The 215,979-nt window shown below is 43.6% G+C and overlaps 3 protein-coding genes, 1 long non-coding RNA gene and 1 other non-coding gene across 11 annotated transcripts; 4 read left to right on the forward strand and 1 right to left on the reverse strand.

The window, feature by feature from the left end:
• The first annotated feature begins 711 nt into the window (after positions 1 to 711).
• On the forward strand, positions 712 to 51,187 carry UNC45B (unc-45 myosin chaperone B). The gene is made up of 20 exons (XM_070742257.1): positions 712 to 789; positions 5,234 to 5,395; positions 10,706 to 10,742; positions 12,862 to 13,037; positions 14,206 to 14,295; positions 17,971 to 18,138; positions 20,253 to 20,421; positions 22,740 to 22,910; positions 25,795 to 25,966; positions 29,142 to 29,442; positions 34,548 to 34,642; positions 38,247 to 38,388; positions 41,112 to 41,252; positions 42,256 to 42,383; positions 42,688 to 42,754; positions 44,740 to 44,853; positions 44,964 to 45,079; positions 48,238 to 48,355; positions 49,003 to 49,158; positions 50,862 to 51,187. The coding sequence occupies exons 2-20, from the start codon at positions 5,234 to 5,236 to the stop codon at positions 51,126 to 51,128; spliced, it is 2,790 nt and encodes a 929-aa protein (XP_070598358.1). The 5' UTR covers positions 712 to 789; the 3' UTR covers positions 51,129 to 51,187.
• A 2,407-nt stretch (positions 51,188 to 53,594) lies between these two features.
• Positions 53,595 to 57,842, forward strand: LOC139157909 (uncharacterized). The gene is made up of 3 exons (XR_011557585.1): positions 53,595 to 53,686; positions 56,369 to 56,427; positions 57,753 to 57,842. It is a non-coding gene; the product is annotated as an uncharacterized lncRNA (long non-coding RNA).
• Positions 54,696 to 54,792, forward strand: LOC139158202 (Z30 small nucleolar RNA). Its single transcript, XR_011557604.1, has one exon. It is a non-coding gene; the product is annotated as a Z30 small nucleolar RNA (small nucleolar RNA).
• A 2,514-nt stretch (positions 57,843 to 60,356) lies between the features above and the next one.
• On the reverse strand, positions 60,357 to 67,195 carry PEX12 (peroxisomal biogenesis factor 12). Of its 2 annotated transcripts, none has more exons than XM_070735156.1 (4): positions 66,755 to 67,195; positions 64,500 to 64,633; positions 63,217 to 63,773; positions 60,357 to 60,797 (listed from the first exon to the last, which is right to left on the reverse strand). In XM_070735156.1, the coding sequence occupies exons 2-4, from the start codon at positions 64,623 to 64,625 to the stop codon at positions 60,398 to 60,400; spliced, it is 1,083 nt and encodes a 360-aa protein (XP_070591257.1). In that variant the 5' UTR covers positions 64,626 to 64,633; positions 66,755 to 67,195; the 3' UTR covers positions 60,357 to 60,397. The 2 variants fall into 2 exon arrangements, with proteins under 2 accessions (XP_070591257.1, XP_070591258.1); XM_070735157.1 differs by having other exon boundaries at positions 66,805 to 67,159.
• On the forward strand, positions 67,190 to 205,764 carry AP2B1 (adaptor related protein complex 2 subunit beta 1). Of its 6 annotated transcripts, none has more exons than XM_070735152.1 (22): positions 67,252 to 67,270; positions 78,602 to 78,659; positions 87,438 to 87,543; positions 88,842 to 88,977; positions 92,592 to 92,837; positions 110,442 to 110,632; positions 118,205 to 118,426; positions 119,227 to 119,347; positions 121,964 to 122,059; positions 126,438 to 126,553; positions 128,373 to 128,538; positions 132,882 to 132,980; positions 138,704 to 138,963; positions 141,303 to 141,495; positions 154,900 to 154,941; positions 156,215 to 156,361; positions 158,112 to 158,257; positions 158,382 to 158,511; positions 178,378 to 178,462; positions 182,213 to 182,299; positions 199,820 to 199,974; positions 205,093 to 205,764. In XM_070735152.1, the coding sequence occupies exons 2-22, from the start codon at positions 78,623 to 78,625 to the stop codon at positions 205,165 to 205,167; spliced, it is 2,856 nt and encodes a 951-aa protein (XP_070591253.1). In that variant the 5' UTR covers positions 67,252 to 67,270; positions 78,602 to 78,622; the 3' UTR covers positions 205,168 to 205,764. The 6 variants fall into 6 exon arrangements, with proteins under 6 accessions (XP_070591256.1, XP_070591254.1, XP_070591253.1 ...); XM_070735150.1 differs by having other exon boundaries at positions 67,264 to 67,459; XM_070735151.1 differs by lacking the exon at positions 67,252 to 67,270 and adding an exon at positions 67,378 to 67,455.
• The last annotated feature ends 10,215 nt before the right edge of the window (positions 205,765 to 215,979 follow it).

Raw genomic sequence — 215,979 nt, forward strand, 5'->3', positions numbered from 1 at the left:
ACATCAATGAAGAGTAGAGGAAGGATATATGGATGGGAGAAAAGATATATAAAATATAGGAGAGACAAGTGGACACGGGATCTTCACTCAATGGCTATTAACACTGTTAATAAAAGCTAATCAATTTCTCATCAGTCAGACTAATTTATTCCTTTACTTTTTCAAAGTATCTGGCTTGAATGTAAAACAAAAGGGTTTATATTTGTTGAGGTGTTTTTGTTTGTTCTGTTTTTTGGAATGTCATTTCTGAAGATAATTCCTGATAGGGGTGGTGAATTCTGGAAGTTACTAGAGATGCCCTGCCTGTCACAGCTGCTGCCGGATCTCTCCAAGGATTCTGGAGTGAAGCCACTTGTTCCAGAGTTTCAAATGTCTCATTCTTCCTTAAATAGAAAAGGAAGAGGGCCTTGTACATTTTGGCAGGGTGGGCAAAGCACCATAGCCATTGCATTATTGCCTTGAAAAACTCCAATGTTGCACTTTGCCAAAGGCCGATGCAAAATTTGGATGTGAGGTTTTGTGAATTTTTTAATTGCATTGTTTGTGCCCAATTGCAAACCCTCCAATTCATCTGGAAATTAGCCTCTCTCCCCTGAGGTTCTTGCTCAATGTGCTTTATCCCTGGCTCTTAACTATTTCATTGAGCTATATATATACCACTATCTAAACTCCAGGCAGCCACACTTATAAACTTGCTCCAAGAGAGAGACACAGAGAGAGACAGCGGTTAAGTGATCCACAAGAAAACATCCAAGTTGGTGATTATTTCAAGAATTGGGAAACTGCAAGGTAAGGAAAGGAAAGCATAATGAACTTAATGAACTCAATCTGTATAGTCTGGAGGACAGAAGGAAAAGGGGGGACATGATCGAAACATTTAAATATGTTAAAGGGTTAAATAAGGTTTCGGAGGGAAGTGTTTTTAATAGGAAAGTGAACACAAGAACAAGGGGAGCACAATCGGAGGTTAGTTGGGGGAAAGATCAAAAGCAACGTGAGAAAATATTATTTTACTGAAAGAGTAGTAGATCCTTGGAACAAACTTCCAGCAGACATGGTTGGTAAATCCACAGTAACTGAATTTAAACATGCCTGGGATAAACATATATCCATTGTAAGATAAAATACAGGAAATAGTATAAGGGCAGACTAGATGGACCATGAGGTCTTTTTCTGCCGTCAGTCTTCTATGTTTCTATGTTTCTATAAATGAAGATTTAATAGCAAACAGGGTGGTGAAATATCCAATAGCAAAACCCAAGGGAATATTTTTTTTGAATGCCAAAGATTATTACAAGTCTTTGTGTGTGCGCACTGTGGTTGGATTTTTTCCCCCTTCTCATCAGATGATTGGGACAATTCCCAACGACATCTAAAAATTGTCCAAGTATAGAGGGTGTACTGTAGATGTGACCAGAAATATGGAAACCAATAAAACAGTGGATTTATTGGTACCGGAATGGGATGAGAGAAATACAGTTCAATCAGTTTGATTCTTTGGGTCAAACAGCATTTCATCGTAATTGCACAGGATTCTGGTGAACATACGATAAAAGACGATTACTGGAGTATGATAATCCATTTCTGAAAATTTATTTATTTATTTACTCATTTATTTATTTATTCATTCATTCATTCATTCATTTGTTCAACAAGTATGGTATAGGATACTAGTTTGTATAAGTAGAAAATAATGATAAAAAGAAGACAAAGGACAGTTGGACAGGGATGGTAGGCACAATAGTGCGCTTATGCACGCCCCTTATAAACCTCTTAGAAAAGGGGAGAGGTCAACTGTAGACAATCTAAGATAATAATGCTTACTATTTATTTAATGAGTGCCAGCCTGATATAGTACTTAAAGCAGTGGTGGGTTGTAAATAATTTTGCCACTGTTTCGCACGTCTGCTCGTGCATGCTCACGACACTTCTGCCCATGCGCAGAAGCATTACAGGTTGGTAGACGGAGCATCCCGTTGCCAGCACTACCAGTTCTAAGAACTGGTTTGAACTCGGAGCAACCCACCACAGAGCTAAAGATACAGTGATACCTCATATTACGAATCCCTCGTCATACGAACTTTTCGAGATTCGAACCCAGGGTTTAAGACTTTTTTGCCTCTTCTTCCGAACTATTTTCATCTTACGAACCCAACCCACCACTGCTGGGATGCCCCACCTCCGGACTTCCGTTGCCAGTGAAGCACCCGTTCTTGCGCTACTGGGATTTCCCGGAGGCTCCCCTCCATTGGAAACCCCACAACCGGACTTCCGTGTTTTTGCAATGCTGCAGGGGAATCCCAGCAGTGGAATTCCAGCATTGCAAAAGCGGGTGCTTTGCTGGCAACAGAAGTCCGGAGGTGGGGTTTCCCAGCGAGGGGAGCCTCAGCAAAATCACAGCATTGCAAAAACATGGAAGTCCTTGAAACCCCACCTCTGGACGTCCGTGTTTTTGCGATGCTGCGATTTTGCTGAGGCTCCCCTTGCTGGGAAACCCCACCTCCGGACTTATGTTGCCAGCAAAGCGCCCGTTTTTTGCGCTGCTGGGATTCCCCTGCAGCATTGCAAAAACACGGAAGTCCGGAGGTGGGGTTTCCCATGGAGGGGAGCCTCATGGGAATCCCAGCAGCGCAAAAACAGGTACTTCACCTGGCAAAAGGGGTGAGTTTTGGGCTTGCATGCATTAATCGCTTTTCCATTGATTCCTATGGGAAACATTGTTTCGTCTTACAAACCTTTCACCTTACGAACCTCGTCCCGGAATCAATTAAGTTCATAAGACAAGGTATCACTTTACTGGGTTAACAACCGGGAGATCGGGAGATCTATTCCCACTTTAACTACAAAGTCAGTTGGGTGACTTGGTTCAGTCCCTTTCTTTCATCCCAAAAACAAAAAGAAAAATGAACCACTTTTGAAAAACGTTGCCAAAAAAACTTCAGGGACCAGAAGTCAAGCATGAAAAAAATGTTGTGGCAAGTTGTTAATTTATCACCAACTTCTTTGACTTGGACTCTTATTTAGTTTGGATGCTACCTGGAATCTTGACATACTGATTTACAGGATTCATAAATTTTTATCAGTGAATGGTCCTCACAAATGTATGAAGATATATCATAGGTTGTCTTCAAACTGAAGTCTACTACTTTAGATCCATGAATTATATATCGCTATATATAAACGATGTCCAAACATAATTAAGAATTTATTGATGAAGATGAATGAGAACTATGAAAGAAAACCAAAGATAGTACATTTTACAAAGTGATATGGGTAAAGTACAGGTAATCTTTGACTACAATTGCACCCAAAATTTCTGTTGCTAAGTGAGGCAGTTGTTAAGTGGGTTTTGTCCAGCGAAGGGCTACCAAAATTTTTACTACCCTGTTTCCCGGAAAATAAGACGTACCCCAAAAGTAATGCATGTCAGAGGTTTTGCAGAATTTGCTAATATAAGGCACCCCTCGAAAATAAGGCATAGTCAAGTTTACATACGGTACAGTGGAAAAACATACGGTACCATTCAAAGCTGTTCATAGCGGTACCGTAATAATGTGGCGTCCCCTGCTGGCCCCTTCCATTGCTTTGTACCGTCCAGTGCAGCAGACACAGTCTGCTGCTGTCTCACCGCCATTACAGTCTCCACTACAGTGCGTAGACTGTAGTTCCTCTAGTGGCCGGAAGCTGCAATAGCGGGGAGTATACTGTTGTACCATATAAGTGCCGTCGTTTGTGTGTGTGTGTGCCATACTGACAGGTACCGTACTGTAATCAGTGTACCGTACGGTACACTTACTTTGGGGGTGTCAGCTTTTCTGCCTGTGAATTTGTCTTATTTGAGAAATATAAGGCACCCCCCGAAAATAAGACGTAGCACAACTTTTGGAGCAAAAATTAATATAAGACAGTGTCTTATTTTTGGGGAAACACGGTACCACACTGTGGGTGTGGCTTTTGCAGGATGCCCTGCATTTTTGTTCAACATCTTTCAGTGCAATTGGGCACTCTGGGGTGGGGCTACATTTTCGCTAGCCCACTGTGTCCCCCCCACCAGTCTGGGCAGCAGCCCACTCCTGGTTTTGTCCCATTCTATGACCTTCCTTGCAACAGTTTTTAAGTGAATCCCTACAGTTGTTAAATTAGCAACATGGTTGTTAAGTGAATCTGTCTTCCCTATTGACTTGGTTCATCAGAAGGTCGCAAAAGGTGATCATATGACTCTGGATACTTCAACCATCATAACTATGAGCCCATTGCCAAGCATCTGAATTTTGATTGTATGATCATGTGAATTCTGCAATGGTCATATGTGTGAAAAATTATCACAAGTAACTTTTTTGTGTGTTCTTTGCTCGTGTCTATCGGTTGTCAAAGACCCGGTCGCAAATGGAGAATGAGGCTCCTCCCATCTGCCAGATGCCACCATTTGGGTTCTTTTAACCTCTGTGCATGCGCAAAGCTTTCTGTGCATGCACAGAAGGTAAGAGAACCCAAATAGTGGCATCCAGGCAGGTGGGAGGAGCCTCGTGCTCCCTTCGCAACTGGCTGTCCAACAACCAATAGGCACAAACGAGCCGAAAGCATTTGATCCCTGCTTATGACTGATTATATTCCAGTCTGGGATTGCTTTTTTATACACATTTTTATTACTTGTATTTTGTCTGGAGATTATCTAAAGGTGAGAAACCTGGTCTGATTTTCTCTAAAAGTCCTACCGGTGTTCAAATCATTTTTACAGGTGGTTTTGGTCTTCTACTTGGACTCATTTCACTTTCTAGTTATTCCTTGCATTTTTTTCCCCTTCCTCCACCCCACAGAATATCTTAACAAATAAAAGACAGAATCACTGTTTTCCTTGGTCTTTTCCTCAGTAGTGATAAGGCCAGAGGTGGGTTGCTCCCAGTTTGGACCAGTTCTATAGAACCGATAGTGGGAATTTTCCCTCTGCTTGCTAAACCAGAGCGATTACCGGTTGACCATGTCCCCAAATTGGCTTCTTGTTGTTGGCTTCTGCACATGCGCAGAAACTTGGGTTTTGGCATTGCGCATTCTCGCACACATGCACAAACCATGTGTGTGTGTTTGCATGGCATGACTGCCTGGTGTGCAATGCGCACATGCCCACACGGCACAGGAGGAAGCGAACCGGTGACGAGGTAAGTTAGAACCCGCCCCGGACAGGGCCATGATACTAGAGACATCCCTAAAAAAGGCCTATTTGTTTCTCTTCTAGATGGAGGACCCTGTGCAGCTGAAGGAAGAAGGGAATAAGTTCTTTCAAGGCAATGATTATGAAAGCGCGATTAAAAGCTACTCCAAAGCTCTTAAACTTGCTAAAGATCCATCACTCCAGGCTGTGTTGTATCGAAACCGAGCAGCATGCTTTTTGAAAAAGGTAAGGAAATTTTATGGGGAGATGTGGGAAGAGTCTTGAACTGAAGTTAAAGAGTGTCAGAAAAGTCAACAATCCAGAGGAGGCAAACCACATGATATCCAAATGGTACATCAATCCCCCAAGTGTCCTTATCTCTCAAGATAATCCAAAGGTTTAATAATAATAATAATAATAATAATAATAATAATAATAATAATAATAATAATAATCTGCAGACTCTGTAAAGAAACAGATGAAACAATCGATCACATACTCAGCTGCTGCAAAAAGATGGCACAGACTGACTACAAGCATAGACATGATGCTGTGGCACAGATGATCCACTGGAACTTGTGCCGTAACTACCATTTACCAGTGGCAAACAACTGGTGGGATCATAAGCCTGAAAAAGTGGTCGAAAATGAGCAAGCAAAACTACTGTGGGACTTCCGACTTCAGACTGACCGAATTCTGAAGCATAACACACCAGACATTGTGCTCGTGGAGAAAAAGAAAGTATGGATCACCGACATCGCAATCCCAGGGGACAGCAGAATTAAGGAGAAGCAGCTAGAGAAATTAGTGAAATACGAAGATCTAAAAATCGAGCTGCAACAACTCTGGCATAAGCCCGTGAAAGTGGTCCCAGTGGTACTTGGCACGCTGGTCACAGTGCCAAAGGATCTCAGCGGACATTTGAAAACCATTGGAATTGACAAAATCTCCATCTGTCAATTGCAAAAGGCCGCTTTACTGGGATCGGCAAACATAATTCGCCGCTACATCACGCAGTCCTAGGAGCTTGGGAAGCGCCTGACTGGTGATGAAATACGAAATCCAGCATAGTGATCTCGTTTGCTGTGTTGTACTGACATAATAATAATAATAATAATAATAATAATAATAATAATAATAATAATAATAATTTATTAGATTTGTATGCCGCCCCTCTCTAAAGACTCGGACTTTTAGCGGTTTGGCAAAAATCTCATGAGATTTTTGACAACTTCTCTTGGGAATTTGTGACATTTAAGAGTTCTTTTTCTACTTGATGTTGGATGTTGCAAAGGCAGGTTATTATTTAGCATATGATGCGAACCTGATAGAAGAGACATAAACATGTACACACAATCCGCGCAATTGTCCCAAAGATGCTTTTTCAAGAGGCAACTGGACTTTCTGGTTTTTCTTTGAAAACATTTCGCTTCTCATCCAAGAAGCTTCTTCAGCTCTGAGATGAATGGATGAGAAGCAAAACGTCATCAAAGAAAAACCAGAAAGTCCAGTTGCCTCTTGAAAAAGCACCTTTGGGACGACCAAGACCTCAGAATCTCCATAAATCCAGGCAATTATATAGAAAAACAGCAGTGCTCACTAGGGATTCAGACAGTTGAAGTCCAACACATCTAGAAAGTTAGGATTGGGCCCAGGGGTGAGATTCACTTACTTTCCCTACCAGTTTGCAAATTAGAATAGAATAGAATAGAACAGAACAGAAAAGAACAGAACAGAATTCTTTATTGGCCAAGATTGATTGGACGCACAAGGACTTTGTCTTGGTGCATATGCTCTCAGTGTACATAATGTAAAATATACGTTCATCAAGAATCATAAGGTACAACACTTAATGATTGTCATAGGGTACAAATAAGCAATGAAATCATTTTAGGAATATGGAGCCCATCAAGTAATTGGTTTGATTGTTGTCATCAGGAGTGTGGAGGAGTGAGGAGTGAGGATTTTCGAATTGGGTTTATTTTTGTAAGCCCCTCGAAATCACTGTGAGTGAGTTGGGTATAATTTTAGAAAATTATAAATTTTCTAAATAAAGAAATAGACCAGACAAACAAAACCAAAAATATGCAGCCCAATTATACACTTACTTACTCACTTACTCACTTACTCACTTACTCACTTACTCACTTACTCACTTACTCACTCACTTACTCACTTACTCACTTACTTACTTACTGTAAAAAATATGACTTCAGTAACCGAGTTGTCAAAGCGTGGAACTCATTACCGGACTCCAATTTCCCTCTATATTTACAATTACTGAACATCCAAAATATACTTAATTCTATGTATATATGCCATATGTGTAAATAAATATTACACACAGGCACACAAAAATATACTGTACATTATCTACTATATAAACTGTATGTGTATATACAGAGAGAGAAAGAGAGAGAGCTCTTGTAAAATTATATATGGTACATTCAACCTCACTTACTGTAATAGGAAAACAAACCCAGAGTCCACTTTCTGCCACACAGTTAACCATAACTAGAACATTACACATGTCTTCAGATGTACCGGTACTTCCCTAGCTTGCACATCACTGTTAGAGCTAGGAAATGTCATGGATTGAGTAAAATGTGGTGATTTTCACTTAACAATGCTTTTGCTTAACAACAAATTTTGAGCTCAATTGTGGTCATAGGTCTCTGTCTGTCTGTCTGTCTGTCTGTCTTCCTTTCCTGTCTGTCTGCGCCCCCCTCCTGTCCCCTCCCCGGGTAAATTACAGAGTCAATACTGTATTGTTTTTTTATTTAAGGTTACAAAGCAAATGAAGAATCATTTTGAGTATTCTTTAAAATTTCTTCAGTGAGATCCATAGCTAATCTGGCAAAAAAAAATTTCACCTGGCAAAACTTTATATTGTTGACATTAGGCACAGCCAGAGAGATGTCTTAAAAGGCAAACAAACTGTCAAAAAAGTATGTTTTTTAAAAATATAATATTTTGGTTGTTGAATTTAATTCTGCCTTGGCGCGAGGCAGCCCCCGCAGATGGGTGGCTGGCGAGGACCACGCATTCCCATCTTTGTGTCCGCTGGGGTTAAAGGAAAGTTTAGGGACCCCCGCCCCTTGGAGAAATGCCTCGGTGGTGACATTCTGAGCGTTTTTGCCTCCCCACTCCGAAAACCCCACTTCTCGGCAGCTTGCCGAGGCTGAGAGGAGAGTGATTTTAAAAGGCACTCTCAGCTTGGGGTTTTCTCCCCGCTGAAATGTTGCTCGCCCGCCGCCCTCAACACCCGCTTTGTCCTCGACCCGGCAGAAGAAAACCGCGTCCTTTCCTGTTGCTCTCTTCCCGAGAGGTGGGGTGAGGGGGTGTTGAGAAGACAGAAGCAAGAATCCACCCCCCCCACACACACACACCTCATCGGCTTTTCCCCCCTCTAGCGCGGCATTGGAGTGTTTGGCTGGCTCCTTTTCTTGCGGGGAGAGGGGGGAAAAGCTGGAGGGGGGGTGGATTCTTGCTTCTATCTTCTCGCCACCCCTCCACCACACCTCACCGGCTTAGGAATGTCGTTGCCTCCCACAGCCACTTCCCCACGCGCTTCGGATGTGCCTGCCTTTCCTACAGCGAAGACAGGCGGCACCTTCCCGAAGGGCTCAGCTAAGTGGGTGGGGGAAGGGCTGGCCATTTGCCGCCTCTCTCCGCTGTAGGAGGGGCAGGCGCAAGCAAAGCAACGTTCCAAAGCGGTCTCCGGGAAGCGACCGAGGGAAAGGCAGTCGTCTGCCTTTCCTTCAGCTCAAAAGAGGAGGCAAATGCCCTGCCTTCCCCCAGCCGGTTAACCGAGCGCTTCAAGTTAACCGGCTGGGGGAAGGCGGGGCATTTGCCTCCTCTTTCGGGCTGAAGGAAAGGCAGACGATTGCCTTTAACTCGGTCGCTTCCCGGAGACCGCTTTGGGACATCGCTTTGGGAGAGGGGGCAACTGCTCCCGGTTTAAGAAGCAAGAATCCCCCCCCCAGCGAAACGGCTTTTTTCTTGTTAAAGCGCGGCGTTCGAGTGGTTGGCAGGTTCCTTTGCTTGCACGCAAGAGCCAACCACTCGAACGCCGCGCTAAACAGAAAGAAGCTGCAACTGCCCGGTTAAGAAGGGAGAATCCACCCACTAGCCAAACGGCTTTTTTACTGTTTAGCGCAGCGTTCGAGCGCTAAACAGGAAAAAAGCCGTTTGGCTAGTGGGTGGATTCTCCCTTCTTAACCGGGCAGTTGCAGCTTCTTTCTGTTTAGCGCTCGAATGCTACGCTAAACAGAAAGAAGCGGCGGATTCTCCCTTCTTAACCGGCAAGCTTCTTTCTGTTTAGCGCTCGAACGCTGCGCTAAACAGAAAGAAGCTGCAACTGCCCAGTTAAGAAGGGAGAATCCACACACTAGCCAAACGGCTTTTTTACTGTTTAGCGCAGCGTTCGAGCGCTAAACAGGAAAAAAGCCGTTTGGCTAGTGGGTGGATTCTCCCTTCTTAACCGGGCAGTTGCCGCTTCTTTCTGTTTAGCGCTCGAACGCTGCGCTAAACAGAAAGAAGCGGCAACTGCCTGGTTAAGAAGGGAGAATCCACCCACTAGCCAAACGGCTTTTTTACTGTTTAGCGCAGCGTTCGAGCGCTAAACAGGAAAAAAGCCGTTTGGCTAGTGGGTGGATTCTCCCTTCTTAACCGGGCAGTTGCAGCTTCTTTCTGTTTAGCGCTCGAACGCTACGCTAAACAGAAAGAAGCGGCGGATTCTCCCTTCTTAACCGGCAAGCTTCTTTCTGTTTAGCGCTCGAACGCTGCGCTAAACAGAAAGAAGCTGCAACTGCCCGGTTAAGAAGGGAGAATCCACCCACTAGCCAAACGGCTTTTTTACTGTTTAGCGCAGCGTTCGAGCGCTAAACAGGAAAAAAGCCGTTTGGCTAGTGGGTGGATTCTCCCTTCTTAACCGGGCAGTTGCCGCTTCTTTCAAGCTGAAAGACGGCTGTCTTTCCCTAAGCCGCTTGCGCCCTCTTGTGGTGACCCGTCAGTCACCCGAGTATAAGTCGAGGTCGGGTTTTTCAGCCCATTTTTGGGCTAAAAAACCCCGACTTATACTCGAGTATATACGGTATTTAAAATCTTGCAAGTGTGAATGCATTTGTCCCACATCTTCTCTTTGTTTTTGGGTGATGTTTCCAAGCAGATCCCTTCTGGGATTCAAATATCATCTCAAAACAGAAGAAAAGCTGGCTAATGGTTTTTTAAAAATTCATCTTTTTAATATGTGTTTAATCACTGAATTAATCAGCTGACTAGAACAGCTGCAGCATAATTCTATGAATATTTTTTTAAATAAATTATATATTTATTTAGCTGTGAATAAACTCTGTAAAAGAATATTTAATTCTAAGTGAAGGTGTTTAAACAGGTACCCTAATCAGGATATTTGTTTCTAAGTTGCTACATTTTGTAATAATTTATTTGACTTCAAGGAGCAGCTACAGAATTATCTATCAGAGCTAAAATGAACATCCCATGAACAACCTTCTTAATCACTAATAAAAATATCTTTTTCTTTGAAAAATATAGGAGAAATATGCCCAAGTGACGACAGATGCAACTAAAGGTAAGTTAAACTATGGCTAAAATATTCTACGAAGGTCACCCACAAAGTAATGCACAATTTTCATGCATTTCCCCCCAACAATTATTTATTGAACACAATGAAACTTACACACAAGAAAGAATGATGTTTCTTCTGCTCTCCCTATTTTTCCATGTAATCTCTGTCCCGTTCTATGGCCTTCCTCCAGCGAGACACAAGGGCGTATATGCCCTGTCGGTACCACTCCTTGTTCTGGTCACGAAGCCATTTCTGCATTGTGTGAATCACCTCTTTGTCATCCTCAAAATGTCTTCCGTGAATGGCATCCTTTAACTGTACTTCTGTCAACTGCAGATTCTCCATAAATTGTACACAAACATTTGTGAATGTTCCCAACAGTTTCTTTCTCCGCAGTGAGAAATTCAATGACGACACGCTGCTTGTAACGTACATCACTTACAGATGCCATTTCAAAACACTGCTGCTGTCTGAAGAAACGCAAAATTTACACATGAACTCCTGACAATTCAAATAATGTATATCTAAATTTTTGCATTCGTACCATTAGTGTAGGCTGAGAAAAAAATGTGGTGCATTACTTTCTGGGCGACCCTCATAGATCTGTGATAGCGGACCTCTGGCACACGTGCCACAAAAGCCATATCGATGGGCATGCGAGCTCAGGTCCACTGCACATGTGCATGCCAGCCAACTGATTTTTGGAAGCTTCTGGGCCCACTGAGAGTCAGGAAACAGTCTGTTTTCAGCTTCCGGAGCGGGTGGGGAAGGCCCATTTTCTGCTCGCCCCAGGTTCAGAGCCTTTCTAAGAGCTTGGGGAGGGCAAAAATGGCCTTTGTCACCTTCCAGAGACCAGAAATAACCAGTTACCCAACTTGAAAAACAGGTGTGCCATCATGTGCCCAGAGCCCAGTGGTAAAATCCAATTTTTTTTACAACTGGTATGTGGGAGTGGCTTGGTCGCTGTAGTGTGGCCTGGTGGTCTGGCAGGGGAAGGATACTGCAAAGTCCCCACTCCTGGGGTAAGGATATTTATTTATTTATTTATTTATTCATTCATTCATTCATTCATTTAATTTGTATGCCGCCCCTCTCCGCAGACTCGGGGCGACTAACAACAGTAATAAAACAATCTAAACAAATCTGATATTTAAGTTAATTTTAAAAAGAAACCCCAATTTAAGAGACCAATTATACATACAGACATACCATGCATAAATTTTTTATAAGCCTAGGGGGAAGGGAATATTTCAATTCCCCCATGTCTGAGGACAGAGGTGGGTTTTGAGGAGCTTACGAAAGGCTAGGAGGGTGGGGGCAACTCTGATATCTGGGGGGAGTTGGTTCCAGAGGGCCAGGTCCGCCACAGAGAAGGCTGTTCCCCTGGGTCCCACCAAACGACATTGTTTAGTTGACGGGACCCGGAGAAGGCCAACTCTGTGGGACCTAACTGGTCGCTGGGATTCGTGCGGCAGAAGGCGGTCCTGGAGGTATTCTGGTCCGATGCCAAAATATTGCAAAATCTCCATTCCCATCCCACTCTGGGACCAGCCAGAGATGGTATTTGCCAGTTTTCCGAATTACTCAAAATTTCCACTACCGGTTCTCGAAACAACTCAACATTTCTACTATCAGTTCTCCAGTACCTGCTAGAATCTGCTGGATTTCACATCTGCTGGAGCCCACCCTCAGGGAACCTCTCTCTAGCAGGCTCCAACATAATTCCCAAAACCCGGAAGACAAAACCTCTAGGCCGACCCAGATTGGATCCTGTAACATTATCCTGGAACACATATATTCCCCTTCTTTTGTGAGTCACACGTAACCTTGGGAGTTGTATCTTCTTGATCTAAGAGTTCGCCTGTCATGCTATGAACTGAATATTTAAGCTTTGCTGATATTTATCTTAAAGTAAGAAAAGAAAACCAGTTGGTTCTGTTCTTCCCATTTGTTACACACATTTCTGCATTCTATAGAAATACTGTACTTGAACAGGAAAAACAAACCAAAACAAATGAGATAGAAATAGATGGAACAAGAAGAAAAGGCAGATGCAACTGTTCTCTTGGTCAAATTGGTGCTATCAGGTATCATTTCAATTTTGTCATTATTTTTCTTCTAGCTATTGACATCAACCCTTCTGATGTTAAGGCTTTATACCGTCGTAGCCAGGCCCTGGAAAAACTTGGAAAGCTGGACCAGGCCTTCAAAGATGTCCAGAGATGTGCCACCATAGAGCCTCGGAACCAAAATTTTCAGGAGGCCCTTCGACATCTGGGCACCACTATCCAGGAGAAGGTAAATGATTGACAGGGTTGACACACCGATCAGCCAACTTGTCAGACCAGTTCTCTCTTGTGTTGGAGGTGGAGGTGTTCTGTATGTGCATGTGAGCACCTGGATCATGATTGCAAAGCATTATGACCGCTGGAAATTCAAGTTGTAAGGACCACTCATTCAGCTCTATTGCAAGTTGGAAAGGTTGCTGAAGAAGTGTTCATTAAATGAGGACCACCTGATTACAGATTATTATTAGAGTTGGAAGGGATCTTGTAGGCCATGCAATCCAACCCCTTGTTCTAGCAGGAGTCCCTACACCATTTTGGACAATTGGCAGTCCAATTTCCCTTTGAAAGTCTCAATTGTAAGAGCTCTCACAATCTTTGCAGGCAAGCTGGTTCCACTGGTTGATTGCTCTAACTGTCAGAAAGTTTTTCCTTATTATTTCCAGGTTGAATCTCTCTTTGGTCAGCTCCCATCCATTATTCCTTGCCATCTGGTGCCTTGGAAAACAGCCTGACCTACTCTATATCCCAGTCAGGGTTAATGGGGCAAACTATCATATATGCAAAGTTAGTAACTTCCTTATCACATCCACTGGTGATGTTACCTAGCCCATGGCATCGGACCAGAATATCTCCGGGACCGCCTTCTGCCCCACGAATCCCAGCGACCAGTTAGGTCCCACAGAGTTGGCCTTCTCCGGGTCCCGTCCACTAAACAATGTCATTTGGCGGGACCCAGGGGAAGAGCCTTCTCTGTGGTGGCCCCGACCCTCTGGAACCAACTCCCCCCAGAGATCAGAATTGCCCTTACCCTCCTCGCCTTTCGTAAGCTTCTTAAAACCCACCTCTGTCGTCAGGCATGGGGGAATTGAGATATTCCCTTCCCCCTAGGCCTATACAATTTATGCATGGTATGTTTGTTTGTGTGTATGTTCGGTTTTTTAAATAAGGGTCTTTTAATTATTTTAAATATTAGATTTGTTATATGTTGTTTCATTATTGTTGTTAGCCGCCCCGAGTCTACAGAGAGGGGCAGCATACAAATATAATAAATAAATGAATGAATGAATGAATGAATGAATGATGAAAAGTCTGCAAGAGAAAATGCTAACTCAGAGATCACCAGGAACCCAACAAAATTTAAACAATAATCTCTGTCATTTTCTTCATCTTTGACATAGTTACGCTTTCAATTCTCCACTGATGCTAGAGTGCAGCAAATGTTTGAAATCCTCCTGGATGAAAAGAGCGAGAAAGAGAAGCGAGAGAAGGTGAGTTTCCTGAATATAAACTGTTTCTTTCTCTTCATTTGACTAAGAAAATTGTGGTTTTTTTCTTTCTTCTGTTAATTGGGTAGAGGGGGAACCCATAGTTGGCTTGCATTGCTCTCTGCCTCTAGTCAGCAACCTAAGGCAACAAGAGTGAAAAAATATCATATAGTGTACACCAGTGTTTTCCAACCAGTGTGCCGTGAGACATGGTCAGGTGTGCCGCGAAGAAGGAAGCTCAGGTTCCAGTCTTGCAACTTTTTGCTGAGTGAGAGAGAAAGAAAGCAAGAGAGAGAGAGAGAAAGAGAAAGAAAGCAAGAGAGAGAGAGAGAAAGAAAGAAAGAAAGAAAGAGAGAGAGAGAGAAAAGGAGAGGAAGGGAGAGAGAGAGAGAAAAATGAGCAAAACGGGGAGGAAAAAAGAGAAATGAGAAAATGATTGATACAGAGAATGTGAGGAAAGAGAGAGAAACAAAAGAGAGGGAGAGGAGTGACTCTTTATTTAAAGCATATGATAAAAAGAGAGAAACCCCCCAGCCCTCACATGTTTTTGGAAATGGTTCGAGAGTGCGTATACACACACACACACGGGGGGGGGAGGCATGGAAAAAAAGAGGAGAGTGCCTTAGAGTGTCATTTTGTGTCATTTTGGTTGGTGGTGTGCCCCAGGATTTTGTAAATGTAAAAAATGTGCCGCGTCTCCAAAAAGGTTGAAAATCACTGGTGTACACAATAAAGTGGGTGACCTTGAGAGAAGTAATTGAGATCCATTTCCAAAGCAACAAGGCACAAAACATGACCTAGCCAAAGTCATGCAAAAGGCATGGAAAACATTCAGAGAGATACCTCTCTAATTCTCAAAAGTATAAGGTGGAATTAAAGTGCTGTCAGACTTGCAAGATTCTGTTATTATAACAAATCTTAATAAAAAGTATTTTAATTTTCTGGTGAAGATGATTCCTTAATCTTGTCTACTTTAAAATAGTTTACTGAGGAACTGGGAGCAGAAACTGAGCAATGGGAGCAGGGCAGGGGTAGGTTCCACTTACCTTTCGCTACCGGTGCGCATGCACACGATTCCTGCCACACCATTCTACTTCTGCGCATATGCAGAAGGACATTTCAAGCTGAAACACAGCTGAGAAGACATCCAAACCAGGAAGAAAATGCCAATTCTACTTCCACGTATGCGCAGAAGGACATTTCAAGCCAAAACACCACAAAAAAATGATGGTGGTGCGCACAGACCGGGAAAGATGGCACCAGAGCCGTCACACATAAATTGCACAATTGGCAGAACACTTATTTTATTTATTTTTATTTTATTGATTTCTTTTGTCCAATACACAATACATATTGAAGAGAATAGACATGAAGTGTTATATATAAAGAGAAGATATAAAAATAGAAGAGAAGATATATGAGGGGAAAAAAGAGATATGAGATATGAGATAAGGAGAGACAATTGGACAGGGGACAAAACGCAGGCTAGTGCACTTATATACGCCCCTTACTGACCTCTTAGGAACCAGGAGAGGTTAATCATGGATAGTCTAAGGGAGAAATGTTTGGGGTTAGGGGTTGACACTACTGAGTTCGGTAATGAGTTCCACGCTTTGACAACTCGATTGCTAAAGTCATATTTTTTACAGTCAAGCTTGGAGCGATTAATATTAAGTTTAAATCTGTTGTGAGCTCTTGTGTTGTTGTGGTTGAAGCTGAAGTAGTCGCCGATTCCTAGATGAAGAAGCTGTAGACCAGAGATCCCTTCACCAGAATTTTCAGGAAATCGAGAGGCTTCAATTTGTTGCGTGCTCTTGTGTTGTTGTGGTTGAAGCAGTGCTCTGGACCGCACCGGTAGGAACCCACACAGTGAAGGGCTGCAAAAAAATTTACTACCACACTGTCGAGTGGCTTATTTTGTGGGTGTGGCTTGCCAGCCATGTGACCAGTAGGAGTGGCTTGACAATCATGTGATCGGGGTTGGCTTAAAGGACTTGTGACTGACTTAACGGTGGCCAACTTGACGTCATTCACGTCAAGGATTTGGGTTAGGGTGCCTGGCCTCTCCTCGCCTCAAAGAGATACAATTTCCCTATTTAATATTACTGAACATCCAAACTATACTATTTAATTCTATGTATAAATGCCAAAAGTGTACATACATATTACACACAGGCACACAAAAATATGCATTATCTACTATATAAACACACACACACACACAGCTCTTCTAAAATTATTCACATTCAACCTCATTTACCAGTTCTGCGTACCCGACCATACCCGTAGGAGCCCATCACTGAACCCACCCCTGGCGCAGGGAAATTCAGATCATGTAGAAACATTGGATGACTTGGGCATATAAATCTTTTTCAATCTCGCATAGCTTATATAATTATTATGCACTTCAAATTGGAATAAATGTTATACCCACTTGAGCTCCAATCAAAGCGTTCATTCAATAACATGAAATAGTTTATATAGTTTATGTTCTGCCGGGCTCTCTGATAGGAGCCTCCCAAAAATTCAAGGGTACAAATTTCAGACACACACACATTTGAAAATTCAAAACAATGTTCTTTATCACAAAATTAAAAATAAACAAAGCACTCTTTTTGTATTGCAAAGAGCACTCTTCCCAAAACAACCAGGTAGTCTGTACAATTTTCCTTAACCAGTCATTAAGTACTTAGCTAGCAGCTGTGAAGAAACTTCACACCCCTTCTTCCAACGAAGTCACACACACACACACACACACGTTGCTCTGCTTTGGTTTCAAAGGCGTGAAAAAGCAACAAAGTCCAGCAACACAAGATTCTTGACGAACTCCAATCGGATATTCTTCCACAAAGGCCAAACCCACATGCTGCTATTTATAGCAGCAGCCTAATTACTGGAGCCCCACCCAAACACAGGTGGCCTCCCTTATTTCTTGTAATATGTTCTTACTTGGTCTCTTCTACACATAATTCTGCGCTTGTGTGGGTCCAAAATGTCATCATCTGAATCAACGGAAGATAAGGGAGATTGACTGCCTGGGCTGTGTGCCAAGCCCTCCTCTGCCGAGTCACTCCCACCTTCTTCTTCATCTGAGGAAACTAAACTTTGATCTGATTCTGTCGGCAATAACACAGGCCTGTGACATGTTGAATTTTCCCCTGCATCCATCTCCCAATTCCCTGGGGCAGGAGCTGGGCCAGAGCCAACCACAACAAGTTTATATAGACAATAATGAATGAGAAAAGAGTGACTTAGTATAGAACATTATTCTAACAGACAAGGGTATAATTAGCCAACTTTAAAATAAAGCATTTAATCAAAATAAACTGAAGAGGAATTATAAGACCGATTATGAGATGTTAAGGTGTTAAACAATATAAAATTTGATATGAAACATTTAAGATTGGGTAGCCAAGAGAGAAATAAGATTTTTCTCTCTTTTTAAATGGTATTACCTTTGTCTTTCTTTGTTTTGTTTTTTGTCTTTTCTTTCTTCTTTTTTGTTCTTTCTTGTTGACGTTTTGACTTGTTTGCTTGTCATTGCTACTGTTATTATGATTATATATATTGTAAGCTATTTTTATAAAAATAAAAAAAATAAATTAAATTTAAAAAAAGAGTGATGGGTAATCTGCATTTATGGTCCTTCCGTTTCTTTGGCTGTCTTTTTAAAATCAGGCAGCAAACAACCTCATTGTTCTTGGCCGAGAAGAAGCAGGAGCAGAGAGGATATTCCAGAATAATGGCTTGAATTTGCTTTTGAGGCTAATAGAAACTAAAAATCCTGAGCTGATCCTGGCAGCAACAAGGACCTTCTCAGGGATGTGCACAAGGCACATGGCACGGGTAAGAGAGAAAAATGTGTTGGGAATCTTCTTGTTGCATGAATGGCTTCAGGTCAGCAGGAAGAAGACCAAAAAAAAAGTTGCAGTGAACCTGTTACATACGGAGATATTTTCCTAAAATTTGCATACTGCTCGTTGATTGGCTAGGCCGCGAGCGGGAGTTTTGAGTGGCTGTCAGAAGGTGCCCACCTCCAAAGCCAGCCTGCAGTCTGCATTCACTACAGCGGAGATACAATCAGGGGTGGGCAGCAGCCATTGTGCTCAGGTGCTCTGTCCTGGTAGGAATGTCTGGGATGCGGACGCAGCTATGCACACCCAATGCGCCCCTGCACGAGATTGGCTTCTGCACATGCGCAGCAAGTGAACTTTTGTGTCAGGACGTTTGTGTGAGCGAGATTTTGGCAATTTTCACCCATGTTTTGCTTCTGCGCATGCACAGAAGCTAAAATATCAGCAAAAATTGCCGAAATCTCGCCCGCACGTGCATCTTGAGGTGGTACAGTGGGTAGAGTGCAGTACTGCAGGCCACTGAAGCTGACTGCTAGATCTGCAGGTCAGCGGTTCAAATCTCATCACCGGCTCAAGGTTGACTCAGCCTTCCATCCTTCTGAGGTGGGTAAAATGAGGATTGTGGGGGCTCTGTTAAAAAGTGCCATGGCTAATATGTTGTAAGCCGCCCTGAGTCTAAGGAGAAGGGCGGCATAAAAATTTGAATAAATAAATAAATAAATCCTTACATGAGATTTTGCTTGCTGTGCATGCGCAGAAGCAATTTCTTGTGCCCACAGGTGCGTGCCTATCTGTGATAGCCTTGGAGGGCGATCCCTTAGAAGGTAAGACGAGCAGCCCTTCACTGGATACAATAAAGTGTTGAAACAGCTGCTGAGCCTCCCAATCTCTTCGTTAGCGTTAATCAAACAGAACCCATGGTGTTATGCCCACCATCTTGACTTATTCTACCCCTTATGGATACCCAAGTCTCCCAGAAGCATCATAAAGAATGTATCTACAAAATAAAATTTGCTCCCTCTTCATGTGGCCAAAAATATCAAGCCTGATAGCACCTCTTCTAACTAGCAAATTTAATTAATAGGCATCAGTTTTCATAATAATAATAATAATCATCATCATCATCGGTCACATACTCAGCTGCTGCAAAAAGATCGCACAGACTGACTACAAGCATAGACACAATGCTGTGGCAAAGATGATCCACTGGAACTTGTGCCGGAACTACCATCTACCAGTGGCAAAGAACTAGTGGGATCATAAGCCCGAAAAAGTGGTTGAAAATGAGCAAGCAAAACTACTGTGGGACTTCCGACTTCAGACTGACCGAATTCTGAAGCATAACACACCAGACATCCTGATTGTGGAGAAAAAGAAAGTATGGATCATCGACATCGCAATCCCAGGGGACAGCAGAATTGAGGAGAAGCAGCTAGAGAAATTAGTGAAATACAAAGATCTAAAAATCGAGCTGCAACGACTCTGGCATAAGCCCGTGAAAGTGGTCCCAGTGGTACTTGGCACGCTGGGCGCAGTGCCAAAGGATCTCAGCGGACATTTGAAACCATCAGAATTGACAAAATCTCCATCTGTCAATTGCAAAAGGCTGCTTTACTGGGATCGGCAAACATAATTCGTCGCTACATCACGCAGTCCTAGATGCTTGGGAAGCACCCGACTGGTGATGAAATACGAAATCCAGCATAGTCTCGTTTGCTGTGTTGTATTGACATAATAATAATAATAATAATAATAATAATAATAATAATAATAATAATAATAATAATTATTATTATTATTATTATTATTATTATTATTATTATTATTATTATTAATTAGATTTGTATGCCGCCCCTCTCCAAAGCTCATGATTTGACTTTTATTGATATGTATTATTATCTAGCACAATCCTACTGATTTTTTTGCCACCATAAACTAACACATTGTAGAAGAGATTCCATAATATGTGTGTGTATGTGCGCGCATGCGCGCGTGCGTTTGCATGTATCTCTGTATTGCAAAACTCATCCAATTTAATGCGGCATCTACACGATAACCCAAAGAGACATAATCAGACAACTGCATTGTGTTCCCCTGCTTGGATAGGCCACCGCAATACTCCACATGCTGGGGATCAACAAAATCTGCTTATGGATGTCCATAGATCATGAAGAAATCTCACTGGCGGTCTCCAACATGTTGCAAGCCATAATCGACTCTTTAACTGGAGAAGGCAAGAAGGAAGAACATGGGAAGGAGGATGCCCTGGTGCTGGGTAACTATCATTGGAGAGGCCTACCAGTTTTGCTAAGAGTGGTGGTCCTTCATAGGTGATTTTATAACACCTCATTTAGAATGGAAGCAAACTAGGGGGTTAAAACCTGTTGTGGTCAGGACTAGGATAACAATTATCTGTACTGATCTATCTATCTACCTCCTATTTATCATCTATCTATATTATCTATTATCTATCTAGTTATCTAACTATCTAGATCAAATTTAGATACTGATCATCTCATTCTCAGAGCGACTCTGGGCAGTTTACAGGTAAAGAGCATTAAGACCATATTAAATTTTAATACATCTGTAAAATAGGACCCAAATAGGAATACAGTGTTCCCTCGATTTTTGTGGGGGATGCATTCCGAGATCGCCTGCGAAAGTCAATTTCCGCGAAGTAGAGATGTGAAAGTAAATACACCATTTTTGGCTATGACATCCCTTAACACTTTAAACCCCTAAATTACCATTTTCCATTCCCTTAACAACCATTTACTCAGCATTATTAGTGGTCCTCACCATTGAATAAGACGCTTAGTGATCCTGATATTTATAAACATAATTATTTCTTAACAATTTTTTTTTTGCTATGACAACGCTGATTGGCTGAAATTTCAGCCAATCAGCAATGGTAGATGAAAGTTTGGCGATGACATATGACATCATCAGGTGGGGAAAACGTGGTATAGAAAAAAAACATGAAGTATTTTTTAATTAATATTTTTTGAAAAACTGTGGTATAGGCTATTCACGAAGTTCAAACCCGTGAAAATCGAGGGAACACTGTATAGTATAAATTAAAAGTTAAAAGATGCGGGGAGCATTTCCGGTTGCTAAATATCCACTTTCTGCACAGGCAGAACGGATTTTGTCTGGACCTTCTCCTCACCAATTTTATTGCTTGAGTGGATACTTTCATGCTTTACTATTTAACTTGATGTTTATCAAGTATTAGTCGCCTTATTTTATAATGTATTTTCTAACTGTAATAGAACAACTTCCTTTCTTTATACAGTGATCCCTCGATTAGCACGGTCTCGATTAGTGCGAAACGCTGCAACGCAGCTTTTCAAAAAATATTAATTAAAAAATAAGTCCGCGTTTTTTTTGCTATACCACGGTTTTTCCCACCCGATGATGTCATACGTCATCACCAAGAGTCACTTCTCTGTCTCTTTCTCTTTCTTTCCTGTCACTATGCTTCAATCATTTTCTCATTTCTCTTTTTTCTCCCCTTTTTTCTATCATTTCTCTCTCTCTTTCTTCCTCTCTCACACTCTCTTCCTCCCTTCTCTCTCCCCCCCTCCACTTGCCCACGAGAAGAAAAAAAGCAACCTCTGCCGGGCAGCTCCCCTTGTGCCCCCGCTTTGTGCCTGCCTCTTTTGGGGATTTTTTTTTCTTTTCTTTTATGCGCTGGCGGCGGGAGCTGTTGGGGAGGGCTCTGCCGGGAAGGCCTCTCAGCTGCAGAGCCGAATGGGGGCGGAGGCAACAGCGGAGCCCGGCGCTGGGGCCATGCGAGGCTGTTCATCCAGGGGGGCGTGGACTGGCAAGTCACCCTCCTTTCTCTCTCTTTCTCAAGATCGCTTGCCGCTTGCCTATTGCAGCGAAGGAGGCGAAGCAAGGCTCCAAGCTGCAAAGCGGCAAGCGGCAAGCGATCTTGGGGATTCCCCTTTGCCTGGGCGGCGGGAAGACCAAGGGAAGGTTCCTTCAGCCGCCCAACACCTGATCCGCTCCGCAGCGCGGCAGCAGCGAGGAGCCGAAGATGGGGTTTCCCCTTTGCCTTTACCCCATCTTCGGCTCCTCGCTGCTTCCGCGCTGCGGAGCAGATCAGCTGTTGGGCGGCTGAAGGAACTTTCCCTTGGTCTTCCCCGCCGCCCACACGCAAACTCCACCATCTGCGCATGTGCGGCCATGAAAAAAATGGCGCACATGCGCAGATGGTGGTTTTTACTTCCGCATCCAGTATAACGCGGAAATCGGTTAGCGCGGGAGGTCTTGGAACGTAACCCCCGCGCTAACCGAGAGATCACTGTAATTCCTATCGCTCCTTTGCTGCCCTTTCACAAAATGGCTGTAGGGACAATTTGTGGTTCCAGTTATTTCAAGTGTCAAATAAATGAAGAATTAACTGTTTTTCATTATTGGATGTGGAATCTGCTCTCATTCATCATTAATAATTATGCAAATGGATATTTGAAAACTAGGAGAAACCTTTTATCTAAAATAAGCAGGGTAGCACCTATAAATGGTTGCCACCATAGAAGTTCTGATTTAAATAATTTTGTCTGATGTTGATTTCTTCTTTTTTTACAGACACAAAAAAAGATATAAGGGCAATCATTGCTCATCTTCTAGATATGCTTCCCAGTAAAAAAGTATCCGGTCATGGTCGGGACAGAGCTCTCAATTTACTCAACAAAAATGTGCCAAGACAGGACCTGAGCATCCATGACAATAATCGCACTACATTTGTAATTGATAATGGTAAGTTTTATTTATTTATTTATTCATTCATTCATTCATTCATTCATTCATTCATTTATTTATTTATTGGATTTGTATGCCGCCCCTCTCCGTAGACTCGGGGCGGCTAACAACAGTAATAAAAACAGCATATAAACAATCCAATATTAAAACAGTTAAAAACCCTTATTATAAAACCAAACATACATACAGACATACCATGCATAAAATTGTAAAGGCCTAGGGGGAAAGAGTATCTCAATTCCCCCATGCCTGGCGGCAGAGGTGGGTTTTAAGAAGCTTACGAAAGGCAAGGAGGGTGGGGGCAATTCTAATCTCTGGGGGGAGTTGGTTCCAGAGGGCTGGGGCCACCACACAGAAGGCTCTTCCCCTGGGTCCCGCCAAGCAACATTGTTTAGTTGACGGGACCCGGAGAAGATCCACTCTGTGGGACCTAACTGGTCGCTGGGATTCGTGCGGCAGAAGGCGGTCCCTGAGATAATCTGGTCCGGTGCCATGAAGGGCTTTATAGGTCATAACCAACACTTTGAATTGTGACCGGAAACTGATCAGCAACCAATGCAGACTGCAGAGTGTTGGTGTAACATGGGCGAATCGAACTTGCATAGTTTAGGTCTGTGCAGAACTTTGCAGTGTTCAGCATACCGAACCTGAACCCGGACTTTAAAAAAAGTCCGTGTTCAGGTTCGGCGTTCACTCAAACACCGTGGTGGGCGGGAGGTGGAGGTGGGAAGGCCAATCCTTGTGATGCTATTTGCAGATCAGAGACAAAGGCATTAAATGATCTTCTGTCTGTGGTTTACTTTATTTTATTTATTTATTATCCACTTATTATTTTTATAAACAAGCCAGTGAATTTACTTAATATTCTTACCTTCTCCCAAATAACAGCAGCCCTGTGAAGTGAGTTAGTCTAAAAATGAGTGACTGGCCCAAAGTCACCCAGATGTTTTCAATAGTCTTTCTACAGCTTTCGACATTCTTGCGCAAAGCATAATCCTAAATCCAGAATTTTATAAACATTAGAATCTTAGAAAATTGAGTAATTCATCCTGTTAACTTCTTTCAACTTTCAGTGATGCAATGTAGCTCTCATTATCTTCCATCAGCCAGGCCAGTCATCAAAAACAGTGGGAATAATTAGTCAACACTACTGGATATTCAACACTGAAAAAGGTTGAGTTAGGTGTTTCTAAAAAGGATGCAATTCCATATTGGACTGAGATCTCCAATACTCTAACCCAGTGGTCCCCAAACTACATCCCGCGGGCCACATGTGGCCCACTGAGGCCATTCATCCAGCCCGCCAGTGAGTGACAAGAGCACAGGGAAAAGAGAGAGAGAGAGAGAGAAAGAAAAGGGAAAGAGAGGGAGGGAAGGAGAAATGGAGGGAACAAGGAAGAAAGGAAGGAAGGAAGGTTGAAATGGAGGGACAGAGGAAGGAAAGACTGTTTTGGGGTGTGTGTGTAATTTTTTAAAAAAATTTCTCTCAACATACATTCAAACACAGTGTACCATCTAATTTTCCATGAATAAAATGTGGTATTTTGTTACTAATATCAATCATCAAAAAAGTTGCAAAAGGTTTTTTTTTCTAATTTTGTCATCCAGTTACATTCATTTTCTTTTAATTAAATTCCCTCCTTAATGTTCCTTCAAAAAGTGCAACACCAATTACATATTTCTAACTTATTAACCATTATGCCAAAGTGCTTCCTTCTTTCTTTATACATTTTTCATAAGCCAAGAAAACCTTGTATAGCCAATCAGATGTCAACAAAAGAAAATTAAAAACAAAACATAAACATATATGAATTTCAGATCTTCGCCCCCCTCTAAATACAGTAGTCCCTCGCTATACCGCGCTTCACCTACTGCGGCTTCACTTCATCGCGGGTTTCTGAGGAAGCCGATCGGCAGATTTAAACAGCCCGCCGAACTCGATCGGCAGGTTTTTTAAAAAAATAAAAATATCTAAAATTGTAAATACTGTATTTAAATACTGTGTGGGAAGGGTTTATAAACACTTAAAACAATGAAAACTACCAAACAATTACAATATAAATACTTAAATAAGTATTATCAGTCGATAAATTCCCCATCGCGGATTTCACCTATCGCGGCCAGGTCTGGAACGTAACACCAGCGATAGGTGAGGGACTACTGTAGTACGTTCCCATTTTGTTTTTTACTTTAAAACAAGGTATGTGCAGTGTGCATAGGGATTTGTTCATAGGGTTTTTTTATAGTCCGGCCCTCCAACAGTCCGAGGGACAGTGAACTGGCCCCCTGTGTAAAAAGTTTGAGGACCCGTGCTCTAACCTGTATTGGTGAAAAGAAAACCTCTTTAAAAAATTTTTAAAGTGGAACACTAAGGTTTATGAGGTATCATGTAAGACAAGGGTTCTTGGAATAGCTTCTACTCCATCATCCTGTTCCAGACACAACAAAATGGATGTTTATGAAAAGATAATAAGCAGGGCAGAAAGGCAAAATCCTTTTTCTATTATTGTTCCCCAACAAATAATATATTACCTCTGAAACTGGAAGCTCCATTATCAGTCATTATAGATTTTCCATCCAAATAGAATTTGATGGCTGTCTAAATAGTTTTACGACTCACTTTTTATAAGAAAATCCATATTTCGCAACACTTTTCTCAAATGATTTATCCATAAAAAGGTTTTGTTGTCTTGCAGATGTGTCCTTAAAAGAAAAGTGTGAACTTCAATTTTGTATTCAGTGTGTGAGCCCAGCTTTCAATTTGCCCCAACTTGTTTCAAGCTATAAATCTAACAGATTGGTTTTTTTGCATTGTAACTTCAACTGATTCTGTGTCCTTTCTACCTTCCTCTACTTCCCCACCATCACGTCCTTTCCCCAGGTCTAAAAAAGATTTTGAAAATTGCTGGCCAGATTCCAGAGATGTCAGATTGTCTCCCTCTAACAGACAATACACAGCTCACAGCTTCAGTTCTTCTGAACAAATTGTATGATGACTTGAGATGTGACCCGGAGAGAGAAAACTTCAGACTGATCTGTGAAGAGTACATTAAGTAAGTCCAACAGTCCTTGAAACTTTTACAGAAAACAGGAGAAACACAATCCAGTAATCTAATGAAAGTATCAAAAACTTCACAGAGGTACATCAGTAGTGGGATATGTCCAGTTTCACTTACCCACGCTACTTGTTTGGAACTGTGAACGCACATGAGCTCGATTTGTTCCTGCACAGTGCTCCTGCATATGCGCATAATCTTCTGCGCATGCGCAGATCATCCATAATGATCTCCAGGTGGGTGGACGGAGTCTCCCACCTCCGCTGCTACCAGTTCGCCCGAATCGAGGCGAACCGGTAGCAATTCCACCACTGGATATGTCCTATTGATTGATCTCAGTTCAATTTAAATTGCCTCTGTGAGTTTTTTGATTGCACAGAATTGCACAGAACTAAAGGTTAATTAGTCCATATAATCAAATAAATAAATAAACAAAAAATAAACAAACAAACAAATATCCCTTTCCAAAATAAACCCACTTGCAACACCCATCTGCTTTTTGTGACTGGTATGTCAAGCACAGGAAATCAGGAGCCCAAGCAGTTCCAATAAATATAGGTTTATTGTCTAATCATTTTCTCTACAAGAATCTCAACTACTAACAATTAAAACAAATTGGTGGTAGATACAAGTCAACGGAATTCAAGATGGGCTGGACTTAGATTTCTTGTGGGCATAAAGACCCTTGAGAGTGATGATGTGTTTGATCCCTCTCTGGCAGGGGTGGGCTCCAACTTATCTCACTGCCAGTTTGCTCCCTCTGTGGGCATGCCTCGAGGTTGCATGAGTGCTTTTCATGCGCGCATGTGCGCATTAACAAAAAATTAGGACACCCTAGCAAAGCTGCAAAAAAAGATGCCGACTGCATGTACAGTGCCAGAGCTCTGCTACTGCACATGCTTAGAAGCCAAAAAAGGAATAATTCTGAGAAAAGAAAAGGAATATGTTTGATAATAATTCCTGATTGCTTATTTATACCCTATGACCATCATTCAGTGTTGTATCTCATGATTCTTGACAAATGTAGGTTTTCTTTTATGTACACTGAGAGCATATTTATTTATTTATTTATTTTATTTATTACTTAGATTTGTATGCCGCCCCTCTCCGAAGACTCGGGGCGGCTCACAACATGTAGAAACAAATCATAAGTAAACAGATAAATTTAAAAATATTTAAATATTTTAAAAACCCCATATGCTAACAGACGCACACACAGACATACCATGCATAAATTAAACATGCCCAGGGGGAGATGTTTCAGTTCCCCCATGCCTGACGGCAGAGGTGGGTTTTAAGGAGTTTACGGAAGGCAGGAAGAGTAGGGGCTGTCCTAATCTCCGGGGGGAGTTGGTTCCAGAGGGCCGGTGCCGCCACAGAGAAGGCTCTTCCCCTGGGGCCCGCCAACCGACATTGTTTAGTTGACGGGACCCGGAGAAGGCCCACTCTGTGGGACCTAATCGGTCGCTGGGATTCGTGCGGCAGGAGGCGGTCTCGGAGATATTCTGGTCCAATGCCATGAAGGGCTTTAAAGGTCATAACCAACACTTTGAATTGTGACCGGAAACTGATTGGCAGCCAATGCAGACTGCGGAGTGATGACGAAACATGGGCATACTTAGGTAAGCCCATGACTGCTCTCGCAGCTGCATTTTGCACGATCTGAAGTTTCCGAACACTTTTCAAAGGTAGCCCCATGTAGAGAGCATTACAGTAGTCGAACCTCGAGGTGATGAGGGCATGAGTGACTGTGAGCAACGAGTCCCGGTCCAGATAGGGCCGCAACTGGTGCACCAGGCGAACCTGGGCAAACGCCCCCCTCGCCACAACTGAGAGATGTTGTTCTAATGTGAGCTGTGGATCGAGGAGGACGCCCAAGTTGCGGACCCTCTCTGAGGGGGTCAATAATTCCCCCCCCAGGGTAATGGATGGACAGATGGGATTGTCCTTGGGAGGCAAAACCCACAGCCACTCCGTCTTATCCGGGTTGAGCTTGAGTCTGTTGACACCCATCCAGGCCCCAACAGCCTCCAGGCACCGGCACATCACTTCCACCGCTTCGTTGACTGGGCATGGGGTGGAGATGTAAAGCTGGGTATCATCAGCATATTGATGATACCTCACCCCATGTCCTTGGATGATCTCACCCAGCGGTTTCATGTAGATATTAAATAGCAGGGGGGAGAGGACCGACCCCTGAGGCACCCCACAAGGGAGAGACCTCGGAGCCGACCTCTGACCCCCCACTAACACCGACTGCGACCGGCCAGAGAGGTAGGAGGAGAACCACTGGAGAACAGTGCCTCCCACTCCCAACCCCTCCAGCCAGTGCAGAAGGATACCATGGTCGATGGTATCGAAAGCCGCTGAGAGGTCGAGGAGCACCAGGACAGAGGATAAACCCCTGTCCCGGGCCCGCCAAAGATCATCCATCAACGCGACCAAAGCGGTTTCCGTGCTGTAACCGGGCCTGAAAACCGACTGCTGGGGACCTAGATATGCACCAAAGAACGACAAATTCTTTGTTTGTCCAATCACACTTGGCTAATAAAGAATTCCATCTATCTATCTATCTATCTATCTATCTATCTATCTATCTATCATCTATCTATCCTATCTATCTATCTATCTATCTATCATCTATCTATCTATCATCTATCTATCTATCTATCTATCTATCTATCATCTATCTATCTATCTATCTATCTATCTATCTATCATCTATCTAACCAACTATCTATCTATCTATCTATCTATCATCTATCTATCTATCTATCATCTATCTATCTATCTATCTATCTATCATCTATCTATCCTATCTATCTACAATGTGGCGTCACACCCTCTACTCTACTGAATCAAAGGACAAATATACCCCTCAAAAAATAAAGGGAACACTTAAACAACACAATATAACTCCAAGTAAATCAAACTTCTGTGAAATCAAACTGTCCACTTAGGAAGCAACACTGATTGACAATCAATTTCATTTTGTTGTCAGCACATTCAGCTTTGTACAGAACAAAGTATTCAATGAGAATATTTCATTCATTCAGATCTAGGATGTGTTCTTTGAGCGTTCCCTTTATTTTTTTGAGCAGTGTATTATACCTGCCATCGGCTAATCTTAACTATTATTCTCTTTTTTTCATGTGCTGTCCCCTGCCTCCAGGAGTAAAATTGACCCCAAAGATATGGACAAGACTTTACATGCCATCCAGACAGTGTCTGGAGTTCTACAAGGACCTTTTGATTTGGGGAACAAACTGCTGAGCATGAATGGTGTGATGGAGATGATGGTAGCATTGTGTGGCTCAGAGAGAGAAATTGATCAACTAGTAGCTGTGGAAGCTCTCATCCATGCTTCGACCAAACTTAGTCGGGCCACATTCATCATCACCAATGGAATCACCTTGCTGAAGGAAATTTACAAAAGGACTCTGAATGAGAAGATCAAGATCAGAGCTTTAGTGGTTAGTTCTCTTAGATCTTTAGCCTAATCTGTTTGATGATAATCCTCTGAATCAGACAAAAAACTGTGCTCATATATTTATGGAAACTTAATGCACTGATATTTAAGGTAGAATCTATGTTTCTAACGTGGCCCTAATGACAAACAGAAGGCAATTGTTGCAAGTCCCATACAAAAATCTTGTTTGGGACTTGTTCCATCACAGTTCCCATCTTTAAAATAAGACCAGATTAATTTATCAACCTGGGTTAGACTAAATACAATTGTAGACTCGTATCAGTTGCGCAAGGTGATAGTAGCTCCGCAAATTTCTGTTAGGGAAAAATATTTGTCAGACTTATTCCATAAGTGTAATAGAGTAACAGAGTTGGAAGGGACCTTGTAGGTCATCTACTCCAACTCCCAGCTCAAGCAGGAATCCCGACACCATTTCTGACAAATGGCAGTCCAATTTTCTCTAGGCATTTGACAAAGTAGACCATGACCTACTTCTTCATAAGCTAGAAAAAAGTGGGATAGATAGCCAGATGGATTCATAATTGACTGACAAACCATACTGAACAAGTAGTCCTTAATAGGTCTACATCTACGCGAAGGGAAGTAGGCAGTGGAATACCACAAGGTTCTGTTTTAGGCCCAGTACTCTTAAGTATCTTGATAAATGACTTAGAAGAGGGAATAGAAGGAGAACTTACCAAATTTGCAGGTGATACTTTGCTGGCAGGATTAGTCAACCCATTAGATCAGGGCTGTCAAACTCATGTCATCATGTCATGTCATATGACATATAAGGACTTTCCTCCCTTTACTAAACTAGATAAGGATGGGGCCAGCATGTGAGGCATCCAGCTTGTGGACCGTGAGTTTGACACCCCTGCCCAGTGTAGGGCTACCAAAAATTTTAACTATCATACTGTGGACGTGGCTTATGCAGGACACCCTGCATTTTCTTTGAAAATCTTTCAGTGCAAATTGGGTGTCTGGGGTGGAGCTCCATTTTCGCTAGCCCATTGCGGGTAGTAGCCCACCCCTGCCCCTCCCCTAAGTAATAAGCTCAAGAGCCAGGTGGTTCTTGATAGACTTGAACACTATCTAACAAAATGAAATTCAATGTAGAGAAAAATAAAGTCTTACACTTATTGTAGGCAAGAAAAATCAAAAGTACAGATATAGATTGGGTGAAACCAGGCTTAATATTTATTTTTGTCCAATACACAATGAGGGTTTTAGTGGTATATATCTATATACACATAGTAAAATACATGATGAAGGTTATGGAGGAGATACTCATAGTAAAATATATCTAAGAAAGAATAGAAAAGAAGATATAGTAATAGAACATGTCAATGAAAGAATAGAATAAGAGATATAGGAATAGAAGAAAGGTATAGGAGATATAGGAGAGCAATAGGACAGGGGACGGAAGGCACTCTAGTGCACTTGTACTCGCCCCTTACTGACCTCTTAGGAATCTGGATAGGTCAACCGTAGATAATCTAAGGGTAAAGTGTTGGGGGTTTGGGGATGACACTATGGAGTCCGGTAATAAGTTCCATGCTTCGACAACTCGGTTACTGAAGTCATATTTTTTACAGTCAATAGCAGAGTTTTAATGGAGAACCAGCTAAATATGGAGCCAGTAGTGTGTGGCGGCAACCAAAAAAGCCAATGCAATCCTAAGCAGCATAAACAGAGGGATACAATCGAGATTGAGTGAGCTACTGATACCACTCTATAAAACCTTAGTACAGTGTTTCCCAACCTTGGCAACTTGAAGATATTTGGACTTGAACTCCCATAATTCCCCAGCCAGTGAATGCTGGCTGGGGAATTCTGGGAGTTGAAGTCCAGATATCTTCAAGTTGCCAAGGTTGGGAAACACTGCCTTAGTAAGACCACATCTAGAATATTGCATCCAGTTTTGGTCATCCAGTTTTAGATGTTGAGACTCTAGAAAAAGTGCAGAGAAGATTAACCAGAATGATTAGGAGACTGGAGATGAAAACATATGAAGAATGATTACAAGAACTGGGCAGGCCTAGTCTAATGAAGAAAAGGACTAGGGGAGAAATGACAGCAGTCTTCCAATATTTGAAGGGCTGCCACAGAGAGGAAGTGGTCAAGCTATTTTCCAACGAAGGCCAGACAAGGAATAATGGATGGAAATTGACCAAGGAGAGATTCAACCTAGAAATTAGAAATTTCCTGACAATGAGAACAATCAACCGTTATTTGAGAAATAGTAAACCGTCAAAGAGAAATATTTGTACTTCAATCAAAATTCCTTAAAATCTTAAGAGCCTTGAAACATGCTAAATTAAATAAATAGTTAGGGCAAGATTATATATACAAGCTAATCAAGATTAATACAATTCATTTCTAACATTCAATAGTAAATCTAATAGCTAATGTTTTTAAAAGTAATAGTATCAATAAGCTAGAAAATCCTAATAACCAATAATTAAAGGGGCGGTCTCTTAGTATAATAATAATAGTAACAGTATATTAAATAGCAATGTAGTGAAGTATCCAGGTGGTCTACTGATAAATTAATAGTTTACTAGTAAGTTAATATATGCAGGTAAATAAATCTTAAGAGCTTTGAAACATGCTAAATTAGATAAATAGTAAAGGCAAGATTATATATACAAGTTAAGCAAGATTGCCACATCCTATAAAGAGAATTTAGTTAAAATGTTTTACAGGTGGCATATTACCCCGATTAAATTAACAAAACTAAATAATAAACTTTCACCTTATTGTTGGAAATGTCACAAAGAAATAGGCACCTACTTCCATTTATGGTGGCAATGCTCAAAAGCTAAAACCTATTGGAATAAAATTGGAACTTGGATTGACGAAATACTTAAAATAACAATAGAAAAAAACCCTGAATGTTTTCTTTTGGGCATTATTAGACAAAAATTACCTAAACCCCAAATACAATTAATTGTCCACTTAACAACAGCAGCCAGACTAACCTTTGCGCAGTGGTGGAAGAATGAGGAGATACCTCCGAATGATGCAATAATAAAAGAAATTACATACTGCGCAGAGATGACAAAATTAACTATAATAGTAAGAAATGAAATAATGGATACATTTAATAACTGTTGGGATCCTTTTTATAATTGGATAGGAAAAAAGAGTGAGAATAACACGCCATAAGAAGGATATGTTAGATACAAGCTCGACCAGTTACAAATCTGGTATATAGCTATTTTATATTTAATATAATATTAAGAGACTTTATATATATATTGACAGTATCTTTACTATTGCTTTCTAAAATCTCTTTAATTTGATTAACTCAACACCTGCACTAACCAATCTTGATAAATAAACCGAACCATGGTAACAAGCTAATGAAATAGGAAACAGTTCTCGTTCTCAGTACAGCTCCCCCGGACATTCGCCAACCTTTTACCCTTTCTATCTTTTCTACGTTCTCTATCCTTTCTATCTTCTTCCCTCTTTTTCTCTACCCTCTCCCTATCTACTTCTTCCCCTCCCCTTTTCTTGCTCACAATTTGTATCTTGTCAATCGACACGCCATTCGATCGTTCTCAATTGTTACGATCATTGTTTTATGTTTTGTATATTATGTTATATTTTGTATTATTTGTATAATTAAAATTTATTTAAAAAATTAAAAAAAAAGAGAGAACAATCAACCAATGGAACAGCTTGCATTCGGAATTTGTGGGAGCTTCATTTATTTTATTTATTTATTTATTTATTTATTTATTAGATTTGTATGCCGCCCCTCTCCGAAGACTCGGGGCGGCTAACAACAATATAAAAAGACAATGTAAACAAATCTGATATTAAAAATAATCTAAAAAACCCCAATTTAAAGAACCACTCATACATACAAGCATACCATGTATAAATTCTATAAGCCTAGGGGGAAGGGAAATTTCAATTCCCCCATGCCTGACGACAGAGATGGGTTTTAAGGAGCTTGCGAAAGGCAAGGAGGGTGGGGGCAACTCTGATATCTGGGGGGAGCTGGTTCCAGAGGGTCGGGGCCGCCACAGAGAAGGCTCTTCTCCTGGGTCCCGCCAAACAACATTGCTTAGTCGACAGGACCCGGAGAAGGCCAACTCTATGGGACCTAACCGGTCGCTGGGATTCGTGCAGCAGAAGGCGGTCCCGGAGATATTCTGGTCTGATGCCATGAAGGGCTTTATAGGTCATAACCAACACTTTGAATTGTGACCGGAAACTGATCGGCAACCAATGCAGACTGCGGAGTGTTGGTGTGACATGGGCATATTTAGGGAAGCCCCACGATGGCTCTCGCAGCTGCATTCTGTACGATCTGAAGTTTCCGAACACTTTTCAAAGGTAGCCCCATGCAGAGAGCATTACAGTAGTCGAGCCTCGAGGTGATGAGGGCATGAGTGACTGTGAGCAGTGAGTCCCGGTCCAGATAGGGCCGCAACTGGTGCACTAGTGACTAGGTGAACCTGGGCAAACTGGAGGCTTTCAGGAAGAGACTGGACTGCTGTTTGTCGGAAATGGTATAGGATTTCCTGCTTCAGGTGGGTTGGACTAGATGACCTAAAAGGTCCCTTCCAACTCTGTTAATCTGTTAAATAAGAGACCATTGGGGTCTCACCCAACAGTATATCCTTAATTTTCCTTCTTCCAGAGTTTTAGAATTGCTCTTGGTCTTTCAGCACCTTGATTCTTTTAATCTTCTAGCTAAGCAGGAACTGTAATGGAATTTACCCAGAGTTGGTACAGAAGCAGAATAAATCTATTTTGGGATTTAAAAGATAATAAGCTTATCTCAGCTAAAGACTTACATCCAAGGCTAGGTCTTTCAGCCCAAATAGCTCTAAAGTTGATGGTACCCTTCTATCATTCAAAAAACAAAGATGCTCTTCAGTCGAGCTGATTACAGTGGGCATATCTCTGAAGTTTTTCTTATCAGCAAGAAAGCCATTTGCCACTGCCTTGTGCCAGGATATTTTTTTTCCCAACTTCCCAGACTAGCCTACAACCCTGTGTCTAAAATAAATTTCTCACTGGAGTTTGATAAATGGATATTCCATCTCTCTTTTCAATTTTATTTTATTTTATTTTATTTTTTGCCAGGGGCTTTGCAAGCTGGGTTCTGCTGGAGGAACTGACTACGGCCTGAGACAATTTGCAGAAGGATCCACTGAAAAGTTAGCAAAACAATGCCGCAAGTAAGTGGGAGGTCTATTTGGGAACCTGAGGTCATAAGATAAGGAGGTACAGTAGTACCTCTACTTATGAACTTAATTCGTCCCGTGACCAGGTTGTTAAGTAGAAAAGTTTGTAAGAAGCAGCATTTTTTTCCCATAGGAATCAATGTAAAAGCAAATAATGTGTGCAATTGGGGAAACCAGAGGGAGGGTGGAGGCCCTATTTCCTCCCAGAAGATTCCTAGAGAGGGCCCACGGAGGCTTCCCCCCACCTTTTCTGGCCCTGTTTCCTCCCAGGAGATTCCTAGAGAGGCCCCACAGAGGCTTCTCCCTGCCTTTTCCAGCCCTGTTCCCTCCCAGGAGATTCCTAGAGAGGCCCCACGGAGGCTTCTTCCTGCCTTTTCTGGTTACAGTTTCGGAGGCTTGGGTTTGTAAGTGGAAAATGGTTCTTGAGAAGAGGCAAAAAAAATTTGAACACACGGTTCTTTTTTTAAAAAGTAATTTTTATTAATTTGTTTTAAAAAGCATAATCAAGAAAATATATACATTGACATATTTGCAATATTTGCAATACAGTGATCCCCCGCTCGTTGCGAGGGTTCCGTTCCAGGACCCCCCGCAACGAGCGGGTTTTCGCGAAGTAGCGCTGCGGAAGTAAAAACACCATCTGCGCATGCGCGCCCTTTTTCATGGCCGCGCATGTGCAGATGGTGTTTTTTACTTCCGCACCTGGGAAGATCCCCGCCCAACAGCTGAGGAGCCGCCTGCCCGCCCGCCTGCCCGCCGCTTGTCCGCCCGCCGCTCGTGCCGCCGCTGCTGGTGCGGCCACTGCTCGTCCGGCCGCCGCTCGTGCCGCCGCTGCTGGTGCGGCCGCCGCTCGTGCCGCCGCTGCTGGTGCGGCCGAGCTTCCCTCGGCTTCCTTTGGCCCCGTCGCTCGTGCCGCCGCTGCTGGTGCGGCCGCCGCTCGTGCCGCCGCCGCTCGTGCCGCTGCTGCTGGTGCGGCCGCCGCTCGTCCGGCCGCCGCTCGTGCTTTCGGAGCTCCTCCGGCGTCACCCGGCTTCTGGTAGAAGCCTTCTCTCTTTTTTTTCTTGCGGCGAGCCCGAGCCGTTCCTCTCTCGACCGCAGCCGAGCTTCCCTTCGCCTCCTCCCCGCCTGCTTTTCCTCGCCAAGCGCACGAAAAAAAAGAGAGAAGGCTTCTGCCAGAAGCCGGGTGACGGCGGAGGAGCTCTGAAAGCCGGAGAAGTAGAGTCTCGCAGGCGGGGAGGAGGCGACGGGGCCAAAGGGGGCCGAGGGAAGCTCGGCTGCGGTCGAGAGAGGAACGGCTCGGGCTCGCCGCAAGAAAAAAAAGAGAGAAGGCGCGTCTCCTGAGGGGAAGCCAGTGCCGCCCGCCCTTCGCCCGCCCACGCCGTTGCTCGCGCCACTCAGCTGGGAAGCGGGGCTGGGGTTTCCCCGCCGCCCACGCAAAGGGGAAACCCCGGCAAGAGGGGAAGACCCAGGGAAGCCACCCAGCAGCTGATCTGCCCGGCAAACTCCACCATCTACGCATGCGTGGCCATAGAAAGAAAAAGGGCGCGCATGCGCAGATGGTGTTGTTTACTTCCGGGTTGAAAAATCGCAAATTACCCTGTTCGCAATGGTCGGGGACGCAATAACCGGGGGATCACTGTACACAAAAAAGAAGATAGAAAAACATGCATACACTTCTAAACAAACAAAAACACCTGGACAATTACAAAATTACAAATAACATAAAAATATCATCAATTTCCTCTTGAGAGAAGGAGAGTTACAGTCTTGTTGCATATCAATATTTTCTGGTGAATAGAAGTCATCGGTTCTTATCTAGAAAATTTCGTAAGTAGAGGTGTTTGTAGATAGAGATACCACTGTAGTTGGACAGCTGACCTCCCTGCTTCTCTTCCCTTTCTTTTCAGCCACGGCCTCCTGCCTTATAAGGTATGGTAGGGAAACACCTTATTTATCTTTCAGCAACTATCAGCTTGCTATTTAAAAAGAGAGGAAACACTGTAGCCATCTTGGTGACAGTTTTTACTACTTATCTACAGGCAGCCTGATTTAATACCTAGCTCTTGTGGACACCAATATCCATACTGTTGTCAGTGCATCCCTCTGTCCATACTTGTGGGCTTCCAGAACGCACTTGATTGGTCGCAGAATGACCATTCAAAATCAAAGAAGCAAAAACTACAGTGGTCCTCAGCGCCCAACCATTTGTTTAGTGACCAAGTTACAGCAGCACTGAAAAAAGCGATTTATGGCCATTCTTTTACACTTACAACCACTGGAGCATCCCCAAACTCAGACGCTTGGCAACTGGCATATATTTATGATGGCTTCAGGGATTCATTTAACATCTACAACAGGTTGTAAAATGGGGCAAAACCTCATTTAACAACTGTCTTGTTTAGCATTGGAAAATTTGGGCTTAATTGTGGTCGTAAATTGAGGACTACCTGTATACAGACTTCAGTAAAACAATTTAGTGCTATTGTGAGGTAAATACAGACTCTGGCGATTGTAAGAGAAGTTTTCCACTTTTATTTATAATACTCCTTATGGTAAAATTCCTTTGAAAGATTAAAACACTTTTTCTATAGGTTTTCCCATCTGGCCTGAATTATTTTTTATGAGATACACTTCCAAGAGCCATATTCTATTCTATTCTCTATTCTATTCTATTCTATTCTATTCTATTTTCTATTCTATTTTCTATTCTATTTTCTATTCTATTCTATTCTACTCTACGCAACCCTACCCTAACCTCTTTTCCAATCTTGTAGTAAATTCTGGGCAGTTCACAAGTAAGAGATAAAACCATGCCTCATATACCATAAACATATATATATATTTTTTTTTTAATGAAACATCACAGATAGAGTGAACGTAGTTCACTCTATCTCAGAACTTGGAGGGGAAACCAGATTTTGAGTGCTTTTTGGAGGGTTAAAATGATAAGGATGTGCCAAAACTGAAAGGGAAGGATGTTCCATAGGGTAGGAACTACAATTGTTACAACTAAGTCCCATTGGGATTGGGTGGCATAGAAGTCAATTAAATTATATTAAAATAAAATAAAATAAAATAAAATAAAATAAAATAAAATAAAATAAAATAAATAGAATAAAATAGAATAAAATAAAATAAAATAAAATAAAATGAATAAAATGAATAAAATGAATAAAATGAATAAAATAGAATAAAATAGAATAAAATAAAATAAAATAAAATGAATAAAATAGAATAAAATAAAATAAAATAAAATAAAATGGAAAAGACATGCTTCCCAAGTCCCATAAGGTGGCAACTTTTATGAAAAGCGACCCCTTATCTAATCTGATAGGACAGTCAAATGCCCTTAGGGAGAAGCTGTTTCTTTGTTTGTTTATCCCTCCTCCCCCTCTTCCATTCTTTTTTCCAGCCACTTCATGTAATGCTAAATTAAATAAGCATTATGCTGATAACACAGGATTCTTCTTAAGTTTTTGTAGTGAAGGGAAAGAGAGACTGGAAGGAAATCCTAATCCTTGGGCGAGCATTTTCTCTCTCACCAAAACATCTGCACATCTGCTCCGCAAAAGGCATTGAAACTGTCTTGTTCATTCAGGTGGCTGTGCAATCCCACCATTGACACCCGTACCCGAAGGTGGGCAGTGGAAGGCCTGGCTTACTTGACTTTGGATGCTGATGTGAAGGATGATTTTGTACAAGACGAGCCAGCCATGCAAGCCATGTTCGAATTAGCCAAGGTAGGAAATCTACAGCCTGGTTTGCTCTAAATTTACGGGACCGTCTTCTACCATGTACCTCCCAGCGACCGACTGGAGCCCACAGCGTCGGCCTTCTGCAGGTCCCGTCGGCCAAACAATGCCGATTGGTGGGGCCACGTGGCAGGGCCTTCTCTGTGGCAGCTCTGGCTCTGTGGAATCAACTACTCCTGGAGAGTCGTACCACTCCTACCCTAATAGCCTTCTGAAAGGCTGTGCAAACATGACTCTGCCGGCAGGCCAGGGGCCGTTGAGTAAGACCAACTAGCTCTGGCCAAGAAGAATAAATATTTGGTGAATGATTGTTTTACTTCAGGGATTTTAACTGTTTTATATTGCTATTGTTATATTACCGTATTTTTCAGAGTATAAGACGCACTTTAGTTTTTGGGGAGGAAAATAGGGGAAAGAATCTGCTTACTAGATATTCATCTGGCTAGCGTCCTTAGTCTGGTCAGTTTCAGCACATCATTTTATCCCCTGGTTAGGGCTTTAAAAACAATCCTTATTGGGAGAGAGTAACAATGAAAGAGCTTGCAAGTCAGTAAGAGCTGAGAACATTGTTAGCACCTGGATAGGGCTAGAAAGAAACTTACTTTGAGCAGGTAATAATGAAAAAAACCTGCAAAGACTTAGGGCTTGGAAAACATTCTTTGCAGAGAGTAACCATGGGAGCTTGCAAGTGATAAGAGCTGGGAACATTGTTAGCACCTGGATAGGGCTAGAAAGAAACTTACTTTGAGCAGGTAATAATGAAAAAAACCTGCAAAGACTTAGGGCTTGGAAAACATTCTTTGCAGAGAGTAACCATGGGAGCTTGCAAGTGATAAGAGCTGGGAACATTGTTAGCACCTGGATAGGGCTAGAAAGAAACTTACTTTGAGCAGGTAATAATGAAAAAAACTCTGCAAAGACTTAGGGCTTGGAAAACATTCTTTGCAGAGAGTAACCATGGGAGCTTGCAAGTGATAAGAGCTGGGAACATTGTTAGCACCTGGATAGGGCTAGAAAGAAACTTACTTTGAGCAGATAATAATGAAAAAAACTCTGCAAAGACTTAGAGAAACATAGAATAGAATAGAATAGAATAGAATAGAATTTCTATTGGCCAAGTGTGATTGGACACACAAGGAATTTGTCTTGGTGCATATACTCTCAACGTACATAAAATAAAATATACATTTGTCAAGAATCATATGGTACAACACTTAATGATTGTCATAGGGGTCAAATAAGCAATGAAGAAGCAATATTAATAAAAATCTTAGGATATAAGCAACAAGTTACAGTCATACAGTCAACATGGGAGGAAATGGGTGATAGGAATGATGAGAAAAACTAGTAGAATAGAAGTGCAGATTTAGTAGAAAGTCTGACAGTGTTGAGCGAATTATTTGTTTAGTAGAGTGATGGCGTTCGGGGGAAAAAACTGTTCTTGTGTCTAGTTGTCTTGGTGTGCAGTGCTCTGTAGCGACGTTTTGAGGGTAGGAGTTGAAACAATTTGTGTCCAGGATGAGAGGGGTCAGTAAATATTTTCTCCGCCCTCTTTTTGACTCATGCAGTATACAGGTCCTCAATGGAAGGCAGGTTGGCAGCAATTGTTTTTTCTGCAGTTCTGATTATCCTCTGAAGTCTGTGTCGATCCTGTTGTGTTGCAGCACCAAACCAGACAGTTATAGAGGTGCAGATGACAGACTCAATGATTCCTCTGTAGAACAGTATCAGCAGCTCCTTGGGCAGTTTGAGCTTCCTGAGCTGGCGCAGAAAGAACATTCTTTGTTGTGCTTTTTTGATGATGTTTTTGATAGAAGACTGGCGGCAGAAAAAGACCTCATGATCCATCTAGTCTGCCCTTATACTATTTTCTGTATTTTATCTTAGGATGGATATATGTTTATCCCAGCCATGTTTAAATTCAGTTACTGTGGATTTACCAACCACGTCTGCTGGAAGTTTGTTCCAAGCATCTACTACTCTTTCAGGAAAATAATATTTTTTCATGTTGCTTTCCATCTTTCCCCCAACTAAATTCAGATTGTGTCCCCTTGTTCTCGTGTTCACTTTCCTATTAAAAATACTTCCCTCCTGGACCTTATTTAACCCTTTAACATATTTAAATGTTTCAATCATGTCCCCCCTTTTCCTTCTGTCCTCCAGACTATACAGATTGAGTTCATTAAGTCTTTCCTGATACGTTTTATGCTTAAGACCTTCCACCATTCTTGTAGCCCGTCTTTGGACCCGTTCAATTTTGTCAATATCTTTTTGTAGGTGAGGTCTCCAGAGCTTGGAAAACATTCTTTGCAGACAGTAACAATGAAAGAACCTGCAAGATAAGAGCTGGGAAGATTGTTAGCACCTAGGCTGGGGGGGAAAAAGCTTAAAAAAAAAAGCTGTATTCAGAGTATAAGACATACCTGAATTTTCAGCCTCCTTTAGGGTAGAAAAAAGTGTGTCTTCTACACAGAAAAATACAGTACGTAATATTCTTTTTATTGTTGTAGGTCGCCCAGAGTCCATAAGGAGTTGGGCAGCTTATGAATGTAATTAATTAAATTAAATTAATTAAATCAAATCCCTGTTATCCTCAGTCAGGGGCGGGTCTATTCTCACATATCAGGCAACCACATGGAAAGAGCTCTCGCATTTGAAATGCCTGGTGCTATATATAGTAACCTGAAATTCCTTCATTTGGTCGCCTGCAGACAAGCGATAAGACAATCTTGTACTCGGTGGCCAGCATCTTGGTGAACTGCACCAACAGCTATGATGTCAAAGAACTTGTCCCTGAACTTGTACAGCTGGCCAAGTTTTCTAAGCAACATGTACCTGAGGAACATCCCAAGGTAGGCATAATCACTCTCCTAAGGACCACCAATTTGTTTTGATACTAACCCCATGCAGCTCTCAAAGGAGACCTCTATGCAGCATAATTTGATTTTAATGTACTGTATGTCAATTAGAGTACATTCAAAGTGACAATAAAGTGTTCTGTTCTATTCTATTATTCTATTCTATTCTCTATATTCTATATTTTATTCTATTTTCTATATTCTATTCTATACTATTTTATTCTATATCCTATTCTATTCTATATTCTATTCTATTTTCTGTTTTCTTCTATTCTATATTCTATAATCAAACAGAAGTTAGATTTACGGAGTTATATTATGTTGTTTAAATGTTCCATTTATTTTTTTTGATCAGTGTATATTTTCTTTTCTATTCTGTTCTATATTTTATATTCTATTCTATTCTATATTCTATTCCATTCTATTCTAATCTATATTCTATATTCTTTTGTATTTTCATTTCTTTTTTCTTTTCTTTTCTATTCTATTTTATATTTTATATTATTTTACATTTTACATTTACATTTTACATTTACATTTTATATTTTATATTTACATTTTATATTTTATATTATTTTATATTATTTTATATTATTTTATATTATATTATATTATTTTATATTATTTTATATTATTTTATATTATTTTATATTATTTTATATTTTATATTTTATATTTTATATTTTATATTTTATATTTTATATTTTATATTTTATATTTTATATTTTATATTATTTTATATTTTATATTATTTTATATTTTATATTATTTCATATTTTATATTTTTTATATTTTTTATATTTTTTATATTGTTTTATATTTTTTATATTATTTTATATTATTTTATATTATTTTATATTATTTTATATTATTTTATATTATTTTATATTATTTTATATTATTTTATATTATTTTATATTATTTTATATTATTTTATATTATTTTATATTTTATATTCTATTCTCAAGCAAATCCCATTTCTCTTTTCTCCACAAAGGACAAAAAAGACTTCGTTACAAAGCGAGTGCAGCGTCTCATCAAAGCCGGAGTCACCTCTGCCCTGGTTTGCATGGTGAAGGCAGACACTGCTATTTTGACAGACCAGACCAAAGAACTTTTAGCTAGGTAATTCTATCTCAGGGACTGCCACAAAGAAGGGGGGAGCACCTGAAGGCAGGACAAGAAGCAATGGATGGAAACTAAGCAAGGAGAGAAACAACCTAAAACTAAGGAGAAATTTCCTGATGGTGATAAACAATTAATCAGTCTCCCACTGTTTGCCATCTTTCCTGATTGCATTGTAAGCTAGATTGCTGAATCCCCTTGTTTTTTACAGTACAGTATTCCTTAAAAAAAAAGTATAAACTGAAATATAAACCAAGAATATGTAATGAAAAATGGTTCTCTCATCTTTATTCCTTCCTGCCAGAGTTTTTCTCGCTTTGTCTGACGACTCCAAGGATCGTGGTACCATTGTTGCTCAAGGGGGTGGAAAGGTAACTCATTCCTACAACTTCTTCATTTGCAATACATGGGCTAGGTTTGCATTTGTCAAAGATCTAATGGCTAACACATTATTGCTTGCCATTGTGACCTGCTTCACACAAAGACAACAACAGGACTGGTCATAAGTCTTTTTTCCCCCCAAACCACTCACTAAATGAATCGTCTTTAAATGAAGATTGATTGTACTGTCAAGGATTGAATCAAATCCCAGAAAAACAACCTGTGTCTCCCTCATAGTTGTAATTTGATTGTAATTGGTATATTAATTATAAAATCTAATTGTTAATCTAATCCTACGTAGCTTCTGCTCTGGAAATCTCACACTACTTACCAGAGCTTACAAAATGTTCGCCAGACCCATCCTCGAATACAGCTCATCTGTTTGGAACCCATAGCGCATCTCAGACATTAACACCCTTGAAAATGTTCAAAGATACTTCACAAGAAGAGCCCTTCATTCCACCACTCGAAACAGAATACCCTACGAAACTAGACTTACAATCCTGGGTCCTGAAAGCTTAGAACTACGACGCTTTAAACATGATCTAAGTCTTGCCCACAAGATCGTATGTTGCAATGTCTTGCCTGTCAAAGACTACTTCAGCTTCAACCACAACAACACAAGAGCACACAACAGATTCAAGCTTAACATTAACCGCTCCAAACTTGACTGTAAAAAATATGACTTTAGTAATCGGGTTGTTGAAGCGTGGAACTCATTACCGGACTCCGTAGTATCATCCCCTAACCCCCAACATTTTACCCTTAGACTATCCACGGTTGACCTCTCCAGATTCCTAAGAGGTCAGTAAGGGGCGTACATAAGCGCACTAGAGTACCTTCCGTCCCCTGTCCTATAGTCTCTCCTATATCTCGTATTTCTTCTCTACTATATCCTCCATAACCTTAATTGTGTATTATTGTGTATTGGACAAAATAAATAAATAAAAAGAAAAAGAAAATAAATAAAAAGCCTTACAATTTAAGAGTCCTTCCTTCCTTCCCTTCCCTTCCCCTCCCTTGCCCTTATTTCCTCCATTCCTACAATACTTAAAATTTATACAAACTACAGTATTTTATTTCATTTCTACCTTTTCCCTGTACATATGTTTTTGCTTTTATACTACATCTTTTTGCAAGAGTTTATACTGTAGAGCAGATATAAATTATATATTTCAGCTGTGGCGAGGGGGGTGTTTGCCCAGGTTCGCCTGGGGCACCAGTTGTGGCCCTATCTGGACCGGGACTCATTGCTCACAGTCACTCATGCCCTCATCACCTCGAGGTTCGACTACTGTAATGCTCTCTACATGGGGCTACCTTTGAAAAGTGTTCGGAAACTTCAGATCGTGCAGAATGCAGCTGCGAGAGCAGTCATGGGCTTACCTAGGTATGCCCATGTTTCACCAACACTCCGCAGTCTGCATTGGCTGCCGATCAATTTCCGGTTACAATTCAAAGTGTTGGTTATGACCTTTAAAGCCCTTTATGGCACTGGACCAGAATATCTCCGAGACCGCCTTCTGCCGCACGAATCCCAGCGACCGATTAGGTCCCACAGAGTGGGCCTTCTCCGGGTCCCATCAACTAAACAATGTCGGTTGGCGGGCCCCAGGGGAAGAGCCTTCTCTGTGGCGGCCCCGACTCTCTGGAACCAACTCCCCCCAGAGATTAGAACTGCCCCTACTCTCCCTGCCTTTCGTAAACTCCTTAAAACCCACCTTTGTCGTCAGGCATGGGGGAACTGAATCACCTCCCCCGGGCATGTACAATTTATGCATGGTATGTTTGTGTGTATGTTTGCTTAGTAAATGGGGTTTTTTAAATATATTAAATTATATTTGGATTTGTCATGAATTGTTGTATCCTGTTGTGAGCCGCCCCGAGTCTGCGGAGAGGGGCGGCATACAAATCTAAATAATAAATAAATAATAAATAAATTAAGTGCTTACAGTTTCTTTCTCATCATATTTAGGCTCTTATACCGCTGGCTTTGGAAGGCACAGATGTTGGCAAAATAAAAGCATCTCATGCGCTGGCCAAAATTGCTGCCATTTCCAACCCGGACATAGCATTCCCTGGGGAGAGAGTAAGTAAATTTTCAAAAGTTGTTTTGGTTGCAACTTTTCCTTATGTCCCTTCTTCCCATTACGCCAGGCCCCTTACCATTTAGATTCTACACTATTGTTTTCCTCCTAGGTGTATGAAGTTGTGCGGCCGCTGGTCAGCTTGTTGAATACAGACCGTGATGGGCTACAAAATTATGAAGCATTGTTAGGACTGACCAACTTTTCTGGGAGAAGTGACAAACTCAGGTGAGACAACTCATTGGGTTTAGATTATTTTCAACAGGCTGATTCTATTGATTGAGAAAAACCTTACCCTGTCTGTTCTGTCTGGGTCCCCCCAGACGCCAACACCAACCAAAAAGAGTAGCCAGACACACTGGTAAAAAGCAACGGCAGTTTATATACTGGAAAGCAAACACAGGTAACAAAAACTGTTCTTACAGACAGGAACACTATGAAGCTTCACAGAGGTTTCACGAAGGCCAGGCAATAAACCAGGATTCTTGCTGGCAAAAACAACGCTGGAGATAATAAAACCCACGCCTCCCCCAAGTCTTTTAGCCTTCTAGGCCACAAGCCAAGATCAGAGACGCCAAGAATCGAAGCAAGGTCACAGGACTCCCAGTTGATAACTCTCCACAAGACTGTAAGGGCGGGCCTGCCTTTTCAACCCTGCTGAGGAGAACCACACCCAAACCCAGCTGTTGCCAATTCAGGGATGGAAATACCTTTCTAATTGGCCCCGTCTTTGAGCTGCATGTCTCTGCCGCATGTCTATTATAGCCTGTGCGTCTTCATCCAATGAATCCAGGCTACTAGCTGGGGAGAGGGCCCCCCCCGGGGGTCTCAGGCTGCTCTCCCTCCTCCTCTTCCTGACGTTCCTCTCCCCCGTCTGCCTGGTCCTCCCCCTCCTGGTCACTGTCCTCCTCCTCTGGGCATGGATCCGGCAGAGCTCCAGCCGGTCCCTGAGGAGCCTCAGGCTGAATCACAACACTGTTTATCCATATCGTCACAATGTTTATTATTAACCAGAATTTTTATGATTTTTTTCCCTCCGCTACACTTTATCATACCATTTCTACTTCCATTTGTGTATTTATTTGCTCTGTAGGGCAACTCATCTGGGTACCTCACAAGAGTTAAAAACAATAAACCAATAAGAAAACCGGGTTAAAAACCAATATACAGTGATACCTTGTCTTACAAACTTAATTGGTTCCAGGACGAGGTTCTTAAAGTGAAAAGTTTGTAAGACGAAACAATGTTTCCCATAGGAATCAATGGAAAAGCGATTAATGCGTGCAAGCCCAAAATTCACCCCTTTTGCCAACCGAAGCACCCATGTTTGTACTGCTGGGATTCCCCTGCGGTATTAGTGAAATCACAGCATAGCAAAAACACCGAAGTCCTCGAAGCCCCACCTCTGGACCTCTGTGTTTTTGCGATGCTGCAATTTCACTGAGGTTCCCTTCGCTGGGAAACCCCACCTCCGGACTTCTGTTGCCAGCGAAGCGCCCGTTTATGCACTGCTGGGATTCCCCTGCAGCATCACAAAAACACAGAAGTTCAGAGGTGGTGTTTCCCGTAGAGGGGAGCCTCAGGGGAATCCCAGCAGTGCAAAAACGGGTGCTTTGCTGGCAACGGAAGTCCGGAGGCGGGGCATCTCAGCGGCGGCGGTGGGTTTGTAAGGTGAAAATAGTTTGTAAGAAGAGGCAAAAAAATCTTAAACCCCAGGTTTGTATCTCAAAAAGTTTGTATGACAAGGCGTTTGTAAGATGAGGTATCACTGTATGATAAAATCCATAACCATTTGGATAAAAAGAAACAGAATCAGTAGCAAAAATCATTGTGTCAAAGTCAACACAGAAACTGTAACAGTTCTTCAGCATTGATGGAACTTCCCCTCCCCTTCTGGGTAGTGATGGGCGAACCGAACTTGCACAATTCGGGTCCATACTGAATTTTGCAGTGTTCGGTATGCCGAACACGAACCCAAAATATTTTGAAACTTCGGGCAAAGTTAGGGGTTGTGTTCGGCATTCGGTCGCCTCGGCTGGCCAGAAAGTGACGTCTCTGTGATGTCAAAGCCCCACCCCTCTTCGTGGGAGGGATTCCCCAGCTCCTTCATGTTTATTTTTACGTGAAAGGACTGCCTTTTGCTTGCAGCGCTGCTGCGGCGTCCTTTTTTGTAAAAATAAAAATAAATAAAAATAAAAAATCTGTAAATTTAAAAAATGATGGGATTTTGGGGGCGGAGCTTTGACGTCACGTAGCGTTCGGGGTTCGGTTTGGGTTCGGCCGAATTTTGCGTAAAGTTCGTCCGAACTTGCTGAACCCGAACACCGTTGGGTTCGCCCATCACTACTTCTGGGCCTTTCTAAAGGCCAGGAATGTCAGCCTAATCTAAGATCTGATGGGATGATGTTCTTTTATAGGATCAGTGTTTCTCAGCCTAGGCAGCCTTAAGACACGAAGACTCATTTCCTAGAATTCCCCAGCAATGGGTTGGGAAATTTAGAAGTTGAAACCCGCACATTTTTAAAAAAGAGAGAAATACTGATTTAGATTATAAATCTCCATAGAAGTATTATTGTTAACTCTTACATGGTCTATATGTCACTGTATTTTAAGACACATAATAATAAATGATTTAATCAGGAACAACAAAAAAATTGTGATTATGAATTAGAATTTGTAAAAATACAAATTATATATTGTATTTTTTTATATTGTTGTAAGCTGCCCTGAGTCTTTCAGGACTGGGCGGAATAGAAGTATAAATGAATGAATGAATGAATGAATGAATGAATGAATAAATAAATAAATAAATAATCAATCAATCAATCAATCAATCAATCACTCAATCAATCTCCTAAACTCTCCCAATTCCATTATATCAGCAGAGAAATTAATTCAGATCAAGGTAAATCAAGACTTTACATGATTTCTGACTTAAATATGTCAGAAATATCTAACATAATCAGAGAAAACTGGAGTGAATGGATGAAGGGCACAGCTGGATGCCAATGCTCTTTGTAAGTCCTTCCTCTATTCCAAGGAAGCAGATAAAATAAAGTACATGGGTTTTCAAAGTCATTAAATTCATGTTACATTGATTGTACAAGCCCCGAACCAGGGTTCTAACAGACTAACTTATACACACAGACACACAAATAAAACCTTTGCATTACCATAGCAACAACGGGAGCATCAGAGGAGTTAATACAGTACTGGTGATGACAAAAGATCTTTTCATTGCCGTAAACTATGATTAACAGGGGGACTTGTCTTTGATCCAAGTTTGGCAAAGTAGAGATTGGCCTATTTTCAGAGTCCCTGACAGTTTCATACTTTTCATTTTCATCCCCCTGATACAGTAATTAAAATCCACCTACTTCTTTCAGACAAAAGATCATCAAAGAGAAAGCTCTACCAGAGATTGAAAACTACATGTTTGAAAACCATGATCAGCTCCGACAAGCAGCCACAGAATGTATGTGCAACCTTGTAGTTAACAAAGAGGTAAGCATCTCCATTTCCTGAAAATTCTGGTGAAGGGATCTCCGGTCTACAGCTTCTTCATCTAGGAATCGGCGACTACTTCAGCTTCCACCACAACAACACAAGAGCTCACAACAGATTTAAACTTAATATTAACCGCTCCAAACTTGACTGTAAAAAATACGACTTCAGTAACCGAGTTGTCAAAGCGTGGAATTCATTGCTGGACTCTGTAGTGTCATCCCCAAACCCCCAACACTTTACCCTTAGACTATCCACGGTTGACCTCTCCAGATTCCTAAGAGGTCAGTAAGGGGTGTGCATAAGTGCACTAGAGTGCCTTCCGTCCCCTGTCCTATTGGTCTCCTACATCTCCTATACCATTCTTCTTTTCTATATTTATTCTATTCTTTCACTGATATATTTTATTCCTATTTCTTCTCTTCTCTTCTTTCTTAGATATATTTTACTATGAGTATATCCTCTATAACCTTCATTATATATTTACTATATGTATACCCAATATAACTCCCATTGTGCAATGGACAAAATCAATCAATCAATCAATCAATCAATCAATCAATCAATCAATCAATCAATCAATATTTACTGTATTTTATGGCACATCCATTTAATTGATTTCCCTCTCCAATTCTCCCCCCCCCCAGGTTCAAGATAGATTCATTGCTGAAGGAAATGACAGACTCAAGTTGGTTGTCTTATTATGTGGTGAGGATGATGACAAAGTCCAGAAAGCAGCTGCAGGAGCCCTTGCGATGCTCACTGCAGCCCACAAGACATTGTGTCATAAGTTAACCCAAGTGGTAAGTCTCTTCTTGCTTTTCCACCTCAGTGTGTAAGCAGTGATGGGCTGCCAAAATTTTTACTGCCACACCATGGGCGTGGCTTATTTTGTGGGTGTGGTTTGATGGCCATGTGATTGGGTAGAAGTGGCTTGCTGGCCATGTGGTCAGGTAGGCGTGGCTTGACAATCATGTGACTGGTTGGGAGTGGCTTACCGACCAAGTTTTCAAAAAGGTGTTTGGACTCTTTTTCAGTTGATTAAATCACATTATTTGAATACTGTACCACAAAAAGGACAAATGATAGACAGTATTATTTCTTGAGGAGTACAGTTTTGTACTGAGATTTTGTACTGAACCCACAAGGCTCAGTATGATAACAGATTAGGCAAGTAGCTCATTTTTCTTTAATTGCTATAAAAGTTCAGTTCTAGATAATGATTAAAATGATTAAAGTATTTATGGGTAAAACATACTATTTAATTATTTCCTATTTTAAAAGTAATTAAGGATCATACTAAGGTATTAGAGAAGGAAGGACAGTAAAAAAAATTAAGTATTCAATAAATAGTGCATAAACCATAAACGTACTACCCCACTGCCCCCCCCCGTGGGGGCAGCAGCCCATTACTGTGTGTAGGTAAAGCTGGAAGGTTAAAGTTGTTTTCAAAATTCTGATTTGCTAGATATAATTCTGCGATTCCTGCTAGTTATCTTTTCATGTACTGAAGGGTTTCAAGAACATATATGAACACAATAAACTACCTGTGCTCCTTGAATGAGAGAAGGCATCATTCTGCTGTTCCGTTTTTTTCACTCTTGTCTGTCATCTCACAAGATCTGCAAATTGTCCCCTGCTTAAAATACTATTACTCTGCTGGAATGGCCCAAAGCCATCCAGGAATCAAAATTTTAGGAATACTACAACTTTAAAATTTTGTCCCTTCTTTTCTTTGATTTTCTCCCATCTATATTACTTTATTATTATTGGGATATAAGTAACTCATGGCAACAAACATATATTATACTTCTTTCTCTTATTTTTCCCATAAGAAGTGAGTCGGGCTGAAAGAAAGCAACTGGTCCAAAGTCACCGAAAAGTTTTAATGCTTAAAGTGGAACTAGAATTCACAGTCTCCTAGTTTCACTATACCAGACTGGCTCTTATTATGCTTTATGGATTCCTATTCTATTTGGTGATATGAATCTACCCTCCATTCATTCCTGTTTCCTCGCAAAAAGGTGGTGGAATGGGGTTTTCATTTTTTTTAATTATAAAACTGCATTATAGGACAATTAAAAAAGAGAACATAAATTATTAAGTAAAGTTTTTTTTCTCCCCCGCAAGTGGGAAATAAGGATATCGTAATTGATCAAAATTTCACTGTGAAGTTACCCTGAACTGAATAAATTTAGAATCAGACACTATTCTTTTCAATTAGAATCTTTTAATTAAAATTGCACGCATTGTTTGTTCCTTTTTTCAGCAAATATTCCGGATGGATGATAACTATAGAAAATTCCACTGCTGGTTCTTGCAATGCTAATTTACTTAGGCTTTGTGAAAAACAATGCTTGCCATGCTCACAATCTTTTTAATATGAATAATAGGCTATATTATGATACTTTTCACGCTTTTCTAATAGGGCCCCATGAACAAAACTGCATGGTGTACATGCTAATCATTCTGATTTCTTCAGTCTAATAACTCTTGATTTGTTTAGACAACCCAATGGCTGGAGATTTTGCAGAGACTCTGCCTTCACGAAAATCAAGAGGTCCAGCACCGTGGAGTGGTGATTGTTTACAATTTAATCCAAGCGGATCAAGAACTGGCAAAGAAATTGGTGGAGAGTGAGATGCTGGAAATCCTGACCGTCATTGGTAAAGAAGCGGATGATCCTAAAAGACAACACATTATCAGTGTGGCTCGAGAATGCCTTGTGAAGTTCATGGACTATGGGTTGATCAAACCTCTGGCTCAGCCATAAAAAAGCAAGGAAAAATTAAATGACACAAATCGGAAATGAAGGAGAAATTGGAATGAACGTGTATGGAACAATGATCAAAAAATTAAAACATTGTCTTCAATTATTATTATTATTTTATTATTTTTTTAAATTTGTAGGCCACCCTTCTTGTTGCGGACTCAGGGCAGCTTACAATAATAAAAAATAGTAGAAAATTTAAAAATGCCCCAATACATAAATAGTAGCGATAAAAGGTTTGAACCCAATTAAACAACTCACAATCACCACTCATATATTCTAGTGGCTGGGGTGGAGAACCATCATTTAACAACCCCAGGCCTGCCAACATAGGTGTGTTTTAAGCGCTTTTTGAAAGGCAAGGAGAGTGGGGGCTGTACGAATATCTGGGGGGAGTTGGTTCCAGAGGACCGGGGCCACAACAGAGAAGACTCTCCCGCGCGGTCATGAGGCCTACTCTGTGTGACCTAGTCGGTCGCTGGGACATGTGAGGCAGAAGATGATTTAAGATTAAGATTTAATTGGATTTGTATGCCGCCCCTCTCCGAGGACTCGGAGCGGCTCACAGCATGTACAAAAAACAGAGAAACAGTAATATCAATCCAATTAATAGTACATTAAAAACAATCTTTAAAATTCTAATTAAAAACTATCATTACAATTCATTCAACAATCATACTAAACATTCATTGGTCAGGGGTAGAGATATAATAATAATAATAATAATAATAATAATAATAATAATAATAATAATAATTTATTAGATTTGTATGCCGCCCCTCTCCGAAGACTCGGGGCGGCTCACAACAATAATAAAAACAATATTATAGTAGAACAAATCTAATATTAAAAAACATATAAAACCCTATCATTATTTAAAAAACCAAACAACACATAATAACCCCAGCCCTGGTGGCAAAGATTAGTTTTGAAGGGTGGGGGAAGTGCGAATCTCCGGGGGGAGCTGATTCCAGAGGGCCGGCCCCCCCACAGAGAAAGCTCTTCCCCTAGGTCCCACCAGCCGGCATTGTTTGGTCGACGGGACCCTAAGGAGACCAACTTTGTGGGACCTCACCCATCGCTGAGATTCATGCAGCAGAAGACGGTCTTGGAGATCCCGTAAATAATCTGCTCCTAAGCCATGTAGGGCTTTATAGGTAATAACCAATGCCTTGAATTGGGTTCGGAGACCAATCGGAACCCAGTGCAGCTTACAGAATGTTGGACTGATATGGATGTATCTAAGTACACCTATCACAGCTCGTGTGGCTGCATGGTGGACAAATTGCAATCTCTGAATGTTCCTCAAGGGAAACCCCAAGTAGAACTTTTGCCTTCATAAATAATTACTAAAATAATTCCTAATAAATTGCTTGAAGGCTCCATTTTGTTCTGGCTAAGAAAATTACTCTTTAAAGTGCCTGCCTATCCAAATTCTTTGACAATGGAAAACCCCTAAAATGAGAGTACAGTACTACCTGGCATGTCAGTCAAATATGGAATGTGCTTGGTAACATCCCAGTTGATGGATACCACTCCTAGTCTGACTGAATCTACAGTAAAAATTAAATATTCATCTCAAGTAACTATCTTTATTTCCAACAATGTCCTGAATCTCCCGCAGTTTCGGGGTGGGGTATTGTTAGATAATAAAAAGTATAGGGAATGGCAGCTCTCAGTATTTTATTTGAAAAAAAAACAGAAAAGACAAAAATGAAGGAAAAAAATTGTGGAGATTGGGAAGGGGAAACAGCGCCCAAGCAGAAAAGTTCAAAAGGCTGGTAGAATAATAAGACATTTCCAAGCCACAAATCACGCACAAACTCTTGGGAGCAAGATTGTATTAATGAGATTATTTTTAATTCATATTTGAAATTAATTGGTAGAAACCCCAGAGAACAAAATTAATTTTCTTTTAGAAGCAACACCATATATACAGTATATAAAGAATTTACGCAGTTGGTTAAAATGCATAATTATGCATTTTATTGCAATATTGTAATATCTGAAGGCATACGGACTTATGGATGGATGGAGAAAAAAATAAAACCATTTTTTGCAAAAAGTTAGCAGCACGTGGCATTATAAACTCAATATTATTACAGTAGATGTACGTGAAAAGCTACCGAAATTTAGGCTCATTTTGCCCAATAGTCTACACAATTTCACCTCTAAAGTGTGGCTGGCAGATACATTGACTGGAATAAGAAGCAGATATAGAATTCATTCGAAGATATTTTTGTGACGACAGAATTTACTGCCCCTTTAAAAAATACAGACACAAGCAGAAACAAAACACACCTCCATCCCCCCCCCCCAAGCATTCAGCTGGGGGTGGGACAGTAGAGGAAACGCTCGTGAGAAAATTTGCTATTTTCCTTGGCGCAATGACTGGTGGGAGTTGAAGTTAAAAAGGATCATGGGAGCGACCGGAAGCAGGAAGTGCGAACCCGGTTTGTAGAGCTACCAAGGTTGGAACAGCAGCTTCGTCCGGAAGTCCTTCCTTCTCTTGACGCGGGACTTTAAAATGTCGGGGCAACGAGGTCCATGCTGATTATGTGGTAAGCGTATGACTTTTGGCTATACTGTACGTACACTGCTCAAAAAAATAAAGGGAACACTTAAACAACACAATAGAACTCCAACTTCTGTGAAATCAAACTGTCCACTTAGGAAGCAACACTGATTGACAATTAATTTCACATGCTGCTTTGTACAGAACAAAGTATTCAATGAGAATATTTCATTCATTCAGATCTAGGATGTGTTATTTGAGTGTTCCCTTTATTTTTTTGAGCAGTATATTTAAGCTTTATCGTTTTTTATATGATAAATTTAATTTAATCGTTTAGACTTAGAGCAAGGATCTCCAACCTTGCCAATTTTAAGACTTGTGGATTTTACCTCCCAGAATTCCTCAGCCAGCAAAGCAAAGCTGGCTGAGGAATTCTGGGAGTTGAAGTTCATAAGTCTTAAAATTGCCAAGGTTGGAGACCTCTGATTTATAGTGTTTTTTAGAAACCACAGTTGAGAAAACAGTGGCTTAGTGAAGGGTTCTCAACCTTGGCAACTTTATAGCTGCCCAGGCATACAAATTGAAAGGAAGGAAGGAGAGAGAGAGAGAAAGAAAGAAAGAGAAAGGAAGTGCAGAGTTCAACTTCCAGCATTCCCCCAAGTTTTAAATGGTATTGCTTCTAAAAGAAAATAAATTAATTAATTCAATCATGAAATTGAAGTCTGGGCATCTTAAAGCTTTCAAGGATGAGAAATACTGGTTTAGTGGATTGTGGGAACACAAAAGACACGTGACAAGCACAGCAGAAGGACAGTCCCAGAGCTAGGACCAGCGATTTGTCACCATCAAAGAACAGAGAAAGCCTGGATGAAAGTGGCTGCTTAGGAAACTTGTGGTGCCCTCCCTGGCTTCTTACACCCAGGATCTAAAACGACTAGCATTGATCATCCTAGAAATATCATTTTGTAATATTGAATTGCAAAAAAATAACTTGTCATCAGTGAATGAGTACAGTATTGAAGTACCGCACAAGAGGTTCCTGCAAGATGTGCCAAAAGCAATGATGAGTGAAGTATAGTCTGAACTGGTATTGCCAGAACTTTGGTTTTGACTCTGACCAGGGCATGATCACGTAATCTTCTCTCTGAGCAGGCTTTGGCAATCTGGGAATTCTCCATTTGCATTTGTCTCTGGATCTGTAGCCTATTGCTGGACACGTTACGGGGCGGAAATAGGTTTCACGGGGTGAGAGGAGTTCAATCTATCACATTTAAAGTGGTTTAAGGAGACCATTGCATGTGGGAAAATTCTTTTTCTTTAAAGATTGGTGGATGAAAACTTGAGTTTATTTATTTGTGTGTCTGTCTATCTAATCTATCTATCTATCTATCTATCTATCTATCTATCTATCTATCTATCTATCTATCAATCAATCAATCATCTATCTGACTTATATGCCGCCCTTTTCCAAGGACTCAGGGCTGCTTATAACATATAAGAAATACAAAGACCAATGAAAAAAACTCCAATATTTAAAACAGTCTAAAACTCCAAATTTTAAATCATACAGCCCTATTCACTCACACCACAATCGTACTAAGGTCGGGCTACATGTTAACATTTAACAGCCCCAAGCCTGCCAGCAGAGATAAGTTTTCAAAGCCTTTCGGAAGGCCAGGAGGGTAGGGGCGGTACAGATCTCTGGAGGGAGTTTTTCCAAAGGGCCGGAGCCACCACAGAGAAGGCTCTTTCCCTAGGCCCCGCCAGACGACATTGCTTGGCTGACGGGACCTGGAGAAGGCCGACTCTGTGGGACTTGACCAGTTGCTGGGACACATGGGGCAGGAGACGGTCCCATAGGTAATCCGGTCCTAAACTCCGAGAGGCGAAAAATGGCTGGATTTGGTATACAGTGTTCCCTCAATTTTCGCAGGTTCGAGCTTCGCGGATAGCCTATACCACGGTTTTTCAAAAAATATTAATTAAAAAATACATCACGTTTTTTTTTCTATACCATGGTTTTTCCCACCCGATGATGTCATATGTCATCGCCAAACTAATAATTTTTGCAAATAAATAACAAAAAAATTAATTATTGTTAATAAATAATTATGTTTATAAATATCAGGATCACTAAGTGTCTTATTCAATGGTGAGTACCAGTAATAATGGTGAGTAAATGGTTGTTAAGGGAATGGGAAATGGTAATTTAGGGGTTTAAAGTGTTAAGGGAAGGCTTGTGATACTGTTCATAGCCAAAAATGGTGTATTTACTTCCGCCTCTCTACTTCGCAGAAATTCGACTTTCGCGGGCGGTCTCGGAACGTATCCCCCACGAAAATTGAGGGAACACTGTATAGGACACACTGACATTTCCACCTTTTTTTAGGAGGGAAAAGGTGCATCTTATATTCCAAACAATACAGTAAGAACAATTATGCTTGAGGATGTTGGAGGAGAAGACCATCCAGGTCCATTCCAATTCTGATTCTAAAATGCAATTATTTGGCTACTGTTTCCATTACCTTATAAATTTTTGATGATGCTAGTTTGAAAAAAATCTTCTAACAGTAAAAGCATAATAGGAAGTGGTGGACTCCCCTTCACTGGATGTGGTAGAAGGTAGGATATGTTTGGATTTAGATTCTTGCATGGGTGATTGGACTGAAAGCTCAAATGATCTCTTGATTCTCTGAAGATAGTAACAACTGGCTTTTGTTTTGTACAGGTGATGGCTTACTGTTGACATGACCAGAGGCAGTAACAAGAATTTTCTGCTTATAGGAGGTATTTCTGAAAAGAATTCTTCCTAGCCACATTCTATTAAAAAAAAAAAGACTCGGTAGCAGAGGACAGAGTTGCAAGATCTGCATACAAAGGACCATAGCTATTAAACATTGTTAAGTCTGTGATACTGATCCAAGTAAAGAAAATGACTAGCAATAAGAGATCAGCAGTCTGTGTTGCCACGATATTGTACAGAAGAGGCCTTCCATGGTGGACTTTGTGTATAGATGATTGGGGAAGAGTAGAAAAAATGGCTTAAAGCAAATGACCCATGAGACAGAAAGGTAAGAAAAAAAACAAGTTTTAGCTGAGGAATCTTACTGAAATCCAGAAACAAATGCTGGAGACAAATCAGACAGCGTCCTCGGAGAGGGGTGGCATACAAATCTAATAAATTATTAATTATTATTCTTATTATTATTTATGAATAAGTTATCTGATAGGCTTACTACAAAATCAACTATGGAGGATGGATGAGTGACCTATCTACTGGTGTAATTTGCCAACTGTATTTAACAGATTAAGTCTGAAGGGACCTTGGAGGTCATGTATTATTTATTTATTTATTTGGATTTATATGCCGCCCCTCTCCGAGGACTCCAAACCCCCCCCCAACACACACACCGCTCAAGCAAGAGACCCTACCCCATTTCTGACAAATGACAGTCCAACTTCTTCTTGAAAGTCTCAAGTGATGAAGCTCCCACAACTTCCAAAAGCAAATGTTTCCATTGGTTGATTGTTCTCACTATCAGAAAGTTCATCATTTCTAGGTTAAATCTCTTCCTGATCAGTTTCCATCCATTATTCCTTGTCTGGCCTTCAGCTGCTTTGGAAAATAGCTTGACCTCCTCCTCTCTGACAGTCCCTCAAATATTGGAAGACTGCTATCATGTCTCCCCTGGTCCTTCACTAGACTACCCATGCCCAGTTCCTGTAACCATTCTTCATGTTTTAGTCTCCAGTCCCCTAATCATCCTGGTTGCTCTTCTCTGCACTTTTTCTAGAGCCTCAACATCTTTTTTATAGCGTGGTGACCAAAACTGGATGCAGTATCCTAGGTGTGGTCTTATTAAGGTTTTATAGAATGGTATTAGTACTTCAGTTGATCTTGATTGTATCCCTATTAATGCAGCTTCAGGTTGCATTGTCTTTTTTGGCTGCTGCCGCACACTACTGGCTCGTATTTAGCTGATTGTCCACTAAGACTCCAAGGTCCCTCTCATAGTTACTGCTATTAAGCCTGGTTTCACCCAGTCTATATCTGTACTTTTGGTTTTTCTTACCTAAGTGTAAGACTTTACTTTTCTCTACTTCTATTTCAGTGCTGCTTATGGAAAAATAGTTGTTTCTTCCTTAAAGGAGAGGGAGACAAGTTAGGTTGATGGAAGACAGATGGAATGGATTTACAGAAGTTGATTTCTCCCAGAATGTCCCAGAAGTTAGAACTCAAATGCCAGGGTGATCTAGGCTTGTTCTTCTCATAGCGTCTCTTAAAAGCAATTCTGAGCAATCTTGATTTGTAAGCAGTGTTTTATGCATTGGATATCTCTCTGGCAGATTCTGACATAGCCTAGTCTGTAAACACAACCATCGAGTGATTTGCAACCCTACCATTCATGTCAAAACCATTAAGGAACCACCCCCACCAAAAACAAAAAGCCAGAATCAATCCCCTGCATTTATTTAGAAGCTTCAAGTTGCAGCATGGGAGAAAAGATATTGGTTTTCTATCCCCTATTACTCCTTATTATGTAACATGTCAAAAGGACCTGGGATTGCTGAGTCCCCAAAATGGACGTTGATTTGTATTTACAACATTTAAAAACCAAATCCAACTTTCATTTTATAAAACACAAGTTTACAATCTTTCACTTGTCCCAGAAGTTAGAACTCAAATGCCAGGGTGATTTAGGCTTGTTCTTCCCATAGCTTCTCTTAAAAGCAATAAACTGATGGAAGCAAGATAAAAGCATTTGTAATAAAATGTTAATATTTATTATGATGTCCAAATGCGATCTCTGTTGAGCGTCTGTTTTGAGGAATGTATCGTTTGTTTGACTTACATGGCTTGCATCTCTGACTTTGGGTGGCAAACATAAAAACAATGCAAACACAATGATAAAGAAAATATAAAAAACCTACAATGATTTCTAAAAACCCAATAAAAACTGAACAGTACAATCTCAACTCTTTTCATTTGCTATCCTTTCCAATCCCAACATTCTGGAGAACATCCAGATCTCAGTGCTTGACAAAAGACCAGCAGCATCAAGGGTCATTATGACCTTGGGGATATAGTGTTCCAGAAGGCAGATGCTATAACAAAAAAGGCCTGCTTCCTGTGTCACTGTGGACTCATGGTCCACTTCTTCAATTGAGGGCCCAGAGTATGTCCCCCCAGTTGGACCTGGTGGGATGGACAGAAATGAGGAAGATGAGGTTTTTTAAATAATCCAATTCCTTGCTGTGAATCCTTTATAGATGACAATCATTACTTTGCTGCTGCTAGAAAATGTTTAAAAGTTAGCTGCTCAGGTTCTTCTCAGTTTTTCTGTCTTTTCGTGGTCACTTACAGCAGCATTCAACTGAAAGTTAACAATGTATAATTTATGGTGAAATTAGACTAGAAAAACAGAGTTGGATGGGACCTTGGAGGTCTTCTAGTCCAACCCCCTGCTCAAGCAGGAAACCCTGTACCATTTCAGAGAAATGGTTGTCCAATCTCTTCTTAAAAACTTCCAATGTTGGAGCACTCACAACTTCTGAAGGCAAGTTGTTCCACTGATTAATTGTTCTATCAGGACATTTCTCCTTAGTTCTAGGCTGTTTCTATTAAATTTTTTCTAAAACCTGCTGACAACTTGGCCTGCTACCCTGAGCTGGCCAGTTAATGACCAACTGTTTCTAGGAAAAGTAGTTTACCTTTAGAAATGTGCCTCAAGTCATACTGATGAGAAGCAGATTGGGTCCTTTTTTCTGTCTAATAATCTTCCTCAGCTAATCTGTTTTCACTTAATAGATATTAATAGATAACTAAGCACTCCAAAGAAAACAGTTGACTTCTATTGTTCTCTAAAGCAGTGGTTCTCAACCTTTCTAATGCCGCAACCCCTTAAATACAGTTCCTCATGTTGTGGTGACCCCCAACCATACGTCTAGCACCAATTCCTCCAAAAGAACTTTAAGCTGATTGGCAGGAAGATCAGAGGGACACGCCCCCTAACCCCACTGTAAATGCCTGATCGGTCAGATTGTAAAAATACAGTAGTACCTCTAGATACGAGTTTAATTCGTTCCAGAACGGAGCTCATATGTCAAACAACTCGTATCTAGAACAAATGGCTTTAGACTTTGTTTTTCCCCTCCGAGATAACCAGAAGCAAGGATTCTTGCGCCACCTAGTGGACGCTCGGCTCGTATCCCGAATTTGAGCTCGGGTCTCGAAAAGAAATTTCGCTCCCCTCGTGGCTCGTAACTTGGAATACTCGCATGTGGAGCAGCTCGTATCTAGAGGTACTACTGTATGTTCCAAGGCAACAGAATAGAAGCGTTAGTTCTAACATCATGGGAAATTTGTCTTTTCTCATGGTCTTAGGCAACTCCTGTGAAACGGTGGTTGGACCCCCCAAAGGCGTCCCGACCCCCAGGTTGAGAACCACTGTGAAAAGTGATGGTAACCTATGGCACGAGTGCTAGAGGTGACATACAGAGCTCTCTGTGGGCAGGTGCACCGTCACCCCAGCTCAGCCAGCTGGTCATCAGGTTTCTGGCACTCTGGTTCACGCGCCTTTCTGTTTGGGCACTCTGTGCCAAAAGGTTTGTCATCACTGGTATAACCCATAGCTACACTCTTAAAAGCCGCCACCTCTGTCAGTAAAAACCATGCTTAGTATAATTAGAAAAAAAAGCACCCAATTCCTGCAATGTAGCATTCCAGTTTTTATATAAAGATTGTAGGATGGACCTGTCAGTTTTCAGGTGTGTATAATTTGACAAGGTGCTGAAGTTCAGTGGCATAGCCGGTGACGGGACACCGCTGGTGATGCTTCACGTAAGCGTAGACACAGCGATAGCAGAAAACAAAGCCAGAGGTGGAGAGGACTGTATCATTGGCACGTATTTTACGACACAATGGACATATTGTCTTGAGCTTTGGCAAAAGAGGGGAGTCAGTCTCGTAGTCCAGGTGCACGGGCGGTGGCGGGATTGGCATAGCAGTCAGCGATTTGATGGTCTCCTGATTCTCAGCCGAATACCACCACTCCAAGAACTGGAGGAAGAAGATGCCCACGGAGAGGCCAGTGGAGAGGGAGAAAGCCAGGCCCCCCAAGATCTTTTTCCCAGCTGACTGTATTTGCTCTTTCATGCTGCAGAAAGGGGCAAGATATAAAAAAGAAATTAACAATTCACACTATTGTTAAGAAATACGGAAAGCATTAAGATGCAAATCCAGGGATACATTAAAATATAATCTCCTAAATTCTCCTCTAAGAGAGAAAAGCCATAAATCGCCAAGATACAACTATGATTAGCTATTAATCCAAATTATTTATTTATTAGATTTGTATGCCGCCCCTCTCTGCAGACTCGGGGCGGCTCACAACAATAACAAAAAACAATGTATCACAAATCTAATATTAAAAAGTCTCTAAAAACCCCTTATTTAAAAAAACAAGACACACACAAACATACCATTCATAAATTATATAGGCCAGGGGGAGATGTCTCAGTTCCCCTATGCCTGATGGCAGAGGTGGGTTTTAAGAAGTTTGTGAAAGGCAAGGAGGGTGGGGGCAATCCTAATCTCTGGGGAGAGCTGGTTCCAGAGGGTCGGGGTCGCCACAGAGAAGGTTCTTCCCCTGGGTCCTGCCAGATGACATTGTTTAGTTGACGGGACCTGGAGAAGGCCAACTCTGGGACCTAACTGGTCGCTGGGATTCGTGCGGCAGAAGGCGGTCCTGGAGATATTCTGGTCTGATGCCATGAAGGGCTTTATAGGTCATAACCAACACTTTGAATTGTGACTGGAAACTGATCGGCAACCAATGCAGACTGCGGAGTGTTGTTGTAACATAGGCATACCTAGGGAAGCCCATGATTGCTCTCGCAGCTGCATTCTGCACGATATGAAGTTTCCGAACACTTTTCAAAGGTAGCCCCATGTAGAGAGCATTACAGTAGTCGAACCTTGAGGTGATGAGGGCATGAGTGACTGTGAGCAGTGATTCCCGGTCCAGATAGGGCCACAACTGGTGCACCAGGCGGACCTGGGCAAACACCTCCCTCGCCACAGCTGAAAGATGTTTCTCTAATGTAAGCTGTGGATCGAGGAGGACGCCCAAGTTGCAGACCCTCTCTGAAGGGGTCAGTAATTCCCCAGGTTAATGGATGGAAAGATGGAATTGTCCTTGGGAGGCAAAACCCACAGCCACTCCGTCTTATCAGGGTTGAGTTTGAGTCTGTTGACACCCATCCAGACCCCAACAGCCTCCAGGCACCGGCACATCAATACCTGGTTGCCAGCATTTAATGAGAGTATAACACCACCAAATTTTGGTAAGATTAGTTTCGGGGGGGTGGGGGGGACAGGAGAGTATAAAAATTTATAAACAGAAAATTGGCATTCCCACCCAACAGATGGCTCTCAAATGAGTGAGAGAAACTGATCCTCAAAAATAAGAAAAATCTTAGCCATGTCTTTAATCTCCAGATGTACTTGCCAAATGGGCTACAGGTAATCCTTAATTTACAGCCATTCATTTAGCGACTGTACAAAGTTACAGCCACATTGAAAAAAAAAGAAAGACCGGTCGTTACACTTATGACTTATACAACATCCAGAGTCACATGATCAAAAGGCGACTGGTAGGTATTTACAATGTTGAAGGGTCATGTGATCACCATCTGTGATCCTCCCTGCTGGCTTCCAACAAGTGTGAGAACAGAAAGAATAGAATTCTTCATTGGCCAAACGTGATTTAGACACACAAGGAATTTGTCTCTGGTGCATAAGCTTTCAGTGTACATACAACAATAGTGATAGATCAATTAATGGGTGAAACTAGATTTGCTTAACAACCACATGATTCACTCAAGAACTGCAATGATTTGCTTAACCACCATGGCAAAAAAGATCATAAAATCAGGTGAGACTCTCTTAAAATGCCTTGCTTAGCGATGGAAACTTTGGTCCCAATCGTGGTTATAAATCAAGGATTCCCTGCATCAAAGATTTTATAAAACTTTGACCTGTTTCAATCTTTGTCCTGCTTGCTGAAGATGCTTTTCTTGATTCTTAAAGGTGTAAGATCATTTTTAAAAAATTTTCATCTTTATATTCTACATTTTTTTAGGATTAACTGCCTGGTGAGTGTTACTTTTTAGATGATATATACTGCTCAAAAGAATAAAGGGAACACTCAAAGAATACATCCTAGATCTGAATGAATGAAATATTCTCATTGAATACTTTGTTCTGTACAAAGTGGAATGTGCTGACAACATGTTTCTGTACCAGAAACCAGCCCTCCCAAGCAGAGTCTGCGGAGAGGGGCGGCATACAAATCCAATAAATAAATAAATGTTAAATTTATTGTCAATCAGTGTTGCTTCCTAAGTGGACAGTTTGATTTACTTGGAGTTATATTGTGTTCTTTGAGTGTTCGCTTTATTTTTTTGAGCAGTATACAAACATTGTGACTATATAAATATACCCAACCGTTGAAGGAAGCTAGCATAAACAGAAAGGGAGGGAGGGTTGTTTTTAGGGTTTCCATTTCTATTCACCTGTTTGATGACCGTAGGCTGTCACCAGCGGCTGCATGTACGTTTTCTAAAGCCTGCAGATCGTCTGCTGTCAACCTGGCTAAATACACACCAGCCAGTCTCAGCAGTGGAGAGTGGTGACGAGCCTTCCCCAGAATGTAACACAGCTGCTGTACCAGAAACCAGCCTTCCCAAGCCATGTTTACAAAGGGATAGGCAGCCAGGAAGGCCTTGTAAAACCGCTTCCAGCAGGATGATGGAGGGTGGATGGAATAATCATCCTCTTCCTGGAGACGGGAAATCAACTTTTCCAGTTTAGTTCTCAGATAAGGAACCAGGACCAGCAAGCAGAGAGATTTCCAATGATGCTTTCGGGGAAGTCCAGCAGTGGCCAAGGATTTATGCGGATTCCTTTTGCTTTTCAGTGCAACTCTCTTCAAGCCGTAGAAGTTTTCAGAAAAAGAAGCACTGCACCGGAAGAGATAGTGCTGCTGGAGTAGAAGATCCAGCAGCGTGTAGATTTCGTCAAACCAGCGCCACAGGAAACCATAATATGAAGGGTTGGATTCAGCCAAAACCTAGTACAAAAAAATAACCAAGGGTAAGGGTAATAAACCTGGATGTGTCAAGACATTTTTATCAATGTTCGAAACATTTTTGTTTTAGCTACTTTGTGGGTTTTATTTTTATTTTTTTGCTTGGAGATTGTTGCAAGGTAGCCCAGCCTTTGTCAAGTTGAGAGTTATGCGGCCTTTGAATGACATGCTATAAGAACCAGAAAAGAGGATGTAGCTAGAACACACACGAAAACAAAAACAAATGTAAAAATAGACTGATAATGTAATTAACACTATTACAATATTTCATAATTTGCTCTCTCAAATTCAAAATTTTATGATCCTTGGCCATACTGGTAAATTGGAATCTGCTTTGATGTTTTTTATTATTTTAAATTGGATGTGCTTTGTTATTTTCAGCAAAAAATTGATTAAAATTCTAAGCTACCAATTATAATGTATAGATTATATTATCTAGATTTCTCTTGCAGGCTTAGTGGAAAGTCACTAATTTGATTATCCTTGTCTGACAGTTTAACAAGATCTGACCGTTTAACAAGATCTGATACTGGAAATAAATCTTCCAAATTGTAACAATAATGGATGCCACATATGTACACAATTTTTTTTACTTGTCCTTCCATGCTTTCATATTTCCTTCGTTATTGTGACCATTATTCAACCTTAGATAAGCACAGAAAAGTCATGGTTATCCTTCCTTCAATACTCACTGACTATTCTTCTTACCTTAATCACATGCTGAAATGCTGGCCTCACAGCAGTCATCAAACTGTCTTGGGCAACAACTTCAAATATAGAAGGCCTGTCCTCATATGTGGAGGTGGCAGTCAGATGAGCCCCATGTTCTGCCATGGTCTCTTCTGGAATGAAAAAAAAAACTTTCCAAAATAATTCATAATTGAAACAAAACGGAATTAAGTTTCAGAAGACATTATTACAAGAGCCCTCAACCTTTCTGTGTAGAATGATATATGGATATGTTTAAATTATTGACCTTTTCATTTTTAATTTGACTGAAAAACAGTAATTTAATACAGTAATTATTTCTCTCAAAGGATGATGAAGATGTATGGTACTTTGTAGTTGCTGGATGCACCAAGCCACATATCATACACATATCAGCCTAATATATTTTGTGAACTCCAAAGCCCATGTTAGCACATAGTTCACCTTGCCATGCAAACAAGGTTGCATCCAGTCAACCAAGTTTAACCATGAGTAAGAACTTTGCACAAATGCACCTTATATCTATACTTTTCTTCAGATATTTTCCCCTGTATCTTTTTAATATACACTGCTCAACAAAATAAAGGGAACACTTAAACAACACAATCTAACTCCAACTAAATGAAACGTCTGTGAAATCAAACTGTTCACTTAGGAAGCAACACTGATTGACAATTTCACATGCTGTTGTGCGCATTCAACTTTGTACAAAGTATTCAATGAGAACATTTCATTCATTCAAATCTAGGATGTGTTATTTGAGTGTTCCCTTTATTTTTTTGAGCAGTATATATTGTAAGGTTGCAACCATATCTAGTACTTCTGCCTCCTATTTCCCCCCACAAACAGTGGCTTGTGCTGGGGCAGAATGAATGGCCCAAAGTTGCCCAGCTAGCTTTTATGCCTCTTAGGAAGGCCTAGAACTCACGGTCTCCTGGTTTCTAGCTCTTTAGAACATTGACCATTCCATCAAATGGAACTTTACTCCAAATCTTGCCTGCTGCTTCATAACGTTTCCCCACCAACAGCCTTGCTCCATCCCGTCAGTCCCTCACCTAAGTCTTTCTCTCCAGGAAAAGAGCCTGCAAGAAACCTAAGGGAATTCAAAGCTGCTTCATCTCTCTGCAAAAGACGTAGATCTATGTTGCAGGTACAGTCAAGAAAAGGAGCTGGATTCAAATCTTTCTTCAAATACAGGCAGTCCTCAACTTACAAACACAACTGAGTCCCAAATGTATGCTATTAAGTGAGAAATTTGTGGTGGCTCCTGCTCTATAGAACCAACTGCCTCCGGAGATTCCTATTCTCCTCACTCTGCTGGCCTTCTGCAAAGCTGTAAAGACCTGGCTCTTTCGGCAGGCCTGGAGCCGTTTCTCAAATGAGATACTGCCTGGATCCAGCCATGGGTGATAGTGAGAGTATGTATGTTTTAGTAGGATATGCAATTAATGTTTTATGCTGCTTTTAAAAATTGTTTTTTTACTTGGTAGCTGCCCAGAGTCCTTTGGGAGTTGGGCGGCATATAAGTACGACCAAAAAATAAATGAATGAATAATTTGTCCAGCGAGTTTCTCCTCATTTTACACCTCTTCTCCCCACGTTTGTTCAGTGAATCGCTGCAGTTGTTAAATTAGTCACACGATTGTTAAGTGAATCCGGCTTCCCCATTGACTTTGCTCCTCAGAAGGTCCCAAAAGGCGACCCCATGACCCCGGGACACTGCAACCATCATAAATGCAAGTCAGTTGTCAAGCATCCCAATGTAAATCAAGCGGCCATCGGAGGAGGGGGGGTCATAAAAGTGTGAAAAAGGGCTTTTTTTTCAGTACCGTTCAGTGAAAAATGGCTTTTTTCAGAGCTATTGTAACATTGGAACGGTCACCAAGCGAACTGTTGTAAGTCGAGGACTAGCTGTAACGAAATTAATTGCAAATTAAGATGCAAAAAACGAGAGGACGCTGTAGTCCAACGGCACCAACCGAATTAAGACCGAATATGAAACCAATAAAGGAAGCCGCCTGATGGCAGGGACGACTCTGGCCATTACATTATATCTTGTTTATGGCAGGGGTCTCCAACCTTGGCCACTTGAAGACTTGTGGACTTCAACTCCCAGAATTCCTCAGCCAGCTTTGCTGTGGAGTTGAAGTCCACAAGTCTTCAAGTGGCCAAGGTTGGAGACCCCTGAGCTAGAGAGAGACCCCACAATTCTGGCAGGAAAAAAGCGGACGGGGGAATTAAAAGGAGGGTCTTACAATTCTGCGCCCCGCGTGCCGGAAAGTGACAGTTCGGGATTTCCCCCCACCTGCAACCGCCCACGGCCGTCGCCTCGGTGGTGCCGCTACTGCTACCGCTTTGCAGTTCGGGGCTGTCGAAATCCAGGCCGCGCTAGAATTCCCTTTTCGTTGGTTTCTATCGCATCATAGAGTTACAGACAAGACAAAACAGGCGTAGTCCCCTCGCATCATAGAGTTACAGACAAGGAAAAACAGGCATAGTCCCGTCGGGAGGACTCTCCGGCGGAGGGGAGAGGAGTCGCAAACGCCCCATCAATTTATATCTCTCCGTTTTCCCAAACCTCCTTTTGGAAAACTGAAAAAACGGAGGTGAGGCAGCTGTTTCGGAAGGATTGGCCGATGCACGTGACCCCGGAAGGTATCATTTAAAACCAATCAGACGTTCCTCTCTTTTACAAGGATCAGGAGTGTTTTGACCGGAAGAAAGTGAGCTTTGCCCATCTAGGCCGCTGAAGCTCTGTGGCTGCGGACAGTGTAAGAAGGAAGGCGTGGCGCATCTCGTTGGTTGGTCTTCCCAGACAGCCAGGTTTCCGGTCCCCTCCCAAGCAAGGCGGTTTTATACGGTTCCTTCTGACCGTTACTGATCCATCCTCTTCCTCCTCCTCCGCTGGTCGCGCTTTCTTCAGTATCAAGTCTTTTCGAGGACTCCCCTCTTCGTAGTAGGTTGGTTGGGGGGGACAGGCTGTGGTCCCGCCCATTGAGGAATGAATGGCTCTTTTCTTGGGCAGGGCAAGGGCGGGGGTCGGTTTTTCCCCTCCTGGCATAATGATGGGTGGCTGTTGGAAAGGTGAATAGCAAGATTTCTCCCCAGGTAGAATGGCTCCTTTCCCGGGTGGAGCTTGCAGGTTGCTGTTCTCGGGAAGAGAATGGAGACATCGTTGCTTGGGAAGGGAAATAGAAAGGGGGTGGGGAGGGGGTGGGATACACCCGTACATACATATACATACATATATATGCATATACGGTATATGTATGTGTGTATGTATGTATGTGTGTGTAACATATTTTTGCTGATAATGAAAAGGAATATATATATATATGTAGGTCTTGGCATATTCAGGTTATCTACGAAAATCTACATGTGTGTGTGTCTGTATATATGTTTATTTATGTATATACACTGCATAAAAAATACCAGTGGAACAACCTGCCTGCGGAGGTTGTGAACTCCCCAACTCTGGACACTCATGAGGAGATTGGACTGCCATTTGGCTGGGGTGCTTTAGGATTCCTGCTCAGGCTGGGGGTTGGACTTGATGACCTGCATGGTCCCTTTAAACTCTAACAATAAAAAAATAAAGGGAACACTTAAACAACACAATATAATTCCAAGTAAATCAAACTTCTGTGAAATCAAACTGTCCACTTAGGAAGCAACGCTGATTGACAATCAATTTCACATGCTGTTGTGCCCATTCAACTTTGTATAGAACAAAGTATTCACTGAGAATATTTCATTCATTCAGATCTAGGATGTGTTATTTGAGTGGTCCCTTTATTTTTTTTTTGAGCAGTATATATTTGGTTTCATATTTTTGTTGATAAGTGAAAAGGAAGCGAGCCTAGTTTAGATCTATTTTGAGCTTGTTATGCTCTCGTCAGCTAGACATACCCTACCGGGATTTGAACCTGCATGCAATATATTTATATTTGTATTTGTATATTTATTTATTTATTTATTTATTTATTTATTTATTTATTTATTTATCAAAAACATGCATAAGATAGCAGGTATTGGTATGAACATAAACATGAGCAAAATAGGTATAGGTAAATTAGGACAATAGGACAGTAAGTCAGGGAGGGTAGGCACAGTGGTGCACTTTATTTTATTTATTTATCAGTCAAACATATATGGAATACTGTAGTAGTAATTTGTATAAACATGAACAAAAGTAAAAAATAACGATAAACAAGGACAGTAGGACGGTAGGCACAGTGGTGCACTTTATTTTATTTATTTTATTTTATTTATTTGGCAAACATGTATAGGATAGTAGTAGTTTTTATAAACATAAGTAAAAGGTAATTATAAAAGGACAATAGGACAGTAGGATAGGGACAGTAGGCACAGTGATGTGCTTATGCACGCTCCTTACAGACCTCTTAGAAACAGGGAGAGGTCAATTGAAGACAGTCTAAGGTTAAAGTTTGTGGGGTTTGGAAAGAAACCACAGAGTCAGGCAGTGCATTCCAGGCATCGATCAGAGTCAGGTAGTGCATTCCAGGCATCGATCACTCTATTGCTGAAGTCGTATTTCCTGCAGTCGAGTTTGGAGCAGTTTACATTGAGGTTGAATCTATTACGTGCTCATGTATTGCTGCGGTTGAAGGTGAAGGAGTCATTAACAGGAAGTACATTTTGGTATATGATTTTATGAACTACATTTAGGTAAATTTGGTGATGTAGTTGTAAATTGTCTAATCCCAGTATTTCAAGTCTAGTGTATAGGATAGTAGTTTATAAACATAACATAAGTAAAAAGAAAGGATAAAAGAGGACAATAGAACAGGGATGGTAGGCATAGTGTTGCACTTATGCATATCCCTTACAAACGCCTAAGGAATGGGGTTAGGTCGACTGTAGACAGTCTAAAATTAAAGTTTTGGGGGCTTGGGGAAGAAACCACAGAGTCAAGTAGAGCATTCCAGGCATTGACCACTCTGTTGCTGAAATCGTATTTTTTGCAGTCGAGTTTGGAGCGTGTTTATATTGAGTTTGAATATGTGCTCATGTATTGCAGTTGAAGGTTCATTCAAGTGCAATACAGGTGCAATTCATTGACAGGTAAGGACATTGTGGTAGGTGATTTTATGAAATACTGTACATTTAGATCATAATCATAATTAGATGATTGTCTCTTTAGGGGAGACGGTCATAGTTGCCTCTTGCTGAATCTGCAGACGTTATTTTATAGCTCCTGTTTTATAAGCAAAAATCTAAAGTCCACAAGGTGGGCTCAAGTCCCCTGCCATCGAGAGGAATTTGCAATCTGCAATGGAAGCATTGGGGGAAATGAGGAAAAGTCAGGAAAAATACTGGAGAAAAAGGTTTTAGGTTACATTAATAAAAAATATGGGGGAGGAGAGAGGGGGTGGGATTCCTTCTGATATCTTTTAAGGGAATTTGGTGTCAGGTGGAGGAGTAGGAGGAGGGGCTTCCAGGAACAGGAAAGGATTGTGAGGTGAGAAATCTGCAAGAAAATTGCAATTGCAAGATATTTCTCTGCTTTGGTTGGAGAGGGAGGAGGAAGGTTAGAAAACATAGATGGGAGTCGCTGGAAAAGGAATTTGCTGTCCTTGAGATGGGATGGAAATCCCAAGTTTAATAGGAACGTGAATACAAGAACAAGGGGGCACAATCTGAGGTTAGTTGGGGGAAAGATTAGCAGTAACTGAGAAAATATTATTTTACTGAAAGAGTAGTAGATGCTTGGAACAAACTTCCAGCAGACGTGGTTAGTAAATCCGCAGTGACTGAATTTAAATATGCCTGGGATAAACATAGATCCATCCTAAGGTAAAATATAGGAAATAGTATAAGGGCAGACTAGATGGATCATGAGGTCTTTTTCTGCGGTCAATCTTCTATGTTTCTATATTTCTAATTTCTGTGGGAAAGAAGTTCAGAATTGTCTTCACACTGGGCCAGTGCAGTAGGGGTCAATACAGTCAGTCACCACTTATAAATTAGCCAAAGAAAAAAAAGAACATTCTGTATTTATTAGATTTATAGTGCCACTATTTATATATTATTTATAGACAGGTATATAGTGCCCCCTTTTCCTGTTTTTCCCATAATAAGAAGCATTTCAGGTACAGTAGGTTGGGCTGAGAGAGAGAGAGTAACTTATCTCCAAGATGCCGAAGATGGGCTATTACCCTTGACCTTCACCTCACGGTGGCTTTGTAAAGCGGTGATGTTTTATTAAAGAATTTGATAGAGCTGAGCTGGCAGGCATTAAAAAATGATACCAATGGTCAGTGTTCCCTCTAATTTTTTGAGGGGGTGGGCGGAAAAGTATAGTGTCTGAGCGGCAGTCCCTTTGGGACTGGGCGGCACAGAAATAATAAATAAATAAATAAATAAACAAACAAACAAATAAAAAAAAAACCACCCTGTTTTGCCTCAGAGAATTTCAAAATAAAATACTGTACTGTGTGTCTATAACAGTGAGCTCATAATAGGGCAACTCTATCAATATCAAAATGCCACTTAAATAGATGAGCTAGTTTCAAACTAGATTTTGATTTTCTTTCTCTCTTCCTTACTCCCATTCTTTTTCTTTCTCTTTTCCTTCCTCTCTTTTTTCTATCTGTTTCTCTCTCTTCCTCTCTCTCTCCTTCCCTCTCACTCTTTCCCTCTCGGCTTCTGGGCAGGTTTGGAAAACTCTGAGTTGATGATGATTTTTAAGTGAGCGATTGCTCACTGCTCAGCTTAGGGAACTATGCCAATGGTACCAAGCCAGGATCTCAAATAGAATTTCCTAGCCCATGGTTGGGAGTCAAGTAAATAAGATTTCTTCCTATAACTATGGAGCAGTGTTTCCCAACCTTGGCGACTTGATGATATCTGGACTTCAACTCCTAGAATTCCCCAGCCAGCATTCACTGGCTGTGGTATTCTGGGAGTTGAAGTCCAAATATCTTCAAGTTGCCAAAGTTGGGAAACACTGCTATGGAGCATAGCTTTGTATCATGGCATTATATACAATATAACAACATGAAATAATGTTAGATACAAGAGGTCAAAGCAAGATACAACCGGGTATACAATGATTAAGAATTTGAGTTTAAATGAGGACACAAAAGTAGCAATCTAGCTACTGAAGTTAGAAACATATCTGCTACTTGATAATTTAGCTATTGGAGTCCAAGCTCTTGAATTCTCTTACCATTCATATTGTGACCAAAATATGATTGTAAATGGGGCAGTGGAAGACAAAGTGAAATAATGCCCTTAACTTGACTGACACCTTGGAGACAGAAATCTTGTTTAATACAATGTTTTCAAAATCAAGATATCTGAGGGCATAGTTTGCCAATGGATATTAAAAACTTTCTGATTGAGATGTTGGTAATATTAACCAGGTACTACGAGAGGTTTCTATGTTTTCTACCGTGATTAAAATCTGTGCTGTAGTAATGTATTTATTGGATTTTTATTCTGCTTTTATTGTAAACGTGGCATAACTAAATATCATTTTATAAGTAAATAAAGGTGGCATATATGTATGCCTAATATTCCTTCCTTCTCTCCTCCCCCCCCCACAAAACAAACCTGTGAGGTTGGTTGGGTTGAAAGAGACAAGACTGGCCCAAAGTCACCCAATTGACTTTCATGCCTATGGTGGGACTAGAACTCACATAGTCTCCTGGTTTCTAGGCCAGGACGTTAACAATTATACCAAACATCAAGCAGCCTAATATTTTCTGTTCTCCAAGAGCTGAATTAGGAACAGTGACAAACGTGCAGTCCATTGACTCTCGGTTTTGTAGTGGAGAAATCAAAGTTCAGCAAGAGGGATTCTTGAAGACTTTCTGTTTCTTGCAATGCCCCAGCAATGCAGGATCCGTCAGCAATGGAAAGTAATGCAACATCCATTCTTAGATTAGCTATAGAAGTGTCTTTGGGAGCCCCAAGATAGAATAGAATAGAATAGAATTTTATTGACCAAGTGTGATTGGACACACAAGGAATTTGTCTTGGTGCATATGCTCTCAGCGTACATAAAATAAAATATACATTTCTCAATAATCATGTGGTACGACACTTAATGATTGTCATAGGGGTCAAATAAGCAATGAAGAAGCAATATTAATAAAAATCTTAGGATATAAGTAGCAAGTTACAGTCATACAGTCAACATGGGAGGAAATGGGTGAAAGGAATGATGAGAAAAACTAGTAGAATAGAAGTGCAGATTTAGTAGAAAGTCTGACAGTGTTGAGGGAATTATTTGTTTAGTAGAGTGATGGCGTTCGGAAAAAAACTCTTCTTGTGTCTAGTTGTCTTGGTGTGCAGTGCTCTGTAGCGGCGGTTTGAGGGTAGGAGTTGAAACAGTTTATGTCCAGGATGTGAGGGGTGAGTAAATATTTTCCCCACCCTCTTTTTGACTCGTGCAGTATACAGGTCCTCAATGGAGGGCAGGTTGGCAGCAATTGCTTTTTCTGCAGTTCTGATTCTCCTCTGAAGTCTGTGTCGGTCCTGTTGGGTTGCAGCACCAAACCAGACAGTTATAGAGGTGCAGATGACAGACTCAATGATTCCTTATGATGATGTTTTAGACTACTTCTGGTTGAAAAATAACCTCTGGCAAGCCGTTAATTTATCACCTTGACAACCACCTCATCCCATCCCCAGATTTCAGCCCCATGTAGTATCTGGGCTATCAGCATATCCTGGAATATTTTAAATTCAAGGAAGGGTGGGAATAAGATTGGTGCAGTTCTTACCGAAATGTTTCTGATCTAAATAGGCCAAGAGGAGTCTTGCATTAATCTTGGTTCACACAACACACTGAATTTGAATCTAATTAGCCACATTTTTTCCTACTCTGTAGGAACTAACCTATCTGGCTAATTTATCATTTCTTGTAGAATTCCAATCCTGAAAATTGAGGGTTCCCTCCTCCCCCCAGCCAAATCATAGTTAGTTAACCACATTTATAGTGCTCCAAACACAATCAGATTGTACAGAAAGGAAACAGGTACTAAAAGCTTGGTACAGGCATTTGGTTCTTTGCCGAGGCTTTATTGCTCATTATCTTATCTGGAAAGGAGGTATTTGCATTACAAGTAACTGCTTGCTCTGGGAGGCCAATAGTGTTTCATGTGTGTTGTAAGAAAACACAGATATTCAGTTAAAGATCTGGGAATCATTTTGCACTCTTAACTGAATATTTCTGCTTCTTGCACCCAAAGACTTCTTGCATTTGTACATTGATTCATATCCTAAATGCATTAAAAAATCATTTAATTGCTAAGTTCCAATGAAAATTCCATGAAGACAATGCCATTTTGGCTCCCAGCACCATGGTTAGAAGTAGCAGCACCATATTTTCCGGACTATAAGATGCACCTAAGTTTTGAAGAGGAAAACAACAAAAGAAAGTTTGTAGCCTCCATGTGCCCCATTTTCAGATCTTTTTCTGGGCCTTTTTTCAGCTCCTTTCGGGCCTTTTTCACCAATTTTTGAATCTTCTTTGGCCTGATTTTGAGGTTTTTCTCGGCCCATGTTTCAGGTTTTCTTCAGCCTGGTTTTTCTCAGAAAAAAAGCCTTAAAAATGGGCCAAAAAGCTCCCAAAATGGGCCTGAAAAGAGGCTGAAAATGGGACCAAAAGATGCCCAGTAGATGGGCGGGGGATTTGGCAATATTCAGTCTATAAGACGCATGGACATTTTCACCCCCTTTTGGGAGTCTGAAAGATACAGTACTTTAGATTCCCTGTTTAGCCAGCATCAAATTTAATTTCTTTGAACTGTATAGGATAGATTCCCCCCAACCATTCTTTAATCTGATATAGTTTAGTATGTTCTCCCCTCTGCCAAGCAGGTACAAATATGTTTCTGCCCTGTCATTGAGCAGGGGTTTAATTCCCTGCCACAATATGAGAGTGGGCAGGTCCTACCAGTTTCCCGTGCTAAGAAGGACACACTGCACCAGCGAAGCCCCTCCTCTGATTAGACTCTCAAAGGTACCGTGGAGAGATGATTTCTCAGATTGAAAACAATATAGTTTGTGTCTTTCTTCCTCTGAGGTTGGGGAGTGGCTGGGGTGGTGGGGAGATGCAGGAACTGCTGTGATGAAATAGCCTTCAGTCACGAAGTGCTGCTTAACTGAGAGAAGCATCTTCTGTGTGTTTCATTTATTCCTTCCTGGCTTCTTGAATTAGATGGGCGGACTTTAGCTTTTGGAGGAAAACCTCCTTTTTTTTAATGATTGTCATTATTTATTGATTGGATTTCAAAGCTTCCTGACTCCAAAAAAGATGCTTACCGCGTTTCAAAGAATGCATAATTTAAAAGAAATAGGATACACAGATAAAATGACACAAGCAAAATCCAGGGAAAGAAATTGACAGGGCTTCCACAAACATCCTGAGCCCAGGCCTGGGAACACAACCAGCTCTTAAGAGACATCTGGGAAATTTAAAGCATGGGAGCCATATGTATTTCTGGGGGTCTTGTTCCAGAGAGCAGGGATGGAACAGAGATGGCATGCTTCCTCCATCCCATAAGATGACAGTGTTTAATTGAAGGGACCACGAGTACATCTAACTGGGTTCAATCATGCCAGATTGACAGAAATTGGAGAAAGGCAGTCCCTTAAATGACCAGCTCCTATTCTGTGAAAGACTTTGGAATGGAATGGAATAACAGAGTTGGAAGGGACCTTGGAGGTCTTCTAGTCCAACCGCCTGCTTAGGCAGGAAACCCTATTACCACTTCACTACCTAACATCTTCTTTAAAACTTCCATGTTGGAGCATTCACAACTCCTGGAGGCAAGCTGTTCCATTGAGTAACTGTCAGGAAGCTTTTCCTTAGTTCTAAGTTGCTTCTGTCCTTGATTAGTTTCCACCCATTGCTTCTTGTTCTACGTTCAAGTGCTTTGGAGAATAGCTTCACTATTCTCTTCTTCGTGGCAGCCCCTGAAATATTGGAACGCTGCTATCATGTCTCCTCTAGTCCTTCTTTTCATTAAATTAGATATACTGTACCCAGTTATTGGTGACTAGAAGCTGGCTGGTAACCAGTGCAGCTCATAGAGCAGCAATAATACATGGCCAAAAGCTGCTTTTGGAAGAGTTACTCTTTTGGAAAAAGAAAAAAAAATTGCTAGGTTGCACTTTTCCATTCAAGACTAATGCATAACTTGGGGTCTAGACTTGCAGCTACTGTACTGCACCTAAAATAAGGGGAACGTATAACCGAGAGTGCCTTAATGTTGTGAATAACTGCAAGATTCACCTTGTGCCCTTGTTGCGCCCTTTCGTTGACCACTCAGGTGCCACCTCTGTTTCAGCCGCCTCATAATTGGATACTGGGTTATTCTTGAAGACCATCCAGGAGCTACAACTGGTTCAAATGTGCAGTGATACGGGTGCCTCACAAGACTGGGCCCCTGGTCCTGCTCAGAAAAAGTGCAAATCCAAGAAATCTTTATCCACAAAATAGCGTGAATGCCCTTTGCTAGGCCCTGTTCCAAGCCTTCCCTGCCTGAGTCACTCTTTGTCTTCCTGCAATGGGGCTCCAGGCATCTCTTCTTGCACTTCATTTCCTGGAGCGACTCGGAGGATTGAGCTGCACTTTGGAATCAGTGCACAGAGAGGCTTCCCAGGAATAATCTTCAATAACTTGGGACACAGGCAGGGATGGGTAGCAGGCAGGACATGGTGGAACACAGTTCCACCACGGAAATGAAGCTGCATGCGCAGCTCCAGCTGACCGGTGGCAGTCACTTCCTGGATTACCGGGATAGCTCTCCCTTTTTTCCCCTGCTGCTGCTGCTATATCTGCGCTCCTTGCTTTTTCCTTCTTTCCTCCTTCCAGACCTCGGACGAGCTTCCCTCTCTCCTGCCCGGTTCCCCTCCAGCCTCATGCAACCACCTCCTGAGACCAGGAAGGAGGAAAGAGGAAAAAAGCAAGAAGCACGCCGCAGCAGCAGCAGCAGCAGGGGAAAAAAGGAGAGTTGTGCTGTGCCGAGCCATATCAAAGCAGTCTGGGCTGCAGTCTTTTTCCCCTCGCAAAGCCCTCACTGTGCCTGCAGCTGAGATGAAAAGGCGTTGTGCGGCAATAATAATCTTGTAGTTCTCCCTTGGCTTTCTGATATTTTTAAATTCCCCCTCCCCGGTCCTCCTCCTCGGAAAGTGGCAGAGAGACCAGCATGGGCAGGAGTTGCGGGGGTGAGGGCTTTTCCTCCACCCCTCTTTTCTGAACAGCTTAGCGGCACCTGTTCATCTAGCTACCCCAGCCTGAGGTGGGGGGGCAATCCAGGAAGGAGAGTACGGGAAACGCGAAGCAAATTGTCACCCCTGTGAGCAACACTGGCGAGATTGTAAGCCGAGGACTTATCAGTTTACTTGAATGATGATGATCATTTAAGCCACTCCCACCTGGCCACATGGCTGGCAAGCCACTCCTATCCAGTCACATGACCATCAAGCCACATCCCCAAATAATCCACACCCACTGTGTGGCAGTAAAATTTTTAGCTATCCATTACTGAACACAGGTCAATGGTTGACTTTATCACTATCTATACTTAAAGAAGTGAAATTTATTTTTATATATAATTCTGAGCATAAAACCTGCTTCATAACTTTAGAGAGTCGTTTCCCCCCCTTTTGCATTGTTTTTCCTGGTACATACTCTTCAATGTTAATGATTACTGAAAATTATAGCTAAAATGTAGTAGGACATTGGTTGAAGACCTTTTATCACCATAAAAATTATCATTTCCCAGTTTGCAACTTAGGATCATCAGATATTAGAAAATGTCATTAGTTTAACTCAGCCTGAAGTCTTCCAATAAAAAAAACCTCTACGGTAGCTTATTAATATTATTTGACTTATTAATTTTCTTTGGAATGATTGTCATACGGAGGGTTATTAAACAGATTGGGATTGTTTTTAATATGTTGAATACCATTTACTATTCTGAGGAACAAATTTACAGTTTGAAGCAGATAACAAAACAAGACTGTTTTTTTAATGTTTTATTTTTGTTTTTATTACGCATAGAAATACATCTATTTACAGATCATTGCCTATTTTTAGTATACATTCATAATGACTTTTAGTTTTATAGCACATGAGTAGAAAAAATAGTGAGAAAACAGGGAGCTTACATCAATCTCAGTTAACATATGTTAGTGATAAAAAGAAAGTGGAAAAGAGAAAAGAAAAGAGATTTTTAACATATACACATCTTACATGATAAACCATATGGTGAGATAGTCAATTGATTCAATACAACTGTAATCTGAGGCTTACTGTTCTTCTGTCAAATACAGTGATACCTTGTCTTACAAACTTAATTGGTTCCGGGACGAGGTTCTTAAGGTGAAAAGTTTGTAAGACGAAACAATGTTTCCCATAGGAATCAATGTAAAAGCGATTAATGCGTGCAAGCCCAAAATTCACCCCTTTTGCCAGCCGAAGTGCCCGTTTTTATGCTGGGATTCCCCTGAGGCTCCCCTCCATGGGAAACCCCACCTCCGGACTTCTGTGTTTTTGCGATGCTGCAGGAGAATCCCAGCATCACAAAAACGAGTGCTTCGCTGACAACGGAAATCCGGAGGTGGGGTTTCCCAGCGAAGGGAGCATCAGTGAAATCGCAGCATCGCAAAAACACCGAACTCCTCGAAACCCCACCTCCGGACCTCTGTGTTTTTGCGATGCTGTGATTTCACTGAGGCTCCCCTCGCTGGGAAACCCCACCTCCGGACTTCCGTTGCCAGCAAAGCACCCGTTTTTGCGCTGCTGGGATTCCCCTGCAGCATCGCAAAAACATGGAAGTCTGGAGGCAGGGCATCCCAGTGGTGGCGGTGGGTTTGTAAGATGAAAATAGTTTATAAGAAGAGGCAAAAAAATCTTAAACCCCGGGTTTGTATCTCGAAAAGTTTGTATGATGAGGCGTTTGTAAGACGAGGTATCACTGTATCTTTTTGAATCCATTTATGCCAATTCTCTCATATTTTAGTTGATTCATTTTAAAACAAGACTGTTTTGAAGTAGTCACAAATGCATTCGCCGTGGAAAGAGGTGCAGATTTCTTAAATTGTGTCCTTTCCCCTCACAGGTGCAATAGGAAACCGAAATCATGACAGACTCCAAATACTTCACCACCAATAAAAAAGGTTAGATTTGATGTTTGATACGATGCTGTAGGTTAACTCTCTACAATGGATACAGTCTGCCTCTCATTCAAGGGTGAAATGTTCTCGGTTCACTCGTGCCTGTCAGTCTTCAGAGAACCGGTCATGAAGGGAGTGTGAGGCTCCACCCACCCGCTGGACACCGCCATTTGGATTTTTGTACCCTCTGCACATGCGCAGAATGCTTTGTGCATGCACAGAGGGTGAAAGAACCCAAACCGTGGTGTCAGGGCAGGTGGGCGGAGCTTTGCGCTCTCTTTGTAACCATCTCTCTGAGTACTGAAAGGCAAAAGTGAACCGGGAACATTTAACTCCTGCTCCCAGGTTACATGGCAGGGCAAGCCGATAGATGAATTAAAATAAAAACACAAAAACACAAAGCCCTACATGGCATCGGACCAGAATATCTCTGAGACCGCCTCCTGCCGCACGAATCCCAGCGGCCGATTAGGTCCCACAGAGTGGGCCTTCTCCAGGTCCTGTCGACCAAACAATGTCGGCTGGCGGGACCCAGGGGAAGAGCCTTCTCTGTGGCGGCCCCGGCCCTCTGGAATCAACTCCCTCCAGAGATTCGAATAGCTCCCACCCTCCTCGCCTTCCGTAAAATGCTCAAGACCCACTTTTGTTGCCAGGCGTGGGGATAATTACCGTCTTTCCCCTTTTTATTACATTTTTGGCCTTACTGCATGATAGATTAGGTTGAATGTGTGTGACTGCATAGCTAGGGGTTTTATTATGTTATTTATGTCTTTTAAATGGATCTAATTTTTTATTGTTAGATTTGTAATGTATTGTATTATTGCTATGCTGTGAGCCGCCCCGAGTCTTCGGAGAGGGGCGGCATACAAATCTAATAAACTATAACTATTAGGAAATGAAAGAATAGATGTCAGAGGTCTGATTCTTCCTCCTTGCTCTAGATCAAATGGATGAAGAGACTGGGTTGATTCAAATGTTATATTAATATGTGAATAAACATGCTTAACACCATATATAATACAGTATACAGTGTTCCCTCGATTTTCGCGGGGGTTGCGTTCCAAGACCGCCCATGAAAGTCGAATTTCCGCGAAGTAGTGGTGCGGAAGTAAAAACACAATTTTTGGCTATGGACAGCCAAAAACTACCCCCACGCACCCTTTTAAAAGGCAGCGCAAGGAGCCGGGCTTGAAGTTGAGGAGCGACGAAAGTGCAGAGGCCGGCAAAGATTGTTTTGAATGTCAGCTGCCCCCGCCCCCCCAACGCCTCCGGCCCCCTCGCCGCTACCCCCCCGCCCACCCGATCCACCCCTCTCACCAGCTTTCTTGGGACACGGGTCCTCCTGCAGCAGCGCTGGCGGCTACGGCTTCTCATCCTCCTCATTCGTCCGCTAGCCGCTCTGAGCGCTTTGAGAATGCCCCCGCCCCTCTCACAGTCCCTTAGCTGAGAGCGCTTTCGTCCCAGCTATCAGCGAGGGGGCTGCAGGAGAGGCGGGGCAGGCATTCTCACAGAGAGGGAGAGAGAGAGGGAGAAAGAGAGAGAGAGCAAGAGAGAGAGAGCAAGACGGGGGAGAGTGGAAGGTAGAGAGAGAGAGAAATGATAGAAAAAAGGGGAGAAAAAAAGAGAAATGAGAAAATGATTGAAACAGAGAATGACAGGAAAGAAAGAGAAAGAGAGAGAGAAGTTACTCTAGGTGATGACATATGACATCATCGGGTGGGAAAAACCGTGGTATAGAAAAAAAAACCGCAGAGTATTTTTTAATTAATATTTTTTGGAAAACCGTGGTATAGCCGTTTCGTGAAGTTTGAACCCGCGAAAATCGAGGGATCACTGTATATCCACCGTGTGTCTCAGGAGAAGAGCGGCATAGAAATTGAATGAATAAATATATTAATAACACATATACATAAGTATGGTTCATCTAACAATCTAGCCAACCAAATTAAGCTTCACTCTGAGTATTTTTTTTTAAAGAAGGGTAGTTGGTTTTTAATCAATGGAAATATAATGAAAACCTATTTCCACAATTTCAGCTTTTTCCACACTCAAAGGGGAAAGTGGGAAACAGTGGAAAGAATATTAACCTTACATAGCTGCAACAAGAAGAAACAATACTACATAGATCTCAGTATAGATCTTCCAGCCAGTCTCTTTGATGTGGTTACAGTAAACACAGTCAAGTTATTCTTTAGTGAACCAAATGTTTTGGAATAAATAAGAACTGGTTGAATTCATACAACATGTTGACGTGCAATCTAAAATCACAACAACCGGACTCTTAAAATACACAAACCCCTATTTTGTACATTTCAAAACTAAAAAGCCATGTACTTATAAGATTAACATGGCTGCCCATCTTAAAACATAACATTGGGAAGCTCACAACAACAATAAAATCTCAGAAACGTAAAACTGTAGAACAGTGATGGCCAACCTTTTTTTCCTCGGGTGCCGAAAGAGAGTAGGCACATGTTATGGTGCCTGCACAAGTGCCCACACCCATAATTCAATGCCTGGGGAGGGCGAAAACAGCTTCTCCTGCCCCCTTGGAGGCCGGAAACAGCCTGTTTCCCAACTTGTAGTGGGCCCAGTAGACTCGTGTTTCGCTCTCCCCAGGCTCCAAACACCTTCTCCCATCCCATCCCAGAGCCTCTGTGTGAGCCAAAAATCAGCTGGCTGGCACACACATGCATGTTGGAGATGAATTAGGGCAATGATTTACATGCCAGGAGATATGGCTCTGCATGGCACCCGTGCCATAGGTTCACCATTACTGCCATAGAACCAAACCCCATCTACAAATTGAAATGTGGACACAAAATAGGTTTAATCCTATCTCGTGGTTGGGATTTTTCTTTTCCCACTTTTTATTTTTGCAGGCTGGGTGAGTTTTTCTTTCTTTCTTTCTTTCTTTCTTTCTTTCTTTCTTTCTTTCTTCCTTTCTTTCTTTCTTCCTTCCTTTCTTCCTTCATTCATTCATTCATTTATTGGATTTGTATGCCGCCCCTCTCCGGAGACTCGGGGCGGCTAACAGCAATAATAAGACAGCATATAACAATAATCCAATACTAAAAACAATTAAAACCCATTATAATAAAAAACCAAACATATATACAGACATACCATGCATAAAATTGTAAAGGCCTAGGGGGAAAGAATATCTCAATTCCCCCATGCCTGGTGGCAGAGGTGGGTTTTAAGTAGCTTATGAAAGGCAAGGAGGGTGGGGGCAATTCTAATCTCTGGGGGGAGTTGGTTCCAGAGGGCCGGGGCTGCCACAGAGAAGGTTCTTCCCCGGGGTCCCGCCAAGCGGCATTGTTTAGTTGATGGGACCCGGAGAAAACCCACTCTGTGGGACCTAACTGGTCACTGGGATTCGTGCAGCAGAAGGCTGACCCTGAGATAATCTGGTCCGGTGCCATGAAGGGCTTTATAGGTCTTAACTAACACTTTGAATTGTGACCAGAAACTGATCGGCAACCAATGCAGACTGCGGAGTGTTGGTGTAACATGGGCATAACTTGGGAAGCCCATGATTGCTCTCGCAGCTGCATTCTGCACGATCTGAAGTTTCCAAACACTTTTCAAAGGTAGCCCCATGCAGACAGCGTTACAGTATTCGAGCCTCGAGGTGATAAGGGCATGAGTGACTGTGAGCAGTGACTCCCGGTCCAAATAGGGCCGCAACTGGTGCACCAGGCGAAGCTGGGTGAACGCCCCCCTCGCCACAGCTGAAAGATGTTTCTCTAATGAGAGCTGTGGATCGAGGAGGACGCCCAAGTTGCGGACCCTCTCTGAGGGGGTCAATGATTCTCCCCCCAGGGTAATGGACGGACAGATGGGATTGTCCTTGGGAGGCAAGACCCACAACCAATCCGTCTTGTCTGGGTTGAGTTTGAGTTTGTTTTTAAAAAAATAAGTCCGAATTTAAGTTTTTTTAAAAAAATTCAAAGTAATGGGAGAAGGCTCTGCTGAATTTCCTTGTTACAAAAGAAAAGGGGGCAGATTTTTTTATCTGCTCCCACTACATGTGGAACCCTTCAGGCAGTTAATAAGGTAGACTGTGTTTTACCTCTAAGGGACTTTTAGACTTACCACTTGATTGCTGAGGTTGGGATTACATTTTTGCGTCTCAGCTAGTAGCTCTCCTGCTGAGGTTGTGAGCTTGGATAAGACCATTTATACACCTGCTGTTCTGATCATCCCTGACTATCAGAGGTTTGCAGAGCCTGTCTGTTCTTGCATTACCACTTCTTTTTCTTCCCCCACCCCCTCTTAAGTAATGGAGATTCCTGGCTTCCAGCTAGGCTATTGATCTTCATAGCTGCCAACCCCCAGAAGTCGCACAATCCTTAAATAAACTGATGATTTCTCCCTTCTCCCCCCTCTTCTGCTCTCCTGATTCACGGGGCGTTTCCTAATTCTGCCCTTTTGCTTAAAAGGGTGTTTAATTTCCCCTCTCTTCAGTATCATCATTTATAAATGCTAGAATGATTTGACAGTTCCTATTGCAGTGTAATATCAAATCATTCCAGGGTTTCTCAACTTCGGTGATTTTAAGATACCTGGGTTTCAGCTCCCAGATTTCAGAAATTGAAATAATAATAATAATAATAATAATAATAATAATAATAATAATTATTATTATTATTATTATTATTTATTAGATTTGTATGCCGCCCCTCTCCGAAGACTCGGGGCGGCTCACAACACGATAAAAACAGTATTATACGGGCACAAATCTAATATTTAAAACAAAAAACAAAAAAACTAAAACCCCTATCATAATTAAAAACCAAACAGCACATACATACCAAACATAAATTATAATAAGCCTGGGGGAAAGGTGTCTCAAATCCCCCATGCCTGGCGGTATAGGTGGGTCTTAAGTAGTTTACAGAAGACAAGGAGGGTGGGAGCAATTCTAATCTCCGGGGGGAGTTGATTCCAGAGGGCCAGGGCCGCCACAGAGAAGGCTCTTCCCCTGGGGCCCGCCAGACGACATTGTTTTGTCGACGGGACCCGGAGAAGGACAACTCTGTGGGACCTTATCGTCCGCTGGGATTCGTGCGGTAGCAGGCGGTTCCGGAGGTCCAATGCCATGTAGGGCTTTAAAGGTTATAACCAACACTTTGAATTGTGACCGGAAACTGATCGGCAGCCAATGCAGGCCACTGAGTGTTGAAGAAACGTGGGTGAATCTGGGAAGCCCCACGATGGCTCTCGCGGCTGCGTTTTGCACGATCTGGAGTTTCCGAACACTTTTCAAAGGTAGCCCCATGTAGAGAGCGTTGCAGTAATCGAACCTCGAGGTGATAAGGGCATGAGTGACTGTGAGCAATGACTCCCTGTCCAAATAGGGCCGCAACTGGTGCACCAGGCGAACCTGGGCAAACGCCCTCCTCGCCACAGCCGAAAGATGATCCACAGCCGAAAGATGAAATCCACACACCTAAAGTCACTGAGGCTGAGAAAGACTGTGTGCTCCAATCCAGTTTGTGTGTCTCTTTGCACTCAAATCAGCTGGTCTCGGGTTTTGGAGAAGCGAGATAAACATGAGATATTTGTGGTAGGTGACCAATGTGTCAGAAGCTCCTTTGACAGTCGTGTTCTCCCTTTCTCTCTGGCTCAAACTGAATGCAGGTTTGTAGCAGGGATGTGTGAAATTAATCAAATCCAAAATTAAATGCCGCGTTCCCAAAATCAAACTATTGCAGACAGCCAAAACACCACAGATGGCTTCCCAAACCACTCCTGGAACAGCCTGTTCCATGAAAAAGTATTTGCTCTCCTTTCAGATGTTCTGAGTTTTGGCATATCTTCGCTCCCAAATGGTATCAGAAATCTGCGTAGCTTCCCACCGAGCTCTGATACCATGAAGCGGCAAAGATATTTTTAAAACAGGAGCAAATACTTTCGTGCAAAACTGTTAAGTGCTGTCTCCAGGTTGGCAAAGCACTTAAAAATCCTTAATGTCTTTAACCCTGCTGCTAATATCTTAAGTTGTGGCATTTTTGAGCATAGTCTTTTCTACTATTCTATATGCTTAAATTGTGAAAGCATTTAGTGAGAACTCTCACAAAAAAAATTGCTCCCGTGGGGGAACCAGTGTATTGACAAAACCACGGTCTGGTGAATGTGCCTAATTGCAGAGCCATTTACCCAAAGAGAAGCTGGAATGATTGCACCAAACAGCTTCCGAAAGAAACTGAGCCTTGTGCTTTTTGGATTTTTCTCCCCTGCGTTCTTGGTAAAGAGGAATCTGTTCTTTTAACATCAGTTAAGCACTGCGTAAGCTGAAGAGAAAGGGTTCCTTCACTCAGTGGTTCTCAACCTTTCTAATGCCGCGACCCCTTAATACAGTTCCTCATGTTGTGTTGACCTGACCCCCAACCATAAATCTAGCCCCAATTCTACCAACAGAGCTTTAAGCTGATTGGCGGGAAGGTCAGAGGGACACCCCCACTGTAAACGCCTGATTGGTCGGATTGTAAAAATATGTTCCAAGGCGCCATAATAGAAGCTTTGATTCTAACACCATGGGAAATTTGTCATTTCCCATGGTCTTAGGTGACCCCTCTGAAACGGTCATTTGACCCCCAAAGGGGTCCCGACCCTCAGGTTGAGAACCACTGCTTCACACCATGCAATTAATGTGTTAAGGTCATTTTTACAGCCTATGGTTAAGATAACTTAGTTTACTTTAAAAGCAGTGAATTTGCTATAGAAGTACTGTAGTCCTTGTTTAGTGAATGGTTCATTCAGTGATTTCACAGTTGCAAGCATGGTGAAAAAGTAATCTTAACGACTATAAAACTTTATGGGGGGAAAAAAGACCTTTATAACAAAGCCGCAGCGGCACAGTGGTTAGAGTGTAGAATTGCAGGCTACTTCTGCTGGCTGCCTGCAATTTGGCAGATCACATCTCACCAGGCTCGACGTTGACTCGGCCTTCCATCCTTCCGAGGTTGGGGAAATTATTGTTAGGGACAATATGCTGACTCTGTAAACTTATTTATTTATTTGTTTGTTTGTTTGTTTGTTTGTTTGTTTATTTATTTATTGGATTTGTATGCCGCCCCTCTCCGTAGACTCGGGGCGGCTAACAACAGTAATAATAACAGCATATAACAATAAAACAGTTAAAAACCCTTATTATAAAAGCAAACATACATACAGATATACCATGCATAAAATTGTAAAGGCCTAGGGGGAAAGAGTATCTCAGTTCCCCCATGCCTGGCGACAGAGGTGGGTTTAGAGATGGCTGCAAAAGCTCTATGAAGTGGCATATAAGTCTAAGTGCTATTGCGATTCCTTCCATTTACAATCCTTGGAAGTCTGCAAAGCAAAGCTAAGCTGAAGGAAAAGGGTAAAAATCTTGATGTTGTCATTTAGCTACAACAACCAAGTGACCGGCCCAACTGCTGGTTGCTGAATAAGAACTGCCTGTATCTGTCCTAATAATTATATGTTTGGATCTTGGCAGATTCTGAGGACCACCTTAGATGGTGTTCCTGATCCTAAGGGCAAGGATTTCCTGGATGCCTCTATTGTCCATTGCTGAAGGCAGAATATGTAGTTGGATGGGGTTGTTAGAAGATGAGGAGTAAGCTGTGCTACCCCTGAACAGAGGAATGTGGAGATGGGGGATATTCAACTAATATCTCAGAGATATGAGCAGTACTTCAAATACATACACTAAATGTATAAATGTTATTTACATTAGGCAAATATTGTAGTCAGTAACAGTCAACAGCAATCAATAGTCTCAATACATGGGGGGCTACCTCTGAAAAGTGTTCGGAAACTTTAGATTGTGCAGAATGCAGCTGCGAGAGCAATCATGGGCTTCGCCAGGTATGCCCATGTTACACCAACACTCCGCAGTCTGCATTGGTTGCCGATCAGTTTCCGGTCACAATTCAAAGTGTTGGTTATGACCTATAACGCCCTTCATGGCATCGGGCCAGAATATCTCCAGGACCTCCTTCTGCCGCACAAATCCCAGCGACCGGTTAGGTCCCACAGAGTTGGCCTTCTCCAGGTCCTGTCGACTAAACAATGTCGTCTGGCGGGACCCAGGGGAAGAGCCTTCTCTGTGGCAGCCCCGACCCTCTGGAACCAGCTCCACCCAGAGATTAGAATTGCCCCAACCCTCCTTGCCTTTCGCAATCTCCTTAAAACCCACCTCTGTCGCCAGGCATGCCGGAATTGAGATATTCCTTTCCCCCCAGGCCTACACAAGTTATGCATGGTATGTTTGTGTGTATGCTTTGTTTTTTAATAAGGTTTGTTTTTAATTATTTTTAATTGTTAGATTTGTAATATATTGTTTCTATTATTGTTGTGAGCCGCCCCGAGTTTGCAGAGAGGGGCGGCATACAAATCTAATTAATAATAATAATAATAATAATAATAATAATAATATACAATGCAAGTCTTACTCAATACATATACAGACCAACATTAGAACACATAGTTCTTACTACACACAGTAGTCTTTACAATGGAATAGTCATATAGACAAACCAGCATAGAACCAGAGAGATATCAGGGAGAGTCGCAAAGCTCTAAGAGAAATGCTGCTGACTTCCTGTTGTAGCAGATTGCAACACCAGCTCTTAAAGCAGTAGTGTGCTAACTCTTTAACCACACTTGCTGGCTTAAGTTATATATTGTAAAACCCAACTAGTTATACACATAGTACTAACAGGGGTGGATTAGTTTGCTCTCGCCAAACTCTCTTGACTGTGGTCCTCGTATGTTTGCCTTCAGGGGAAATATTTGAACTGAAAGCTGAACTCAACAATGAAAAAAAGGAGAAGAGGAAGGAAGCAGTGAAAAAAGTCATTGCTGCCATGACGGTGGGGAAGGATGTCAGGTAACATTTCTCTAAAGGCTTTCCTGTGCCATTTTCCCCACTTCTTCACCCAGGTGTAAGTTTTAATGAGGCAGGAGGGGGAAAGGATTAAATGCCGAGCAAATGTCTCAGTGTTTGCTTTGCCTAGTGATTAAATGGCCACAGGCCTTCTGCAGAAATCAAACATGGCCTCCAAAATGTTTGCCTTAGATTGTTAGGCCTTATTCTGCCCCAGGTATGAACCACAAAGAACGCAGCACAAACAAATTATGTCCAAACCTTTGTTTACTAAATTAAAGACTTCTAATGAGCTTTCTTAGCAGTTGGCAAACACAAATACAGTGTAAAACAGTCTTTGTTGAACACCGGCTGTTAATTCCACTTTATTAACAGCCAGCACGAGTTCATGAAATAAGCAAGTCTTGAAGATATTAGGAAGTTTACAATGGTTGGCAAAATGCCCTGAAGCAATTTGCAGGAAGCATGCCCAGAGAAACAAAGAGTCAAGCAGACGCTTCTGAATTCAAACCACGAAGGCATATGAATGGACGTTGTTCCTTGCAAATTGCTGCCTGCGTCATCATCCCTTAAATAGGCTAGGGGAGTGACCAATTAGCCCCAAGCCTACTCTCGTGGAGACTTCCTCCTGAGGAACCACTCCTGCCTTTTGGCAGCTCTGCGTGCCCGTGCATCAAGAATAAACTCCTCTTCTTCTTCCTCGTCACTGATGGGAGGTTCTGGAGGTTCTGAAGGCCTTGGTTGAATCTCCACCTCTGGTACCGAATCCTCTCCAGCCTCCTCACTGTCCAACCTGGGTGCCAGCTGCACAGGCTGCTGATGCATCACTATATCAGCCTCTTCTCTGATGAGATCTGCTACCAGTTTCATGGGCTGCTGGCGGACCACAACAGGCCTATGATATAGTTTGTGTTTTGCAAATGAAACATGACTTTATCTGAAAACTTAGAGGTTGTCAGATGATGTTTTCTTAGTGAAATTAAGACAGTATAGATTTCCCTTGTTTTATCCCTATGGCAGTGTTTAACCTCAACCTCAGAAACATCAAACTATTTGAATTTCAATTCCCAGAATTCCCCAGAGAATTCTGGGAAGTGAAGTCCACATTTAAAATTGCTGAGGTTGAGGAACACTGATCTATAGTAATACTGTGCATTAAGTGGGCTGAGACTCTGAGACCCAAAGTCACCAGGAATTCTTTAACAAAATGGGGTCTTAAATTTGAATCTCTCTAGTTAATGTTAACCACTGCCATCAGTCTAGAAATTACTGCTTTAACCTGCCTGTTCCTTCTTGTCCAGTTCCCTTTTCCCTGATGTAGTGAATTGCATGCAGACGGACAACTTGGAGCTAAAGAAGCTGGTGTATCTGTACTTGATGAACTATGCCAAAAGTCAGCCAGATATGGCCATCATGGCTGTGAACAGTTTTGTGAAAGTAAGTTGCAATATTAATGTGTCTTTTCTGTATTTCAGTAGCAAAATAATAACTTGGTGTGAATTTTCTGTATATAATATGGTGCCGCATGAGCGACTGGTTGGGTCCCACAGAGTCGGCCTTCTTCAGGTCCCATCAACTAGACAATTATTATTATTATTATTTATTCGATTTGTATGCCGCCCCTCTCCGAAGACTCCGAAGACAAGGTCATTTGGTGGGACCTAGGGGAAGAGCCTTCTCTGTGCGGGCCCCTGCTCTCTGGAATCAGAGTCTGATTCTCTGGAGTCTCCGGAGAGGGGCGGCATACAAATCTAGTAGACAGACAGACAGACAGACAGACAGACAGACAGACAGACAGACAGACAGACAGATACTGTGTTCAGTTCTGGAGACCTCACCTACAAAAAGATATTGACAAAATTGAATGGGTCCAAAGACGGGCTACAAGAATGGTGGAAGGTCTTAAGTATAAAACGTATCAGGAAAGACTTAATGAACTCAATTTGTATAGTCTGGAGGACAGAAGGAAAAGGGGGGACATGATCGAAACATTTAAATATGTTAAAGGGTTAAATAGGGTTCAGGAGGGAAGTGTTTTTAATAGGAAAGTGAACACAAGAACAAGGGGACACAATCTGAAGTTAGTTGGAGGAAAGATCAAAGGCAACATGAGAAAATATTATTTTACTGAAAGAGTAGTAGATCCTTGGAACAAACTTCCAGCAGACGTGGTTGGTAAATCCACAGTAACCGAATTTAAACATGCCTGGGATAAACATATATCCATTGTAAGATTAAATACAGGAAATAGTATAAGGGCAGACTAGATGGACCATGAGGTCTTTTTCTGCCGTCAGTCTTCTATGTTTCTATAGATAGATAGATAGATAGATAGATAGATAGATAGATAGATAGATAGATAGATAGATAGATAGATAGATAGATAGATCCCCCCAGAGATTCGTACTGCTCCCACCCTCCTTGCCTTCCACAAGAATCTTAAGACTCATTTATGCCGCCAGGCCTGAGGCCATTAGATCCTTGCCCCAGAGGCTGATGAATGTGTGAATGAAAGTTGATTGAATGGGAATGACTGTTTTTTTATGGTTTTGGGGGGTTTTAAGATTTTTTAAAGATTTTATATTTCATTAATTGGATTTAGGATGTTTTTGCATTGTTTTATTTTATGTTGTGAGCTGCCCCGAGTCCTCAGAGAGGGGTGGCATAAAAGTCAAACAAACAAACACACACACACACACAAAAACAAACAAATAAATAAATAAAATCCCCCTCGCTGCCCCTCCTGCCTGTGCATAGGCCTCACTGAAGCCTCCGGACTTCCAGTTGGCCCATTGGGCCATTTTTCGCTGTCCCCAAAGCTCAGGAAGATTTCCTAAATCTTGGAGAGAGCAAAGCAGCTGAAAAGAAGGTAGAAAATCAACTGGCATGCACTGGAGCTGATATAGGACAACGCCTCGCATGCCGTCAGATATGGCTCTACGTGCCCTAGGTTCACCATCACTGTCCTAACGCATCACATTTTTGTTTAGAAAGGTTCTCACCTCTTTTCCTTCCCCCCCCCCATAAGCTTCCAAAATGCAATCTTACAATGGTGCTGCTCTGTCCTAGCTGACTTTCTCAGCTTCTTTTCTATCTTGATACTGTGTCCAGTATAGTTAATTACCAAGCCATTAATTTCCTGGCTGCTAATGTAATTTTACTGGACAGCAGAAATTACATTGAGAGATTCCTTTCTTTACTGGCAGACCGGGGGAAGGGGGGGGGGAGAGGAAACCACTTTTGAGCAAAAGGGACTCGGTTACAATTGGAAATCTGTTATCATTTTTTTCAGGAACTAGAAAACTTAAAATTAATCATCGAATCTAAGGATTCTGCTTAAGAGTTGAATGCATTTCTGATGAATATATCTAATTCAGTCTTTGTTCCTGATCAAGATCATTTTTCTTCTCTCCCTGATGTAGCCCAGAATATAGGTTGGGAGGGGGTTTCTCCTTAAATCAACTTTCCACTTATCTGCATTATAATTTCCCTGCACGGTAGTAACATTTGTATGATCCTTTTGTAATGTTAAAGTAAGTTGGGTAAGAAGGAACTCATTGACACTTGAAAGGGTCAAAATGATATTGTCCTTTTAGAGGCAGATCAGACAACCATTTTTTGGGAACTGCTGCTATTAGATATGTGCAAAACATTTCAAAGATCTCCTGTTACATTGTTCGTTAGATGGTTTCTCAGGATCCTGGCAATCCACCTGTTCTAAGAGAGATCTGCAGTTTTCCAAATAATAAATCCTCCAGAACATGGAGTGGTTTGTGATGTTCCAGGTGTAGTTTGACCCAGAATAGGAAAAGCTGGATAAAAGCTTTTGGTGAGACCACACTTGGAGTACTATGTACAGTTCTGGTCACCTCACTTTAAGAAGAATATCATGTAACTGGAAAAGGTGCAAAAAAGGGCAGCAAGTATGATCAAGGAAATGGAGCACCTCCCTTATGAAACCAGGTTGCAACGCCTTGGTCTCTTTAGCCTTGAAAGACGGAGTTTAAGGGGTGACTTAATTGAAGAGTATAAAATCATGCATGGGATAGAAAAGGTGGGTAGAGAAAAAAATATTTTCTCTATCGCACAATGCTAGGACGAAGGGGCACTCCCTAAAGGTCATAGGTAAGAAAGCGAGGACAAATAAAGGGAAATATTTCTTCACCCAGAGGGTCGTTGGTTTATGGAATTCACTTCCAGAAGATGTCGTCACAGCTATCAGCCTTGATAGCTTCAAGGTAGGATTAGACAGATTCATGGATGCCAAGTGAAATGGATGTCCATGTGCCGCCTCTATGTTGGTTGAGACAGGCAGGATTCCCTTGACTACCATTTGTTGTGGGTCAAGGGAAAGGGAAGCTTCTGCCTTCTCCTGCTCAAGGTTGCCGATCAATTTCCGGTCACAATTCAAAGTATTGGTTATGACCTATAAAGCCCTTCATGGCATCGGACCAGAATATTCCTGGGACCGCCTTCTGCCGCACGAATCCCAGCGACTGATTAGGTCCCGCAGAGTTGGCCTTCTCCAGGTCCCGTCGACTAAACAATGCCGTTTGGCAGGTCCCAGGGGAAGAGCCTTCTCTGTGGTGGCCCCGACTCTCTGGAACCAGCTCCCCCCGGAGATTAGAACTGCCCCCACCCTCCTTGCCTTCCGTAAACTCCTTAAAACCCACCTTTGCCGCCAGGCATGGGGGAATTGAGATATCTCCCCCGGGCCTATACAATTTATGTATCGTATGTTTGTATGTATGTCTGATTAATAATGAGGTTTTTAAAATGTTTTTAAATTATTAGATTTGTTATGAATTGTTCTATTGCTGTTGTGAACCGCCCCGAGTCTACGGAGAGGGGTGGCATACAAATCTAACAAACAAACAAACAAATAAATAAGATCCCCATGGACAATTGGTGGGCCACTGTGTGACACAGAATGCTGGACTCGATGGGCTTTGGCCTGATTCTGCATGGCTTTTCTTATGTTCTTATGTTTTTATTTGTAATGTTTTGTTGCATAGAACCCGTCTCTATATTTATTAATTTCCTCCTGCCAGGACTGTGAGGATCCCAACCCCCTGATCCGTGCACTAGCCGTCCGCACCATGGGATGTATCCGCGTGGACAAGATCACTGAATACCTGTGTGAACCTCTCCGGAAGTGTCTGAAGGATGAAGACCCGTACGTGCGCAAGACCGCTGCCGTCTGTGTGGCCAAACTGCATGACATCAATGCCCAAATGGTGGAAGATCAGGGCTTTCTGGATTCATTGCGTGATCTCATTGCAGACTCCAATCCCATGGTAAAGTACTAGTCCCACTGAAAATGGCTTCCTTCAAGTAACAGGTGATATATTGCTTGGTTCTGGGAGAAAGAGGCTCTTAGTGGTAGATCCCGCAGTTTGAAGATGGGAGAACTTAGATTTAGATGTAGTCTTTTCCAATTTTTGCAAAAAAGGAACATTGACTTGCTAAGTGTAGAAACATAGAAGACTGACAGCAGAAAAAAACCTCATGGTCCATCTAATCTGCCCTTATACTATTTCCTGTATTTTATCTTGCAATGGATATATGTTTATCCCAGGCATGTTTAAATTCAGTTACTGTGGATTTACCAACCACGTCTGCTGGAAGTTTATTCCAAGCATCTACTACTCTTTCAGTAAAATAATATTTCCTCACGTTGCTTCTGTGAGGGGTATATTTAGCTTAGGACCTTAATTTAAATTAAATTAATTAAATTAAATTAAAATAATTAAATTCCAATCTGAGCAAACAGTTTTGATCCCTTTCTTATACCAAAAAGAAATTATTAAAGTTTGTTGCCAAATCAAAACCAGAAGCACACACAGATGACTGATTCAACTGGATTCAATAACTTCTTTATAAACATAATAATATATATATGTACAATACCACAAGTAGAATTCTTCTTCAATCAGTTACAGGTAAACACTAGCAGGAGTGTTAGTTCCATTTCAGCAGAGCAGACAAGCACAGAGAGTACAGAGTGGAGAGCAGAGAGTGGACTGAATCACACCTGGTCTTAACCTTGAAGTTTTAATTTTGATTCTCTGCACAGACTCCCATTAGCTGACTTAGTTGCTATGCCTGTTCATTGGCTGACCTTGTTAACATGGCTCTCCCAGTTCACGAATATCTTCAAAATTACATGCACTTTATTATTTTAATTATTTTATATGACATTTTATTCAATGTCTAAGCGGCCTAGGGTTACCTTTGTGAAATGGGTGGCATATACGTTTTGATGAATAAATTTAAACTAAATGTTTAAGGAGCTGTGGTGGTACACAGTGGTGCAGTGGTTACAGGGCAGTACTGCAGGTTACCTCTGCTGATTGCTGGCTGCCTGCAATTTGGCAGTTCAAATCTCACCAGGTTCAAGGTTGACTCAACCTTCCATCCTTCCGAGGTGGTTAAAATGAGGACCCTGATTGTTGGGGGCAAGAGACACCATGAGCCGGTCCTTCGCTGTTTCCAGGGCAGCCCTGCAGGCCAGATCTAGCACCTCATGGGCCGGATCTGTCCCTCGGGCCATTACTGCCTCAAGGTCGTTGTTGAAGCCTCCTGGTCTTCCATAACACCTCAGCAGTGCCTCAAGCTGATAGCTTCCATGCCACGCCGCATTGAGGCAGCAATTGCTGCAAAAGGGGCCCAAACCAACTGCTGAGTACATATGCATGCTTAGTTTTCAGAGGTCTGATATTGTTCTACGTACAATCCTTGTTTTATTGATTGATTGATTTGGGGTTTTCATAAGCTGTACCCCATAATCATCACAACTATGACAAATAATGGCTTGAACTATCTTGCCTTACATGGAATGAGTCTTTCTCATTTATTATGAGTCTTCGGAGAAGGGCGGCATACAAATCTAAATAATAATAGTAATAATAGTACAGTGATCCCCCGCTCGTTGCGAGGGTTCCGTTCCAGGAGCCCCCGCAACGAGCGGGTTTTCGCGAAGTAGCGATGCGGAAGTAAAAACACCGTCTAAGCATGTGCAGACGGTGTTTTTACTCCCACAGCGCTAGCGAGGAGCCGAAGATTGGGGGCGGCGCGGCTGTTTGCCGCCGGCATGGGGGGCTTCCTAGCAGCCCCCCAAACCCGGGTTGGGGGTCCGGGGGGCGCTGTCTCTCGGCGCTTTCGTGCTGAGTCCGGGAGCGAACTCGCTCCCTGACTCAGCTGGAAAGCGCCGAGAGACAGCGTGGACAGGCCCGTTCCTTGGCGCTGTCTCTCGGGGCTTTCGTGCTGAGTCCGGGAGCGAACTCGCTCCCCGACTCAGCTGGAAAGCGCCGAGAGACAGCGTGGACAGGCCCGTTCCTTGGCGCTGTCTCTCGGGGCTTTCGTGCTGAGTCCGGGAGCGAACTCGCTCCCCGACTCAGCTGGAAAGCGCCGAGAGACAGCGTGGACAGGCCCGTTCCTTGGCGCTGTCTCTCGGGGCTTTCGTGCTGAGTCCGGGAGCGAACTCGCTCCCCGACTCAGCTGGAAAGCGCCGAGAGACAGCGTGGACAGGCCCGTTCCTTGGCGCTGTCTCTCGGGGCTTTCGTGCTGAGTCCGGGAGCGAACTCGCTCCCCGACTCGGCTGGAAAGCGCCGAGAGACAGCGTGGACAGGCCCGTTCCTTGGCGCTGTCTCTCGGGGCTTTCGTGCTGAGTCCGGGAGCGAACTCGCTCCCCGACTCGGCTGGAAAGCGCCGAGAGACAGCGTGGACAGGCCCGTTCCTTGGCGCTGTCTCTCGGGGCTTTCGTGCTGAGTCCGGGAGCGAACTCGCTCACGGACTCGGCTGGAAAGCGCCGAGAGACAGCGTGGACAGGCCCGTTCCTTGGCGCTGTCTCTCGGGGCTTTCGTGCTGAGTCCGGGAGCGAACTCGCTCACGGACTCGGCTGGAAAGCGCCGAGAGACAGCGTGGACAGGCCCGTTCCTTGGCGCTGTCTCTCGGCGCTTTCGAGCCGAGTCCGGGAGCGAACTCGCTCACGGACTCGGCTCGAAAGCGCCGAGAGAGAGCGTGGACAGGCCCGTTCCTTGGCGCTGTCTCTCGCCGCCTTCGAGCCGAGTCCGGGAGCGAACTCGCTCACGGACTCGGCTCGAAAGCGCCGAGAGAGAGCGTGGACATCGCCCGTATCTAGAAGAAGTTGCCACCCGAGCGCTCTTGCCCGGCGGGAGGCGAAGCATATGGGTGGGGGGGGCTGTCAGGACACCCTCCCACCCCAGCACTTTGCATCCCGCCGGCAAAGAGCAATAAGGCAGCAGCTTCTGCCGGACACGGGCAATGGGCGGGACAGAGAAGCGGGAAGAATCAGGAGGTTCCTTTGGCGGCTGGAGGCTGCCTGGCACCCGCTGCAGCCAAAACAACAAAGCCAGGCAGCCCCCAGCTGCCAAAGGAGCCTCCTGATTCTCCCCGCTTCTCTGTCCCGCCCATTGCCCATGTCCGGCAGAAGCTGCCTCCCGTGCCGATGTTCCCCGCCAAGCCCAGTTCGGCTTCCCTGGCTGCTTGGCCGGAGGGGGGGGGGGGCTCGGCCAAAAGGGGCTGGAGACGCAGCGATTTGCCTCCCGCCCCTCGCCCCTGTGCCACCGGCACGTCATCTTCCCTCCCAGACAAAAAGGCCGGCCTTTGGGGATGAAGGGGTGTGTTCAGCTCTGCGTCTCCAGCTCCTTTCGGCCGAGCCCCCCCCCCCCCCCCCGCCAAGCAGCCAGGGAATCCGAGCCAGGCTTGGCAGGGAACATCGGCACGGGAGGCAGGAGACGATCGGGCGACCGGAGCAGCAGCCAGGGAAGCCGAGCCGCGGGCGGGACCAGGTGGGGGCTGGAATTTCTCCGCCAGGGCGAAGGGCGGGCGAGCGGGTGCTGGGGAGGGCTTCTCGCCCTCCCGACAGCAAGAGGGGGGAGCGAACGGCGTGGGCAGGCGAAGGGCGGGCGAGCGGCAGCGAGGAGTTTGCGTAGGCGGTGGGGAAACTCCTCGCTGACGCCAGCAAGAGGGGGAAGACCCAGGGAAGCCGCTGCCATCTACGCATGCGTGCCCGGCACGCATGCGTAGATGGTATTTTTGACTTCCGGGTTGAAAAATAGCGAAGTACCCTGTTCGCAATGGTTGGGGACGCAATAAACGGGGGATCACTGTAATACAGTGTTCCCTCGATTTTCACGGGAGATGCATTCCGAGACCGCCCGCGAAAGTCGAATTTCCGCAAAGTAGAGATGCGGAAGTAAATACACTATTTTTGGCTATGAACAGTATCACAAGCCTTCCCGTAAAACTTTAAACCCCTAAAGTGCAATTTCTCATTCCCTTAGCAACCATTTAGATTATTACTCACCATGTTTATTTATTAAAGTTTATTTTAAAAAAAATATTTATTAAAGGCGGACAAAAGTTTGGCGATGACGTATGACGTCATCGGGCGGGAAAAACCATGGTATAGGGAAAAAAAACAGCAAAGTGTTTTTTAATTAATATTTTTGAAAAACCGTGGTATAGCCGTTTCGCGAAGTTCAAACCCGCAAAAATTGAGGGACCACTGTAATAGTAATAATAGTAACAATAGTAATAATAATAATGTTTCACCTTTTAAGTTGCATTACTGAAAGAAATGAACTTTTGCACGATATTCTAATTTTTTTGAGTTTCACCTGTAAATTGGGCAAAGGAGATGATTGTCAGAATGATGCTATGTGTGAGTGGGGCTAAAATGTTCTCTTTTCCTAGATTTGGGATGTTTAGTTTTTCTTTTTTAAAAAAATATTGCCAATTTAAGGGCTATCACAATTTCACACATTTCCAGGATTTCCAGGATTTTTGGTCATTGCCATTCAAAGGTGTTTTGGAGTAGCAAAAATAGGATTTGGTGATCAAAAGATTTGTGGAAGAAGAATAGCTGATGGAAAAGCGAGGGGACTATGGAGATTGAGGATGAATTGACACTGTGCACTTGCTGTGTTTTGCTTGGGGGACATATAGGTGACCGACAAGCTTTCCAGTTTTTCCATTTTTGAGTGGGTTTAAAAATTGATGCCTTAGATCAGTGATGGCGAACCTTTTTTTTGCTTGGGTGTCAAAAGGGCAGGAGCGCATGCAATAGCATTTGGGGTTTTTAGTTTTTTTAAATATTAGATTTGTTTACGTTGTCTTTTTATTGTTGTTAGCCGCCCCGAGTCTGTGGAGAGGGGCGGCATACAAATCTAATAATTAGATAGATAGATAGATAGATAGATAGATAGATAGATAGATAGATAGATAGATAGATAGATAGATAATGCAAGGTCCTCGTGCATACATGTACACTCCTACCTTACACTCCCCACGCACATGCGCACAGGCCTCAGTGGAGTCTTCAAACCTCCAATAGTCCTGTTGGACCATTTTTTGCCCTCTCAGGCTTCAGGAAAGCCTCTGGAGCCGGTAGGCCCACTAGGTCCATTTTTCGCCATCCACAGGCCCTGGAGGCTTTCCTGAAGCACAGGCAAGGTGAGAACGGCTTCCCCTGCCCTCCAAAAAGTCAAAAATCAGCCGACCAGCACACATGTGCTGACATAGGGCAATGCTTCACGTGCACTCAGATATGGCTCCGTGTGCCACCTGTGGTACGTGGGCCTTAGGTTTGCCATCATGGCCTTAGGTCAAGGGCATCAAACTCAATTTCATTGAGGGTTGCAACAGGGTTTGTTTGACCTCAGGGAACCGGGGTGGGTGTGACGGGTGGGCATGGCCTGCTCCACATCACTTATATGGGGGAGGGCTGTGGTGGCCCAAGCACTCTGCCAGTGAAAACAGGTTCCCAAGCTCTGTTTTTGGCTGTGCCGCCCTCCTCTAACTCTCTCCCAATGAAAACAGAGCCAGAGCTCTGTTTTTGCTGGCAGAGGGTTGCAGAAGGCCATTGTTGCCAAAAACAGAGTTCGGCAACCCGTTTTCACTGGCAGAGACACTGTGTGCCGGTCCTTTGTTGTTCTCAGGGCAGCCCTGCAAGCCAGATCTAAGTATCCCATGGGCCGGATCCATCCCTCGGGCCTTGAGTCCGCCACCCCTGCATTAGGTGTTGCGGAGACTTGAGACATCTACAGTCATACCTCATCTTATGAACCTAATTGGTTCCTGGGGGATGTTCGTAAGGCGAAAAGTTCGTAAGACGAAACATTGTTTCCCATAGGAAACAATGTAAAATGAATTAATGCGGGCAACGAAAAAAAAACCGCAAAAAAATGCCGCCGCCCGGCTGTCACCTTTTGAAACAGCCGGGCACTTCTCAGCGTTCTCCCAATGCCGAACCCAGAAGTTCGGCAAAAGTTCAGGTTCAGGTGGCCGCCGAGAAGTCCCCCGGCTGTTTCAAAAGGTGACAGCCGGGCGGCGGGGCTTCTCAGCGGCCACCCGAACCTGAACTTTTGCCAAACTTCCGTTCGGGAGGCTGCCGAGAAGCCCCGCCACCCAGCTGTCACCTTTTGAAACAGCCGGGGGCTTCTCGGCGGCCTTCCGAATCCGAACTTTTGCCGAACTTTCGGGTTCGGCATTCGGGAGGCCGCCGAGAAACCCCGCTACCCTGCTGTCGTCTTTTGAAACAGCCGGGGGGCTTCTCGGCGGCCTCCCGAACGCCAAACCCGGAAGTTCGGGTTTGGCGTTCGGGTTCAGGAGGACGCCGAGAAGCCCCCCGGCTGTTTCAAAAAGCGACAGCCGGGCGGCGGGGCTTCTCGGCGGTGGTGGCGGGTTCGTAAGAGGGAAAAAGTTCGTAAGAAGAGGCAAAAAAATTCCGAACCCCGGGTTCGTATCTCGGGTTGTTCGTATGGCGAGGGGTTCATATCATGAGGTACCACTGTATTTTGATCCTGATACTTCCATGAAGGAGTATTTGCAGCGGTGGTGGTGGAGGGGTTTGGCAGTGCAGTATGCCTTCAATCTCCACAAGGCTTGTAGCACCCATTTCACCCATCCATTCTCAAGGCAGAGGCAGATACTAAGAGCTTTTAAAAGGTTCTGCAGCATCATGCAGCTCAGTGTTTGATGCTTAAATTTGATGCTCTCGCTGCCTTTTCCTTTCAGTTCTGGAGCAGATGAAGCAGATCAGAATACGGTCTCTGTAGCCCAAACCTTCTTAGCAGTGATGTAAGTGTTGGCAAAATGCCACAGAATTTCCCAGATTATGATTTGCAGGTGACAAAAAAACCAACAATAGTTATTGATTGCCTTGTGGTTTTCCTCATATGGTAGCATTGAAGTCTGGCGTTTGCTGGTTCTTCCATCACTGTTCCTCTCCCCACCCCATAGAAAATCCTACCCCTTTCTGGCTTTCAGAAGGCATATGTCTGTTGTAGTTAGCTCTGGCCCTGCTCCTGCCCCAAGGACTGTGGATGTGGGGGAGACATCCACATGCTGCAGGCCTATTTTGCCCCCCCCCCGGGTGGAATCTGATGATGAAGGCTCCTCTGACCAAGAAGACATGAGTGACAGGGAGGAGGAGAGTGGGGCAGACAGCTCAGAAGGAGATCAATTATCTAGCTCCTCCTTGGATTCAGAACAAGAGTTAATGATACAGCCACGCATGCGGAGAGTGATGCATAGGCAACAACAACTGAGAGATTATTACCAAAGAAAATGAGGCCACCTGTGGTTGAGTGGGGCTGTGGTAATTAGTGAGGCTGCTATAAATAGCAGCCTGTGGGTTTGGCCATTGTGGAGGATTATCTGATTGTTGTGTTTCGTGACTGCTTTACTGACTTTGACCTTTTGTGTGCTGATTTCCCCCCGCTTTGAAACTAAACTAAAGCAAAGTGTGTTTCACTTTGTGAAAGAGGAAGGACTGTGAATTGCCTCACAGCTGCAAGCTAAGTATCACAGAACTGATAAGGGACTTGTACAAATTACCAGTTTGTTTGGAGACGAGTGCTCTTTGCTATACCAAAAGAGGGCTTGGTTTAAGTGAATTTTCATTATAAAGAACATTGCTTTGAATTTTCAAACGTGTGTGTCTCTGAAATTTATACCTGTGATTTTTTGGGAGGAGTCTACCAGAGAGCCCGACAGAACAGTGTCTAACTAAGATGCCTCCATTCAGATTTGCTTGCATGAATATTGATGATCTCAGCAACATTATCTTCTCACCACTGCGAGAAGCTTTGTGAGTGAGCCGAAAGCCAAACTTGATTTTATTTATTTATTTATTTATTTTCCCTTTTTGCCCATCATCCAGTCTGCAGGTAGAAAAAAAAACAAAGGGGAGAAGGAACCCAGGGGCTACGTTCCTTTTAAATGAAACGAATGATTTCGGCCAATGAAACAAGCCACAAATAGATTAAAGCGCAGACGGACTGTTGAACTCCTGAATTGCTGAGCTGGTTATGCCCATTGTTGTACTACTGTGCCATCGTAGACGTTTTGTACGATTTAGAAAGACAGGGAGATTGCTAGGAGGAGACTGAAACAGTAATGGATGTAAGAGCAGAAGATAATCTGAGGAAGCAGCATCCCAAGGGAAAGGACACCAGGTGGAGACAAAATGCTGAGAGAAGAAAGGCGATTTGCTGCTGGTAGAAAAAAGTAATGTGGAGGAAATAGTTGGAGAATATCTGTCCAGGAGGCTAATTTAGAACTCTTTTTGACATGCAGTTAGATTATTATTTTTGCAAGGGGGGGGGATTACAATTACAATTAGGTTTCTTTTTTGTATTAGTAAGACTTCTATACTTAGTGGAGCAATGGTAGCTCCTTTAAATGTTAAATGTTGTTTGTCTTGTTTACCTTAAAGAAAAATCAATAAAAATATATTTTTTTTAAAAATAGATTATTATTTTTGTAGAGAAACCATTTTGAATGGTCGTTGGATTTTTAGTCTTTCAATTTTCCCTAATAGTTCCCAGAGTACATGATTTATGGCGGTGACAGGATACTTTAGTTTGGCAGGATTCCCTCTATGGGTGAGGAACCATGAAGAAGTCTGCTTGGAAGAATCACATACTGTATATCTTTCTTGGTTTTTGAAGCCTGACAGCTGGAGATTGCTCTTCCGCATCAGACAAGTGAATAAGCAAAAAGAGACCAATAGACATTAGCTTTCTGCTATAGCTTTGGTCCTATGTAAATGTCCAGTGATGCTGTACCCCGACCTGCAGTCCTGGATCTGACAGAGCAACTGACTGCAGGTCAGGGTTGAATCAGAATTTGACCTAAGCCTTCCATGAGTCCTCATTTTAGGAAATCTGTATCACTTTGGACCAATTCCATTGTAATCAACAATGAGCCTTCCTTCCTTCCTTCCTTCCTTCCTTCCTTCCTTCCTTCCTTCCTTCCTTCCTTCCTTCCTTCCTTCCTTCCTCTCCCTCTCCTTCTTTCATTCACTCTTTCCCCCTCCCTACCACCCTATCTCCTTTCTCCTCCCTTTTCCTTTCCTCCTTTCCTCCCTCCCCCTTTCCCTACTTCCTTCTTTTCTCCATTCCTGTCCCCAATATCATCTGATGCCCACAGCCTAATTCTTTACCATCCTGGACCCATGTCTCTTGCTTGGGTAGCCCGAATCTGTCAATCTTCCCCATCCGTCAATCCTTTGTGGTACATCAGACCAGGATCCACCAACCCAGAGAAATATTAGAAGTCCATTTTATTGAGACAGATAATATAGTAGCAACATTATTAGCAACAGTTGCTAATATAGTAGCAACTGGTGCCTGGTGCCTATTTGGACAGGGAGTCATTGCTCACAGTCACTCATGCCCTCATCACCTCGAGATTCGGTTACTGCAACGCTCTCTACATGGGGCTACCTTTGAAAAGTGTTCGGAAACTTCAGATCGTGCAGAACGCGGCCGCGAGAGCCATCGTGGGGCTTCCCAGATTCGCCCACGTATCTTCAACACTCCCTGGCTTGCATTGGCTGCCGATCAGTTTCCGGTCACAATTCAAAGTGTTGGTCATGACCTTTAAAACCCTACATGGTATTGGACCAGAGTACCTCCGGAACTGCCTGCTACTGCACGAATCCCAGCGGCCGATAAGGTCCCACAGAGTTGGCCTTCTCCGGGTCCCATTGACTAAACAATGTCGTCTGGCGGGCCCCAGGAGAAGAACCTTCTCTGTGGCGGCCCCAGCCCTCTGGAACCAACTCCCCCCGGAGATTAGAACTGCCCCCACCCTCCTTGTCTTTTGTAAACTACTTAAGACCCACCTATACCGCCAGGTATGGGGGATTTGAGACATCTTCCCCCAGGCTCATTATAATTTATGTTTGGTATGTATGTTTATTTATTTATTACTTAGATTTGTATGCCGCCCCTCTCCGAAGACTCGGGGCGGCTCACAACACGTGGAAACAAATCATAAATAATCTGACAATTTAAAATATTAAAGATTTTAAAAAGACCCCATATACTAACAGACATACACACAAGTATACCATACATAAATTAGACATGCCCAGGGGAAGATGTTTCAGTTCCCCCATGCCTGACGACAAAGGTGGGTTTTAAGGAGTTTATGGAAGGCAGGAAGAGTAGTACAGTATACTGGTATGTATGTGCTGTTTGGTTTTTAATTATGATAGGGGTTTTAGTTATTTTTAATACAGTGTTCCCTCGATTCGAACTTCGTGGATAGCCTATACCACGGTTTTTCAAAAAATATTAATTAAAAATACTTCACGGTTTTTTTCTATACCACGGTTTTTTCCATCCGAAAAACTAATAATTTTTGCAAATAAATAACAAAAAAAAAATTATTGTTAATAAATAATTATGTTTATAAATATCAGGATCACTATTCAATGGTGAGTACCGGTAATAATGGTGAGTAAATGGTTGTTAAGGGAATGGGAAATGGTAATTTAGGGGTTTAAAGTGTTAAGGGAAGGCTTGTGATACTGTCCATAGCCAAAAATGGTGTATTTACTTCCGCATCTCTACTTCGCGGAAATTCGACTTTCGCGGGCGGTCTCGGAACGCATCCCCTGCGAAAATCGAGGGAACACTGTACTGTATTAGATTTGTGCCATTATAATATTGTTTTTATCGTTGTTGTGAGCCGCCCCGAGTCTTCGGAGAGGGGCGGCATACAAATCTAATACATTGAATTGAATTGAATTATGTAAACGTTCCTTTTGCTCCTTCTGACACCAAAGCACCTCAAGAGAAGGCAGCCTTGAGCTACTTTTCACCCCTTCCTGTTTTCCCGGGATAAATTCCTGTTTTCTTAAACATTGCCACCTATTTTCTGCAAAGCCATCTGCTTGCCTTTTTTATGTACCCAATAAATCTCGCTTATCCAAAAAAGAAAGAAAGAAAATAAGACACACAGTGAGCCATTAGAGGGCAGCATGAAATTCTTTTATGGTCAGCAATTCCCCAAGTTATAAGGAAAATGTTAAATTTCCGCTTCAAGGAAAGTTAGAGGTTGATTTATAATGTAGGGATTTCTTTTTAATTTTTCTCTTGTAATATTATGTTTTTATTTCACAGTGCCTTGCTCTATGTGCTACCTGGCTTTATAAGTGTTTTTAGGAATTTTGTTTTAACATTGCAAATGCGTCCCCCATGCAACCATAGTCTTCGTTTGGCTTAAAAATAATAATAAATAAGAGCTTTTTTTTCTCAGAGACTGACCTGGGCAAAAGAACCACTCTTCCCATCCTCCAGCAATGCCTTCTTTAAACAACCTGGATGCTTTCAACTACAACTCCCATCACTTCAGTTAGCATGTTAGTAGTTAAGGGCTATGGACACTGTCGACCAAATAGTTGAGTTGGGGTGGATATTGAAGGCAGTATGAGTCTGCTTTAAAGCAGTGCTCCCTAAATCTGGGTAAGTTGGGTAAACGTGATTTTCCTTTGGATAACTAGGCGTGAACCCATTATCCAGTCACTGCATGGACATTTAAATTGATTTTAATTGACTGAGTAAAAAAGTATTTTACTTATATTGGGTAAAAAGGATTTTCTGATAAGGAAGGACAAGGTTTGGGAAACTGTGCTTTAAAGCTGTCAAGTAGAAAACTGAGGTAGGGTCTTGTGCTTTAGTCAGTGTTTAGATCAGGGGTCTCCAACTTTGGCAACTTTAAACCTGGTGGACTTCAACTCCAAGAATTCTGGGAGCTGAAGCAAAGCTGGCTGGGGAATTCTGGGAGTTGAAGTCCACCAGGCTTCAAGTTGCCAAGATTGGAGACCCCTGGTCTAGATTATACCGTAAAGGCCTTGAAGACATGGCTACCCCAACTAATCTTTGGCCCTAATTGGGATGTTGCTCCCTCTTTCTTTATTCTGATCAGTTTTATTTAAATTTAAGATCTGCATTTATTGTTTTAATTATTTTACATGGCATTTTATTCAGTGTATTAAGCCGCCTAGAGCCGCCTTGGTGAGATGGATGGCATACATGTTTAAAGAGCCAGGGTGTCACTGTGATTAGAATGCAGTATTGCAGACTAACTCTGCCCCAGCCAGGAGTTCGATCGTGACTGGCTCAAAGTTGATTCAGCTTCTTTGGATAACTACACATGAACCTATTACCCAATCATTACAAGGATATTTAAATTGACTTAAAGAATTTTGCTTACATTGGATAAAAAGGATTTTCTGATAAGGAAGGACCAAGTTTGGGAAAGGCTGCTTTAAAGCTTTCAAGTAGAAAACTGAGTTAGTTCTTCTTCAGTCAGTGTCTAAGTCAGTTGTCAGCAACCTGCGGCTCTGGAGCCGCATGCAGCTCTTTGGGCCTTTCTGCTGTGGCTACCTGTCGGATGATCCCATCACTGGCACAGTGGGGGATGGAGAAGCAGCCAGGGCAGACACAGATACAGAAAGAGAGAGAGACATAGAGAGATACAGAGGGGAAGGAGGGGGGGGGAGAGAGAGAGAGAGAGAGATGTCAAAAGGGTTTTGTGCTTCCCAGTGTTTTAACAACCAGTCTATGCCCTAATGGCCAGCTGTATAGGTGTGGCGGGGGGGGGGGTCGGGTGTCTGGTGGAAATGAGTGACATTGAATTGGCCACACCCACCCGGGTTTTGTGGCTCCCGGTGTTTTATTTTCTGCGGGAAACGGGTCCAAATGACTCTTTGAGTGTTTAAGGTTACACTCTCCTGGTCTAAGTTATACCTAGTGACAAATCCTAAATCCAAGATAACAAAATACATTTGACTCTGTTTATCTAAAAGCCTTAACCACTTGCTGTATTAGTTAGGGTATTAGACTGGAATTCGAGAGACCATTAATTCCAGTTCTGCTTTGAGTACAAAACCATTTGTCTGGCTTTGGGCCTGTGACTCTCAGCCCTAGGAAGAGACAATGGCATACTAATTTTTTTAACCCACCTTTGCTAATTTTATAAATAAGGTGGAAAACATCTTTCTCCTCCTATTTTCCCCACAACCACCATCACCCTGTGGGGTAAATTGAGCTGAGGAAGACTGGCCGAAAGCCACCACCCAGCTTTCAAGCCCAAAGCAGAAGAATTCAGTCTTCTGGTTTCTAGCCAATAGGTGGTGTTTTAACCACTAGACCAAAATATTGTTGAGAAAACTGCAGGGAAAAGTATTGTCCATGCAGCATAATACTGTGCCCAGACAGTCTTAGCTGGTGACAAGGATCTGGGATGTTTGTTTGAGGTTAAGGGAGATTTTAATGGGATATAATCATTCCTGCTTTTTAAGCCCCTGTTTACATAAGTTATTTGCTGGCTTGCAGTTGATATTTGCCCACACAGTGTCAGAACTCTAGAAAGGAGGAATATACTGTATCCCTTCACTGCATGCCCAAAAATTTAGATTGCCATCTTTTTACACCTCCAAATAGCATCGAGGGAGGGTTTAGGCAAGACCCAAAGAGTTGAACCTCTCCTGAGTCTTTCCCATCAGGCAGATTTGCCCATAATGGCCTATTCCTTTTCACTCAAGCAGCACACCCCTAATGTCCCACTCATCCCAGTATGCTTTTATTCTGAATGTGGGATGGGGGCAGCTTTGGAAAGACCTCCTGTGCTTCTGCTTCTTTCATCTTCCCAGCCGCTGTGAAGGCCAGCTGTGATTTTCCATTCTCAAAAGTTTTTATCCAGGAACCGGCATTCTTCATAGGCTGTTGGATATAAAACGTTGAAATCCATTTTTCTCCTTTTTTTCTTCCGTAAAAGAAAAACAGGCTTTTTAAAAAAAACAAACCTGAATTTTAAAAATTCTTTTTATATAAGACTGTTTGGATAGGGACAGGAATTGATTACATTAAGCATGCCCTGATTTTGAGTCCTGATAATAAACCATTGCGCCCTGTATTTAAATGCTTGATCCTATCTCCTGTTTCATAGATGCCATTTTTCTGGGAAAATATCCCTTGTTTCATTTTCCTCTGTTAAAATTGTGTTGCTGTGAATTTGGATCCAGTGTAAGAGAATTCTCATTGTTGGTCACTACAATCGGAGCATGGTAGATAAAAGTCTGCTGTGATTAGATAGGTGGCAACTTTCCAGGGCAGTTTTTCTGCTCTGTGTTTAGCCCCGTAATAATAATAATAATAATAATAATAATAATAATAATAATAATAATAATAATAATTATTATTATTATTATTATTATTTGTTAGATTTGTATGCCGCCCCTCTCCGAGGACTCGGAGCGGCTCACAACAAGAAACAATACAAATCCAAAGGTTCAAACAATTTAAAAACCCTTAATATAGAAAACAATCATACATCTCATACAGACCATACATAAAGCTGAAACGGCCCAGGGGAATCAATTTCCCCATGCCTGATGATAGAAATGGATTTTGAAGAGTTTGCGAAAGGCAAGGAGGGTGGGGGCAGTCCTAATCTCTGGGGGAAGTTGATTCCAGAGGGTCGGGGCCGCCACAGAGAAGGCTCTTCCCTTTGGTCCCGCCAGACAACATTGTTTCGTCGACAGGACCCGGAGAAGGCCAACTCTGTGGGACCTAACTGGGATTCGTGCGACAGAAGGCGGTCCCGTAATGGTGAACCTATGGCACGAGTGCCAAAAGTGGCATGCAGAGCCAACTCTCAGGACACATGAGCCGTCACCTGTTTCTCTTTGGGTTTTCTATTACATGCACAGGTACAATGGTTCTTCTGAGATAACAGAAGTCACTGTGTCTATGTTTGGTCATATATATATAAACCCACCTCTGCCGTCAGGCATGGGGGAATTGAAACATCTCCCCCTTGCCCATGTAGTTTCTGTGTATGATTCGACTGTGTGCTTGTTTTTTATATATTGGGGTTTCTTTTGGATTTTTTATTATTATTATTATTATTTATTGGATTTAACCTAAAACTGTAATTTAGATTGCTAAATATTAGATTTGTTACTATGTATTGTTTACCATTGTGGTGAGCCGCCCCGAGTGTCTACAGAGAGGGGCGGCATATAAATCCAATAAATCTAATCTAATGTATGTATGTATGTATGTATGTATGTATGTGTGTATGTGTGTATGTGTGTATGTGTATATGTGTATATATGTATATATGTATATATGTATATATGTATATATGTATATGTATGTATATATATATCAGATTGTTTTATGTATTTATTTCTATTGATTGAAAGGATTTTGTAAACATAGAAACATAGAAACATAGAAGTCTGACGGCAGAAAAAGACCTCATGGTCCATCTAGTCTGCCCTTATACTATTTTCTGTATTTTATCTTAGGATAGATATATGTTTATCCCAGGCATGTTTAAATTCAGTTACTGTGGATTTATCTACCACGTCTGCTGGAAGTTTGTTCCAAGGATCTACTACTCTTTCAGTAAAATAATATTTTCTCACGTTGCTTTTGATCTTTCCCCCAACTAACTTCAGATTGTGTCCCCTTGTTCTTGTGTTCACTTTCCTATTAAAAACACTTCCCTCCTGAACCTTATTTAACCCTTTAACATATTTAAATGGTTCGATCATGTCCCCCCTTTTCCTTCTGTCCTCCAGACTATACAGATTGAGTTCATTAAGTCTTTCCTGATACATTTTATGCTTAAGACCTTCCACCATTCTTGTAGCCCGTCTTTGGCCCCGTTCAATTTTGTCAATATCTTTTTGTAGGTGAGGTCTCCAGAACTGAACACAGTATTCCAAATGGGGTCTCACCAGCGCGCTATACAGCGGGATCACAATCTCCCTCTTTCTGCTTGTTATACCTCTAGCTATGCAGCCAAGCATCCTACTTGCTTTCCCTACCGCCTGACTGCACTGTTCACCCATTTTGAAACTGTCAGAAATCACTACCCCTAAATCCTTTTCTTCTGAAGTATTTGCTAACACATAACTGCCAATACAATACTCAGATTGAGTATGTGAGAAGTAGTATACAGTGATCCCTCGATTAGCACGGTCTCGATTAGTGCGAAACGCTACAACACGGTTTTTCAAAAAATATTAATTAAAAAATACTCCATGGTTTTTTTGCTATACCACGGTTTTTCCCACCCGATGACGTCATACGTCATCACCAAGAGTCACTTCTCTGTCTCTTTCTCTTTCTTTCCTGTCATTCTCTGCTTCAATCATTTTCTCATTTCTCTTTTTTTCTCCCCTTTTTTCTATCATTTCTCTCTCTCTTTCTTCCTCTCTCACACTCTCTTCCTCCCTCTCTCATCTCTTTCTTTCCTTCTCTCTCTTTCCTTCTCTCTCCCCCCCTCCACATGCCCACGAGAAGAAAAAAAGCAACCTCTGCCGGGCAGCTCCCCTTGTGCCCCCGCTTTGTGCCTGCCTCTTGTCCCTCTCTTTTGGGGATTTTTTTTTCTTTTCTGTCTGAGTGCGTCTGTGTGAGCGCGAGAGAGGGAGTGCGTGTATGTATGTGTGTGTGTGTCTGTTGCGGCTTGGGCTGGTCGGCCTCGGAGGCGGGAGAAGGCAAAGAGGTAGCAAGCGGGGAACCCGGCGGGGTGGATGGCGGCGGCGGCGTGTGTGTGTGTGGTGGCCGCCTTCAGCTTGGGGTCGCCGCCGGCGTGCTCGAAGGACGCGCCGCCGCCCGCCTTGGAGCCCTCGAAAGCCTCGTCGTCTTCTGTGCTCTGCTCGCCGCTGCTCTCCAAGCGGGGCGCAGCGGCTGGGAGCATGCGCCTTTTCTCCCCTGCGTGGATCCTGCCTCTCTTGAAGATGGGGAGCCTGGCGACACGCTGTTTTCCCCCACCGAGGACAATCGGGGTAAACTCTTTTGGTTGGGAACCAACCGGCCCGGTGCTCTTTTGGCTCTCTTGGGGTTTCCCCTTTGCCTGGGCAGCAGGAAGACCCAGGGAAGGTTCCTTTGGCTGCCCAACAGCTGATCTGCTCCGCAGCGTGGCAGCAGCGAGGAGCCGAAGATGGGGTTTCCCCTTTGCCTGGGCAACGGGGAAACTCCATCTTCGGCTCCTCGCTGCTTCCGCGCTGCGGAGCAGATCAGCTGTTGGGCGGCCAAAGGAACCTTCCCTGGGTCTTCCCCGCTGCCCACACGCAAACTCCACCATCTGCGCATGTGCGGCCATGGGGAAAAAAGGGCGCGCATGCGCAGATGGTGTTTTTACTTCCGCACCACTATAACACGGAAAATCGATTAGCGCGGGAGGTCTTGGAACGTAACCCCCGCGCTAATCGAGGGATCACTGTATAAGTATATTTACCGTATTTTTTATTGGTTGAATAAAAAACAGGGATTTTGTAAGACTTCCTCAGTCCATATGGAAAAGTAATATAAGAATAAAAATATAAAACTATATAAAAATGTAGCTCAATTGATCCATTGATCAGAATTTGTATTTAAATTGGTTACATCTGATTTTTTAAAAAGGAAGTGGGCTATAGCCCAATTTAATCATTAAAAAAAAAAAAAAGCCAACTTGGCCCTGCAGACTGACTCCAGAAGTTCGTGGAAGGTTATAAACAGCATTTTGAAGTTTCTGCTCTGCCACTGAGTATCCAGCTTTTTGCTCTCTCTTTCTTTCAGGTTGTGGCCAACGCTGTTGCTGCCTTGTCTGAAATCAGCGAATCTCACCCTAACAGCAATCTGCTAGACCTGAACCCTCAGAACATCAACAAGCTGCTCACTGCTTTAAATGAATGCACAGAGTGGGGGCAGATATTCATCCTGGACTGCCTTTCCAACTACAACCCAAAGGATGACCGTGAAGCCCAAAGGTAGGCTGACCTGTGACTCCCCTACATAGAAACATAGAAGTCTGACGGCAGAAAAAGACCTCATAGTCCATCTAGTCTGCCCTTATACTATTTTCTGTATTTTATCTTAGGATGGATATATGTTTATCCCAGGCATGTTTAAATTCAGTTACTGTGGATTTACCAACCACGTCTGCTGGAAGTTTGTTCCAAGGATCTACTACTCTTTCAGTAAAATAATATTTTCTCACGTTGCTTCTGATCTTTCCCCCAACTGACCTCAGATTGTGCCCCCTTGTTCTTGTGTTCACTTTCCTATTAAAAACACTTCCCTCCTGGACCTTATTTAACCCTTTAACATATTTAAATGTTTCGATCATGTCCCCCCTTTTCCTTCTGTCCTCCAGAGTATACAGATTGAGTTCATTAAGTCTTTCCTGATATGTTTTATGCTTAAGACCTTCCACCATTCTTGTAGCCCGTCTTTGAATGGGAATTCTCCTTTTTAAGAGCTTGATAAAGTTAGATACAGGGGGAACCTTGTAAGTCATCTAGTCCAACCTCCCGTTAAAGCAGAAGGCGAACCTTTTTTTCCTTGGGCATCAAAAGAGCATGCACACACGCTATCACGCATAGGTGAGTGTCCACACATAATTTAATGCCTGGAAGGGCAAAAAAAGCTTTCCCCCCCCCCCAGAGGCTGGAAATGTCCTTTTCCCAGCTTCTGGTAAGTCCAGTAGGCTCATGTGTCACCCTACCCAGGCTCCAAAGGCTTCCCTGGAGCCGGGGGTGGGTAAAAACGCCCTCCCCCACTCCCCAGGAGACTCTCTGGCATCCAAAAACGCCCTCCCAGAGTCTTTGTGTGAGCCAAAAATCAGCTGGCCGGCTTGCGTGCCAGCAGATGTGGCTCCACGTGCCACCTGTGGCACCCGTGCCATAGGTTCGCCATCACTGCCCCACATTGTTCTGCCTGACTGGGCTAGGCAATTCGTAACAGTCCAAGGAAAAGAAATCAAACACACACGTGCTCTTCTAATTAGCAAACTTATATTAAACAAACAAAAAAGGGTTAACCAAAACAGTCCTTAGTGTCAGGAAATAATGATAGTGCAAGGCTTAAGTTAGCCAAATACAAAACACAGGAAAAAGCAAACAAGGACAACCTGCATGGAGCAGAAACGTTTCAGGAGTCCTTTGAATCTGTAGAGCAAACAGCAAGTCCCAGAGGTTTCACCTCCCACGTGCCTGAAAAGGCTGGGTTGAAATCCAAAGGCATGGAACAGAAACTTCAGAGCAGGAACCACAAAGCAACACAGATAAACAGCCACAGTTTGCCTTGTGCCTCTGTTCCCTTTTATACCTTTAGCCCTCATTAAGGGAACCACACCCATCCCTCAGTATAAGATCCACACCCAGCCCAGGTGCTACTCTGATCACCTGTAATAATCCTTCAATTGAGCCCTCCTTTGCATAGCTCTTCAGCTACGCATGTCTATGAATTGGTCTGCAGCGGAATCCAAGGACGAAAGACTGTCTGAGTGACTGCATGCCAAATCCCATGGGCTGTCTGCTGCGTCCTGTGTGCTGTCTGCCAACTCCTCTGAAACAGTGGCCTCATCCTCCTGGCTGTCTGCCACGTCTTCCTGGCTGTCAGCCAGGCTTTCGCACTCACTTTGTGCCGCATCTCTCCCATCTGTGGGAGCCCAAACACAACATACATCATTTCAGACAAATGGCTGTCCAATCTCCCCTTGAATGTCTCAAGTGCTGGAGCCTTCACAACTTCTGCAGGCAAGCTGTTCCACTGGTTGATTGCTCTCACCTTCAGAAAGTTTCTCCTTATTTCCAAGTTGGATCTCTTCTTGGTCAGCTTCCATCCACTATTCCTTGTCTGGCCTTCTGGTACCTTGGAAAACAGCCTCACCTCCTCCTCTCTGTGGCATCCCTTCAAGTATTGGAACACTGCTATCATGTCTCCCCTAGTTCTTCTCTTCGGTAGACTGGCCATGCCCAGTTCTTGCAATTGTTCTTCCTATATTATAGTTTCCAGTTCTGTGACTTCTTCACTGTAGTGGGGTATATAATGCCTTCTGACCTTATGGAAGCCCCTCCCGGTAGGTTATCTAATCCCCAGTTCCTGGCTGGGTTCTGGTTTACTTGGTTACACCATCAACTGTCAAAGTCTCTTGGTCACCAATTATAAAGAACAAATACGAAATGGAGACATTCAAAGTAATTAAACAGCAAGTAAAAAAAGCAAACAAAATGAGCAAGCATCACGAAAGATTAGTTTGGCAGTTAAAACCAGTTTATGACCGATTGTAGCATGCCACAGCCACGGGATTGTGATTTGTGCCATTTCAGCCAAAAAGAAAGACAACCATTGGATATGCTGAATTCGCTTACCAGGCTCATGATTCACTTTAGAACCACATTGATTTACTTTACGATTGTTGTAAAAATTGTGATAAAATTAAGTTTAGCCATGTGACATCTCAACCTATGACTGCAGCAGCTTGCAACCAAAATGCCATGGTCCATTGTGGTTGTGATGTGTGGATTCTCCTGGAGAACCATTGCAAAGCCACTTGTCCTATTCCCAAATCTATTCGATGATCCAGAGGGATATTAAGTTTCATGGTATCTCAATGAGAAATCAAGAATGAGTCATCCTATTTCTCTTGATCCTTAGATTACAGGTTACAGGAAACTGGGCATGGCTAGTGTTAGGATGTCTCGGTATAGCTAGGCTATGAGACCTTCGACATACACCGAGCAGAGAATTTTAACAGAGCGTGGGTGTGTGATAAAGCCAAAGAAACAAAGACACAGACTTAGTTATGCTTAATAAGTACTGTTTACATATAGACAAAAGATAGAAACAATTCATAATAAGCACTAAGCAAATACAATAAAATACGCACAAAGCAAAATACACTCCCCCCTCCAGGCAAAGTAAAGTAAGAATGACTGAGCAGAAATGTGCGTCACAGCATCATTTGAGGGAAGGAGTACTGGCGCCCTCTAATGACGAACCAGCCTAGAATATTTAACTGTTAAAGTGACAGTACAGTTTTTACAGTGGCAACTGTAACATTTAAAGTGATAGTACAAGTTTACAGTGGCAAACCCTAACAAACATGTACCCTGTACTAACAGCTAGTCTAGAGAAGAGAAGGACCAGAGGAGACATGATAGCAGTGTTCCAGTGTTTGAGGGGCTGCCACAGAGAGGAGGCGGGGGGGGGGGGTCAGGCTATTTTCCAAAGCACCTGAAGGCCAGACAAGAAATAATGGATGGAAAATGACCAAGAAGAGAGTCAAGCTAGAAATAAGAAGGGACTTTCTGACAGTAGGAACAATCAACCAATGGAAAAAGCTTTCCTTTGGAAATTGTAGGAGCTTCATCACTTGAGACTTTCAAGAAGAGATTGGACTGCCATTTGTCAGAAATGGGGTAGGGTCTCCTGCTTGAGAGAGTGTGAGTGTGTGTGGGTGGGAGAGTTGGATTAGCTAACCCAGTGCTTCCCAACCGTGGCAACTTGAAGATATTTGGACTTCAACTCCCAGAATTCCCCAGCCAGCAAAAACTGGCTGGGGAATTCTGGGAGTTGAAGTCCAAATATCTTCAAGTTGCCAAGGTTGGGAAACACTGAGCTAACCTATAAGGTCCCTTCCAATTCTGTTAATCTGAGTAATCTGAGATAAGCAGAACCCAAAACAGTCTCAATCACGTAGCCATTTTGAAATGGGTCAGGAGGATATTCCCTAGACTTGCCTGCAGTTGAGAAGCTGCCATATTGTCAGTCATTTTATTCAACCTTGGAAATAGGATAGGAAATAGAATTCTTTATTGGCCAAGTGCACACACAAGGAATTTGTCTTTGGTGCATATGCTCTCAGTGTACATAAAAGAAAAAGATAAAGATACATGGAAAAGATATATTGCAAGTTAGAGAGTGGCTTATTATTAGCTCTTTTTGACAGTGAATTATCAGATCAGGATAATTGCTGTTTTTCATCATCTCAGACCTTCTTTATCTCTGTCAGTATAAAAATTGCTTAGAGTAAAATTGAATCCTAGGTAGACAGTTGTTAACTTTGGCTATTCTTCAATAACTCTTTGAGGTATATACAATTTGAGAAAAGTGGCATGTTCAAGAAGCAGATTTGCATTATTTTTATGTACTGTATACATTAGAGGTCTCCAAACCTGACAACTTTAAGACTTGTGGACTTCAACTCCCAGAATTCTCCAGTCAGCATAGCTGGCTCCAGTCAGTATAGCTGGCTGGAGAATTCTGAGTTGAAGTCCACAAGTCTTAAAGTTGCTAAGTTTGGGGACCTCTGGTATACATGATTATATCATTGTGGAACGCTCCCTATTTTTTTCCACCAGAACATCAACTCTGTGAAATAGGTTGTGTTGGGGCAAAGTAACTGGTCTCAAGTTGTCCAAGAAGCTAGGATTACATTCTCATTAAAACCAGATATTGAGAAAACCCGCTGTTGATATTAAACCACTAACAGAGTTGGCATGCAGACTTTCCAAAACTTTCCTTGGGTATTATCCAAAGGTAGTTCCTGTAACTGGAGCAGGAGGGGTGTGATTTCCCCTTTCCACTTCCCACTCTTAAAATCTGCTCTGCAGACTTCTCAGATCTTGTAGAGCAGATTTTGAAGGGGTGTAGGAAGACTGTGATGTGAAGCAGAAGTCAGATGATAGTCCTTTTTTATTATTTATTTATTTATTTATTTACTCAAATTTATAAGCCGCCCTTCTCCAGTGGACTCAGGGCAGCGTACAGGATAAAATAAATACAAAATCTGAAAACCCCAAACCTTACAGACAACCCTCACTCTGTAAAAGACCTGGGAATACCCATATCAAATAGCCTAAGTGCCAAAGCCCACTGCAACAAGATCACCAAAAAGGCTTCAAGAATTGTTAACCTAATCCTATGTAGCTTCTGCTCCGGTAATCTCACACTTTCACCAGACCAATCCTTGAATACAGCTCATGTGTCTGAAACCCACACTGCATTTCAGACATAAAACTTTAGAAAATGTCCAGAGATATTTTACTAGAAGAGCCCTCCACTCCTCCACTTGCAACATTATACCCTATAAAACTAGACTTACAATCCTAGGTTTAGAAACCTTAGAATTATGTCACCTTAAATACGACCTAAGCATAGCCCATAAAATCATCTGCTACAACGTCCTTCCTGTCAACGACTACTTCAGATTCAATCACAACACACGAGCACACAACAGATACAAACTTAAAGTAAACCGCTCTAATCTCGACTACAGGAAGTATGACTTTAGTAACCAAGTAATTGATGCATGGAACTCACTACCAGACTCTGTACTATCATCATCTAGCCCCCAAAACTTTACCCTTAGACTATCCACTGTTGACCTCTCCCAATTCCTAAGAGATCAGTAAGGGGTGTGCATAAGTGCGCCAGAGTGCCTTCCATCCCCTGTCCTAATGTTTCTCTTTTACTAGTATCATGTGTATAAATATTATTATATCTTTGTATACCACCAATTTGTACTTGACAAAACAAACAAATCAATAAATAATAAAATTAAAAGAAAGCCATCCATCCAAGATTCATCCAATACCACAAACACTTATGCCATCCCGTGAACTGAGAACTGGCAACTGTATTATTCCCAATAGGTGGCAATACCTGGGCCCTCTTATCTAGCATCCAAAACTAAGCAGTATCAGGCCCAAATTAGTACCTCGATCTGAGACTACCAGGGAATCCCACGAGCATAGCAACAGATATTATGAAGTTGAGAAACATCTTGGAAATAGCAGACGGTTACTTTTGTACTGTCAGCAAGAACGTTGTTCAGGTATCTCCATGTCATGAGGAGTCAGGCTTGACTTGAAGGAGACTTAATTTTGGTTCTGAGCTTGTTCTCAGAACCAAGGGAGGACATGATTGAAACATTTAAATATGTCAAAGGGTTAAATAAGGTACAGGAGGGAAGTCTTTTTAATAGGAAAGTGAACACAAGAACAAGGGGACACAATCTGAAGTTAGTTGGGGGAAAGATCAAAAGCAACATGAGAAAATATTTTACTGAAAGAGTAGTAGATCCTTGGAACAAACTTTCAGCAGACGTGGTTGGTAAATCCACAGTAACTGAATTTAAACATGCCTGGGATAAATATATATGCATCCTAAGATAAAATACAAAAAATAGTATAAGGGCAGACTAGATGGATCACAAGGTCTTTTTCTGCCGTCAGTTTTCTATGTTTCTATGTTCTCCAAGGACCGGATAAATGACAGCTATTGTGACACTTTTGTTTGTTGCCTTTAATGAAACTTCCTTCCCCCTTTAATGCTGATTCACGGTGCACATTGGGAGAATGGTAAAATGTCTCTTTTTGAGCTATTGAGAATAAGCAAACATGGGAAATCAATCTGAAATTGATTAATCCAAGTATTTCAGATTACATCGAAACCACTTTTATTTCCAGATGTTGGGAACTATCAGCAGCAAATTAGGTAACTCCCAATATGCGCTACTGATCTGCTTCTCTATTAGCACCTGTGACAGTGATGACAAAGCTATGGCATGCGGGCCAGAGATGGCACACACAGCCCTCTCTGTGCGCATACCGATCTTCTGGTTTCTGGTGTGCACATACATGTTGGCCAGCTGGTCTTTGTGTGCAACAGAGTGCCGTAAACCCAAAGACTGGCCACTTGCACATGTGTATCGGCCATCTCATTTTTGATGTGTGTATGCCAGCCAGCTAGTCTTTGCATGTGCCGGAGTGCCAGAAACCTGAAGACCAGCTGCACATGTGTGCCATTTATCTGGTCTTCAGATTTCTGGCGCTCTGACGCAGGTGTCTCCAGAGTCCACTCCAAGTCTCCAGAGAGAGGCAGCATACAAGTCTACTAAGTTAAATTAATAAATTAAATTAAATGGCCGGCATGCACATACCAGGTCTGGTCTTCAGGTTTCCAGTACTCTGGTGCGTGAGCATGCATGCACATGCACAAGTAGAACAAGGGGACACAATCTGAAGTTAGCTGGGGGAAAGATCAAAAGCAACGTGAGAAAATATTATTTCACTGAAAGAGTAGTAGATGCTTGGAACAAACTTCCAGCAGACGTGGCTGGTAAATCCACAGTAACTGAATTTAAACATGCCTGGGATAAACATATATCCATTGTAAGATAAAATACAGGAAATAGTATAAGGGCAGACTAATAATAATAATAATAATAATAATAATAATAATAATAATAATAATAATAATTTATTAGATTTGTATGCCGCCCCTCTCCGAAGACTAGATGGACCATGAGGTCTTTTTCTGCCGTCAGTCTTCTATGTTTCTATGTTTCTATGACTATCAACCGAAAATATTGTAGTCAAGACTCTCAAGGATCTACTTAATGGAATATCTGATTATGCACAGCAAAAAAAAACCCACTCTGTTGCTCGCTGATTTGAAGTTATCAAAATGTGTCCCTCCAGCATAGCCAGGATTTTCCAGGAGGGAAAAACAGCCTTAGCTGTTCTCTTATTTTTATTTCTCTTCTTTGGCAGCATATGTGAGCGGGTGACACCTCGCCTCTCTCATGCCAACTCCGCTGTTGTGCTTTCGGCTGTCAAAGTGCTGATGAAGTTCCTAGAGCTCCTTCCCAAGGATTCCGACTATTACAACATGTTGCTGAAGAAGCTGGCCCCTCCACTGGTCACCTTGCTGTCTGGCGAGCCTGAAGTCCAATATGTTGCTTTGAGGAACATCAACTTGATTGTGCAGAAAAGGTCAGGCACAAGGAAGGGAGGGTGTTGTTTCAAAGCTTCGGATTGAATCACTGCACATAAAAACAATTTTGTTTGTCCAATCTGGACAAATCCTTGGTATTCTGCAACTACAAGAATATGTTAATGAAGACTTATTTAAACCTGCTCTTATGTTTGTATTTACTATGCACTTCTACTGTTTTGGATGTAACAATCAGCATGTAGCAAAAAGTAAACAAAACCAAAAAACCCACACTCATAGTAAGGACCCCTCAAATGAGGAAAAGTCAATTAATCACAAGTTTTAAATCCGCATGACAAATAATCTACAGGTTCTCACATTTCATTTTGGGTCATTTAGACCCAAGCATAGTAGCGGGGTTAATGGTATTGGCTAACAAAGAGTGCACTTCTGATAAATAGTTTGAAATGCCATTAAAGGGGGAATCAGACAAATTTGGAGTAGTATTATTATTATATTTGCAGATGACTTAATACAGATTTTCTCACGTGCCAGATTTGCTGGCTGGGGAATTCTGGGAATTGAAGTCCAGATATCTTCAAGTTGCCAAGGTTGGGAAACACTGGGTTAGATTATATCTCCGCATCATTCCCAGCCAGCACAGTGTCTGTGCTAACTAGAATAATGTAATGCAAGATATTCAGAGGTGCAAGTAAGCTCAGAGTTGTTTTCAGATCTCCCGTAGAGGTGGCATGGCAGTTCTTTAACTGGAAAATAAATGCAAGTCTGTCTTTTGTCAGGGATGAACAAGAGGGCAGCTTGGCGATCGCTTTATTCTGCGTGTTCATTCTTTTTCCAGGCCTGAAATCCTAAAGCAGGAGATCAAGGTGTTTTTTGTGAAATACAACGACCCCATCTATGTGAAACTGGAAAAACTCGATATCATGATTCGCTTAGCATCCCAAGCCAACATTGCTCAGGTCAGTTGGACCCAATGGGTCCCATTTCGCATTTGTCTAGAAAATGTATCCCAATAAATGCTTTGCTATTGGCTTTGCAGTTAATTGTAATCATTGATTGCCGATCAGTTTCCGGTCACAATTCAAAGTGTTGGTTATGATCTTTAAACCCTACATGGCATTGGGCCAGAGTACCTCCGGAACCGCCTGCTACCGCAAGAATCCCAGCGACCGATGAGGTCCCACAGAGTTGACCTTCTCCGGTCCCGTCGACTAAACAATGTTGTTTGGTGGGCCCCAGGGGAAGAGCCTTCTCTGTGGCGGCCCTGGCCCTTTGGAATCAACTCCCCCTGGAGATTAGAACTGCCCCCACCCTCTTTGTCTTTCATAAATTACTCAAGACCCATCTATACCACCAGGCATGGGGGAGTTGAGACACCTTTCCCCCAGGCTTTTTTATATTTATGTTTGGATATGTATGTTCAAATATGATAGGGTTTTTATGTGCTTTTTAATATTAGATTTGTTTTTGCTAGAATATTGTTTTTATTGTTGTTGTGAGCCGCCCCGAGTTTTCGGAGAGGGGCGGCACACAAATCTAACAAATTAGAATTAGAATTGAGCCTCCAGCTTGGTGCCTCGGGGTGACATTGTGACAAATAACAGGTTTCTTGATGGTGTCCAGTTCCTCTCCTTTCTTAGTTCTTTCCTCTGGCAAGTCTGTATGTTGCATGACTTGAACCCAACCTAAACATTCTTAGACAATAATAAAGGTGTGGCTACAGCCCACTGCTTGGTTGGCCTTCTGATAAATGGATCTAGAACAGGGGTGAAGTGCTCCTGGTTCGCTCATGCCTGTGGGTCGTCAGAGAGCTGGTCGCGAAGGGAGTGCAAGGCTCGGTCCACCCAACCGGATGCCGCCATTGGGGTTTTTTTACCCTCTGTGCATGTGCAAAGCATTCTGTGCATGTGCAGAGAATGAAAAACCCCAAGTGGTACCGCCCGGGCAGGTGGGCGGACCTTTGCGCTCCCTTCACGATCGGCTCTCCGACAACCCTCTGCACACACATACAGCCTGGGAGAAACCCCTCTCAGCAGTAGCGACGGCAAAAGAGATCTCAGAGTCTTGGTGGATAATCAACTAAATATGAGCCAACCATGTGCAGCAGCAGCCAAAAAAGCCAATACAATCCTAAGCTGCATCAACAGGGGAATACACTCCAAGACCAGGGAAGTCTTAATACCACTCTACTATGCCCTGGTCAGACCACACCTGGAATACTGTGTTCAGTTCTGGTCACCACACTTCAAAAAAGACATTGAAACTCTGGAGAAGGTGCAGAAAAGAGCAACCAAGATGATCAGGGGTCTAGAAACCAAGACTTACGAAGAGAGACTGCGGGAACTGGGCATGGATAGCCTAGAGAAAAGGAGGGCCAGAGCGGACATGATAGCAGTCTACAGGTATACGAGGGGATGTCACAGAGAGGAGGGGATCACTTTATTCTCTAGGGCACCGGAGGGCCAGATGAGGAACAAGGGCTGGAAGCTGACCAAGGAGAGATTCAACCTGGAAATAAGGAAGAACTTCCTGACGGTCAGAACGATCAACCAGTGGAACAACCTACCAGCGGACGTTGTGAACTCCAATACTCTGGACATTTTAAAGAGGAAATTGCACTGCCATTTGGCTGGGATGCTATAGGGTTCCTGCTTAGGCAGGGGGTTGGACTTGATGACCCGCATGGTCCATTCCAACTCTAACAATAAATAAATAAAAACCCACAGGCACGAGTGAGCCAGGAACATTTCACCCCTGACCTAACGGTTGGCCATACCTATCATGGGAATTCTTTGATGAGAATGCCCAGTACATGGTCCCAGTATTCCAGATCTGCCATCAGCTTAAAATGACTGTGATCTCCTGCTGTAATACATTTGCAATGTGTTTGTATACTGCTCAAAAAAATAAAGGGAACACTCAAATAACACATCCTAGATCTGAATGAATGAAATGTTCTCATTGAATATTCCATTTGCACAACAGCATTGTGAAATTGATTGTCAGTCAGTGTTGCTTCCTAAGTGTATAGTTTGATTTCACAGAAGTTTGATTTACTTGGAGTTATATTCTGTTGTTTAAGTGTTCCTTTTATTTTTTTGAGCAGTGTATTTCTTTGTAACAGGAAGTCTGACAGTAACTGTCAGACTTTCTACTAAATCTGCACTTCTATTCTACTAGTTTTTTCTCATCATTCCTATCACCCATTTCCTCCCATGTTGACTGTATGACTGTAACTTGTTGCTTATATCCTAAGATTTTTATTAATATTGCTTCTTCGTTGCTTATTTGACCCCTATGACAATCATTAAGTGTCGTACCACATGATTATTGAGAAATGTATATTTTATTTTATTTACGCTGAGAGCATATGCACCAAGACAAATTCCTTGTGTGTCCAATCACACTTGGCCAATAAAGGATTCTATTCTATTCTAGAAACTTGTAAGCAAGTTGTTTCCATTTTATTGGATTGTATCGGGGGCAGCAAGCCAATACGGGACAATAACAACAAGAAATAGTACCGCCCGCAGATTTGATCTGAGTTGTTATTTTTTAAAACGTCTTTCCAACAGGTTTTAGCAGAACTGAAGGAGTATGCCACAGAAGTGGATGTGGACTTTGTACGCAAAGCCGTCCGTGCCATTGGACGATGTGCCATCAAAGTTGAAGTGAGAAGCTTTATTTTCTTCCTTGGTTTTGCTTTTGTGTGTGAATTGCTACACCTGGTTGAACTTCAGTTCAGGAGAGGAACTGTAAGGGTTAAAAACAAACAATGTTAAAAACAAAGTTGACATCATCTGTGTGGCCCGGATGTAGCTCACTTGGTGCGACACACAAGCACCGCAATCAATTCTGCTGGATTCACGATGTCAGATATTGGAAGATGAGGTCAAAAATGGGAAATGAGGTAGCTGCAACTGTGGGATCAAATCTCTGCCCCCCTTTTTTATATGCTTTGAGGTTGTTGCTGTGTTTTGCTTTGTCACACCTCCTTGTGCACCAAAAATATGGCTGGGGAATAGAGTATCCAAGCGTAGTAAATTCTTTTCCTTACTCATCCTAAAAGAGAACATTTTCAGCATTTTGATCTTCCCTTCACACTAAAAAACATACACGTCAGCTTTCAGTCCTTTGGGAAATCCTGTCTTTTGTTGTACTTTCTGCTTTCGGAGCCCTTGGTTTAGACAACACCGTTCAGTCAGTGGGGAACTGTTATAATTTAAAATGCATTTATCTCTGGAACAAACTGACCTCCTCTACCACTGCCAACCCCCACAAACTTCTTAGGTGTTTTTTTTTCTAACAGTAAATGTTATTTGATGTATCTTGAGCTTAACCAGCGTAAAAGCCAATTCTGGGAAATGCTTTTTCTTAGAAAAAGGGCTAATAATTGGGGGATGAATCAGGAAGATTTTATATTCAGTTACTTCAACAGATAGCGATTGTTGAAGGCTGAGATGTGTTCTGTCTGGGTCACTCCAGAAGCCAATACCAACCCAAAAAGAGAAGCCAGACACAATGGTAAAAGGCAAAGGCAGTTTTATAAAATTCAAGAAAAACACAGGTAACAGAAAATGTCCTTACAAACAGGAAAATGCTGTATCTTCAGATATATTCACGAAGGCCAAAAGTCCATGCAGCAATACAGAATTCTTGCTGCCAAGCCAAGGCTGTAGATAGCAGACCTACACCTCCCACGGGTCTTCCAAAGTTGCTGGGCCACAAGCCAGAAACAGAGACGCCGAGAAACAAGACAGGATAACGCCACGCCAAGCTGATAACACTCCACATGGCTTAAAGGGCTTGCCTGCCTTTTAAACCCTGCTGATGAGTACCACACCCAAACCCAGCTGTTTCTACTTCAGTGGTGAAAATATCTCTTTAACTGCTCCTTTCGTTGCTCTGAATGTCGCTGTCTCATGTCAATGACAGCTTGTGCGTCATCACCTAATGACTCTAAGCTACTGGCTGGGGAGAGCCCCCCCCCCCGGGGCTCTCATGCTGTTCGCCTTCATCCCATTCCTGATTTTCCTCTCCCCCGTCTGACTGTTCAGCCCCCTCCTCTGCGCTGTCATCCTCCTCCGGGCATGGAGCCAGCAGAGACACAGCTGGTCCCTGAGCAGCCTCAGGCTGAATCACAAAAAGATGTAGGTTGTGTCCTGCCCCAACTAAGAAGGTAGCAAAGACACAGTTTGCTCAAACTTATTTTAATCAATAATCAGCTACTAATAATTGTCTTAGTAAAGGTCACATACACACGAACTTAAAGGCAGTCTTTTCTTGCAAAAGCCCAAGTCTTAATTAATTATCATTAACAGTTGCCATAAGTTCAGAAAGTCATAAATAATAGAATAGCAATTAGTCTTTGATAGGTCTAAGAAAAAAACGGAACTGAAGCAGATAAACTGAAGCAATTGGGGCAAAGAACCCAAATTATACCTACCAATTGATGGGGACCAAGCTTTCTGAGACAACCCAAGAAAGGGATCTTGGGGTTTAGGTGGACAGCTCAATGAAGATGTCAACCCAGTGTGCAGCAGTAGTAAAAAAAAAAAAAGCAAATTCCATGCTTGGCATGATTAGGAAGGGAAATGAAAATAAGTCAGTAAGTGTTGTTTTGCCTCCGTACAAATCGATGGTGAGACCACACTTGGAGTACTGTGTACAGTTCTGGTCACCACATCTCAAGAAGGATATAATGGAACTGGAAAAGGTGCTAAAAAGGGCAACAACTATGATCAAGGAAATGGAGCACCTCCCTTATGGAACCAGTTGCAACGCCTTGAAAGAGGGCATTTAAGGGATGACTTGATTGAAGAGTATAAAATCATGCATGAGATAGAAAAGGTGGATAGAGAAAAAATCTTTTCTCTATCACACAATACTAGGACAAGGGGGCATTCCCTAAAGCTCATAGGTAAAAAAGTGAGGACAAATAAAGGGAAATATTTCTTCACCCAGAGGGTAGTGAGGACAAATAAAGGGAAATATTTCTTCACCCAGAGGGTCGTTGGTTTATGGAATTCCTTTCCAGAAGAAGTCGTGACAGTTGTCAGCTTTGATAGCTTCAAGGCAGGATTAGACAGATTCATGGATGCCAAGTGTATCGGTGGTTATTGAAACGGATGTCCATGTGCTGCCTCTATGTTGGTTGAGGCAGGCAAGATTCCCTTGAGTACCACTTGTTGGGGGTCAAGGGAAAGGGAGGGTTTTGCCTTCTCTTTCTGCTCAAGATCCCCATGTACAATTGGTGGGCCACTGTGTGACACAGAATGCTGGACTCGATGGGCTTTGGCCTGATTCAGCGTGGCTCTTCTTATGTTCTTATAAGCAGAGCAGAGATTTTCCAGACCCAAGGCAACACCAACACACAAATTTCCAACCTGGTTTCCTGCAGGGATTCAGCTGCTTCTGCTTTCCTTAAGTAGACTAGGGGAGTGGCCAAGGAGCCCCAAGTCTTACTCCCAAGGAGACCTCCTCTGGAGTAGCCATTCCTGACTTTTGGCAGCTCTGCGTGCACGTGCATTAAGAAGAGGCTCCTCCTCTTCTGCCTCATCACTGCTATAAGATACAGCAGTACCTCTAGATACGAGGTGCTCCACATGCGAGTATTCCAAGTTACGAGCCACGACGCGAGCGAAATTTCTGTTCGGTACCTGAGCTCAAATTCGGGATACGAGCCGAGCTTCCGCTAGGTGGTGCAAGAATCCTTGCTTCTGGTTATCTCAGTGCGAAAAACAAAGTCTAAAGGCATTCGTTCGAGATGCGAGTTGATCGACTTACAAGCTCGGGTCTGGAACGAATTACAGTGTTCCCCCGATCATTGCGAGGGTTCCGTTCCAGGACCCCCCCGCAATGAGCGGGTTTTCGCGAAGTAGCGCTGCGGAAGTAAAAACACCATCTGCGCATGTGCAGATGGTGTTTTTACTCGCCCGCAGCAGCGAGGCTTCTCCGCTGACTCCTGGCGAACTTCCCTGCTTTAGGAGTCAGCGGAGAAGCGGCGCACCTGTTTTAAAACGATCGGAGCTGGCCTGGGGGGGCTTTCCAGCAACCCCCGAGCCCGGGTTGGGGGCTCGGGGGTTGCTGGAAAGCCCCCCCAGGCCGGCTCCGATCGTTTTGAAACAGGCGCGCGGCTTCTCTGCTGACTCCTGGCGAACTTCCCGGGCGAAGGGCGAAGGGCGGGCGAGCGGCGAACGGCGGGCAAACGGCGGGTGGCCGGGCGAAGGGCGGGCGAGCGGCGAACGGTGGGTGGCCGGGCAAACGGCGGGCGAGCGGGTGCTGGGGGGGGCTTCGCCCTCCCACCAGCAAGAGGGGGAAGACCCAGGGAAGCCGCCCAGCAGCTGATCTGCCCGGCGCCATCTGCGCATGCGTGCCCATAGAAAAAAAGGGCACGCATGCGCAGATGGTGTTTTGACTTCCGGGTTGAAAAATCGCAAATTAGCCTGTTCGCAATGGTGGGAACGCAATAACCGGGGGATCACTGTAAACTCATATGTCGAGGTACCACTGTACTGGAGATTCTGAAGGCCCTGGCTGAACCTCTGCCTCTGGCACCGAGTCCTCGCCAGCCTCTTCACTGTCCGGCTCAGGTGCCAGCTGCACAGGCCTCTGGTGCATCACCAAATCATTCTCCTCTCGAATGGGATCCGCTATTAGCTGCATGTCGGAGGTCCTGTGGTGGCCCAAGCACTCTGCCAGTGAAAATGGGCTTTCGAGCCCTCCCAAGCTCTGTTTTAGCTGGGTTGCAGGAGGCTATTGCAGCCAAAAACGTAGCTTGGGAACTCATTTTCAGAGGTACCGCGAGCCGGTCCTTCGCTGTTTCCAGGGTGACCCTATGGGCCATATTTAAATACCTTGTGGGCTGGATCTGCCCCCCCCCCGGCCTTGAGTTTGACACCCCTGTGCTAAATAAATAAATAAATTTAAACAGGGAGTGGATGTGACACATGTAGGTGAAATTCTAGAATTGTAAGGCATTTCCAAGTTAGCCTTTATACCCTACTTTATACTTGAAGATGTCTGTTTTGCCCTGTCCTTTTTTGACAGCAATCTGCTGAGCGCTGTGTGAGCACCCTTCTGGATCTCATCCAGACCAAGGTCAACTATGTGGTGCAGGAAGCCATCGTGGTCATCCGAGACATCTTCCGCAAGTATCCCAACAAGTAAGTACAGCTACCAAACGAAGAATGCAGAAGCAACCTTATCGATACTAATTGTGGCTGACCTAAGGGGTGCCAATTTGTATGGCCTTTAGGTGACCTAGTGGAGGAACACCTGAATAAGTAGGGACAGGGCAACTTTATTCGAGAAAAAATCAAGGTGTCATTGACTAAATATTCAGAATCACGAAGTGGGAAGGGAATTTAGAATTTGTTTAGTCCAACTCCAGTTTCATTACAGCAAAGGTTCCCAACCTGATGTTGTGAGATTATATTCCAGGGGGTGTAAAAACCTGGGTTTAGAAGTTTCAAAATGATAATGTGTATGCATAAGTCTTCGGAGACGGGCGGCATACAAATCTAATTAATAATAATAATAATAATAATAATAATAATAATAATAATAATATACTATGTATTGTATTGTGTATGTATATACATAATTATATAATTAATACATTATATATGCGCGTACCATATTTTTCCCCCCTAAAAGAGGCGGGAAATTTGGATGAATCTTATATTTTGAATGGAGCTTTTTGAAGCTTTTTTTTCAGCCCTAACGAGACACTAACAATCTTCCTGACTCTTACTGGCTTGCAGGCTTTTTTTTTTCAAATGTTTTTTCCAGCCCTAAGTCTTTGCAGGCTTGTTTTCATTGCTACTCGCTCTGAATAAGGTTTTTTCCAGCCCTAACCAGGGGATAAAATAATGTGCTGAAGTTGATCAGATTAAGGATGCTATCTAGATGAATACCTGGTGGGCAGATTCCCCCCTCCCTATTTTCCTCCCCCCAAACTAAGGTGTGTTTTATACTCCAGCGTGTCTTATACTCTGAAAAATACAGTAATTGTTTACTTTTGTAAGGGGTGTGAAAATATATCAGAAGCATTCTAGGGGTGTGAAGATATAGAAAAGGTTGGGAACCCCAGAAATGCATTAGAGCATATAAGACTGATGACCACTGACCAGTCTTATATCCTGCGAAAAAGAACTCAACACTTCATATGGCAACCTGTACTACAAATTGACAGCTTGTACAATCAGGAAGTTCCTTGGGATGTCTAGGTTGAATTTCCTACTTTATGGTTTAAACCCATTGGTTCTGGTCCTTCCCTCTGGGACAGTAATAGCTTGCATTTAATAGCTTTTTAAGAATCTTCACCATATTTGTCCTCAGTCATCTCTTCTGTATATAAAATAGATTTAGATACATTAAATGTTCTTCAAAGAGCTTGGTATACCCAGACCCCTTACCATTTTGGTAGCTCTCTTTTGAATTTGTTCCAGTTGGTCAATATGCTTTTTAAACTGGAGTATCCAAAATTGGACACAAGACTATATGTTTTGTCTGGCCAGGGCAAAATAGATTGGGAAAAATATTTTTAATTTGCATTTTTTTAGGTTTTTAGAATCACAGACCTGGCTCGTATTGAACTTGTGGCCAACAAAAATAACCAGTTTCCTCTGACATGTACCACTGCTTAAACCTAATCTGTGTTTGCACAACTCACCTACATGCCTTCATTAACACTAGTATTTGATGGCCTGAAATACTAATAATTATTTGAGAATTGGAAAGCAAGCATTGGGATGGGATGCTTTGCAGAGCCTTTGCATAGACAAAGAAAGCTACTTGATTAACAGAGGGTAGGGGGTTATTAAAACAGAGGTAACAATTGTTAAAACCAGGATCTGAAGACCCTGGAGCAAAAAAGGAACTCTGAATTTGCAAGGTTTGTTTTGGGAGGGAAAAACAAATAGAGAGCACAAGAAGGTTTGACAATAATAACCGTATCCAACTCTGCCTTGGTTAAATTAGGTATGAAAGTATCATCGCCACGCTTTGTGAAAACCTTGATTCTCTGGATGAGCCAGATGCCCGAGCAGCTATGATCTGGATTGTGGGTGAATACGCAGAGAGAATTGACAATGCAGATGAGCTCTTGGAGAGCTTCCTAGAGGGCTTCCATGACGAAAGCACTCAGGTAACACTGATCTCTCCATATTCCTGTCTCGGTTCTTTTGAAGGAAGCAACTGGACCCTTGATTTCAGCAGCTGGATTCTGGCCAAAACCTTGCCTGTATTTTTTCTTTCCACAAGCTGCTGCTTCTCCACCGTACTGCTTCTCTAACTACGAGGGTTATCCAGAAAGTAAGGTTACAAGGCACAAGGAAGTTGGTATTATTATTGTGTAGTGGGAAGCCAGCGGAAGAGAGCGAGCAGTGCCAGTGGTCAGTAGATCATCGACTGGCGTTGTGGAGAAGGTTTGAGATGAGCGTCCCCATTCTGTTTCCCTCCAAATTTATTCATTCATTCATTCATTCATTCATTTATTTATTGGATTTGTATGCCGCCCCTCTCAGTAGATTCGGGGCAGCTAACAACAACAATAAAAAACAGCATGTAAATCCAATACTAAAACAACTAAAAAACCCTTATTGTAAAACTAATCACACATACAAGCAAACATACCATGCATAAATTGTAAAGGCCTAGGAGGAAAGAGTATCTCAGTTCTCCCATGCCTGATGGCAGAGGTGGGTTTTAAGGAGTTCACGAAAGGTGAGGAGGGGGGGGCAATTCTAATCTCCGGGGGGAGTTGGTTCCAGAGGGCCGGGGCCGCCACAGAGAAGGCTCTTCCCCTGGGCCCCGCCAAACGACATTGTTTAGTTGACGGGACCCGGAGAAGGCCCACTCTGTGGGACCTAACCGGTCGCTGGGATTCGTGCAGCAGAAGGCGGTCCCTGAGATAATCTGGTCCGGTGCCATGAAGGGCTTTATAGGTCATAACCAACACTTTGAATTGTGACGGGAAACTGATCGGCAACCAATGCAGACTGCGGAGTGTTGGTGTGACATGGGCATATTTAGGGAAGCCCATGATTGCTCTCGCAGCTGCATTCTGCAAGATCTGAAGTTTCCGAACACTTTTCAAAGGTAGCCCCATGTAGAGAGCATTACAGTAGTCGAACCTCGAGGTGATGAGGGCATGAGTGACTGTGAGCAGTGACTCGGTCCAAATAGGGCCGCAACTGGTGCACCAGGCGAACCTGGGCAAACAAATGTGAAGTCCGTGCTGTAATCCACTACCTGAATGCTAAGGGCATGAACACTGCTGCAATGGGTGCCCAAGATGCTTACTAAAGCATACAAAATCGACAGAGTCAGTGCCGCCCGAGAATTCCTTGACTGTTTCAAGATTGAAGGCGAGGCTTTTCTCAACTGTATACTGACAAGAGATGAAACTTAAGCTTATCACCATACTTCAGAGAGCAAACGTCAATCATTGCAATGGTGCCATACCCATTCTCCTTCAGCCAAAACATTCCAAACTTAGCAATCGGCGAGAAAAATCCTGGGCACCCATTACCCACAAATCCTGGGCACCCATTACCCACAAATCCTGGGCACCCATTACCCACAAATCCTGGGCACCCATTACCCACAAATCCTGGGCACCCATTACCCACAAATCCTGGGCACCCATTACCCACAAATCCTGGGCACCCATCGCAGCAGCGTTCATGACCTTAGCATTCAGGTAGCGTATTACAGCACATACTTCACACTTGGAGGGGAACGGAATGAGGACGCTCATCTCTAACCTTCACCAGGCCAGTCGATGATCTATTGACCACTGGCACTGCTCATTCTCTTCCGCTGGATTCCCACTACACGATAGTAGTACCAACTTCCCCCATGAACATTTCCTGCGAGAGCTGCATGGCTTGTACTATAACTTTACTTTCTAGATAACCCTTGTATGTGTTGCTTAAACCCCTGCTGCGGCTACTTTTTCCTATTTGCCCTCTGGATACGTCCATCTGTCCCTAATTCACAGCTTTTCATTAACTGCTTTGAGACAGAACTGAGATTTCATATTTGCGGCCAAATTCCAAATACATTCGTATCTTTGACTTTGGCAGACAGCTGTCACGCCATCCCTGAAGGTATTTAAAAATAGCTTTGCAAAGTAATCAGGATATTATCTCGACAGAGAACGGTCTGTCTTTGTTAATTGTATTTGTCTATCATCCTTTTACTGACTCAGCTTTGTTCTTGCTTCTCAGCAACCGATCAGAACATCTCCCCCCTTTTTTTTTCATGCCTCAGCATCACTTTTCCCTTTGCAAAGTTTTTTGCACTGGTCTATAAATCAGGTTCCTTTGGATCTGCCCATCTCTTTTATTTTTGTGTGGTTGTGTAGCTCAGTGATTTTCAACCTTTTTTCAGCCGCGGCACATTTTTTACATTTACAAAATCCTGGGTCACACCACCAACCAAAATGACACAAAATGACACTCTAACACAGTACATATTATACATATATATACATATATATACGGTGATCCCCCGATTATCGCGAGGGTTCCGTTCCAAGACCCCTCGCGATAATCGATATTTCGGGATGTAGTGGTGCGGAAGTAAAAACACCATCTGCGCATGCGCGCCCCTTTTTCCATGGCCGCACATGCGCAGATGGTGGAGTTTGCGTGTGGGCGGCGGGGAAGACCCGGGGAAGACCCAGGGAAGGTTCCTTCGGCCGCCCAACAGCTGATCTGCTCCGCAGCGCGGCAGCAGCGAGGAGCCGAAGATGGGGTTTCCCCGCCGCCCAGGCAAAGGGGAAACCCCAAGATCGCTTGCCGCTTGCCCGTTCGCCCGGCCACCCGGCTGCTCGCTTGCCGCTCTCTTGCAGCGCGGCAGCAGCGAGGAGCCGAAGATGGGGTTTCCCCGTTGCCCAGGCAATGGGGAAACCCCATCTTCGGCTCCTCGCTGCTGCCGCGCTGCCGAGCAGATCAGCTGGTGGGCGGCCGAAGGAACCTTCCCTGGGTGCCGCCCGCCGCTCGAGAGCAAGAGGGGGAGAGATAGAGAAAGAGAGAGAAGGAAAGAAAGAGATGAGAGAGGGAGGAAGAGAGTGTGAGAGAGGAAGAAGCAAGATAGAGAAAGAGAGAGAGAAAGAAAGATGAGAAAGGAAGGGAGTGACGTCATCGGGTGGAAAAATCACGATATAGCGTTTCGCAATGATCGAGATCGCGAAACTCGGGGGATCACTGTACACCATCAGGATAGACATAACCAGCTGAGGCTGAGACTTCATCGAGTGGTGGCAACATTTACCTCCAGTCCTGACCAGGATTAGAAATCGGGACTATGGGGAGGAGTAGCAGCTTCAATTACTTGTCGCGGCCACACAATAACAAGTGAGTGGCAACCTGAGTGGGGACCTTCCTGGGTGTGGATGAGAGGCGGCCTGCTATTGGTTCATCGCTAGTGGTTGGGATGAATCCTAGAAGGTGATTGGTCAGTGAGCGTTGCCTGTGCCTCCATTCTTCCTGTCGCTGATAGCTGGAGGGATTGTGAGGGGAATGTTTATGTTTGGATGGAGGCAGCTGGCGGCGGGCTGGATAAATGGCCTCCGTGGGCCGTATCCGGCATGCAGGCCGTAGTTTGGGGACCTATTTTTAATTTCCCCACAGGACACCTGACCGTGTCTCATGGCACACTAGTGTGCTGTGGCACACTGGTTGAAAAACACTGGTGTAGCTTACGCAGAAGCCTCAGTGGTGTATCCCAGCAACCGATTAGGTCCCACAGAATTGGCCTTCTCCGGGTCCCGTCAACTAAACAATGTCGTTTGGCGGGTCCCAGGGGAAGAGCCTTCTCTGTGGCGGCCCCAACCTTCTGGAACCAGCTCCCCCCTGAGATTAGAACTGCCCCCACCCTGCTTGCCTTCCGCAAACTCCTTAAAACCCACCTCTGCCGTCAGGCATGGGGGAACTGAAATATCTTCCCCAGGCCTATACTGTTTATGTATGGTAAGTTTGTGTGTATGTTTGCTTTTAATAATGGGGTTTTTAGTGTTTCTCTTCAATTATTAGATTTGTTATATATTGTTTATCATTGCTGTGAGCCACCCCGAGTCTGCGGAGAGGGGCGGCATACAAATTGAATAAATAAATAAAATAAATAAATAAATAGTGGGACATCCTGGTTTAGAGCAATATGGCCTAAGTACCAGCTGCTCAGGGGTAAATATGGAAGGCCTGTTTTTTCCCCCCAGACTTGCTTACTGCTACCTGGAGACATTAGATTGGTTGGCAGTTGGGGGAAGCAGGATGCTAGGCTAAATTTAGAGCTGATCCCACAAGGCTTCTTTTCTTTGTTAATTGCAGGAAGAGCTACATCACACAGATGCTTAACCTTTCTGTCTTTCTTTAAAACCTATGTCCCAATCGAAGGCAATATTCCCCGAGGTCAGCTGGTCCTGGAAATTTAATTTCTTCGCTAGAAACCTTCCTAATTTCTTTGTTCTTGCTTTTCCTCCAGGTGCAGCTCACTTTGTTGACTGCCATTGTAAAGTTATTTTTGAAGAAGCCGTCCGAAACACAGGAACTGGTCCAGCAAGTGCTGAGCCTTGCTACCCAGGTAAGGCACAGACCCTGTTCACCTGCGCTTCCTACGCTGAAAAGTGTTAGCATCACTGTTATGCTATCAAAAGGTCTTCCCAATGCTTGGTTAATTCGGGTGTCGGCAACCCGCAGCCCCAGAGCTGCATGCGTTTCTTTGACCCTTGTCCTGCAGTTTTCTGTCCTGACCCGGTCACGCAACATGCTCTCTGCCCAGAGGTGGGCTGCTAAGGTGGCACGGTGACATGTGCTCGCCCCCGTGGCTCTGATTGTTAGCGGACTCCAGCGCAATGCCAGCGACCGGTTAGGTCCTACAGAGTTGGCCTTCTCCGGGTCCTGTCGACTAAACAATGTCGTTTGGCGGGCCCCAGGGGAAGAGCCTTCACTGTGGCGGCCCGACCCTCTGGAACCAGCTCCCCCTGGAGATTAGAACTGCCCTCACCCTCTTTGCCTTTCATAAACTCCTTAAAACCCACCTCTGCCGTCAGGCTCCCCCGAGCCTATACAGTTTATGCATGGTATGTTTGTGTGTATGTTTGCTTTTAATAAGGGGGTTTTAGTGTTTTTTAAATTATTAGATTTGTTGTACATTGTTTTATTGTTGTTGTGAGCCGCCCTGAGTCTGCAGAGAGGGACGGCATACAAATCTAATAAATAATAATAATAATAATAATAATAATAATAATAATAATAATAATAATAATGATGATGATGCTACTGGACCTGTGCAGGTAGCAGAATCGTGCACGGAGACGCAGGTGCGCCCAGGTTTTGGCACAGTTTTTTGTTTCCACATGGAAACACAGGTGCACCTATGTCTCTGCGCGCTATTCTGCTACCTGCACAGGTGCAGTAGCATAATTGCCCTGGACTCTGTTAGCACTCAGAGCCACGGAGGTGAGCACACGTCACCGTTCCACCTTAGCAGGCCACCTCTCTCTCTGCCCCAAGAAGGTGGAAGCCTTTCTGCAGAGCCACGCAACTGAAGGGCTCTTAGCGTTTTCTCCGCACTGCCCACGACTGGCTGCTTTTTGTGATTCCGTGTCCTTTGTGGGCAGCTCAGTGCTAGTTGATCCCCTTTGTGTTGGCTCCGGAAGGAGAGGAATGGAGAGGAGCAGTTGCTGCTGCTGGATGCAGGGAGGGAAGAGCTCCAGCTCACCAGTGCAGTGCAGTGCAGTGCAGGCTTCCCCGCGCAGCCAGTGCGGGCTCTTCTGCGCTGTGCAGCGTGGCTTGCTACTCATCTCACTGGTGCTGGCAGGAAGAGGACCCCGTCCTCACTGTGATCCCAGCCCAGGATGTATCCCACATGGGTGCTTGTGCACGTGAGAGAGAGAGGGATGAAAGAGAGAACAGGGGAGAAAAAGACAAGCAGAACCAGCCACAAGCGGAGGTGAGGGGCAAAGAGGGTCACCTCTCTCCATGATTTCTGCCCATCGTTTCAAATCTGACAGAGTTGCTACTAGCTGGTTCCTGTTGTTTCAGCAACACAACTAGTAGAACTTAAAAAGCAGTATTTATGTATTTACCAAAGGAAGGATGGAAGGGAGGAAGGAAGGAAGGAAAGAAGGGAATGAGAGAAAGAGAGGAGGGGCAGAGAAAGGAAGAGAGGAAGGAAAGAAGGAAGGAAGAGAAATATGGAGGGAGAGAATGAGAGAGAGAAAAGGGAGAACCAATTGAGAGAGAGAGAAATGAGAGAGCTGGAGGGAAAGAATGAGAGAGAGGGGGAAAAGGGAGGGAAACAAATGAGAGGGAGAAATAGAGAGAGAGAGAGAGATGAGAGGGAAATAGAAAGAAAGAGAAATGACAGAGATGAGAGAGAGAGGAAGAAAGGGAGATGAGGGAGGGAGAGGGAGTGGGAGAAAGAGAGATGAGAGGGAGAAAGAGACACACAGAAAAATAACCGGTTTCCCATAAAAAACACTGGCAGCCACAAAACCTGGGTAGGTGTGACTGGGTGTGAGTGAGTGATGCCAAATTGGCCAGGCCCACTTAGATTTTGTGGCTCCTGGTGTTTTGTTTTCTGTGGGAAATGGCTCTTTTAAGTGTTTAATGTTGTAGACCCCTGGTCTCTTTCTTATATTGTCCGCAGTCACACTGGAACCATGTAGCCTCTTCCATCGGGTTGCTGGTAACATTTGAATAATATCAACATGGAATGGTCAGCAATGTGTGGCTGTACAACACAGTCCTTTTAGCAGTTCCAAGAAGGCTCCACACTCATTTGCACTTCTCAGGTGACCCTGAGGACACAGATAAACCTCCAAGTGGCCTCAAGGACTCGCTAAAAGAATGCAAATGACCAGCTGTCTGCAAGGAACATAAATCCTTCCATTCCCCACTATTCAGTCAGAGCTGAGTAAGCTTCTTAGATGAAAAGTGAAACCTCTTCAAAGAAAAACCAGAAAGGACAGTTGCTCTTGAAAAAAACCCACCTTTGGGTGCTGGTAGTTTCCTACAAAGCCCTCAGTGACATGAGGCAAGGTTATTTGAGAGCCTGCCTCTCCCAGTTCTATTAAATCCAGCTGGAGAGGCATGCTACATGTCCCATTAAAAGGTGCCATCTGGCAGGATGGCGAAGGAGAGCCTTTTTTTGTTATGGCATCTGTTCTTTTGAGCATCATCTCTCCAGAGATTAAAATAGCCTGACCCAATTGGCCTTGAAAATGTTCCGGTGCCACTGGGCACGAGGGGCGGAACATGAGGCAGAGCCATGAGGTGGTTATGGTGATACATTTGTGGAAGAGACAACCTGTGGCCCTTCGTTTGCTGCCAAACAATAGTTTCCAGTAGCTCAGCTAACGGTAAGAAGTGCTGTGAGTCATAATTTAATGTCATCCAAAGTTAACAGAAACCTCCTATGACTGTTAAACCATATTATAGAAACCATGATTTTAAAAATTACACTGCTCCATAATCTTATCAGGGAGATCCTAATTTATATGTGAAGAATCCAAAATGGAAAATGAAATACACCTCCACAAGTTTCGGGAACCGACTAAAACGCATCTTCCTTGATAGTATAAAATATACTTCTAAATATTGACATCCTGATAGCTTCTCACTGACAGCTCCTAAAATCACCACCCCAAGGGGCCATCTGTGCTTTCACCTGTTATTGGGCATTCATGTGATGAATGGTATGGTTTTTAAAACTCCCATCAAACAGCACAAAACTCCAGAAATAAGCAGTGGCCAAAACAGAACATGGTGACCAGAACCAACATTTTGCAATTAAGTTTACATGAGTTGGCATTGCTTGTCTGATGAGTCAGTGTATATATATACTCAGCGAACAAAACTTAACTTTGTATTCCAGCATCTATCTATCTATCCATCTGCCTGCCTGCCTGCCTGCCTACCTACCTACCTACCTACCTACCTATCATCTATCTATCTACCTACCTACCTACCTACCTATCTATCATCTTTCTTTCTTTCTTTCTTTCTTTCTTTCTTTCTTTCCGCTCCGAGGCTTTGGAGAGAGGCGGCATACAAATCCAATAAATTATTATTATTATTATTATTATTATTATTATTATTATTATTATTATTTCCTTCCTTCCTTCCTTCCTTCCTTCATATCTTCTCCCTCTCTCTTTCTTTCTTTCTAGTCCATTTAATCTCACACCCACTGCTTCAGTGAGTCTATCCAGCCACCTCATTCTCTGCTATCACCTTCTTTTGCCCTCAATCATTCCCAGCATTAGGCTCTTCTCCAATGAGTCCTTCCTTCTCATTAGGTGGCCAGAGAATTTGAGTTTCATCTTCAGGATCTGGCCTTCTAAAAAGCAATCAGGGTTGATCTCCTCTAAGACTGACTGGTTTGATCGCCTTGCAGGCCAAGGGACTCGCAGGGGTCTTTTCCAGCACCATAGTTTAAAGGCCCCAATTCTTTGGTGCTTGGCCTTTCTTATGGTCTAGCTTTCACAGCCATACCTTGCAACTGGGCAAATCCTATCCTTTAGTTGGCAGGTTGGAGCCCAGGAAAATAAAATCTGTCCCTTCCACTAGATTTTTCTGTAGAGAATATTAAATGTCCCAAAGACCTACTTTTGACCTTAGATTCCTGGGCCTTCTTTTGCCCTTTACCTTGGTATATCCTCTGTCAAAGTTTGTTCAAGAATATCATACAGGTTTTTGCTTTAGCACTTTTATGTTTTAGAGATCATTACGCTGTAGTAATTCTTTAATTCTTTTAAAAAATGGATAAACCCTCAACTTGCCTTATTGACCATTAATGTTTCTCACCTGTGTTTATGGGGCTGCTTTTGTATGCTGCTCAGGAATTAGTCAGCCAATAAATTTAAATAAATAATAACCAGCTGGTCACTTCCATCAAGTGATAGCAAAGGGTTGGCTTCCAGCATTCATTGACACAATTGTGTGCAGAATGGAAGACCCATCAGCATAGTTCCCTCTAAGCTGAGCAGTGAGCAATCACTCACTTAAAAATCATCATCAACTCAGAGTTTTTCAAACCTGCCAGAAGCCGAGGGGGAAAGAGTGAGAGGGAAGGAGAGAGAGAGGAAGAGAGGAAGAGAGAGAAACAGAAAAAAGAGAGGAAGGAAAAGAGAAAGAAAAAGAATGGGAGTAAGGAAGAGAGAAAGAAAATCAAAATCTAGTTTGAAACTAGCTCAACTATTTAAGTGGCATTTTGATATTGATAGAGTTGCCCTATTAGACACACAGTACAGTATTTTATTTTGAAATTCTCTGAGGCAAAACAGGGTGGGTTTTTTGTTTCTTTGTTGGTTTGTTTGTTTGTTCGTTCGTCCGTTCATTTATTTATTTATGTATTTATACATGTATGTATGTATGTATGTATTTATTTATTTATTTATTTATTTATTTATTTATTTATTTATTTATTTATTTATTTATTTAATATTTCTGTGCCGCCCAGTCCCAAAGGGACTGCCGCTCAGACACTATACTTTTCTGCCCACCCCAAAAAAAAATTAGAGGGAACACTGCCCATCAGATGTACAATGGTGGACCAAACTTTTTCTCGGTGTGTCAGTTTCTTTTCTTTGGTCTGTTAGTCATTTTCTCAAGCTTATTTTAAGATCTCTTTTTTTACTTCAAATTATTTTGCATCCCAAAATTATTGACATATCCATAGTTGTTCTCCCTGATCAGTTCCTCAAACCCAGAATAACCTTAATTGTTTGGAAGTAGTGAGCTTGATTTCTCAGATCAGTCTTTTGTTGAGAAAGCCATTACCCATTACATCCCTTCTTTGCCTTTTGACCTGTAGACCCAGAGTCGCTTCACAAATAGCTTCGACCATGAATAGGATGTACATGCATAGAAGTGCTCTTTGTGAGTTTACTACAAATTTTGGTAATTGGGGTAAAAATAACTGGGTTTCTGCCCATGTAGGTTTTTGTTAAGGAGAGAAAAGTCGGGACAAGGACATTTTCAAAGCATATTCACCCCAAATGTTCAATATGGGATATGGACTTTTAAGTCCAGCATTCCCAAGCCAGCATGGAAATAAAATGGGAGTTAAATGTTGAAGCCTCCAAAGGAAACACCAGCTTCAAAGTTTAACTCTATTTTATTTCCAATCTATATAATAAACTAGAACGACGTTTCTCCCATCTCAGCAACTTCAGCAGATAGGGACGTCAATTCCCTAAAGTAAAAATGCGTTTGTCTCTGTAGCAATAGGAATATTCGTATTCTTTACAAGTACCATTAAAAGTGGCTGTTTTCAAATTAGACCTTTTTCTCCCTCAGGATTCTGACAACCCAGATCTGCGTGACCGTGGCTACATTTACTGGCGACTCCTCTCTACAGACCCCGTCACTGCCAAGGAGGTGGTCTTGTCAGAGAAGCCCCTGATCTCTGAAGAGACCGATTTGATCGAGCCCACTCTGCTGGATGAGCTCATTTGCCACATTGGTTCTTTGGCCTCAGTGTATCACAAACCACCCAATGCCTTTGTGGAAGGCAGCCATGGAATCCACCGCAAACACCTTCCTATCCATCACGGGAGGTAAGAGAGAGACAGAATGAGTTTGTGGGTCATTTGCGTTTTTAAAATTCCATCTATAGAGATATTACCCTGTCCTGTCCTGATGACTTACAATTTTATGTGGCCCGTTTGTAATAACAAAATTTAGAAACAGATTCACCATTCACATGAATACGGAAACAATAGTGAGTCGCCCCGAGTCTTCGGATAGGGGCAGCATACAAATCTAATAAATTATTATTATTATTATTAATTATTAATACAGATTCGGACGGACCTTGACTCCAATTGGACAGCAGTGTCGACTGATAACGAGTCAGTTGAGGTGACTGAGGCCCGTCCTTGTCCATCTGTCTGGGGGGAGTTTGACCTGGTGACACCTGATGAAGTGGACAAGGCCATTGGAGCTGTGAGTTCCGCCACCTGTTTGCTGGATCTGTGTCCCTCCTGGCTAGTTTTGGCTAGCAGGGAGGTGACACAGAGCTGGGTCCAGGAGATTGTCAACGCTTCTTTGAGGAGGGGGTCCTTTTCAGCTCCCTACAAGGAGGCACTTGTGCGCCCCCTCCTCAAGAAGCCTTCCCTGGACCCAGCCATTCTTAACAACTATCGTCCAGTCTCCAACCTTCCCTTTATGGGGAAGGTTGTTGAGAAGGTGGTGGCGCTCAGTATAAGGGCAGACTAGGTGGACCATGAGGTCTTTTTCTGTCGTCAATCTTCTATGTTTCTATGTTTCTAAGTCTTTGCCTTGGACTCTAATTTAGAAACATGGAAACATAGATGTCTGACGGCAGAAAAAGACCTCATGGTCCATCTAGTCTGCCCTTATACTATTTTCTGTATTTTATCTTAGGATGGATATATGTTTATCCCAGGCATGTTTAAATTCAGTTACTGTGGATTTATCTACCACGTCTGCTGGAAGTTTGTTCCAAGGATCTGCTACTCTTTCAGTAAAATAATATTTTCTCATGTTGCTTTTGATCTTTCCCCCAACTAACTTCAGATTGTGCCCCCTTGTTCTTGTGTTCACTTTCCTATTAAAAACACTTCCCTCCTGGACCTTATTTAACCCTTTAATATATTTAAATGTTTCGATCATGTCCCCCCTTTTCCTTCTGTCCTCCAGACTATACAGATTGAGTTCATTTAAACTTAGATGTTAGTTAGAACGCTGACACAGGCAATTTCTGCTGATCACCAGCTGCCAACAGTTTGGCAGATCCAATCTCACCAGCCCAGCTGTCTCTAATCCCTCCTCCTTATCCCTTGCTCCAGTGTGGCAGCACTGAAGCTCCAAGATGGCTTCGGATGGGTTGACAGCCCATCCTTTTTTTTTTTGCAACGGTTGTTAAGCAAACTGATGATTTACTGTGGGTGCAATTTTGCCAAAACCCAAACGTTAACGTTGATTTTGGGCAAAGCTGTCATCAAATATGGTCCTGTGACCTGCAGGATGCCTCATACAGTAGTAAATGCAGAGCATGTGAAATACAATCACATGACCCAGCGGGGTGGTGTGTCAGCGACTCTCAGAATTTTGAATCCAGGTTGTAAGTACCCCCGGGTAGGGTCATCAGAACTTCAATTCGCAATAGCATTTAGACTTATATACCGCTTCACATTGCTTTACAGCCCTCTCTAAGCGGTTTATGTAAGCATATTGCCCTCAACAATCTGGGTCTTCGTTATATGGACCTTTTGCCAAACGACTGGTCCTAAGTGGAGATGTATCTGTAGTTTATTCATAGAATTTGTCTGCTGCCCATTTCACCCTATGAAGCAGCTCTGGGCAGCTTGCCAGAAAAATGTGAGAATTTGCCTGGACGTGTTGGCTGAATCGGGGCTTCTGATCCAGAAGATAATGTTGCCCTCCAATACCTAATGGCCCTAAGTAATAGTGAAGAAACCTGGGAATTGTAGTGTAGCAACACCTGGAAGCCCACAAGTTTCCCTTGCTTGCTTTGGGTGAATGCTCTTCCCAAGTTATTTGGCAGGTTATGCATTCCACAGCTGCCCCTGTTCTTTCACCATGACCAAATGGCCTGGTTTAAAATTCTTCAGTTCCTTATTTTAATATTGGGGTTTTATTTGCCCACTGTTTTAATCTGTGTTTCAACAGCTTCATATATTGGGTAGATATTTGTGGGATTCAACTTTTAAAGAAATAGCAGTTGTTTGCTATCAAATTATTTTACAGTTCACATCCCTCTTGCGAGGGTTATTTTTACATAAATACTTGGCACTGCAAAGTCTGTATAGAGCAGCTTGGATGAGAAAGTCTTTTGCGTTGCTCTCCTCTTTGACAGTGAAACCAAGTTAACTCTTTTTTTCCTCCCCCCCCCCTCTCAAAATACCTTCAGTACTGATGCAGGAGACAGCCCTGTGGGAACCATGAGTGCTACAAACCTGGAGCAAACTCAGGTGATTCCATCCCAAGGAGATCTTTTGGGTGACCTCTTGAACCTTGACCTGGGGCCTCCGGTGAATGTTCCCCAAGTGTCTTCCATGCAGATGGGTGCTGTGGACCTTCTGGGAGGTGGACTTGATAGCCTGGTAAGTAAGCATGGCTTTTGCTGAACGTGGACTAAAATTCTTAGTGATGTAAATTGAATGAATGAATGAATGAATGAATGAATGAATGAATGAATGAATGAATGAATGGTTTAGCTCTATGTACCAAAAACTTAGGCTGCTGGAAATCCTCTTTTCCTTTATGTTAAAGAATTGCTGGGATCAAGTAGCTACCACTTGGTGGAGGCAAATATATTTGTCTTCTTTCTGTTCCTTTTCAGCTTTGCAGATTACAAGTATTTGGGGTATTGCTGGGTGGCATTGTCGATCTGTTTGTTTGTTTGTTTGATAGTTTATATCCTTGCCTTTACTATCTTCACAAATACACAGAGAAAATAAGGGGGGGGGAAGTGATGTCGTGGAAAATGTTGGCAGTGCATCTTTAAGAGATTCGTGGTTTGATCGCATCAGAAACAAGGAGCATGGCTGTGTGTTCGTGTTTTTTGCTTGATGCTAGCAGAGAAAAGAGGAGAAAAAAATGTTCCTGGTTTTTAGCATTAGCTACAGGTTTCATACAATATCTAGCATCACCCTTGACGACTTTGGTTCATTATCCCAGTGCCTTATAATAATTAATTGTAACAAGGGCTGTTATTTGCGTAACAGCAGGAAAGAGCAAGCATGGGATCCATAAGAACAAACGTAGGACACAGTATAGACCCAATACATGAAACCATATTATGAGTTGTTTATTGTGCATTAGTTTGTCGGTGAGCCAGTTTTAAGGAAGAGACCATAGTTTATAAACCAAAGTTGATCAACCGTAACCGCCGTTTCATTTTGTAACATTGCTCAACCCTGCTTTTAGAAATATATGATTTGTCCTTGCTACTGGTATATTGGACAGTGATGATTGAATGACCCTAGAAGCCATTACTGTGGAGGCAGACTCTGGATGTAACTTATATTTTTAAAATAATTTTTGACCCTCCATTAGCTTTTGCATATACAGTAGTACCTCTACTTATGAATTTAATTCATTCCGTGGCCAGGTTCTTAAGTAGAAAAGTTTGTAAGAAAAAGCAATTTTTCCCATAGGAATCAATGCAAAAGCAAATAATGTGTGTGAAACTACAGGGAGGGGTGGAGGCTCTGTTTCCTCCCAGGAGATTCCTAGAGAGGTCCCATGGAGGCTTCTCCCCACCCTTTCCGGCCCTGTTTCCTCCCAGAAGATTCATAGTGAGGCCCCACAGAGGCTTCTCCCTGCCTTTTCCAGCCCTGTTTCCTCCCAGGAGATTCCTAGAGAGGCCCCACGGAGGCTTCTCCCTGCCCTCTCCAGTTAAAGTTTCGGAGGCTCAGGTTTGTAAGTAGAAAATGCTTCTTGAGAAGAGGCAAAAAATAATCTTGAACACCCAGTTCTTATCTAGAAAAGTTTGTAAGTAGAGGCGTTCTTAGGTAGAGGTACCACTGTATTAGAATCTTCTATAAAATGCACTAACTATAGTAACTGGTAAGTAAATGGAGTTACCATACTAATTCTAAAAAGTTGTCAATTTGTCAGTGTGGATGTACAGACAGACAGATACCGTAGATCAGGATTGTCAAACTTGGATTTCCTAGAGGACCACGTCAGGTTTGTGTTTGACCTTGGGAGCCTGGGTAGGTGTGGCTGGGGTGGGTGTGACCATGTCAGGGCTCCTGAGCTCTGTTTTCAACTGCAACAATCTCCTGCAACCCTCTGCTAGCAAAAACGGAGGTCGGTGCCTCTACCAGCAAAAATGAAGTTCAGGAGACCCATGTGTGACCCTCCTGAACTTCATTTTTGTTGGTAGAGGCACCTTGGGCCAGTCTTTTGCTGTCTCCAGGGGAGTCCTGTGGGCCAGATCTAAGTACCCTGTGGGCTGGATCCAGGCCACAGGCCTTGGGTTTGATGCCCCTGCTATAAGATGGATGGATGGATGGAGAGATGGAGATAGAGATAGATGATAATAATGATAGATAGGTAGGTAGGTAGATACTGTAGATTGATACTGTAGATAGAAGATAGATGCTAGATAGATGATACTAGATAGATAGATAGATAGATAGATAGATAGATAGATAGATAGATAGATAGATAGATAGATAATATTGTTGTCAAGCATCTGAATGTAAATCATGTGACAATGGGGTTATGGCAATTGTCATGTGTGAAAAATAGTCGCAAGTCATTATTTTCAGTTCTCACTAAATGAACTGTTGCAAGTCGAGGACTACCTGTATAACTAAACCAACTATCCCATCAATTAGCTGTGGCCTGATTACAAAATGTGTGATTTATGTTTCTCAGAATTGGACAAACAACTTAATGATTTTCAATTCCCAACCCTCCTCTCCATTGCAACAAATGATAATCAACCCCCTTCTGCCACCGCTAGGCAACTGCAGTTGGTTTATGCATCTCCAATCTTTTTTTTTGCAAAGACTTAGGAATTTACTTGCACGTATAGCACACTATGATGTTTCCAACAAGCTGATATTTATTACCTAGTTTTATAATCTGGACCTACTATAATCCTGCAGAGGTGTAGCAGTTCACATCGAAGCCTGGATCCCCATATTTAGCTAGCACGCTTCAGTCTCGTGTCCATGTCTAGAATTGCCTGTGTGCTGTCCAGATGCTGCCTCGCATTCTGCAGCAAGGCATTTCTGGCTAACTTTTAGCTCTATGATAAAATTGAATTTAGAAAGTGAATTAAGGCTTCTCAAACAGTTTCCAACTGCTTGAGTTGCCTGAGATGCTTAAGACTTTGAACTCAACCTCAAGGGCATCTGAGGTTTGGCTTCTCAATGACAGGACTTACATGCTCCATGTAATATTGTAAGATGCTGGCAACACCGTGGCAAAAATTGGCTCACTTGGAGGTGGGCTTTTGGTGGAAACCAGCTCCATAAGGTTTTTAGCAGATTTCTGGAATTAGAAGCCTTATAACATGGAAGGAATCTGTTCTTGTCAAACGTTCTGTCTGGGTTCCCCCAGACGCCAACACCAACTAAAAAGAGTAGCCAGACACGCTGGTAAAAAGCAAAGTCATTTTATATCTTTGAAAACAAACACATAACAAAAACTGTTCTTACAAACTGGAATGCTGTGAAGCTTCACAGAAGAGTCACGACGGCCAGACAATACAACAGGCTTCTTGCTGGCACACACACCACTGTAGATAATAAAACCCACGCCTCCCCCAAGTTTTCAGCCTTCGAGGCCACAAGCCAGAATCAGAGACGCCAAGGATCGAAGCAAGGTCACAGGACTCCCAAAAGATAACTCTCCACAATACAGGAAGGGCGGGCCTGCCTTTTCAACCTTTCTGAGGAGAACCATACCCAAACCCAGCTGTTGCCTATTAGGGATGGAAATACCTGGCTAATTGTCCCCTTCGTTGTGCTGCCCTTCTCTGCCTCATATCTATGATGGCTTGTGCGTTCTCATCTAATGACTCCAGGCTACTCGCTGGGGAGAGCTCCCCCCCGGGGGTCTCAGGCTGTTCCCCCTCCTCCTCGTCCTGACATTCCTCTTCCCCATCTGCCTGGTCCTCCTCCTCCTCCTGTTCCTCGTCCTCCCCCTCTGAGCATGGAGCCGGCAGAGTTCCAGCCGTTCCCTGAGGAGCCTCAGACTGAAGCACAACATCAAATGAATTCTCAGAGTAGCAGATCCTCAACCTCAGAAGTTCTCGAGGTGGCAGCCGGATCAAAACAAACCAAGCAAAAGAGCAAAGGAAGAGGAATAATAGGGGGAGTTTGCAACTTTATTATTTGTCAAGATATTCTGCAGTCTTCCTGGTACCCTATTTCGGAGATGCCACTACATCCATTGTGAGGATTTTTGAGGCCTCTGTTCTTTCACAGCTGACAAAAAAACTAAATTTTGCATGCAGTCTCGGATGCCTCAGATAGCAGATTTGAAGTTCTTCTATAATTCGCCTATATGTACCAGGGCAAGCATTTCTATTCCAGCCTGAATTCTTGAAATAGTAGCTTTCATATTTTGGGCTATAATTGGTTTTCTTCAGGAGAAAGATCCAGCCAGACGGGTTTCTACTTGGAGTTTGAAGTGGATAAAATTCTAATCAAAGCCGGCCAGTGTATCTCGCTTTTGTGAGAAGGAAGTGTACTCTGCAGCTGGAAGTAGCTTAAGGGCAGTTTAAGCTGGAAAGAATTTGAATGCTCGACAAAAGAAGGAGCTTAGTCTTAAAGAGTCAAAAGTAGAATTTGCAGCCCACTAGATGTGACAGATTCAAAGCCCCTAACAGCTTCAGTCAGCACAGTTAATAGGGGTTGTAGGAGTCGTCTCTCAGCATTTTTTTGGAGACTGCATATATTTCATCACTTCTAATTTATCCAACCAGCCGGCTATCTACTCTTCTGATCTCAGTCCAGTTCGCCCTGATACTTGTAGAGTGAAGCAAAGCAAACTCTTGGTTCATAAAAGGTTCAGCCTTCTCTACTAATCATTCCCATCTAAAGAACAATACAGTGTTCCCTCAATTTTCGCGGGGGATGCGTTCCAAGAGTCGAATTTCCGCGAAGTAGAGATGCGGAAGTAAATACACTATTTTTGGCTATGAACAGTATCCCAAGCCTTCCCTTAACACTTTAAACCCCTAAATTACAATTTCCCATTCCCTTAGCAATCATTTAGATTATTACTCACCATGTTTATTTATTAAAGTTTATTTAAAAAAATGTTTTTTAAAGGCAGACTAAAGTTTGGCAATGACATATGATTTATTTATTTATTTATTGGATTTATATGATGTCATCGGGCGGGAAAAACCATGGTATAGGGGGGAAATTAATATTTTTGAAAAACCGTGGTATAGACGTTTCGTGAAGTTCGAACCCGCGAAAATCGAGGGAACACTGTACACTAAAAGGACCAAGAAGTCTTGGGATCCCAATATATTTGGCAAACATCAAATAAAACTACTACTTGTCACTTTTCACTTTGTCTCAGGATTGTTTTCTATGTTTACCTTATTTGGCTACTGGAGTTTTAGATAACCTCAATGCAGTTTAGTCTGCAGCCATTCCAAACCTCAATGAATAGAAGGTCATTTGTGTAAGACAGGGACACTATTGCGGTTCTGTGCACGTGCACTGCTGAAAATAACATTAAAGATGTCAAAATGTCAGTTTTTAGTATGAAACAGCTGCAGTGATCTGTTTGGAAGGCTGCTGGTGAAATCTCCATGCTAAAAAAGAAAGCTGTTGACTTAGATCACTGAAAAGAAAATACAGTGGTACCTCTACCTAAGAACATCTCTACTTAAGAACTTTTCTAGATTTATTTTATTTTTTTTGTGAAAAATAAATTCCAATCACTTTTTGTAGGTAAAGAAATGTAAGCTGGAGCTAAGGAAGAAATTGAAACTTATTGCAAATAATTTAACCCCCTCAATGGTGGTGGGGTTTATTGGTGTTGGGCACTTTTTCTTTAAGTATTTTTTGTTTGTTTGTTGTAATAAAAATTTATAATATATATATATATATATATTTTAAAGAACTTTTCTAGATAAGAACCGGTTGTTCAAGATTTGTTTGCCTCTTTTCAAGAACCATTTTCTACTTAACAACACAAGCCCGGAAAAATTTCCCAGGAAATTTGAGAGCGGCACAAAGGCCTGGCCAGTTTCCTGCCATTCCCCCTTTAATCCTGACTATCTCGGGCTTTTCTAGGCTGCCAGAGGAGCCTGTTGGTGGCGCTTAAGGAGGCTTTGGCAGTCCAGAGCGAACGAAGCATTTTCCTTTCTCTGAGCACTTGGAGAGGGAATAAATCTTTGCCAGCACCCAGAGAAAAGAAACGCTCCCTTCACTCTGGACAGTCCAGAGCGAATGGAGCATTTTATTTATTTATTTATTTATTTATTAGATTTGTATGTTGCCCCTCTCCGTAGACTCTGGGTGCTTGGAGCAGCCGACTTTCAGTCAGAGGAGCGGGAGATTCCCCCCTCTCGCCCGCCTGGGCTTCTCTCTCTGGTGCAGTGTATTGCAGGCTGCCTCGTGCCGGGTGTATGGGAGGCGCGTGCTCCTCCTTGCTGCCTCAAAGTCCCTCTTTTTTTTTTTTAAGCCTTAAAGTTTTGAATTTTTTGGGTTCCCCTCACCTCACATTCTTCCTTCGGCAGCGACTGTCCTCTACTTCCTCCTCCTCCTCCCACCCAAATTCCGAGCTTTTATTTCTTTCCTAATGGGTTTGCAGGCATTATTTGCTTTTGCATTGATTCCTATGGGAAAAATTGCTTCTACTTACAAACTTTTCTACTTAAGAACCTGGTCATGGAATGAATTAAGTTCTTAAGTAGTGGTACCACTGTATTGGCCTTTTGCCTCTTCTCTTTGCCTAGTAAAGTAGGAATAAATCTCCTGAAATAATAAATTTTAAAACCAGGAATTCAAATCCGTAGCGCTGAGGATGGCTTGGATGTGGAGGGAAGTGTGAGATTTGCTTCCATTTGCTGTTCAACTAAAACATTAGCAGCAGCCCCTATAACACATAATCATCAAAATCGGGTGCTTCGCTGGCAACGGAAGTCTGGAGGTGGGGTTTCCCAGCGAAGGGAGCCTCAGCGAAATTGCAGCATCGCAAAAACACGGAAGTCCTTGAAAACCCACCTCCGGACTTCCGTATTTTTGTGATGCTGCGATTTCGCTGAGGCTCCCCTCGCTGGGAAACCCCACCTCCGGACGTCCGTTGCCAGCAAAGCGCCCGTTTTTGCACTGCTGGGATTCCCCTGCAGCATCGCAAAAACACAGAAGTCCGGAGGTGGTGTTTCCCATGGAGGGGAGCCTCAGGGGAACCCCAGCAGTGCAAAAATAGGCGCTTTGCTGGCAACAGAAGTCCAGAGGCGTGGCATCCCAGTGGCGGCTTGGGTTTGTAAGGTGAAAATAGTTTGGAAGAAGAGGCAAAAAAATCTTAAACGCCGGGTTTGTATCTCGAAAAGTTTGTATGACGAGGGGTTTGTAAGACGAGGTATCACTGTAATTGGATTTCTTTTTACGTATTGTTTTTATTATGTTGTATGCCACCCTGAGACGCTTAGAGAAGGGCGGCATAGAAGTCTAATTAATAAATTAAATAAATAAATAAATAAATAAATAAATAAGTGTGTGTGTGTGTTTAAAATAAATAAATGTGTGTGTGTTTAAAAAAAGAAGGAGCAAGGAAATGTATAGGATTGTAAGAGCCAAGAAAACCTTGATTTGTATCTTTCAAGGCTCTCTTCCCAGCCTGTGGCTCTTTTAATGAGATAAACTTGGCACAGGAGCTGATGAAAGCAGATAAAAACATCTGGCTCCATTATGTAGAATTATTCACAAGTTGTTTTGATGCTGCTTTATGTAAGAAGCTCACTTGCCAGCTGATGGGGAAACTGCTTCTCCCCCTTCCCACTTGGATTGGGAAACATTCCCCAGAGTGCCAGAACCTCTCTGCCTCTTGCCTCCTTCGAAGCGAATCTGGGGGTGGGTGGGTGTTGCTTTCCTTGCCTTTGCTATACAAACCGTGCTTTTCCTGGCTGTGACATAGCTGCCACTCAAAAGGGGATAATAATCACCCAAGATCACTTCTGCAAGAGGAAGTCATCATGGATGAGCATTCCGGCTCTTATCCCACTCCATAACTGATAGCGTTCAGATTGAAAAAGTGAGAGATCATCTGTTTCCCATCAAGCCATAGCTCTTGTTAGCGGGAGTCTGATACCAGTACAGATTGCTGCCATTTTTTAAAAAAATGGGGTCTAAGAGCACAAATCTATTTCTAAAACAGCGTCCTTTTCTTCCCCATTTGCAGCTGCTTTTACCAGGAGTCAAAACCCTTTTTCCTGTCAGTGGGCACCCTTAATGGAATCTTATATGGTGTTGTAGATGCCAGAAGCTAGTCATAAAACTTTTTAAATTTTTTTTAGAAAATCAATTAAAATGTGTAAGACGCTCCAAGTTTTATTAGATCTTGTTTGGAAAAACACTTACCTTGGAATATTTTGCCAGTGTTTTAATACACCAAAGGTGCTTTTTTAAAGAGGCAACTGGACTTTCTGATTTTTCTTTGAAAATGTTATGCTTTTCATCTAGGAAACTTCTTCAGCTCTGATTAGGTGGTGGGGAATGGAATACAGTACAGTGTTCAATTGCTTTTCGCGTGGGATGCATTCTGAGACCGCCCGCGAAAGTTGAATTCCCGCGAAGTAGAGATGCGGAAGTAAATACACTATTTTTGGCTATGAACAGTATCACAAGCCTTCCCTTAACACTTTAAACTCCTAAATTGCAATTTTCCATTCCCTTAGCAACCATTCAGATTATTACTCACCATGTTTATTTATTAAAGTTTATTAAAAAAAATATTTATTAAAGGCAGACGAAAGTTTGGCGATGACATATGACGTCATCAGGTGGGGAAAACCGTGGTATAGGGAAAAAGCCCGCAAAGTATTTCTTAATTAATATTTTTGAACAACCGTGGTATAGACTTTCCGCGAAGTTCGAACCCGCGAAAATCAAGGGAACACTGTATTGTCTCGTTTATCACGGGTGTTGCGTTCCAGGACCACCTGCGATAAATGAAAATCCACGAAGTAGCGTGCAGGGAACACTGTAAATGTAAAACAGTAATTTCAGGTTCGCACAATAAAAAGAATCCTAAAATGTATTTTGGGTAACATTTTAACACCATACGATTCAGTAAAAAAGCAAGAAGCGGCTATGGAGGTGAAAACAGTATTATTGCGCTACCACTGAGGTTCTGCCAAGAGGAAGGAAGTGAGATTCTCCCGTAGCTACAGCAGGGTGGTCGAGACCCGTAAGAATTTGAGGGAAGCGCCGGAAAGCATGGAAAGCCCTCTCTGGGAAGACAGCAGGACAGGCGCTCCAGATCCACTCCAGGTTGGAGTGGTTGGATGATGTGGAGCGTCGGCTGCGGGAAGACAACTCGGGCACTCCTTTATTTTTCGAGGGTGGCTTTGCTCTCCTCCTGCGTAGACCAGGAGCAGCTCGTACTACTGCTTCGTGATGCACCGAGTCCATTTTTTTGTGTATGATATGACTGTATGTATGTTTTTATATATTGGGGTTTCTTGTTTTTTAGACTTTTTAAATGTATTACTGTTATTTTAGATTCTAACTATTAGATTTGTCATTATATATTGTTTTTATCATTGCTGTAAGCCGCCCCGAGTCTACGGAAAGGGGCGGCATACAAATCTAATAAAATGAAATGAAAAAATGAAATGAAATGAAAGGTGAACCGCGAAGTGGCGAGGGAACACTGCATAAATATACCGTATTTTTCGGACTATAGGATGCACCAAGATTTTGAAGAGGTAAACAACAAAAAAAGTTTTTACTACCCCCAGCCCCAAGGTTCACTCTAAGGCCCCCCAAACCCTCTGCACGCCCTCTTTTCTGTGAAAAACAGGCTCATTTTTTGCCTCCCAAACCCTCCCGATGTCATGCTTTTGCCCTCCCCATCCCCCAGGAGCACTTTGCAGGCCTCTCAAACCCTCTGTGTGCCCTGTTTTTACCCAAAAAACCCCTGGACTTTTGAGACGGGGTTTTGAGAGGCCCAAAATGGCTGTATTCGGTGCATAAGACGCACCAACATTCCCACCCTCTTTTAGGGGGTAGAAAGTGTGTCTTATACTCTGAAAAATATGGTAAATGGAATATAAATCCTTCCATTCCCCATTATCCAGTCAGAGCTGAAGAAACTTCTTGAATTGAATGAGAAGCAAAATGTCTTCAAAGAAAAACCAGAAAGTCCAGTGGCCTCTTGAAAAAGCACCTTTGGGACAACCATGACCTGGATGACTGAGAATCTCCTTAGACCAGTGTTTCCCAACCTTGGCAACTTGAAGATATTTGGACTTTAACTTATGGGAGTTGAAGTCCAGATATCTTCAAGTTGCCAAGGTTGGGAAACACTGCCTTAGACAATTATTATTATTATTATTATTATTATTATTATTATTTAATTAATTAATTAATTAGATTTGTATGTCGCCCCTCTCCGCAGACTCGGGGCGGCTCACAGCAGTGATAAAACAATATACAATAATAAATCTAATATTAAGAGTCTAAAATAACAATTTAACATTAAAAGCCCAAAAAACCCCATTATTTAATAAGCATACACACAAACATACCATACATAAAACTACATAGGCAAGGGGAGATGTCTCAGTTCCCCCATGCCTGATGGCAGAGGTGGGTTTTAAGAAGTTTACGAAAGGCAAGGAGGGTGGGGGCAATCCTAATCTCCGGGGGAGCTGGTTCCAGAGGGCCCGGGGCCGCCACAGAGATGGCTCTTCCCCTGGGTCCCGCCAAACAACATTGTTTGGTCGACGGGACCCGGAGAAGGCCAACTCTGTGGGACCTGACCGGCCGCTGGGATTCGTGCAGCAGAAGGCGGTCTCACAGATATTCTAGTCCGGTGCCATGAAGGGCTTTATAGGTCATAACCAACACGTTGAATTGTGACCGGAAACTGATCGGCAACCAATGCAGACTGCGGAGTGTTGGTGTAACATGGGCATACCTAGGGAAGCCCTCTCTGTTTTAATACTTTAGTCAGTTCACTTAAAAAGACATTTTCTGTAAAAAATAATTTTTGCAGGTGGATGGATACAATTTACTGTTCTGCGGGTGCTATGGCATTTACAGATCGGGCCAATCAAGTCCCGTTCAAAGGAAATATATTGTATCACCATGACATTATCAGAAAAGTATATGCAGTCTTTTGATTCCTTATCTTTTTGTTTTCTGAAGCTACCGTCTCCGAAATAATAATAATACAGCTTACAGTAAATTGTCCCATTTTTCTGCCTTCGACCTATTTTCCATTTTGTAGCTTTAAGCATTTTTTAAAAAATCACAAATAGCTGATGTTAGACTAGAAAATAGCTCTATCATAATGCTGCAAAAAAGTAGCTGAACCCCATATGCCAAATAACAAATTTAATCAATCTTTGGGACGTTTAATAATATTCTAAATCAGTGGGGGGGGGGGTTACCCTGGCCACTGACATCTTAAAGAAGCCACCAGTTGTTTATTTAAAAGCATTGCAGAAGTTGCGTATTCCCCAAAACGTGGACATGCTGCCTCCTTGATTTTGTTATAAAAATGACGAACTCAAAATGGAACAATCCGATGCACAATCATCTTTTTTTTTTTAACACTGTTTAGCATCAAACCGATACCTTGTGGGTTGTAAGATTGCTTTTCACATCCCAGCAGTTCTCATTCCTACTTGGTTACATTCCCCCTGCCTCCTTTGGAAGGAAAAAGGTGTTAATGTTTTATCCTTTGGGGAGGGGGAGGGAGATATAAAGTGTATTAGGGTGGATGTAACATTCAGCCAAGCATCTATGAGCAAAGCTAAATGCATGTTCCATGTCTGAGTGCTTGGGTTTGTTCTATTGAATAATTGTTCAGAGAGCTGCCAGAAATAGGGAGGGGGGGGGGGTTTAAATCACATGATACCCATTCAAGCAACTTCCACTTTAGGCTGATAATGCTGCACACTTACAGGAGGTGGACAAAAAAATGGAAACACCTTGCAGCTCTTCCGTGGAATCCAGATTTGTGAAGCTCCCTTCGAACAGTTTTTGTGGAAACGTGTCTATTGAGCTCTGCAGTGGTTTTAGGAGCTGTGGTCTTGCGATCCGCTCTAACAATTCGCTTTAGAGTCCGACGGTCTCTCTCAGACAACTTCGACTTTCGACCAGACCTGTGCTTGGCTGAGGACGTTTTCCCTTCTCTTTCAAAAGCAGTCATTACTTTTGAGACATTACCTCTTGAAACGCCAAACATTCGGGCACTTTCTGTTACACTAGCGCCTGCCATTCGAGCACCAACAATTTGGCCTTTTTTGAAAGTCTGAGAGGTCTGCCATTTCTAGAAGGTTATAACCAATTTCCTTAAATTTCTGTTAAAAACAGGTAGTTTAAAAAAACATATCGAATAACAGAATTTTAAAAAACATTAAAATATGTCAAGTTTTGATTGATTCAAACATGTTCAAACATTATTATTATTATTATTATTATTATTATTATTATTATTATTTATTGGATTTGTATGCCGCCCCTCTCCGCAGACTCTGGGCGGCTAACAACAGTGATAAAAAACAGCAAATAACAATCCAATACTAAACAACTAAAAAAAACCTTATTATAAAACCAAACATACATACAAACATACCATGCGTAAATTGTAAGGCCTAGGGGGAAAGAATATCTCAGTTCCCCCATGCCTGATGGCAGAGGTGGGTTTTAAGAAACTTACGAAAGGCAAGGAGGGTGGGGGCAATTCTAATCTCTGGGGGGAGTTGGTTCCAAAGGGCCGGGGCCGCCACAGAGAAGGCTCTTCCCCTGGGTCCCGCCAAACGACATTGTTTAGTTGACGGGACCCGGAGAAGGCCCACTCAGGCGGTCCCTGAGATATTCTGGTCCAGTGCCATGAAGGGCTTTATAGGTCATAACCAACACTTTGAATTGTGACCGGAAACTGATAAGCAACCAATGCAGACTGTGGAGTGTTGGTGTAACATGGGCCAAAAAGTCAAGTGTTTCCATTTTTCTGTCCACCCCTGTATGCAGGTTTATTTTTGACCCAGCTTTTTGTGGACTCTTTGCTCTCAGAACATCAATGGACCGCCGATGTGGGAGCCCAGGAACATCGGTGGGCAGGCAGGGAAGTCAAGAGGCTGCTGCTGAAACGGACTCACGCAGGAATGGCAGTTAGCAAGAATGGCATGTTCAGAGGAGCCGTTCTTACCCACCACATTCCTTCACTGCTGTATTGCCTGAGTGAATAGCACGAATGGGTCGACAGAGGCAAAGGGGAAAAAAACCCCGCTGCTTCTAGGGTGCTGTGAAAAGTCCTGGTTCCTGCCAGGTTTGAGAGAAGTAACCACGATGGCTTTGTGAGGTGCCCTTCTCTAGGAACAGAGGGGGGGGGAAGGCCGAGGGCCGTCGAACGTTTGGAAATTGTCGCTTGGAGACGAGCCCACGTTCCCATCCACCTGGATCTTAGCTGCCACGTTCTGCTGCTGCCCGCAAGACCTTGGTTGTATATTCTTGTTGTGCTTTCAACCAAATCCTGCTTCCCTGCCTGTGGAATTTGGGGGGTTTCAAATCTGTGGATTTCTCTGTCCTTGCTGGGTCAATATTCTCTCTGGGCAAAGAGATGGGGGACAGGTGGTGTGCCAGGCCTTTTTGGGAACCACGTGATCTTTGTTTCTTGGCACCTGATAACTTGGCTGTAATGAACTCTTTCTTCTCTTTCCCCTGCCTTTTCTCTTCCTTTTTTTTTTTTTTTTGCTCCCACCCCCACTCTCTCTCGGTCTCTCCCTCGGTCTCTCTCTTTATCTCTCTATCTCTCTATCTTCCTTTTTCTATTCTTTCTTGCAGCTTGGCAGTGACCTTGGCGGGGGAATTGGAGGCAGCCCAGCAGTAAGTGCCCTCCATTCATTTTTTTTCTCCTTTTCACTTCTGATTGCAAATTTATTTATTTGTTGAACTGACACCCCGTCTTTCCTTCAGAAAAAAGTTCACATTGGCACACAATAGCATTTTCTCCTTCAATTTTATCCTTATAAGGGTCCTATGAAATAGGCTGAGCTAAGACTTTGCAACCCGGCTTCCAGTTGGCCAATATATTTCAGAATTTAAACTGGGGATTTCAAAAAAAAGAATCTCCCATCCTGCAAGTTTAACTACTAAATCCCACAGGTGTTCATTCTGTGGTTTTCCTTTCCCCATCCGTTCTTCTAAAATCTGTGCAGCTGAGAGAGGAGCCCTCTGTTAGACATTCTCAACACGTTCTCTGTATTAAAGCAGAGAACCATCTAAAACAGTGGAAGCAAAAGAAGAGAATTTGGTAACAAGCCTGACTTGTAGAATAATCAAGAAACGTGGAGTTCTGTTACTAGAAAGATCTGAGATCACAGTATATTCTTCCATGTGAAGTAGATGCATCACTGCTTGATCGTAGAAGAAAAAAACGTAAAACTAAGAAAAAGAAGCTGGAGGATTCCCAGGATTTGTGCAAGACACCAGAGTCATTGTAAAAAAAAAAACTTACTTTCAGGTTTGGCTTGGTCCCAGAGCTCCATAAACCTATAAATGGGACATAAGAGCCCTCGGTACCGTTGGTAAGAAATTCCAAACCACTTAAAAGTCATTCAATGAACTAGAACCGGTCAACTCATACTCCTAATTTCCAAGTGTCATCAATAGCTGTAGACTGCTGTTGTCCCTGGAGCAAAGCATTTCTCTTCCAATTCTATTTACATGGATTTGAGGGCCATGGGACTATTTTGGTCTATTTTGAAAGCACCAGCTTTGAGCCCATTTCACTGCATGGCTGCCAAGGGCTTGTTTAGGACCGAGAATTCCTTACGGAGAGTTCATTCACCATCTTATGATTCAATTCCTCGTCTTTAATTATTGAAGTTGAATGTCCTTGCTCTTCACTTTTCAGAAACGTTTGGAGAAGATAGGTTGGCTATTCATGGCTGCTTCAATCGCATAGTGAATGGGTAGTAGAGATAGGGTTCAAAGCAGAGAGCACACCAACGTACCAATTTTAGTACCCTTGATCGTTCAGCAAAATGTCGAGAGCAGGTTTTAAAATGTTCAGAATAGCGACCAATGTTAATGGTTTATTTAATGGAGGCGTCTATTGCACACCGCCTGCTTAAATATCTTCCTTGGTTGCTTGCAGGTGGGACAGACCTTCATCCCATCCTCAGTCCCAGCAACGTTTGCTCCCTCCCCGACTCCGGCTGCAGTCAGCAGTGGACTGAACGACCTCTTTGAACTCTCTTCCGGCATCGGCATGGCCCCGGGTGGATACGTGGCTCCCAAATCGGTAGGTGTGAGCATGGCCAGAGAGCTGTCTTCTTTTGCAAAGGTTATCTCTTCGCTAGGGGTTTGTGTGTTTGTTTGGCACACCTCTCTCTTCTGTTTCACGCTGACTTTGTTTCTGAGTAAATAGCTGTGCCATTTATTTATTGATTTATTGATTTGATTTGATTTGATTTGATTTGTATGCCGCCCCTCTCTGAAGACTCGGGGCGGCTAACAACAATAAAAAAGACAATGTAAACAAATCTAATATTAAAAATAATCTAAAAAACCCCAATTTAAAGAACCAATCATACATACAAGCATACCATGTATAAATTCTATAAGCCTAGGGGGGAAGGGAAAATTTCTATTCCCCCATGCCTGACGACAGAGGTGGGTTTTAAGGAGCTTGCGAAAGGCAAGGAGGGTGGGGGCAACTATGATATCCGGGGGGAGTTGGTTCCAGAAAGTCGGGGCCGCCACAGAGAAGGCTCTTCCCCTGGGTCCCGCCAGACGACATTGTTTAGTCGACGGGACCCGGAGAAGGCCAACTCTGTGGGACCTAACCGGTCGCTGGGATTCGTGCGGCAGAAGGCGGTCCCGGAGATATTCTGGTCCGATGCCATGAAGGGCTTTATAGGTCATAACTTTTGCTCTGTTTGGCCCCATGAGCTTCTGCACCCATTACAAATTCATTTAGTGCTACAGTGAAAAGTTTAAAGTGAAACCAGGATGGTGGTTCTGGGTTTTTTTTGTTCTGTTATGGCATGCAGCATGCTGGCTGGGGAATTCTGGAAGCTGAAGTCTGCACGTCTTCAAGTTGCCAAGTTGCCAATTAGAGCATGCTATTTCCTCTTTAAATCCCCTTCTTTCGCTGCCAAACTCGCAACCTCTGTTCAGAGCTCTGTAAATGAATTTTGAGACATTTCCTGTCTTGAGATTCAGTCATAATTATATACCAAAATATAAAATGGGTTTGAAGTGGCTAGACCGAACACAGCCACTTAACATGACTGTCTATCACAGTGGTTCTCAACCTGGGGATCGGGACCCCTTTGGGACCCCTTTGGCGGGCCCCAGGGGAAGAGCCTTCTCTGTGGCGGCCCCGGCCCTCTGGAATCAACTCCCCCCGGAGATTAGAACAGCCCACACCCTCCTTGTCTTTCACAAGTTACTCAAGACCCACCTATATCGCCAGGCTTGGGGGAACTAAGACATCTCCCCCAGGCTTTCTTATATTTTATGTTTGGTATGTATGTGTTGTATGTTTTTTAACAGTTGGGTTTTTTAATATAATTTTTATTATTAGATTTGTTCCATTGTTATACTCTTTTTATTATTGTTGTGAGCCGCCCCGAGTCTTCGGAGAGGGACGGCATACAAATCTAATAAATTGAATTGAATTGAAATTGAATTTCCCAGGGGTCACCTGAGACCTTGGGAAAAGACAAATTTCCCCTGGTGTTAGGAACTAAAGCTTCTACTCTAGCGCCTTGGAACATATTTTTACAGTCTGACCAATCAGACATTTACAGTGGAGGTGACCATCTGACCTTCCTGCCAATCAGCTTAATGCTCTGTTGGGAGAATTGGTGCTCGACTTATGATTGGGGGTCACCACAACATGAGGAACTGTATTAAGGGGTCACAGCATTAGAAAAGTTGAGAACCACTGGTCTATCATAATAAAGAAATCTCACTGGAATTATTCTGACCTTACTTTATGACCCCAGTTTTGCTTGCTCTAACTGCTAGTCCTCATGACTTTATAGGTCTGGTTGCCAGCTGTGAAAGCCAAAGGCCTGGACATTTCTGGAACCTTCAGCCATCGGCAAGGACATATCTACATGGATATGAGTTTCACCAACAAGGCTCTTCAACACATGAGTGACTTTGCCATTCAGTTCAACAAGAACAGGTTAGGCCTTGGAGTCAACCGAATGCCCTTTATGTCGCACACTTTATCTTTCTCGACTTCTCTGTTGAAAGTTACATGTTCTTCCCACTCTCACTCTCTTCTTCTCTCCTCCCCAACCATCCAGCTTTGGAGTCATCCCCAGCACTCCACTGGCCATTCACACTCCTCTGATGCCGAACCAAAGCATTGACGTTTCCCTTCCGCTCAACACTCTGGGGCCAGTCATGAAAATGGAGCCTCTGAACAATCTTCAGGTAGGAAACACTGGGTTTGAGGAGATGAAGGGGAAAGTAATCAAGACTTTTGGAGATTTGCATTTTAATACAAATTAAAATTAAGAATTGATGATGGAAGTAAAAGTGCTGAATAGTCAGAAACTATCAGATCCTTTTCAAATACAGTGTTCCCTCGATTTTCGCAGGGGATGCGTTCCGAGACCACCCGCGAAAGTCGAATTTCCGCGAAGTAGAGATGCGGAAGTAAACACAGTGATCCCCCGCTCGTTGCGAGGGTTCCGTTCCAGGACCCCCCGCAACGAGCGGGTTTTCGCGAAGTAGCACTGCGGAAGTAAAAACACCATCTGCGCATGTGCAGATGGTGTTTTTACTCCCGCAGCGCTAGCGAGGAGCCGAAGATTGGGGGCGGCGCTGCTGTTTTAAAATGTCGCCGCCGGCATGGGGGGCTTCCTAGCAGCCCCCCAAACCCGGGTTGGGGGCCCGGGGGGTGCTGGCAAGCCCCCCATGCCGGCGGCGACATTTTAAAACAGCCGCGCCGCGCTGGCTGTCGCCGCTTTCGAGCTGAGTCCCGGAGCGAATTCGCTCCGGGACTCAGCTCAAAAGCGCCGACAGCCAGCGCCAGCGAACGGCTTCTCCGCGCTGGCTGTCGCCGCTTTCGAGCTGAGTCCCGGAGCGAATTCGCTGCAGGACTCAGCTCGAAAGCGGCGAGAATGAACGGCGTGGGCGGGCGAAGGGCGGGCGGCAGCGAGGAGTTTGCGTGGGCGGTGGGGAAACTCCTTGCTGATGCCCGCTGCTCGCCCTCCCGCCAGCAAGAGGGGGAAGACCCAGGGAAGCCGCCCAGCAGCTGATCTGCCGGGCCCCATCTACGCATGCGTGCCCATAGAAAAAAAGGGCACACATGCGCAGATGGTGTTTTGACTTCCGGGTTGAAAAATCGCAAATTACCCTGTTCGCAATGGTCGGGGACGCAATAACCGGGGGATCACTGTACCCCATTTTTGGCTATGGACAGTGTAACAAGCCTTCCCTTAACACTTTAAACTCCTAAATTACCATTTTCCATTCCCTTAGCAACCATTTACTCACCATTATTACTGGTACTCACCATTGAATAAGACACTTAGTGATCCTGATATTTATAAACATAATTATTTATTAACAATAATTTTTTTTGTTATTTATTGCAAAAATTATTAGTTTGGCAATGACGTATGATATCATCGGGCAGGAAAAACCGTGGTATAGAAAAAAAACCCGCGAAGTATGTTTTAATTAATATTTTTTGAAAAACCGTGGTATAAGCTATTCGCGAAGTTTGAACCCGCGAAAATCGAGGGAACACTGTAATGTGGTGGTGGAGAGTTCTCCCCCCGCCCGTTATAAAACAAGAAGCTGCTGTTGGAACGAAACAATTTAGCTTCAGCCCAACTATTCTGTTCAAGCAAACAAAAATAACAGAATTTGGTGTATCACATATAAATACTTTCTGACTTCATTGTAGCAATGATCAGAATATGAAAAGGCTTTTTAAAAAAATGAGATATTCTAGCTAATTTACCTAAGTTGAAGTTGTCAGAATTTTCTTCAGATATGTAATTTGTTAGTGGGCCGGTCCGTACATGATGCTATGATATAAGGATTGGGTTTGAATATCATCTAAACCAAAAAACAGATTCTGCTGTGTCTGAGCTTCCGGGATGACTGAATTTTACGGGCAGACAGGGATTGCATATTCGGTACAATGTTTCTGAAAACTAGTTTTTGTTTGTTTGTTTGTTTACTCAGTTTTTACCTGGTGGAAGGTCTTAAGCATAAAACGTATCAGGAAAGACTTAATGAACTCAATCTGTATAGTCTGGAGGACAGAAGGAAAAGGGGGGATATGATCGAAACATTTAAATATGTTAAAGGGTTAAATAAGGTTCAGGAGGGAAGTGTTTTTTATAGGAAAGTGAACACAAGAACAAGGGGACACAATCTGAAGTTAGTTGGGGGAAAGATCAAAAGCAACGTGAGAAAATATTATTTCACTGAAAGAGTAGTAGATCCTTGAAACAAACTTCCAGCAGACGTGGTTGGTAAATCCACAGTAACTGAATTTAAACATGCCTGGGATAAACATATATCCATTGTAAGATAAAATACAGGAAATAGTATCAGGGCAGACTACATGGACCATGAGGTCTTTTTCTGCCGTCAGTCTTCTATGTTTCTATGTTTCTACAGCTGCCCATCTCAGTGACTCTCTGCCGAAATAGAATAGAATAGAGAATTCTTTATTGACCAAGTGTGATGGACACACAAGGAATTTGTGCATAAAAGAAAAGATACACTTGTCAAGAATCATGATGTACAACACCTAATGATTGTCATAGAGCAGGGGTCCCCAACCGCGGACCAGTACCGGGCCGCAAGGCATGTTGCACCGGTCCGCGGAGTCAGCAGCTGCTGTGGAGCCGGCGAGTGCCAAGCTGTTTCCTGTCTCTTTCCCCTCGCGTTCACTCAGGACCGCCGTTTCCCTCGGGCTGAGAAAACCTTTACTTGCTTGCTTGCTTTCTTCCTTTCCTGTCTTTCTTCTCTCGTCGAAAGTGGTCTATTTCCTCCTTGCGAAGCCCTCGCAAAGCCCTTGCTCTGCCTGCAGCTCAAACGGAAAGGCTTTGGCATTGTGCAGCTCTTTTTTTGCTAGGCTCCCCCACCCTATTCCCGGGGTCCTGGGTGGGAGCGAAGCCAGTGGTGTGTGTGTGACCATGAAACCCCCACCACCAGCTCTGGTAATTTTCTTTTGGAAGGATTCCTTGCTGCAAGAAAATTACCGGATCTGGTGGTGGGCACTCCAAGCAGGCAGCGATCACAAAGGAAGGTGACTGTGTCCATGGTGGCACCTCCCCCTCCTCTGGGATTCCTTGCTGGAATCCCAGCCGGAGCGGGCGGTGGCGGGGGGGGTGTCCTCTGAATCTGCTGAAAGGCAAACGGCGGTCCCGAGTGAACGTGAGGGGAAAGAGACAGGAAACCGCCCCTTCCTACACTTCCTCCCTCTGTCACCTCGGTTCCCCCGCAAAATTAAAAAGGGGGGGAGGGAAGAGACACAATCGAATGATATACAGTGATCCCCCGTTTATTGCGTCCCCAACCATTGCGAACAGGGTACTTCGCTATTTTTCAACCCGGAAGTCAAAATACCATCTACGCATGCGTGCCCGTTTTTTCTATGGGCACGCATGCGTAGATGGCAACCGGGAGATCAGCTGCTAGGCGGCTTCCCTGGGTCTTCCCCCTCTTGCTGGCGTCAGCGAGGAGTTTCCCCACCGCCCACGCAAACTCCTCGCTGCCGCCCGCCCTTCGCCCGCCCACGCCGTTCATTCTCGCCGCTTTTGAGCTGAGTCCGGAAGCGAATTCGCTCCCGGACTCAGCTCAAAAGCGCCGAGAGCCAGCGTGGACAAGCCGTTCGTTGGCGCTGGCTATCGGCGCTTTTGAGCTGAGTCCGGAAGCGAATTCGCTCCCGGACTCAGCTCGAAAGCGCCGAGAGCCAGCGTGGACAAGCCGTTCGTTGGCGCTGGCTATTGGCGCTTTTGAGCTGAGTCCGGAAGCGAATTCGCTCCCGGACTCAGCTCGAAAGCGCCGAGAGCCAGCGTGGACAAGCCGTTCGTTGGCGCTGGCTATCGGCGCTTTTGAGCTGAGTCCGGAAGCGAATTCGCTCCCGGACTCAGCTCGAAAGCGCCGAGAGCCAGCGTGGACAAGCCGTTCGTTGGCGCTGGCTATCGGCGCTTTTGAGCTGAGTCCGGAAGCGAATTCGCTCCCGGACTCAGCTCGAAAGCGCCGAGAGCCAGCGTGGACAAGCCGTTCGTTGGCGCTGGCTATCGGCGCTTTTGAGCTGAGTCCGGAAGCGAATTCGCTCCCGGACTCAGCTCGAAAGCGCCGAGAGCCAGTGCCCCCCGGATCCCCAACCCGGGTTTGGGGGGCTGCTAGGAAGCCCCCCATGCCAGCGACAAACAGCCGCGCCGCCCCCAATCTTCGGCTCCTCGCTAGCGCTGTGGGAGTAAAAACCCCATCTGCACATGCGCAGATGGTGTTTTTACTTCCGCAGCGCTACTTCGTGAAAACCCGCTCGTTGCGGGGGGTCCTGGAACGGAACCCTCGCAACGAGCGGGGGATCACTGTACAGTGATCCCTCTATTATCGCGAGGGTTCCGTTCCCAGACCCCTCGCGATAATCGATTTTTCGCAATGTAGGGTTGCGGAAGTAAAAACACCATCTGCGCATGCGCGCCCTTTTTCCCATGGCAGCGCATGCGCAGATGGTGGAGTTTGCGTTCCCCGCCGCCCACGCAAAGGGGAAACCCCGATTCGGCTCCTCGCTGCTTCTGTGCTACCGAGCAGATCAGCTGTTGGGCGGCCGAAGGAACCTTCCCTGGGTCTTCCCCTCTTGCTGGCGGGCGGGTGAGCAGCGGGCATCAGCGAGGAGCCGGGGTTTCCCCTTTGCGTGGGCGGCCGGGAAGACCCAGGTTGGGGGTTTGGGGGGGTGCTGGGAAGCCCCCCATGCCGGCGGTGACCTTTTAAAACAGCCGCGTGGCTTCCCAACTGAGTCCTGAAGCCAAACGCGGAAGTTCGCCTTTGGCGTTTGGCTTTAGGACTCAGTTGGGAAGCCGCGCGGCTCTTTTAAAAGGTCGCCGCCGGCATGGGGGGCTTCCCAGCACCCCCCCAAACCCATGTTGGGGGTTCGGGGGGGTGCTGGGAAGCCCCCCAGGCCGGCGGCGACCTTTTAAAACAGCCGCGCCGCTTCCCAGCTGACTCCCGAAGCCAAACGCGGAAGTGGGGGTTTTTTTAATTAATATTTTTTTAAAAATCGCGATATAGCGTTTCGCGAAGATTGAGATCGCGAAACTCGAGGGATCACTGTACCCTCATGCTTAATCCCGCCCAAAACCACACCCCTTTCCGCCCCCACCGGGCCATAGAAAAATTGTCTTGCTGGAACTGGTCCCTGGTGGAAAAAAGGTTGGGGACCACTGTCATAGAGTACAAATAAGCAGTCAGGAAACAATATTAATATAGATTGTAAGGATACAAGCAAAAGGTTACAGTCATAAGTGGGAGGAGATGGGTGATAGAAACGATGAGAAGACTAATAGTAATCATAATGCAGCCTTAGTGAATAGTTTGACAGTATTGAGGGAATTATTTGTTTAGCAGAGTGATGGCTTCAGGAAACTACTGTTCTTATGTCTAGTGGTCTCAGTGTGCAGTGCTCTATACTCATTTTGAGAGAAGGAGTTGAAGCAGTTTGTGTCCAGGATGTGAGGTGTGTGTAAATATTTTCATGGCCCTCTTTTTGACTCGTGTAGTATGCAGGCCCTCAATGGAAGCCAGGTTGGTAGCAATAGTTTTTTCTGCAGTTCTGATTATCCACTGAAGTCTGTGTCGGTTTTGTTGGGTTGCAAAACCGAACCAGACAGTTTTAGAGATGCAGATGACAGACTCAATAATTCCTCAATAAATAGAGAAACACCTTTCAGCTGTGGCGAGGGGGGCGTTTGCCCAGGTTCGCCTGGTGCACCAGTTGCGGCCCTATCTGGACCGGGAGTCATTACTCACAGTCACTCATGCCCTCATCACCTCGAGGCTCGACTACTGTAACGCTCTCTACATGGGGCTACCTTTGAAAAGTGTTCGGAAACTTTAGATCGTGCAGAATGCAGCTGCGAGAGCACTTATGGGCTTCTCCAAGTATGCCCATATCACTCCAACACTCCGCAGTCTGCATTGGTTGCCGATCAGTTTCCGGTCACAATTCAAAGTGTTGGTTATAACCTATAAAGCCCTTCATGGCACCGGACCAGAATATCTTCGGGATCGCCTTCTGCTGCACAGATCCCAGCGACTGGTTAGGTCCCACAGAGTCGGCCTTCTTCGGGTCCTGTCGACTAAACAATGTCATCTGGCGGGACCCAGGGGAAGAGCCTTCTCTGTGGTGGCTCCGACCCTCTGGAACCAGCTCCCCCCTGAAATTAGGATTGCCCCCACCCTCCCTGCCTTTCGTAAACTCCTTAAAACCCACCTCTGCCGTCAGGCATGGGGGAACTAAAACACCTCCCCCTTGCCCATGTTGTTTTGCCGTTTGATTGATTGTGTGCTTGTTTTTTACATATATTGGGATTGTTTTATGAATTTCTTAACTTAAAATTGTAATTGGATTGATGGGCATTGGATTTGTCACTATGTACTGTTTTTTTACTATTGTTGTGAGCCCGCCCCGAGTCTGCGGAGAGGGGCGGCATATAAATCCATTAAATCTAATCTAATCCTCCATAGAAGTGTATCAGCAGTTCCTTGAGCTGCTTGGAACTATTTTTTTAGGAAATCCTTCTTTTTAGGATCTTTTCTTGGGCAAGATCTTCAAAGAAATGAAAAACAGAAGTTCCAGTTTGCTCTGCCCATTCCACATCTGTGCCTTAACTAAGCACCAGGCTCCTGAGTTGATTCTGCTACTGTAATAAATAATAGCCTTTTACACAATGGTTTCTATTCCAGTGCACAGGCAAACTGTGACTCCTTCACTCCTCTTCCCCCCTCCCGTCCCTCCTCTAATAAACTTTCTATGGTAGTCCCTCGCAGGGAGGCTTATTAACCATAAAAAGCAGCGTTTTCTTCCGCACTTCTGTCCTGTGTGTTGTGAATGAGCCTACTGATAGGCGGCTAGAAATAGTGCTGTCTTGATGTGGAAGCTCCCAGTTGGGGTTGAGAACAAGAGAGATGCAGCTGTGTAGCTGTTTTTACAAAGGCAGGGAGTTTGTGAGCCAAAAAAAAAAGGTTCTTAACTGGAAAAATAAAAAAATATAAAACAAGCTCCAGTTTCAGCTTGCCTGTATATTCAGGCTAAGTGAATATTTTTACTCATTTGACATGAGTGATCTTAGCAATAGCATTTAGACTTATACAGTGATCCCTCGATTTTCACGGGGGTTGCGTTCACAGACTGCCTGCGAAAGTCGAATTTCCGCGAAGTAGAGATGCGGAAGTAAAAACTCCATTTTTTGGCTATGGACAGCCAAAAACTACCCCCGCGCAGCCTTTTCCAAGGCCGCGCAAGGAGCCGGGCTTGAAGTTGGGGGCGGGGAGCGATGAAAGTGCAGAGGCTGGCAAAGATTGTTTTGAATGTCGGCCGCCTCCGCCCCCCAGCGCCTCCAGCCCCCTCGCCGCTACCCCCCGCCCGCCCGATCCGCCCCTCTCACCGGCTTTCTTGGGGCACGGGTCCTCCTACAGCAGCGCTGGTGGCTACGGCTTCTCGTCCTTCTCATTCGGCCAATAGCCGCTCTGAGCGCTTTGAGAATGCCCGCCCCGCCCCTCTCGCAGTCCCTTAGCTGAGAGCACTTTTGCCCCAGCTGTCAGCGAGGGGGCTGCAGGAGAGGCGGGGCAGGTGTTCTCACAGAGAGAGAGCAACAGACAGAGCGAGATAGAAAGGAGAGAGGGAGAGAGAGAGGGAGAAAGAGAGAGAGAAAGAAAGAGAAATGATAGAAAAAAGGGGAGAAAAAAAGAGAAATGAGAAAATGATTGAAGCAGAGAATGACAGGAAAGAGAGAGAGAAGTGACTCTTGGTGATGACATATGACGTCATCGGATGGGACAAATCGTGGTATAGGAAAAAAACCGCGGACTATTTTTTAATTAATATTTTTTGAAAAAACTGTGGTAAAGCCGTTTCACGAAGTTTGAACCCGCGAAAAGCGAGGGATCACTGTACTGTATACCGCTTCATAGTGCTTTTACAGCCCTCTTTAAGCGGTTTACAGAATCAGCATACTGCCCCCAACAATCTGGGTCCTCATTTACCCACCTCGGAAGGATGGAAGGCTGAGTCAACCTTGAGCCGATGGTGAGATTTGGTGGTGAGATCTTCTGGTTTTATTTTTAGAAAGCCAACAGATTAAATAAATGCTATCTACATATCCTCCATATTCAGAAGCATTCTATCTCCAGAAGATGATAGCGGGAGTGGGGGGGGGGCAGAGGCGAGCTGCTGCCGGAAGGTCTAATTGTGCGCAGCTCTGCAGCTCTGGAACGCGAGTGTGGAATCGAGCGCAATTTTGCTTCCTGGCACCTGTGCAGGATGTAAACTCCCCCACAGAGAGGTGGGTACAGGTGCATTTCGCTGAGTTTTTTTGCTTTCCCACATGTGGGAAGTGGGACAGAACCAGTTGGAAAGGACCTTGGAGGTCTTCTAGTCCGATCTGGTTGCCGATGGGTTTCCGGTCACAATTCAAAGTGTTGGTTATGAGCTATAAAGCCCTTCATGGCATCAGACCAGAATATCTCCGGGACTGTCTTCTGCCGCACAAATCCCAGCGACCAGTTAGGTCCCACAGAGTTGGCCTTCTCCGGGTCCCGTCAACTAAACAATGTCGTTTGGCGGGACCCAGGGGAAGAGCCTTCTCTGTGGCGGCCCCAACCCTCTGGAACCAACTCCCCCCAGATATCAGAGTTGCCCCCACCCTCCTTGCCTTTCGTAAGCTCCTTAAAACCCACCTCTGTCATCAGGCATGGGGGAATTGAGATACAGTGATCCCTCGAGTTTCGCGTCCTCGAGCATCGCGAAAGGGCTATATCGCGAGTTTTCAACCCGGAAGTAAACTCCACCATCTGCGCATGCGTGCCCTTTTTTTCTATGGCCACGCATGCGTAGATGGTGGAGTTTCCCCAGCTGGGGTCCGCTTCCCAGCTGGGAAGCGATAAGAGCAACGGGGTGGGCGGGGGAAGGCCGGGCGGCGCGCGCGCGGGGTCCGCTTCCCAGCTGGGAAGCAATAAGAGCAACGGGGCGGGCGGGGGAAGGGCGGGCGGCGCGCGCGCGAGGTCCGCTTCCCAGCTGGGAAGCAATGAGAGCAACGGGGTGGGTGGGGGAAGGCCGGGCGGCGCGCGCGCGCGAGGTCCGCTTCCCAGCTGGGAAGCAATGAGAGCAACGGGATGGGTGGGGGAAGGCCGGGCGGCGCGCGCGCGAGGTCCGCTTCCCAGCTGGGAAGCAATGAGAGCAACGGGGTGGGTGGGGGAAGGCCGGGCGGCGCGCGCGCGCGAGGTCCGCTTCCCAGCTGGGAAGCAATAAGAGCAACGGGGCGGGCGGGGGAAGGGCGGGCGGCGCGCGCGCGAGGTCCGCTTCCCAGCTGGGAAGCAATGAGAGCAACGGGGTGGGTGGGGGAAGGCCGGGCGGCGCGCGCGCGAGGTCCGCTTCCCAGCTGGGAAGCAATAAGAGCAACGGGGCGGGCGGGGGAAGGGCGGGCGGCGCGCGCGCGAGGTCCGCTTCCCAGCTGGGAAGCAATGAGAGCAACGGGATGGGTGGGGGAAGGCCGGGCGGCGCGCGCGCGAGGTCCGCTTCCCAGCTGGGAAGCAATGAGAGCAACGGGATGGGTGGGGGAAGGCCGGGCGGCGCGCGCGCGCGAGGTCCGCTTCCCAGCTGGGAAGCAATGAGAGCAACGGGGTGGGTGGGGGAAGGCCGGGCGGCGCGCGCGCGAGGTCCGCTTCCCAGCTGGGAAGCAATGAGAGCAACGGGGTGGGTGGGGGAAGGCCGGGCGGCGCGCGCGCGAGGTCCGCTTCCCAGCTGGGAAGCAATGAGAGCAACGGGGTGGGTGGGGGAAGGCCGGGCGGCGCGCGCGCGAGGTCCGCTTCCCAGCTGGGAAGCAATGAGAGCAACGGGATGGGTGGGGGAAGGCCGGGCGGCGCGCGCGCGAGGTCCGCTTCCCAGCTGGGAAGCAATGAGAGCAACGGGGTGGGTGGGGGAAGGCCGGGCGGCGCGCGCGCGAGGTCCGCTTCCCAGCTGGGAAGCAATGAGAGCAACGGGGTGGGTGGGGGAAGGCCGGGCGGCGCGCGCGCGCGAGGTCCGCTTCCCAGCTGGGAAGCAATGAGAGCAACGGGATGGGTGGGGGAAGGCCGGGCGGCGCGCGCGCGAGGTCCGCTTCCCAGCTGGGAAGCAATGAGAGCAACGGGGTGGGTGGGGGAAGGCCGGGCGGCGCGCGCGCGCGAGGTCCGCTTCCCAGCTGGGAAGCAATGAGAGCAACGGGGTGGGTGGGGGAAGGCCGGGCGGCGCGCGCGCGAGGTCCGCTTCCCAGCTGGGAAGCAATGAGAGCAACGGGGTGGGTGGGGGAAGGCCGGGCGGCGCGCGCGCGAGGTCCGCTTCCCAGCTGGGAAGCAATGAGAGCAACGGGGTGGGCGGGGGAAGGCTGGGCGGCGCGCGCGTGGGGGCCGCTTCCCAGCTGGGAAGCAGCGAGAGCAACGGGGTGGGCGGGCGAAGGCCGGGCAGCACGCGCGCGGACAAGCGGCAGCAGCGAGGCGGCGGGGAAACCCCAATCTTCGGCTCCTCGCTGCTGCGGTGGAAGTAAAAACACCATCTGCGCATGCGCAGATGGTGTTTTTACTTCCGCACCGCTACTTCGCGAAAAATCGATCATCGCTTGGGGTCCTGGAACGGAACCCTCGCGATGATCGAGGGACCACTGTATTCCCTTCCCCCTAGGCTTGTAAAATTTATGCATGGTATATCTGTATGTATGATTGGTTTCTTAAATTGGGGGTTTTTTACATTATTTTTAATATTAGATTTGTACATATTGTCTTCTTACTGTTATTAGCCGCTCCGAGTCTACGGAGAGGGGCGGCATGCAAATCTAATAAATAAATAAATAAATAATAAATAAACCCCCTGCTCAGGCATATACCCACTATGGTGAATCTATGGCATGCGTGCCACAGGGGGCATTTGGAGCCACATCGGAGGTCACTTAAGGCGTTGCCCTATGTCAGCTCCAGTGTGTATGTGTGTGCTGGCCAGCTGGTTTTTGGCTTCCAGAGAGCAGTGGGAAGGCCATTTTTGCTCTCCTCAGGCTTCAGGAAAGCCTCCGGAACCTGTGGATGGCGAAAAATGGACCCAATGGGCCTACCGGAAGTTGAGAAACTAATTATTGGTAAGCCATTAGACCTATTTTTCACCACCCACAGTTTCCAGAAGCTTTCCTGAAGCCTGGGAAGGGCAAAAACGGGCCTTATTTAATCTGTTGGCTTTCTAAAAATAAAACCAGAAGATCTCACCACCAAATCTCACCATCGGGCTTCAATGAGGCCTGTGCACATGCGTGGGAGGGAGGGTCTTCTTGGTAGGTTTCCCCCCCCTCCATTTAGTCCTAGGATATAAATAAATGAATTAGAAATAAGCGTGGCAGAGCTGTTTTCCTTAGTGGAGTGATGTGAAAGCAGGGGAAGTTTTCAGCAAGAATTTGGATGGAGAAAAAGAGCCCAAGTGTATCTGTTATGGTGATTTGTTTTCTTACGTGTTAACACTATTTATCTGAAGATGTTGCAAGGGGCAGCCCCGAAGCAGATACAGAATTTAAAACCAAGCCACATGCTAGTTTAGCTGACGTTGTCCCTGCAGGAGGCCCTCCAGGAGATCCTGTGTTTTCCATGGAATTAGTTGCTGTCAAGCAGAAGGACTCAGAAATGTCATTGTTACCCAAGAATCTGTTAATGATAGAAGAATTTTCTGTTCCCATTTATCTTTTTTTAAAAATCCCCTCTGAAAAAGCAGCTTGTGGATGCAGCTGATTCAGCTTCAAAGGAATTAATGTGTGCCGAAGCAATTCTGGAGAAAGGAATATAGATATTTAAATATTTTGTCCCTTTCAACCTCCAGAACCGCCTGCTACCGCACGAATCCCAGTGACCAATAAGGTCCCACAGAGTTGGCCTTCTCCGGGTCCCGTCGACTAAACAATGTCGTTTGGCGGGGCCCAGGGGAAGAGCCTTCTCTGTGGCAGCCCCAGCCCTCTGGAACCAACTCCCCCCAGAGATTAGAACTGCCCCCACCCTCCCTGTCTTTCGTAAACTACTCAAGACTCATTTATACCGCCAGGCATGGGGGAGTTGAGATAGCTCTTCCCCCTAGGCCATTACAAGTCATGCATGGTATGTTTGTGTGTATGTTTGGTTTTATAATAGGGGTTTTTAGTTGGTTTTTTTATTATTGGATTGTACATGTTGTGTTTATTATTGTTATTAGCCGCCCCGAGTCTGCAGAGAGGGGCGGCGTACAAATCCAATAAATAATAATAATAATAATAATAATAATAATAATTATTATTATTATTATTATTATTATTATTTCTACTCTCTTCCTTCCTACTCATTCATCTCCCTTCTTTATTATCCCTGGACAGATCTGGGATGGAAAAGCAAAAAAATTGTATTGCCCTTCATTATTTCCTTGCCATCATTCACGTGTTCTGCATTAGAGCCGGATTGAATTAATGTGACATGGTATTTCTTGTATGTCCGTCCATTCCCCTCCCAGACTTTCAGGCAGGGGCAGGAGGCAGAACCTTTGTTCCAATCTTGTTCAAGGCTCATTCATTTGTTCTTTCAAGGACAGAGAGGTTTTGATTTGATTTGATTTGATTTATTTTTTTATAATGTCCTGCGAAGTCATTTGCATCTTCCGCAAGATGTTAAAGACCCACTTATGTCGCCAGGCATGGGGGGACTGATTCCACCCCCTCCCCTCATTGCTGATTATAGCACTTGAAAATGGTAGTATTGATTGTTTTTTAATATTAAGGTATTTTAGCTTCAGTTTTATTAATATTAGATTTGTATCACTGTTTATTGTATTGTTGTGAGCCGCCCCGAGTCCTTGGAGAGGGGCAGCATACAAATCTAACAAATAATAAAATAAATAATTTTTTAAAAAAAATTTGAATTGCTGACATCAATGGGGGTAGATATTCTTTGTAATAGTCTTTTGGGTCTTCTAATGATGTTCCCGTCACGAGTGTAACTGAATCCTTCCAGTTGGTGCCTAAAAGAGTGGAGCAGGAAATGCAATGTTTTCATGCAGTCGTCATCACAAAGAGATGCATCACACGGCCCGCGGCCAGGCAGAACAGGTTTCAGCAGAATAGGTTTCAGCAGAATCTGACGAGTTCTGGAGAACTGGAAATTTTGAGTAGTTGGGAGAACCGGTGAATACCGCCTCTGACTAGCTCCCACCCCCATCTATTCTCTGCCTCCCGAGTCCCAGCTGATCAGGAGGAAATGGGGATTTTGCAGTATCCTTCCCCTGGAGTGGGGAGGGAATGGACATTTTACAGTGTCCTTCCCCTGCCACACCCACTAAGCCACACCCACAGAACTGGTAGTAAAAAAATAAATAAATTACTTATGTATGTATGTATTTATTTATGTATGTATGTATGCATGTATGGATTGATTGATTGATTGATTGGATTTGTATGCCGCCCCTCTCCGGAGACTCGCAATAATAAGACAGCGTACAATAATAATCCAATACTAAAAACGATTAAAATCCCATTAATATAAAAACCAAACATACATACAGACATACCATGCATAAAATTGTAAAGGCCTAGGGGGAAAGAGTATCTCAATTCCCCCATGCCTGGCAGCAGAGGTGGGTTTTAAGTAGTTTACGAAAGGCAAGGAGGGTGGGGGCCATAGTTCCCTCTAAGCTGAGCAGTGAGCAATCGGTCACTTAAAAATCATCATCAACTCAGAGTTTTCCAAACCTGCCCAGAAGCCGAGAGGGAAAGAGTGAGAGGGAAGGAGAGAGAGAGGAAGAGAGAGAAACAGATAGAAAAAAGAGAGGAAGGAAAAGAGAAAGAAAAAGAATGGGAGTAAGGAAGAGAGAAAGAAAATCAAAATCTAGTTTGAAACTAGCTCAACTATTTAAGTGGCATTTTGATATTGATAGAGTTGCCCTGTTATGAGCTCACTGTTATAGACACACAGTACAGTATTTTATTTTGAAATTCTCTGAGGCAAAACAGGGTGGGTTTTTTATTTGTTTGTTTGTTTGTTTGTTTGTCTATTTATTTATTTATTTATTTATCTATCTATCTATTTATTTATTTATTTATTTATTTATTTATTTATTTATTTATTTATTTATTATTTCTGTGCCGCCCAGTCCCAAAGGGACTGCCGCTCAGACACTATACTTTTCTGCCCACCCCCCAAAAAATTAGAGGGAACACTGGTGGGGGCAATTCTAATTTCTGGGGGGAGTTGGTTCCAGAGGGTCGGGGCCGACACAGAGAAGGCTACCACTGAGATGCATATAGATGGCTGTGGCATCCCATTGGAAGATAACAAGGGTTAGTTCAGTATTGTCTTAATTTATTTCTCTGGGGGGAAAAAATACTAGATAGATGAGGGATTTTCATACTATTCTCAAAATATATAAGAATTGCTTGGAAACTAATCTAGTTTACGTTTTGTAGTATTATTACGGCTGTGGAGTGCTCAAAACACAAACTTACGGTATACCCAATACTTATAAGTTACTCTTGTTGATGACAGCCTGATAGTTCAATTCCATCCCTGCGGAAATGTCTTGGCTCCTTGCTTTCTGTTTTTCAAAGTACATGAGTAAGTTGGCTTACTGACTTGTTAATAAAATTGGAGAAACCAAAGTCATAATTGGAAAGTAGAAAATAACGCCATCCCAAATTCAGCAGTGAAGAAAGGACAGTTGATTTTTTTTTTACTCATAACGAATGAGTGCATTGTATCTTTACTCAAAATTAAGTGAAACTAACATCCAGGAAAGTATGTAATCAGTGGTCTGACATTAAAAATACATTGGGCAATCTTGAATAAAACATATATGTTGATCCCAGAAAATTAAAGTTGTAAAAACGTTTAATATGATATCTTAGTTTCAATATTAAAAATATCTACACTAATCATATTCCGATTTTAAAGATGTAGCACTGTAGCTTTCTAATGCTTTACCCTTCATGCTTTATAATTCCATCTGTCCGTCCATTACCCTGGGGGGAGAATCATTGACCCCCTCAGAGAGGGTTCGCAACTTGGGCGTCCTCCTCGATCCACAGCTCACATTAGAGAAACATCTTTCAGCTGTGGCGAGAGGGGGGTGTTCGCCCAGGTTCGCCTGGTGCATCAGTTGCGACCCTATTTGGACCGGGAGTCACTGCTCACAGTCACTCATGCCCTCATCACCTCGAGGCTGGACTACTGTAACGCTCTCTACATGGGGCTACCCTTGAAAAGTGTTCGGACACTTCAGATCGTGCAGAATGCAGCTGCGAGAGCAATTATGGGCTTCTCTAAATATGCCCATGTCACACCAACCAACACTCCGCAGTCTGCATTGGTTGCCGATCAGTTTCCGGTCACAATTCAAAGTGTTGGTTATGACCTATAAAGCCCTTCATGGCACCGGACCAGATTATCTCATGGACCGCCTTCTGCCGCACGAATCCCAGCAACCAGTTAGGTCCCACAGAGTGGGTCTTCTCCGGGTCCCATCAACTAAACAATGTCGTCTGGCGGGACCCAGGGGAAGAGCCTTCTCTGTGGCAGTCCCGGCCCTCTGGAACCAACTCCTCCTCGATATTAGAATTGCCCCCACCCTCCTTGCCTTTCGTAAGCTACTTAAAACCCACCTTTGCTGCCAGGCATGGGGGAATTAAGATTTCTTCTCCCCCTATGCATGGTTTGTTTGTATGTGTGTTTGGTTTTGTATACTAAGGGTTTTTTAATTTGCTTTTAGTATTGGATTATTATTGTATACTGTCTATGATTGCTGTTAGCCGCCCCGAGTTTTCGGAGAGGGGCGGCATATAAATCCAATAAAACTTGAAACTTGAAACTAATTCGTCTTGCAAATCTGTTGTCTAAGGATATTCCGATTCAGTCCCCAAAATAATAAGATCTTGAAGATCTTGCCATAATAAAACATTAGAGAATTCCTAGACTTCCTTGCAGGATTGTTTAGGATTTCCTTGGCAATTGCCTTTAGGCAGGAAAAGCTTCTGGATGGCAGACGCTTTGCAAACTACACTGAAATGTGTTTGATTAAAGCAGTCAAAGGGGATAAAAAGATGTTCTTGAAAGCTCTTGCGAAGCACTTGGCAATTTGAATGTGAGCTCATGGGGCAGCAAAAGGTCTCTTAGGGAGAATGGCTCAGAGCTGATTGTAGCATGTAAGGCTGAGTGTGGAAATCTACCTTGTCACTTAGTTAACATTTACTTAACAAAGGGTTGCAGTGGGGAATGAAACTATCTTGGGTTTTAAGCCTCTTCTGCATTGATTTTCATGCATAATTCTGCCTCTTCCACAGTGCTTTTTCTAGACTAGCGTTTCTCAATTTCAGCAACTTTTAAGACGTGCAGACTTCAACTCCCAGAACTTCCTCAATGCCTTGGATGGCTGGGGAATTCTGGGAGAGGAAGTCCACGCATAGCAAGAGCACTTAGACTTATGCACCATTTCACAGGGCTTTACAGCCCTCTCTAAGGGGTTTACACCAGGGTCAACATATTGCCTGCAATAATCTGGGTCTACATACCGATCTCAGAAGGATGGAAGGCTGAGTTGACCTTGAGCCAATGAGGATCAAACTATTGGCAGTCGGCAGAGTTAGCCTGCAATACTCGATTCTAACTACTGCACCATCACGGGCACAGGTTAAAGTTGCTGAGTTTGAGAAACACTGCTCTAGACTGCTTGCTGATATTTTCAAGTCCCCTTTACTGCGTGGCTTCCCATTTGAGATAGGTTCTCTAAAATCAGTCAGGCGGTAGGGAAAGCAAGTAGGATGCTTGGCTGCATAGCTAGAGGTATAACAATCAGGAAGAGGGAGATTATGATCCCGCTATATAGAGCGCTGGTGAGACCACATTTGGAATGCTGTGTTCAGTTCTGGAGACCTCACCTACAAAAAGATATTGACAAAATTGAACGGGTCCAAAGACGGGCTACAAGAATGGTGGAAGGTCTTAAGCATAAAACGTATCAGGAAAGACTTAATGAACTCAATCTGTATAGTCTGGAGGACAGAAGGAAAAGGGGGGACATGATCGAAACATTTAAGTATGTTAAAGGGTTAAATAAGGTCCAGGAGGGAAGTGTTTTTAATAGGAAAGTGAACGCAAGAACAAGGGGACACAATCTGAAGTTAGTTGGGGGAAAGATCAAAAGCAACATGAGAAAATGTTATTTTACTGAAAGAGTAGTAGATCCTTGGAACAAGCTCCCAGGAGACGTGGTAGATAAATCCACAGTAACTGAATTTAAACATGCCTGGGATAAACATATATCCATCCTAAGATAAAATACAGAAAATAGTATAAGGGCAGACTAGATGGACCATGAGGTCTTTTTCTGCCATCAGACTTCTATGTTTCTATGTTTCTATGATGAAATCATTATCAGTACTGATATTGGCAGAGCTATTAAATCCCTAGTATATACCTAATTGATTATATAATGGCTTTTTTTTGGCAGTGTAATTTTTCAGATATCTAGATGTAAGGCTCAAAATGACCATAAGTGTATATTTTGTGTACCACACTACCAAACTGAAAGTGGGGTTGAGCTGAAAATCCTGGTCTCCCTATTCCAGTGTTCTCACCATGTCATTCTTTCTATTGCTGCCGCAAGCCTAAATAATTAAATTAAAACACATTCGAAGGAAAAATCTGCATGGCCCTACCTTAAAAAGAACAGTTGCACTGCTTTGTGGGTCAGGTTCACCAGCTTTTCTTTTTGCCTGCAGGGGAATATTTTTGCCCTGTCTCTTAGCTGAAACTTGGAGAAAACAAGAAGCAGCCAGGAATGACCCAACATGCAGCCTCCAAAAAGGAATTAATTAGCAGGCTGTGCTAATTGATTCTAAATAAACCCTCACATACTGATTTATGATTATTTGAACAAATACTGTTTTTCTTTTCCTTGTCTTCCAATCATGTCTGAATGCCAGCTTCTACTCTTTCTATTCCTGCTGGACAGTAGTGGTACAGTGTTCCCTTGATTTTCGCGGGTTCGAACTTCGCGAATATCTTATACCACGGGTTTTTCAAAAAATATTAATTAAAAAGTACTTTGCGGGGGTTTTTCTATACCGTGGTTTTTCCCGCCTGATGATGTCATACACCATCACCAAACTAATAATTTTTGCAAATAAATAACAAAAAAAGTTATTGTTAATAAATAATTATGTTTATAAATATCAGGATCACTAAGTGTCTTATTCAATGATGCGTACCAGTAATAATGGTGAGTAAATACTTGGTAAGGGAATGGGAAGTGGTAATTTAGGGGTTTAAAGTGTTAAGGGAAGGCTTGTGATACTGTCCATAGTCAAAAATGGTGTTTTTACTTCCGCATCTCTACTTCGCGGAAATTCGACTTTTGCGGGCGGTCTCAGAACGCATCCCCCGCGAAAATCGAGGGAACACTGTATTCACTTACCTTCCCTACCGGTTCGGAAATGGGAGCGTGTGTGCATGGTGCTTCTGCCCATGCGCAGAGCATCTGTGAGGACATCTGGGTGGCTGGAACCGGTGCGAACAAGTAGAATACCACTACTGCTGCTGGCTGCCCAGAATATTTATCAATGGCAAGGGACAGAAAACGTCTGATGCCAATTGAGATATTCCCTGTCAAAGAGGTTGGAAAAGATATACAGTGATCCCTCGATTATCGTGAGGGTTCCGTTCCAAGACCCCTCGCGATAATCGATTTTTCGCGATGTAGGGTTGCGGAAGTAAAAACACCATCTGCGCACGCGCGCCCTTTTTTTCATGGCCGTGCATGCGCAGATGGTGGAGTTTGCGTGGGTGGCGGGGAAGACCCAGGGAAGGTTCCTTTGGCCGCCCAGCAGCTGATCTGCTCGGCAGCGCAGCAGCAGCGAGCAGACGAAGATCGGGGTTTCCCCGCCGCCCACGCAAAGGGGAAACCCCGATTCGGCTCCTCGCTGCGCTGCCGAGCAGATCAGCTGCTGGGCGGCCGAAGGAACCTTCCCTGGGTCTTCCTCGCTGATGCCCCCGCTCGCCCGCCGCCCGCCAGCAAGAGGGGGAGAGATAGAGAAAGAGAGAGAAGGAAAGAAAGAGATGAGAGAGGGAGGAAGAGAGTGTGAGAGAGGAAGAAGCAAGATAGAGAAAGAGAGAGAGAAAGAAAGATGAGAAAGGAAGGAAGAGAGTGACATCATCGGGTGGGGAAAATCGTGATATAGCATTTCGCGAAGAACGAGATCGCAAAAATCGAGGGATCACTGTACACGGGCTTTCTCTCAGCACTTCCAGATTCAGTCCTTACAGAATCCGGGTTGTTCTGAATATTTGTTCCTAATCCTCTTCCAAGCTGGAGATCTTAGATTTAATTATTCAGCCAATACTGTACATATAAGGTAATGCCGAGTATGCTACTGTTCCTCAGCACCTCTGCTCAGTTTAGGACGATCTTCTAAAATGCATCCATGTGCAAATTTGGTTTCCTCAAGTCAGAATTACTTTTAAGTTAATTCTAATACAGGTTATATAGTAAATACCAAGTAATAGAGTATGACAGTCATCTAAATGGGATTTGGCCACGTTCCTTGGTTTACAACTGAGAAGTAGGGAAGCTTAAGTCTGGGTTTTTCAGTAGTTTAAAATTATTTAGCTCCAAAAGGCTTGTCCAGATTGCAGACATTTTGTCCCAAATTTGGCGTTTTAAAGAATGTATGCTTGTGTATGTCCATACCAATAATATAAAATGCAAGACCTTTATTTTTCTTAATGTACTTGAGAGTATCTCAGGAAATGGATCCTCACACAAGACCTATATGTCTAGAAGGGTTTCTGCAGCAAGTAGGCAAACTTGGGGTTTAATTTGAATTATTTATCCGAATTATTTGAACAAAATAATAACAGTGCTATTCTTGGAGGATCTGGCCTTCCCCACCAGGAAGGCTTTTCTATTCTTTTGTATTTATTTATGCCATACTGACATTTTAAAAACATTTTTAAGAACCAGGGTGGAGAAATTGCCTTTTTCTTTTCTTCTAAAAAAACCAGCAAATGTATTTTTCTCTTTTGGGGCAGGTGGCTGTAAAGAACAACATTGACGTTTTTTACTTCAGCTGTCTTATTCCCCTCAATGTGCTTTTCGTAGAAGATGGCAAAATGGGTGAGTGGTATATCTAGTTATTATTAGGCCCTGAGGGCATTAAACGGAGGGGCGGGATACGTATCATGGAAGAACTGCAGAATTTGTTATGTGGACCCTATAGAGTCCAATCAAGAAAATATCTCCGGGACCGCCTTCTGCCGCACGAATCCCAGCGTCCGATTAGGTCCCACAGAGTTGGCCTTCTGCAGGTCCCGTCGACTAAACAATGTCGTTTGGCGGGTCCCAGGGGAAGAGCCTTCTCTGTGGCGGCCCCGACCCTCTGGAATCAACTCCCCCCTGAGATTAGAACTGCCCCCACCCTCCTTGCCTTTCGTAAACTCCTTAAAACCCACCTCTGCCGTCAGGCATGGGGGAACTGAGATAACTTCCCCAGGCCTATACTGTTTATGTATGGTATGTTGTGTGCATGTTTTTTAAATTATGGGTTTTTAGTTTTCATTATATATTGTTTTCTATTACTGTTGTGAGCCGCCCCGAGTCTACGGAGAGGGGCGGCATACAAATTAATTAAATAAATAAATAAATAAATACATACGTACATACATACGCAAGTAAGTAAGTAAGTAAGTAAGTAAGTAAGTAAGTAAGTAAGTAAGTAAGTAAGTGACCTTCCTCTCCCAAAATTCTCCCATCAATATGGCGATTGTCCATGGATGTCCTACACTGCTTGCCCACAATGAGGATGCTGATTTCTGAAGGCTATTTCACCATGTACCTTTTAAATTACTCTTTGGAATAGTTCTAGTGCATACTCCAAATCAGCCTGTCCTTTTACTCTTACAATAATTGAGCCAAGTGGAGGCACGGCATTTGGAACTGAAAAACACGCTTTTCACGCGTGTCCAATTTTGAATGAGCAGGTTAGAATGAGAGGAATCTTTAACCCTAGATCCCATCTTCATATTTATAATTCAGAAGGGAAGGCACGTAGGGCTTTATTTATGTTATATACATTTACATGGTCACTCAACTGACCGTCCTTCTCCTCAGACTCAGGGTGGCTCACATCAAGAAAAATACAATATCTAGAAATCTAAAACTAAAAACATCCTAAAATCCCAATTTCTTAAAAACCCAATATCTTAAAAACCAGTCCTTCACATTCATTCATTCAATCATGCATATAAATTCATTCATCAGCTGGGGCTAGATGTTAAATTTAGTGGTCCCAAGCCTGTCGGCAGAGGTGGGACTTTAAAGCCTTACGGAAGGCGGGGAGGGTGGGAGCGGTATGAATCTCTGGAGGGAGATGGTTCCATAGGGCCGGGGCCGCCACAGAGAAGGCTCTTCCCCTAAGTCCTGCCAATTGACATTGTCTAGCTGATGGTACCTGGAGAAGGCCAATTCTGTGGAACCTAACCGGCTGCTAGGATACATGAGGCAGCAGACGGTCCTGTAAGTCAGCGTTTCCCAACCGGTGTGCCGCGGCACACTAGTGTGTCGTGAGACACGGGCAGGTGTGCCATGAAGCTTCTAGGGAAGCTCCAGCTGGGCGGGGTGCTGCCGGCACAAACCTGCTGGGCCCCAAAGGAGGAAGGCAGGAAAAAGGAGAGCTTAATTCTTCCGTTCCGCGTAAGGAGCTGGGCGTTGGAGTTTGGGGTGGGGAGCAATGAAAGTGCGGAGGCCGGCTCCGCGGCTGCCCCCACCACTCAGTGCCTCCGCTCCCCTCGCGCCCCTGGCTTCTCGCCGCTGACGCCCACCCGCCCGCCCGCCTGATCTGCCCCTTTCTCCAGCTCCTCCCGCAGTGGTGGCTGCAACGGCGGCGAGCACTCGGAGAAAACCTTCTCACAGCAGAGGTCGGAGAAGGTTCTTTGGAACGTCGGGGGTGCGTGCGTGTGCACGCCCTATCCCCCAGCCAGCCTACCCAGAAAAAGCTTTGCCGGCCTCCGCAGAGAAGAAAGGAAGAGAGAGAACAAGAGAGAGAAGGAAAGGAAGAGAGAGAAAGAGATAGCAAGAGAGACAGAATGAGAGAGAGAGGAGAAAGAAAGAAAGAGACAGCAAGAGGGGGGAAGGAGGGAGAGAGAAAGAGAGCAAAAGAGAGAGAAAGGAAGGAAGAAAGAGATAGCAAGAGAGACAGAATGAGAGATAGAGAGAGAGAAAGAAAGAGACAGCAAGAGGGGGGAAGGAGGGAGAGAGAAAGAGAGCAAAAGAGAGAGGAAGGAAGAAAGAAAGAGATAGCAAGAGAGACAGAATGAGAGAGAGAAAGAAAGAAAGAGACAGCAAGAGGGGGGAAGGAGGGAGAGAGAAAGAGCAAAAGACAGGAAGGAAGGAAGGAAGAGAGAGATAAAGAGATAGCAAGAGAGACAGAATGAGAGAGAGAGAGAAAGAGAAAGAAAGAGAGACAGCAAGAGGGGGAAGGAGGGAGAGAGAAAGAGAGCAAAGAGAGAGAAAGGAAGGAAGACAGAAAGAATGAGAGAGAGAAAGAGACAGCAAGAGAGACAGAATGAGAGAGAGAGAGAAAGAGAAAGAAAGAAAGAAAGAAAGAAACAGCAAGAGGGGGGAAGGAGGGAGAAAGAGCAAAAGAGAGAGGAAGGAAGGGAGAAAGAAAGGGATGGAAAGAGGGAGGGAGAGAGAAATAGAGCGAAAGGGAGGAAGAGAGATTTTTTTGTCCAAACTTTTTTGTTCCCCCCCCCCCCCCCCCACTCAATGTTCCCCAGGATTTTGAAAATGTGAATAATGTGCCGCGGCTCAAAAAAGGTTGGGAAACACTGCTGTAAGTAATCCGGTCCAATGCTATGTAGGGCTAGATTGGGTAGATTCCCCCTATAACTATCAGGAAAGACTTAATGAACTCAATCTGTATAGTCTGGAGGACAGAATGGAAAGGGGGGGACATGATTGAAACATTTAAATATGTTAAAGGGTTAAATAAGGTCCAGGAGGGAAGTGTTTTTAATAGGAAAGTGAACACAAGAACAAGGGGACACAATCTGAAGTTAGTTGGGGGAAATATCAGAAGCAACATGAGAAAATATTATTTTACTGAAAGAGTAGTAGATCCTTGGAACAAACTTCCAGCACACGTGGTTGATAAATCCACAGTAACTGGATTTAAACATGCCTGGGATAAACATAGATCCATCCTAAGAAAGAATACAAAAAATAGTATAAGGGCAGACTAGATGGATCATGAGGTCTTTTTCTGCCGTCAGTCTTCTATGTTTCTATGTTTCTAACTGACCATGTCCCATCCCGCCAGGTCCCCGCAGGCCTTTCCTACTCTATACTTTCCTTCTCAAGCCCCCACCTCTTGTCACCGATCACTCACTTTCCTTTTACAGATCTCTGGAGCTCCAGAGCTGGCATTGGAAGCAGGCCACTCCAGCCCTCAATATCCCTATGATACCATCTCATGAATTAAAAAAACGGCCTTCTGAAGGGATACTGATGGGTGGAACAGTCTGTTCTCCCTTCTCCAGTGCAGTCTCTGGAGATCTACAAAAGGTATGCTGGAATAGAATGGTGTTGTTAATATTTGGAATGCTGCATAAATCTCCACTTAGCCCTAAAAGTATGTGTGTTACTCTGGTTGGTAAATCCACAGTAACTGAAGTTAAACATGCCTGGGATAAACATATATCCATCCTAAGATAAAATACAGAAAATAGTATAAGGGCAGACTAGATGGATCATGAGGTCTTTTTCTGCCGTCAGTCTTCTATGTTTCTATGTGTGGGGTGGGGGGGTGGAATCTCAAACAGTTGTAGAAATATGGAAAGCTCAGTTTTACGGTTTCTGATCCTGTAGAACGCCAAGTCTTCCTCGCCACGTGGAAAGACATCCCAAATGAAAATGAACTTCAGTTCCAAATTAAAGAATGTCATCTGAATGCAGGTAAGTTGCACCCCCCCCCCCCCCCCCCCCGAAATATCATCTCTATAGCTTTGCCTAAAATGTGACAGTTTTGATTTTGTGGTTCATGATTCGGCTTGGAAAGCTTCCCATTTCTCGTATTCAACATGACCTACATTGGCTGCCGATCAGTTTCCGGTCACAATTCAAAGTGTTGGTTATGACTTTTAAAGCCCTGCATGGCGTTGGACCAGAGTACCTCCGGAACCACCTGCTACCGCACGAATCCCAGCGACCGATAAGGTCCTACAGAGTTGGCCTTCTCCGGGTCCCATCGACTAAACAATGTCGTTTGGCGGGCCCCAGGGGAAGAGCCTTCTCTGTGGCAGCCCCAGCCCTCTGGAATCAACTCCCCCCGGAGATTAGAACTGCCCCCACACTCCTTGTCTTTCGTAAATTACTCAAGACACATCTATACCACCAGGCATGGGGGAGTTGAGACACTTTTTCCCCAGGCTTTTTTATATCTATGTTTGGGTATGTATTTGTTGTTTGCTTTTTTAAAAAATATGATAGGGTTTTATGTGCTTTTTAATATTAGATTTGTTTTTGCTGGAATATTGTTATTATTGTTGTTGTGAGCCGCCCCGAGTCTTCGGAGAGGGGTGGCATACAAATCTAATAAATTGAATTGAATTGAATTTTATGGTACCTTGTGCCCCATGGATATGGATGGGCTCCAGTGGGAGCTTAAGGAGTTTCCCAGTGATCGGGGGCGGGGGGAAAGAGTTTCTTTAGTTTTCTGGTTGACCACTGGCAACAAGAGGTGAGCCAAGCTCCTGACAACATCATGCATATCCTTTTTTTCCCTTCCTCAATTATGATTGAGGAGAACTTGATCGATTTATCAAGGAGCTTCAAGAGGTGCAGCACCAGAAGTTATACCTGAAGAACAGGTAGAGACAGATGATTAAAAAGATGATACAAACTCAAGTTTGAAGCTATAGCACAGTGATTGATATAGCAGACCATTTTGTCACTGTGTGCCAAAAGTGTACACAGGCACGCGCCAGCACTCCTGTGTGCCAGCACCCACAATGCAATGTGCAGCCCTGCACATGTGAGTGCACACCCCATGCATGTATGCGCCCCGTACTGGGCATGTGCACATCCGCTGCGCATGGGCCCCACTTTGGAGCAACCTTTCCCAGCGCGAATAGCCTGCCTTTGCAGAGGCAGCGGCGGCTCCTCTTTCTGCTGCCAGCCTCACACTCCAGGAAGCAGCCGGCCAGGAGGACTACGGAGGAGTCAGGTGCTCAGACTGCTGCTGCTGGCACGCCACTCTTGGACCAGTGCTCCAATCTGGCCACAAGCGGGTGCAGCCCAGCTGTGCGGCCTGCCCCTCTAAGGGACCACAAGCCGGTTTGCCCCGTTTGGTCTGGTTCCCAATCCCAGCGCTCGCCACTCCAGCCTTACGTAGTGGAGGAGACTGCACCTCCTCCTCCCCCTGGCTGCAACTTGCAGGGCAAAAGCGCAGCCCAGAGCTCCAAGCACAGGTGAAGCTGCTCATTTTCACTCACCCGGCAGGCGGCAAGTTGTGGTGCAGCTGCCGCCTTCCGGAGGGCAGAGGAGGCTGTTTTTCACCCTCCCTAGGCTTAAAGAAAGCCTCCGGAGCCTGTGAATGCTGAAAAATGGACCAATGGCCAAGAGGATCGTCACCTAGTTTCCTAGGGGACACAATCTGAAGTTAGTTTGGGGAAAGATCAAAAGCAACATGAGAAAATATTATTTTACTGAAAGAGTAGTAGATGCTTGGAACAAACTTCCAGCAGACGTGGTTGGCAAATCCACAGTAACTGAATTTAAACATGCCTGGGATAAACATATATCCATCCTAAGATAAAATACAGAAAATAGTATAAGGGCAGACTAGATGGACCATGAGGTCTTTATCTGCCGTCAGTCTTCTATGTTTCTATGTTTCATCAATTGCTCTTTTATGAGGACCATAATGATCTGACCACACTCAGCAATACATGTCCCCATTGCTACCTGCCCAAACTACAATGCATTCCAAAATAGCTGGGAAACTTGCAATTAGTGCAAAATGCAGCGGGTCATTGATTGACACATTGTAGCTGTCAGAATGTATAACATCAGTGTTGCATGTTCTACATTGGCTTTATGTCGGTTTTGATGTACACTTCAATCCATTGATTTTGCTCTATATCTCCTGGCATGTAGTTGCTTATTGGACCACCTCTTTTAACTAGCTCAACTGATGTGCTGTTTTCAGAAAAAGCTGTTAATTGTTCCCTACTCCCATGAGACGAGGGGAGCTCAGCTGATGGCAGGAATGGCTGTTGCACCGTTACAGCACCAGCCTTGTGGAATGATTTCTGTTCCCACTGAGCCTCTGTTGTCTATTCTCTACCACTAAGCCATCCTGGGTTTGAGTGGGAGTGGAAGGGAGGAGAAAGGCACGCAATGGAGATGTGACTTGTGAGAGAATAAGATAGGAACACTTTTTCAGAAAATCAAACAATGGAGCTATAGCACAACACTTGACAGTGTTCCCTCGATTTTCGCGGGTTCGAATTTCGCGGATAGCCTATACCATGGTTTTTTTAAAAAAATTAATTTAAAAAAAACTTCAAGGTTTTTCCCCTATACCACGGTTTTTCCCACCATATGTCATCACCATAATTTTTGCAAATAAATAACAAAAAAAAATAATTATTGTTAATAAATAATTATGTTTATAAATATCAGGACCACTAAGTGTCTTATTCAATGGTGAATACCAGTAATAATGGTGAGTAAATGGTTGTTAAGGGAATGGGAAATGGTAATTTAGGGGTTTAAAGTGTTAAGGGAAGGCTTGTGATACTGTCCATAGCCAAAAATGGTGTACTGTATTTACTTCCGCATCTCTACTTTGCGGAAATTCGACTTTCGCGGGTGGTCTTGGAACGCATCCCCCGCGGAAATTGAGGGAAGACTGTATTTTTAAGCATGATCATCTGACTAGACAGAAGGAGAAAGAATAAGCATAATAGGCAATATTTTCTGGAAATGGAAGGTTTTATGGCAGAGGTCTTCAAACCTGGCAACTTTAAGACCTGTGGACCTCAACTCCCAGAAGTCCACAAGTCTTAAAGTTGGCAAGTTCAGGAACCCCTGTTTTATGGAGAGTTAAGTGATATTTCCACAAATTGTGCTTTGTAACCAGTTATGTCCCTGCAGAAAAAAAATGTGTAAATGAAGTTAAACACACACACCCGCCCCGAAATCATTTTGCTAGAGCTCCCGTGTCATTTTTCAAAACATCAAATGTTCTTGACCAAAAGCCACTAATATAAAGCCCATATTAATAAAAGAATGAGGTTATTTTATCTGTCAGGGGACAATATATTTAAGTTATGTTCTATTGCTGATTGGAAAGTTTGCCTGCAAACTTGGTGTCATCTGGGGCAATGAATAGTCTTGGCCCTCACAAAGCACAGCATACGTTTTTTGTTGAAATAGTTGGTATTGTCAAGACATTTTTAATCTTTAAAACTTAATCATGCATCTGCAGCCTTGAGGCCTCCTCCAATCCTCTTCTACTGCTTGCATAGGGCTACGAGAGAATTTAGAATGCCAAAGAGATTCCACTCCAGGCAATACATGCTTGAAACCATACAGTAAAAGAGAGTGAATTTTCCCATTGTTATAACAGATGTGAGCATCATTTTGGTACCAATAATGTGTAACAGGTCAGAGTATGTCCCATTACTGAGCAGGTCTTGAGTTCTATTTTTTTCCTTCCTGGGTGTTTGTGTAATGTTTTTGTGGGTTCTTTTAACTATAAAAAAAAAGACTCTTTTCTGGTATTTTTCAAGTATTTCCTGCTTAAAATGACATCTCTGACAACAATTGAGAAGGATGGGAAGGATGTTAGGGGATTCAGAATCTGCACACCTCCGAGGAGCCTCCTGTTTCCCACCTCTTCATTACTACCTACTACTGCCTACTATTGCACGAATCCCAGCGGCCGATAAGGTCCCACAGAGTTGGCCTTCTCTGGGTCCCGTCGACTAAACAATGTCGTTTGGCGGGCCCCAGGGGAAGAGCCTTCTCTGTGGTGGCCCTGGCCCTCTGGAACCAACTTCCCCTGGAGATTAGAACTGCCCCCACCCTTCTTGTCTTTCGTAAATTACTCAAGACTCATTTATACCGCCAGGCATGGGGGAGTTGAGACACCTTTCCCCCAGGCTTCTTTATATTTTGTTTCATGTTTGGTATGAATGTGCTGTTTGGTTTTTAAATATATGATAGGGTTTTATATGCTTCCTTTAATATTAGATTTCTTTTGCTATAATATTGTTTTTATTGTTGTGAGCCGCCCCGAGTCTTTGGAGAGGGGCGGCATACTAATCTAATAGATAGATAGATAGATAGATAGATAGATAGATAGATAGATAGATAGATAGATAGATAGATAGATAGATAGATTCCTTTCCTTAGGAAATCATCAGCTGAGCTTCTGTAGATTTTCTTCAACCTCATTGCTCCCAGCAGAGTAGTACACATCTAGGTGGCAATATTGCTTCCTCTGTCTTTCTCTTTGCAAATCTTGGCAGCCCTATCTTCAGACACCAGCAAGTGGGGGAGCAGGAGGAAAAGGCAGCCCAGAAAAACCTCTCTAATTGCTGTGAGAGCAAAACATCAGCTCGGGAGATGGGGGAAGCCAGTCTAATGAAATAAAATCTTGCTTATTACGCATGACCCATTTTTCATGTTCTTCACAAACCGAGCGAGACTGGCAGATTCCCACACACGCTGTCACTTCTCCAACGATCGCTCGTTTTTGAAAAGCTTCACTTCCCACCACCTTTTTTGTTATGGGCGAGGAAGCTCATTATCGGGGAGCTGTGGTTGGGTACAGCCGTTGAAACGCTGGAAAGTTTTCAGTCGTGGGATCCAAAGTTGCCCTGCAGGTCCGAGGGGAAGAGCCTTCTCTGTGGCGGCCCCGACTCTCTGGAACCAGGTCCCCCCGGAGATTAGAACTGCCCCCACCCTCCTTGCCTTCCGTAAACTCCTTAAAACTCACCTCTGCCATCAGGCATGGGGGAATTGAGGCACTCCCCCCCCTCTCCCCTGGGCCTATACTATTTATGTATGGTATGTCTGTGTGTGTGTCTGGTTTAATAATGGGGTTTTAAAAATTGTTTTTAAATTTATTGGATTTGTCATGAATTGTTTAATTGTATGCTATGAGCCGCCCCGAGTCTGCGGAGAGGGGGCGGCATACAAATCTAATAAGTAAGTAAGTAAGTAAATAAATAAATAAATCTAGTAAGTAAGTAAGTAAGTAAGTAAGTAAGTAAGTAAGTAAGTAAGTAAATTATATAAATTAAATAAATAAATATGATTGAGATCACCCAAACCAATCCAGTCAAGTCAAGATTCAGATGAGGAACTGTGCAACATCCCAGAAAAAGCCAATGACTGGCCCCGCGGTGCCTCTGTCAGCAAAAACAGAGCTTGGGAGGGCAGCGCGCGATCCTCGCAATCTCCATTTTTGCTGGGAGAGGCTTGCAGGAGAGCGTCCCAGCCAAAAACTGAGCTCGGAAGCTAATAGAGCATTCAGGCCACCACAGGCACCCTCGCACGACACGAATGATGTCATGCTACCACACCCACCCTGGCCACACTCACCCCAGCTCTCCAAAGATAAATATAATCCTGGTATGGCCCTCAATTAAATCAAGTTTGACACCCCTGGTTTAGATGCAGTAAAAGAGCAGTTTCCAAGTGATTAAAAAGTAGGGTTTGCAAACTTCATGTCCTTCAGCGAGCAATATTTTATTTATTTATTAGATTTGTATGCCGCCCCTCTCCGTAGACTCGGGGCGGCTAACAACAATAATAAGAAACAGCATAAAACAGTTACTAAAAGCCCTTATTAAAAACCAAACATACACGCAAACATACCATACATAAATTGTATAGGCCTAGGGGGAAGGTATATCTCAATTCCCCCATGCCTGACGACAGAGGCGGGTTTTAAGGAGCTTACGAAAGGCGAGGAGGGTGGGGGCAATTCTGATCTCTGGGGGGGAGTTGGTTCCAGAGGGCCGGGGCCGCCACAGAGAAGGCTCTTCCCCTGGGCCCCGCCAAATGACATTGTTTAGTTGACGGGACCCGGAGAAGGCCAACTCTGTGGGACCTAAGTGGTCGCTGGGATTCGTGCGGCAGAAGGCGGTCCCGGAGATATTCTGGTCCGATGCCATGAAGGGCTTTATAGGTCATAACCAACACTTTGAATTGTGACCAGAAACTGATTGGCAACCAATGCCCAAACCTATTGCCTCCAGGAGTTGAAACTCACAGAAAATCATTGTCCTGCTATCTCCTTATGAGGAAGAAGCATATGAAGTGCATGTGTGCAGTCTCCCATCATCTCCTTATCCAGAGAGGTTCCAAAGGCCAAGGGTGCTCACTGGTTGGTTGGTTGGTTTATGTATTTTTTTGATTTGATTTGATTTGATTCGATTCGATTCGATTCGATTTGATTTGATTTGTATGCCGCCCCTCTCCGTAGACTCGGTGTGGTTCCTTGGTCTTTGCCACAGTTGTCCCTTCTGCTTTTGCAGAGAGTCACCTTCAGTTCGTCATGCCTCCCTTGGAAGTCCTGTTTATTTTGTTTTGTATACATGGTGAAAACAATTTCAAGGGGAATAACAATACCAAACCTTAAAGTAGACAACACTAACCATAACATTCAAAACCAACTGGCAGCTGAGTGTAAAAAGTAACATTATGCAATCAAGTATTAATACACCCAGGCTTCACTATGTTACAAATCTGCATTTCTTCCCTAGTAACTGGAGGAATTTCGCCTTCCAATATAGGATGCTCATTATTTGGTATTTTATCTACACACATTTATTTGCTGCAACCATGTCCATGCATTTTCTTAACTCCTTATACTCAAACATCTGCCCTCAACCTCTGCTGTAGATTACTCTTAAGGTCACCTCTCCCTTTTTGATTTTGTTGGCAAGAATGACTTTACCTGGAGCTTACATTCAAATTTACATCAGTCTCTTGCATCAAGAGTCACTGAAGCTACTAAATCTGCCTGTAGCATTAAGGTAGCAATCCCCTGGTAGGAAATAAATCTCTGTGCTATAGATTTATTTCCTGCCAGGAGGTTACTATCTTAATCCATGTGGGTGGTACTTTACATCTGGTGTGATAATACTGTATCTATCCAGCTATTGAACTTAACATTGCTTCATTCCTTACCATTGGTCCTGCTCATTGTGCAATATTGCCAGAAATTGGCCTGACCTATTTGATAGAGTGCCATAGCAAATAGGTAGGCTGCTGTAATCTAAATCTTAAAATTGGGAAACCAATATTAGGACGATGAGGAAAGTAGGAGAAAGATACTAGTTCAGTTGATGAGTCAGTTAGCTGAGCTTATTTTCAGCAGAAGACAAGGATTTAATTAGCAACTATCCTAATTTTATCCATAAGGCTCAGTAGCTCAGAGTCTATGTTTAGTTACTATGTGCAGTGTTTCCACAAAATGTCTACTATGGCCTCAACTGAGTTGTACAATCTTGTATTAATTAAAAATATTTTTAGAGGAAGAAAATCAATTTTATATAGTTATCTTCACATGGTAAGCTTTTCAGGATGGGAGAAAGTTTAGTTTAATGAAAAGAGGATTAGGGGAGACATGATAGCAGTGTTCCAATATCTCAGGGGCTCCCACAAAGAAGTCAAGCTATTCTCCAAAGCACCTGAAGTTAAAGCAATGGGTAGAAACTAATCAAGTAGAGAAGCAACTTAGAACTAAGGAGAAATTTCCTGAAGGTTAGTACAATTAATCAATGGAAAAGCTTGCCTCCAGAAGTTGTGAATGCTCCAACACTGGAAAATTTTAAGAAGATGTTGGATAACCATATGTCTGAAGTGGTGTATGGTTTCCTGCCTAAGCAGGCATTTTAACAAGGTCCCACTCGTCATCTTCAGGCTAGTGCTTTTGGCTTTGTGCTCAAAGCACAAAGCCGAAAGCATCAGCTTGAAGATGACGAGTGGAATCTCGTCGAAACCTCACCAAGTTTCTATCAACCTTAGACAAGACCCGAATATGCCAAGACCTACATGCCTGAGGGGGGCGTTTGCCCAGGTTCGCCTGGTGCACCAGTTGCGGCCCTATCTGGATCGGGAGTCACTGCTCATAGTCACTCATGCCCTCATCACCTCGAGGCTCAACTACTGTAATGCTCTCTACATGGGGCTACCCTTGAAGAGTGTTCGGAAACTTCAGTTCGTGCAGAATGCAGCTGCGAGAGCAATCATGGGCTTCCCTAAATATGCCCATGTCACACCAACACTCCGCAGTCTGCATTGGTTGCTGATCAGTTTCCGGTCACAATTCAAAGTGTTGGTTATGACCTATAAAGCCCTTCATGGCACCGGGCCAGATTATCTCAGGGACCGCCTTCTTCCGCACGAATCCCAGCAACCAGGTAGGTCCCACAGAGTGGGCCTTCTCCGGGTCCCGTCAACTAAACAGTGTCGGTTGGCGGGGCCCAGGGGAAGAGCCTTCTCTGTGGCAGCCCCGGCTCTCTGGAACCAACTCCCCCCCGAGATTAGAATAGCCCCCACCCTCCTTGCCTTTCGTAAGCTCCTCAAAACCCACCTCTGCCATCAGGCATGGGGGAACTAAGATAAACTTTCCCCCTAGGCTTCTACAATTTATGCATGGTATGTTTGTATGTATGATTGGTTTTATAACAAGGGTTTTTAGCTGTTTTAGTATTAGATTTTTACATTCTGTTTTTATCACTGTTGTTAGCCGCCCCGAGTCCACGAAGAGGGGCGGCATACAAATCCAATAAATAAATAAATAACCATGAAAACTACAGTGTGAGTGTGTATATACAAATATATATCGACCTACTTACTGTACATACATAGTTTGCTTTGTGCTCAAAATGTCTTCAACTCAAAGGAAGTTCGTGCATTAATGTTTCCTTCAGATAACGAGTTACAAGGACGGAATCTGGTTCCCGTGGAATAAAATTCCATTTGTTTCTCAGCTTGCCGTTGCGGTGTTGCCTTTTTCTAACAACCATGGCTCCCTCTCCCCCCCCCCATACACCAACGCACATCACCATCCACTTTCCTTGCCCCCTTTCTAAAATGTTCCAACGCCCAATTATCCCTACAAAAGAAAAGCAGGCATGCCAGTTGCTAAAGTAGGTGTTTCGCACAATCGCAGGCTTGGGTCCGACTAAGCCAAGGCCCGCTCTGGATGTCAGGTCCCTTGTGTGCTTGGGGCTTGCCTTCTCTCCTCATCTGCTGCCACCCACACCTTTAGCGGCAAGGTCACCCTCCCGCGGTGACTTAAGTTCAGAGTGTCAGAAAGGCATAAGCGTAGCAATTAAGTCCCTGAATTGGCAAAGCCAGCGCCTTTCTCATGATAGCAGGCTGGGGGTGTTTTCTCTGCACATGTCAGAATAATTCTGCTGAGCAGAAATTAGGGTAGTCAAGGCTGTATTTAAGTGCCATCATAATGAGAGCTGCAAGGGGGAAGGGACGGGTTTGGAGAAAGCTTTGTTAGGGCTGTACTTATTACATTGTGTTGAAGAAAATAGAAAAAAAGTTTGGCAAGCTCCCCCCCTCCCCCTTGTGAGTGGAACAAACACAAACATTTGCACTGTACCTAGGGCCTCCAGATACAGCGACCGATTAGGTCCCACAGAGTTGGCCTTCTCCGGGTCCCGTCGACTGAACAATATCATCACCCAGGGGAAGAGCCTTCTCTGTGGCGGCCCCGACCCTCTGGAACCAGCTCCCCCCGGAGATTAGAATTGCCCCCACCCTGCTTTCCTTTCGTAAACTTCTTAAAACCCACCTCTGCCGTCGTGCATGGGGGAATTGAGACATCTCCCCCGGGCCTATACAATTTATGCATGGTATGTTTGCGTGTATGTTTTTGTTTTTTAATAAGGGGTTTTTAGTGGTTTTTTTAAATTATTAGATTTGTTGCATATTGTTTCATTGTTGTTGTGAGCCACCCCGAGTCTACGGAGAAGGGCGGCATACAAATCTAATAAATAAATAAATAAATAAAATAAATAAACTGTACATGATTAACGCCTGTCAGGCCCCCAAGAACAAAGAAAAACATGTAGAATTACTTTTGAACAGTTTCCTTTATTGTTCCTCCCCTCTGGACAGAATTCTTGCCAGACCAAGGCAACGAACATGCATCACCAAAGAAGATAAACTCTGAGAATTGCTGAGGAGGAGAGCCGTCTTAACTCTCTTTCCGCCAATTGAACTATCTGAAATCAATTATCTCTTTGCCCTCTGGGTTTCAGCCCCTCCCTCCCTCATGGGAATCCAGAGTACATTCCACCACATTCCCCTGCAGCCCCGCCAATCTACATTGTTTAGTCCAGTGGTCCCCAAACTACAGCCCGTGGGCCGGATGCGGCCCGCTGAGGTCTTTTAACCGGCCCGCAGCAGCACATGAGATTTTACCGATTGATATAATAAGAGAGAGAAAGAGGGAGAGATAGAGAGGGAGAGAGAAATGAAGAGGAGAGATAGAAAGGGAGAGAGAGAAAGGGAGAAATAGAGAAAGTGTGAGAGATACAAAGAGGGAGAGTTAGAAAGAGAGTGAGTGAGAAAGAGAAGAGAGAGAAAGAAAGAAAGAGAGAGGGACAGAGAGAAAAAAGAAAGAAAGAGGGAGAGGGAGAGGGAGAGAGAAACGGAGAGGGAGCGATGGAAAGAAAGAGAGAGAGAAAATGAGAAAATGATGGAGGGAAAGAACGAGGGAGAGGGAAATGAAACAAATGAGAGAAAAGGAAGAGGGAAGAGAGAAGTGGAGAGGAAGGAAGGGAGGGAAGGAAGGAAGGAGAAATGGAGTTTGTTGATTTAAGTTTAAATTTACTTGTTAATAAAGAAGTATAAATTACTTTATTACTTAATTATTAATTACTTATTACTTCTTTATTTTAAATATTGTATATGTTCCCATTTTGGTTTTTACTTTAAATAAGGTATGTGCAGTGTGCATAAGGATTTGTTCACAGGGGTTTTTTTATAGTCCGGCCCTCCAACAGTCTGAGGGACCGTGAACTGGCCCCCTGTGTAAAAAGTTTGGGGACCCCTGGTTTAGTCGATAGGACCCGGAGAAGGCCAACTCTGTTCGATCTTATTGGTCTCTGGGTGGTATACGGCAGGAGACGGTCCCGAAGATAGTCTGGTCCTAAGCCACGTGGGGCTTTATAGGTGATTACCAACACCTTCAATTGTGACCGGAGACTAATCGGTAGCCAGTACAGCTCGCGGAGCATTGGTGTTATATGGGCGTACCGAAGTATCCCCATAATGACTTGCGCGGCTGCATTCTCGATGACCAGCAGTCTAGGGTAGCCCCATGTAGGGCGCATGGCAATAATCAAGACGGGAGGTGATGAGGGCTTGAGTGACTGTGCGGAGAGCCTCCTAGTCCAAATGTGGCCGCAACTGGTATACCAAGCAAACCTGGGCAAAGGTCCCTGTGGCCACAGCTGAGAGATGGTAATCAAGGCTCAGCTGTGGATCCAGGAGGACACCCAAGTTGCGGACCTTAGTTTCCACCCATTGCTTCTTGTCCTACCCTCAGGTGCTTTGGACAATAGGTTGACTCTGTCTTCTTTGTGGCAACCCCTGAGATATTGGAAGACTGCTATCATGTTTAAGGGACTGGAAACCAAGACTTACGAAGAGAGACTGAGGGAACTGGGCATAGATAGCCTAGAGAAAAGGAGGGCCAGAGCAGACATGATAGCAGTCTACAAGTATACGAGGGGATGTCACAGAGAGGAGGGGATCACTTTATTCTTCAGGGCACAAGAGGGCCGGACGAGGAACAACGGCTGGAAGCTGACCAAGGAGAGATTCAACATGGAGATAAGGAGGAATTTCCTGACGGTCAGAGCGATCAACCAGCGGACGTTGTGAACTCCAACACTCTGGACATTTTTAAGAGAAGATTGAACTGCCACTTGACTGGTGTGCTATAGGGTTCCTGCTTGGGCAGGGGGTTGAACTTGATGGCCTTCATGGTCCCTTTCAATTCTAACAATAAATGTATGTATGTATGTATGTATGTATGTATGTATGTATGTATGTATGTATGTATGTATGTATGTCTCCCCTGGTCCTTCTTTTCATTAAACTAGCCATGCTCAGTTCCTGCAGCCTTTTGTTTCCTCCTCCAAGAGATAATCATAAAGCGAAGCTCTGATGGTATCCAAAGTATTTTTAACAGCAGCCAAGCTGTCTTGGGATAAACCAAAAGCCAACGGGGAGGGGTGTTCCTTTCACGTTCCATGCCACTCCAGGAACCTTTGCCAAATGATCTGCCCCGTTTGGCGGCAAGGTTGTGCTGCCACTCTTCGCAGGGTCCCATTTATAAAGGCAAGCTCGTCACATGCCCATGCCGGTCTACCTCATGTATCAGGGACTGCCCGGCAATGTTGCTTAGCAACCTGGCTCATTCCCTGAGAAGCCGACATCAGCCTTGGCATGGGAGGCCTGGGAGGGAAAGGGAGGAAAGGCATGGACCCCTTTGAAGGAAAGGGAATGATCCTGTTCCCCAAAGGAGACCCTCACCCATTTTTTAAAAAAAATAAACTAATTTATGTATTAAATGCACAGTATGGAGGTAAAGAGAACTTGCATCCCCTGCCTGCTCCAAAGAGCTTACAATTACTCTTAGGCCAATGTGGAGCCAACTTGACTGGCTTCAATCATGCTAGAAACATAGAAGTCTGACGGCAGACAAAGACCTTGTGGCCCATCTAGTCTGCCCTTATACTATTTCCTGTATTTTATCTTAGGATGGATATATGTTTATCCCAGGCATGTTTAAATTCAGTTACTGTGGATTTGCCAACCACGTCTGTTGAAAGTTTGTTCCAAGCATCTACTACTCTTTCAGTAAAAGAATATTTTCTCAGGTTGCTTCTGATCTCCCCCCCAACAAACCTCAGATTGTGTCCCCTTGTTCTTGTGTTCACTTTCCTATTAAAAACACTTCCATCCTGAACCTTATTTAACCCTTTAACATATTTAAATGTTTCGATCATGTCCCCCCTTTTCCTTCTGTCCTCCAGACTATACAGATTGAGTCCATTAAGTCTTTCCTGATACGTTTTATGCTTAAGACCTTCCACCATTCTTGTAGCCCGCCTTTGGACCAGTTCAGTTTCGTCAATATCTCTTTGTAGGTGAGGTCTCCAGAACTGAACACAGTACTGTATTCCAAATGTGGTCTCACCAGCGCTCTATACAGCGGGATCACAATCTCCCTTTTCCTGCTTGTTATCGCCCTAGCTATGCAGCCAAGCATTCTACTTGCTTTTCCCTGTTTCCTTTTCCCTGATTCTCCTGTTAAAAAGATTTACTCTCCTTCTCTTCCCATATCTATATCCGTTGTGCCCCAAAACCCAGCTCATTAATTCCCCTTCTGAAATCTTGCAGGCCTCTTAACTAGAGCCACTTCTAATCTCCATGTCATTTTAATATTCATTGCCACAAAAAAGGGAACTTATGCTCAAATTATATCAAAGCCTCTCTTGGACAGCCCTCCTGTATATCTTCCTCTGAAGCAGCAGGTTTGATCATTGCAGAGACAGCTGTTTTGCTGGAAATTCCTGAGTCTGAAGAAATAGTCTGAAAATAAACGTAAAAATTTGAAGGTGTTTGGTATGTTTGTATGTTAAAGTCCCCGAACCTATTTATTTGAAAGTTGGCATTCCTCAATCCCCTCAGGTGGGACTACTTTTCTTGCACTTTTCACCCAGTTCTGTCAAAGGGACTCAAGATTGTAGTTTTAAAAGTTTCATTTATTAGTTTTTCTAAATTTTAAAAACAACATTTCTATTTAATACAGATCTACGCCCGTTTTTCTTCCAGTTTGTTATATTTTTTATAATTAACTCTTTATTCATCCATCTGTTAAACTACTGAAGTTTGCAGATGATACAACAGTGATCAGACTCATTCGAGACAACGATGAATCCGCATACAGACGGGAAGTTGAACAACTATCCTTGTGGTGTGACCAGAACAATCTAGAACTGAACACACTCAAAACCGTAGAAATGGTGGTAGACTTTAAGAGAAACCCTTCCACCTCTCACAATACTAGACAACACAGTATCAACAGTAGAGACCTTCAAATTTCTAGGTTCTATCATATCTCAAGACCTAAAATGGTCACCTAACATCAAAAACATCATCAAAAAAGCACAACAAAGAATGTTCTTTCTGCGCCAGCTCAGGAAGCTCAAACTGCCCAAGGAGCTGCTCAGTTCTACAGAGGAATAATTGAGTCTGTCATCTGCACCTCTATAACTGTCTGGTTTGGTGCTGCAACCCAACAGGACCGACACAGACTTCAGAGGATAATCAGAATTGCAGAAAAAACAATTGCTGCCAATCTGCCTTCCATTGAGGACCTGTATACTGCACGAGTCAAAAAGAGGGTGGGTAAAATATTTACTGACCCCTCACATCCTGGACACAAATTGTTTCAACTCCTACCCTCAAAACGTCGCTACAGAGCACTGCACACCAAGACAACTAGACACAAGAACAGTTTTTCCCCGAACGGCATCACTCTACTAAACAAATAATTCCCTCAACACTGTCAGACTTTCTACTAAATCTGCACTTCTATTCTACTAGTTTTTCTCATCATTCCTATCACCCATTTCCTCCCATGTTGACTGTATGACTGTAACTTGTTGCGTATATCCTAAGATTTTTATTAATATTGCTTCTTCATTGCTTCTTTGACCCCTATGACAATCGTTAAGTGTTGTACCACATGATTCTTGACAAATGTATATTTTATTTTATGTACGTTGAGAGCATATGCACCAAGACAAATTCCTTGTGTGTCCAATCACACTTGGCCAATAAAATTCTATTCTATTCTATTCTATTCTATTCTATTCTATTCTAACAATACATATTACATTGCATGTTTATATGTTTCTTGTTTTTTGTACATCCTTTCACATTTTATCCCAGTCTTTTGCCTTTATTGCAAATCCAATTATACCAGTTATTCCAAATCTCATAGTATTCTGAGTTGATTGTAGTTAATTTCCAAGGACAGATTACATGAACATTTGGATTCTGAATCAAAATTTGTATTTGGGCTCAAAGTTATATTTGTGACCATGGGATACCCAAGTGTATTGGGCTGTTTCGGAATCCTTCAGAATGCAAACCAGATCTTAGTTTATAAAATATGTGATTTTTAAAAAAAATAAGTTTGGAGAATTAATTTTCACAGTACGCAAGTGATTACAGGGTTTTTTAAAAACTATTTATGTATTTATTTTGGAGTCTCCAAGCCAGCTTTTTGACTTGCTGGACTGTCCTTGCAATTTTCTGGGTAAGATTTCAGAAGTAGTTTGCCATTGCCTTTTTCCTAGGGCAGAGAGAGTGACTGGCCCAAGGCTCTGGGGACAAGAATCCTCAGCCTCCCAGGTTGTAGCTTGCTACCTTAACTGCTACAGATGTGCTCTGCAGGGATTCATCAGGCAATTGCTAAAAATCCAGACTGGTGCACACACACGCCAAAAATATAGAATATAATAGCCTTTTTTTGTCCCAGGATTCCCAAGGAAAGTCCTGTTTTCAAATCTCCATGGTGGTGAGCAGCTGTTAATTCTGCATGGAAAGGGGATGATTGTTCTGTACAGTGAATTTCTCAGAGAAAAAAGTTGGGGTAGAGAGGACACAATCCCTGGAAATGATGAGTTGCCTGGGTGTCTCAGTTTCCACAGCAACCAAGAAAAAGGCAATGCAAACCCATTGAATTGTGTATGCGGTTACAGAGAGATGGAATGTTTATGTTTCCATATGTGTGAAGGGGAGAGGGCGAGCAAAGATCCCTTCAGCATGACCCCTTACATCAACCATTCTAGGACCTCAAGTGGATCCAGCACTAATCTGATCCGCACGGAAGCTTCTTCTGAATTTTACACTCCGAGAACACAGAAAATGAAAGCGTTCGTTAAAAGGCATCTGTTGGCTTATGGATATATTTGCTGCATTTCCCAGCTTTGCTCTACATTAATGATACAACATTCTGGGGAGGGTACTGCGCAGTATGGAAACTTCTGGCAATTAAGGAAGAAATAGAAATGGAAAGGAAGTCCTGGAAAGGGAAGATGACTCCTGAAGATCCCAGCGGCCGATAAGGTCCCACAGAGTTGGCCTTCTCCGGGTCCCGTCGACCAAGCAATGTCGTTTGGCGGGCTCCACAGGAAGAGCCTTCTCTGTGGCGGCCCCGGCCCTCTGGAATCAACTCCCCCCAGAGATTAGAAACGCCCCCAATCTCCTTGTCTTTATCAAATTACTCAAGACCCACCTTTATCGCCAGGCATGGGGGAACTGAGACATCCTCCCCCAAGCTTTTATATTTTATGTTTGGTATGTATGTGTTGTATGGTTTTAATTGCTGGGGTTTTATATATGTTTTATTTTTAATATTAGATTTGTTTCACTGTTATATTGTTTCTATTATTGTTGTGAGCCGCCCCGAGTCTTCGGAGAGGGGCGGCATACAAATCTAATAAATAATAATAATAATAATAATAATAATAATAATAATAATAATAACAGATGAAACAATCGATCACATACTCAGCTGCTGCAAAAAGATCACACAGACTGACTACAAGCATAAACATGATGCTGTGGCACAGATGATCCACTGGAACTTGTGCCGGAACTACCATTTACCAGTGGCAAAGAACTGGTGGGATCATAAGCCCGAAAAAGTGGTCGAAAATGAGCAAGCAAAACTACTGTGGGACTTCCGACTTCAGACTGACCGAATTCTGAAGCATAACACACCAGACATCGTGATCGTGGAGAAAAAGAAAGTATGGATCATCGACATCGCAATCCCAGGAGGCAGCAGAATTGAGGAGAAGCAGCTAGAGAAATTAGTGAAGTACGAAGATCTAAAAATCAAGCTGCAACAACTCTGGCATAAACCAGTGAAAGTGGTCCCAGTGGTACTTGGCACGCTGGGCGCAGTGGCAAAGGGTCTCAGCGGACATTTGAAAACCATCAGAATTGACAAAATCTCCATCTGTCAATTGCAAAAGGCTGCTTTACTGGGATCGGCAAACATAATTCGCTGCTACATCATGCAGTCCTAGGTGCTTGGGAAGCGCCCGACTGGTAATGAAATACGAAATCCAGCATAGCGATCTCATTTGCTGTGTTGTATTGACATAATAATAATAATAATAATAATAATAATAATAATAATAATAATAATAAAATAATAATAATCTTGACTCTAACCTCCTCATAAGCAGGGTCTTGTCTTTTCTCCTCCTCCCCCATGACCCCCCCCCTTTTTCTTAGTTACATAGTCAAAACAGACACAGACTTCAGAGGAATCAGAACTGCAGAAAAAACAATTACTTTCCCAAAATCTAACGGGGCTTTCCTTTCTTCTGCTAGATACCGTTTCCAGTAAGCTCCAGAACAACAACATATATACCATTGCCAAGAGAAATGTGGAAGGCCAGGACATGCTGTACCAGTCACTGAAGCTTACCAATGGCATCTGGATACTGGCCGAACTACGCATTCAGCCTGGCAATCCCAACTATACGGTAAGGTCTTGTTTGTGGAGGGAACAGTGACCTGAAGCTCTAGCACAGTGATGGCAAAACCAGTTTTAGTTCACATGCCAAAAGGGTGTGTGTGCATGTGCTAACACACATTCCCTCCCGCCACACACATGCCCACACACACACCGATGTCACCCCTGCACATGTGCACCATACCCCCCGTCTCTGGATCTTGGATCTCGCCTTTCCTCTTTCTGTCTTAACTTGCTATTTCCTTGCAGCTTAAAAAGAAGTACAGGCAGTCCTCAATTTATGACCAGAGTTGAGCCCAAAATATAGGTGGCTAAGTGAAGCATCTGCCAAGTGAGTTTTGTCCCACTGTATAAACTTTCTTGTCACAGTTGTTTTAAGTGAATCACTGCAGTTGTTAAGTTAGCAAGACAGTTGTTAAGCGAATCCCCATTGACTTGGCTTGTCAGATGGTCACAACAGGGGATCTCATAACCCCGAGACACAGAAACTGTCATGAACACAAGCCAGTTGCCAAGCATCTGAATCTTGAGGCTTCGATGGTCATAAGTGTGAAACATGGCCACCAGTCACTTTTTTCAATGCCATTGTAACTTTGAACAGTCACTAAACAAACTGCCATAAGTTGAGGACTGCCTGTACTCCACGTTTTCAAGAAGTCCAGTTAAATTCTAAACCTCCAGGACTCTCTAACAAACCAATCAATTATGTTTTATACTTGTATTTTACTGTTTTATATTTTTATCTTACATTTTAAATATATTTTAATTAGGGTATTATTTTAGCTTAAACTCAATGTATATGTGTTATATAATGAATGCTTGGGTGGTTGAATGAGTGATTGTTTTAAGTAATTGTGATTAATTTATTAATTAATTTTTGGATTAATGCATTCTAATTTAATCAATAATTAGTTATATTAATAGTATTTTAATGTTTTTAATATTTTTTAACTTAATGTTATTATTTCTGTATCTTTAAGTGGGGTTATTTTAGAGATGGATAATTGGGATTGGATGGAGAATATGTATGTATCAAATGGGACTAATGTTATGAGTGGAAGGGTTAGTCTGCCTGGTGATGTAGAGGAAATGGGTATGGGGGAGCCCATCTCTGGGGTGGCAGAGGGCCAGAATATTCCAGTTCTGCTGGGGAGAGGCAGATATGGCGAGAGACATGGGGTAGGCCGCTCCCAGGGAACGAGGGCTCGGTGCCTGAAAGAGATCCCTTGTTCCGGCCCCACGAGCTCAGCCCAAGGTACTGGTGACAAGAGAAATCTGGACCCTGGGCTCAAGCTGCTGCTACTCAATGCCAGGTCGGTTGTAAATAAAGCTCTCCTCATCCAGGACTTACTCCTGGAAGAGGAGGCTGACCTGGCATGTGTGACTGAGACCTGGCTGGGCCCCAAGGGAGTAGTTCCTCTCTCTGAAATGTGCCCAGCTGGGTTTCAGGTATGGCACGAACTGTGACCCCAGGGAAGAGGGGGAGGAGTGGCTATTATAGCCAAGAAGACCTTCGACCTACGCAGACTCGCTGCCCCTGAGATTGTGGGTGGTGAGTCCCTCTTTGTGAAGTTGGATATAGGGGTTCAGGTGGGCTTGTTGCTCACGTACCTGCCTCCCAGCTGCATGGCAACAGCCCTGCCTGTGCTGCTCGAGGAGGTAGCCGGGCTGACGGTAGAATTCCCTAGACTTATTGTCTTGGGGGATTTTAATCTGCCGTTGCTTGGTGAATCCTCTGGATTAGCGCAGGAGTTCATGGCTGCCATGGCAGCCATGGACCTGACCCAAGTAATTCAGGGTCCGACTCACGAGGGGGGACACACTCCCGACTTGGTATTCCTCTTGGAGCAGCTGAGTGATGGTCTGGGATTAAGGGGCTTAGATATCTTGCCCTTGTCATGGTCACACAACATTCGATGCCATCGACCATGGTATCCTTCTGCGCCGACTGGAGGGGTTGGGAGTGGGTGGCACCGTTCTACGGTGATTCTCCTCCTACCTCTCCAGTCGGTCGCAGTCAGTGTTAGTGGGGGGTCAGAGGTCCACCCCTAAGTTCCTCCCCTGTGGAGTTCCTCAGGGGTCGGTCCTCTCCCCCCTGCTATTTAATATCTACATGAAACTTTTAGATGAGATCATCCAAGGACACGGGGTGAGTTGTCATCAGTACACTGATAACACCCAGTTGTACATCTCCACCCCGTACCCACTCAGCGAAGCAGTGGAAGTGATGTGCCAGTGCCTGGAGGCTGTTAGGGTCTGGATGGGTGCCAACAGGCTCAAACTCAACCCTGACAAAGCAGAGTGGCTGTGGGTTTTGCCTACCAAAGACAATTCCAACTGTCTGTCCATTATCCTGGGGTGGGAATCACTGACCTCCTCAGAGAGGGTCCGCAACTTGGGCATCCTCCTCAACCCACAGCTGACTCTAGAACATCATCTTTTGGGTGTGGTGAGGGGGGCATTTGTCCACGTTCGCCTGGTGCACCAGTTGCGGCCCCATTTGGATAGGGAGTTCTTCCTCACGGTCACTCAGGCTCTTATCACCTCGAGGTTTGACTACTGCAATGCTCTCTACATGGGGCTACCTCTGAAGACTGTTCGCAAACTTCAAATCGTGCAGAATGCAGCCGCGTGAGGGATCATGGGTCTCCCCAAATATACCTATGTCTCTCAAACACCGGATACAATTCAAAGTGTTGGTAATGACATACAAAGCCCTACATGGCATCGGACCAGGTTACTTATGGGACCGCCTTCTGCCGCATAAATCCCTGTAGCCTGTTAGCTCCCACAGAGTTGGCCTTCTCCAGGTCCCGTCAACCAGACAATGTCGTTTGGCAGGGCTTAGGGGAAGAGCCTTCTCTGTGGGCGCGCCGGCCCTCTGGAATCAGTTCCCCCCAGAGATTCGTACTGTCCCCACCCTCCTCATCTTCCGCAAGAGCCTTAAGACTCACCTATGTTGCCAGGCCTGGGGGAATTAGACCTTGCCCCTCTGACCAATAAATGTGATACATGATATGATTGGACTGTATGGTTGTGTATTACATAGGGTTTTTCGTCGTCCTTTTTAATATACAGTGATACCTCGTCTTACAAAGCCCTCATCATACGAACTTTTCAAGTTACAAACCTGGGGTTTAAGATTTTTTTGCCTCTTCTTCCGAACTATTTTCACCTTACAAACCCGCCGCTGCCGCTGGGATGCCCCACCTCTGGACTTCCGTTGCCAGGCGAAGCACCCGTTTTTGCACTGGTGGGATTCCCCTGAGGCTCCCCTCCATGGGAAAACCCACCTCCAGATTTTGCAATGCTGCAGGGGAATCCCAGCAGGGGAATCCCACCAGTGCGAAAACGGGTGCTTTTGCTGGCAACGGAAGTCCGGAGGTGGGGTTTCCCAGTGAGGGAAGCCTCAGCAAGATCGCAGCATTGCAAATGGGCAAAAGGGGTGAATTTTGGGCTTGCAGGCATTAATCGCTTTTCCATTGATTCCTATGGGAAACATTGTTTCGTCTTACAAACCTTTCCCCTTACGAACCTCGTCCTGGAACCAATTAAGTTCGTAAGACGAGGTATCACTGTATTAGATTTGTTCTATATGCTTGTTTTATATTTATTCTGTGAGCCGCCCCGAGTCTTCGGAGAAGGGCGGCATACAAATCTAATAAATTGAATTGAATTAAATTAAATATCATAACCACATTTCAAATGATCACTTTGGGAAATTTGGAGGAGAGATGAAAATACTAAAGTTTCCACCTGATTAAATTTCTTTTAATCATTTAATTCACTAACTGGCAAATGTTGGGACTGTCCGTTGTACACGTCTCCAATGCTCATCTTTGTTATCACGGTCAGGTTGGCAATAATTGATTAGGCTTGGAATTCACTCCATCTGGTAGGCACCAAATCCCTTCCGTTTATTCCATGAAATGATGGAAGCCTTGTACATAAGAGGAAAACTGGCTGGTTTCGCCCTCAGCCCTCAAGCCAGGTTAATGAAGGGCAGTTGTGCTGGCAGAACATGCTGTAATCAGATAAATATGCTATTTTATTGTTGAATGTGATGGTCTGATTAGAACACATCAACCATGTAATCATGTTGGGCAGGCTTTCCTGGCCAGTTTTATTTTACAAAGAAAACCTAAATCCTGATTGGTAATGCCAGGCACGGTGTTGAATTGAAGGGGCTTGGGGCCATCTTCATGCAGGTTTTAGCTCTGCCCTCCAACCGAACATAAAAACATAAGAAGAGTCATGCTGAATTGGGCCAAAGCCCATCGAGTCCAGCATTCTGTGTCACACAGCGGCCCACCAATACATGGGGATCTTGAGCAGAAGGAGAAGGCAAGACCCTCCCTTTCCCTTGACCCCCCAACAAATGGTACTTAAGGGAATCCTGCCTGCCTCAGCCAACATAGAGGCGGCACTTGGACATCCATTTCAATAACCACAGATACACTTGGCCTCCATGAATCTGTCTAATCCTGCCTTAAAGCTATCAAGGCTGACAGCTGTCATAACCTCTTCTGGAAGTGAATTCCATAAACCAACAGCCCTCTGGGTAAAGAAATATTTTTATTTATTCATTCATTCATTCATTCATTCGATTTTTATACTGCCCTTCTCCTTAGGCTCAGGGCGGCTTACAACATGTTAGTAATAGCACTTTTTAACAGAGCCAGCATTTTGCCCCCACAATCCGGGTCCTCATTTTACCCACCTCGGAAGGATGGAAGGCTGAGTCAACCTTGAACCGGTGATGAGATTTGAACTGCTGACCTACAGATTTAGTCAATAAATTTCCCTTTATTTGTCCTCACTTTCTTACCTATGAGCTTTAGGGAGTGGCCCCTTGTCCTAGTATAGTGTGATAGAGAAAAGAACTTTTCATAGAGAAAAGAATTTTTCTTTACCCACCTTTTCTATCCCATGCATGGGACTTTATACACTCCGATCAAGTCACCCCTTAAACGCCGTCTTTCAAGGCTGATGAGACCAAGGCGTTGCAACCTGGTTTCATAAGGGAGGTGATCCATTTCCTTGATCGTTTTTGTTGCCCAACCGACCACCATTGGTGTATTTCTCAGGAGCGCCTGAAAATAATCCTCCCCCCTCTTTTCTCCAACAGCTGTCTCTGAAGTGCCGAGCCCCCGAAGTGTCCCAGTACGTCTACCAAGTCTACGATGCCATTTTGAAAAACTGATCTGTCAAACCGCCGCCACTGCCAGCGCCTCGCCACCTGGGAAACGGGAAGGGGGCTAACTCCACATTCTACTGCCACCACCCGTGCGTTGGTGTAGGTCCAGAACATTCCTTCCCTCGATCTGGGGAAAGCAGCTCTGTGTTGTGTCCGAGATCTCAGCTCCAGATGCTGAGGCTAAAACCAAGGTAGCAAGTAGTGTCCACGTGCCGGTAACAGTAGGGGATGTTGCATTTGATACTTTTAGCATCTGTGAGAATTTTGTAACCACTCCGCGATCAGCTGTTTTTGCAGTCCTGTGTGCCATGTCTGTCTCTTTTGTTCCTGTGGCTTCTTCATTTCGTGCCAACGCTTTGCATTTTCTAAACCACTGTCGGACTCTGGTTAATATTTTGTAATATGCTTCTTCGTTTTAATAAATGCACACACACACACACAAATACACACACACATACACACTCCCTGCCCAGCCAGAAGCATCTGAGAGAAAACACACACACTGCACTTTATTATTCTTTTGTATTTGCGTACTGCTGATTAATTTTTGTAATGAACCAGCTGTCTACAATAAGCAGGAATAAAGGAGGGGCATTGAAACAAGCCTAGTTGTACAACTGTTGCAAGGAAACCAATGCTGGCTTATTGATTTAACCTTGGGCAAATCTGATTATCTGGTACGAATTGTAGTTTATTATTATTATTATTTAAGGCCTCTCCTTGCCTGCCTTCCCTTATAGACTGAAAATCCCACCATTTACTAAACCTAATCCTGTGGAAACCTGAGAGGCATTGCTGCTCCTCCATGCATCAGTGTGCATCACGGCCTCATATTCTCTTTTCATATGCTGCCTATTGAACAGCGGGTTCTGATAGCTTTGGGCATGAGTGGTTTATTTGATAGAGAGAGAAAAAACATGGCATCCAAGACAGTGGCTTGCAGAAGTAAAGAAGAATGGTAGATAGCAAGGCTGGGAAACTGGAAAAAAAAAACTGGCAGCAGAAAGAGCAGTTTGGTTATCCTAGCAGTTTAATCCAGTTTCCATTTCCTCTTAACCTGGGTGTCAATCTCACCGTGCCCTTCTTTGTCATCCCTGTAATAGCATCCCTCTGGAAACCTAAAACGTGATATTTTTCTGCCATTACATACCATATTTTTCAGAGTATAAGATGCACCTTTTTCCTCCCTAAAAGAGGCTAAAAAATTTGGGTGTAGCTTTTTTCCAGGCTTTTTCTTCCAGCCCTAACTAGCTGCTAACGATCTTCCCAGCTCTTATCTTGCAAGCTCTTTCATTGTTACTCTCTGCAAAGAATGTTTTCCAAACCTTAAGTCTGTGCAGGGTTTTTTTTTTCCATTCTCTACTTGCTCCGAATGTTTCTTTCCAGCCCTAACCAGGTGCTAACGATGTTCCAAGCTCTTACCTTGCAAGCTCTTTCATTGTTACTCTCTGCAAAGAATGTTTTCCAAACCCTAAGTCTGTGCAGGGGTTTTTTTTTCATTCTCTACTTGCTCCGAATGTTTCTTTCCAGCCCTAACCAGATGCTAACAATGTTCCCAGCTCTTACCAGCTTGCAAGCTCTTTCATTGTTACTCTCTCTGAATAAGGTTTTTTTTTTAAAGCCCTAACCAGGGGATAAAATAATGTGCTGAAGCTGACTAGACTAAGGACACTAGCCAGATGAATATCTGGTGAGCAGATTTTTCCCCCTCTTTTCTTCCCCCAAAACTAAGGTGCATCTTATACTCTGGTGAGTCTTATACAGTGTTCCCTCGATTTTCGCGGGGGATGCGTTCCGAGACCGCCCGCGAAAGTCGAATTTCCGCGAAGTAGAGATGCGGAAGTAAATACACTATTTTTGGCTATGAACAGTATCACAAGCCTTCCCTTAACACTTTAAACCCCTAAATTACAATTTCCCATTCCCTTAGCAACCATTTAGATTATTACTCACCATGTTTATTTATTAAAGTTTATTAAAAAAATATTTATTAAAGGTGGACGAAAGTTTGGCGATGACGTATGATGTCATCAGGCGGGAAAAACCGTGGTATAGGGAAAAAACCAGCAAAGTATTTTTAATTAATATTTTTGAAAAACCGTGGTATAGCCGTTTCGCGAAGTTCGAACCCGCGAAAATCGAGGGGCCACTGTACTCCGAAAAATATGGTAACTGTGCCAGATTCAAGCCATGCCCCAGGGTGGCAGAAATGGGCTCTCCATTCCAACCATCCTCATGCCATCACAATATAACCTTTAGCAAGGATCTACGTCATTGGTCCCCAAACGTAGCAACTTTAAGACTTGTGGACTTCAACTCCCGGAATTCTATGCTGGCTGGAGAATTCCGGGAGTCGAAGTCCACAAGTCTTAAAGTTGCCACATTTGGGGACTCCTGATCTACGCCCTTCAACTTTGAGAAACACATTCTTTAAGTGGGATCTGGTCTCACCGTTAGCCCCCTAACATGTTCCGTTTAAGGAAAGATAAGATCATCTTTTTCCTCCCTGACAGCTGCCTCCTGGCTTGTCTGTATTGTTTGCTTCTGTGCCTCCATCTCCATTGCCCCTTTTCTCGTAGCTGTTTTATTTCCCACCCTATTTGGGAGACGTGGTGTCTTGGAAATCCTCTGAGCAAATTCTGCGTGGCAATGATGCAGGCTATTCCCAGGAGATTTCAGTTTCCTCCACCCACCTATCCCCCCCACCCCCACCCAAAGGAGCATAAACTTTCCAGTGGGCTCCTGCATTGCCTTTGAAACTTATATATAGAACTAGGCCAAGATAACATTCAGTGGACTTGGTGGAAAAGCCTCCTCTTGATTATGGAGATTCATCCAGGTCCTAGTTGTCTCAAAGGTGCTTTTTCAAGGGGTAACTGGATTTTCTTGTTTTTCTTTGAAGACATTTCACACTTGTCCTCCAAGAAGCTTCTTCAGCTCTGACTGGATGGTAATGGAAGGATTTATAATCCTTGGAGACAGCTGTTTATTTGCATTCTTTTAGAGAGTCCTTGAGGCCACTTGGAGGTTTCTCTGTGTCCTCAGGGTCACCTGTGTAGTGCAAATGGGTGTGGAGCCATCTTGGAACTGTGTTGTAGACTGGAGATAGATGATGTCGTATCCCTCCCCCCTCTGTTGAGAGAGGGCTGTTCAGTTTTGACACAGATGGCCTCTTTGACCCCCTCTTTCAAACCAGAGGTCCTCTCTGTCCAAAATGTGGACTTTGATGTCTTTAAAAGAGTGGCTTTTGTCTTTTAAATGCAGACGAACTGCTGAATCTAGTCCTGGTGGGTTTCTTCTCCTATGTTGTGCCATAAGTTTATGAAGCTTTTTTTTTTCTCCAATGTACAATGACCAGTGAGTATAAATCTTCCATTCCCCATCCTCCAGCCAGAGCTGAAGAATGGATGAGAAGCAAAACAGCTTCAAAGAAAAACCAAAAAGTCCAGTTGCTTTTTCTTTTTTGGAACTTAGAAACCATTCACCGGTGAACGTCATAGGCAACTCAGTCAAATTTACTCTTAGGTTCTGGTCAAACTATACCTGTCAAAAACTATATTTTCACTGGGCAAGTCCTTAGGATCCTATAGGTCAATGATGGTGAACCTTTTTTTCATTTGGGTGCCAAAAGGGTGCGCTCTCGCGATAGCATGCATGCGCATGCCCATACCCATAATGCAGTGCCCTGTGCATGCACACAAACTTCCCCCCTTTCTTCCCCCTCTCCCCCATTCATGCACACAGGCCTCATTGAAGTCTCTTGACTTCTGGTAGGCCTGTTGGGCTGTTTTTCGCTCTCCCCAGGGTTCAGGAAGCCTCCTGAAACCCAGGGATGGCGAAAAATGGCCCAACTGGCCAATTGGAAGTTTGTTAACAAAAGGAGGTGGAGCTGCCCTACTACTGAACTCAATCTGTATAGTCTGGAGGACAGAAGGAAAAGGGGGGACATGATCGAAACATTTAAATATGTTAAAGGGTTAAATAAGGTTCAGGAGGGAAGTGTTTTTAATAGGAAAGGGAACACAAGAACAAGGGGACACAATCTGAAGTTAGTTGGGGAAAGATCAAAAGCAACATGAGAAAATATTATTTCACTGAAAGAGTAATAGATCCTTGGAACAAACTTCCAGCAGACGTGGTTGGTAAATCCACAGTAACTGAATTTAAACATGCCTGGGATAAACATATATCCATTGTAAGATAAAATACAGGAAATAGTATAAGGGCAGACTAGATGGACCATGAGGTCTTTTTCTGCCGTCAGTCTTCTTTGTTTCTATGTTTCTACTTACCTTCAGATAGTTGCAGCTAGGCTTCGCATACCTCGGCCCATTTCTTCTGCAGCCGGCAAGGCTCTCCAGAAGGCCTCCGCAGCTGATAACAGAGCTCCGGATCGATCTGGAACTCTGTTATCGGCTACAGAGGCCTTCAGGAAAAGCCTTGCAGCTGCAGAAGAAATGAGCCAAAGTGTGAGAGGCCTGGCTACAACTGTCCAAAGCCGAAGAAGTTGCTGAAGACCCCTGACAGCGAAAAGGAGGCTGGGGGTGATGCACACAAGTGAACCTCTGGTTGGATCGTTTTCGAGCTGGCACATGTGTTCTGGAGCTGACATAGGGCAACAACATACATGCCACCTATGACACGTGTGCCATAGGTTCGCCATCGCTGCTATAGGTAGTCCTTCCTTAATGACCATGATTCACGATGCTTTTTGCCAGTTTCTAGCAAAACCTCCATTCAAATTAACAACCACGTTTGCTTAATGCCTACGGCAAAAAAAAAAAGGCCAGAAAAGTCACATGAGTGCCATTGCCTTGACCTATAATGTAATGACCTACTGGGCTTAATTACAATCGTATTTTAAGGACTACCTGCAATTCCATCAGTGCTTGCTTCATAATAAATAACCACATGGGACCTTCGCTGTTGTTTTCGGTCAGGTATCACAAACTGCATTTCCTAACTCTTAGCTCCTTCCATGGACATCTTTGGGTCATGGCTTAATCAAGAAGTCACACTGTGTCATAATTGTCTTCATTGGCTTTTTGCCTGCATATTGAATCTAAAAGCTGTGATTTCAATGAGCTGCCTAAGCAAGCCAAATTCAATACCCATAGCTGACAGGTCAGGAGGAGAACCTCAATAACCACTTTGTCATCTGCCTCTTAAAACTGGAAGTTCTTGAACATCCTGCTTTTTGGCTTAGCCTAATTCCCATAAGTAAAATAACCACAGATATGTTTGTGTTGCCATTGTACAACTGCCATGCGCTGTGCAAGAGCCGTGGTGGCACTGTGATTAGAATGCAATACTGCAGGTCTAATTCGCTGCTCACTCCAGGAGTTTGAATCTGCGCGGCTCCAGGTTGACTCAGCCTTCCATCCTTCCAAGGTGGGTAAAATGAGGACCCAGATTGTTGGGGGCAATAGGCTGACTCTGTAAACCGCTTAGAGAAGGCTGCGAAGCGGTATATAAGCTTAAGTGCTATTGCTATTAGACGATCCAGAAGGCATAATGGCGTTGTGTAACTCAGGAACCAGAAGTTGCAGTGCTAGCTCAAGATTGTTGGTTCCACAGCAAAGAGGCCAGTGACACTCTGAAGCTTGCAGGGTCCCAAGTCATGAAGATTTATGCCTGGCACTCAAGGAAGTTGTCCCAGGCAGAGATCCTCTGACTCTACAATGCAGGGCTTCATTTACTCTGAATTACCAATTACTTCTGGATGCGCTAAGTGAAGTCATTGAAGACTCCTGTTTCTCAAAGGACTTCCTGCAAGAGCTCAATGCCAATTCCCATCGGTGGGGTGGGATGGAGAAAGGCACATAAAGCCATTATCTTTTTGTCAACATTTAGATAGCAAAAGGATGGCCTAGAAACTTAGAACCATAGTACAGTGGTACCTCTACTTAAGAATGCCTCTACGCCCAGAAAAATTTCCCAGGAAATTTGAGAGCGGCACGAAGGCCCGGCCAGTTTTCTGCCATTCCCCCTTTAATCCCAGCCATCTTGGGCTTTTCTGGGCTGAAAAGGAGCCTTTCAGTGGCACTTAAGGAGGCTTTGGCAGTCCAGAGCGAACGAAGCATTTTCCTTTCTCTGGGTGCTTGGAGAGGGAATAAACCTCTGCCAGCACCCAGAGAAAAAAAAGGTTCCTGACTGTCCTCCTCTTGTTCCTCCTCCTCCCACCCAAATTCTGAGCTTTTATTTCTTTCCTAATGGGTTTGCACACATTATTTGCTTTTATATTGATTCTTATGGGAAAAATTGCTTCTACTTAACAAACTTTTCTACTTAAGAACCTGGTCTAAGTTTTTAAGTAGAGGTACCACTGTATTTTCAAGTTGTGTTTCTTGCAATGAGAGGAGTGAAAGCCGTTCTACAAGAAAAAACTGCTTTGGAGCAATTCCACCTCCAAACCAGTGATGTGAAGCCACCTGCCCAACATCAGCAGAGCTGGTGTCCAAAGACCAAAATGAAATCAAAGTAGCAGGCAAGGCCCCAGACCTGTCTGAAACTGCTACTGCATCCATATTTTTTTTTTTCTGGTGGAGCTGGTGCTGTTATTCTTTTGACTGCATGCCAGGAGATGTGTCCAGAGGGGAGTAGAAGACAATTTCCATCTATTCAGAACCATTTGACACCTGGGGGAAAGTGGGGGGGATTGGATGATGGGTCTCACCTTTGCTTTGTATCAGCAATAAATGTAATTTACGCAATTGGCCATGTCTGATACGAACTTCAGTCAGGAATGGCAACGGAGAGAACTAAGGCAGTGGGAGGCAAGACATTTAGTGGGGTTCCTACTTTTAGACTAATACAAGCCAACCTGCTGTTAAGTCTTCCAGTACAGCTGGAGCATCTTAGTTACTGGGAGGGATCAGAGTCTTATTTTGTTTATTTCCAATCCATCCTTCAGGGTAGGACCCAAAAAACCCTTCCGGAGACGGGTAAGGGGTTTGCATATAATACAAAACAATAAGAGTGAGATGAAAACCAAAGACTACAAAAGTTAAATACGGAAGTGCAAACCCATTCAAAGGCGATGACGTCTCTTCTGAACAAATCTTTGAGCAATGCAGTATGTACTTCTTTAGGGGAAAGTTTGAATCAGCAATACTACTTTTCTGATCAGCTTTCCCGTTCACGTGTCTTACCTATGTGGTATGCTTGCTCTCCATCTATAATCACCCATGGTTAACGAAGGGATGTAATATTTTACTGGCACCATGGATGTTCCATCTAACACAGAGGCCTTCTTTCTACAGCTAATCTCTTCAAAGTGTCATCCGATGTTGTGCTCATTATACAATATATAACTGTACTGTAAGGTTTCAATGGGATGCTCATTCCCCCCAAACTGGCTGGTGACAGGAGCAGGGGGGGTGAGGCAAAGTAAGGTTCAGTACTTGATTTTTTTTTTTGTCGTTAGAATGGTGTAGGGATTCTGCTTTCTGGTGGCTTTGCTTTGTTATGTTGGCTTGCTTTGGTTATGCCGAAATAGATGTTACGGTGAGTTTAGATGTGATGGTGTTAACGATGTTTGTAGTGCTGTAACTTGAGAAAATATTGCATAGTTCTTTAATATATGATTACTGCAATAGAAACATTTTATGCAAACATATTGGATCTCAGGAGACAGAACATTGGGAAAATTGCATACGTGATTAACGTGCTGCCCTAGTTAACTAATTATGTACGGTCTAAAGGAGGCAGGTGACGATGTAGCCAATTTATTAAATGCACTGTATAAAGGTAAGACGTAGGTACAGTCTATGACAAACGGATGGTGTATGTTCTCTACAAAATCTTAAGCATCTCCACTCAACAAATTTACGATTGGTTTTGTACCGGTCATGGCTATTCCCAATAAATCCTGGTATTGTAGTTCGATGAATGAGATTTCTGTCTGTTTGTTTTTTCTCCCTTACGGACATGGAATAACCAAAATGGCTTACGACTGCAATGCAAGGGTGTCAAACTCAAGGCCCACGGGCCAGATCCAGCCTGTGGGGCACTTAGATCTGGCCTGCAGGGCAGGCCTGGAGACAGCAAAGGACCAGCCTGTGATGCCTCTAGCTGCGGCCCTCCCGTGCTCTTGTTTTCGGTGGCAGAGGGTTGCAGGAGGCCGTCCTAGCCAAAAACAAAGATTGGGAGTCTGTTTTCTCTGGCAGAGTGTTGGGCCTCCACAGATGCCCCCAACACAAATGATGTCATCCGGCCACACTACTCTAGGACCCCCGAGGTCAGACACAACCCCAATGAAGCTCTCAATGAAATTGAATTTGACATCCCTCCAATTAGCATCCAATCCAATTAGCATCCGAGAAATAAATCAGAGTCCAAACCTTGGCCTCCTTCCAAGTTCCAATTTATTGACAGAGCCATGGTCAACCCGATACAGTAGTACCTCTAAATACGAGCTGCTCCACATGCGAGTATTCCAAGTTACGAGCGGAGAGGCGAGCAAAATTTCTGTTCTACATACGAGCTTAAATTCAGGATACGAGCCGAGCGTCCACTAGGTGGCGCAAGAATTCCATTTTTTCCAGTTATCTCCGGGCAAAAAGCCAAATCTAAATGCATTGGTTCGAGATACGAATTGATCGACATATGAGGTCGGCTCTGGCACGAATTAAACTCGTATGTCAAGGTACTACTGTACTAACTTTTCCTACAGTTCTCCCCCCAGGTTTAAAGTTCATTCCTCGTCCCCACACGCCCACAATTTCATCACATGGACCATTCCAGTTGTTTCAACGTCCACAATCCTCCCATGGACTTCCGGCTGGTGTTGAACAAAGGATGACCTTGAATCTCTGGAAAAAATTTATTGTGGCTCGTATTTTTCCCTCTCACGTAACCACCCCTCCGCAATTCCCACAGTCCTATTCTCCTTGTGGCAGGCCAAAGTCTCTAACTCAAAAGGAAGGCTTCGGCCTGACACCTGCTGTAATGTGAATGAATTTCCTGCATCTCAAAGGGCAGTTCAGAGCCCACCAGAAGTTGGGAAACAGGCCATTTCCGGCCTCCAGAGGGCCTTGGGGAGCCGAGGGGAGCTGTTTTCGCCCTCCCCAGGTATTAAATTATGGGTGTGGGCACTCACGCATGCGTGATAGCGCGTGGTCATGCTTTTTCGGCACCTAAGGGAAGAAAGGTTCGCCATCCCTATACAATAGAACCAATGGTCACAACCATAATCTGTTCCATAACTTTGGTTGTAACCCAAACCTAATTTTAGAAATTTGGCACTTACCAAAAAAATAATAATAATGCGGAGAAAGGGAAGTTGGCAGCAGAAAAAAAAATGTGAATTTTCCGGAAACCCTGGATTATGTCTATGAAGTCTATATTAAGAGACGTATTCAGATCCACTCATCATTTCTTGGCTATATTAACCAAGTCTTTTCTAATAGATTAACTTTTTTTTCTATACAAACCTTTGTGGTAAAGCCATAGACTCTGAAGTTCCAACACTTTTCTTTTTGCTGAAGGTTACACATGCACAAATTCATTCCCAAGGTTATTGCTGCCGTTGTTTTCAGTTCATTTCCTTGTTTCTAATTCTATATTTTTTAGTTTTTATCTTGACATTTGGGATGTTCAACAGCCAACAAACCATCTAAAGAAAGACAAGGCCACACAATATGCTTTAGAAATGGCCTGTCGGATACCCCAGGCTTCTGTCACCTCCTGCCCTGGTAGGTGGAAGATTTCCCCAGAAGAAAGAAAAAATGCAGGCAGCAGCTGTTGCTCTAAAGGGCTCCCCGGTGGCACCGTCTCTGCTTTCCATCTTTGCAATACCGTTGAAGTGCCTGGCTTCCAACAGTCTCTTTGGTGATGGCCCCCACCCTTATTTGACTCCCCTAAAGGCTTTCATTCAAGAAAACTGACATCTCTCCCTTCCTTGTCTCAGATCATCTTGTGATCCCAGCCTTCTGGCTTAGCGTCTTGTGCTGTTGACTTCAAATCAGCGGCTGTATCTATGCAGTCACTGAAGGTTGTTGAAGAATTAGACATTTTCCCCTTTATGGTTCCAATGGGAAAACTCTGTGAGGCGGGAAGAAATCTCCCTCTCTTTCTCTCCCACTCACAGAAGCATCCACATACATGCATATATACAGTGTGATAGTCTACAAACGACTTGGTTTTTTTTCCCTAATCAATATACAGTAGCTCCCCCAATTTTTTTAAAACAAAAAACATATTTCTAGACAAGTGGTTGACATTTTATTCAATATCTTGCCTTTTTTTTATAGTTTTGTTTTTTATATTAGTTTATAATATGAAGTACAAAAGAAAATAGAACAGAATAGAATAGAATTCCTTATTTGCCAAGTGTGATTGTACACACAAGGAATTTGTCTTAAGTGCATATGCTCTCTGTGTACATTTTTAAAAAAAGATAAATTTGACAAGAATCATGAGGTACAAGACTTAATTATTGTCATAGGGGTCCAATCAGCAATGAGGAAACAATATTAATAAAAAATCTTAAGGATACAAGCAACAAGTTACAATCATACAGTGGGAGGAAATGGGTGATAGGAATAATGAGAAAAAACTGGTAGTAAGAGTAGTGCCGACTTAGTAAATAGTTTGACAGTGTTGAAATTAAAGGCTAGAAAAGGGAAGGGGAAAGTGTAAAAGAAAGAAAGAGAGAGAGAAAGAAAGAAAGAAAGAAAGAAAGAAAGAGGTGTTGACTTCTTTTTAGTGCAATAGAAAAAGATAATAGTATCAAACCTCAACTTTTTTATTTTTACCTAGTAGTACAAACTAACCATTTATATAGCAACAAACCTATCTAATCAGTAAAACCCAAAA

Source organism: Erythrolamprus reginae, chromosome 1 (assembly GCF_031021105.1).
Source record: "Erythrolamprus reginae isolate rEryReg1 chromosome 1, rEryReg1.hap1, whole genome shotgun sequence".
Lineage (NCBI taxonomy): Eukaryota > Metazoa > Chordata > Lepidosauria > Squamata > Dipsadidae > Erythrolamprus > Erythrolamprus reginae.

Bases quoted from the DNA above. Each gene is read 5' to 3' on its own strand.
- UNC45B (XM_070742257.1), top strand. From the start codon at position 5,234: ATGGAGGACCCTGTGCAGCTGAAGGAAGAAGGGAATAAGTTCTTTCAA. The intron at 5,396-10,705 runs GTAAGGAAATTT...TGAAAAATATAG, and splicing joins CAGCATGCTTTTTGAAAAAG to GAGAAATATGCCCAAGTGAC. The intron at 18,139-20,252 runs GTAAGAGAGAAA...CTGCTTGGATAG, and splicing joins GCACAAGGCACATGGCACGG to GCCACCGCAATACTCCACAT.
- PEX12 (XM_070735156.1), bottom strand. From the start codon at position 64,625: ATGGCAGAACATGGGGCTCATCTGACTGCCACCTCCACATATGAGGAC. The intron at 63,774-64,499 runs GTAAGAAGAATA...TTTTTGTACTAG, and splicing joins CATTTCAGCATGTGATTAAG to GTTTTGGCTGAATCCAACCC. The intron at 60,798-63,216 runs GTGAATAGAAAT...CCCTTTCTGCAG, and splicing joins AGCCTACGGTCATCAAACAG to CATGAAAGAGCAAATACAGT.
- AP2B1 (XM_070735152.1), top strand. From the start codon at position 78,623: ATGACAGACTCCAAATACTTCACCACCAATAAAAAAG. The intron at 118,427-119,226 runs GTCAGGCACAAG...TTCTTTTTCCAG, and splicing joins AACTTGATTGTGCAGAAAAG to GCCTGAAATCCTAAAGCAGG. The intron at 141,496-154,899 runs GTAAGTAAGCAT...TCTTTCTTGCAG, and splicing joins GAGGTGGACTTGATAGCCTG to CTTGGCAGTGACCTTGGCGG.